This window comes from Saccostrea cucullata, unplaced genomic scaffold (genome assembly GCF_032062105.1).
Source record: "Saccostrea cucullata isolate Sc308-1 unplaced genomic scaffold, CSIRO_AGI_Scuc_v1 ctg4, whole genome shotgun sequence".
Taxonomy (NCBI): Eukaryota; Metazoa; Mollusca; class Bivalvia; order Ostreida; family Ostreidae; genus Saccostrea; species Saccostrea cuccullata.
Genome location: NW_026920828.1, coordinates 39,894 through 289,024, shown reverse-complemented (window position 1 = coordinate 289,024; position 249,131 = coordinate 39,894). Strand labels below are relative to the sequence as shown.

At 33.4% G+C, this 249,131-nt stretch overlaps 22 protein-coding genes across 28 annotated transcripts; 11 read left to right on the top strand and 11 right to left on the bottom strand.

Annotated features, from left to right (window-relative positions):
* Nucleotides 1-23,224: 23,224 nt before the first annotated feature.
* LOC134258396 (fos-related antigen 1-like) lies at nt 23,225-26,378 on the bottom strand. Of its 2 annotated transcripts, none has more exons than XM_062740931.1 (4): nt 26,118-26,378; nt 25,060-25,410; nt 24,195-24,302; nt 23,225-24,065 (listed from the first exon to the last, which is right to left on the bottom strand). In XM_062740931.1, exons 1-4 carry the CDS (start codon nt 26,211-26,213, stop codon nt 23,607-23,609), a joined length of 1,014 nt encoding a protein of 337 aa, XP_062596915.1. In that variant the 5' UTR covers nt 26,214-26,378; the 3' UTR covers nt 23,225-23,606. The 2 variants fall into 2 exon arrangements, with proteins under 2 accessions (XP_062596915.1, XP_062596916.1); XM_062740932.1 differs by lacking the exon at nt 26,118-26,378 and adding an exon at nt 25,710-25,938.
* Nucleotides 26,379-33,234: 6,856 nt separating this feature from the next.
* Nucleotides 33,235-34,890, top strand: LOC134258370 (5-hydroxytryptamine receptor 1F-like). The gene has a single exon (XM_062740896.1). The coding sequence runs from the start codon at nt 33,473-33,475 to the stop codon at nt 34,652-34,654; it is 1,182 nt and encodes a 393-aa protein (XP_062596880.1). The 5' UTR covers nt 33,235-33,472; the 3' UTR covers nt 34,655-34,890.
* A 6,455-nt stretch (nt 34,891-41,345) lies between these two features.
* Nucleotides 41,346-43,197, top strand: LOC134258369 (uncharacterized). Its single transcript, XM_062740895.1, has one exon. It carries the CDS (start codon nt 41,388-41,390, stop codon nt 43,053-43,055), a length of 1,668 nt encoding a protein of 555 aa, XP_062596879.1. The 5' UTR covers nt 41,346-41,387; the 3' UTR covers nt 43,056-43,197.
* Nucleotides 43,198-43,569: 372 nt separating this feature from the next.
* Nucleotides 43,570-48,308, bottom strand: LOC134258355 (protein dpy-30 homolog). The gene is made up of 4 exons (XM_062740881.1): nt 48,282-48,308; nt 46,152-46,190; nt 44,044-44,189; nt 43,570-43,748 (listed from the first exon to the last, which is right to left on the bottom strand). The coding sequence occupies exons 1-4, from the start codon at nt 48,306-48,308 to the stop codon at nt 43,685-43,687; spliced, it is 276 nt and encodes a 91-aa protein (XP_062596865.1). The 3' UTR covers nt 43,570-43,684.
* Nucleotides 48,309-51,664: 3,356 nt separating this feature from the next.
* On the bottom strand, nt 51,665-52,817 carry LOC134258368 (dynein light chain Tctex-type protein 2B-like). Its single transcript, XM_062740893.1, has one exon. It carries the CDS (start codon nt 52,755-52,757, stop codon nt 52,107-52,109), a length of 651 nt encoding a protein of 216 aa, XP_062596877.1. The 5' UTR covers nt 52,758-52,817; the 3' UTR covers nt 51,665-52,106.
* A 2,372-nt stretch (nt 52,818-55,189) lies between these two features.
* On the bottom strand, nt 55,190-56,963 carry LOC134258367 (dynein light chain Tctex-type 5-like). Its single transcript, XM_062740892.1, has one exon. It carries the CDS (start codon nt 56,068-56,070, stop codon nt 55,384-55,386), a length of 687 nt encoding a protein of 228 aa, XP_062596876.1. The 5' UTR covers nt 56,071-56,963; the 3' UTR covers nt 55,190-55,383.
* Nucleotides 56,964-57,536: 573 nt separating this feature from the next.
* Nucleotides 57,537-84,304, bottom strand: LOC134258395 (Golgi resident protein GCP60-like). 3 transcript variants are annotated; one of them, XM_062740927.1, is made up of 10 exons: nt 84,148-84,304; nt 80,989-81,130; nt 79,781-79,804; nt 74,821-74,961; nt 74,277-74,390; nt 71,430-71,517; nt 64,285-64,579; nt 62,632-62,762; nt 61,018-61,186; nt 57,537-59,974 (listed from the first exon to the last, which is right to left on the bottom strand). In XM_062740927.1, the coding sequence occupies exons 1-10, from the start codon at nt 84,296-84,298 to the stop codon at nt 59,763-59,765; spliced, it is 1,467 nt and encodes a 488-aa protein (XP_062596911.1). In that variant the 5' UTR covers nt 84,299-84,304; the 3' UTR covers nt 57,537-59,762. The 3 variants fall into 3 exon arrangements, with proteins under 3 accessions (XP_062596911.1, XP_062596912.1, XP_062596914.1); XM_062740928.1 differs by lacking the exon at nt 62,632-62,762 and adding an exon at nt 62,143-62,264; XM_062740930.1 differs by lacking the exon at nt 79,781-79,804.
* Nucleotides 84,305-84,549: 245 nt separating this feature from the next.
* LOC134258354 (helicase-like transcription factor) lies at nt 84,550-106,428 on the top strand. The gene is made up of 32 exons (XM_062740880.1): nt 84,550-84,603; nt 86,271-86,361; nt 86,451-86,678; nt 87,282-87,448; nt 87,623-87,866; nt 88,511-88,585; nt 89,052-89,217; nt 89,364-89,512; nt 92,362-92,572; nt 92,906-93,020; nt 93,510-93,589; nt 93,987-94,460; nt 96,207-96,449; nt 96,783-96,903; nt 97,104-97,152; nt 97,266-97,317; nt 98,274-98,330; nt 98,570-98,667; nt 98,865-99,008; nt 99,151-99,283; nt 99,534-99,669; nt 99,952-99,984; nt 100,080-100,181; nt 100,287-100,485; nt 100,882-100,973; nt 101,805-101,932; nt 102,884-103,077; nt 103,517-103,645; nt 104,172-104,284; nt 104,527-104,707; nt 104,981-105,061; nt 105,844-106,428. Exons 2-32 carry the CDS (start codon nt 86,290-86,292, stop codon nt 105,994-105,996), a joined length of 4,419 nt encoding a protein of 1,472 aa, XP_062596864.1. The 5' UTR covers nt 84,550-84,603; nt 86,271-86,289; the 3' UTR covers nt 105,997-106,428.
* A 4,264-nt stretch (nt 106,429-110,692) lies between these two features.
* On the top strand, nt 110,693-148,977 carry LOC134258392 (helicase-like transcription factor). 3 transcript variants are annotated; one of them, XM_062740924.1, is made up of 23 exons: nt 110,693-110,819; nt 113,116-113,272; nt 113,433-113,587; nt 115,634-115,868; nt 116,225-116,299; nt 116,549-116,714; nt 117,196-117,341; nt 117,539-117,584; nt 117,692-117,736; nt 117,839-117,883; nt 118,025-118,105; nt 118,203-118,309; nt 118,443-118,586; nt 118,708-118,840; nt 119,045-119,180; nt 121,813-121,992; nt 123,197-123,306; nt 124,069-124,220; nt 124,354-124,482; nt 124,675-124,787; nt 124,901-125,081; nt 146,423-146,503; nt 147,644-148,977. In XM_062740924.1, exons 1-23 carry the CDS (start codon nt 110,716-110,718, stop codon nt 147,785-147,787), a joined length of 2,865 nt encoding a protein of 954 aa, XP_062596908.1. In that variant the 5' UTR covers nt 110,693-110,715; the 3' UTR covers nt 147,788-148,977. The 3 variants fall into 3 exon arrangements, with proteins under 3 accessions (XP_062596908.1, XP_062596907.1, XP_062596909.1); XM_062740923.1 differs by having other exon boundaries at nt 124,030-124,220; XM_062740925.1 differs by lacking the exon at nt 116,225-116,299 and having other exon boundaries at nt 124,030-124,220.
* Nucleotides 130,534-145,989, top strand: LOC134258452 (helicase-like transcription factor). Its single transcript, XM_062741020.1, has 20 exons — nt 130,534-130,793; nt 131,858-131,910; nt 132,224-132,310; nt 134,106-134,216; nt 134,316-134,603; nt 135,368-135,547; nt 136,662-136,819; nt 137,151-137,388; nt 137,659-137,733; nt 137,843-138,008; nt 138,342-139,306; nt 139,857-139,908; nt 140,019-140,107; nt 140,386-140,529; nt 140,712-140,844; nt 141,799-141,934; nt 142,697-142,893; nt 145,079-145,413; nt 145,588-145,700; nt 145,800-145,989. The coding sequence occupies exons 2-20, from the start codon at nt 131,902-131,904 to the stop codon at nt 145,987-145,989; spliced, it is 3,666 nt and encodes a 1,221-aa protein (XP_062597004.1). The 5' UTR covers nt 130,534-130,793; nt 131,858-131,901.
* Nucleotides 148,331-152,444, bottom strand: LOC134258394 (lysosomal proton-coupled steroid conjugate and bile acid symporter SLC46A3-like). Its single transcript, XM_062740926.1, has 6 exons — nt 152,074-152,444; nt 151,911-151,972; nt 150,297-151,509; nt 150,073-150,156; nt 148,801-148,957; nt 148,331-148,469 (listed from the first exon to the last, which is right to left on the bottom strand). Exons 3-6 carry the CDS (start codon nt 151,423-151,425, stop codon nt 148,409-148,411), a joined length of 1,431 nt encoding a protein of 476 aa, XP_062596910.1. The 5' UTR covers nt 151,426-151,509; nt 151,911-151,972; nt 152,074-152,444; the 3' UTR covers nt 148,331-148,408.
* A 2,700-nt stretch (nt 152,445-155,144) lies between these two features.
* On the bottom strand, nt 155,145-160,806 carry LOC134258390 (lysosomal proton-coupled steroid conjugate and bile acid symporter SLC46A3-like). Its single transcript, XM_062740920.1, has 4 exons — nt 159,501-160,806; nt 159,000-159,083; nt 156,171-156,327; nt 155,145-155,621 (listed from the first exon to the last, which is right to left on the bottom strand). The coding sequence occupies exons 1-4, from the start codon at nt 160,597-160,599 to the stop codon at nt 155,519-155,521; spliced, it is 1,443 nt and encodes a 480-aa protein (XP_062596904.1). The 5' UTR covers nt 160,600-160,806; the 3' UTR covers nt 155,145-155,518.
* Nucleotides 160,807-162,907: 2,101 nt separating this feature from the next.
* Nucleotides 162,908-181,851, bottom strand: LOC134258391 (proton-coupled folate transporter-like). Of its 2 annotated transcripts, none has more exons than XM_062740922.1 (4): nt 180,434-181,851; nt 179,742-179,825; nt 164,042-164,198; nt 162,908-163,375 (listed from the first exon to the last, which is right to left on the bottom strand). In XM_062740922.1, the coding sequence occupies exons 1-4, from the start codon at nt 181,527-181,529 to the stop codon at nt 163,306-163,308; spliced, it is 1,407 nt and encodes a 468-aa protein (XP_062596906.1). In that variant the 5' UTR covers nt 181,530-181,851; the 3' UTR covers nt 162,908-163,305. The 2 variants fall into 2 exon arrangements, with proteins under 2 accessions (XP_062596906.1, XP_062596905.1); XM_062740921.1 differs by lacking the exons at nt 162,908-163,375; nt 164,042-164,198 and adding exons at nt 176,386-178,224; nt 178,708-178,864 and having other exon boundaries at nt 180,434-181,768.
* On the bottom strand, nt 171,744-174,551 carry LOC134258366 (proton-coupled folate transporter-like). The gene is made up of 4 exons (XM_062740891.1): nt 173,016-174,551; nt 172,843-172,926; nt 172,563-172,719; nt 171,744-172,272 (listed from the first exon to the last, which is right to left on the bottom strand). Exons 1-4 carry the CDS (start codon nt 174,109-174,111, stop codon nt 172,194-172,196), a joined length of 1,416 nt encoding a protein of 471 aa, XP_062596875.1. The 5' UTR covers nt 174,112-174,551; the 3' UTR covers nt 171,744-172,193.
* Nucleotides 181,852-185,304: 3,453 nt separating the features above from the next.
* On the top strand, nt 185,305-190,584 carry LOC134258353 (uncharacterized). Its single transcript, XM_062740879.1, has one exon. The coding sequence runs from the start codon at nt 185,305-185,307 to the stop codon at nt 190,582-190,584; it is 5,280 nt and encodes a 1,759-aa protein (XP_062596863.1).
* Nucleotides 190,585-194,200: 3,616 nt separating this feature from the next.
* LOC134258364 (cdc42 homolog) lies at nt 194,201-197,498 on the top strand. The gene is made up of 3 exons (XM_062740890.1): nt 194,201-194,473; nt 194,990-195,048; nt 196,391-197,498. The coding sequence occupies exons 1-3, from the start codon at nt 194,335-194,337 to the stop codon at nt 196,784-196,786; spliced, it is 594 nt and encodes a 197-aa protein (XP_062596874.1). The 5' UTR covers nt 194,201-194,334; the 3' UTR covers nt 196,787-197,498.
* Nucleotides 197,499-206,876: 9,378 nt separating this feature from the next.
* On the bottom strand, nt 206,877-212,066 carry LOC134258363 (uncharacterized). Its single transcript, XM_062740889.1, has 3 exons — nt 211,740-212,066; nt 207,656-207,714; nt 206,877-207,472 (listed from the first exon to the last, which is right to left on the bottom strand). Exons 1-3 carry the CDS (start codon nt 211,945-211,947, stop codon nt 207,071-207,073), a joined length of 669 nt encoding a protein of 222 aa, XP_062596873.1. The 5' UTR covers nt 211,948-212,066; the 3' UTR covers nt 206,877-207,070.
* A 5,321-nt stretch (nt 212,067-217,387) lies between these two features.
* LOC134258352 (octopamine receptor-like) lies at nt 217,388-218,818 on the top strand. The gene has a single exon (XM_062740878.1). The coding sequence runs from the start codon at nt 217,388-217,390 to the stop codon at nt 218,816-218,818; it is 1,431 nt and encodes a 476-aa protein (XP_062596862.1).
* A 2,457-nt stretch (nt 218,819-221,275) lies between these two features.
* Nucleotides 221,276-222,979, top strand: LOC134258362 (uncharacterized). Its single transcript, XM_062740888.1, has one exon. The coding sequence runs from the start codon at nt 221,318-221,320 to the stop codon at nt 222,977-222,979; it is 1,662 nt and encodes a 553-aa protein (XP_062596872.1). The 5' UTR covers nt 221,276-221,317.
* A 1,954-nt stretch (nt 222,980-224,933) lies between these two features.
* On the top strand, nt 224,934-226,883 carry LOC134258388 (muscarinic acetylcholine receptor M2-like). Its single transcript, XM_062740918.1, has one exon. It carries the CDS (start codon nt 225,163-225,165, stop codon nt 226,756-226,758), a length of 1,596 nt encoding a protein of 531 aa, XP_062596902.1. The 5' UTR covers nt 224,934-225,162; the 3' UTR covers nt 226,759-226,883.
* Nucleotides 226,884-228,008: 1,125 nt separating this feature from the next.
* LOC134258389 (mediator of RNA polymerase II transcription subunit 6-like) lies at nt 228,009-233,972 on the bottom strand. Its single transcript, XM_062740919.1, has 8 exons — nt 233,894-233,972; nt 232,879-233,041; nt 232,694-232,785; nt 232,423-232,505; nt 231,924-231,963; nt 231,176-231,244; nt 229,203-229,343; nt 228,009-228,395 (listed from the first exon to the last, which is right to left on the bottom strand). The coding sequence occupies exons 1-8, from the start codon at nt 233,901-233,903 to the stop codon at nt 228,280-228,282; spliced, it is 714 nt and encodes a 237-aa protein (XP_062596903.1). The 5' UTR covers nt 233,904-233,972; the 3' UTR covers nt 228,009-228,279.
* A 4,587-nt stretch (nt 233,973-238,559) lies between these two features.
* LOC134258387 (histone H4 transcription factor-like) lies at nt 238,560-240,851 on the top strand. The gene has a single exon (XM_062740916.1). It carries the CDS (start codon nt 238,768-238,770, stop codon nt 240,610-240,612), a length of 1,845 nt encoding a protein of 614 aa, XP_062596900.1. The 5' UTR covers nt 238,560-238,767; the 3' UTR covers nt 240,613-240,851.
* Nucleotides 240,852-249,131: the final 8,280 nt, after the last annotated feature.

Genomic DNA, 249,131 nt, shown 5'->3' with positions numbered 1-249,131 from the left:
CTTTAAAACAACTCTTCTACAGTTTTAGGCTGATTTCAATATTACGTGGCACACAAGTAGACTACACTAAGGTACATAAAATAGTGCATTGGATTTTGATTTCGATGAACGGTGTTGCCATGGTTACTAAAAATAGAATTTTCTGTGAAATTCATTTAAAACGTTACTCATTCTACAGTTTTGGTCTGATGGCAATGGCTTCTTTTCTCATCCTTTGTTATAAGTACAAACCAGTAGAGCTACAGTCTCGACAGAGACTTCTGGTTTTTATAATAATGAAGTACATGTATATTGACATGTAAATAACGAAATATAGAATTAAAACTGAACTGTCCTGATTGAACTTCCTGGTAGTTTAAGATTTTAAAATTTTATACGTTTTGTTCATCTGAATAGCGAATGACAAGTAGGTAGATAGTGCAAAAATATAGCAAGACAAACGTATCTAGTATGTCATACCTGTCCTTATTGAAATTATCTTTCATTAGCTTGTAAACAATGAATTACCTAATATTAGTTGTGATGTGAAATAGGTAATATTTATTTGTGTTTGATAGACAGTCACTACATTGGACAACCCGATTAACGGCCGACCCTGCTTGTCTGGGGGTAGGTTGACATTGCGCATCTTGTTTGTCCTGTGTTTAGTAGAGTCATGATTTAGCAGATAAGGTGTGACTAAGAGAGAGGTACCTGAGTCAGAAGGACAGCTGATAGTGTTCTAATACACGGACAGGTGAAAATGACAGGTAGATATATGAGCCATCATCAGCTTTTTTTTCGTACCCACCCTTCAGCTATAATCACAGTGATTGGTTTGTGTCAATACAATGATACGGTTATTACGCAACATTTTTTTTTGTTATAGCCGCACTATATAAAGCCCAGATTTTGCAAGGATGAATAAAAAAATGTACTGAAGAAGTTTTTTCGTGCTGCGTAATTTTTTTTCCAACTGAACAGTAGTAAAATCAGTCCGCAGATTAAAAGTAAAGAAAAATTTCCCTGAATTTTATGAATGAGTTTTACAAATAAACAGTAAACTTATCATGTGTTACACTGTGTAACGGTCTGTAAACTTTGTATGTGTTGGTAAAGTAAGGTAAAATACCGAAAATATTTATTGAATCACTTTATATTACCTATGACTATTTTAATTACTCTTCTAATTTTCGACAATATATAATACATCTAAAAATTTGCAGGCTGGTTGTATTACTCACATTATGGCATGAAGGATATGGAGATAACGAACAGTATTCAATATCAAAGTTCATAAAACAATACAAAATAGGAACGGAGCAAACACGGACCTCTAAAACATCAGAGGTGGGATCAGGTGCCATGGAGGGGAGAGCGCATACTGAATAGAGTGTTTGTGGACATTAAATTGGCGGTAGCGGCCTTGCAACTGATCTCATCCCTTACGATTAAAGAGACCTGTTTTTGTTCTATTCTGTCAGCTTAGTCTGTTGGTGGAAATACTGTGGGATATTTTCAAATTTCGAGCTTGCAAAAAAGGCATTTTCTTGGAAAATTGCAAAGTTGAAGTTCTGAAGGGTAGAGGCAAAGGTTTATAAAAATTAGAAAGAAAATGAATATGAGATATGAGCTTATACAATAAAGCTGTCAACAAGGAAAGGTTTGTTATGTTTCTGTAAGACCACGAAGTAATTTTGTCACATACCAAGGTATGTGTTTTAGTATTTGCCTTTTGAAATGAGTACAGGTTATAGTTGGCAAAAGACATGCCACAATAAAATTACAAAAATGAAATTTAAAACATTTCAAAACCTTAAAAATCGGTGAAAAAGAGTTTGACACATCTGTTTCATACTTGGATATTTTACTTGAAGAAGACGTTAATAGTAATCTAACAACCAAGCTCTATGATACACGTGATGGCTTTAACTTTTCTATCGTCATCTTTCCTTACTTATGCAGCAATATACCTTCATCACCTTCATACGGATTTATATATCTGAGTTGATTTGATACGCAAGAGCATGTGTAAACGATTTCTTAAGCGAGGTAAATTATTGACAGATAATGAAAAAAGAATATACGCAGTCTCGTTTAAAGTCATCATTTCGTAAGTTCTATGGTCGATACAATGACCTTGTCAGCAAATACAAATTAATCATTGAGTCGAATGCTGACTCACGTACTTATTGTTTAATCCATTATTTACGCACTGAGTTGACAACGGATTTCCGTTATTTCCCGATCATGACAAGGAGCACACGGCGGGTGTGACTGGTCGACAGGGGATGCTTGCTACTCCGTGGCACCTGGTCCCACCTCTGATGTTTTGGAGGTCCCTGTTTGCTCTGCTCCTATTTTGTTTTGTTTAATGAACTTTTGAGTTTGAATACTGCTCATTATCTCCATATTTAATTAAACCAGGTGGAAGTAAATACACAAATATACTCAAAATTTTCTTGATAGAAAATTTCGCCCATATTGAATGCAGCTTTATTTTATGAATATCATAATATTAAGGAAAGTCTAAAACTAACCATTCATATTGTCCAACTGTTGTTTTTTCCTCCTCCGTATATGCAAATAATTATAATAATAAATTTTAAAAATACTTCAATTTTCTATATTTTGGGTGTGCTCAATGAGAGAGATAAGAATTAAATGAATTTGCCATAGCACAATATATTTATTTTTTAACAAATTGTAGTATTTAATGTATGAAACTTATTTGTATTTTATATATAATACAAATGGGAAAATAATGAAATGCATATGCAAATAAAATTTATACGATACATATGAACAATTATATAATATGAATAAAAGCGAAAGAACAATAAGATGGCAAATAATGCGTTTTTCTTAAAGTTAAATACTGTAACGTTGGACATGCCATCAACATTCAAATTGTGGTAAGAATTAAAAGTTTAGACTTTGATAGAGTTTGATGGACAGCCTTTGATAATTCTTCATGAGGGAGACAACAGAGTAAACGAAGTATCAGTTCATTTCTAGCTCCAGAGTTTAAAGTAAGAAAAGAAAGGAACAAACTGTTTGATGTCAATTCAAAGAAATCTTCCTTGTTCAAAAAATTGTAAAGAAATTATCAATAAATTAGCATAGCTTAAATATTTAATTTTTTTTTCTTGCATGGGAATTTTATTTTTCGAAAACGAAGATCTTGTGTCTTTTCCCTTTAAATAAAACTCTTGAAGAGGTAATACTTATCCAATAGTTATAAGTTTTTTAAAGTGAATGTTATAAGAATAATTCACTTATAATTCTCTATGCAGGTAATTAAATAAACGCCACTTATCTGAACATAGCAACAGTAATACCACATTTATAAATATACATGTAGTAATGCCTTCTCAATCGATTCCAGACTCTCTAATTTTACTCGCCCAGATACGGATGTGTAACATATCTATATATAATCGGCCTTTCATTCATAGTTCCAGCTTTGGCTTTTTGTCAAATGGAACGAATTTAACCATTCTAGAAGGTCTTAAAATTCCACATAGGTATTTAAAGTTCCTTGCGTCTATTTTGTCAATGCTATGACTGTTAAAGACAGGTTACTTTCTCCCCTCTTGGTATTGTAACAATTTGTTAGATTATAATAAATATCTATAGATGCAACATTGATACAATGAAGAATATGAATGACGTTCGTTATATCACCTATTTTCATGTCACTATAATAATCCATTTACTTACTAGTAAGAAAAGTAAATAAGAAATAATGCTGACAAGTGCAATAAAATTTTGCACATTCGCTTCTTATATCCTTGATGTAAATGGAAACAGAACACCCGCAGTATTAAAGGTAATGATATTGTACAGAAGATAACAAAATTGAATTTCTTCGCATATTCTTGATACAACAGGGCTGTGTAATATTTGAACAAATCAAAATTTTCATAGTGTTAATTGGATTGCAACTGCAATAAACCAAAAGCTCAAAGACCAATTTTTACCATAATTATTGTAAATAAGTATATATGTACCTCTTGTACCATACATATGGTTTTTTAGAGAATAAATGAAATAATTTGCACTATAATCCTATAATTAATTTTCAATTAAAACTATAAGAAATCTGTCAGCAGTGAAAAAATAATTTCGGTCGCGCTTGCGCGGAATTTCAACTTCTGAGTAGAAAGAAAAATATTTGGATCTTGGTTTTATAATTCGTTACATGTTGAACACTTGTTTGTTATAGTTTGTTATAGTATACCTTCAATATAAGAATTTCGTTATAATTTGAACTATATTTTAAACTTATTTTAGCTATACTTCTGAAAGAAGTCTATTATTTTCCCTTAATTTTAATAAGTTTTATTTTTAACAAGATAAATTAAGGCCTGTCATTAAAATGTAGCATAAAAAATTACCTAGAAAACTCTTGTTTTTTAAAATTTGTTCAGTGTTTTAATTGTCATGAAAAGTTCTTATTATTCTTGATAGGAAGCAATGAAATTCTGTTGAATTCTGTTGAGCTTATCTAAATTTGATGTTATTTATATGATAAATAGATAATTATAACAGTGTTGTTTTGCTGAGTTTTGAAAAACTTCATATACAATAAGGTTTCAAACTATTTATTTTAATGATACATGTATATTAAATAGTTTAAAAATAAATAGAGACTTTGTAAGTGTCGATGTACAATAATATTGATATAATTTTATCGATATATTCAAAGAAATTCCGATAAAAGACAGCATGGAGTCTGCTCCATCTGTTTCATATTTGGAAGATGACTTCAACAATTCCATGGCCAGCTTTGTTTATTTGTGTAGTAATATATCTCGATTTTACCTGCATATTGTGTTTACACCTCCCAACTTATTCACTAATCAAGAGCATGTTCCAAGAACAATCAATTTTTTAACCGAGGCAGGCTGCTGACAGAAAAGTTGATGTTACAGGGATGTCAACAATCTCGTTTAATATTTGCATTTCGAAATTTTTATTTTCGTTATATTGGCATTGTAAGCAAAACTATTTTAGCTGACTTGTTTCATATCAATTTTTATGCCTTTGTTTTCATCCTGAAATGAGTACGGATAGTTTTATCCACCTGATCAATACACAGAGCTCACAACGGGTGTGTCCAGTCAAAAGTGGATGCTTTCTCCACCTTATCCCACCTCTAGAATTTCCAGGGTCCTTTATTTATGCCTCCTTCGCGTATTCGTATTTTTTTAATTTTTTTTTTTTAAATCGGTCACTCTTTGTTGTTTTTACCTTTTAAATTCTAATATCGAGAGATAAGAAGAAAAAAGAAAAGGCGCATTTAATTTTTTACTTAAAGAAGTTTTTATATTTTAATAAATGAAACGGCTTAAGGGAAGCAAACACTATTTCATTAAAATCATACAGAAGCATTGAGTTATCTTTCTTTCAATACTTTCTCTATCCAATGCTATGCTTTTGGGATTATATTTTTTTCTATCTGTCATTATTCTTTATTTTCAACCACAACTAACAATAAATTTTAAATTCCCGTGCGTATATCATTTTTTGTTGTTGTTGTTTTGTTTTGTTTTGTTTTTGTTTTTGTTTTTCTTTTTTTCTTTGCAGTTTGTGTACATATATTTTCATTCACTAGTATTTGACAGTATAACAATTAAGCACTATAATAATTTTGTTTCAATTACCCTTTATTGCTGAATATAATTATAGAAAAGAATAACAATGGAGATTCAATAATAGTAGAATATTAAAATGGACGATAAATTAAACCACACGTAAATGAAATATTTTTTTTTCAAAAGTAAAGTTGTTGGAGGCTGTTACCTTCAACATGACATTTAGATACTGTTATATCGACCACGTATCCAAGTGAAAATTTAATTAAAAAAAAAAAATAACGCAGCGTCTAACATTTCTGTTCCATATTTTGATATTTTACTTGAAAAAGACGTTAACGCTCACCTAACCAAAAAAATGATAGAACTTTTCCATCGTCAAATCCCCTTACTTATAGCACTGTTCCCTTATAACTTGCATTTGGTGTTATTTGATCCCATCTGATTCGATATGCAAAACATTCTGTATGTACGAACACTTTCTAAAACGAGACAAGTTATTTACGAACAAGTTGATAAAAAAGAATATCAACCGTCTCATTTAAAGTCAACCTTTCGTAAGTTCTATGGTCGATACAATGACCTTTAACAGTATACAAGGCTAATACAAAACGCAATGTACATGTAGCTCCGCCCTCTGTAGTGCCGTTCAGAACAGCAAACTTAATACCTAGATTTAATCATTTTAACATTTGATTTGTTTTGGTTGAAAAATCAGCGTAGACTGCCCTTTGTTTTGAAAAGTCCGATAGGTGGCGACACCTCTATCCTCTGTTTTTAGAGGATAAAAACTATCCTCCAAAACCAGAGGCCGCCTAGACCTGTTTAACGTCAGCAAATACAATCTATCATAATGTCGAATTCTGGCTTGCGTTTTTCATACAAATTATTAGTCCATTATTTATCCCCTATCTACAGACTTCTCCATTTCCCGATCATGACAGGGGCGGATTTGATCGGTCTTTACGGGATGCTTACTCCTTATTGGTACCTGGTCCAACCTCTGATATTTTTGGAGGTTCGTGTTTGCTCTGCTTCAGATTTGCATTGTTAATGAACTGCTGAGCTTGATTACTATTCGTTATCTCATTATTTTGAGAAAGTTTGCTTTATTAATTTTCTAAAGTTAATGTTTTTAGTTTCAAATTTTGAAAACGCCTTTGTCCTTTTGTTACATGACTGACGTTTTTCCTACTAATTGTTTAATCCATTATTTATACACTGAATTGACAATAGATTTTGCCTTTGTTTCTCAATCATGATAAGGAGCACAGGGCGGGTGTGACCGGTCGGCAGGGGATGTTCACTTCTCCATGGCACCTGGCCCCACCACTGATATTTTGGAGGTCTGTGTTTGCTCTGCTCCTATTTTGTATTGTTTTATGGACTTTTGAGCTTGAACACTGTCCATATGTTTATACAGTTTTTATTGTACATTTATCAGTTTTCTTAATTTTTGCAACTGTATTTTGAGACGATAGATTTTTTGCATAATCTCTGATGTTTGAAATACATTGTATATATTTAAATGGACATTCAGAATTGTTTTCGATCTTCGCTTAGAAAACAAAGTTAAAATGGATTGGAAAAACAAGAAAAAATTATTTTTATTTAAATGCTTTATACTACGTACCCAAGAGATCTTAGGTCTTTTGGTTTCATTTCTACTTACTTAAGGAGGAAAAACACACCAAAATTTTATTTTATAGATCTCTAAGTCATCCCTTTTGAACAATGGTTTCAGCATTAAAAGACCGATATTAGCTCTCAATTATCTTATATGATTTTTTTTTTTGTATTTTTTTTTCAGAGAAAAAAATGTTTTATTTGAAAAAAAAAGGGTTTACGGTTTAACATTTGCTGTAAATAATTTCATAATATGAATGTCTAATAAAATATGTAAAGAAAAAAGGCAGCATAGACATTTAATTTTCTAATAAAAAATATTTATGAAAATAAAAGACTTTATTTTCAACCTATATGTAAAAACTCTACAAAACTAGGCACATTTACGGAGACTATGTTTGTCAATCACATTTTTAAAAAGAAATTGAAATGAAGTTGTGAAATTTGAGGGAATATAAGCTTTTTTGGTACGTGGAACAATTCCGATCAAAATTTGACTTATCCCGGTCAAAATTATATTTATTTTCAATAATTGTACAATTCTGGTTGGAATATTAACGGTTTTTATTTAATCGGGATTGACCAAAATTAAAAAAATAATAATTTCTGTAGATTTGGCAATATCATTTAAATTTCTTTTATAAATATAATTAACTAACACTTTCTCCCCATTTGTGTTTTTGTGAAGATTTTAACCACAGGTTTAAACAATATTGACAAGTGATGTATTTTATTTTCATAAATATTTTTTATTTAAAAAAATTAAAGGTCTATACGGCTTTTCTTTAAATATATTTTATAAGATATTTATATGATGCATTCATTTACAGCAAACCTTTAACTGTAAAGCATCTTATATGGATATAAATCCTTTTTTTTCATTTCCTTTGAAATAATACAAAAAAAATCATATAAAATAATAGAGAGCTAATATCAACCGTTCAATGCTGAAACCATAATTCAATAGGGATCCATTAAAGATCTATGAAACAAAAAATTTTGGTGTGGCATTCCTCCATTATCTCATTTATATTGTTTATTTTGAGGAAAATGATTCTCTTCATGAAGATTAATTGCGGTTTGAGCCGACTTTTTGTTATTTGGAAAAGATTATTTATGTCCACAACAGCTTCACTTAATTTACTTAAAACTTAAATTTGCTAACATGTTCGTTAAAACTAGCCTTAATGATTCTTTTAAATTACCACAAATCGAAAAGTAGACAAAGTTTGTTCCTTGGAAGTAACTTTATTAGTAATGATTAAAATTTCCATAAAATTGTATTCCCATTGTGTATTATTTAAAAAGCTTACAAAATCAAGGGAAATAATCTCTCTCCCATTAAAAGTATAAAGTAACACGGTGTTATGTTCCCTTCATTATTTCGTACCGTATACAAACGTATTTATTCAGGCCACCTCTTTTTATGTTTATCAAATGTATTTAAAAGCTATATGTGGGAAGGTACAGGATACCTTGCTGATTGAGGACATAGAAGCTCAGATAAACTGGTATGTTATTTTCATTGATTACAACAGCAATTGATATGAAACATGTCGCTCAACCTACCACCAACCATCGTTTTATTTGAGATAATGAAAAGTATTCAAAATCAAAAGTCCATAAAACAATACAAAATAGGAGCAGAACAAACACGGGCCTCCGAAAAAATCAGAGGTGGGATCTGGTGCCATGCAGGAGTGAGCATTCCCTGCCGACCGGTCACACCCGCCGTGTGCTCCTTGTCATGATCGGGAAATAACTGAAAAATCAGTAGATAAATAATGGACTAACAATTAGTATGAAAAATGTCAATCACCATTTGACTCAATAATAAATTGTATTTGCTGACAAGTTCATTGTATCGACCATAGAACTTACTAAATGGTGACTTTAAACGAGACTGCTTATATTCTTGTTTCATCAACGTGTTTGTCAACAATTTACCTCGTTTTAGAAATTGTTCATACGTAGAGCATGCTCTTGCGTATCGAATCAACTGAGATATGTAAACTCCGTGCAGGTGATGAAGGTATATTGCTGCATGAGTAAGGGAAGTTGACGATAGAAAAGTTAGAGTCATCACGTTTATCATAGAGCTTTGTTGTGAGATTACCTCATATATGTGGTAGGTTTTTGAAATAAATTTATCGGTAAAATATGTGTTTTCTTAATTAAAACAGCATCGGAGCAGCGATCTGTGCTTCGAAATCAACTTGCCTGCATGACTTGAGAAAATAAATAAATTTATAAGATATTGTTCAAATACAATTAGAGCCGTAAAGTTTTGTGCTTTTATCAACTCATTTCAGTTTTTTTCTTCTGAATACAGTCTTTTGAATCATATACTGTAAATAACTTTTTATTCGCGAGAACTTTATTTCATTACGCGAGGCAGTGTGCTCGCGAAAATTTAATTCTCGCATTAATAGTATTCCTTAAGATTATATAGAGCAATAACCGCTAATCAAGAGTCAATGACTATCTCCCGAAAATAAGGTGTCGCGAAAATTTAGTGATCTACAGTACTCAGCTTATTCATAAGGAGTTAAAAGCTAATTTTTAAATACTCTCAAGGAGGTACTTTGGTCTTGGTCTATAAATATGCAGATGCATGTACCTTATGGGTATTTTTAAAAAAGTAAATAGCATTTTTTGCTTACACGTGTATCAATAAGGTACATACATATTTATAAACTAAGAACCAAGTACCTCTGAATTTTTAACCCCCCCCCCAACCCTAATCATTTTATCAGTAAATGTGCATATTCGCTGCTTTTTTCCTTCATGGAAAAAAAATAAAAAGCATCCATTACATAGTAGAAAAGGTTTCACAATTAATATCAATTAATGAAATTGTTATTTTTTAAAGTTTGTACAATAAGGGGTGGGGAGCATACATCTATGCGGATTTTGAACAAAGTATTTCTTCCTTCTATAAGCCTGCAGGCTGTCAGTAGAATCTGTTGGTAGTGATAACTATAATTTCAATTCCCCGCGCTTTCGTGGGTTTCATCTAAAGTAAAGTTGAAAAGTCGTGAGTTTTAAGCTGTTGATTTTGGTAAAATCTTGTGATTTCAAATTGTCAAAAAGTTTCTTGGAATTTTTAACTATCCACATGTGAATTACACCAGTTCTTGAATATATTGTTGCACAGTACTCTTGAAGTTTCTCCTTCACTTCTGTTAATATCTTAGTGAGGATAAAAAAAGAGGCTTGGTTTTAGTGGAACTCAAGTAGTTCCAGTTTAAAAATAGAGGTTTTTTCTTTAAAATTCTTTGGGGTGTTTATGGAGTAGAATGGGGTTATTTTTGGGCATAAATGGAAAGGAGAGGGTCTGAAAAAAATTATAAAAATGATAATAATGGGAAATTTTGCTTTTAAGTGCGTAGTAGGAAGGGTGTAAAGAGGCCCATATTTACCCTTTCCTCGAAGAGAAAGTGAAAAAAGCAGGGTAGGGGTTATTTGCGATGCCATAAAAAGGACTTGCAGACTATGAATATTCATGAGAACTTGGTAAATTTTTGGACTTGAAATGGTCTTACTCTGTGCCAAGTTTCAGGTAAGTTGAACCGGTGTAATTTTTTAAAATATTTTTTATGTTATAAAGGAATGTATAGCAAAATAATTGGTAGTCTGTGTCCTGTTAGGATTCTTATAAAGATTCGGAATCCGATACTAGTATATAAGGTAATTCATTTTGGTTCTTTGGGATATTAACATGCTCATAACTTTTGAAATTATAATGTTAAAATTTCTGTAGCATTGATTTTAGACAGAAGCTTTTTTTAGATTAAAAATCGATTGTACTTATAGCATGCTCTTGCTTATGAAATAAGTTTAAAACATAAACTTCATGTACAGATGATAGTTATATATACAAGAAAAGTTGAAGATGGGAATGCTGACGTCATCCCCTTTTGTTATAAGTTGGTCACCAACGTCTAGATAGCAATCAAAACAACTTGTGGTGTCCTATTTCCAGTTCACTGGGGTTGTGAATGAAATTTATCATTGTTAATTGATAAACATATTTTTAAAAAAGTCTAGATGAAAGTTGCAATCAGAGTTTCTTGTGTTTATATGATTGTTAGAAAATTTACGAAGACTTAAAACTAAAAATGAATATAAATCTATAAAATAAATAATAAATCGGCTTAAAATTACTGACAAAATATTATTATATTACTTCAAAAATTATACTACATTCAAGAAAAAAGAAAACTTGTAAAATTACAGTTGTAAAATGGTCATATATATTTTAGAAAGGGGATGGGGCCCCGATTATCCATTGACTATGTTTGTCAATGAGAAACCCTGGTTTTTGTTCCATATCAATAAGAAAGTTTATGTGAAGAATGATAAATAAATATTCCATCTTAAGTGCTGTATTTAGTGCAATTTTTGAACATTTATGAAAGTATTTCACCTACTAGTATTTCAGAAAGAAAGAAATCTGATAGGTGTGTTCTGAAATAACCAAATACTAGAATCTTAAGGCTTATTAATTACAAATAATAATAATGATACAAAAAGGCCTAAATTTTTATTTAATATATATCTATAATTAAGGGAAAGTATAATAAAAGAAAAGTAATAATGAGCATGAATAGAGGTTAAGAAAAGAATATTGTTAGATGTTCCAAATTTTCAATGAAGTTGAGAAATAAATTCTAATAGATAAAGTATAAGGAAAGTTAGACAAAAACTATTCCTTATTACTAGAAAAAGAAAAAAGGAGGTCAGAGGGTGTTATAAATGTATTTATGAAGATATTTCTTTTGCTGTCTAAAGCGTAGGAGGTTGGTCATTATTTTTTTTTTCTTGTAAGATTGTCAACATTTGTTCCAGCGTTATTAATTTTGAATTGTGTTGGTGAGAAGAAATTTATTAGAAATGATAATTCTGTTTATATATTTAATTTTAAAAGAACTTAGAATGAGGACTTGTCAATTATTTTCTTAATCTTCGTATATACTATTCATAATTCGCACAATGTGCGTTGTCACCTTCCTAAAGGTAATAAATTTTCATCATATTCATGACATATGAATTGCATGCATGACACGTCACATGAAACACTACACTAGTACACACGCACCAAGAAATTAACGGATGTGTCCTTATCATCACGTTGTTCTGCTTTCAGATATCAAGCAATTTTAAAGAATTCATATCGTAGACTAAATTTTCTTGGAAATTTAACCGTTGCTGTGAATACATAGTATACGATAGTAATAATTATTATATTTCTCTAAAAGATAAAGTTCGTTCCCGAACCCTGCTTTTGACTGAAGATATTGCTAAGAACTATTTTTAAAAGTACTGTTGAAAAAATTAAGAAACAATTCATCATTATTTTCAAAAAAAGGAAATAGCACAAAGTATAATATAAGAAAGAACCAAATAAAGGTAAAGGAGTAAAAATTGCTAATACTTTATATAAATAAAATTACATTAATGTATGCCTTATAAGGATTTATTATAAGTAATCACATATGGTATAATCTTTTGTGGTTATTTTCTTTCTTATGCCATCAAGTTTGATTTTCTTTTTTATGAAATATTGAGACAGAACAGTAGTTAGACTCGAACGTCTGTTAAAGATCAGGAGTAAAGCAAACAGATACCGAGTACCTCTAAAACATCAGAGGTGGGATCATTAAGGACAAAATTGGTTAAAATAAATCTCACTAGTATCTTATTGAATCTGGATTTATTCTAAATAAATATGTAATACGTTGATTTGTGGATTGACATTTTGATGGTCTATAAACGTTTTAGTTAAAAACAGAAATAAATATCAGACGGACGGACATCCCGATTTCTCTATACCCTCCCGCTTTTCAAGGGGGGTCAAAAATATATCAGATTTGGGTTTTTTTCTTTTAGCAGAATTTCACTCACAGAAATCATTATTAGAATATCAAAATAAAATAGTCTAAAAGACTAAAACATTTTTTTAAATTATATTTTAACACACACATGAAAACACTTGAAATCCCATGAGGGAATCGTCTATTCAACTAATAAATCTTATGATTTGTGATCCTGAGCCATCAACTGTCAGAGACATGGCTGCATTATCACTTCCGGTACACAAGAACCTAAATAAGAAGTCGGACCTTCATTAAGATTTTCCTGTGAAGAGGCGTTAAAGGAAATCGTGCGGTTATCTATCAATAGTGTTATTCAAATTTAAAACTAGGTATGGACTGCTCATTAAAAAACACCGAAATATTTAATGAAGAGAAAGTTGGTTTGCAAAAATAAATTTGTATTAATTTATGAATGTCAGAAAGAATCTTGCATCAGACATGCCTTTAAAAACTGTGCTTTACCACATTATTAAGACGTTTTTTTTAAAATTGAAATTGATAAGAAAATGAAATCTTTGGAAAATATTTTTGCAACCGAATATGTCTTATATGTTTCACACAATTACTCTAACTGCATGGAAAGAAAACCATCAAATTTTAGCAAAAACAAATTACATAATAATGTAATAATTTCTAGCAGAAATATGAATGTAAAGAACAATCATCAAGCTCAGAAGTCAAGAACAGATCAAAAAGAGATCTCTAAAAACATAAAAAAAAAACAACAACAGCAACAACAACAACACACTTTTAAGGGTATGACTAATGGCCCAGGTCTAACAAGTAGTATGAAAGCACCCGTCAGAGTTTGATTTAATGCTAGACTGTATATTTGCCGACAAACCATTGTTTCCACCAACTTGCGAAATGATTACTTTAAACGCGACTGTGGTTATTCTTGTTTCGTCATCTTATATTTCAATGTCTTCCCTTGTTTGAAAAATTGTTTCTACCGAGGGCATGCTCTTGCGTATCAATACAACTGGAAAATATAAGTTATAAGGGTATATAAGTATGAGTAAGTGAAGTTGTCAAGTCATACTTTTGATGTTACTGCACTTGTTAAAATTTTGTGATTTCAAATTTTCTGAAGTTCCTTTCTTTAAATTTTAAAATTATCTAAATTTGATTAACGTCACTTCTCGAAAAAATTACAGTATTGTACACCCTACATTTCATCTTCATCGTTGTTAATTTTTTAAAGAGGAGTAAAGAAAGAGACTTGGGCAGAACTTTTACTTTTAAAAAAAAGATTCAAAGGATTTTTCTTAGGTTTAGGAATGCAGTATAGAAAGGGTAAATAAATTATACATGTATTTTTAATGTTTGGAATAATAAAATATATTTTAAAGTGGCATATTGTGAAGAACTTCCTCATTAGAAGAGAAACCATGAGTATAGCTCAATGGATAAGATTTACTTAAAACTTTGATGAAAGGAGATAGAAAAATTTAAATGTTGTTTTGAACATATTTTACTGTGTAATTTATACAAAGGGATTGGTTACAAGTTCTTGCAACTTAAAAAAACCTTTCCCTGTAATATATACAATAATTATAATTAGTGATTGCCAAAATAACAATTGAGGGTGTAAAGTTATACGTATACACGATAAATACAAAATATTTCAAGTTAAGACACTTACTAAATATTCAGAGTTCCTACAATATGTAAATCTATAATGTTACATGTAAATGATTACAATGACAATAGTACTTTGGAAAGAAAAATATATGACAATAATGATAATAAATAATGAACATGATCACAAGTAAAATTCTCACATCATAAACAATCAAAGTTGTACAGATATGATTAAATGACAAAGAAACAGATGAAGAAAAGGGGATCAAAATCTACCTGAATCACGAATTTTTGGACACAGTGAAATATTTTGTTATTCACATCAACAGACAAGGAATCATTTCCAAATAACAAAAGATGGGAGTTGACTATTGTCAAGTGATTATATTATAAAATATTGTTTAAGAGGCAATTTCTTGGCCGCTCATAAATGTTCCAGATCTTATTGTTGTTTTAGACAGATATTTTAGCACAGAATAATAATATTGAGCACAGATCCAATTATATATAAGACTATGGTTTACATATACTGAATATTCATTGCCCTTAGCGTCCATATTCAGTAAAACATTTAAATATAAAACAGATATGAAAGATTCTTTGGTGTCTTTTATTTTTATTTTTAAATCGGGTAAACTAATGTCTTATAGATGGAAATAATTAAAATAAACTTGTTGACATAACTGAATGTTGAGTTGAATGCAAAAGTTGATGTGTTTTTTTTTTCAGCTTTTCCACCCTAGAATCAGCTGTGTCAGAGTTTAGAATTATAATTTCTCTCTTACATTCATTCAATTAAATATAAGTTCTCTAAACAAAAAAAAATTTCTTTTTGGAAAAGTATTTTTGCAAAACAAAACCTAAATATAGCACGCCAAATTCACAAAAATGAGATTTTAACAAAAGCTGAATGAGTATTCACATTGGTTACCACGAATACTACAGGAATTTTACTAAAAAAGGAAAATCTTATCTTATTGTAAACTAAAAGCATTTTCAAAAATATTATTTTCATGCTCATAATGACAAACAATTCATTTGTTCAATAAACGTTAATCATACTGCAAAAGCGATTTGCGTCTGTATTAATTTTTGTTGTACATCTGTAAATCATAGTTAACGCGATAAACAAAGTTCTGTCCATTTAAATGCATAAGAGATGCTGCGTAAACTTACCTTTGAAGCGCTGGTGTTCTGAACACTGATTTTATTAACAATCATAAATTAAAAAAAAACGCGATTGCAATTTTATTATTATTATTTTGTATTCCATTGACATGTTCATAAATTGACCTGAACCACGTTTCACATGTATTTGTAAACGTTGCTATTCATTCCAACGATTGGTACAAACCGTTTATAACAATAGCCATATAAGGCAAACAAAGGTTTGTCATTAAAAGATAAAACACATTTTTACCAGCGAATCGGTCACTGTGAAACTATGATACATGTATATTGCTATTTTAACTCTTAACCCCCTTTCTGTTGAAAATCATGAGAGTCTTACGATTGTAAACTTTATAGTTTACAAACGTATAGCAATATCCTGTTTATGTTTTATCAACAAAACCTTTTGTTAACGCTTATTAAATCACAATAACATTAGATAAACTTAGATTTTTCATACGTTAGTCAATTATTTATACACTGTTAACAACCGTTATTTCCTGAATATAGTTTTACACCTCCATGAAAACTGTACTTAACGAATCGTTTATTTTGTACTGTTTTATACTTTGAGACGAATACTGTTAACTATAATTATATATAAGACGGTTTGTAAACTATATTCAGTTATTTAAATATAAAACAGATATGAAAGATTCTTTGGTGTCTTTTAATTTTTAAATCCTAGTTTTATCAAACTGTGAATAACTGAATGTTGTTTGCATTGATGTCTTTTTTTCCTTTTCATGTAGAAGTTTAAGTATAATTTCTGCTATGAATATAAAAACAGAAAAATATGTTTTGGAAGAAAAACCAACAAAACAAAACCTAAACCAAACTAAACACGAAAAAGACAAGTAAACAGAACACAAATTCATAGAAAAGCTTATAATTGTTTTTTTTTTTTCAGTAGTACATGTATACACGAAGGCTCTTATAAGCTCTCAGTGTTCTCATGTTGTTGTAAACTATTTACTAGTATTAATGTGTATTTTAAAGTAACTTTTGTGCATAGACAAGGCCTTTAATAATAATGAAAATTTTATATTGAGTATATCTCATACTAGTATTTTATTGAGTAATCAGATTTATAAAAATGAATCTATGACAGTGTCCATTCGTGATAATCCAACTTTACCACAGATACAGTCTGTCCATGACGTTAACGTGTCATGTTTCTACGGTGTTATATAAGATGTTACGACGTGATGCATTGTAGATTTTTAAAAATGCAAACATCTTGTAATTTTATTTTTGCAAAAATAATAAAATACACAACTATACTAGAATATTCTTTTGTAATTTACCATTATGCTAGAACATATGAAATATAAGGAGATAACGAACAGTATGCAGCCTCAAAAATCTATTAACCAATACAAAACAGGAGCAGAGCAAACGCGGACCTCCAAAACATCAGAGGTGGGATCAGGTGCCATGGAGGAGGGTGTATTATTTCGTTATACTGTATTTTTTTATATTAGAAAAAGTATAGGTCTTTTTTTTTTTTTGCTGCTTGTAAATAATGAAAATTTAGATATTTATTTCTAAAATTCCTTATGGAAAATGTTGTATTAATGATATGATTTATAAGGCATTGAATAGTCCATCTCCCCTTTTTCTGGAAAAGGATGCAAAATGCACTATATAACCTTTTTAAACGGACATTAAACTTTATGCGTTCGGTACATCGAAACTTCCTATTGGTTATTTATGAAGTGATCAATTTTTAATTATGCACGATGTGGAAGAAAATTAAAGAAATGGCGTGATTTGAATAGATATTGATAATAAGATACTGTTTTATTTTTCAATTATACTTTTTTATCGTCGATAAGATCCTATTTTTACATGATCCCAATAAGTATCCCTGCCCGGTATCCTGTTCGCTTTGTGGTTACCAGACACTTGATGTAAATGATGGAGATTATAACTTTTAGGGTCTCCAGTGTGCACTGCGTAATCGCTAATCGGTTGTTGTCATACGTCCGTCTAGTTTGGAACAACTTCCCGAAATTTTGAGGACTTTTTCCGGATATTCTAGCGTTTACCAGCTTAAAGAAATAAGTGGTTACATCCTGACATTTTACTAAGTCACGTGATTGTTTGAAAGTGAACTTCTATTTGGGCATGAAATGCTTTATTTCTTCTAGCATAAGGTAGCTTAATTTAATTAAGATATTTAATGTAATTAAGCGTCATCAAGAAAGAGTTTATCTCTTCTATTAATAGCGAGCGCAGCGAGCGTCGCAAAGCGACGCTCGTAACTGCGAGCTCCAACGACAACGCCTGGGCGAAGAGAAAATTCGGACTACTGCACATTCATTCTTTAGAATTTTTTGCCGCAGTAATTTTGACCTACAATGCATCACTTAGTAAAGTTGCGTTCTCGCGAGAATGAATAAAAAGTTTAATCGCCTTGATTAATTGGATACATATTGAAGAGAAGTAGTAAACGTAACTTTTTTCATTAACTTTCAGCACTGTTCAGTTTTTTCTTGGTATATGTAACTTACATACGACGTCATGTGACGTCAGAGTCTAGACGCACCAAATGTCACGTGCGGTTTGAAGAGCCCGATCTAAATTAAAACAATAGAAGAGTTAGCGCTCGCTCTAACGGTCGGACCGTCAACATATTAGCGAGCGCAACGAGGCGGCGCACGTAGCGAGCTCAATAGACTAACATGTACGAACGGAGGAAATTCGGGTTGAAATCTGCACATTGTTTCAAGAAATTTTTATCTCACCGCGTGAAAAAATTCCGAACTCCCAATAATCCTTTGCGGTGCATAGCAACATGGTGGCTAAAACATAGCAACAACTTACTTGAAAAAAATTACAAACAACGATTTAAGATTCAACATCCATGCCACGAAACTATCGTCTGCGTTCTAAGTCAACAGGACTTTTTATTTGACGTCATACTTTCGTCACTTAACGGCTCGGGTATTTCCGATTTTGTCAGAAACTTCTGAAAAATTCGGAATTTCGATCCCGACGCCTGAGAAGTGATTTCTTTTTATTCTTTTTTTTTTTAATGAACTGAGGATAGGCAGTGCAAGTAATAACTGTGCAAAAGGTTTTTGATAGTAAATAACTGCGCTCGCCCCAACGGTCGCACCGTAGAACATATTTAAAAAAATACAGAAGTTTTAAGTGTTCATTTTTAGCTCTGTACTAATTGTTGCGATAGATATTAAGAAAAGTTTATACGAGATGTTTAATTTTGTATTGGAATGCCGTTGCACCAAAAATATAAATTAGATTTAAGTGCTTACTTTTACTGCACGTTAAATGGCTATAATTAAACACGACGGACTTGTCCTTTTTTAAAAAAATTTGTTTGAAAGTCTCTATGCTTGAAAACAGCATCAGTTGAGATGGGCTAAAGCTTGTTAATTAAAAGTCTTAATTTGGATGTGGATCTGTGGAGTAGCTTAAAAATCTACAATTATGTTTTATTTCTAATTAAACATCCTCCTTTGTAAAAAAAAAAAAAAAAAAAAAAAAAAAAAAAAGGCTGTGTTTTCTTTATTTTCCTTTCGAAATAAATGTTTAATCCATTTCTATTTATAAGATTACTAGTATCTCATTTAGGTAGTGAAATATTTTTCTGTATTGTGATTCAACATCTACAAGCATATTGTAAATAATTGTATCAGTAGAATGTTTAACTTATCACCGTCTTTCCACCTGAAATACTTTAAATTGGCACTTGAAATACACAGCATTACTACAGTACATCTAGTCATGTTGTATATTTTATTTTCTGAAATAAGTAGTGTATTAATACTTTACGGTGGCTGGTATAGGACATGGTTTGAGATTTTTTTTAATAATAAATTACCACGAAATTTATTTCGTTCCCACGGATTTTTATTTCGTGGCCACGAATTAATAAAAAAAAATCTCGAACCATGTCCTATATCAGCCACCGTATATACCAGCCACCGTATTATTTTGATAACCTTTAAAAGAAGTGTTTTTGAAGAACATGTAATCCACTTTTGACATATGAGCATTATTCTGTATAAGCCTGTATACATAATTTGTGTTTTATATACTTTTTGGAAATAAAGAAAGCGGAGAAAGAAGACAGTATTTTACTTATTTTTTCCTGCAAAAATACCATTATGAAATCATTGTCAAATCAGAACGTCAGTTCAAAAGTCCATTAAACATTACAAAATAGGAGCGGAGCAAACACACACCTCCAGAACATCAGAGGTGTAATCAGGCTAATAGCAATGCTAAATATATCAAAAGAAGTTATTTAAGGAATCGTTATGCATTAATTATTCCACCATCGTTGATGTCCCTGGCATACTATACTAACTAGACAGTGATTCCTTATATTTCCATTTCATTGTGAAATAAAATTGTAGATTTATACTTTAAAAATGTAGACATAGATTAAAATTACACGAGGACTCCCTTGCCAATTTCAATAGTCCTCGCCCACTGACGTCAAACACAAAGGCAGCCGCACGAGATATACATGCATATTTGGCTTCCTTAGCGTCAGACACAGAGACAGATGCGCACGAGATTTGCATGCATATTAGGCCTCCTTAGCTCCTGACCTATCAACCTGCCTAATTTACATTCCGGTAGAATTATCAAGAAATCAACCCCTAACTTTTAAAGAGTTATCACAGAGACAAAAATTAGAAATGGAAATATATCTGCCATTAGCAATAATTTTATACAATGTTACACTCAACTACAATAATTGTTTTAGAGAGGTGAAGATTTTCAATGTTACACTCAACTACGAGTACATGCAATATTTCTAATCGGTATGTTATATTGAATGTTTTGTACAAATACTTAGTAAACCTTGCACGCATAAATTCTGCGCAATCACTTTTTAAAAGAGAGGCTGGGGGACCAAAAATTAACCATCAGATATAACTTATTTTTTTAGATACAATATCATAAGCTGTCATCTGTCATTTGGCAAAGACAAATTTCAAATATTTTAGTTTTAAAATTTGATCACTTTTGTGTGTCGTTATATGAAGCTCTTCTTCTAAAGGAGATCAATATAGTCTAAAAATGGCCACAACCACCTAGCCCTCTAAATATCACTCGAGGTAAATGTTGACTGTTGCTATACACTGCAGCGTGGAAAAGGATGATCTTTAACAACTGTTTCTCAATAATTCAGATTCAATTAATTTACATGAAAGTATAATAAAATGTAAGTTACAAACATTAATCTATAAGTCCAAGTAAGAATAACGGACCAACTATAACACGACCAGAAAAAAATGAATCTTTTAAAGTCTCACACTGTCGTATTTGTGTTTAACAAGATTTGTTATCCCTGTCCTTTAAATGCAGTAAATACTGATAAACAAGTAAATTATTTGCGCATCTTAACTTCGTGTCTGATCGGTCATTGATTCCAACGCGTGCCTCACAGCACAGAGAGTAACGGCGTGTAACAAAGTTACAACACTCACATTACAACAGCTTGTCAATTTCTTAACTACAAAGTTGTGTAAATTAACGACAAAACGAAAGTTAATTACAACATGGACCAATCTTCAAACATCATTTGTATGAAGCTATGTTTTCATTAACAGTTTCTGTTTAACAACAGGAATAAAATCAGCAGTGAAACGTAATATATGCAGAGCAATTTTTTATTCCTTATAGCCGAAGACGAATTATTTTGTCGGACCCTCCCTTTTCTACAAGAAATTTTTTTGTTGATTGTTATTAAATTTATTTTTTTTTTTAACATAAACAATTATTATTTAATTTATTTAATTATCCAAATGTTGAAAAATAAGTACAATGTACTTATTATAAGAAATATAGTTTTTTTAAATCATCCGATTCTTACTTGGCTTTTTTTGCTGTTGTTTTGTTGTTTTCTCTTGACTCAGTCTAGAAATACACACTTTTAAAAGATAAGTTAAATAAGTAATCCTTTAATATGCTATAGAGACGGTATTTATAGGCTTTTAGTCTGTTGCCCAATCTATTCAGTTTATACTGAATATATATTGTTTAAATATAAATATAAAATGCTATACCATGTCCCAACACACGACAAACTGGTAAGCAAAAGGGGGAAAACGTATTTATCAATGCTATTAGCAGTCTTCAGAAATTTCTCAAAGACACGGAATAATAACTTATTATTTTATCAAATAATTCACTGCTTATTGTCATTACAAATTAATTTTTATTATTGTCTTTCTATAAAGTAGTTTTGCATGAGCTATGAAGAAATAAATGCATTTATAAGTGTTTCTTAATTCCTCGGAGTCATTATGAAATAATAATATAAAAAATTGTATTTCTGATTTTTTTTCTTCATTTATTAACTTCTTGCATAATCTTTATTTAAAGGCACTGTATTTCTAGTAATTCACGTGCTTCTATTAAATTAAAACAATGAAATAATCTCGAGGTGAGTTCTAAGTATATTTTCCGAGCCGGAAAAGATCATATCCTTATGTTAATTCCAAACCCGGATAAATTATGTTCTATTTGTTTATTGTATTTGCTGGACATTCCTCGTCAAAAGCAGTTTCTTTTCGCGGTTGTAGATAAAAATGCCTCTTTTCCAAAGTTCCATGTAGTGTACTTCATCCCATCCCTAAAAGATCTGCATGTCATACCCTATATCTTACTCGTGTAGTTTTTACCTTGCAATTACTCCCAACAAATAAGCAATGTTCTGAATTTTCAACTATCAATACATATATTTATATACATTTCTCAGATTTATTTATAAATTATTTAAACTATGAAGACCTGAATTTTAAAAATAATGAAACATTTTAAAAGAATTATCCTTGTTTTTTTCTGTTTATTTTATGCATTTTTTCCCCCTTTATTTTTAATTAAAACTTTTATCGTTTGCTTTCAGAATTTTTTGAGTCCTTATGTAACATTTCCTTTAATTGCGTGTTGTATTGCGTGCATGTATTATATGCAGTGGAATTTCTCAGTGTTTTTATGTGTGTTGTCCTGACACTTCCCTGTGTGGGTGGTTCCACGCAACTGGGCGCACGATTTCCCGCTCCCGGGGATAGATGACGTCATTATAAGAAATAGGTCCCATTCATTCACAACTATTATTATCCGTTATGTTTATTATTTAAACGTGATATATTTATCGTCATCATATGCTGTACATTGCTATAAATTAGGTTTATAAGTACTCCATGTGGACGAAGAAGTCTAATTTGTTTAATAACATACAAAGATTTCATTCCTTATCTATTAGTTTTGACATGTGACTTCGGTGCCAAATGCAACAATCCAGAATCAGAAATTATATCTTTCGCTCAGTAAACAACGTCACCATTTTTCTCAATGCAATCTTATCCCTGATAAGGCCAACTGACAAGTGTACGCTAATTTATTTTCGCATATCTTTATTCAAAATGTACAAAAAAGTATAAATAGTTTGGAACAATACGTTCCGCTGTAACTATGTACAATACAGAAACGGAAGCACCTGACGCGCTAGGCACGAATACCCACAGAAGTTAGGAACACAATGGCAAAAAAACATAAACAGTCATAAAATGCAACAACGCCTTGTTCTTGCATCAAAAATAAATATCCTGTACACAAAAATTATAACATTTACATATAAAACGACTGGCTTTGGAGACATGATTTAAAGAAACAGGTGGCAAGCATCAATAGATAACTGAAAACCGTCCCGCAGCGAAATAAAATGAAATGATGCTGTCGTTGACTTTTTATAGAGGCGACGGATGATATATCTGAATATTCACAAAGAAATCAAGGTCGGTGAACTGGCACTTTCCGAATTGCTTTCACTTGAAGTCCTATTCACTTCACTGCTGCAAGAAGAGGGTCCATTCGTTATAGGTGTAAGACCTGTATGGTCCACCATATTGTCTAGAGTAAACATGAAGCCACTAGAGGGCGTTGTGATTGGAATTCCAGTAGCAGAACTAACAGAGACATCCGTGTCCTTCTTCTCTCGTTTGATAAGAGGAAGTGTGCTAGGGCGCACGCTGGAACCCGCGGACGACACGGAAAGTTTACCAACAGCACATTGATTCAGAGAGTTTTCGGACTTGACCTTGACAGGGTTGTGGGGGGTGTCGACCTTACATAGGGGCTGGTGGGCCTGCAGGACAAACTCCAGCTGGTCTTTCTGTTGCTGCAGAGTCTGGATATCCGACTCGATCGAGTCTCTCTCTTTTTCAAGTTTTTCTGTTTCCTGTCATAGAAAAAAAAATGTGTCATATAATTTTCAATTTCGATAAAAAAAAAAAAACGTTCGTACAATATCTCTCACTGTAATAAAAATATGAGAAATAATTTTACTATAATATATTCATAAGCTTACCAATAGAAGTCTGTTGGTGTGGTCCACTCTTCGCTGCCTACATTTTGCTGCCGCCAATTTGTTTCGTTCTCTTCGGACTCTTCGTCTCTCTTCCTCCTCGGGACTTACCTGTCAAAAAGAAACAAAATAAAATGAATAGATATTCGAAAGCATGTAAATCAACATTGTTTATCATTGTCAATTTTTTCACACTAAAGTATGTTAACGCGGTAAGATAGTTTGACAGAAAGCAAACATTTTTTTTCTGTCATCTGACAATGTGATTGATGGAAATAGTCGAGGGGCCCACTAGTACCCGAAAATATGTTGACATAAGCATATACACGATAAAACCCCCTTAAGCAGTTACGTTACTGGATGAATTCTTTGGCCAATAATCATACCATTTTTTATGCCCTGAAGACAGGGTACAGGACTTGTTCTGGTTTCCTGTGTTTTTTCCGTTCTATAATCTTATCTTGCCGGGATCTACTAAATCCCTGTCGTCCGACCAACATAACGCTTTACAATTACAAGTGTATCATTAGCGAAGTTAAATCTCTTTTTGATGGGCCTTTGATCCATCCGTGTTAGTTAAATAATCAGCTTAGACTACGCTGTGTTTAGCCCCCAGATGTTCATGTCATTACACTTTCGGCCACTTGATCTTTACTGAACATTAAATACATGTTGTATATTAAATATAAGAAAACAATTTATTTGGGTGACCTCCCTGCATTTCAGTCCTCACTAAAAGAGTTCAATCCAACATGTATTTGCCTTACTACTTAATCTTTATTTTCAAATGAACATGCATTCCTTGAAAGTTGAGGAGGAAATCCGTTCATCTTCTAAATAAATAAATTTATAGAATAAAAATACTTACTTTTTCATCACGTTTATTTCTTTTCCGTCCTCCTCCACCCACGCTTGTGGTCATGTCGTATGCAATGAGATCCTGGCCGTCAGCGCCCCGCCCCCGTTTGTTGGGGGGCCAGTCCGCATCACTCATGTCCGAATAGTCATATCTGTCGGAGGAGCGGTCGCTGCCCGCGGGGTCAACGATCGGGGGGACGAAGCCGCTCTGTGTGAGAGGGTCCTGCCCGGAGGAGAGGTTGGTGGGGACTGACTGGAGCTCTATGAACGTCTGCTCCAGGTTGGCCAGAGTCGTGGGGGTCAGGCCTGTGGACGTGGCTTGGGAGGTGATGCCGCTGACGTAGGATGCCGGGATAGAGTACTGTTAAAGAAAATAGAAAACGCATAAGCTTATAAATCCAATCTGATGAACTTTTCTTTTTCAAAATAAAAAACAGAAAATATTAACATCAAACTTTTAAAACAATAAATAAGCACAAATGTCCATGAAACGAAATTAAAAGTCACTTTGATATCATTTCTGTGAATGAATTCCAGAAGTTTGTGGGTAAACTTTTAATTCCACTTTTCAAAACTAAATCGGAATGCAATAAAACACAATTTGCACGAAAGAAAATGCAACACATGTCCCTGCAGTTTTGCACGTGTTTGACAACATACCGGCCGGTGGTGGGGGTTCATGTGTGGGGTGTACTGGTGGTGGGGGTGATAGTACGGGTTAGGGTTATAATACTGCCAATGCCGATTATCCATGGTAAACTTAATCCGAAATACTGTCAGCCAAAGTATTCTGAACTATTTGTACAAGTGTGCATGGATGGTTGATTATGAGCGTCTAACTCGGAAATAAACTTATATACGTACTATCAAGTACACAGTGATGTCACATGCATACTATGTCAACCGTGCGCATGCGCCACTTGACCCAAAATATCTTTCCCCATTGTTAGATAAATTTTTGCCGGATTAAGAAACTGTCGTACATTTCTCATAAAAACTTTGTCAAAACAGGTTTACAATGTCAGGAAAAGTAAATTTTAACCATATCTGATAGTAATTTTCACTTACCGTGGTAGAGGCGGCACTGGCGCTGGCCATGGACGAGAGAATGTTCGCCACGTACTTCGACTCGTCGCTGTAGTCGCTATTCTCCCGACTGTACATCGTTTTAAAAAGTATTTTTGCAATTTTGACGATTTAAGTGGAACCGCTCAAAGAAAAAAAATGGTAGTGTATGTCACTTTGATGAAACTTCCGGACTTTGGAAGAATTTCTCTCCGAGATTTCCAGTGTATGACTCACTCGTCACTGCTTGTACTGAGAAGGAATATACCCTACGTATAATATATACAGGCTGAGTCACATATGACTCATGCTTCTATTTTAAGAAACATTACTTCATATTTATCGGTACTTTTGTATAGCATCGTATGGTAAGATGAAAAAGCACGAGGATTCCGCATAAACTTGTACCACGTGACACTCCATATTTGGCGAATTCTTGACGTCACAAACGTGAATGGATAAACATAGAACAATTTGTTTACGCATATTTACAACAAGTAGCATAGTTAACCTTTCATGTGTGACAGAATGCACAATATTACTAAACACAAAAAGAACGACTATTTTTGTGATTTTTAAGAACTGACTTTTTGGCTATATTTTCTGTCTAAATGCAAAATGAATCATTACGAGTTAAAAATATACTAATTAAAGAATCGCAGGTAGATTTTACATTATTTTGTAGAGTAAGCATTTTAACACAGGTAAAGCAGACCCCCGTCATGTGTGTAAATGGGTCAATGGCTATATTCAAATTAGACAGATCTAGGGCCAGCATGTACAGGTGAAATATTTCAACGATGATGCATCGTTTTTGTTTGTAAAAATTATAAAATTACATGTCGTTTTAAATGTTCTTGGCAATGCCATAAAAAGTGTGTTCACACAATGTTTTGATTTAAAAATATCTGTAGAGAATTCTTCTGAGTCATACGTGAACAAAATCTTTTGTCTTTTAAACTTTATCAAATTCAATATATGAAAAATAAAAAATGTTATAAATAAATAAAATTTCTACTCCAAAAAATATTTCTTTGGTAATATTGATATGTATACTTATTTTTTTATGAAAAAATTCGTATCTATAATCTGCATCATAAACACTAGATATTTTTATTTGAATGTAACGTTTTCTTTGATTTTAACACTAAGGAAACCTGCTACATGTATGCACATTTTGTTACAAAAGAAATTAGTTTTTCAGAATAAAGTATATATGTTTACTAGTATATGAACAAATATTTTCCGTGTGAATGCCTTATTATACCGTTGTATTCATGTATGATGAAGGCTGTATAAAACTAAATTAGAGTTTTTCCTAATTTCAAGGAAAGTGCGTGTTGAAAATTTTGGACAAAGTTTATTTCCATCATATGTGCTTTTCGAACATATGCACATTTTGTTACAAAAGAAATTAGTTTTTCAGAATAAAGTATATATGTTTACTAGTATATGAACAAATATTTTCCGTGTGAATGCCTTATTATACCATACATGTATTTAGGGTTAATTACATGTATGATGAAGGCTGTATAAAACTAAATATATCCTGAGTTTTTCTTCATAATTTCAAAAAGAACAGTGCGTATATGTTGAAAATTTTGCAGCAATATACAATCAGTTTATTTCCATCATATGGGCTTTTCAATTTCTTAACATAAATTATTGACAAGCAAGTATTAGCCCCAGTAGACCTTGTCAGAATACAATTTATCATTGAATGAAATGCTTTTTTTCTGTTTGTCCTGAATTGCTACAGCTTGTTAGTCGGTGTTTTGGCACCTGGATGTTTCGGAGGTCCGTGTTTGCTCTGCTCTTGTTTTGTATATTTGTTTAATGGACGTTGAGATTGAATACTGACAATTCACTGCATTTTAAAAACACCCTATTTAAATAAAAAATTCCCTGATAAATGTGCACATAAAATTAAAAGGAAATATTTTGAATTTAACATAATCGTTTTATAGTTATTTGATATGACAGTATTTACCAAATATACATTTAGGCGGAACTGCCATAGAAGAGGTGTTTATAGACTTCAAGAAAGCGCCATTGGGTGGGGCGCACTTTGTTTTAGATACGTAAAATTGACAATATCAATGTTTATATGCAAACTGCAAATAGAAACATGTCAAAAGAAAAACCCAAGAGAAACATGCGGGTCTTCTATGATACGTTTCTTAAAGAAGAACGTTGTCTTTCTTAAATAAAAAAACAATAATTAAAGGTTAGTGTCTCCTAGCACGTAATGAAAAGGCATACCAACTTGCATTTAAAGCTTGCTATTTAGAGTACGGGTTAAAAGAAATGAAATAAAAAACACCTTCTTCGATTCTGGCGGAGAAGTTCAACCTGGAGGTCTATGGGTTTTTTTTTTCTTTCTAGTATTCGTGGTAACCATTCATAATTAAAGTTGTAAATGCGTAAAAATTAAAATATCAATACCCAAATTTGAACAGCATGTAGGTCTTTTTCGATATGGTAGCTTTTATTGGTTTATTATTGTATGCAAACATAAAAGTTACATTAATGTAACTGAAATACGTGTGTATTCCCTTTATAACTGCTTTATTTTTCCAAATAAGGATATATGATTTCTGCTAAGCACAAACATTATTTAAACTAAATCAACGTCCTGTTCATTTTGCATAATTACGATACAAAATATTACAGTTTTTTAATTGTCTAAACTTTTCCAGCCACATGAACAGGGCCTTGGAGAGCAGGCACATAGTATGGGGTGGGGCGGGACTGTCCCTCTTTTCCTAAACATGACATTTTACTATTGAAAATGTACATTGAAAAAAGTTGAAAGTAAATAGAATGTTTCCTTTGACTGCCCGAGGTGTGGATACGGTATTTTTTCCCGGGGGGGGGGGGGGGGCATCCCAGTAAAAAAAGAAAAGAGAAAGTGAGAATGAGTATATATATCATTTTTTTTTAAAAAAAAATCTTATGTTGTCCCTATCTGAATTTATGCGTTTTTCTATTTTCTTTGGTGATGAATTTAATATAGACGCCAGAGATTGCAGTCCAGATGAATGCCCGCCCATTGGTGCAGCACGGTGACTGGGGCTGTCTTCCGTACGTTCAAGAGGCTGTATCCTCGCTTTGCGTACTCTTCTTCTGCACTTTTATGATTAGAGGAAAATTTGATTATTTGTGCTACATCATATTAAGCTTAATAAGTGAATTTCGAAATGGATGCAATATGGTGATTTGATGACCTTGTACAAAATAGACAACTAGAAGTCTCCTCGCACTTCCCCTACTTGGCGTTTAGCAGGCACCACATGTAAAAACCGGAAACCATGAGTCACAAGACTACCGGAACTTATATATTGTACGTGTAATTTAAACCTAACTATGTAACCACTTGGAATATTGATAATCGAAGACTATCTTCTGTCTTCGCTTCTAATGCCCTTTCTTTGACGTAAGAATCATCAAAAGTCCATCCACAGGACGAATTTACGGACATTTGCATAAAATGTTGCATTTTAAAACAACTCTATCAGACATAATTACATTAGAAGCTTTCATCACATTAATTTCACAAGTGATTTTTTTTTACCCCGAGAGATCATGAACAAATCGTCTCACTGATCGTTGATTAATTTTGCAAGTGTATCTAGACAAGTCTATTAGCGCTTTTTTGCATGTAAGACCACAGTCTGCCCTGTGTTCATGACCGTGAGACATGTATGTCCCATTAACCTTACAAGGTATTAGTCATTCATTCAGAAAAAAACCTTGAAAAATAAACATAAGAAGAAGCGCGCTTTGACGACAGAACTTTTTTATATATCTAGACAGTGAAATGCGGTCACTGTCACATCAAGCAAAGAACCCCGAAAAGAAGCGCAAAGAACCACTGACCCACAAGTTACAGTAGAGATGACTGCTAAAAAAAACCTTCGAAATGGGCCAAAACATTCACATACAAGAAGGACATTATTCAATTGTTTTAAGTTAATTTCAATGCACAGTGTACATGTTTCGGTTCAAAACTTTGTAAATTTTGAAATTAATTCCCCAAAATAAAATGAACATTTAATTTATTAAATATAAAATAAAGTTTTTCAGTCGAACCATGATTGCATGATCGTGTCAACAATAAAGGGAAAGAAGCCAACCAATGCAGCATAAAACCGTGTTAGTGTATATAAATGTGAAGACTCTCTTTCATATCAATCACTTCGCCGTAACAAACTGAATAATTATTAAATATCGTGTATTACGCCTAGATGTGTAACTTTATTCAAATTAATTGACATGACAGTATTTATATGTACAAAGTTTTCATGTCTGATGAGTCACACCAAACTTTTTTTTCACACGTTTCACAAATTTAAAACACCCACTCCATGATTAAGCATGTTCTTATTTCATTACTTTATTGTTTTAAAGTGCTTAATACCCCTCTTCTCAAGGACTGGCAATTACTTTGTGTTTATATTGCATTTGTCATGATTTTTGTTAAATACTTATATTAGAGTGAAGAGATTCAGAGGATTTTAATGTTTGTAGAAGCACACGGAAAAAAAATTATTTGTTGAGTTATAGACACGCAGTAGCATCGTTTTCGAATGTTAAAAAAGACTAATAATTTATAACTAATTAATTAAAATAAAGAAATGCCAATTTTCTCTGCAGCCTAAGTTTGTGACAAACTTTTATCTGTTTCTAGTCAAATTCAGGAAGTATCGGTAATGTACTAAATTCTTTGTTTACTATACAATGTATTTAGTATTTACCGGTCAACAGTAAATACACGGCTTCTACCAAAATTCATCCAATAAAAAAATTTAATAATAAAAAGTTATCAACAAAATTTTCTATCCTAAAACTTCTTTTTTTTTATCTTTGTCTCAAATGTCATTCAGATACATGCAATAATTTTCCAATTTTGAAATTATACAGAACGTCACAATAAATGTAGGTCTGGTTTACTGCCGAACGACAAGAATTTTACGAACGTTGTAACGTACATAAAATCACGACGCTTCTCTTCGATATTTTCAGTTCACCCATTAATCTATATTAAATCTCTAACATACATTTTAATTCATGTATACTCCCAGCTTAAAGCGTTCAGTTTTAGGTTAATTTACTTTAAAAATTGTAAAGGTTTAGCTCTGGTGTAGCGACGGATTTTAAAAAAGCTACTTGATAGAATCATAATCAGGCAATTCGTTTTCCTCTGGAAAGTAAAGAACAATAATCGATCTAAAAAAAATCTATAAATAATACTAAACTGTAAAGAGGGCGTAAACATAGACCCCTGGAAATTCCAGAGGTGGGATCAGGTGCCTAGGAGGAGTAAGCATGCCGGCCCTGTTGACGAGTCAGAACCGCCGTGAGCCCCGTTCTTGGCCCGACAGACAGAACATTCCGTAGTCAAATTCAGTATAAAAACAAAGGTCTAACAATTGGTATGAAACAAATTAGTCAAATTACGGCCCCATGAAAAGTTATATCTGCTGAAAAGGTATATTTAGCGACCATAAAACTTACGAAATGCTGACATTAAAGGAGATTGTTTAAATCCGTGTAATATCAGCTTATCTGTCAGTAGCCTGCAATGGTTAAAAACAGATCGTACTAGGAGTATGTTCTTGCATGAGTATCGAATAAGTTAAATGATGTAAACATCATATGCAGGGATAAGGAAATTTGTTAAATATCAAAATACGAAACAGGTAAGGCAGACTCAGTGCTATCATTATTTTTTTTTAAAAAGAACACTTGGATATAACGAATCGAATTTCAAACGTGCTAAAATGTCTAAATTTATAAGAGGTACACGTAGTTAATGTTTTTTTTTTGGCAGTCGTTTATTTCATAAACTTGAAATCCATACCATTCCAACTTCTGTTTTAAGATAAAGCTGTTCTCCATATACATGTAAAAAAACAATCCTGCATTTGTTACATTAAAATTCTATATTTTATCAAGTTATATCTCCAACTGTTTCTAGATATAAGTTTTATAAGGTAGAAGATATATTAAGAAATCAAATTAAGGCAAATTTTCTAAAAGAATATGTCAAAAAGATTTTTAAAAATCAAATAGTATTTTATATAAAATAATCTTTAATGTTTTAAATCATTATTATTATTATTATTAGCCAGGTGTTCGGATTGTTGATACTGCCCGTGTCAGTTTGGACACTTTTTCTTTAAAATTAAGATCAATTATCTCTTATTTGTTCCTAATTACCACCTGTTGTTTCCTTGTTTTAATTAAAACAAATAAATAAACTGCCGTCTCAATAACTTTTAATTACGTCTTTGATCAGAGGCAAATACTTTGTAATGAAATCGTGAGAAATTGCATTAATTAGCGCATAAATTACGATTGACAAGGAAATATAGGTTAACGGTAATCACGGGCTGTGACAATGCCAGAGTGATTGGGACCGGGGCTGGATTTCTTCATGTTACTTCCTGGTTCAGGACAATACACCACAGCTCACGTGTAAATCGGCGGCATCGCTAAATCGGAACATCAATTTACTGGCTGTTTCTTGGTTCTGTCATTACCATGAGATGGACTAAAATGAAAAAGCTGTTGCCCCATTTCATTTCGACCTCAAACACGCACCTGCACAAGCACCATTTTTTTTTATCTGCACGTTCAAATATTCATTTAATTTGGAAAAAAGGATGTAATTTGCAACAAGATGCAGATTTTAATGCATATAACTATTTTTCCTTTCTGACAAATAAAAAAAAAACAAAATTAAATATTCACAATTCCATTTGAGATTCACAAAGGAAATAGCAATATTCACTTTGCATTGCCTGGAAATATAGTAACGTATGTAATATTGGCACACCAAAAAAAATCCTTACTCTGTCTTGTAAAATAACGTATAATTCAGTAGCATCTTTTCAATAAGATTTAACTTACCAATTATATGAAAATAATTTCGGTAACATAAGATTGTGACAAACATATTGATATTTGCACTTGAATTTCAAGTAAAGACGTGCTCAAGATATTGATAAGAGATTTTACGGTGAATTTAAAGGTCAGGATGGATCGGCTTAAATCCCTTTTTATTGACACCGCAGGTAGAAAATCAAATGAATAACAAATGAAACCCGGTTTCTATTATAATGTAAAGTTTACCTTCACTCCATAGATTGAAGCGTTTTACAACAGATGAAAAAAATTGGATTCATTCACTTATATATCTTTCAACTGTCATTATTGACTCGCTTAGAAAACGAATGTTACAATCGTTCTGCTTGAGGACAGCGGATAATTAGATTACAGGACATAATAATTAACTTAAGAAGTTGTTGCTATTTTGCAAATAAGGACGCCAACAATTAAACCAGGGAAAGAAAATGGCGACTGTTGCCTTTCGCTATGGAATGGGGGCCTGTCTGGCACTGATTGGTCTTCTGTCGGTTATTTTGAACTGTATCCTGTTCTTTACCTGTGTGAAGAGGAAACGTCTGAGAAAGCCCCCTCAGTTTTTTCTGATTTCTCTGGCCGTGGTGGACATTTTGGCCGTTCTTGGATGGTTGTCTTTGACCGTCGTTTCCTTGTTTAACGATGGATGGATTTTACCTTCCTGGGTCTGTAAAGCTCAGGAATACTTTATGTCTTTCTGGTTGTTCCTGAACACTCACTCATTCGTTCTACTGGCTTTTGACAGATGCCTTTTATTTGTGAGACCATCCAAACATAGTGAAATCTTCATCGACACCGTGGTTTTCATTATGATCCTGGCTCTGTGGTTCTTTGATGGACTCCTCTCGGCTTTCCCGTACTTTGGATGGGGAACAGTTAGCTATTTCTCAAATCAATTTCAGTGCGCCATGAATCACGAGAAAAACATAAGGGAGACAAATTTTGTGACGGCCATGTGCTTTGGGATCCCAATTACTCTTTGTATGGGAATGTATCTTTTTATTTTCATAATGATTCGAAAAATTAAGAAACAAGAAGATGACAATGGGGCGCTTATAGTGGAGAGAAATAGGAATGCAATCGGTGATTCCTACTCTCAGAGGCTCCGCAACCTCCAATACAAATTCCAGAACGCGGGAACCAGAGCAATCAAACCCAACATCGGGAAAAAATTCACATACACCGAGGACGGGTACATCCATGATGATTCGTCCGATGATGAAAACACCAATGATGTCCAAAAGGGAATCGAAAAGCAAAAGGTTCAACAGAAGAAGGTATATCACATGGCTAAAAATGACACTTTGCTCACAAAAACCTACGTCATTATGACGTTTTCAACATTTTTTCTCTGGCTTCCATATGTTGTTGTTACGTATATTTTTCTTAAGGATAGATTCGCAAATATCAGTGACGAGTTGGTTTTTGTGGTCATCTTTTTGTGCCACTGTACTACGCTTATAAAACCTGTGGTTTATGTAACATACAATAGCCACTTCAGAAAACACGTAGTAAAATTGTTTCGTCGAAAAAGAAACAAACAAATTGACAGTAACGCCAGTAACTCACAGACGGATGGACAAGGTTATGATAATGTAGCAATGCAACAATAAGTATTTCTTAATGCAAATGCATTTTTTAAAAATTTTAACAAAGTTGTGCTTCTTTATACATATACTGCATTTTTATATCACGTCACAGTCTTATACAAATCTTGTGTGAGTTAGATGAAACTTGTGATTGTTATTTAAATCCTGGAGACTGTTATTCGAACTCTTATGATTTATATTTATAAACTTTTGGTTTATATTTAATTATCTTGTTATTCATATGCAATAATCATTGTGAATTGTATACAATCTAGAAAATACTATTTTAAAAACTATCTATTTTTTCTATTTTTATTTATTGACAAAAACGACATAAAATGCAAGACCCAAGTCAAACATATTATAGTATGGCATGTCTAACGTTGCAATATTTGATAATTTCCATTTGCATTTGTAAAATTTTTATTTATATTCTATAATTTTCCATTTGCATTGTAAAAAATCCATTTGTATTTTATAAATTTTGTTTGTATTCTAAAAATATTCATATATATTATATAATCTTTCATTGATATTGTATAATTTTTATTTATGTTCTATAATTTTCCATTTGTATTCTGTAATTTTCAATTTGAATAGTATAATTTTTTTTAATTTGTATTCTATATTTTCTATTTTTATTCTATATTTTCTATTTGTATTGTAAAAAAAAAATCATTTGTATTGTAAAACAATCGTTTGAATTGTTTAATTTTTCATTTGCATTCTATATTTTCCATTTGCATTATATAAATTCTTCTTTGTATTGTAAAATTTTTTATTTTCATTTAATACTTTCTCATTTGTATATATTGTAACCAGGAACTGATTTTTTGTTTTTAATATTTTGATTTATTTTCAAAATCGTCTTTTTATACATATTGGTTCTCTCGTCTGAGAAAAAAAATTATATCAAACACAACAGCACTTCATTCGAATATTTAAGAAAAAAACCCAACTAGTATGTGTCTGGCATATCTTCATATTTTTTTAATATGAAATGTTAAATGGGAAGAAAAAGAACAGTGATCCAACATCGACTTTAAAAAATCTATAAATACAAAACTGTGAAGAAAGCATAAAACAAGGACATCTGGGAATTCCAAAGGTGCGATCAGATGCCTTGAAGAGGTATGCATTCCCTGTAGACCGGTCACACCCGCCCTGATCCTCGTGTATCGACCAAGGATACATTGTGTAATCAAATCCAGTATAACAACAAAGGCCTGTCAATTTGTGTACAACAACTCAGACAAAATACTCCCCAATGATAGGTTTTGTTTGCAAACAAGGTCAAAACAACGACCATAAAATTAACGAGTGCAGAATTTAAACGATGTTCTTGACAACAATTTATAAGCTGGCAGCCTGCCTCGCTTTAAAATTTGACTGTATTCAGAGGAACCTTTTGTTAGTGAATAAGTTTGGAGAAACATACAGCAGATGATAGTGGAATATTTTTACACGAATAAGGAAAGTACATGTACAACTATATTTCCCATCGTCAACAGTTGTCCCTTATCGTCCGTAGTAAGTAAAACATCCAAATATAAAACCCTTTTGGTAGACTCTGTGGCATTTTACTGTATTTTTTATTTCAAGTTCACTGGTATATATCGAGTTGCCATCCATACACAAAAATAAATATTGTAAATTGATAAAACATCTTCGATATATCTGAATGTCGAATTGTAAGTCACACCAAAGGTTTTAAAACTCTTCTCATGTAGAAGTTTTAACTGACACATCTGTTTCATAGTTGGATATTTTAGTTGAAAAAGACGTTAATGGTAAACTAACAACCAAGCTCTACGATAAACGTGATGACTTTTAAAACTTTTCAATCGTCAACTTCCCTTACTTATGCGGCAACATACCCTCATCATCTGCATACGGAGTTTATATTCTCGGTTGATTCGATACTCAAGAGGATGCTCTACGTATGAACAATTTCTAAACGAGGTAAATTATTGACAAACAAGTTGATGAAACAGAATATCGGCAGTCTCGTTTAAAGTCATCGTTTCGTAAGTTCTATGGTCGATACAATGACACTGCCAGCAAATATAATTAATCATTGAGTCAAATGATGACTGACGTCTTTCAAACTAATAGTAAGGCCATTATTTACATACTGAATTGACGACGGATTTTTCCATTATTTCCCGATTAGGACGAAGAGCACACGGAAAGTGTGACCGGTCAACAGGGGATGCTCACTGCTCCATGGCACCTGATCCCACCTCTGATGTTTTGGAGGTCTGTGTTTGCTCCGCTCCAATTTTTTATTGTGTTATGGACTTTTGAGCTAGAATACTGTTTGTTATCTGCATATGTTTCACATTGTCGCAAGGCACGGGTTTTGTGTCCATTCTGTTTGTGGAAATAGAATGGACACAAGACCCACGGCTTTCGATGATGTATATTTCATGGAAATATAAAAACTGGTAAGCAATAACAGGAGCACAATACGTGTCCTTCGAAATTCAAGCAGTGTGTTGTAAGATCTGTCTCCAAAGACTAAATGTTACACAAATATTAATCAATCAGGACTCCGAAGACTACATAAATATTATCAATGAAGAACTCCAGCATCCTTTAAAATGAACTTCAAAATACTTCTGTATACAATCAGAGTGGATTTTATAAAGTAATGCAAAACGTCCGTTTTTATTGAAGATGTAGTTGTCTATGATTTCAAAAAAGAGAATAAAAGACTTTAATTAATTTTTTAAAACTTTTTCTTGAGGGATTCCTGCATAGAGTGTTGAAAAGTCGTTCGTATTGATATTAATGACTTTTGAAGAAATTGGTGATTTCGAAGGTTCTAGAATTTCTCAGGGTTTTTGAAGTTCGTCATCTGGTCCAAGGATCATGAAACAGACTTAGATTTAACTCAAATTTTCAATCACCTGTAAAATGTTTATTAAATTTTTAATAAATCTCTAATTTTGCAAATAATATCACTTTTGTTCATCAAAATTGACAAATATTTTAATATTTGTCTGTCTAATAGGCCTATCCTTATTGTTTATGGGGTCAAACTTTCATCACATCCGATTAACAATACAAGTTCAAAACTACTTCGTAACTTATAAATTGTGAAGTGTGTAGACTGTAGAAGAACGTTACGATATTGGCATCACCAAGATCAACGACCAGCAAACAAGAAATGACCAAACGGATGGTGATTTTAGGATACGTGATAGTGGACAAAGTAACATCACTCTGTAAGAGTGTATATGTTATATTCTTTACAGGGAAAAACTCCATCATATATGCACGTATATATAGTATTTAACTGTGCCAACTGTTGTGTTAAAATCAAAAAATAAAATGACGTATCGAAATACAGGTATAAACTTTCGCTGTCTGTAATTTTTATTGTGAAGAGAAACTTCAATGCGTTCTGAATATAAGTACCGAATGCACTATTACTTTGGATATCTTACCCTTGTTTTGTAGGAACATCTGTACACCTAGAGTTTGGCTTGTGTACCTTCATTGTTGGCCAAAATCAACAGACATTGTGGTCGTAAACACATCTGTTTGCATCTTATTCACCAAGGGGATTTTTTACTATCCGTCGGAGCACTGGGTGCAATTGTCAACAGCAATTGTGTGTTTGTAAGGTTTGACAAAATATGAAATATCTGTTATACTCCAAGAATGTCGAATACACACATAAAAAATCGTCAAAGATAACTTGAAAACTGAATACCGTATTATCTTATGTGAAATGCATGGTTGTCGTCCGAAGGTCAAAAGGATCTCAGAAAACTTAAGAATTATTTTTTGTATTTGTAAACACATTTCAGGAATTAAATTAAATGAATTTAAATACATGTGGTTTTAAACTACTTCACTTCGTGTCGGCTTTTTCATGAAGTTCCTAGCGCTTCATGTAAAACATGCCTTCATGAAGCGTTACAGTTTAGTTGATGTACCTCATACGTATGTATTCAGGCTCGTCCATAATAGTTTATGATTTCTGAATTTAAATTAACATACATTTAAACTAAGGTTAAAGCGGAACACGGTAAGTAAAAAGAATATAATATTCTTTCGTTCAGTTGTTTTATATTATCTGAGAGCCCCTATATAAGCCATACAGAAAGTCACTGTGCAGGAATGAGTTGTAACCCGTGTTGATGGACGTATGCTTTAAATATCATTGGGATCAGCGACGAAAATTGTCGTTTACTTCTCCCACAGCAGGAGAGAAAAGGTAAAGGTATATCCCCGTGTTGATATCGTATATAGTCTTATATAATATGGAGTACGCTTATTTACGAGTCATATGTTAAAACTCAAGGCAGCTATGTTCTATAACTTGATCAAATTTTAGATCTAGAGGCAAAGACAAAACTCTCTGAACATTGAGTTGTCCCTATTAAACCACTTTGACAATACACTTATTTGGCTGTTGTATATCTGAGGATACACTTTGGTAGTGTCATCTAGATCTAGATTTCAATTTAGGTCTATGATAGTGCTTTGTTTTATACACAACAACGGTGACAACACTCAGATTATAACCTCAAGATGAAGGCTATTTGGTTTTATTTGTTAAAATCACCAAGACTATGCAGTGCTGGTAAATGGTGAGTACTAAATTAGTATGGTTGATCAGAGCTAAAGTCAAGGTCTGTATATATATATATATATATATATATATATATATATATATATATATATATATATATATATATATATATATATATATATGTAGTATGGAAAGGAGGAATGAGTAAACATACATTGAAAATTCATAAATACATATATATTGTAAACATATGGCTGGACCGGGAATCGAACCCGGGACCCCTGTATTTCTAGTCAGGTGCTCTAACCACTGAGATATCCAGGCTGATGTTCTCAGTCCAGCCTAATTTCCTACATATATATTCAAGGACAATGTAGATATTGATTCTTTCTGGCTCCCGAAAGCCACAAATACGAATACTTTTAACCGTGTACTATATTAACTACATGTGATTACATCATGTTACAATTGTGACATTATGAAATCTATTTCTATATGTATTTATTCGTTTTTATTTATTTTTTCATATCGTTTTGAGAAATATAATCTTAAAATTTGATTAACTAAAAGTTCTATTGCGCACCTGGATTGAGTTGCCTGAGTAAAGTTTTATTCTATGATTTCATTGGCTCTTTCATTTGATTGGTTATTTACTATTTTTTCATCCAATAGTACATTTTCATTATAAGTATAAATTTACCGCGCTTTACCTTGTATATCAGAGCAGTAATACGTTTTCCAGAGATAAGTATATTTTAAATCCAGTGTCCATCATACGCTTCTTAAGGTATATAACGTGTATATTTAATTATGTGTTTCATTGCCATGTAATGATTTGATTTAAGTTATTATTTTGATTGCAAACTTTTTACTTTATTGTATTTTTGCATTCAAAGTTGTAAATGAAATGAGTCTGTAAGGTTTCAATTTGAATTGTTTACAGAACACAATTTTTCATAGAGTTCATTTTTCTTAAACGTATACTGTAAGGTATATTATCTCATACGTTATTTTCTCAATTTTTGTAATTTTGACTTATTATGTACTTTGTTTATTTTAGATCAATGCCTTTATTTCCTGAATAAATTATGAAAACATAACATCTGCCTTACTGCTCGGTTACACAATAAATTAATGTTCAGGTTTCTTAACATCATAGACAGCTGCTCTTTCAGTAAAAATGGAACGCTTAAATAAACTTACCTCGTCATTGGTCATCTGCAAAATTATTTTGTTAACATTCTCTTTGTACACACAAGTAATCTGAAGTTGATTTTAAAAAGATGCTTGAGTTTCTGATTGATATCATCTACAGTAGATTCGGAGATCAAGTTTTCCAAACATGTCAGAATTCCCATTACGCCGTTATTAACAGATCGCTTAAATTTCGATTAAAGTCATCATTCCATAAGTTCTATGGTCGATACAATGATCTTGTCGGCAAATACAATCTATAATTAAGTTACACACTTAACTGTTTACCGATTTTTTTAATTTGCCCGATCATGAGAAGGAGCGCAGGTGGCGGATGTGATCGGTCTACATGGAATGCTTACTCGTTCATGGCACCTGATCCCACATGCGGTGTTTTAGAGGTCTGCGTTTGATCTGCTCCTGACTTGTACTGTTTCCATGGACTTTGAGCTTGACTTCTTTCGTTATTTCCATATTTCATTTATAAAAGGAAGACGTCGGTTGAAAGATCTAGGCTCCCTAAATTTTGGCCCTTCTAAAATTAGTGATTTAAGGCACACATATTTTATTCCATTCTTATTCAACGACTTCAAACTTAAGTTATCATACAAACTGTGAGACAACGTATGAAATTAAATTACCATCGAAATACAAAAAAAAAAAAAAAAAATACTGAGTCCTGTAAACGAAATTAATATTACTGGTCTAGTTTTGCCATTCTAATGGTTTTAGCAAAGAACTTCAAAAGACGGCTTAATTGCCATTACCCTGATTTTGTACATGTATTATAATTTGCTGTGCAATGTGACGCTTGAGATGGTTTCAATGCAATTTAAAGGTAAATGGACATGTATAAAAATTTCTTAGTATAATTTGAGGCGAGATATATAAGTGTCATAGGTCGTAACTCTTGCGTGGGTGACGCAAACAATTGAAATCATTTTTTTAACGGAAGAGGAAGTATGAAGAATTGATAAAAAATTGACATGAACAAGAATACCTTATAACGGGTATGATATGGAAGCCTCAATGTTAACAAGATATGTCCCATCAGTTGCTCGTCATACAAGAGTCTTACGATATGGAAAGTACCATCACATTTATTTTATTTATCATCATATGGCTTTAGCTTGGGTACGAGAAACGGTGGGAAACTTAGAAAAGATTGGATTTATATGTTTTTATGAGGAGAGAGACGTGTGCCCTGGAGAAAACATTCTAGGGTCGGTCCTTCAAAATATGAGAAAAGCGTTAAAAATCGTCATTATTCTCAACAACGAATTCTTATCATGTAAGAAAAGTCTACTGAGGGCGAATTACGCAGTGCATGAAGACTTGTCAAGGGACAAAGAGGATGATCCGGATTGTTTGATTCCAGTCCGACTCGAAATATGTGAGCTTCCAGAGGTATTGGTCCTCGTTAAACCCCTGAATATTTATGACCACCCAAAAAACTGGATGGATATACTTGTTGGGTCGATTGATTCAAATGCAAAAACTTCTCAAAGTACCTCGAAACCCAACAATGACACTGCTGTAAATTCCCTAGAAGCAGCTGCAAACATATTTGAAAAAGAGCTGAAAGAAGCCCAAATAAAAGAAGTGCATGCGTTTCTTCTGACCCCAATGGCGCTTAATCTATGCCACTTTCTCAACCAAAGTGGTCGATCGATGGCTTTCCATCTCGCCGTGGAAACTTTGGGTATTCAAATCAGTGGAGAAACTGTTTCCTTGTCTATGAATGCCTTTAGAACATATGCCTCTAGGCCCTATCAAATAGCAAACATTTTCAGGCAAAACATGGGAGAATTACCAAATGAGTTAACAAGTGTAACATTAGAGGTATCTCTGGAAGATGATTTGATATGTCGAGAAACTGAGAGTGACGTTAAAGAGTTCAATGAATTAATGAGAATGGTTTTAAGAGCAAGAAGTGATCATTACTTGACCGATATAATGTACAATGTCGAGGGTATTCCGAAATCCCGAAACATAAGAGACAAATGTCGATTCTTGATTCATGACGCATTGGTGGAAATTATTCCAGAGATAGCGGCTCATCCACAATTCGTTTCCTACGATGCAAGGCTGGACAGTTTTCAAACTTGGCATGCCAGTCCGCCACCTTCCAAAGAGGAGTTCGCTGAAGCAGGGTACTTTTGTGAACAGAATGGTGTAATTTTGCGTTGTTTTTATTGTAATGGAGTGGACTGGGACTTTAAGCCACATGAGGACCCCTGGAAGCGACATGCTAAATGGTATTACAACTGTCCATTTATACGACAGAATAAAACACCTGACTTCATTTATCAGAGTAGATTTGGGAAGAGTACTCCGCGCAGGGTCTATAACTTACGATTTGTAAGATTTCTGGATCGACTTATCTCATACCAAACTTGGAACCACGGGGAACTCCCACACGCCTTAAAGATGGCGGATGCTGGATTATACTACACCAGACTGGAAGATAAAGTGTGTTGTTTCTACTGTGGGCATGGTTTTAGGAACTGGATGAAGTGGGATGACCCTCGTTATAAGCATGCTCTATTGTCTCCACAGTGTAAATACATCAGGCAAATCAATTCAACCGTATTTTGGCAAAATGTGTCAAGGGAACGAGATAAGATGCGAGCATCTGAAAAGTGTCTCTTTACCTATACCATCAAAAGGCGCCTAGCGCGTTAATATGCATTTGAGTCTGTTTACAATCAATGAATATAAAACACGAGTCCTATAAAAGTTAGGATAATACCAACGGAGAGATGGAAACTATCACCAAATTGACTATTCTACTCTTAATTTTCTTTACTTTGATATTCATAATTCTTGAAATATTTTGTTCTAAAAGCTGTATTTTACGAATCTTTCAAATTCATTGTCAACATTTCTTGCACCTTAAATTCCATAAAAAACAAACAAACAAAACTTGTATATATCTTTTCGCAAAATTATTTATTATTCGCGTGATTCAGGTAATGCTCCATTATTTTGTTTATCTGATATCCATTACATTTTTTTTTTAAATCCAACACCCCTCCCTTTTCTGAAATATGGTGACGGCCCTGTAGGAGGAAAATTCTGTTCAAAAGAAGCACTTTAACAATGATCATCATATCAGAGTCTCCATGAATTTTTTCTAGCATTTAGTCCTATTGTTGTGCAACCTGATCCTGGTATGTATTAACAATAAACAAGTGAATATGATGTGTTTTCCTGTTTATTTACAATGACATAAAAGAGTACACCTGACACAAATAACATGAATAATAACAATGTCTAGAGAGAGTAATCTACCCCTGATGATATCCCCTCTCTCATTCAAACTGATTTTTGTTCTTCAATAAATAGGCTGCGAGGTATTCTATAGGGTTAGGTGGTCTGGAAAAAAAAAAACACATTTAAAACTTTTTGGCTTTAAATTCTTCTTATTTTATTTTTAAAATTTTTCTCTTTAGTTTTTACTTACAAGTGTATTTCATGTCTGAAGTGAATAAAAAATTCAAACAGTCTTGAAATTCCAGCAATTTTCTTATTTCACTGTGATCAGTTAAATTTTGATTCAATTTTTTTCCAGTTTTCTAGTCAAAACTTTTTTTCGTAAATCTAAATAAAAATTTTCTTACACTTTTAACGCGCATTCAAATACAGAGAGAGATCATTTGAGACTCTTTACCTTTCTTTGGCTAGAACCGACATTCCACTCAGCAGTATGGGGACTACGGTGGTATCCAGATACGCTCTGGTAGGAAGAGATTGTAGGTCAACTCGTGGTCGCTTTGAGGGATTCTCCTGAAGTTCTTTCTCACTTGTTATTATTTTCTGAAATTTAATCAGGCAATATGAGTAAATTTTCATCATTAAGGACTAGCATGTATTTCTTAAGCATTAGTGCAAAATTAACTTTAAAATTATTATTTCCTTTGTTTAGATGGAATGTTTTAAAGTTTTATGAACACAAATAAACAAAAGAATTTGTTCTTGTATTTGTCATGCAGCAAAGTAACAAGGGACAGATAATTCAGATTTTTTTTTATTCCAATGTGATAATTCATGAAAATCCACCTAGCTTTACCTGGATCTATCCATTTGCTTTCCAGGCTCATGAATTGACTAGGTGAATATATGTTAGTGGCTAGTGATCATGGTGCTAAAGCATAGAAAATGTGAGCCTTTCTTCAACATTTTATGAATGTACCTTAATTCAAACCAAGAACTTAATAAGCACATTTAATACGTTATATCGCGACTACCAATGAGTACCTCGCAGTTATCTAACTTACTACCGCTCTTTTGCGGGGGAGTCGAGAAAAGTCTACATTTCTGGGGGCAAATGACATTGTTTACAGTAGTGACAATCGAATGATTCGAACAATTTAATGCCGAAATCACGATGTTTTGCCAGATATTGAACTCCAAATAGTAGAATGTCAAATAAGGAAAGTTAGAATATTTTATCTGCTTAAAAATGTGACGATTTTCAATGAAAATTTAACGAGAAGAGTCCGCTTAATTAAAAATATCGTTAAAAATGTGACAATTTAGGATTTGCTCCTCTCAAAAATATATTAGGCTGGTTCAGCGATTGTTTAGCGAGGTATTCCACCAGGATGTTTTACTTATCTGTCCTTATAAATGCTACAATGACCGATCTTGCATTGTATTGAAAAGCACATTGCCCCCACCCAACAGACGATTCCTACCTCCTTCGCGAAAGAGTTCCGCTAAGTTAAGTAATCGCGATATCAAGTATTACTCAGAGGAGTCTTGACTGTTTGAAATGAATTTTGTCTCTTCTGTAAGACATTTGCTCGACTCTTCTTGTACTTTAATTACTACTATATATACACAGAAGAAATCTCAGATTTTTGTTTCTAATGCTGTTTCAAACCACATAGTACATATAGTTTATGCTTTTTTTTTTGTAAATTGTTCTTGCTCTTAGTACTCTAAAAAAAAATAATAAATATCGAAAACTGATCATTTCTTTCATTCATTCGACGGGTAGACTTTACTTTACCGGTCCCCAGATCCGCAAGATCCTCGCGCTCATTGGACTGTGACGAAACAACTACGTCACTCAACCGAAATGGGTTAAATTTGCACACTAATAAAGGCCTAGTCTTGCACCCACCTGAGAGATTAGGGTTAGTCCTTGCACTAGTATCACTTTTTGGTTAGTCTCGCGTTCAGAGATTAGGGTTATCCTCGCACATTATTCGACTGATTAGGGTTAGTTTAGCATCTGCCCGGGAGATTTCGTCTGAACGTCTTAGTCCTTGCATACCATACGATGGATTAGGGTTAGTGAATCGTTCTTTTTGTTAAGTTAAGAAATTTAGTTGTTTCTGTAATTTTTCCAAGATCATTATTCAGATTCATAGGCATTTCTTTCGTTTGTTTACATGGAAGATTGACTAAGTCCGAAAGAAATGACACTAAGCATGCGCCGCACGCGCTTCGTTCAAAATATTCTTTGTCGATTTTTTTCCATGAATAAACAACGTTTATTAATTTTTTTCAGAGAACGAGGTTAAAAACTTTGTTTAAAAACAAAGTTTTAAACTAAACTTTTAACCGTAGAATCCAATTTTGGGGTCAAAAGGCCAAAAAAAACTCGTATTTAAAATTTTTTTCGATCGCTCACGCGATCTCATATATACTGAAGTCGCCTTCGGCGACACTACATTTTAGCGCATTTTTCTGGGGACCGGTAAAGTAAAGTCGTTCCCATTCGACTTGGTTTGCTGAACAGAAATGAGATCAAAGACCCGCTTTTGTTACCTGTACGTTTTCCGGTAACTGATCCTGTGTTGATTTGATCTGAAATCGTAAGTATGAATATCACATCAATTATTGAGGAAACTCGGGTTATAAGAGCCGACAATTTCTATTAATTTTACACAAGTAAACATTTAACATGGGCTTTGGCAATTATTTAAATACAAGAATAGTATATATAATTTTTCATTAAATGGTTTAACGCTTGTACATCCATAAATTATACGATCAAACATAACAAAAGCGTCTGTGTACAAACAAAACTTTACCGTCCGCCATTTTCAGTGTTATGGTCGCCAATAGTAATCTCGTGAATTACCGCGAGTGCACCTGTCTAGAAAGAGGGACAACTCTGAAACATGTGAAAACTACACTAAAAATAAAATAATAAAATCAACTATTAAGAAAAATAACTTTTTATATAACACTCAGAACTTTTCATAAAAAATCATGGATGGTAAAAAAATATTTTAGAGAAATATACTGGTATTTTTAAACGTGTATGACAGTCCGTTTTTTTTTTTGTTTTTTTTTTGTTGTTTTTTTATAGATGTATTTGTTTATTATTCTACAGGTAAAAATAATTTTTATGCACCATTTATGTTTACAATTATAAAAAGGGGGTTAACCAAATAAAATAAATGAATAAATATTTAAAAAACAAGACATTGATTGTATCATTCTTTTTTCACTACTGTCCAAACCCATCTTTAAAATGCTGGATTCTTATTTCATGAATTTGTACAACCCCCCTCCCCCCCCCCCAAAAAAAAAGCTAAAAATTACATGATTATATTAAGGTTTTCAAATGTTTTAAAAACTTGTTTATCTTTCAGATAATAGACGTACTACCAAAGTAGGCTTAATTACGACAATCTGTTGCGGAAAGAGAAACAAGAGGAACAAAGTTGAAATCAGGAATTTGCAAACCGCAGGTACTATATATATATGTTTGATGGATAAAATTTAAATAATGTATCAGTAATCGGATAACAATATTAAAAAAAGTAAAAAGAAAACACAAAAATCCTCAGTTAAGCTTTAGCGCTTTCATTTTCAATCTTCAGAAGCTTACAATAGTATCATAGTAACAGTGATTATGACGTCATGTTAAGCGGAACGTTAAATGTCTATTATGACGTCATAGATACAATATGACAAAAGTACGGGAAAATCACAAGTAATCGATGTTCTTGTAACAAAGGATAATACCAGCTTAAGGATGACGTTTACTCAGGTTTCAGAAATCAGAAAGGAAATTTTATAAAGTTTACAATGTTGAATAAAAAATTGTTCTAAATGGATGAAATAACTAAGTTTTATCTCAATATCAATTTAAAAATTTAATATGTTAGTACTTGAAGAAAATATACAGGAGCTAAACTCAATGTATGGCTATGCAGAGGAAATTCGGACTAAATTTTTAATTTTTGATTTTTGTCAAAATTTTTATTTCTTGCAATGTTAATCACAAAGTAAAGGTTACATGTATTTTAAGACATCATTTTGCAAATTTTATATGTGTTTAAGCTCATAAATTATTTTAAATAAATGAATGCTATGAAATAAATAAATTAAAAAATATGTACAAAAACCACTCCAGACAACATATCTCAATAATTTGATCATTGACCCCATACAATATTAATACCATGAGAATTAGGGTAACAAAAGTAACCTGAGGCTATAAATAATTTAGAGTTCTTATCATTCAGATTTTTGTAATATTTGATTAAAAATAGGAAAAAAATATAAATATGACAGAGGAAATTCGGATGTAATAATTATCACGTTTATGACCCAAACTCTACTCATTTCTTTATATAAAGCAACTCTGTTCCATTGCTATAATATTTCATTATTTAAAGAGCTTTGTTGCTTGTAATATTTTGTGAGTGAAGAAAAAATTGGTCATAGTGTGAAAAATTGAGGTATTTCCCGAGAAAAACACAGGGCCACTATCATGAAAACGAGGTCATTGACCTAGTTATTTGAAATTGAAATTTAACACAAGAATCATAGTTGTACAATGTGCAATAGGTTGTTTTTCGTTCTTATCAGTGGAATGTTTAGTCATCTGAGTAAAGGTATACCTTAAATACGGATATTTACTATAAAACAACCGACACACACCAATATCGGCATTTTGGATCGAGCCATCCCCATTACACTAAAACAGCTATACCATATAACCTCGCAAGAAGGATATGCACCATTGTGAGTAATACCAATATCAAGGATATTCGACTGGAGGAATTAAAATTGTATTTATTAAACCAAAAATATCCAGAACAACTTGTAGATAATGGTATAAAGAAAGAGGAGTGCGATAGAAGTCAGTTACTTTTAAACATACAAAATTGAAATAATTCCATTTGTGCACACGCATAACCCGAGAAATCAAAACGTGAGTTCAATTATTTATGAATTGAACAACGTACTTAGAGAGGAAGTTAAACAAAAACGTATACAAAAATTGTCGTTTTATCAACAGTAAACGCCAACCCAAAAACCTAAAGAGAATACTTTGTTCAATTCAAACCATACTTATACAGTCTCTAAGTGTAAGAACCCTCGATGCGGTACAGTGAATACATTACAAAATGACCAGCTATAATTTCAATGGGCGTGAATTTAAGTTAACATGTCATGCGATACAAAAAATGTCATTTATGTCATCACATGTCCTGGATGCAAGGAATATTATATTGGTGAAACCGGCAACACTCTCCGTGCCCGTGTACGTGTACATAAGCAACACATTAGTACACCCGAATACAGACAAATTCAATTAAGTTCGCACCTGGAGGCGTGTGGTAAAAACAATTCAAAATTTTCCCTTTCTATAAACTCAGTTGTGCAACTGATATCCAAAGACGGGAAAAAGAAAAAACATTTTATTAGTATTTTTCAGCCAAAACTTAATAGTGTTTCATAAATTACTTGTGATTTTCCCGTACTTTTGTCATATTGTATCTATGACGTCATAACAGACATTTAACGTTCCGCTTAACATGACGTCATAATCACTGTTACTATGATACAAAGCTTCTGAAGATTGAAAATGAAAGCGCTAAAGCTTAACTGAGGATTTTGTGTTTTCTTTTTACTTTTTTTTTAATATGTTTGATGGATATATCGTAGTAATTATATTCTCATGCATACAATCGACATACATTGTATAGGCTTTGCTTTATTTCAGAATACTGCTTGCATGAAGATTAAACCACTGAAAGAAATCAAGGTGACTGTCCTGAAGAAGAGACGTATAAGTTAGCAATTCAAAATGAAGTTCCAAGAGACGTATAAGTTAGCAATTCAAAATGAAGTTGCAAGAGGAATAAGTTAGCAATTCAAAATGACGTTGCAAGAGGAATAAGTTAACAATTCAAAATGAAGTTGCAAGAGACGTATAAGTTAGCAGTTCAAAATGAAGTTGCAAGAGGAATAAGTTAACAATTCAAAATGAAGTTGCAAGAGGAATAAGTTAGCAATTCAAAATGAAGTTGTAAGAGACGTATAAGTTAGCAATTCAAAATGAAGTTGCAAGAGACGAATAAGTTAACAATTCAAAATGAAGTTGCAAGAGACGAATAAGTTAACAATTCAAAATGAAGTTGTAAGAGACGAATAAGTTAACAATTCAAAATGAAGTTGCAAGAGACGTATAAGTTAGCAATTCAAAATGAAGTTGCAAGAGACGAATAAGTTAACAATTCAAAATGAAGTTGCAAGAGGAATAAGTTAACAATTCAAAATGAAGTTGTAAGAGAGGAATAAGTTAACAATTCAAAATGAAGTTGCAAGAGACGTATAAGTTAACAATTCAAAATGAAGTTGCAAGAGGAATAAGTTAACGATTCAAAATGAAGTTGCAAGAGGAATAAGTTAACAATTCAAAATGAAGTTGCAAGAGGAATAAGTTAACAATTCAAAATGAAGTTGTAAGAGAGGAATAAGTTAACAATTCAAAGTGAAGTTGCAAGAGGAATAAGTTAACAATTCAAAATGAAGTTGCAAGAGGAATAAGTTAACAATTCAAAATGAAGTTGCAAGAGACGAATAAGTTAACAATTCAAAATGAAGTTGCAAGAGAGAAATAAGTTAACAATTCAAAGTAAAGTTGCAAGAGGAATAAGTTAACAATTCAAAATGAAGTTGCAAGAGACGAATAAGTTAACAATTCAAAATGAATAAGTAAGTTAACAATTCAAAATGAAGTTGCAAGAGGAATAAGTTAACAATTCAAAATGAAGTTGCAAGAGACGAATAAGTTAACAATTCAAAATGAAGTTGCAAGAGAGGAATAAGTTAACAATTCAAAGTGAAGTTGCAAGAGGAATAAGTGAACAATTCAAAATGAAGTTGCAAGAGACGAATAAGTTAACAATTCAAAATGAAGTTGCAAGAGGAATAAGTTAACAATTCAAAATGAAGTTGCAAGAGAGGAATAAGTTAACAATTCAAAGTGAAGTTGCAAGAGGAATAAGTTAACAATTCAAAATGAAGTTGCAAGAGAGGAATAAGTTAACAATTCAAAGTGAAGTTGTAAGAGACAAATAAGTCAATAATTCAAAATAAAATTGCAAGAGACGATCCAACAATAATTAAAAAAAATCACTCCATCAGTGGCAGAGAGATACCATGAAACTAAAGCAATGTTGATGGAGATGTTAAGAAGTTGAAGATGCCAAAAGATTGAGCGCCGCGGTAGAACATAGTAAGCAGGGGGGAGTCCTGGATGAGATGGGGGATTCAACAATGCAACATTACATGATCTGATTTGCAAAAGATCTCTAGCATCTCAGGATTGCGTTTTTACTGTGAATTGTGTTCGATACAGTCTCCTCGAAAGGGAGGCTACGGCTCTCTGAAGATCCTGCATGCAAGATTTGTGGAAAAGGGACCATCATGATGCACTTTTTACCTGGGTTCTCGATTACTTACACTGATGCACGGCTTATACAGGCGGAGACATATCGTCTCGAAGGAATTGTTTGACGCGGTGAAGAAGAGAGCAGGAAAGAGCAACAGCAGCTAGAAGTCAGGCGTCCTCAACTTTGCCGGGGGGGGGACTAGACTGACGAACATGCGAAGATTGAAATCATCGGTGTTTGACATAGGAGGGACTGGAATCTCAGGGTGTATCTATAAAGAAGATTTCTTTCTGGAGATGGTTTTCACAGCCTCTGAGACTAGATAATGCATGAGATCAGAACCCAGTAGCCATAGTGTTGACATTGCCATGGAGGCGCATCGGGAAGAGTCTGAAGTATGCAGCTTGCAGGGAAAAGAGTTAGACATTGAAGTTGTTCCCTGTAGTCGGGGAAAGCGGATTTATTTTTAGACAAAACAGTTGGGAAGCTGCTTGTTGTAGACCTTAATTAGGAATGATTTCATCATTTCATCCTTCTTGAAAGCTGGTGTACGCGGAGTCGACAACTGACAGAGGCTAGGCAGCAGTGAAATCATCATGCTTAGTGTAACAATGACAAGAGGAGCTGGATACCCGGAACTGTTAGTATATTTTATTACCAATGGTGGTAAATGGTGATAAACAAACAAACAAACAAAAACACGTCTCTTTGAATGAAATATTGTACTCTCGGATCGCCTCTCCATTTGTCGAAGCGAAATATCAATTTTGCACTTTTGAAATACTGATTACCATTTTTATTTCAATACAATATAAAGGCAACAATTTACAGTAAATTCTCTCTAACTATATTGTAGGCTTCTCCGTGAATTCCAGCAATATTTAATAATTTTATACAGGCTAACAATTGTCTTCTAATTGTGTTATTTGGTAATAAATAAATGTCTTTATCCTTACAAAACATTCACATACTCAGTTACTCTAAAGGGACTTTTAAAGCCCCCCTTTTAGTACCGTTCTGTTAAGTTATACATGTATATTGGAAAGTGACTGTCCATCCGGTTCACTGGGTCTGACTCATGTTAGTCATAGTAAGTGGCGAAACATGCCCCCACGGCCCTGTATTCGGGCCCTGAGTACGATGCCGTAGCAAAATTGTCAAAGATAGGGTTCCAGAGACACCGGCTACCATATTGAAAACCCTGTCGTTTGTCTTCAAATATAACAACGTGTGTAATCAATTTATATCTGGGAATTCCAGTCGCTTTGACCTCATCTTTAATCAATTCTGCAAGACGGACGCACAAGTTTAAACAGTCGTCGTGGTTGTATGATTCGTCCTTAAGGTTTTCTGACAAAATGCGTTCAATAATTTCTGAGATTTTTGATTCATCAAAAGCAGTGTTTTTATCCGGGGATAGTTTGTACGTATTTTCATAATTAACATTATGTTGAGGTCGCACACACCCACTAGGACTTTTGATCCGGTCTAAATTCTGTTGCAGGCGATTTGGTCCTTTAAGCTTGTGGAACTTCTTTGGAAGTGAGCTGGAGACTACACTGCTGGTGTCGGATTGGGCGTATTCCGTTTTCACTTTTCCCGAACTGGACACCCGGATCTGTTGATTTTCTCTCTTTCCCATACTGGGAGTCCGGATCCGGAAGGCCTCATCATTTAGGTTAAAAGTCACACTGCTGCGTCTTCCGGTTGGAAAGTCACTCTTTGTTGTCATGGTAAAATAATGAATTTTAAAATTCCAAACTTTAATAATGAAGAATTGGTAAACTTTGTCTTGTCGTCTGCGCGATGACTAATTCGTGTATTGAGGACTGCTTTATATGTCTGATTGTAAAGAACTTCGCCTTTTGTTCATAAAAGTGAAACAAAGGTATTGATTGCAAGTGACCAAAACAAAAGCTATTTTCGCTGTCTGCGCATCGGAGATAATACGTTTAATTAGCCCTTTTAAAATTCTCAAAGCGAATGCATGTTTGAATAGTAATCTAAGAAACTGTCAATACGTATGTAAATGTTTTCCCTGATTCTAATGGACAACTCCGATAATACACTCTCCTTATCTATCCATAAATATAATTAACTTGGAACGTGTGTATATCGCCAATAATCATTCACGAAAAGATCAATATAAAATCTGATTTGTGTCAGTTCTTAATTTCGGTGGATTTTCCTTAAAGCGTAATTTCTGACAGGAAAGGAAAATAAGAAATCTAAACAGCGCAAGGATGCTCATACAGATTCAAAAGCGCGCCCTTATAACTCATTTAATTTTGCTTTCAGGTGTTAGGATGCCAGAAAGTCCGGTCATTTCTACACGTGTATTTACAATGATATTTCAAATTATCATATCTTTCACTGTATAAAAGAACCGTGGTACACTTTTAGTGTAGATTCTTTTGAAAATGACATGAAAATAAAAGTCTCAAACAGGGTACTGTTACAACGCAAAATATAATAACAACGCGAAATGTAATAAACCTGGGTTATTACATTTTGTATTATACATTATTTCAAAAAAAATATTTTTCACGCAAAATATAAAACATGATTTTAAGATTATTACATTTTTATTACATTTTTTAAAAAAAATAACATGAAACATTTTGAATTATTTTATTTTTGCACTGAAGACAACGCAAAATGTAATAAAACAAATTACAATTATTTTTTTGATTGCGTTTATCAAAAAAGATCATAATTATTAAAACTGATTCAAATATATACATGTAACCAACATGGGAAACACGCTGTACAACATGTTTAGAACTAAAACAATGAGACCAACGTTAGCGCTTTTACAGGCAAATAAACAAATGTAAATAATATTTGACATTACTTTAGTTATATTATTATATTACAAATAATAAAGCATAATTTAAATTTGATATATTCTTATTATTATATATTGAATTTTTAACCAATAACACATATTTAATTACCAAAATTTGACTATAGGTTCATTAAAAGCTCTTGATATGCATTTTTACAGATTTAATTTGTGTGTGTCAAGCTAGGGTTTTCTCTTCTCTTTGATTGGCATTAAAAAGCACGAAATGAACATGTAAATTACATATTAAAATATTTTATTTTACAAAGAAAAAATATTCCCTGACTGAGAGTAGCGATAAAAATATCAACACACATGGAGATCGGTAACGTTGAACTTTAAAAGGACAATGCTTTAATATGTACGTACTAAACAAACAATTTAGATGAACGAGTGGCATTGCTTTTCTCCCAAGGGCTGTTTCTTAGACGACCAGCAAACATTACATCAATTTAAAAGGATCAAACGAGAAGAGGCATTAAAAACCAAAAGCTCGAGTCGTTTACAAACAAATTATGATTTTACGATCGCCTTCTTAATCTGAACAGTCTCCCGGGTAACTGTAAAGTGTTCGATTTTCTCCGCTGTTAAATCCATGATTTATGTGTGCACTTTTTAATGTAATAAACATAAAATTATAGTTTTATGTCGACACGAATTAAATTTTCATGTAGATAACGTTAAGTATGTCACTTCTGAAAAGGGCTTGGTTTGACATTGGGCGAAGTGCGGATTTAAATATTTGAATTATCTAGAGTTCGATTTTTTTCCGAAAATGACTCTCCTTATTTCTATCCTTCAAAAATTTATGGATTTAAATTAATTGAAAAAAAAATCATAAGGGTTGGTATAAGAGTTACCTAAAATTATGACTTAATATCCATAAGTTAAAAAAATTTAACAATGTTACATTCAATTTTTGAAAGTTTTTTTCTTCAATCTTTTGAAAGGAGAACGCGGCTAGTGAATTTAATCAAGCAATTTTTTTTATTACAAAGAACAAAATATAAATAGAGGAAAAAATCCTAAATAATAAAAAGTAGTACATGAATGAAAAATAAATAAATAAATAAAGTAAAACCAACAACAACAGTAGAAAACGTGATGCAAACAAAAAAAGTTCACAACTCTCATTTAAACAAAGGATCATCTATTTTCTCAATTTCAGTTAAAACTGCAGGCATGTGTAATTTGATAAAAATATACCGGTATACATCAGGTCACAAACTGTAGGAATTTTTTAATTTCGTGGCGTGTCGAGTATATCCAAACAGCTAAAACATTATTCAGATATTTTTATTTAGAATTTTGATTGATTTTTAAAGATAATTGTAAAATAATAAATATTATATATGCAAATTAAACACTGACGTTTAAAACTTAAGTTAAACTTTCCATACTTTAAAACTGTATATTTTCTATAATGACATTTTATTTTGTACAAGTAAAGTATGATCATGTGTTCCAGACAGAGAAGTGTACCTCCGTTAATTAATCACAAACAGCACTAAATTCAGTCGTAATAAGTGGCAAAAACAGTTCCTATGGCAACGAAGTCAGTTCCATTGTACGTCGCGGAGGCGTAGTTGTCGAGGTTCGATTCCCAAAGACACCGGCTCGTGTAGTGAATACTTTGCTTCTTATTTTCAAACACCATAACATACGCTATCACCTTATACCGTTTGAGTCCTGAGAGTTTAACACGCTCCTTGATTAAATCAGACAAGGTTTTACACAACTGTGGAAACTTTCTCTCGTCGTAAACTCTATCCTTCAAGTACATATTAAGCACATTAGAAATGATCTGTTCTCCTTTTTGAGGATTGAATTTAGTCCCGTCCTCCGGACCCACTTTGTATGTATTCTCCAGTGCCTTCGTCGGTCCTCCCCTTTCGGATCCCGACCGTTTTGATAAAGCACCACCAAACAAGGTATGTAACCTTAACTTTGTCCGGATTCTGGAGAATCTGTTTCCAGGAACAAGGGAAATTTTACTACTTGTTTCCGAGTGTTTGTCCGATCTATCCTGACTCCCTCCTCCCCCACCCCCCAGAATCCTGCTCTTCATACTCAGTCTGGTCGTTGTTGGACCGCTCACGTTGCTGGCTGAAGATGCCATCGTGCCCTTTTCTGGTGTGTGTTCTCTCTTAATATTAGCATTGTGAACTTTCAACAAGTCCGCACTCAACTTTCCGTCCATATTTGAAATATTGCCCCCTCCAGTAAAAGGTTTGTTCGAGAGCTTCTTGTCAGTCGCTTATTTACGTTGAATCCTTTTATCGCAGAAGATAGATTGATTTAGCAATAATCGGGCCTGACACCAATATCATAAAACGATCGTCAGGCGAGGGCTAAACCACACCGATGGCTTCACTTAAACAAATTTTTACGGGGTTAGAATAAGAATGTAAATATTGGTCCTAGTGTTTAGAATACTCCACAAGGAAATCACCCGCGGATGTAATGATACGCACAGATTTTCTCTCTAAGTCAATAAAGTTATTACTAAAGCGGCCTAATAGATTTGTCCTGGTGACACAATGCCTAATTTGAAATCCAGATAGTATGTTTGAGTAATATTTGGTGAAACTACAAACAGAAAAAGGCAGCAGACTTTCCATTAAATGGCTATATACCCACACATCATTCCTCCAATCGATACAAAAGAAACCAGCTCCAATCAACAAGTAATCAAGATAAAAATGAAATTTGCCACGACCTCAGACATTTAAAACACGAAGTGAAATCAAGCACAGACAGAGGAATCTTAATGTTACAGGATAATTAGATGGAAGTGCTCCCCAAGTTTCGGAAACGTTCTGGTCTGGCGAGTCCTTTGGTTCTGAATTCCATACTAGTGTCGGGATTCTTTCTCTCTCCAGGGTCGCGGACGTAGATCTGAGTGATCAATACCTCTTCATCCTTAACAGGTGATGCAGACGATTCGTTCTCCGATCGAGAGAGAAATGTTACACTTTTGTGAAATATCGATGGATCGACAAGTTTCCCATGGTAATTAATGAGCAACTTCAACAGCCGATAATAACTAATGTCCAATAAGCCTTGGTGACGGAACATTAATTCATAATGTGCCTTACCGCAACACTACCGAATTGTTTTCCACGGTAAAATGAAATGCGAGAAATCAGTATTCTCCCAAATAATTAGCAATAGGATATTTTCTGTGACACTTCTAGGTCTTTTATTCATGTATGAAATATAAATTACAGGTATCTAATTATTCAGAAAATGTAGAGTTTACATCGCATCCCAGTGCGTGTCGATGTGAAATTATTTTCAAAAGATTTAAATACCCAGTTATTATATTTCATATAAATGGCTGTTCAAAGCGCCGATAGAAAATAACAACTTCTTTATTTCCCCTTAAATCCTGACATTAGATACTTTAATCACAGAAATGATATATCAGAATGAGCATAGAGTTAATGATCGAACCTAGCTGATCGTATGACACCCATTTTACCCATAAACTCTTTTCAAAAATATTTCAAACAAAAGCACTGCTTCATTGAAATCGTCGTATTTTCTATAGTACACGGAATCTATCTGGATTGAATTCTGTACTGGTATTTACATCAGAATGAACTCAGTAGAGCAACATGTCAACAGTCTGCAGTGTATAGAGTATTACAGAAGATGACTCACTTAGAATTTTGAATCATTTATTTTTATATTATTCACTTGTAATGACCAACATATCATTAATATATTAACTACAATTTACAATATATAACATTGGATTTACAATCACACATGTCACAACACTGTTGGCCAGTGTACAAAAATACTGCACTGATAGGCATACGGACAATATAGTCAATCTTATTTAAAACAAAGTCATGTATAGGTAGGTATACAAGGAAAAATTGAAAATATTTAGAAAAAAAACAAACAAACAAAAGGTAGAAATGTGACCAGAGAAAGTTGTGTGTTATAAATAACTAGAAAGTACAGTGCAGTTAAAAAAAACTCAAGGGAGATAAACCTGCTTCTTAACAAGAACAAAACTTCATATCCAAAGAACAACACTTACCCACCAGTAAATAACTGACTACAGTGTTATTAATATTATCTCCAAACAACTTTAAAAGAGATTCCACAGTAAATGTGCCACATTTGTAAATGTGTTTCATGCAATATACAATATGGATATACATTTACTCCAAGATTGATTGGTGAATAATGTGTGTATGACTGCAGAATGGTATATATGTAGGGAAACAAAATTGCTCCTATCCGCATCTTTCCGATGAAAAATTTTCTTTTTAATTTTCTTAATTATAAGGACTCAAATTTATGACATACTTTACATACATGTATGAAAAATCAATGCTGTTTCTTATAAGGGGAAATAGTATTTCATCATCATTTTTCATTAAATACTTGCCAAAAATTATCACAAATGTATTAAATCCTAAACATGCATATACACATTTTTTGGTTAATAAAAAGTATCTAGACAATCAAATATTACTATAGAAAAATTTACATTTCATAATTTTCAGAAATACAATCTTTTTACAGCTTAATAGGCCTTTAATACTTTAACATGAGATAATATTAAAGAACAATTACATTAATTTTATCAACAACAATGTGATATGTAAATAGAGAGGCAGTTTAAAAAAATTCTTGGACAACACTATAAATCACATTAAGATAGAGAAATCAGCTTTATATTTTTCAAGTTGAAAAAAGAAAATTGGGTTATTTCCCTTTTCAACCATATATTCCTTTTTATTAAAATGTTGAATAAAATTGATTAGTTTACCAAGTATCAAATAATATTAAGAGTAAAAAATCTAAGATTCCCTTGGTATTGATCATATGTTGACAAGAAAAATATTCCTTCAAAACATTTCTGAATTTTTGACCAGAAAAACTCAAATACTTTTCCCCCTGTTCACAATGATCTTTTGGAAGGATAAACATTCTTGGTCATCTACTACAGCAATGAGATTGTGACCTTTTCAGGAATTTGATCTGGATCAAAGATGTCATAATTCAGGTCAAACATAAGTCAACCTTTTGCCCCTTAATAGGTAATAAATAACTTTGTTATATCTATCTCTACAAAAAACTCAAGATATTGTCTTGATAAAATGAAACTGATAACATTTTATGTCTAATAATCCCCCATCAGCTATAAAATGCCTAACTCTGTGTAACATATTGTCCTGAAAACCCCTATCTTCCATTTGACCTTATATAAATGGTTATTTATATATTAATATTTTAACCAAAGACCTATGTGCATCATGCCAAAGATCCACATAATAAGAGATAACTGCTTAAGATTTGATCTTAATCTATGATGAATTGAAATTCAACAAGTATTTCATAATAAACAACAATGATTTGATAGCACATGTTAAGCAAATTAAAAAAAAATGCTAACAGAATTTTTTATGAAAAGAATACAGAAAAAACATTAATTAAATTAAATTACTATTAAATGGCAGAATACTTTATGACCCAAATTGTTTAAGTATAGTTTTTCATAAATTTCATATAGTCCAATATTTAGAAATACCATTTTCTTTTTTTATTGAAAACAGAATATCCCCGGCATATCCGAGACTAGAACCATTAATTTACAACAGGCAAGAATAAAATCAATTCTGAGTTTAACAGGATATTATTTAGGCATCGCTAAAACAAAAAAGATAAACCTTATACGAAAAAAAAGCCACAGAGCTATAACATATAGCCTATAACCTTATAAAGCCATAGAACCACTGCTGACCCGAATCAGCTCTCCATGAAACTGAGGACAGTCCGAGGCCACTCTCACAATGTACTCTATCATAAAAGCTTAAGGTATCACATTTGGCAACACGCCAGTACACATAAGAGTTCCCAGAACAATATTTATCTGCTATAATACACACGGTAATACAGTGTCTTTGATCTCCACAGGGAGTAGGAATTGTCAAATTTCAATAGATACACGCCCTGGCCTGGGTAAGCGTGGCTTCCACAATACACCTCCTCGTGGCAGTCGCGGCGATAAACCGGAATAATCTCGTCAGTTGGTGGACGGTCGTCTTTCTTAGCACCTTGCTCCACATCATTCTTTGTGTCTACAAGCAAAAATAGTACTTGTATAATATAATGTTATATAAACATAACCAAAGTTATGGCCAGATTTAAAGTTGGGAATTTTTTGGTAACAGTGGGTCAAACTCCAAGGTCAAGAGGTAAGATTTGGTGGTACCCAGAGTTTTTGAAATCCACTGGTCCCACCGGCAAAACTGGTAAATATTTCAAAAGACTGGTAATTTTCTTCATGTAATTGGTCCAAGGGACCGATAAAAAAAATGACCCTTCCAGAATTTTAACCTCTTAACCTGTGAATGTTAAGTTTTTTTTGTGAGTTTGTCAAAAGGATTGAATCTGTGTGTATGATAGAATAAACTCAAGGGCTTTTATGACAGCTAGTTTTTCATAAAATGGAGGCGCCATGGCCTAATAAATTCCATAAAAGAAAATCAGACCCATTCAAATCATTCCTGGGTGATTTTTTTCTTCAATATCTGTGTTTTTTCTATCAGCTGATTCAATTTGTACAAAAAAAGTTAACTGTAGCTTTATTTAGGATACAACATATGTCAACTTTATTATCATTTACCTTAAATATGAAGAGTAATAACCATTATTGTAACAATAAACATCTCCCCCCAACATTTAGAACTTCGTTTTCTGCGGTAGACAGCCACTTTGGGTAGCCACTGTAAACATCACACATGGTTAATTCTGTTCGGGGATGTTTGACCCTATTAATTTTTTAAGTCCCAACTGGAATTAAAATAATTTTCAGTTTTTTGAATATGCATGCTGATGAACCAGTGAATATTTGTGTGGACAAGTGAATTTCACTAAATCACTAATCCACTTGACCAGTAAATTTTTTTTTTATTCAAAAACTCTGGGTACCCTGAGAAAGATCTTGTCACAGGGAATTTCAGATGTGATACATAAAAGCCATAGTCACACACCACTTAAAAGTTATGGGTAAGATTGAAGTTTTTGCTGACAGACAGACTGAGCAAAAACTACCCCGAATCTTTGACTAAAGGGGCATAATTTAATCCCCTTAAAAAACAAAATTAGATAAAATACAAACCTTGTTCTTCATCGAATTCCTCCTCATCGCTTGACTCACTGACTGTCACACTGACAGTAGTACTGGGGGACACGGTCCACTCAAAGTAAACACCGAACCCGATGTCGTAGTAGTCCGTGGCGAACTCCCAGAACAGGCAGGTGCCGTCCTCATGTGTGGGCACTCTCACCTGATACAGGTAAAAAAAGTAACATAAATTATATACAGGATTTATAAACAGCAAAATTCATTCAAAAATGGAAAGCTGACTACCTAGAATGGATTAAAGCATATGAATCTTTAATGTTCCCCCAAATCATAAAGGACTACATACAAGTCAGCTTTGGTTAAACATTGAATGATAATAAAGACATACAGAAATTGTAAAATTGTGATATAATAAAGATGTTTGTTTATTCATTCAAGCTTTGTTTTTTTTATAGATTAAGTTCACAATCATTCTGAAGTGAGAAATTCTAAACTACAGTGTAGGTGGTGCTGGAGATGATAGTATTTACACAAACGGAAAGAGGAATCTGAAGCTACAAAGGAGGTAGGAGATCAAATGCCCAGTCTTCTAATTAAATTGAATTAAAGCAATATCTATTCTGCTTATTCTAATTTTAAAGGGATGATGAGGGTAGCAGGTAGAGTTATGAAAAAGATGAAAATAAAAAAGTGTGAAAGTTACAACAATTATTTGTATATGAAATGCATCCAGTTAGATAGATTAAGAAGCTAAAGAAGCTAAGAAGCTACTGTTAATCTAATTTAAAAACCTATCTTGGTTCTAAGTCACAGTCAAAAGTAAAATTAAGGTAATTAAATTAATATGTCTTAGACTTCAAGGATCAGCTCTGACCAGCTCTTGGTGCTGTATAAATCACATAACAACAAATCATACACTCTTAGCGGACATATAAACTGTACATTATGTTATAGGCTAAGAAATCCCCTTTAGATAATGACACACAATGAAGATGTTAGAAGTGTTTTCTTATTTAATTTTTTCACAATTAATTAATAAAAAAAATCAATTCAGTGATTACAAAAGCAGCCATATTTCTAGATTATTAGCAGAAAGCCACCATATTAAGTGCGGGTTAGGCTAATTGCAGGTTAGAGTTGCCAGGTTTGCCTACTTACAGTAACGGTCTCTCCAGACCCTATCTTTATTACTGAATCCTTATCTTTTTGAAGTGATTCTTTAAATTCTTTAATGTCTTTACGAGTCCACATTGAGGCAGCAGCAAGGGGAGGCATTTCATCTACAAAATCAGTGAGAAACGTAGCAGACCAACAAAAAAAGCCAAAGGTTTCTTCTACGTGCCTGCAAAGCCTGATGGGAAGTTCCAGAGACTTGCACCATGCTCTGCATCTCGAAAAACCAGCAAGTCTTCAGATAACGTTAGACCACAATGTACAAGAAAAATTTATAAGTTATATTTAGAGGTAACACATTTTGAAAAAGGTCCGACTTTTCAATAATCATTTAAGACTATTATAGACTGAGAGATTATAAAAAGAACATATTTATACAATACATCCAGAGCATAGTACTTGTATTATTCTGAAGACTTGCGGGCCCAGGAAACCATGCAGTGATACACCAATAAAATTCTGAAGGGCACTCACAGTCGCCGTTGCTAGGGACCCAATCTTAATAACATTTTCTTGACAGTGTTTGACACTGTCTTTGAATGATTGGATGTCCTTACGAGTCCAGACAGAGGCGGGCATTAACAAAGCAGGGGGCGGAACATGGCCTGAAAAGTTCCCAATCATACCTTACAGTCTCTCTATTGGAAATGTACAGTAAAACATGCTTATATCGAAGGCTAGGGACGGACGATTTCACTTTGCTATAAGCATAATTCATTATCTATTACACACACTTACAAAATATTTTAAAGTCAAGGGGAATGAAAATCACTTCATTATAAGCATGTTTGCTATAACCGTGTTTTACTGTAATCTGTTAAATCTCAGATTTTCATTAGAAATTCTTGATAAACTGAATGTATTGAAACATTAAATTAAAACTGAGATTATCACAAATTTGATATGAAGCTCACCTTCAGGAATGTTATCTATAAATAAGGCAAAGTCTCAAACCAAAGGTATGTACAATAAAGTCATCTTTAAAATCATTATTTAAAACAGGCCTCTCATATAATAACTTAAATAAAGAATACTTGTAGAGTCTTAAATAAAGCATCACTATATATTTCTATGCATTTCCAGATTCATTAATCATCAGCAGAACACTCTTGTACTTGGATCTTGTACCTGCTCAAAAGAATTTGACTTGTTCACTGAGGCTTATGCCAAAGGTATGACACAAGCTCAACAGTACTTATTCATTGGGAGCTAAAAATCAATACTGGTCTTCAAGATTTTAAAAGCCCAGATTTTTCTTTTAAAATGATTATTAATCAATATTATTCAGATTGGTTGCTGTAGTCCTAATCTAGATCAAGATTGGTTGCTATGGGCTATGGTCCTAAACAAAATCATGATTGGTTGCTGTGGTTCTAACCTAGATCATGTTGCTATGGTCCTAAACTGAATCATGATTGGTTGCTATGGTCCTAATCAAGATCATGATTGGTTGCTGTGGTCCTAAACTAAATCATGATTGGTTGCTATGGTCCTAACCTAGATCATGATTGGTTGCTAAGGTCCTATCCTAGATTAAGATCAGTTGCTGTGGTCCTAATCTAGATCATGACCTAACCTAGATCATGATTGGTTGCTATGGTCCTAACCTAGATCATGATTGGTTGCTATGGTCCTAACCTAGATCATGATTGGTTGCTGTGGTCCTAATCTAGATCAAGATTGGTTGGTATGATCCTAACCTAGATTAAGATTGGTTGCCGTGATCCTAACCTAGATCATGATTGGTTGCTGTGGTCCTAACCTAAATCATGATTGGTTGCTGTGGTCCTAACCTAGATCATGATTGGTTGCTGTGGTCCTAACCTAGTTCATGACTGGTTGCTATAGCCTATTTTTAACCATTAATTATGTTCCCTTGGTATGGGCACAAACATTTTAAATTCCCTTTAGTAAAAAAGTATTGGACTTAGTTTGCTTGAAATTTGGCTCTAAGAAATAAAATCCAGAAAACTTAACAAACAAAAAAGCAAACTCTGATCATAAAATCTCTTTTAAGCCTTGGGCTTTTGGCCCAGTTGAGTTTATACTTAAAGATGAAGAGTGTTTATGTAGTATACTTGATAAGACTACTATTGTATCAGTGATATTTATCAAGTTATGCAGTACCTTCTCCCTCTGGCTTTTTCTCTGTTGTCCCTTCCACTGGGCCATTAGGCGTGACATTAGAGTTAACGTTTGTCTGGGGAGGAGCCTCGCTCTGCTGACTGGCTGGCTGTTGGGTAGGGGGCGGGGCCATCTGTTGACTGGCAGGTGTGGGTTGTGTTGGTGCTGGTGCTGTGTTGCTGGCTTGTTGATGCATCTGTTGGTACTGCTGTTGCTGATGTAGAAGCTGCTGTTGATACACTTGTTGCATGTACTGCTGGTAGTGTTGCTCTTGCAGCTGTCGGATCAACTCGTCTTGCTGTTAATAAGATAAATGTACTGTATTTAGATCCGTATAGACATTAAATTCCTCCTTGAGACTTTCTGCCCATGCAAAATTTCAGTTAATCAATAGTTCATAACACTATACATGTTGCTGTTATGTAAACAGAAAGAGTAAGATTTTTTTTTTCTCTTCAATAAAAAAGAAATAAATACAACTGTACATTATCAATGATCTAATTTTGAATGTCTCTGTATTGCAACTTTCATTCACTAGAAACATTCTGTGGCCAATCAATACAGAACAGGCTTTGCATTAATACTAATTCTCCCTGTCAAAGTATTGAAATATTGAACCATAGAGTGACCTGCATGGACTTTATCTGACAATGTTATATTAGTTTTTTTTCTACATTATGTAGCATCTGAAATCAGATTGCTTCACAAAGAAGTAAGTACACAGTGCTACAGTGTTAAAGTATGTAAACAGAATGCATAAAAAACCGATGTTCATTCAACAGGAAATACAAACTTGTCAGTCAACTTATATCTCATCTCAGACGGAAGTCAGAAAAAAAATGTAACTACAACATACTGCACTGAAATATTTAAAACTGACTAGCATGATCACAATAAAGATTATCCTCAAATCACAAAATCAACTTCCAACAAAATATAAAAATCTGCCTGACCTGTGAGAATGTTTTCCTGTCACACGACTAACAGTGTAGCACGTTTACAGATTAAACACAGACTATTAAGAGCCCAGATATACAGCCTAGTGAACATTTAACTTCCCTATCCTGGGATTTGATAATTATACTGGATAAGTCAAACCAAACACTTGTCTGATCAAGTGAATCTGTAATGCTCGGACAGTGTTATACAGTCTGGAGCATTCCCATCTGATGATATTGTAATGAAATTCCATCCACCTGCATCTCGTACACTTAAAAAACGTGTACTTACATCATCATTTCCTGTTTCCAGAAGTTATAACAAAGAACTGAAGATAACAGTCTCCCTCACTCACAATGTGGAAATTACAACATTACAGTAACGGTGGAAAAAAGTCAATACAGTTAAAAAGAGGAGGAATCAATAACCAACGCACGAGTACAGAGCCAGCAAATCAATACCTGGTCCTCTACTGTAATACGGCACAGGAAACCGGAGACAACGGGAAGATAAAACAAGAGGCCCATGGGCCACATCGCTCACCTGAGTACTGTAGCTTAGAAAAAGTAGAAATTGGTTTATTATTGAAAAGTTAAAATCCAAAAGTAATCCCACGATCAATCATGGATTTGCTATTCTTACCCATAAGAATTTTCCCTAATCATATATTTCTATGTAAAACTTTGGTGACGGTTGCACATTTTTAAAAGGCCCCGCCTATCAAAAAGTAAATAAATGTTTTATAAATACAAAGGGTCATGATTTCAAAAAATTTGATATCTACACTACCTGAAGATGCTTCCATATAAATATGATGAATAATGGCTTTGTCATTCTTGAGAAGAAGATTTTTAAAGAATTTTCCCATTTATTTCTATGTAAAACTTTGGTCGGCCATTTTACCCCGCCCCACCCCCGGGGGCAATGAAAAAATTTGAATTTACACTACCTGAAGATGCTTCCATATAAATATGATGAATAATGGCTTTGTCATTCTTGAGAAGAAGATTTTTAAAGAATTTTCCTATAAATTTCTATGTAAAACTTTGGACGGCCATTTTGGCCCCGCCCCACCCCCGGGGGTCATAAAATTGAAAAAACTCTGAATCTTAACTACCTTAGGATACTTCCATATAAATTTGATGAATTATGGCTTTGTCATTCTTGAGAAGAAGATTTTTTAAAGAATTTTCCTATATATTTCTTTATGTAACAGCTTGAAGAAGATTTTCAAGGTCATTTTTCACTATATAATCAATAGCCCCGCCCCCCCCCCACACACACACACAAGAAACTTGAATCTTCACTACCTGAGGATGCTTCCATATAAATTTGATGAATTATGGTTCTGTCATTCTTGAGAAGAAGATTTTTAAAGAATTTTCCAATATATTTCTATGTAAAACTTTGGTCAGCCATTTTGGCCCCGCCCTACCCCCGGGGGTCATGATTTGAACAATCTTGAATCTTCACTACCTAAGGATGCTTCCATATAAATTTGATGAATTATGGCTCTGTCATTCTTGAGAAGAAAATTTTTAAAGAATTTTCCTATATATTTCTATTTTGTAAAACTTTGGTCGGCCATTTTGGCCCCGCCCTACCCCCGGGGGTCATGATTTTCAACAAACTTGAATTTTCACTACCTGAGGATGCTTCCCTATATGTTTCATCTTTCCTGGCACAGTGGTTCTTGAGAAGAAGATTTTTAAAGAATTTTCCAATATATTTCTATAAAACTTTGGTCGGCCATTTTGGCCCCGCCCTACCCCAGGGGTCATGAATTTCAACAATTTTGAATCTACACTACCTGAGGATGTTACCCCATAAGTTTCATCTTTCCTGGCACAGTGGTTCTTGAGAAGAAGATTTTTAAAACATGCCACCAAATTTTCATTAATTCCCAATTATCTCCCCTTGAATGAGGGCGTGGCCCTTCATGAAATTCAACAAACTTGAATCCCCTTCACCCAAGGATACTTTTTACCAAATTTGGTTGAAATTGGCCCAGTGGTTCTTGAGAAGAAGTCGAAAATGTGAAAAGTTAACACACGACACACGACACACGACACACAACACACGACACACGACGGACGACGACGGACGAAAACGGATAGCAATAGGTCACCTGAGTTTACTCAGGTGACCTAAAAAAAACAAGACACCAAGCTCTGACTTAATTCAGCTGCTTACATCTCTTAATGCAGATTAACCCATAAAATCATTTCTTGTAAATGACTGTAGCAGCAGGATCACTATTAGACTATTTAATAAAACAGTAAACACATGACTAGACTGTCCTGTAGGTTAATTCTCTGAGACATCCACGGTAAACAGGATGCTGCAATCTTTTAGTTTAAATGGTTTTGGTTTTTACACATCCACCCCCTCCCCCTTTCACTTCTTCACTTCATACTAAATTCTTCTCAACTTAAGGGGAGGCAAATTCTTGAACTGAAAAAAAGTCAATTTTTTTTTCTCATATTTTGTATATCACTAATTTAGTATGTCTCACTTTTTTTAAAAAGTAGTTTTACCACTAGTTTTTTTATCTTATTATTGAGGTATTAAATAATACAATGTCCGTTAGTGTCTAAATTGAGTTTTAATTTTCCATAATTAGAGCCAATAGTTCTGTCCATAATTGGAATTTTCAGGCATGGACAAAAGATAAATTAGAAAATAAACAAGTTTAAATCTCAGAAAGCAATTATTTTATCACATTGCATTTTGATAGGGAAAATTGTGTATTTTTTCTGACATGCAACTTTTTTAACCCCCCTCCCCCCCCAAAAAAAATTTCTTTAAAAAATCCATCATTCAATATTTAAACATTTACATTGACATTAAAGTCCTTCATTTTGTTGGTAAGTTGTAAATAAAATATCACAAAGTGAAGATTACTTCAATTTCACAGGACCTAGTTAAACAAAACATATATGAAAGCAAGGTAAAATGCAATGTTGACATTTCTCGAGTAAGACAAAACCAATTGGAACATCACACAAAAGCTTAATAGTTTATTTCAAGAAAGTTTGACCACAGACCAGGGACAAATAAATCAATCAATCAATGTATAAAAACGAAGAACCGTCTACAGAAATATACACCAGTATCCATAAATTACAGGTGTCATGGGACACAAAAGGCAGGCTATTCATCAATTATTTATTTCACCTGTTCAAGGGTGTATCAGGTTATTGAACAATCTAGTATATATATTTATGAAGGTACTGCATCTTCCTTCAAACAAGTCTTGTTTACAGATACTGAGATCTAGAGAAGCAAAGATTTAACTAGGAACAATCAATTAATGGCCAGATTAGGGGTATGGGATTAGGTTATGTAATTAGTAACTAGGCTGCTAATTATCACCCAAGAAATATGTTGCAATTGGTAAATTAATTAATATCACCTATAAATCAATGGATTATAAGCCCATTTTTACCAGGTAGTAAATCCAAGGTGTGGAGGTATAATTTTTTATCAAGATAATGTGAGATATTAGTCTATCTGCAAAGCAGTGATTGGGAAGGGCTTGCGCCACGCGCCATAGTCGCATTGAAGTGAAAAATGGCGCATTAAATCAATCAATCATGGCGCCAAGGTGCGCATTCAATTTTTAGCGATGTTATTTGGAAATATTTTGCGTATGACTTTCTTTCTTGTTTTACTTTCGTTTTAAATACAGTCAATTTAAAACAACAAATCTCATTGGTTGAACCTCGTCAAAAAGTACTTCCGGTTAAACGAAGCACTTACATTAGGTACAATAGTTCATTCATTTGTATTTTAGGGCTGTTCCCTTTCCAAAATTATCGTAATTTTAACACAGAATACGGGTTAGTTGTATTCTAAGCAAGTTCCTTTAAATTTGCTGCATTACATGCGTTAAAAATCAGATTTGGTAAATTAAAAACGTGTTTTCTCTCGTATTTCATATTTGTTTGTCACTTTGTTATTTTTTAAAATGTCCCTTCAGATTATATTGATGGCCCATTTATTTTCAAAATGGCCCATCAAAGGTGTGGACAGTATAATTTTTTATCTCATTGACCATTTTGGCCTTCCCAATCACTGGCAAAGTAAAGCATATAAACTTGGTTATACTGTAAACAGTATTCAGATTGTTGTTCGGGTATTGTTGTTGTACTTGTCATTATTTGTTGAGGATACTGTTGTACAGTTGTATTTGTTATTTGTAGCTAGTTGTTTAGGTACTTCTGTTGTACTTACTTGTCTTTATTTGTTGGGGATACTGTTGTACAGTTGTATTTGTTATTTGTTGTTTGTAGCTAGTTGTTTAGGTACTTCTGTTGTACTTACTTGTTTTTATTTGTTGGGGATACTGTTGTACAGTTGTATTTGTTATTTGTTATTTGTAGCTAGTTGTTTAGGTACTTCTGTTGTACTTACTTGTCTTTATTTGTTGGGGATACTGTTGTACAGTTGTATTTGTTATTTGTTATTTGTAGCTAGTTGTTTAGGTACTTCTGTTGTACTTACTTGTCTTTATTTGTTGGGGATACTGTTGTACAGTTGTATTTGTTATTTGTTGTTTGTAGCTAGTTGTTTAGGTACTTCTGCTGTTGTACTTACTTGTTTTTATTTGTTGGGGATACTGTTGTACAGTTGTATTTGTTATTTGTTGTTTGTAGCTAGTTGTTGAGGTACCTTTGTTGTACTTACTTGTCTTTATTTGTTGGGGATACTGTTGTACAGTTGTATTTGTTATTTGTAGCTAGTTGTTTAGGTACTTCTGTTGTACTTACTTGTCTTTATTTGTTGGGGATACTGTTGTACAGTTGTATTTGTTATTTGTTATTTGTAGCTAGTTGTTGAGGTACTTCTGTTGTAGTTACTTGTCGTTATTTGTTGGGGATACTGTTGTTGTACTTTATTTGTTGTTTGTAGTTAGTTGTTAAGGTACTGCTGTTGTATTTGTTGTTTGTTGTACAGGAACTGCCATTTTACTTATTTGGTGTTGGGGTACTCTTGTTAAACTCATTTATTGTTTGATGTTGAGTTACTGCTGTAGTACTTATTTGCTGTTATTTTTTGGGGCGCTGATGTACAGTTGTTTATTTTTGGGATACAGCTGTAGTACTTATTTGTTGTTTATTTTTGGGATACTACTGTAGTACTTATCTGTTGTTTATTTTTGGGATACTACTGTAGTACTTATTTGTTGTTGAGGTAATGGTGTTGAAATTACTTGTGCTTGTTATTTGTTGTAAGGGGTACTGGTGTCATACTTGTTGTTTGTTGTTGGGGGTACTGCTTTGTACTTATTTATTATTTGTTGTGGTACTATTGTATAATTGTGCTTTATTTGTTGTTGGGGGACATGCTGTGGTACTAACTTGTTGTTGGGGCACTGTTGTTGTACTTACTTGTTGTTTGTGTATTGTTGTTGTACTAACTTGTTGTTTGTATATTGCTGTTGTTTTATTTTGTTGTTTGTTGTTGGGGCACTGTTGTTATACTTATTGTTTGTGTATTGCTGTTGTACTTACTTGTTGTTTGTTGTTGGGGTACTGTTATACTTACTTGTTGTTTGTTGTTGGGGCACTGTTGTTATACTTACTTGTTGTTTGTTGTTGGGGCACTGTTGTTATACTTACTTGTTGTTTGTGTATTGTTGTTGTACTAACTTGTTGTTTGTTATTGGGGTACTCTTTTTGTACTAACTTGTTGTTTGTTGTTTGTGTATTGCTTTTGTACTAACTTGTTTTTTGTTGTTGAGACACTGTTGTACAGTTTTTTGTACTTGTTGTTGGTTGTTGGGGTATTGTTGTATTAATTTGTTGTTGGGACACTGTTGTACTTACTTGATGTTTGTTGTTGGGGTTCTGTTATACTTACTTGTTGTTTGTTGTTGGGGTACTGTTATAAATACTTACTTGTTGTTTGTTCTTGTGGTACTGTTGTACTTACTTGTTGTTTGTTGTTGGGGTACTGTTGTACTTACTTGTTGTTTGTTGTTGGGGTACTGTTATACTTACTTGTTGTTTGTTGTTGGGATACTGCTATACTTACTTGTTGTTTGTTGTTGGGGTACTGTTATACTTACTTGTTGTTTGTTGTTGGAGTACTGCTGTTGTACTTACTTATTGTTTGTTGTTGTGGTACTGTTATACTTACTTGTTTGTTGTTGGGATACTGTTGTACTTACTTGTTGTTTGTTGTTGGGGTACTGGTATACTTACTTGTTGTTTGTTGTTGGGGTACTGCTGCTGGGCATATTGGGCAAACTGGACAGCTGTCTGTTGATTCAATGCTGCTCTTATTTGCATTCTGAAGTGAAAAAAAAACATGTTTATTTGTACAGAAAGGGGAAAAAAATGCAGAGTCAACTTTCGAGGTAAAATAATGTTATTTTTTCAGGCTGATGACAGACTTTACAAACTGTCTGCTGATGTTTGGACAATGACCAAAAGCTGGTTGAGGAAATATTCAATGACTGCTTTATTTGAAAAAATCGACAATAGAAAGGATTATAACTTGGACCGATGAAGTTCATTGACCTATGGAAAAAGAGATTAGATCAGGAAATACAACTGGTGATGAACTGCCAACCATCACCAAAAAATCCCATTTTTGCCTATAAACCCCCATATTATAGAGGAGTCATGTTTGGAAACCTGACAGGGATTTTACTCTTGCTCCTTTATAACCTTGAGATCACTGATCCCCTCCCCTTGACTTACTCTTGCTTCTCTATAACCTTGAGATCACTGATCCCCTCCCCTTGACTTACTCTAGCTCCTCTATAACCTTGAGATCACTGATCCCCTCCCCTTGACTTACTCTTGCTTCTCTATAACCTTGAGTTCACTGATCCCCTCCCCTTGACTTACTCTTGCTCCTTTATAACCTTGAGATCACTGATCCCCTCCCCTTGACTTACTCTAGCTTCTCTATAACCTTGAGATCACTGATCCCCTCCCCTTGACTTACTCTTGCTCCTCTATAACCTTGAGATCACTGATCCCCTCCCCTTGACTTACTCTAGCTCCTCTATAACCTTGAGATCACTGATCCCCTCCCCTTGACTTACTCTTGCTTCTCTATAACCTTGAGTTCACTGATCCCCTCCCCTTGACTTACTCTTGCTTCTCTATAACCTTGAGATCACTGATCCCCTCCCCTTGACTTACTCTAGCTCCTCTATAACCTTGAGATCACTGATCCCCTCCCCTTGTCTTACTCTTGCTTCTCTATAACCTTGAGATCACTGATCCCCTCCCCTTGACTTACTCTAGCTCCTCTATAACCTTGAGATCACTGATCCCCTCCCCTTGACTTACTCTTGCTTCTCTATAACCTTGAGATCACTGATCCCCTCCCCTTGACTTACTCTTGCTTCTCTATAACCTTGAGATCACTGATCCCCTCCCCCTGACATACTCTTGCTTCTCTATAACATTGAGATCACTATTCCCCTCCCCTTGACTTACTCTAGCTCCTCTATAACCTTGAGATCACTGATCCCCTCCCCTTGACTTACTCTTGCTCCTTTATAACCTTGAGTTCACTGATCCCCTCCCCTTGACTTACTCTTGCTTCTCTATAACCTTGAGATCACTGATCCCCTCCCCTTGACTTACTCTTGCTCCTTTATAACCTTGAGTTCACTGATCCCCTCCCCTTGACTTACTCTTGCTTCTCTATAACCTTGAGATCACTGATCCCCTCCCCCTGACATACTCTTGTTCTCTATAACATTGAGATCACTATTCCCCTCCCCTTGACTTACTCTTTCCTCTATAACCTTGAGATCACTGATCCCCTCCCCTTGACTTACTCTTGCTCCTTTATAACCTTGAGTTCACTGATCCCCTCCCCTTGACTTACTCTTGCTTCTCTATAACCTTGAGATCACTGATCCCCTCCCCTTGACTTACTCTTGCTCCTTTATAACCTTGAGTTCACTGATCCCCTCCCCTTGACTTACTCTTGCGTCTCTATAACCTTGATATCACTGATCCCCTCCCCTTGACTTACTCTTGCTACTTTATAACCTTGAGATCACTGATCCCCTCCCCTTGACTTACTCTTGCTCCTTTATAACCTTGAGTTCACTGATCCCCTCCCCTTGACTTACTCTTGCTTCTCTATAACCTTGAGATCACTGATCCCCTCCCCTTGACTTACTCTTGCTCCTTTATAACCTTGAGTTCACTGATCCCCTCCCCTTGACTTACTCTTGCTTCTCTATAACCTTGAGTTCACTGATCCCCTCCCCTTGACTTACTCTTGCTCCTTTATAACCTTGAGATCACTGATCCCCTCCCCTTGACTTACTCTAGCTTCTCTATAACCTTGAGATCACTGATCCCCTCCCCTTGACTTACTCTAGCTCCTCTATAACCTTGAGATCACTGATCCCCTCCCCTTGACTTACTCTTGCTCCTTTATAACCTTGAGTTCACTGATCCCCTCCCCTTGACTTACTCTTGCTTCTCTATAACCTTGAGATCACTGATCCCCTCCCCTTGACTTACTCTTGCTCCTTTATAACCTTGAGATCACTGATCCCCTCCCCTTGACTTACTCTTGCTCCTTTATAACCTTGAGTTCACTGATCCCCTCCCCTTGACTTACTCTTGCTTCTCTATAACCTTGAGATCACTATTCCCCTCCCCCTGACTTACTCTAGCTCCTCTATAACCTTGAGATCACTGATCCCCTCCCCCTGACATACTCTTGCTTCTCTATAACATTGAGATCACTGATCCCCTCCCCTTGACTTACTCTTGCTCCTGTATAACCTTGAGATCACTGATATCCTCCCCTTGACTTACTCTTGCTTCTCTATAACCTTGAGTTCACTGATCCCCTCCCCTTGACTTACTCTTGCTCCTGTATAACCTTGAGATTACTGATCCCCTCCCCTTGACTTACTCTTGCTTCTCTCTATAACCTTGAGTTCACTGATCCCCTCCCCTTGACTTACTCTTGCTTCTCTCTATAACCTTGAGTTCACTGATCCCCTCCCCTTGACTTACTCTAGCTCCTCTACAACACTGAGATCACTGATCCCCTTGACTTACTCTTGCTCCAGCTGCTTTTGTTTCTGTAGCTCCAGTTGTTTCTGAGCTTCCTCCTCCCTTCGTCGTCTCTCTTTCTCCTCGGCCTCCCGACGTAAGCGATCCTCCTCTTCCTGTCTACAGGGGAAAACACAAGCAAGGTCTCAATAAACTTCTTATTTGTATATATTTGACTAATTAATTTGGTTAAAATGTTTTCATCTCCATTAAAAATTACAAATTAAAGTGTGCAGGGTTTGACACTAAGGTTCCTCTGACAAACCCAGACTAGAAAAAAAGTGGACCAGTCATGTAAAATGAAGGTAAACTAGACCACTTGGTGAATGGATGAAATAAATATTTAACCCTCATTTCAGTTGCTATTTTTAAAAGACAAGTCGCAATCAAACAAGCTTCATTTTGTATCAAAAGGTATAAATAGCTACCAATTAATGAATTTCTAAAATTATATTTGCGATTGTACAATTGTGATATTTACAATGGATTTTTTCCCCTAAACTTTTCAATAAAGTACTGAAGATACAAGTTGTTGAATTCAGTGATTTACTTTTTTCTTTGCTGTTCCTGTTTTTCAGCGCTGTGAGCCTCTGTGAAAGGTCTGAAGAGTGGACACAGAGAGTCTAACTGCTTCACAAACTCAGCCATAGCTGTAGTCTGGGACATGTCCCCAAGGGCCTGCCAGGCTTGCCTGTTAAAAAAGCAGACATTCTTAAAAATCATTTTAATCACATACAGTAGTAACATGATATTACATTTAGTTCAATCTCTATGGATTATTCAATGACAAATGTAGCAATAAAAATTTTATGACTATCATGATCAGTGTATCTGTAGTAGCAGGAAAAAGAGGATCGTTTTGAGTGAAATAAACATTGTCCTTTATAATTTCTTTAAAGGTCTTTTTCTAATGAAAAACAATGTGACCTAAATATTAAAAAGATGACATGAGTAGGAAGTTTGTTAACTAGATTTCTAACTATTGTAAACAAAATGGAGGGTGTATTGACAACATAACAAATGTACAACAATCCTTGTACAACATCACGTTCTGTAAACAAGGAGTTCACCTGAGGAACGGTGTGAACTCTAGATCATATATCAATAGACCATGCTAGACATCACAACCATAAGGTCTTAGCTACTCAATCAATGGGGTTAATCTATGTTAAAATGATGTTACATCCATCAGAGAATGTCAACATGCCAGCAGGCTTCCGAAGTATCTGTACTTTCACAAGTCAACACACAAAATGTTCTTCTTTATTAATAGTAGAGAAATGATATAGGATTTAATGTGTTCCTTTGAAATAAACAGCAGAGTAAAACAAGCAGTATTTGAACTAGAGCCGAGCTCGTTGCAAAGCAACGAGTAGGTCTTCCGTTGGAGCTGTGGACAGGAAGTACCGACCTTGGGTCAAGGTCACTGCACTTTCTTATGTAAACAACCTTTTCTTCTCATCATGAGCCTCCACTGAATCTTAATTACAAAGTTATGCTTAAACATTTTTTCTCTCTCAGTGACCTTGATTTGCCAGAAAGACCTTTGATCAGGGTGACATGACACAACCTCCAATCATAAGTAATCTATGTTTCAAGTAAGAGCCTCCAATGATTTTCACTTACTAGTTCATAGCCTGGAGAAGAACAGATTTCTTCTGTTAGTGACCTTGTTTTTAACAGAATAACCTTGGCTCTTTGTCAAGACAAACCCTCAATCTGAAACAACTTTTAGAAATTCATAACTCTGACAGGTGTTTTACAACTTTTCTGTCATTGGCCCTGAATTTGTTAAAATGACCTTATTTTAAGTCATCTGAAAACCGGCGGACTATAAGCAATTTGTATCAAGTATGAACTTAAACAAATATAGTCAGAATGAAAAAATACTATTTTCTGAGTCAAAATCGTAAAAAAAAAACCTTTTTATCACAAGCAATCTCTGTATCAAGCATGAGCTTACAGATATTCTCGATTACATATAAATGAATGCAACAAAACATTGATTCTTTCTCCAGTGATCTTGAATTTCCCGTAATATTGCCTTGAATAAATACAATGACACATCCTAGGATCATTTGAAATCTTTGTATCGAGTACAAGCTTCTGGTTTCTTATGTTATAGCCTGGCCTTCTGGGAAAAACTTTCAGGGACAGACAGACATATGGACAGTTAAACAGACCGTTTCATTCCCGTCCCATCCACACTACCCCCCAAAATACACAATCACTTTGCAAGGGAAAACTCTAGTCATGATTTGAAAAAAAAGTAATCTTTTTTACATCAGGAAGCTTTCATAAATATGGTTTCTCATACTTGCCCTGAAGTTCGTAAGAATAATATTTCAAAACGACCCATTCTTTTTTTTTAACTGACCGTTTTCTTCATTGTTTTCATTTTATATCCCCCAAGGTTGCCCGCATAGCGCAGTGATTAGAGAGACTGCTCTATAGTCGCCAGGTAAGGATCAGCTCCTTACGTCGTGGTTTCGAATCCCACTGTGGGATGTGGGGACCTGTTCTTCCGATGAGACCGTATAGAACAAGGTCCTGTGTCGCTTTAGGTGCTGGCACAAAAAAGATCCCTCCCTGCTCAAAGGCCCTAAGTGCCGATTATAAGACAATTAATGTTTAACTATGGTGCCGGTTATGATTTTAACAGTTTAAATTAGGAAATAAAAGTGTGTAATTACATGATAAATTTCTGATATTCAGTACATGTAGCTGCAGATTGTTATATAAGTTCTTAAATTTTCGATTCCGTACATACGAGGCGGGTTTATTACTACTTACATGTTCATTGTATAACCTGCTACTGATATTTTTAAAATCACGGAACAAAATTAAAATGTTAGCACACTATACTAATCATTTACAGATTTTGAATAAATTATACACAAATTAAATTTATTGCTTTAAAATCTTGAATAATTTTTTCAACTTGACTATTCAACCTGTAATAAAAATGGGCATTGTGCAAGCACAGAAGTCACTTATGAAGTTTACAGGTGCGGAGATACTTATCGATGTTTAGTCCATTTCATTGAGTATTTTTTTTAATTAGATCCTTATGATTCGGAAGATTTTCTATAAAAGTTTAAAACTGAAATAGCCATGGTAAAAATCTGTGAAGAAAATAAAATGTGTTTGGGAAAATTTGTGTTGAAAACAGATTTATTTGTGTGTTAAAAGCACAAATTAAGCTTGTGCATTTAAATCAATATTGATTGAAGTTAAGTAACCGCAGATCACCAGTCCTTAAGCTATGAATCGTCAAAATGAAAAGTAAAATTACACATTGAACTAACGAACTATAAAAATTGGAAGATTGATTTATGTACATATAAAATAAATACCCCAGCGTTTTGTTCTAAAGTCTAACCTAAGATATTTTAAAATATTTTTGAAAGATTCGATTTACTTACAGAAAATAATGTTTTCCGTAAGTTTGTAAAATTAGATTTAACATTCGACCACGCTGTGTAAATTAATGTCAACAAGCGATGGAAGGAATGATTGGTCGCGTAATTGTAAACAAACACAAAGCTTAGATAGCTGTTTTAGATAAACATGTATCGCAATCAAATTTAAAACAAAGATAAGCCAACATATTAATCTCAAATATCCGACAATAATAATTTTCCATTAATTGTCAAATAGTTTTAATACACCAATTATTTTGTCTATGACTACGGGGTCAATGGTTCGCCGCGGTGTGTCGCTTTAGATTTTCTTGGACACGTGTAATCGTAAGATTACGCAATGGTACACACGCTAAAAATCTGGGTTCCAGGTGAATGTGAGAATCGCGCGGTAAATAATTTTGTATTATTGGACTCTTTGAAAGTTCTTTTTATGAGACCCGGGCGTGTATGGTTTTCGTTCATATTGTTTGTGTTCATATTTTAACGAAGAAAAGATACTCGTGCTTTTTTCTAAAACTCTTTCTCTTGGAAAGATCTTGATTAATAAAAGGAAAATGATGCCATTGAATACTCTGAACGGGAACCAAAGAACACGTTTAGAACCTAATTAAATAAAAGAGATATGATACAGCATTGTAAAATATTTATTACTTACGGCAAGTTTACTTCAATTCTGCGCATAAAGACTACAGAGTTTTCCTTCAATAGCAAGATGAGAACTGTCTAGCTTTCTTTCCTATAATACGTTAGACTCAAACAAAATAATATTTTCATAGGACAGAGATAGTATTAAGATACAATTTTATATAGTAAAGAAATGAATTTAACCATTCTGTGTTTTTATTTGTGTATAACTGTGGGTCGCTGGATTACCCACCGATTGATTCCCGGTGACCGACTTTGCCCCGCGCTATCGAGGGAGGCGTGTTATATAATTGTAAACAAACAAGGTGAATGTAATCGGAAAAACGCTACCTGTTTACTTTGCCTGCTTACCACTATTCCCGGCATAATCGAACAAAACAGCATTTTCATCAGATCAAAAAGGTGTAAACGAACAATTTTGTTCGTAAGATCTAGATCGAAATATTTACCGTTTTTGAGTTATAAAGCAAAAACTTTCAAGTTCCATAGAGCCCTAATTATAGGGGCCAGCCCCTTTTGAATATTATTAAATGAAAGCCCTTGCAATTATGCACAACTATTGTTCATTATGTCTTAACAAAATATTTTTAGTTTTCAAGATAAAAAGGAAAATATGTGTAAATTTTCGTTCTTTTCGGCGTTCTAATTTTTGACCCCTATATAGCGCCATTGTTAATACAGAAATCGAAAAACAAAAACCGATGTGCACAACTTCAATCCTTCTGTTACCTAAAATCAGTAAAAATTCTGCTTCAGCCTTTGTGGTCTCTGAGCCTTTATCCGGAAACGAAAGCCTATAAATTTTCGTTTAAAGGAAAATAACTCAAAACCGGAAGTGAATTTTTGAAATTTTAGTCAGCATTCTGGTAGAGTTTATAAACGTCTATAACCCCTGAAAATTTGAGCCAAATCCGTTGAGAAATGAGTGAGATATGAAGCCTCAAAGTTGCGGTCTAGGAAGTAGAAGAAAAAAAAAGAATAATAATCTTTACCATCAGAATCAGTAGAAGGTCTTCCGTTGGAAACGGAAGACCTTAAAAAAAAATCCAGGCAATGCTGTGCTTTAATAATATTCAAGATATATTCTCAATGCACTATACTAATGAGGTACATGAAATTTTGTGTTTGGTGCACCACAGAATGAGAAGAGAGGAAGCAGAGCCAGCTTAATGTAATTAAACCAATTAGATGTCTAATACTGCACCCATATGGAAATAAATTAAAGGAATTCTTATTTAATGTGTTCTCATTTATTTTAAATAATTTTTGTGCTTTTCATCATCATCTGGAGAGACACTGTAATACCCTGGTAATTAACAGTAAAACTTGCACTACACTACATTTATAAAAAACTTGATAAGCAGCGACAGACCAGTTACAATATAGAGTTTGGGAAATGGTAACCATGGATACAATGTCTGTAAATGATGCTGTACTTACCATTCACTGGGATTGGTACTTAAACTAATGGACATAAAAAAAGTTGTCACCAATCCATCTTACAATATATATTGTAAACATTCACAGATGTGTGTACAGATGTCTGTTTTTACAGACATGTACATAGGGATAAGGAGTACATTTGTTATGTTGACATTCAAATTTCAGACTGATAAACATATGATACTAATTACAGAGATTAATCAAGATTTTTGGAAGGAAACAAAGAACTCAAAACACCATTGGGGACTTGGTTTTTCATTCTATAGCCTATATACTTAAAACAAGATGAACTTATAATCACTTTATTCTTATAACGAAATGTTTGTAGAGATATTTGACTACATTGTTTCCTTAAAAATATAACAAGGACTAAACCACACAAGTATAATGATGTCTGGATGAAGATTTTTGTTTTATGGTTGTTCTTGAACTAGTTGTAATGACCTATACTGTCTATACATAATAGATTACTATCCAAAAATGTCTTTGTAAAAAATTTGACTTCCCTTTTTGGTACTTAATGGCTCAATTAACTTATCCTTATTTTCATTTGAGAAATCATTACAAAAAATTACAGTTACATGGAGAAGAAATGATGCTGATATGAGCAATCCCATTTGAATAAATTGGAAAATGAAAGACAAAATGAACTTAAAATTTCAAAGTACAAGTAGTTTTAAAACTGGCAATGGATTAAAAATGTAAAAATTAAATCATCTCCACATGGAAAGAGAAAATCTCTCTTTATTGAATCTTGATTCCTTGTGTCAAAGCCTAAGTTTGGTTAACATTATACATTTATTGACTGAGTTTGAGGGCAACATGTTTTGTAGGACCCAAGAACCAAACTGTCTGCCTGAGGCCGTTAAGCCGAAGGTGGACACTTTGGTTCAAGGGTCAACAAAAAACACATTTTGCCCAAGAACATAGTCAATAAATGTTTTGTTATACCTTTCATTTTATTTTTTTGACACATGTTTTTGTACTGTCTTTCTTGATGTAACCTCAGATCTGTCAGTGTTGAACACCAACGAATAAAAATGAGATTACGCTCCGCCCATTCTGTGACGTAAACGGTCCAACATCTCATCGACCAGTCCAACATCTCACTATCTTGTATAGGAACAAATTTTCAAAGGTATAACAATAGTTGTTTATCCATTTCAATTATCCGTCTCTTGTTTTTTCCCTTTATTTCTCCTTACCTTCTATCATTCCCCACGACATCCAGGAAGCCGACTTCCGGAGAGACATCATTTCGGTACTTCCCGTAGGTAGCCTGCTTTGTGTAAGCCACTAATCGAAGTTTATCCTTGTATGTCAGCTTCAGAGCTTTCCCATCTTTCTCTACAAATTTCAAAATATTCTTATTTAATTAACTCATTATCTCTGAATAAAAAATAAATTGAAAGGTTCATAAGATTATTGCATTTATTTTATTATCATTTTATTTTTAATGGGGAGGCTGGGAAGTTCATTTGAAAACCTAGTTGTTGAAATGCATTGCAGCTGCTTCATTCAATCATTGGTTGAAATAAAAAAAAATAACTGTTGGCATGTATTGTAGCTATTTCATTCAACAATACTGGGGTAGTTGGTTGAAATTCAAATCTAACTGTTGAAATGAAACTTCACCAAATCTTGTTTTTCAGAACCTGCCCAAGGCACCTTCGGCAGGTTTACTTACCAATTACAGTAGCCCGAACAAATATTCACATACCCTGAATTTTATCATGTATTTCATCATTTTTTATCGATCTATTGCCACACTGTTATTGTTCTGGTGTAGGCTTTGTTTTACTCCAATGCAAAAGCATTTCTTGGTAATTGGAACAGAATAAACTGTTGAAAAATTTCATTTTTTCCTTCACTTTAGGTGAACAAATTTTAAGCATATTTACTAATATTGGTGTTGGTAGTAGGTGCAGCTCTTAAAGCAATGCCTGGACGAAGAGAAAATCTGGACTTTGCATATTGTTCCAAATTAATATTTTTCCACAGTTACTCTGGACCCAAAATGCATCGCTTGTTAAAGATATGTTCTGGTGAGAGTAATGCAGCTTACATATGAGTTCATCTGACGTCAGAGTCTAGATGCACAAAATGTCACGTGCTGTTTGACAAGCCCAGTCTAACTTAAAACTATATGAAAGAAAAAGTGAGCAAGCTCACATACCCCAGACTCCCGCAAAACTCCAAGTGCTGAAATTGCCAGGAAAAATAAAAGAATGGGAATTTCCATGTAATATAGGAATGGGAATTTCCTGGTAATATGCATATCTTCAGGCCTAAAATAAAAATAAGTTTGTTTGCAGTTGCCGACAGACCCACTGAAAATACACCCGACCCAAACTTTTTTCTTAGCCATTTTGTAATTTAATTTTTTTTTTCAATTTTTCAGAATATTGAAACTGTATCTTTTTCAAATTTTGACTTCTGTTTTATCAGTCAGTGGTTTAATGCAAGAGTTGAGCTTATTCATGTGTAGTAAGTCTATGAAAACCTCTTTTATTTCTTATCTAACAAAAATCCATTTTTTTTCCAAAAAAAAAAAAAAAGAATGCCTACCTACCGACCCAGTCTAAAAATTATAGGTCGGCAACTGCAAACAAAGAATTTTTTAAGCTTGGCCTCACACATTGTACTAAATATCTGCAAAGTTTGACAACATTCTGTGTTGCAGTTTAAGAGGAATTGCACTGAAAAACTGTTCATCTCTATATTCGAGGCATGGCCAAAAATCTAAGTTGAAAAGTGTAGAAATTCCCAGAAAAAAATTAAGGAATCAGAATTTCCTGGTAATATGCACATCTACACATTGTGTCCTAAATATCTGCAAAGTTTGAGGAAATTCTGTGCAGTGGTTTATGAGGAGTTGCGCTGACAAAAAAAAAAAAAAAAAACAGGACTGATGGACTGACTGACTGATGGAAGGGTAAAAAACATTATACCTCCTGCAACTTGTTGTGTGGGGTATATTAAATATCTGCGCTCGCACAAATGATCCCACCGTCAACATATTACTGTCATTTAATTTTTATGTACTTCATGTTAGTGATGGGGAATCGGGAAAAAATCATAATCGATTATCGGTAATAATCGACTGGGCATAATCGATTAATAATCGATTATAATCGAAATTTTGAACTTTAATGAAATTAATATAGAAAAGTTAAAACTTATTCAGATTTCTGTCAGACTTTTACAAAAAAATCATTTACTTACATAAAATATTAAAAAATGTTAATGAAATTTCTTTTTTAAAAAGTGGAAAATAGTATTGTGTTTACTTTAAACAATATAAGACTATTGAAACAGAATGGGAATTTATTTTTTTTTTATAAAGTCCATGCAATGGGTATTTTACTGATATCAGCCCCACCTTTCATTTAAATACATGTACGTATTTATTTCTTAAAATTAGTTTTAATTAGTTAAAATTGCAAGTTGTAAAAGTAATTATCCAGAAGTTAGACTTGTATTTATGGTTATAATTACGTTTAAAGATTGACTAGACTAATTATGTTTTCCTTTACTTGCAATATTACCGTTTCCTGGTATTAGTCTAACCCCATATTTAATCATGGCGGTAAAAGTATCAACAAGACACGGGATCCTTCCATGTTTTCAACATTCATCACTACTTTTATGCTCTTTGCACTTGGATTTGGTAATAAAATTAAAGTATGACAATTTTATTATTTGTTAGCGATGTCGGCGACATTTATTTTATAATCGATTAGTAGCATCGAAGAGCTTCTAACGACCGACAATCGATTGTCGCCGACAATCGTTCCATCACTACTTCATGTAAATGAAACATCCTATGAATGAATTCTTCATTCAAATCAAAAGTGAAAGTACGTCATATTAAACAATATGAAGGATAATCCTCTATATTTACATGCCCTTTTGGCTTGTAAGTGTGCAGTTTTCACAAGCGTACTTCCAACTTTACCAGGTCCCAGGCATCGGACTCGTGGGATTTGTCAAAGACTGTGCATTATTTTCAGAGGAATTCAAAAGTGTATATCACCACTGTACCAAGATGTGACTTTTTATACATGCAGAGAAATTAACACATTTAAGAAAAAAAGGTGATGAAAAGGCTAAATCAAGCTATCTTAGTATAGCTAAATCAAGAGATTGTGGTATACTGGACCTGCATGTATTAGTTTGAGAGAGTTTAAGCCCTACATTTGTAAATGCATGTTTCTGATTTCCATGAATAAAATCACACCTTAATGATTAACTATTGTCTACAGCCTGAATCACAGATTTCTTGCCATTTATTTTACCCGAGAGGGGTTAACCGGGTTAGAGTCAAAAGCGAATCTGATATTGTCAATGTATAGATATAGTACCTTTAAAAAATCGAACAGCAAGTTTGTAGAGCTCGGGGAGACTAAATCCCCAGCCTTTTGCAAATTCATCTCCGCCCTCTTTGCCCTTATCATTGTCATTAACACTTAAATTGGTGACACCATTCACAAGCGACTGTTCGGCGTCTGCCATCTTGGATTTAGCCACGTCGGGACATTAGTAGATAAGTCGTGCTTATTCTAGATTAAAACTAAATGGAAACATTGCAAGCATAATTTTCAGTGTCTATTTTTCCGTTTTCGTCAATCAAATTAAATAGTAAAATTTCGATTGTATGCATTTTCAAACAACAAAAATAATATCATGAATTAGTTGATTTGAAAAATTTATGTAATCGAATCGAAATTTCTTTTCTTGACTTAACTTTTGAAAAATTCGCGCGAAACATCAAAAACTGCTGCAGCAGTGAAAAGGGCGGCATTGGAATATCGAAGAAGGTATCTTATTAATATGCAAGTTACATGTTACAAACTGGGTTATTTTTAAAGGTGTTTTGTGTGCGTGATTAGGAAATGGATTTTAAAGGCACGTAAATGCATTTTAATCCGAAAATTAAGGAAATTATATGCAACAGAACTGCTATAGTATGCACAGACAGCACTAGCAGTTAGAGTTGAATTCTGAATAATTGCTATATTTGTAAGTAACAGCAATTAAGAGCTACTTTCCAATGATATTTTTATGAAGTGTGTGGACCTAGGGTCAGGGGTTCCTGTGGGGTGGGGGCAGTGATTTGGGAAGCCCAAAAAGGTAAATGGGACCATGGCGCAACTGTCAACATTTTCAATGGACCATTTTGAAAATGAATGGGCCATCATTATAATCTAAGGGGCCATTTTAAGAAATAAAAATGACTAACAAATATGAAATATAAAAAAAAACATGTTTTTAATTAACCGAATCTAATTTTTAACTTATATACTCGATTCTCATTATATCGCGGGTTTTTTTCATTGTATCGCGGTATATTCCGAAAAAATCAGATACATTGCTCATATGCTTTTTGTTGAAAAAAAATATCAGTCTGTCATCTGAATGTAAATTTTTGTGATGATTAAAAATTATGGAAAATGCGTTGGAAAAAAAATATTCAAATAAAACATAATTTTACAGAAATCGGTCTCCGTTTTTATTATTTTAGCCCACTGAGTTTATAATCTAGTAACATTAAACGCATAAAATCCATATAAAGTTCATGTTTTGAAAGTCTTTAGTTTGTATAATTGTTTATTTTCTTATGTAAAATTACATGGTAAAATAGAAAATAAGAATTGAAGTCCATGTCAACCTCAAGTTTCCATGTTTTCCCATACCGCGATACTATGAGACTCTCCAATTTAGGAGGTAAATGAGACTTCCTGTTTTAAAAATAGAGTACAACTTAGATGATGCAAGCTTGGGAAATAACTTGATACTAAAAAGTTAGGCCATAGTTTGCTTTATTAATATCATTTGATGACAGTTAAATTTAAAAAATCAAATTACACTTTTTTATGCAAAAGATTTAAGTACCGCGATATAATGAGACACCTGTATACATTGCAAAAACTTAATGGAACCTGCATTGCATATAATTTACCTGTATTTTGTATTACATTATGTCAAACTTTGGACTGAGCACCACCCTTCCCTAAAAATAAATGTAGTAATGTACCAAATCTAGGTGTTTCCTTAAACCGGAAGCAGTTTTAAAACTGACTGCATTTAAAACAAAAGTAAAACAAGTAAGAAAATCATACGCAAAATGTTTTCAAATAAGATCGCTAAAAAGTGAATGCGCACCATGGCGCCAATATGGCTCGTGGCGCATGTCCTTTCCAATCACGGGGGGCACTACTGATTATTGTTGAATATTATACTGATTAATTTGAAATGCATAAATTTTTGTTACCCTACTCTGCCTCTGGGTACCAGTATTTAGTAACCAAACTAAATATGCTAAGTGTATAGTTATGATGAGCAATGGTGCCACTTTCAAAATTGAAAATGCCATGACCTCTGGTTTATAACATAAACCAAATTAAATTGTTGGAAAGAAGTTGCATGATGCTCAGTTGACCTATAAGGCTCTTGATCATGGGCCTCTTGCTCATCTTTTAAAAAGAATTTTATCTATCTTTCAGATGGCAAGAACTAAGCAGACAAGCAGGCAGAATTCAAACAGAAATTCATTTCCACGGGCAACATTTCAACCAGTAAGTTTAATGTCATTAAGTATGACACTTGTGTAGAACATACTTGTGAACTCTATATAGGCCTTTATATGGATTTTTTCTTTTATCAGGCCCGTCAGAGAAAGCGTCCTAGAAAACCGAGAGCTGAGCGCTTATGGATGACCGAAAGAGAAGCGAGAGCCCCCTGGCTTTATCTGCCATACCGCTATGATCCGTGGAACAAATCCGACTCGGATTCGGATTCAGATGATGAGATGGGTCACGATTATTTGGATGATGAAATTCTGTTCGGCAGTCTCCGTGGTAACATTGTTGGGATTCGGTATTATACAGGAATCGTAAGTTTATCATTTACAAATTATTTTATAACAGTCTTAGAAATAGATAACCTTTCTATGGAATATTGCATAACTTTAATAATACTAGTTAAAAACCAGAGTTGTCCCTGTGAGCCAGATCCAGTGGGTTTCCCCCTGTTATATTGTAATCAGGGTGGAACTTGAGACCTTGTCCTCTGGTTTTAATGTCCCCTCTTATTTTAGTGCTGGAATATTGTTTGACACACTGTATTAGGCCAAGCTTAAAAAATTCTGTGTTTGCAGTTGCCGACCTGTAATTTTTAGACTGGGTGTAGGTAGGCATTATAATTCTTTTTTTTTTTGAAAAAAAAATCAGATTTTTGTTAGATAACAAATAAAAGAGGTTTTCATACACCTACTAGACATGAATAAGCTCACCTCTTGTTATAAACCACTGGTTGATAAAAAATGTGTCAAAATTTGAAAACGAAACTGTTTCAATATTCTGAAAAATTGAAAAAAAAAAAAAAAATTACCAAATGGCTAAAAAAAAAGTTTGGGTCGGGTGCATTTTCAGTGGGTCGGTAGGCAACTGCAAACTTAATTTTATTTTAGGCCTTAGACTGATGATTTTACTTCTAGGTGAACAATAATGAAATGGTGGCTTTGGAGAGAGAACCACAAAATAGGTTTGATAGAAATGCCATAAAAGTGGTCAATGTTGTCCGTCAACAAGTAGGACACATTAAACGAGAGCTGGCTGCAGCTTTAGCACCAATTATGGACAGTGGTTGGGCCAGATTAGAGGGGTAACTTATTCTGTTATGATCAAGAAATATAAAGAAAAAATGTACAATCTTAACCAGCCAAGAAGATACTTAAAGTTAAACATCTGATGCTTGTACAAAAAATTGTAAAGTGAAATATCAAAATTTTAAAGTTAAAAGAAGGTAAATTGATTTCATTGTTATGAAAAATGACAGGATCGTTCCGTTTGGGAGTCAGAACCAGTTCAGCATGCCTGTAGACATCACTCTCTGGGGAAAACCAGAACACAAGCAGCAAACCATCGCCAGGCTAGAGAGAAGTGGTATCAAGATGAAGGTAGCCAGCGATCCTGTGGGTGGGGTCGGTGGTTCTATGGGTGGGGCCTCAGCACCAGGGCCCAGTTCTGGTATGATGTATGGAGTGGTGTCAAACAGGAGAACATTCCTCACGCCAGCAGAGGTAATAGTGGCAGTGTCCAGTCTTTAGCTTACTTTTGGTTTCTTGAGAACTTTATTTTATGTCAAGAGGGAAGAAACCATTTTATACAGAAAATGCTGTCTTTTATTTATTTATCTTCATTAAAATGACATTTTATTGCATTAAACTTTTTATACTTTTGTTTGAAATGAAAAAAAAGATTAAAAAAACATTTTCAGAGTGTTTTATTCCACAAATTCATTAGAATCTTTGAAATCTTGTGATCAGAAAGTTTTATCTTATTCCTGAATCTTATTCCTTTTTCCTTGTACATTACATCCAACATGCATCTTTTTTTTTTATATGTGTTACACTAAATCATGATCACTAAAATTTTCACTTCATATTGTACAGGTAAGGGTCGAATTGACTTTGTATTGCCTACATACCCACCAAGAAATTAGAAAGCTCAAATGCATTTAAATAAGATGTCAGTAGTTTATTTTGTTTACCAAGAATTTTTATTTGTCTGGTCATGTTAACCACAGATATTATTATTTAGAAAGTATTTAGTCTGTGACTTAATAACTGACTGATGTTAATGTCCAACACTACAAGTGGCAAAAGACTTACCACACTGACTTTGCCAAGCTAATAAATGATAAAAAATGATTTTGTTTTTAAAGGTGAAGAATGAACTTGACAAATTGTTTGAGAGTTTGAATGAGGGTGATAAAACAACCCCATCTGAGCCAACAGAGGTACAGTGTAATAGTGAATATTGGTAAATTGGTTTCATAAATGCACACTAGAAGAAATTTGAAGATGGCTGCTTAATGGCATTGAATATATTTTGTTTATTGATTGATTAAAAAGAAATTTTAACTTAAGGACTTGGATATCGGCAATCAAATCTTTCTGACAATACTTCAGAATCATCATTTTTGTGGAATTTGTGGCTCACCTTTCCATAAATTTACATCTCCTTAAATTGTAACTTTTGAACAAATCATTAAACCTATGGAGAACATAGCATTCTGAGTCTCATTCCCTATGCTGTAAAATATATTAAAAAAAAAAATGTAAAATTGTTCTTTATAAGCATAGTGACCCTGTTTTTGAAACAAGTTACAACAACTTACAACATGCTCCAATGAACCTATAAAATGTGAACTCTACAGATTAATGTGAATCACAGGATCGATGGATAGTACATTTCTTTTGAAGGCGATATCCAGCGCTATGTATAAACACCAGAAGCAGGCTCTACACTGGATGATTCAGAGAGAGAACGGGAATCAACTGCCGCCTTTCTGGGAGAACAGGAATGGACAGTACTTCAACTCGGTGACGATCTTCACAACCAAAACCAAGCCGAAGAGTGTTTGTGGAGGTAGGTATACAAAACTAAACCAAAGAGTGTGTTGGGAGGTTGGAATAGGTCTCATTTAGAAGTTAATTTTAAACATGAAATCCCACAACAACAACGACAAACAATGTAGACTTTTGTAATCTTACACATGTATTTGTTAAATCTAGGAATACTGGCTGATGACATGGGTCTTGGAAAGACACTGCAAACTATTGCTTTGATCTTGACAAACTTCAAAGATGGAAAACCTCTTGCTGTTCCAGTGGCTGGGAAAGTTCGTCAGTCCAAGATATTACGATTGCAGCGCAAAGCTCAGGTGAGACATACCATATATACTCACCTACAAGTCAGATTTGGGGGAGTTTAACTTTGGTCATAAACTCTATGTCTGACTTATAGGCGAGTTATTAAAAGACTGGTATTTTAAAAGGTCAATCCCTCTAATATTAGCTTCAAAAGTACAACCGACTTACAGGCAGACTGACTTATAGCGGAGTATATATTTGTTAAGAAATGGGTATAAGATATTCAAATGAGTACTGTATTATACATGTAGTACATGGAGGCAACATATCAATAAGAACCTTTTAATATTTGTCATTGTTGTATGCTATATGTATATCTTTGTACATGTACATGTACAATATGAAGGACATAAAATACCCATATACACGGCCTCATGCGTCCTCCGAGGCACGGAGAGGATAAGTAAGTAAGTATACAGGGTTCGACACTAACGGTGGACCGGTGGCCCGAGTCCACCAAAAAATTGAAAGGTCCACCAAACGTTCTGTAGTAGGTGGACTGTCGGTCCACAACTTAAAATTTAAACACCGTATTTAAAAAACAGTGAAATTTCAGGGGTTTTTTTATTTTTGTCTAAATCGAAATCCGTAATTCAAATTATTAATTCCTCCATATCTGTATTTTACAAGAAATAAATATACTTGTAGATAATGTTTTAGGTAATCAGGGGACCTAGCAACTCGATATATTTTACATTATATTAAATTGATAACTCCAATATAAACAAAAGAACATTCAACACGGACCTTGAACAAGAAGCATGAAAAAACCGTGCAAATTAGCCAGTCTCTCCTCTGTTTACGTAATGCACAGAAAGGTGTGAAAATTACACTGGGTAACAGGAAATCACTTCACGCCTGAACGCACACTGTTAGCATGGTTAGAGATAATTAGAATTGATTGACAGCTGAATTTATGCATTTTTTTTTAATGAACTATTAGGCCTATTTGCAGTTTCATTTTTTTCTTGATATACATTTTATTACTACTTATTTGAATGAACAATAAATTTAGAAAATAATTAATACACATACATGTACCTATGTCAGTTTTGCATCGTAGTAAAAAAAAAATGATAATCATAAAGCCATATATACATCAAAAATTCATTTGTTATATATTTGAACAAATTAATTATTAATTGGAATTTTGAATTTAATCTTCCTTTGGAACCAAAATAAATGCAAATTTTCACCATTGTAACTTAATGATAATTAATAATTTTTTTTTTTTGGTTTGTAGATTGATAACATTTTTAGCTCACCTGAGCCGAAGGCTCAAGTGAGCTTTTCTGATCAAAATTTGTCCGTTGTCTGTCGTTGTTGTCGTCGTCGTTGTAGTCATTGTCGTTGTAAACTTTTCACATTTTCATCTTCTTCTCAAGAACCACTGGGCCAATTTCAACCAAACTTTGCACAAAGTATCCTTAAGTGAAGGGGATTCAAGTTTGTTCAAATGAAGGGCCACGCCCTTTTTCAAGGGGAGATAATCATGAATTTGTTAAAAATTAATGGCATTTTTAAAAAATCTTCTTCTCCAGAACCGCTGGGCCAGGAAAGATGAAACTCATGTGGAAGCATCCTCAGGTAGTGTAGATTCAAGTTTGTTCAAATCATGACCCCTGGGGCAAGGGTGGGGCCAAACTGGCCGACCCAAGTTTTACATAGGAATATATAGGAAAAATCTTTAAAAATCTTCTTCTCCAGAACCACTGGGCTAGGAAAGATGAAACTCATGTGAAATCATCCTCAGGTAGTGTAGATTCAAGTTTATTCAAATCATGACCCCCGGGGCAAGGGTGGGGCCAAAATGGCCGACCCAAGTTTTACATAGGAATATATAGGAAAAATCTTTAAAAATCTTCTTCTCCAGAACCACTGGGCCAGGAAAGATGAAACTCATGTGGAATCATCCTCAGGTAATGTAGATTCAAGTTTGTTCAAATCATGACCCCCGGGGCAAGGATGGAGCCAAAATGGCCGACCCAAGTTTTACCTAGGAATATATAGGAAAAATCTTTAAAAATCTTCTTCTCCAGAACCACTGGGCCAGGAAAGATGAAAATTGTGTGGAATCATCCTTAGGTAGTGTAGATTCAAGTTTGTTCAAATCATGACCCCCAGGGCAAGGATGGGGCCAAAATGGCCAACCTAAGTTTTACCTAGGAATATATAGGAAATATCTTTAAAAATCCTTCTCAATTACCACTAGGCCAGGAAAGATGAAACTGATAGGGAAGCCATCCTCAGGTAGTGTAGACTCAAGTTTTTTCAAATCATGACCCCCGGCCCTGGGGATAGGGTGGGGCCAAAATGGCCTACCCAAGTTTTACATAGGGATATATAGAGAAACCTTTTAAAATCTTCTTTTCAAGTACTTCAAAGCTATGATTAGTGATACCCGGGGTATTTATATGGAATCATCCTCAGGTAGTGTAGATTCTAGTTTGTTCAAATGATGAACGCCTGAAAGGGGGGGGGAGTAAATTCAAGCCCGATGTGCTCAGGTGAGCGCTGTGGCCCCTGGGCCTCTTGTTTTTTAAGTTTTACAATATTCTTGAAAAAAATCTGACTAGTCCCATATCGATTTGATTCTGTTGACTGGTTAGATTTATGCTTTATTAGGCTGACTGGAATCGTATATATATTAAAGGTAGTTTTAATTAATGTCTTATGTAATGATTCATTCATTAATTAAAGCATTTTTTAAAGGTCCACCATATATTGAGAAGGTCCACCAATAATTTTTGACGAGTGGACCTGCGGTCCACCAAGGTAAAAAAGTTAGTGTCGAACCCTGATATGGACCATTATTTCTAACAAACAGCATTGAAACAACTTTCCCTTTCATTGATTTCAGAGAATAGAGGATTATAAAAGCACTCCAAGTAAAGCTAAGAAGTCCTTTGTCATCAAAGGGGAGCCCAGCGAGATGTTAGATGAGAAGAAACCATCATTCAGTAGAAAACGTAAAACTCTAGGTGACCTGTCGCGGTACAACAACAACGCTGTGGACGACATCACGGACGAGGACAGCACTGACCTTGCGGAGGAGGAGTCTGAGGAGGAAGGTAAAGCCATGTTCATACATTAGAAGGTAGGCAGGGAATTTTCAGCACATGAGAAGGTAGACAGGCATGTTCAGCAATGATTAAAAGCATGCTAAGTAAATGTATGATTGAGGCAATGTTATCATGTGATCCTTGATTAAAAATTGTTGCATAACATCTACAACAAGGTTTACTGCAATAAATAATACATCTGACTGAGTCAGTCCCTCCTGTATCAGCACATACATGAGTTGGCAGTTCACTCACGTATATCACAGCAGAGACAATTTTGTCTATGATTTTAATACTGGGTAAATGTATATGAATTTTACTTTTAGTATTTCAATTTTGTAGATAGAAATGATGAGCAAGTCATGTTAAAAAAAGAGGATCCAGAATTCAAGTTAGCAAAAGAGGCAAAGAAACTGGAAAAAATTGCATCTCCCATTGCAAGTAGGAGACCTAGAAGGTACAATTGTTTCACATGACCTTGAGAACGAAAGAAAACAATGATTTTAATATTTTCACTTGTCTGTTAGTAATCATAATGTTCTGACCCTGTATGAAAATGAAGTCAAACCTCTATGTGATATTGTCTATGATCCAAGCATATATGAAACGGTTAGCTGCTGATCTGTAGCTAGCTGGTCATTGGGATGGTTGGCCAGAGAGCTGCAGTGCCATCCACTGAAAAAAGGGTATATTTATTGTCCACAAATATTGTCATATTTGATAGCAAAACACCTCCAATAATAGCTGAATTCTGATTGGTTCCAGTCCTAGACTAGGAACAGTTAAAATAATAGCTTTCTTGCCCAGCTTTTAAATAGTGACATGTCAGGGGTTTGTGTGGAGTTCCGAAAACACAAAACCATGACATTGTGAGGATTAAGGAGTGGAATCAATTATATAATTTCTAGACTAGACATGATAATGTACTAATTTTGTTGATCTGTAGAACTGTGAAGAAGCCCACAAGATATACCTACAGTAGTGAGGATGAGGATAAAGAAGTCGTAGAGAGTCCAATGAAAAGAGGTACTTATACTCGGAATTAAAGAGTTATCAATGATGTCAAATGTTATAATCTCAAAGAAAATAGAACCTAGATAAAACTGAAATATTGAGGTAAAGATACACATATTGGAATGAAATTAGGTATAGATTTATCATTAGAATATATAAGTCAAGTTTTCTTTGGAACTATTGAGCAATTTTTGACAAAGTCATACTCTTTGACTTAGAAAAATTCCAATTATTTACAGTTTCTGTTCATTTTCTTTGCATGTAATGTTCAGAGGGAGGGGGCATACATGTTTAATAAACATCTCTTGTTTCATGTTTACAGAAAATACATTTGCCATGCAACTGTTTCTCATTCTAGGTACATGCATACCTGAATTCTAAATATGATTTTCACTTTCAATGATTATAGCTAAAGTAGTCCAGATAGACAAAGAAAATTGTCTGCAGATTGAAACAGCAAGAAAAGGTCAAAGACGTGGTAAAGGGAAGGGGAAACAACTCCTAAAATCTGGTGGACAGAAATGTGAGGGACAGATGGATAAACTGATTGAGGACACGATAAGGATTGACAAAATCTCTACAGGGGATATAGGAAAAGATCAACAGGATCTTAAGGGGGAGGACACTACCAAGATTGGCAGTGTCTTGGTAGAGGGTGGAGGCAGGGGGCAGCAGGTACCACTGAGGAAAGAGGGGGCACCTGTACCACAGATGGAGGAGGGGACACCTGTAGCACGGAGGGAAGAGGGGGCACCTATTTGCGACAATAAGGTACAAGAATCAGAAAGGAATCAGAGCAGCCCCATTGCAGATGGTAAAGATAAGGCATCTTGTGTAGCAGAAACAGGAAATCAAAGTACTGGAGGGACTGTAACTAATGCTGGTATGACTATCTTTTAAGAAATTTTATGCCCCGCCATGAATATGGCCGGGGCATATAGTGTTTGTCATGTCCGTCTTCCGTCCTTCTGCCCTTCCATCCTTCCGTCTGTCCTTCCGTCACACTTTGCGTTTAGCTCTGTTCAAAGCTAAGTTTCAAAGAACTATCCAAGATATTTTCATCAAACTTCATATGCTGATACATATTGATGAGAGTATGCAACTGTATCAACATTTTTGACCTTGATGTTTCCTTTGACCCTGACCTCACCTTTCTTAAATAGGTGTTTAACTCAGTTTTAAACATACCATTCAAGATGATAATAATAATGTTGATACATACTGATGAGAGCTATTCAACTGCATCAACCTTTTCTTTGACCTTGATCTTACTTATCTTTAATTAGTGTTTCGCTTACTTTTAAAGATACCTTCAAAATATTTTTTCAAACTTCTTATGTTGATACATATTGATGAGAAATATGCAACTGCATCAACATTTTTGACCTTGTCCTTTCCTTTGACCTTGACCCCACTTTTCTTAAATCTTTTTCAAACTTCATATGCTGATACATACTGATGTAAGCAATTCAACTGCAACAACAATTTTGACCTTGATCTTTTATTTGACCTTGACCTCACTTTTATCTAATTGTGTTTAAGTTTTAATTAAAGACATCATTTCTAGATATTTTTATCAAACTTCATATGTTGATACATTTTGATGAGAGATATGCAACTGCATCAACATTTGACCTTACCTTTGACCTTGTCCTCACTTTTCCTTAATCAGTGTCAAACTTCATATGCTGATACATACTGATGTAAGCAATTCAGCTGCATCAACAATCTTGACCTTGACTTTTTATTTGACCTTGAACTCACTCTTATCAATTTGTGTTTAAGTCAGTTTTAATTAAAGATATCTTTTCTAGATATTTTTATCAAACTTCATATGTTGATACATATTGTTGAGAGATATGCAACTGCATCAACATTTTTGACCTTGACCTTTGCTTTGACCTTTGACCTCACTTTTCCTAAATCAGTGTCAAACTTCATATACTGATACATACTGATGTAAGCAATTCAACTGCATCAACAATTTTGACCTTGACCTTTTATTTGACCTTGACGTCATTTTTCTCAAATTGTATTTTTATCAAACTTGATATGTTGTTGATACATATTGATGAGAAATATGCAACTGCATCAACATTTTTGACCTGGACCTTTGCTTTGACATTGACCTCACTTTTCCTAAATTAGTGTCAAATGTCATAAGCTGATAGATATTGAGGTAAGCATTTCAAGTGTATCATCATTTTTTTACCGTGACCTTTCATTTGACCTTTACCTCACTTTTATCCATTTGTGTTTAAGTCAGTTTTAAAGAAACCATAATATTTTTTCAACTTCATGTGCTGATACTTACTGATGAGAGCTTTTCAACTGAATCAACAGTTTTTGACCTTGGCAAATCCTTTGACCTTGACCTCACTTTTATGAAATTAGTGTCAAACTTCACATGCTGATATATACTAATGTAAGCAATTCAACTGCATCACTATTCAAGATATTCTGATCAAATTTTATACACATACAAATTTTCATCTTGCTTTACTAATATACTCTTGGCGGGGCATTCATGTCCTATGGACATATTTCTAGTTTGAAACTTGAATAGGGGAAAAGATTTCAAGATTAAAAGTTTTATTATGGAATTATATGCAGTGTTTTGATTTTTCAGATAATGAGCAAATTAATGCAGTCTTGTGCCCAAAGTTGAAAACGGAGGGAAAAGGATGTGGACAAAAGCTGGAGAAAGAGTTTAAGTTTTGTACCATGTGTGGATGGAAGATTAACCCAGACATATTTATAGAGAATGCCAAGATGTGTCTCAACAAAATAGATGAGGGGAAAATTTGTGAGAACATTGTCTACCCTCCTCAGAAGTTTTGTTCCAATTGTGGAACACAGTTGTCATTTACAGGTAATCCTATTGCTCTCTTGGAAGATGGGAAATAATCAAGTGGATATGTTCTTACTTATGCATGCAAGTAGATGAATGTTGCTTTGAAAAGTGGACCCACAGATGTAGGATATAAGCATAAACAAAGATACATGTACTAAATGAAACCAGCAATTAATACAGATGATCATAACCATGGAAAAAGTATTGTGAAATCACATATCAAAGTTCATAGTTGTTATCTAACATGTAAACAGGATTAAAATTATTTCAGAAGTATGTATTAAAATTGTTAGGTTAAATTGCATAGACTTTGGTGAACAAATATTGCATTTTTGTGTCTATATTTTACAGAGAGGACAGTCATTGGAACAAACTTGGGACAGGTTTCTTCACAAGTAGAGTCTAAACCAAAAACAGAAAATGAGAAAAACAAAGGAGAGGAGAGGATACCAACAGCCTCAGCAAATAAAAAGTTTTATCATATTTAAACAATTTGTTCTTTTATAATAAGAAATTTATTTAATTATTCGACAGTACTTTTTTTGTTTTTCAACAAATGAATGCTGCATTGCTGCAATTTCTATGATACTGCAGCTTTCTTTGTATTCAGTATCTGTATAACATTTTATGGCACACTTGATGTGATAATAATCTCATACAAATGTTTTACAGTTTTCCCAGTACATCAGGACTGAACCCAGAGGCCAGGCCATTTGTTCCTGTAAGTTTTACTCAGTTATTTGTTTTGATTAAGATAGTTAAGAGATCTTTAAGTCAAAATTCTTTGATTATTTGATGTTTGACTTTTCATTGTCTATTTTGATTACTGTACAGGGTCAGCCAGTGATGATGACTCCAAAGAAAATGAGAATTACATCTGTATCAGGTAAGTGTAGTGTGTTCATATAATCCTGGTACTGAAAATTCCCTCTCACTTCAAGTATTTGATGGACTATTTTTTAAAGATACTAAAAATTTTAAAGCTGCCCCCAAGTGTTATTGCAAAGCAGTTTAATCAAGATGATTCTTTGGGTAAAAAAAAAAATGTGAATTGAATTTTTTTCCCCCATTTTATTAACACAGCACTTTAGTCTCAGATTGGAAATTTTTTTCTGGAAAGCTTATCAACAATTGTGAAAAAATAATGTGGGGAAAATATAATCACAAATCATACAGTAATACCTATATTTGGCCATAATGAGATGTCAAGGAAAAATTTTGTCAGAATGAAATTTCAAATTTGTTCAAATCTTTTGAAACAATTGTAACAATGGGACAAATTAAAATAAAAAAAGAAGTATTGGACTAGATGTCCTTGTTTTCTTGCCCTTTGATTTGTCTTTACAGATGACCTTCCTGACCCATCCTTACCTACTTTACCTGGACAGTCTACTACAAAACAAAGCAGATTTTGCAAGGTTTAAAATTAAAGTTTTTCCCTGAAACACAGTTAATGTAAAAAAAAGCCGCTTTGAAATAAAAAATTGTTGTAAGGTCCACAGAGATTTTGTTCATAAACCATTAGCCCCTTGCCTGTTACAACTGATCTCTAACCCTTTACTTTGAAATAAAGGGAAAACACTGAGAAGATGATATGAGGTCTGCCAGAGAATATTGTAACAGGACTCCTATAGGGGGAACTTCAAAAGTTTTTCCTCTTTATTCATTTTTATGACCGTATTTTGAATTCATTGAAATAACATGGTTTTATATCAATTGACAATTTGTTCAGTAATGTAGTATGTACATACAGCAAGAGCATATCTGATCATGTGAAGCTTTTGAATATAGACTTGGAATGTACTCACCTTGACCTACTTGTTTGTTACATGTATATTCCAGGTGAGGAACTACCTGATATACATGGACCTGAGGAACTCCCCTCTTGCTCAACACCAGGTATGTATATTGTAAGCAGTCTGGAGAACTCACAGTAAATAATCTTTATAGTGAAATTGATAAACAACTGTTAGTTTAATACTCATAGTTTTAAAGTTGAAACAAATTTGTGAAGATCCCAATATTAGACTGAACTCAACGTGTTTGTAAAAAAATAATTCTTATTTTAATTTTAACAATGAAAAACTATTGCAAGGAAGCCTTATAAGTCTTATATGTCTTGTGTATGTCTTTACCAGGGAGCAGTAAATGTGGGAAGTTCTCAGGAAGAACCCCGACAACAGGAGCCCGGGCCACACTCATTGTCTGTCCATTGTCTGTGTTAAGTAACTGGCTTGTAAGTTAGGTGTCAAGAGAATTTGTGTTAAAAAATTTTGTTGCTTATACATGTACCTTTGATTTTGCATTTTAAATAGAATTTTACGGACAAACTCGGATATAAATTTCAATATTAACATTTTGTTTTCCGCAATACATTTTTCTTTGACAAATCTTTTTGTGTTGATGTAAATCCCTGATGTTACTTGAGTCTAGGATCAGCTGGAGGATCATATTCACGAGAACATCCACCTGGATATCTACACGTACTACGGATCCAGCAGAATCCGCGATCCAGCCGTGTTATCCAAACAAGACATCGTGCTCACCACCTACTCCACTCTCTCATGTGATGCCAAGGTAAGTACTCACCAGATTACAGAACTCTAGGATATATTATGATTGCTTGATTGCACTAGAAAATTGATGGTTGTAAGACAAAGCATAGAAGTAATGCAAAACAATTCAATGTACGAGCTGACCATGACAAGTTTATTTTCAGGGTGATGGAGCTTTGCAGAAGGTGAAATGGCTGAGGATAGTCCTGGATGAAGGGCATGCTATCAGAAATCCCAATGCCCAACAAACCAAGGCTATATATGCCTTACAAGCAGAGAGGAAGTGGGTTCTTACAGGTAAAAAATATAGCAACATATAATTACTCACAAATTCATTGTTATACCTGTTTGTTTCTCAATTATTCAAAGTAAAGAAATACAATGTTATGTTTGACGTTGCAAAGAATTCTACATATACATTATATTTTCCTATACGGAAAAATGCACATTGTTCATATTAAATGTTGAATCCAGCCTGTTCACAAACTATGTGATATGTAACATCTCTTATTTTTTTGGCTACTGTATATACTTGTATTACTTAAAGGAACACCCATTCAGAACTCTATAAAAGACCTTTGGTCCCTGGTAAACTTTCTCCAGATCAGTCCGTTCACTGACAGACAGTGGTGGACCAGAGCCATAGAGAGACCGCTGGAGCAGGGAAATGAAAGTGCTATCAAGTAATGGTCAAACTTTACTCACGTTATTTCATTCTGTAAAAATAATTCTGCTAAGAACAGCAAAGCAACATTAACATGCACTTTCAAAATTTGTTTCACTTGGAATTCTATCAGTTGCTCTTCCTTGAAAAATTAAAGGTTTTCACAGGTTTCTTCATTATAACCATGTTTCTTTGTGTATTATACAATTTAAATGCTATATTACTGCTGTAGGCGTGTTCAGCATCTAATGGGTGCCATCGCCCTGTATAATACAATTTAATTGATGTATTACTGCTGTAGGCGTGTTCAGCATTTAATGGGAGCCATCGCCCTGTATAATACAATTTATATGCTGTATTGCTGTAGGCGTGAAACAGCATTTAATGGGAGCCATGTGTTAATACAATTTATATGCTGTATTGCTGTAGGCGTGTTCAGCATTTAATGGGAGCCATCGCCCTGTATAATACAATTTATATGCTGTATTGGTGCTGTAGGCGTATTCAGCATTTAATGGGAGCCATCGCCCTGTATAATACAATTTAAATGCTGTATTGGTGCTGTAGACGTATTCAGCATTTAATGGGAGCCATCGCCCTGTATAATACAATTTAAATGCTGTATTGGTGCTGTAGGCGTATTCAGCATTTAATGGGAGCCATCGCCCTGTATAATACAATTTATATGCTGTATTGCTGTAGGCGTGTTCAGCATTTAATGGGAGCCATCGCCCTGTATAATACAATTTATATGCTGTATTGGTGCTGTAGGCGTATTCAGCATTTAATGGGAGCCATGCCCTGTATAATACAAAATATATGCTGTATTGGTGCTGTAGGCGTATTCAGCATTTAATGGGAGCCATCGCCCTGTATAATACAATTTATATGCTGTATTGCTGTAGGCGTGTTCAGCATTTAATGGGAGCCATCGCCCTGTATAATACAATTTAAATGCTGTATTGTGCTGTAGGTATTCAGCATTTAATGGGAGCCATGCAGTATAATACAATTTATATGCTGTATTGCTGTAGGCGTGTTCAGCATTTAATGGGCAGCCATCGCCCTGTATAATACAATTTAAATGCTGTATTGGTGCTGTAGGCGTGTTCAGCATTTAATGGGCAAAATCAATTTAAATGTCAGTAGGTAAGTGTACAGCATTTAATGGGAGCCATTGCAGTAGGTAAGTGAACCAAGGCCATGAAGGTGAAGGCAAAATCATTGTCAGAGGAATGTGTTTGTGGAGCACGTCAAGCTGTCAGAGGAAGAAAGATCTGTGTACGAGGCCATGCAGAATGAGGGCAAGATCATTGTCAGTAGGTAAGTGTACGAGGCCATGCAGAATGAGGGCAAGATCATTGTCAGTAGGTAAGTGTACAAGGCCATGCAGAATGAAGGCAAAATCATTGTCAGTAGGTAAGTGTACGAGGCCATGCAGAATGAAGGCAAAATCATTGTCAGTAGGTAAGTGTACAAGGCCATGCAGAATGAAGGCAAAATCATTGTCAGTAGGTAAGTGTACGAGGCCATGCAGAATGAAGGCAAAATCATTGTCAGTAGGTAAGTGTACGAGGCCATGCAGAATGAAGGCAAAATCATTGTCAGTAGGTAAGTGTACAAGGCCATGCAGAATGAAGGCAAAATCATTGTCAGTAGGTAAGTGTACAAGGCCATGCAGAATGAAGGCAAAATCATTGTCAGTAGGTAAGTGTACAAGGCCATGCAGAATGAAGGCAAAATCATTGTCAGTAGGTAAGTGTACAAGGCCATGCATAATGAATGCAAAATCATTGTCAGTAGGTAAGTGTACAAGGCCATGCAGAATGAAGGCAAAATCATTGTCAGTAGGTAAGTGTACAAGGCCATGCAGAATGAAGGCAAAATCATTGTCAGTAGGTAAGTGTACAAGGCCATGCAGAATGAGGGCAAAATCATTGTCAGTAGGTAAGTGTATGAGGCCATGCAGAATGAAGGCAAAATCATTGTCAGTAGGTAAGTCAGTGTATGATGCCATACAGAATGAAACAATGTTTTATCGTAAACATGTGTCAATATTTCAACTGTTTGTACTGAACTAATTTCTGCTTTTCTCTAATCAAAGTACTCAGTAGAAAGTTGTGACCCATGACCCTTTTGTCAATTTAATTACAGATATTTCCAACAAGGCACTCTGCTGCATCACTATGGAGACGTGCTGGCTATTCTGATGAGACTCAGACAGATGTGTTGTCATCCTCTTCTGGTGGCCAAGGCGGCAGCTGCCATGAAGGAAATCATAAGTAAGAAAGAAGCAGGGGAGGAAGTCATGTAAGACAGGAGAAGGAGGGGAGGAAATTATTTGTAAGATAGGAGGAGAAGAAATTATATAAGATAGGAGGAAGGGAGGAAATTATACGTAAGATAGGAAGATGGTAGGGAATTTTATCACATATTTTTACCTTTATCCCGTTGATATAGCTCATGTGATATCGTTTTCGTATCAACACTATGTGTTCCTACGCCGCGTGACGTAACGTAAATAAACAAATACATGTGTATGATGGGGAGAATGACTTAATTTGTCAAATTTCACTTTATTTGATATATTTTAACAAATTATCATTCATGAATTAAATAAATATGAGTTGAAATACTTTCTTTCTTTTAATTTTGTACGAACTGTTTCATTCTACGTAATATTATTTATTACGTTAAAAGACCACCACACAGAGAGAGTAACCAGTAAAGGACGTTCAGTAATAAAAATAAAGACAAAATACACATAAATATGTGATAAAAAGAATCTCACACAGAGAGAGTTGTGGTTTGATATGATTTTTATCCAACTCAATAGACCACCAAACAGTGTGTTTGGAAGTCCCCTCGCCAAGGCTCGGGGATAATAAACCAAACACACAACAGGTTGGATAAAAGGTATGTACTCCTTCAGTAATAAACCACCACAAACCACCACACAGAGAGAGTGGAAGTCCATATATATAAGATGGGAGGAAATTATATGCAATAAACCACCATCAGAGAAGAAACACATGGATGAGAGGAAATCATGAGATAAAGGTTTGAAACCATCAGTAAGATAAGTACCATCATAGGACCACACAGAGAGAGGGGAGAAATCATTGATGGATTCAAGAAGGAACTTCTATTTGTAAGAATTATAAGTTATGTTGGTAACAGTCTGTGAAATTAAAACATCTTTGGACCTCTCAGAACTATTTGATGTGTTTAAGATGAGGCTGAATCCAGTGGTGGGATGAACGACGCCCTGAGACAGAAGTTGGTGGACACTCTGATGATGGTGCTGAACTCGGGATCGGACGAGGAATGTGCTATCTGTCTGGACTCACTCAAGCGTCCTATCATCACACGATGTGCTCACGTCTTCTGTAGGGGATGTATCGAGGCTGTCATCAAAAATGAAATGGTATACATTATACAGTAGTTATGCATCATAAAATCATCAGTTTTAAGAGTTTGAAAAAAAAAAATCAAGAGGTTACAATAAATGCTACAATCTGCTAAATGTGAAGTGAACTAAGTATTTTTATGCTTTATTTACATTACTCAGGAATGTGTGGGATTTTTTTTTTCAGATAAAATTTTCAAAAATTAAAAGATAATTCTTTCATGGCATGGACTACAATATAAAGCAAGCTTTGTTTGTAATAGTTTTTAAGACATACAAGAAATTTTCACGGATAATTAATTTTAACATCGTAGGATAAGGTTTGATTAGCTCATGTCTGAATATATAAGAGAATGACACCTTCTTTCTTTTTATATATTGAAATATGAACTTGGATTCTCACACAGGAATATTTTATGAAACTACTTAATTAATGATTGAAAATAAACCTTAACAGCTGCATGCCAGGTGCCCCCTGTGTCGTGGGGAGGTGTCGACTGAGACCCTGACTGAGGTCCCCGCAGAACAAGTACAACAGAGTGCTGCAGAGGCTGCCACACAGGGGGAGTGGAAGTCCAGCACCAAGGTATGTACTCCCTCAGTAATAAACCACCATCAATAGACCACCACACAGGGGGAGTGGAAGTCCAGCACCAAGGTATGTACTCCCTCAGTAATAAACCACCATCAAAAGACCACCACACAGGGGGAGTGGAAGTCCAGTACCAAGGTATGTACTCCCTCAGTAATAAACCACCATCAATAGACCACCACACAGAGAGAGTGGAAGTCCAGTACCAAGGTATGTACTCCCTAGGTAATAAACTACCATCAGTAACCTTTGTCAGTAATAAACCACCATCAGTAACCTTTGTCATTAATAAACCACAATCAGTCACCACTGTCAGTATTTAACCACAATCAGTAACCTTTGTCAGTAATAAACCACAATTAGTAATCACTATCAGTAATAAACCACCTTCAGGAACCACTGTCAGTAATAAACCAACATTATGAATGATCTTCTGTCAGTAATAAAGATAACTTGATTATCAGGACATTCCTAAATGGTGGAAAAACAAAGAGTGCATGATAATGTTGTTGTTTTGAAGGTTGATGCTCTGATGAATGGTTTGGTAAAGCTGAGAGAGGAGAATCCCCGTATCAAGAATCTGGTCGTGTCTCAGTTCACCAGTCTGTTGACCCTCCTAGAAATTCCCCTTAAGTAAGTCTGTATGTTAAACCAATAATATATGTGTGCTTGTCAGTGAAGAATTCTAGAATGACTTTATTTTTAGTCTTAATAAAACATACACTGAAGGCATGTGTCTAACCATTGTCAGTGTTAAAAGTAGAACTAGCCTTATTTTAGAACTCATTTCTAATGTTATTTGTTGTAAAGTTGTGCTTGCCCTGGATGACACAGTACTACTTTGCAATGTACTAACTCTGGTGTTCTGTTTTTAGTGCGCTTGGCTTCAGCTTTGTACGGTTAGATGGGACGATGTCAATGAAGCAGAGATTGAGGGCGGTGGAGGAGTTTTCTAACCCTGCCCCAGGGTCACCCACCATCATGCTCCTCTCCCTGAAGGCTGGTGGGGTGGGGATCAATCTGGTGGCAGCCTCAAGGGTGTTCTTAATGGACCCGGTATGCTAACAGTCAAAATAATATACTGCTATTTTTTTTAGGTTTAATATAACAAAAAATGATTCTAGGTAATGTAGTTTAATTGATAAGATGTCAACAAATTATGCAGTTTCTGCTTGAAAACTAAAGCTAATATTTTGTTAGCAGCATGACATTACTCTTAATTGATACAATTAAAAACGTGGACTGAATATTATTAATTAAAAATTGTGAAATTTAGCTGTACCCACAAGTATACATGTAGTTAAGTTTAATGTTTTGTATCCTTTGAAGGCCTGGAATCCTGCCTCAGAGGAGCAGTGTTTTGACAGATGTCACAGACTGGGTCAGACTAAAGATGTAGTCATTACAAAGGTACTGTGTTATATCAATCATTCATCAACGTTACCTTCTTATAATCACATTGTTTATCTGTTGTTTTAAATACATGTTTAAAGGGAAAATGAGCATTCATTAACAATTTTCCAATCATTAAAAATGTTTGTTTATTGTTTATTTTCTCCTCTTGAGAATTTTTCACTCATATGGAGATGCCACCACTTGTCAGTGGAGAGCTGATAAGTTTGACCTATACTTGGTATTTGGCCACTGAGCAGTGAGGGTTTTTTGTAATGCCAGCATCTACTGCAACACAGGTTCTCGGTATGTAAATATGGTCTCATCCCAAGGACCAGTCTCTATGCCCCACATTGGGATTCAAACCGACAACAAAAGGATCAACTCCTTACTCAAAGACTCTATAGCTCTAGAGTCATGAAGTAAGGAGTTGATCCTTGCATCGTGGGTTAATCCCATTGTGGGACGTAGAGACTGGTCCTTTGGTTGAGACCGTATAAACTGAGGTCCCCTGTCACAGTAGACATGATAGACATGACACAGCTGGCACGATAAAGATCCCTCCCTGCTTGATGGCCTTGAGTGCCAAGCATACGATAAAATTTGCAGCTTTCCACCAGCAAGTGGTGGCATATCCATATGAGTGAAAAATTCTCAAGAGGGATGTTAAACAAAAAACAATCAATCACAACTCTACAGCAGATGCCCTACCACTGAACCACATGGGCAATTTTGTTAAAGCTAATTTTTTGTGTTTTATAGACTGTGGAGTGATCTCTGTCTAACTCTTGTCTTTACAGTTTGTTGTTGAAGATTCTGTGGAGGAGAGAATGATGGCTCTACAGGACCAGAAGAGGAAACTCATGCAGGGGGCATTCGGTCAGAATAAACAAAGCGCCGAGGAAAAACGCACCAATAGAATTCGAGACATTAAAACACTTATGGATCTGTGAAAAGTATACATCAGATAGGACAGTGAACAGGATGATAAATTTGATATTTTTTTTTGATGTTTGGGATCTGCAGCTCAGTTTTGGGTGCGTTAAAGACTTTAAGAAACATAGGATACTCACCGCTTAAGTTGTGCGTCAAGCAGCAAGGACTATTTCCTGTGTGTGTTGTTTTTGGAATTCTTGAAATCAAACTCAATATTTAAAAGCATTAATAGAAATTCCTCCAGCAATTCAAGTTTTTAGAAAATGGATGAAACTAACATTTCAAGTTCATTGCAAAAATATACTCTAAATAACAATTTTTTTCCCGAAAAATATTTCTGAAAATAGATTTCTTACTAGAAAGGATTTCATTCTCTTACATATATGGCAGCACGATATATTTAAACAAATGACACCTGATAAATGTATGAATGAAGGGGTAAAACAGCACTCTTTATACCCCCCGCAAACGAAGTTTAGGGGGGGTATATTGGAATCACCATGTCCGTCTGTCTGTCTGTCTGTCTGTAGACGAGATTTTGTCCGGACCATTACTCAGAAACTATTGGAAGGATTTGTCTGAAAATTTATACACATATTATTCACTGTATGAAGGTGTGCACCTGGTATTTTCATCTTGATTGGATGATTATTTTGAATTTTATAGGTGTTTTTTCATTTTTATTTTGTGGTCTTGTGCAGACCGTTTCTCACAAACTATCGCAAGGATGTTTCTGAAAATTTGTACACTTATTATTCACCATATGAAGGTGTGCACCTGGAATTTTCAACTTTATTTGTCCATTTTTCTGCATTTTACAGGTTTAATTTTTATTTTAATTGACTTGTTCATTTTGGACTCATGTATAAGGTTTGAGACATAGATTCTAGAATATCAGTTCAAATTGTGAACTACAGCTTAAAACAACTCATTAAAACTAAAAAAAAAAAAAAAGAAACATCATCAAGTGTTTAAAACAGTTTTTGCATTACACAGAAGATAATGTAAATTCATTTGTCTCTTGGGATTAATGACTGGACATGCATCCAGTTAAAGATAAATTAATGAGTTTGTTGTTGGAAGTTGTTAAGGCATATCTCTTATCAAGCGTGTGTGTGTTATCTAATCTCCAGGGAATAAGGCACAAGAATTAAAGATCTCTCTTCTCTTATTCTCTTAATTGTAATTTATTGTCTGTCAAAGCACTTCATTACTGGATGACCAGATCTTTATTTTCAAAATGAACTTGATATATCAAGATTAATTTGATTTTGTATAATAATTTGTTTTTCAACAATCTTTTTGCAGAGTGTTGTAACACATAATTGCAATATACATGTATTTCTTTAATGCGTTTTTCAACAATCTCTTTGCAGAGTGTTGTAACACATAATTGCAATATACAGTCATGTATTTCTTTAATGCAGAAGTTAAAAAAAAATGTTACAATGGAATTACGATGTATTAATATTGATGTTTCATTTGGTTGCACTTTTGTTTCATTCATTAAGAAACATAATGAGCAATTATATTTCACTGCAAATTTTTGTAAGTAAATAGTGAACACCTCTATAGATCCATAAAGTATATGTGAATTGGCACCTTCTCTGAAAAAACCCAGCGGGGGGTATTTGTCCCTATTGGACAGTTCTAGTTTGTGTTTTGTTTAATAGAATGATATGGATTCATGTATTAAATAATTCTTGTGAAAATCAACTACTCTTCATTGAAATTTACAAAAGAAAAATCTATTTGTTAACCCATTATTTCTTGCTAAACTATGTTTTTTTGTTTTTTTTAAACATGTTTTTGTTGCTTTTTGCAGCTAAGATAGGTCTGCACATTTTACTTTTTGCTTTGTATCAACTTTTATTTCATCAGTTGTGATGAAAACATTGGCTCCATATGTGTATGTTCTAGTGCTTTTATTTTTCAATTTTATTTTTTCAGCAAAATTGATTGTTCCATAATAGTGCTTTAGAAAATACTTGAAAATGTCCATTGGTATCCTAAGTTGGTGCTGTATCTGTAAAAGTGATCTAACATGGCTCTGGTGTTGTAATAAGGGCATTCATTTTAATACCTGGTAGTATCAATTCAACAGTTGACTTGTTTTATACTTCATAACAAAAATTATTTGGGACAAGTTTATTTAAAAAAAATCAACTTTTAGCCAATTTGTAATAAGAACTTTGTCTTAAAATCCATGAAGCATTGAACTATGTTTTTTTATAATGTACACCAACCAGTCATTAAATTGTAGAACAGTTGTTTTGTTGATGTTAATTAAATGCATTAAAATATTTTATTTGCATTTTTATTTCATGTAACCTACTGAAATTTTTAATCACTTCTGTATTGAATGAGGTTTTTTTTTTTTAAGTAAAAAAAAGTTAAAAGTATAAATTTTTAAAGTTGCCTTTTGTAAATTCAAGAAAACTACAGTAAAACTCGTTTAGTACAAACACAGATATTACGAATTCAGGGATATAGCGAATTCATCTTGTATCCCCAGCTATATAAATTTAATGAATTTCTTATACGATTATAATGAATTACGGTTATAGCGAAGTAATTTCATAGGTCCCAGCGACTTCGTTATAACCGAGTTTTACTGTATTTATATACCAGTAATACATGTAGGTATGGATATGATAGCCTATTTAATCATTGCTGTAAAGGTCCTATTAAAAGCTAGGAACTAAGAATAAAAGTTTTAAAATCACATTAGAAGTATGGAACAGCAGTGCAATTAAGCTACATCCTTATATTTCTATCCCTCTGTAGGGCCATTGAAAACCGGTCGGTTTTCTATTTTTTAAAGATTTATGTAATTGTAAATTAATTCAGAAATTTACAATTTATCGTGTATAGTAAGATTTCTGAACAGGTGAAGTTCAGTCAGGTGTAACAAATGCGAAGAGTATATCCAGGTACCCCTGTACTGATATCATAAATCTACAGTATAATCCAAATATGTCTATGTAAGAGACACATTCTGATTAGAGGAAATGAAAATGAAACTAGTGGTTGCTTAAAAACAAAGTTTTGATAAAAACATAGCAGGTTATCATTAAATTTATGCATTGCAATCAAAGCATTTCAACTAATAACTTTGAATAATAAGATGTTTGGAACCATTAAAAATAAACTCTTGTCAGTTTATGCTTCCGGGGGTCTGAGTGTGAGTCATAAAAAGTAGGTCACAGTGACCTACTTTAAGAATGTGCTATGGAATCTTGACAATCCTGGACACAATAAGTGATAGGATCATCAAGCCCCGGTTGATGCATACATGGAGGCTTTTTGAATCATCAAGTTTTGTTAGTTGATACGTCTTCATACACCAAAGGTTTGTCAAATCAGAAGTAGGTCACATATCATGAAACTTGTGTTATTTTATATCAGAAGAGCCATATTTGTCCCTCTTGCTAAAACTTTGTAGTTCCTGAGTTCTTTTAATTCATAAATTGTTTTCTGTTAACTTTCCACATATATGTATATTTGACTTTGTAAACATTGGAACAATTTCAAACAAACTTGCCTTTAAACTAAATTTGCTAAGTAAGCGTCAAGTAAAGTTAAAAGTTACAAAACGCCAGAACATAAATAAAATTGTCTTCTTGACTATGTTCTATGTTTATTTGTTGCGTAGGTGAGCGTCGTTGAACAATGGGTCTCTTGTTATTGTCATAATTTGGGGAGCCCCCACCCCCGGTGTTCCTTACCCCAAGGGGGGTCCCGTCCCCAAGCACCTGTACCTTTATTATGACAATAGCAAGAGACCAATTGTTCAACAACGGGAAAACGGGAAACTTTTGTTAAAAAAAGGAACTTGGAGACCATTGTATTTCCTTCTATATAGTCGTATTTGAAGATAAAATTGCAAGTGCAGTGTTAAAGGGGGAAATGATATAAAACGATAAGAAACGTTGATAATGCCGAGCTGGCGTACCAGAATGCTTCTATGTTACGCATATTTATTATTTTCAACTGTTAAAGTGCCTTTATCGGAACACATGATTGGAACTTGAAAGAAAACTATTAGTCTTTGGAATTTAGGAATGATTCTTTGAGTAGTCCTGTAAGTCAGCTATCCTCTGTTGGATGTTCATATATGTACGTACGTACGTTGAATAATTTTCTTTAATGACGCATTGTGTTTTTACTCCTGGCTTAAGATTACAACTTTTTTTACCATTTGTTATAATTGATACGAACCATGAATGAGTTAGGTATATTAAAAATAATTTGCACGCAAAATACTGATAGTCTCGCATTTAATTAAGTGTAGGGTATATATTGTGTGTTCCTTCCTTATTTGAAAAGACCAAAAAAAATCTATATTTAAAATCTGTGTTTGTATTTTCTTTAGTCAGTATAAGATACTAGTATGCTGAACAACGTATTTAAATGTTGTCGAAAACAAGTAAAATTTTGTATTCTTAGTACACGGATATTGTTGCTAAATGTTGGTTTATTGAAAAAAAAAATCTTTTAAAATTTCTTAAAATTTTCTTTTAAAGAGATGGTAGATAGTTATGCATAGTGTGGGCGGATTTGTATATATTAAATATATTAAAATATTGCATTTTAACTACATTTGTACATGTTTCTAAACAATTTAACGATGTCATTAAGAATAAAAGTTAAGCTAGTTTGGGTGCGCAGGTGGACTGAGTTGGTGAACTCTTTGATTTACTAATGGATAAGAAATTTCATTGGCTATTAATAAAATGAACTATCAAATCAGATCGTTTCTTAAGCGAAACAAATCTGAATTCAAATTACTGCATGCAAACCCGGCGATTTCTGACTGTAGACTACCACCTCACACAAGGTATTTTATTATATATATGTATTTTATTTTTTATTTATTCACCAATCAAGGGCCCTCAGGGGGCATATACAATTAAAAACAAACAATATAATTATGATGTGTAACAGGTAATGGTTGCATCAGGTGCAAAATTGACTTGATCCTCACTTGTGTAAAAGTTCTCAGATTTCACAATGAAATATAAGCACCACATATAATGTAATAATAATACAATATAAGGGCAAAGAAAAAAAAAACTAAGCTACTTTATACTGAAATGATCAGAAGGATAATAGCAAACAAGTACATGTAATCATATTATTAATCGATATTATTACAAAAAGTATATATCTTATTATATGTTTTAAATAACTTTGGTATATAAATTTTTTCTTAGTAAATGAACGACTAAGATTCATTTTTTTTTATAGTAATAAAATTTGGTATATTTAGATGTCATGTAATGGCTTATGCATTACTATGTATAAATTGTATATACTTACATGTACTTATATTTTTTGTAGAATCACCTAAATATATTTATGTGAATAAATATAGAAACCACCACCTACGCATTCTATGTATCACTCGGTCACAATAGCCAGTAAACATTTCGGAAAATTCTAGTTTAAACTTAATTTACTTTAGTTAAAAATTTAGGACAGCTTTTTCTTTCTGTGTTTTTTAATTTTTTTAGAAAAAAATAGGGGAAAAATAAAAGGCCAAACTTCTTGGAAGCTAAAACGAAACTAAAGTTATCAAGGCCAGCTGTCACACAACATGATCTTTGTAAACTTGTATAGGCATACCCGAATACTCAACTAATTTTTAACGATTTCGATTTGATTTGGACGAATTTTCACAATCATAAAGGTACGTAGGAACATGTAGTGAAGTTCGATTATTAACTTATTCCCTTTTATTTTCGTCATTAACAACTCATACCCCTAAATGAATGAAAGATTAAGTTACAGTTATTATGTACTAAAGCTGTATAGTAACTATCGCACCAAGAGATGACGCAATTGTGCAATAAAAATTGGTGTGATTACATGATGGAGCAAAACTGGACATTGATTCAACCTCATCGCATCATTGTGTCATCGCTGTCGAACCACTGCGTTGTTTTATCGTACCATCATCATCGCACATTGCTTCATAGCATTATCGACCTAAAACTCTGGTGTTGCGATGATGCGATAGTGAGAACAAGGTGGCCCTAGTTGCACAATTATACTCTGATATGCTGTTTCTGGAAAGAAAAGAAATAAAATTTAGTCAAAACTAGTGCTCGTTATAATCAGTATCATCATCATTTGCACAGGAAAATATATTTGCTAACGACCATAGGATTTCCGAAATGCTGACTTAAAGCAAGTTGGTTGTTGAAATCCCTGTAACATCAACTTATATGTGAGTAGCAAATCCCAGCTTAAAAATGATCCTACTCGGAACATGCTCTGAAGTTTTGAATTAGTTATTAAACATAACCCCATGCAAGTGAAAGCTGTCTATTACTGTCAATTACAGTATACATGTAATTGCATAAATAAGGAAAGTTTTACGATGGAAGGTTTTACACTGATCCTTTTCGTCTATAGCCAGTAAATCATTCAAATATGACACAGATATGGTAGACACTCTACCAGTGACTTTTTTCCACGGCTTCACTGGGTTATATAGATTTGTCACATGAATGAAACTAACTACATTGATAATGTCAAATCGAAGGCCACATTATTCTAGTTTTTCTATATTTTGTTTTTTTAAGCCACAGATTAATATGACGTCTTTTAAGAAAAGAAATGATCTTGAAAATTTAATTTCAATATTTTAGCATTCATTTGAATTAAATGTAAAAGTTTTCTTATCAGAGCAATGGTTCATGAAAACATACATGAATAAACACTTTAACGCATCCAATTTACTTGTATGCAAATTTACTTACACAGACCGTTGGTGACTATAAAGTTATTAGAATGTTCCACTCTATAAGGCAAGGATGGCTGCACAAGTTTTATTGTTGATAAAAGTATACATGTACTATGCCAACACTTAAGAGGGCTGGGTGGTTGTGGCCATTTTTAGACTATATTGATCTCCTTTAGAAGAAGAGCGTCATATAAAGACATGTACAAAGATGATCAAATTTTAAAACTAAAATGTATGAAATTTTTCTTTACCAAACGATGGTTGACAAATTAAGATATCATATCTAAAAGATGAAGTTATAACTGATGGGTATTTGGCCTCTTTAAACAATAATCTCGATACTACAGTAGTAATGTATAACTTTTTTTCCTACAATAACTAGCAGAAAAGAAAAGACAATGGAAGCAATTAACACATTCTCCCCATCCTTTAACAATTTATGGAATACAGAGGAGAGCTTAAATCAGGAGGAAATCCCGGACTCCGTCCTGTATGGTACAATAAGAGGACTGATTGAATCTACTCATACCTTCCCTGGAAAGGTACTCTTCCTTACTGCATAAGTTTAACGTTCTATCATATTTTTTTTTAAAGTTCTCTTTTCAATTGCAGTTATGAAGATTGCATTTTGCAGATATAATTTGAAAATAGCTAGTGTGACATACAGGTTAGCGTTATGGCTCAAGGGCCTCTTGTTTTTAGGTTGAGGCGAATGAGGCAGTGAATTTCAAGAGAGGTCAAAGAATAAACTCTTTGCTGATCGTCAATCGTTATGGCCAAGAAGTTGGGTATCTTCAATCCGAGTTGGAAGACATTTTAACTAGACGAATGGACCGACGGATAATTCAATTTAAGGGGTGTGTATATTGACTAAAGATGCATTTACATTTTTTTTTAGATACGCCTGCTTTGCGCAATGTTTCGACCATCAATTTAAGGTGCGAAGTAAGGTAATGATCACTATGTCGCGGGTTCGAATCCCAACGCCTGACATGGAGACCAGTCTTTCTGAGGAACTGTACAAACCGAAGTCCCGTGTGACAGTAGGTTCTGTCACGAAAAAACCCACTGCTCAGTGTCACCGAGTGTCATGCATGGGTAAAAATTTGCAGCACTTCATCAGTAAGTGGAAAATCTCCATTTGAAAAATTCACAAGGCGTTAAACAACAAACACAAAAAAATCATTTAAGATTTTCAGCACTTTTATTTCTGAAAGTTTAATAGTAAAAATTTTTATTATTTAACTTTTTAACTTTTTAAAACAATACAAGGACAGAGCAAACCGGACCTCCAAATCATCGGTCTTAGTTAACATAATTTATCTTAATGTACATGAGATAATTTAAATCTGACAATATTCAAAACACGCGGTTTGATTATTTTTTTAAAAGTATCCCCTGCCAACTGGTCACACCCGCAGTGTGCTCTTTGTCATGATCGGGAAATAACAGAAAAATCTGTCGTCAATTCAGTGTATAAATAATGAACTAACAATTAGTATGAAAAACGTTCCAGTGGTTTTTTGAAATATTCAAACTGCTTAAGTTAATCCATCAAATACATTTGCACACTCATTTAACACAATGATAAATTGCAAATGACCATGACACAAGTGCTTTCTTTGACAATTTATTATACAGAAGGCGTCATTGCGCGACTCGACTGCCACGCCTCTCTGAACTTACAAGATGATTACTTTTAAACTTTTAAACTTTTTAAAACAATACAAGACAGACTCCAAAACATCGCTCCCCTGCCAATGTTGCTCTTTGTCATGATCAAATAACAGAAAAATTTGTTTGTCATAAATAATTTTAGTATGAAAAACGTCTTTTGGCACAATGATAAATTGTATGTGCTGACAAAATCATTGCATCGACCAATGAACTTACAAGATGATTACTTTAAACGAGACTGCTAATGTTCCTGTTTCATTGATTTGTTTGTCAATAATTTTCCTTGTTTTAGAAACTGCACATAGAGCATGCTCATATGTATCGAATCAATTGAGAAATATAATCCAACCCCCACCCCTATGTAGGTAATGAAGGTATATTGCTGCATAAGTATGAGAAGTTGACGATTGAAAAATTAACGTCACGTTTATCAATAAGCTTGGTTGTATGTTTACTATTAACGTCTTATTTATTCAAGTAAAATATCCAAATATAAAACAGAAGTGTCAGACTCTGTGGTATCTTTTATCTCAAGCTCATTGATATATATTTTATCCAGATAAGAATGGAAATAGCCATTGTTAATTGATAATACGTCGTCGATATATCTAAATGTCGAGTTGAAGGCCACATCAAGTGTTGTCTTCTTTTCACATTTAAGATTTTGGACAAGTTCTGCTTCAAATGAATACATAATGGTCTTCTAATAATGGGGCGCAATTAGTACCCATGGGAAATCCAATAGATTTTGTTGGAAGATTTGGTGTCCAAACACCACATAGAAATTGTTAATCAGAAACTCAAGCATCTTTTTGATGTCGACTTCAGAGTTCTTATGTGTACAATTAGAATGTTTTTTTAACAATCAAAATAATTCTGCAAATGACCAATGACAAGGTAAGTAAATCTACGAGTTCCATTTTTATTGAAAAAGTAGCTGTTAATGATATTCTCAAACCGGATGTAAAACAACATACTATCATTCAGTCAATAACCCTTTCACCTATTGCATCTAACTACACCAGTTATTTATAAGTAAGTTGAATATTTAGATTATATTCTAAAGAAGAAGACATATATGCTTGGTACTGTTACCTCGTAAAACACAAAAGTATTTTCATCTATAGTAATCGTTGCAGAAATTGAAAGTTCCAATTTTATGATTACAAATAGTGACATCAGGAATTGTCAACACATTTAGTTTAATATTTTTGAATTTAACATAGCGTTACACCATTTGCAAGTGACGGATCTTCTAGATATCTGGCCATTGATGTTACCATTTGGGGAGTGCAGAATGAAAAAAATCAAACTTTATTAGAACTGTCTGGATTGAAAACGCCGTTGAATATAAATGTTAATCCAACAGAATCAGAAGAGGATATAAAAAAATATATTTCATACAAGTCAGATCAACGGTACATCACTTTCAACGGAAACCGATTCGAAAATCTGAAAGAGGTATTTGTTATCACAATTTCTTGTTCTCTGAGAAGTATTTTCTTTATTCCTTATGCTTTTACTAAGTAGAGTTGTAAAACGCCAGTCAGCATTCGACTTATATAAATTATAGATTATTATTATTATAGAACACAATATTTTGAGTTAAAAAGGGTTTCCAGCTTTAAAAAATGTACAAAGGGGTAGGATTATATTTTTTCCCCAGAACTCTTTTTTATGGCAGTTTTCTGGCAATTCCATTTTTTAATGAGGAATTTAGTTGATCATATGACGGGACTCTAATTTTTATTCTTTGATTTCAGTACCAAATATATTTTCTAAGATGGGACTCTTCTCTTTTAAAAAAAATATTGTAGGAGGGGTTAGAATTAGACAGATTATTTGAAGATTTAATAGAAGGGAATAAAGAGGGCATTGCAGAGCCCCCAAAGGTTCGAATTTTTTTTTTCAATTTAACATTTTTTATTCTGAACTACATTACGTTAACATGAATGCTTTTCGTTTATGTTCATTTCTAAATTATTTTTTCTTTATGTAAATTTTTGCTGCTTTGACCCCTTATATATCGTCAGATATTAGTATCGTCAGAAAGGACACCATGAATTTTTGGTTTTTAAAAAACTTGCTAGATCTATGATAATTATGTTGAAATTGTAAATACATTTTCTTTATATGAATAGACAATATCAACACCCCTCCATATACATCAGAAACAAGCTCTTTTTTGGATGAAGGAAAGAGAAAGTGGGGAGCTGCTGCCGCCATTTTGGGAATACAGAGATGGCGCTTACTTCAATCACGTGACGTTACGCCAAGAAGTCTCCAGACCACCGAGTGTTCGGGGCGGTAAATTACAGTTTACACAAAATAAAAAAAATTCAGACTGGAACTAAACAAAAGCATTATCTATAAAATATTTTTTTTTCTATACTAGTATTAAATTATAAATCAGATATAAAAGAAATATTGGAGGTTCGTGTTTGCTTTGCTCCAATTTTGTTTTGTTTAATGGACTTTTGAGCTTGAATACTATTCGTTTTCTCCATATACATGTACTAGTATGCCATTAGCTCTATATAGGCTCTAACATACTGCTAATCTTCCTCTTATTACCAGTTTTGCTAAACCATAAGGATTAATGCAGGACATTAATCTCTTTCGATCCATCATGCATGTTGATATCAATTTTCTCCAAGTCATTGATAGCCATTATTTGATTCACAAATAATGGGCGAATTATATACATTTTACATGTGAATGGAGGTAAAATAAGGTAAAATCTGATATGATGACGACTGTTTATATCCCTCCTCTTCGATCTCTACAGGGATTTTGGCTGATGACATGGGTTTGGGGAAAACTCTGACGATGATTGCTCTTATTATGGCGGACAGAGAAGAAAGCCAAGAGGAAGTGGGGAATGATGAAGAAAAGATGGATACGGAAGACGGAGAATCCAGCAACAATAGCCAGGTTATTAACGACTTAACCAGTTAACATTAACATTAATTTCTGCCAAAACAAGAAATATAGAAAGTAAACAGTTGCTTTATTGGCATTTTGGAAAAGGAGATAAAATTATGATACATATATAAATATATAGAAACAAAAACACTTTTCAGCATCAGTTTTTTGTGGAAAATGTTTATAAAAATCTTTGTAATTTGTAGGAAGATTCAGATGTCATTTTGATTGAGGAAGGAAGCCATCCGCCTGGTAAATTAAACCATTATTTTAAAAAATATATATTTTTGTACGGTTTATTTAAAGTTTGATAATTTTGAAAACATTTTTACAGTATATATATGTGAATGTATTTGCAGTGATTCTCATAGATTCGGATGAATCAGACGATGAACTTTCAGAGAGTGAGTATTACACAGTCATATACTGAATATAATTTTTATTACATGTGCATTTTTGTAGAGATTGACAAGAAATATTTTTCATATCATTTTGTACGTTTCTAGTGATCTTGATAGATTTTGATGATTCTGACGATGACTCTACAGAGGGTAAGTATTAAACAGACCTGCGTGCTATTCCGCCATTTTAAGATTTTCAGTGCCTAGAAGTTCCACTGATTTGTTTATATTAAGGCAAGACAAAAAATTGAAGAAAAAAATACTTTTTTAATTTTCACTTCTTGTTTTTAGTGATTATTTTAGACTCTGACGAAGACGACGGATCAGAGAAAGACGTCGATGATGAGATAATAGAAGTAGATGATCAAAACTGTAAGCAAACATCATAAATACCAGGAATAAAAGTCATTAAATAAGTGAAAACTTTAAAATGTCTTGTGATCTACATTTGTATACCCTTGTGTAACAGATTTTCATCAGACAGATGATCCAGAGAATGAAGATTATACTGGACATGATACACGTCACTATCCAACCTTAATTATCGCACCACTGTCCATCTTAAGTGTGTGGCAGGTATGATATATTTGCAGTTGGTTTTTGTTCGTGAAGGAAGAAGCTAGGTTTCCTCGCAAATGTGCAGCTGGTATTTCATTCTACTAGATACATGTTATAGTTAAGGAAGTATAGGATTTGAATCTTTGAACAGGCTCAACTACGAGAACATGTACATAACCAATATCATCCAAAGATATTTTTATTTCACCATGATAACGGAAATCGTTATAACAGCGCTCTGAGTGAACAAGACATCGTATTAACAACATACGGTACTACGCTAAGTGACTTTAATGTACGTGGGTATATACATTTATTTAATTAAAACTGTATTGTCATGTCTGAGCACTTATAATTATTAATTAAGTGTTTCATCAATTTGCAAGCTATTTACTTATGTTAACATTTAATTTGAGGGCGTACAAGCATTGCAAGGAGTTAACTGGTTTAGAATAGTACTGGATGAAGGCCACAAAATAAAAAATCCTAATGCTGGGTGCAGTCAGGCCATCTGTAATCTTCGGTCCGAAAGAAAATGGATCATTTCAGGTACACTGATATTGATATTTGTGATGCATTTTATTCACTGACAATTAAAATGGTAAAATTTGACCTTTGGGTATGACCGACCAACAGGGGATGGTTACTCTTCCTTGGCACCTGATCCAAGCTCTGGAATTTCCGGGGGTCTATTAGATTTTAGAGATCTATCAGTGTTCGTTTGCTTTACCTTTTTCATCATTAAATTTCCAGGGACTCCCATCCAAAACAAGATTGATGATTTGTTTTCTATGATTACTTTCCTGAATATCGACACATTTAACGACTACGAGAATTGGTCACGAATTATAGAAACACCACTGAAGTCTGGTGATGTTAGCGCGAAAAGGTAAAACGTTACTTAAGGATTTGTGGTTCTCTGTTGTCATATGTGATTTTAATTTTCAATGTATAATCTTGTTTCTTCATAAGTTTGGCATCGGTAGTACTTAATAGAATTTGATCCCTGGTATGGATGAAGTATTCTGATGAGTATCCTTTGGCATGTTTATGGTCATCTTATTTTAATCAGTGTGATATTTTCTAAGCCTTGCTTTCAAAGTTGCTGCTGCATGATCTAGAACTTAAAATCAGAAAAAGAAATTACCCAATGGGATCATAGTACAATTACCTTTATAAATGTACATAGAGTCGCCCGCGTAGCGCAGTGGTCAGAGCATCTGCTCTAGAGTCGCGAAGCAAGGAGTCAATCTTTACGTCGCAGGTTCGAATGCTACTGGACGTGGAGACCGGTCTTTCGGATGAGACATTATAAGCAGAGGCCCCTTGTTGCAGTAGGTGCTGGCACGAAAAAGATCCATCACTGCACAAAGGCCCTAACCTCCGAGCATAGGACAAAAGTTTTAGCTCTCTACCGGCAAGTGGTAAGAGTGAAAAAGTCTCGAGAAGGACATGAAACAAAATACAATCAATTATATATATATATATATATATATATATATATATTGAAAACCTATATATATATATATATATATATATAAAGCACAAATTACAACAACTCTTAAACTTTAACTGCCCTAAGTGAAGAAATATTAATATAGAAAGCACAGAGAAATTCACTTTGACAAATAAAATTAATTTCATCACAACATGTATTGGTAACAATCCTCTAAAAACTAATGTCCAAATAACTGTATCTCACTTCCATTCTCAATGACCGTGTAGTATAGGGCAGCGTTGTGGGAATTCCATCGGCATCGAAAGCAAATTTTAAACTTGCCTAGATAGCTAGCGGTCTAACGCGCTGTTCTGCACTGCTAAGTATTTAGGTCGAGAGTTCAATCTGGGCTGGGGCGGAAGTGATTTTCCTTGTCAAAGTGAATTTCTCTGTGCTTTCTATATATATATATATATATATATATATATGTGAAAATAAGGTTTTTCAAATATTGGCATAGGTAGTAACGTTGACCTATACGCTTGACCATAATATTTCCTCCAGCTTTGGTCCTCTGCCGATCCAGGTTGTTTTAATTTTACCTTTAACGGTGACGTACACCTCTACATTATCATATTCTGACGTATGGTTTTAAAAATTGTTTCAGGAATGAAGCTTATTTCAGCTTCGCGGTTTATAAAGCGTAAACTGCCCCAAGTTTTGTTATATCGTATAATATAAGTTGAAATATGCTTCATTCCTTATGATTTAATTTCAGTGCAGACAATGAGACATTTTTCCCTCGAATAAGGCTTCACAGTGATTAAATTTTGAAAGTAACGTCAAGCGGAGTAATACGTTTTTTGACGTAACTCATTGTGACGTAGGCAAGTTATGTTATACAAAATGGATAAAATGTTTTATCCAATGAAATCAAGGCCGTAACTACCATTGAGGCAAGTGAGGCAAATGCCTCACTAAATATTTAGAGTTTTTTGAAAAGTGAAAAAGCTTTACATTGTACTTATGTGTGTCTTCGTGCAAAATTAATATTTTCAACTTTTATTTCCATTTCTGTAAATCGTTCATCTCACCAGGTGCCTCATTTTCATTTAGAGCGCATGTAAAATTTAATTCAAAATGTTTATTTTGTAAATTGTTCAATTATTTAACACCCCTTCTAAGAAAATTTCTCATTTTTATTGAAACACTTACCGATGGAGGGCTGCACGTTTTAAATCTGTACTGGGCTTTCAGGATCACCGAAGATGATTGAACAGTGAGAGGTCTTTTTTGTGCCATCACTTACCATGCTTACTGTGACATAGGATCTCGGTTTTTACGGTCTCATCCGAGGAACCTGTCTCTACATCCCGCAGCGGGATTTGAACCCGTGATGTAGTCTGCGACTTTAGAGCATACGCTCTAACCACTGCGCCATGCGGGCGACAATTCAAAACGTAAAAACTTTTTAAGATTAAATATTTCATTTTCTAATACCCAGGTTTCAGGACCTCCCTCCCCTTGGAAACCTCAATCACTCGTCATGAGGTACTATCCTTGCCCCGTCTGAGACTAGGAATGCCCAGCACCCTTGCCTCACTAAAAATTTGAGCCTAGTTACGGCCTTGGAAATGACGCGTTACAAGTAAAATTAAATTATTAGATGATAAAAGCAGAGGTATCATTTAGTGAGCTCATTCCTCACAGTACCTATAGTTTTTATATATGATTAATATAGGTACAATACTCTTATATCAAGGGGGTATATTTCTGGCTCAGTTCTTCATTTAATGACCAGTTAGTGTAGGACTTATGCTTACTCCTCCATGGCACCTGATCTTACCTGTGATGTTTTGGAGGTCCTTGTTTGCTTTGCTCCTATTTGGTATTGTTTTTTGGGTTTTTGAGCAAGGATGCTGTTCGGTATCTCCATATATTTCATCAAAACAATTGAACTTTTAATCACTGAGTTTCGAGTACTTGCAATACTGTCATAAAGTTCTTAACATTTGTAAAATGTTTGGTAACTTTATTTTTGTATTATTATGATGTGTTTTGATGTTGAGATTTCTATTCCCAGACGATTATACAAGCTGATGAGTTCTATTGCTCTCAGAAGAACTAAAGGAACAAAAATAGATGGAAAAAGACTTGTAGACTTACCAGAGAAAACCGTGCAAATTAAATATATTGAGTTCTCCAAATGGGAAAAGGACATTTACGATAGGAAGTATCAGTATTATAGAGAATGTATTTATAGGTGAGTTCACAAAAGACAACAGTTTACTATTCAATTCCTTTGGCCGAATTTGATAATTACAGCTCTGCCTGCGCACTTTTTAAGCTAATGTTTTTTTTTTGCACAAAGTTAGGTTACATTCTTCTTGCAAGAAAACTTAACATTATCGAAACTTGAGTGCGAGACATTACCCTAATATGCATTAAATACCTCATGGCAAAGTTACATATTTTTAAAACTCAGAATCTCAAGTTTTCCGTTTTCAAAGTAATTATAGTGTATGTTTAATTACTGATGAAGATCTGTTTTGTAAATGATGTTATATACAGTGATATATTTAAAATATATTTCAAAGTATTTTTTAATATAGCAAGAAAAATATCAATTTAATCGCAATATATTAGTAGGTAAAAATCTTGAAATACTTTTATTCAATTTTTGACATCATCGATATTAATTGATAAATCTTATTATGTTACATCTATTCTATCATACACATTCAGAAATTAATTTGATTGCCCTTTCTTTGATACTATTTAGCTGAAATTTTCAATTGATTTCTTATAGATGAGCTATCCTCTTGAATTTGTCGAAATTAGGCGCCGAAAAATGACAATGCTGCCTAAAGACATTATGCCAACAGATTGAATGATAAAGTTTTGTTATCCCCGAAAATAGTAAATTATAACTATTGGATTGAAAATTAATAATTTTACACTAACGGTTTGAAATTTAAATTCAATAGTGTGGCATTTTAAGAAACATGCTACATTTCAGAAAGTAACTCCTAAAAATGCTAGCTTTTTAACATGGAAAGCAGTCGAACAGATTAATTAGAACTACTCTTATCATACTGCGCTATATAGAGTCATGTTTATGTATGTATAGAAAATACAGAAGTTACATGAGCTGCTCTGTAGCTGTGTCCAGAAAAACCATTTGAGAACTATCACAATATATCAGCTAACAACACTTCAAAATCTAAACAATTTGGCAAGTGAAATAAAATAAAATTAAAAGTTAGTTTTTTGTAAATACATTTATATTTTGATGCCTTGTTACACAAATTGGCATTGTAACAATGTGACTTTATAATTTGTGCGAAAAAATACGTAAGCTTAAAAAAACGCGGAGTTGTAATATTTAAAGTCAATATTGATTGGAGTAGTTGAGTAGTTATTCGGTAGTTTATTTATATTATCTGACGTTCTTAACCTCTCGTTAGGTTTATAGAGAGAAGAAAAGCACCAGAGGAGTACCGTAAAGTGTGTTGTGCTCTTCTTCGACTTCGCCAGCTTTGTTGCCATCCGTCTCTCTTTAACTATCATTTTGAAGGTAAATTATTAATAAACTATTCTGAAATGTGCATTTAATTTGAAAATGTAGCAAATATTTTAATTCACATGTTCCCGGTTTGCAAAAAAAAAAATGAAATTCACGTGTAGAAAAAAAATTACAAAACCAGAAAGACACGATGTATATTTATTTGAAAACATCCTCAGTGAAAATACAATTTTGTTGATAACATAAAAGGTAAAGAGTTAGAGAAAAAATATCTTTTGTGACAAGTATTTAAAATTCAAAGTTTTTATTTTTCATTCTCCACTTGAGATGGCTAAGTAGACGATTAATTATTTGAAAATACATGTAATTCATTTACGCTTAAAGCGTTTTTATTGAAGGGGATAATATAAAAATATTTCTTTTTTAAGACAAGGATTTAAAATATTTCTTAAAGAAGAATGCATATATATTTTTAGATAATGTAGAAAAAAGTGAAAATTAAGTGGCAAATTTTAAATTCTCAATTTCCTTAACCAGTTAAACTTATATTTAAGCATCTTCAATTTAATTATGTGTTCAAATATATAACATGTATATAGCAAACAGTATTAAAAGTACAAAATCAATTGAAACAAATGAAATTGTTCTCTAGAGCTGCAAAGCTATGATTGATCTTTTTAAATGGAATGCATTCTTAGGTAGTCATGGAGTCAAATTTGTTCAAACATCCCCTTTATGAATTTTCCAACACTTCATTACATCTTTCCCATTCAGATTTCAGTGAAAATGGTATTACAGCTGACAATATTGTAGTGGATGAACATCAAAACACAAAGCGTCTTATGTCATTTCTTCGGTTTCCTTTAAATGAATGCAGTATTTGTCTCCAAACTCCCGACTCTCCGATAATAACTAATTGCAAACATGTGTTTTGTAAAGTTTGCATTTTACAACATATGTCTCAGGTACGTTTAATATTCTTTTGTCTTGTCTTTACTCATAATACTAATGTTCAATCGATGTTTTATGTTGATTCCATGACTTAGAATAGTTATGAATTGCATGGTAATTATCTTAAGTGATATTTTTTGTAAAAAGAGTGGACCATCATTATGCCCAAACTGTAGGAAACCGATACATAGAAAGTCATTCTATGAAATACCACCCGACGAAATTAACCTGCGGCTGACAAAACCCGAACTAGACACATGGGTTGCAAGTGCAAAGGTATAGAAATTATACAATACACAACTTCATTGTTATACTGTATGGTTAAAAAAATTGTTATTTTATTAAGATAAGACTTGGTTGATTGGCCACTCTATGATATTGCATTTGCCATATATATTAAAAAATGGCGATGTAGACTGTTACTCTGGCAGGTGCCCGTTTAGATTAAGCAATTTCCTGTCGTTCTAGACCATGGCATTGCTATACGATCTGATTAGGCTGCGGGAGAATGATCCTAAAGAAAAGGCCTTGGTTGTGTCAGAGTATACAAAACTCCTGGATCTTCTGGAACCGCCTTTGAGGTATGTGGATGTGTGTATGTGAAGTATACCTAGTATTTTCAAATAAATACATTGTAAGTATTTCAAAGCTATTAACTTGATTATATGACAAGTAAATATTATCTCTGCTGTAGAAATTTGAATTTCAACTTTGTTCGTTTTGATGGAACAATGACACAGAGGGCGAGAACAAAAGTTATCAATGAATTTTCAAGCCGAGAGGAAAACTCACCAACTGTGATGTTGCTGTCTTTGAGAGCCGGCGGAGAGGGCATCAGTCTTGTAGCTGCAGCACGAATCTTTCTTCTTACACCAGTAACAAACCGATACATTTATTATCATTATTAAATAGTGTCTTTTATGTCATCTGCATACGGAGTGTATATACCTCAGTTAATTCGATGCACAAGAGCATGCATTACGTATGAACAATATCTAAAACGAGGTAAATTATTGACAAGCAAGTTGATGAAACAAGAATATCAACAGTCTCGTTTAAAGTCATCATTTCGTAAGTTCTATTGTCGATAAAATGACCAGATCATATTGAGTCAAATGCTGGCTGACGTTTTTCATACTGTTATTACTTTAATCATTTACTGAATCCACGACGTCCATGGCACCTCTGCTCCTATTTTGTATTGTTTTATGGACCCACTTCTGTGTATGTTCTTATGTTGAAAAGACGAAGATAGCGAACTGTGACTAATTTCATATATTCTGTGTTTGCTCTGCTCCTATTTTGTATTGTTTGATGGACTTTTTTTTTTAGAAACATGATATTAATATTGAATACTATAAAATTATAGTTATCTCAAAGGTTTCATGTCTTTCCGATATGTAACTAAAAATAAAAAGAAATCAAATAGTCTCCATATACGTCAACAGAAACCTCATATAATTCTTACAAAATTCAAGAACATTTTCATGAAAAACATTTATTTTGTCACTTTGTGTATTTTTAGAAACATGTTACATGAAGAAATATTGGTAATACAATAAAATTATAAATATAGCAAAAATAAAATACAAAGGTTTCATGAAAAATGACGTAACTAACTACTTGACAATTTTTTTTTACCATCATTTGTTTCTTCGCAGACCGTTCAGGGTCCAATTCCAAGTAACTGGAAATAAAAAGAAATCAAGAGTTTGTTTTAAAGGCCTCCCGAATACAAGGCAAAATTTGATCGTATATATATTTCATTATGGATATTTAAATAGAAACCGTGTTAATGATAAAATAACAACGCAACATTATGTTAAAATCGTGACTTAATTCGTATGAAAATAATACAGCCATGTCAATTGAATATGAAATTTGTGTTTTGAATGACGACATTACGCCTTGATCACAACGCAACATTATGTTAAATTTTGTGGCATATGAAAAGAATACGGATAATTTGTTCGAAAAAACAAATTTTTTAAAAAGGCAAACTAATGACAAACAAATTGCTTTAACATGGAAATCATCAGTCTCATTTAAAGGTCAACACTTTGTAAATTCTATATTCGATATGATAAGTCTACATGTACCACTTAGTCAAATGCTCGTACCAATCGATGCCCCATTTCTTACACACTGCTACATTGTCTACGGATTTTCCATTTTACCCAATTATGGATAGAAAACACCACGGACATGACCGGTCGACGGGGGATGCTTACTGCTCCAGGGCCCCAAATCCCAAAATCTGATGATCTTAGAATTCCAAAATTACTCTGCTCTCGATCTGTATTGTTTCAAGAGACTTTTTGAGCTTGATAAAAGATCGTTATCTCCACATTTCATATTTTAATTGTAACCAGATCAGTAACTTCTGCACTCGGTAAAACAATTTTTAATATAAAACAGATTCGAAAAAAACTCCACGGTCTTTTATTTTGAGTCCACTTAATTATATACTGATTTGACATACAAAAGAAAATAGTTATATTTATATAGTGATAAAATATATTGTCGATTTTCGAAATGTTAAAGTGAAAGCCACAGCAAGGGATTTCTTTTCATGTAGAAGTTTTCGAATAAATTTCGCTTCAGAAGAATATGTAATATATTTGTTAATAAAAGAGCAAAATTAGTGTCTCAGCAGATTTCTTGATTACCTGGTCTCGTAATACTTCATAAAGTCAATTGAGAACGCCAATTCTTTTATATCAACATGAGACTGCTTTTGTTAGCAACAATGTGATTTTTCAACAGCGTAATTCTTAGATGGTCAAACAAAAAATATGAAAACTATCAGTATATTAAAGTAAAACATGTATTTAGTAATACAGCAGTACAAACACAAATTTGCCAAAATTATACAATATTTATTTAGCATTAAAAATGAGTTCACCCTTCCTCAGAAATGAATGTTTAAATCATACAATAAGTGTAACATACGAAGATAACGAACAGTATTCAAGATCATTCCATAAAACAATACTAAATAGGAGCAGGGCAAACACGGACCTCTAAAACATAAGAGATGGGATCAGGTGCCATGTAGGAGTGAACATCCCCTGCTACCGGTCACACCCGCCGTACATAAAGGATATTGTTTTATTATCAGCACTGGAATCCTGCCACAGAAGAGAGTGTTTTGATAGATGTCATAGATTTGGACAGACCAAAGACGTCTTAGTTACTAAAGTAAGTGGTATTCTTATGCTAGATTATTTTGTATATTATATCTGTACTGTTACTGGCAGTGTTGTACGAGAAGACAGATATGAAATATCTTTAAAATAATTCTTTACATATGCTGTTTATTTTTGCAGTATGTGGTCAAAGATTCGATAGAGGAAAGAATTATGGCTCTTCAAGAACAAAAAAGGAAGTTAGCAGACTGTGCGTTTAGTTTCAGGAAAAATTCCAGGAAAATAAACATAAATGAATTGAGAATTCTATTTGATCTCTGAAAGCAACTTTTGTCAGAGAGAAAAAATGTATGATTCGAAAGTAAGGCAGGAATCGCTATTTATATTTATAATGATAGTGTTTCCTATATATATATATATATATATATATATATATATATATATATATATATATATATATATATATATTTATATATATATATACCGTGGTATTTTGGAAATGTGTAAAAATCTAGCAAGTACTTTTAAGAGAGTCATGATTTATCATTAATATCGCTGTTAAGCAACATGATGCTAGCAAATCCATAATAATACCCTTTGAGTGCCCCTTAATTCATGCAAAATGAGTGACCGGAAAATTGAAAAGAAGCAATGAAATGAAATTGTTTTTAATTACAGCGGCAGCAATAACAACTTTGGGGTTTTATGACACCATGTCTTGTTTTTGTTATATTTGACTTGACATTTTAATTTTTTTTTGTTTGCTTTAAAAAAGAATTACAAATATACAGTTCATATAATCATTTCATTTAAGACAGTGTTCTATATGAGCCAGTTTCCCCATTTAACGTTTGTTTTCGTCTAAATATAGAATGATAATCCACACACTTATTCGAATTATGCAAAAAGATAAGTGAGGGGTTGAAAATTAGGCCTTATTTTGAAAATTTTGGTCCCCAATTTCATTTGTATATGTGTGTGTATACAAAAGTCGGTAAGGGTCAGATTGATTGGATAAATGTTGTTTTATTTCTCAGTCGAGAAGTCTCACTGATACAGAGACGTCTACATGTAGTAAGAGTCAGTGCTCTCATGCAAAAGTCAATGCAACCATACCTATACTCCAAAAGTACGGACCTACCTTCTTCAATTCGAGAATAATTTCTGAAAACACTTTATTGTTGTAAAATATCAACGTAATTAGTTGTTTTACAATTTTATATTGTCACTAACTATCCTTAATAATTATTTACACATACATGTAACAGAGGTTGTCCTTTCTTTAACACTGCCTACATATGAAATACATCTTTTTTATTCTTTAATTCACTAAAATAAATACCTAGTTTATTTTTAACTAGTGTGCTCAGTAAAGTCTTCGGCGGGATTAGTAATAACTCTGTTTTCTAGCTAAGATAGTGAGTAGTAGGTGTCACGTGGAGCAGGGGTCGTATAGATACCCATTAAGCTAGTGAAAGTTACTTTTAAATTGTAGCTTTACTAATGTTAAATTTACTCAATACCTACTGAAACTACTTTTGAGGTAGTGATTGTGTGGACAGTAAATTTACTAGTCTTAGTGACTTTCACTAGTTATTGTTTCAGTGTTGTACATTCAAACATGCAAAATCTCTTTCAAATGTAAACTTAAAAGTTAATGAATGCTCCGATTTTTTATTTAAATATTTTTTATTCTTTTTATATACTGTATACAGGGAAATTTTAGCCCCCGTTTTATTTTCGCCCCTTTCGCACTCTTCCTGATTGGGCAAATTTAAAACGGTGCGAATTCAAATTACACAGCATAACTAGTGCTAATTGTAACGGGGACCGTTACAGATGTTCCCCAAACGCTCCCCTACTCCCTTTTGGTGCCATATTCCCTATAAGCTTCATTAAATAAGACAAACTCTATGCATTTGAGACTTTAACAACGTTTACCCAGAAGTGTACCAATTTCATTCAAATTTTAGCATTGCACGCGTGCGCATGTGAATGCACGTGCGTAATGACCATATAATCTTGTCTTCACAATTTATAGATTTTAATATACTAAATATTGAAGTATTTAATCCAAAAGTATTAAAAATACGCTACTTCAAGTGTATTTTTTATTTTACTCATTTCACGTACACGCACGTGCTCACATGAGCATGTCGACCATACTTTCTTGTAGAAGTCCGTTACATCTATCTATGTTCTAATTCCCACCCCGTTTGGTTGAAAACCAAGGGAGTTATAGCTGTTCAAAGTTTCAGCCAATCAGATTGCAGCGCACGTACATGCACGTATATGCCTGTGCATGGTTACCATATCTTCTTGTAGAAGTCCATTATATCTATCCATGTTCCAAATCCCATCCTGTTTGGTTGAAAATCAAGGGAGTTATAGCTATTTAAAGCATAAGCCAATCAGATTGCAGCCCACGTGCATGCACGCGTTTTCATGATAATTGCTATATATCTTATTGTAGGATATTCTAATACATGCCTAATTTAAAAATTTCAGAGGATTTCGTCAAAAAACAAGAAAGATATTGAGACTTTAGTTTCAGCCAATCAGAGCGAAGCGCACGTGCATGCGCGTGAGATCTCGCTATTTTGACCATGTCACCATGTCTGTACTACTAATATATCCTCACATTATCAGTTTTAAAGCATTTCATAAAAAGTAGAAAAATTACATATTGGTCATTTCACGTGTTGCACGTGAGCGCTCTTGCAAGCACGTGCGCGCAAAATGACCTTGACTAGGCAATTCTACATAACATGTCTACTGATCCTAAAAAGGTTTTACCTACATCGGATGAACAGTTTACAAGATCATTCCCGGACAAAAAAGTACCCAGGAAGAAGAAAAATAATAATAATAAGAAACAGAGTAAAAACAATATGTTCCCCAACTTCGTTTGGGGAACATAATTACGTGAACAAAACTATGACTGGGCGAATTTAAAACGGGGCAAAATAGTTCGCAAGTGCAAATCGCGAAAATAACCCTGTATACAGTACATGTATTTCGCTCAGTATGTAATGTGATTCTCATACATTTTTTTTTTCATTGCTCTGTACATAATTCTTCAGTGTTTATATTCATTACATATTAAAAATATTGCCTTATCATAAAATTCCTAGAGGTTGCCTAAATTGTTATGTGTACATATAATTATTTTAAACTCAAACTGAAAATTCATAAATAATGGAAATTAAAGTGTTCTCTGTTTTCTGAGTGAGTCGTTTTGTCCTAGAAATTATGTTTATCTGCGCAATATGATTAAACAAAGATTAGTAAAGAACATGTCATTTCTTGGAAGGAAACATGAGAAAAAACTGATCTTTAAATTGTTGTCCGAAACCGAAAGGAGGCAAATTTATGACGGGTTAGCTGCATTTCACATTCATCGTCATGTGGTTTAGAAGTATTAAGAAGTAATTAAAAGTAAGTACGTCAAATTACAATCATGTGGATGTTTAAAATAATAATGGTTTCCTTTAATACTCGAACCTTGACAAAGGAAGGAAAGTCGTTCGATTTTTAAAAATTCAGGAAGTTAGATATTCAAAGGTAAGTAAATGTTTTAATACTCATATTATATACCTCTATCCGATAATATTGTTTATATATAATTTTTTTTATCTTAACAGTTGTAGACAATATATGAACGATGGATTTTTTCAGGCATTAGGGAGATATTTATGGGTTTTTGATTTATACCAGGAAGAAGTCTATAAATAGATATTAGTAATCTTGTGTGCACTTTTTAAAGTTGTAAAATCTTTATGTTTAAGATACAGAGAATATTTTTTGTAATAAAATTCTAGATAAAGAATAAGGTAACTAAATAAAATACCTTTGTTTCGTCTTTTAAAACAATTGAATTTGAAACATATTAATCTATATTTGGTAAAACCTCATGATTATTTCAAGCATATATTTCCATGACGTGTCTTTAATATGAATGCCTCTAATGCAACTGAATCGTGTAAGCTACCTTTCACGTTGTTTTCTTTCTGATAAATAACGATAAATAGCATAGTAACAATGATTGATATATATTGTAATGTTGTATACATTTTTTTAAATGTCCTTTTCATAAAACTGATTTGAATATTATAAGAATAAAAAAATCAAATAAACAATCAAAAGGCAGCCTGAATAATAATAATACTTAAAACTGGTCCAAAGCAAAAGGAAATGTTGAAATGCCTTACTTTTAATGTACTTTTAATTATTTAAATCAAATCGATTGATTGTAAAAAAGGATTTCCTACCTTAAATATATTTGCTCCATTGTTACAATTTTGTACAAGAAAATACCGAAGAAAAAAAAATTCGGAAATTTTCATTTCTAAAAATAACAACAGCAACAACAACAACAAAAAGGAAATAAATCGGGCTACTATATATTTTTTCTTGTATAATAAAAAGTGTTAAACTGCCTTAAAGCAAAACGAGATTTTTCTGCAAATATTTAAAAGATTTGGAAATTATTTTGTTGATAGACATATTAACCGTTGATGAAGAAATCGCCTAACCACATAAAGACATGGACGAGGTAAGGATTGTTTATTTAATTATTTCTTTTGAAAGTGAATATTACAACGTTTGAGTATGTATGTTTTTAACATGCTCAACAGAGACAGTGCCTTAACTTCATCAAGTGAAAAAAAGATGTCTGCAGTAATCAATTAAATTTTTATTAAAATAGTCATTTAAACTTTGTTAAGGTTAAATATTTGAAATGTTTAAATAACGTATGGGAAGATTTCGGAATCGCAAAAAAAAGATCATTGCTTAATTTGATTTTACTGGATCGTGTTCATCTGTTATCTTGGTGACTGAAAATAACGTTTTGTATTTTTGTGAAGCAGTTAGTATTTCGGGAGCCATGGGGTGACTTCTGGCAGATCAATCAAGGTTATTCTTCAACCGGTCAAGAAGAACCACTGAATTTGGTAATTATAACCAAATTTAAATATTTTAAACACATTTAAATAAATATTTACTTATAAAGAAAATATTTAAAATAATTTGAACATCTTTATTCCTTTCAAAGAAGTACGCAACATATTTTTAAGATTTTTTCCTATTCCCGTTAAAATTAGAGTTTTATTAATAGAAGGAAATATGGAGATGATAAACAGTAATCAAGCTTTAAGTCCACTGAAACTATATAAAACGGAAGCTGAGCAAAACCGAGCTCTAAATTAATACATGTTCATGCACCACTGCTGAATTGAATTATAAGAAATACCGGCCAAAATATTTTCTCAAATGGTAATTTATGATAAAGCAAACAAATTATGTTTATCATTTGATATTTGTTTAAATCTGTAGAAATGTATGCTATTATTTTTTGTTTAGGAAAATTTGACGGTAACATGATTAAGGATGTATTTGAGGTACATTGAGTAGTAAATGTATCTGTTCGTAAGAAACAAAGACTATGCCATATGATACGCGGCTGAAACTATTTATATCGACAGCAATTTAGTTTTGATCGAGTTGACTCATGTGTTCATTGTAACGGCATGACTCTTTATCATATTTAAACAAAAAAGGAAGTTTTTATTTAAAGAACTATATGCGGTATATTGCATATGTTTGCCCCCACAAAAGTCAAATTTTGAAAACTTCCTGAAATGTGCTGAATTCAATAAATTGTACGAGAAATAAAAGTTAACAGAAAATATTATAGTTCCAGAGCAGTGTATTCACAATTTCTGTTTTTATGACGTCACAAACTAGTCCGATTTTATATCCTTTTTCAGAAAGAGGACAAAATGGACAAAATTTCAACAATTTAAGCTTTAAAATTTATAGAGCGCATGTGTGTTCAGGAACAATATTGACATATTTCATTGATATTATCATTCTACACATTATATCAAAATATTTATCCTGAACACACATGCGCTCGGTAACTTTTATTTAAAATATCGACGAAATGTGTATAATTTTCTGCAAAATTCATAAAAAACTGAAATTTACGTCATATTTGTGACGTCATTACGTACATATGACGTCATTACTTATAAAATTATTCAGTGCTTTGAAGTCAGCATATACTCCCCTGTTTAAGGACTTAATTAAATATTACTCCATCAAAGTTTGATTTTGGGGGGCAAATGTTGATTAATACCGCATATAGTTCTTTATATGGTCTGATTTTTGTTTGTGTGTTTCAGATTGAAATCAAAAATAGGGTTATTATTTTGTTGGAAACTTTTTAAAAAAAAAGTCATTCGAAATAAGAAGCATTAAACGAGCATGTTGATTAATAATTACGACATTATTATTGAACATCAAAAAGCCTTGAATGACTAGGTTTGACATCTTGCCAACAATCTTTTGTTTAGCTGACACCTCTGACAATCGCTTATGATTTTTTTTTATTTTAAAGTTCTATTTTACAATTTAGTGCAATTTATATTGTTTATATTTAACATATAGTCGGCCCTTATATATGTTTCTTTACCTACAGCAGAGGTTGCAAAACTGTATCACTGCATCGTATATGTTATTAATTAATTAATTTTTACTTTCTTTGCTTCTTTTTGGGAGCGGTAGTACATGTAATAGGTAAAGGCTTAACAATCGCTAACATTGAATACTTTACCTCATATGTTTATTTAACTGGGCGACTCTAAACTGGTAAAGAGACCTTTAATTCCTTTGTCTATTTCTCAGAAAACCAACTCATAAAAAGATTACATATAATTTATTACTTCCTTATTATGTACTTTACAGAGTTCAGCTCGGATGGAAAGTTTCGTGCCCCAAGAGTCTAATTGGAATGGAACATTGAACTATTGTCCAGTTGAAATACCCTTGTATGACTTCAGAAATGACCAAACGAATGTAATTTTGATAAATAAGTCTTTCTTTTTAAAACGTATTTGTAGTCTGGTATATTTTACATCCATTAGATTTTATCAAACATTATTTATATATTTATAGGAACCTTTAAACAGTTTCCCATTGTCAATAGCAGCGGCCAACATAGACACAGTTAGAGTTCTCGAAGATATTAGATTTACACCGCCAAGTTCCTACCAACAGGATAGAATAACACCGTCTTCTTTCGACCATGATAGAATATTACAATTAAGCTCTAATGACCAAGAAATAATACCATCGCCAAGTTCTAACTACCTAGATAGAACATCACCTCCACGTTATTTTCAACAGGATAGAATAACATCACATAGTCCCTACCACAATGATGAAGACCACGATAAATACCTGGTATTAGATATTTAATTGTAAAGAAATATCAATGCTAAAAAAAGAAAAGAAAGTATTTTTGATAATAATACTTTTATAAAGATTTTACTTGTAGAAAATCTAACTTTTAAGTCATTTTGTGCATATCAGCTGAACTTCAGTATCTCAAATATCGAATAATAATAATAATAATAATAATAATAATAATAAAACTTTATTTAAAGCCATCGATATGTCGGTCTAATCTTTTTTTCAATTCTTTGATACCTCTAAAAAGTAATTCTTGATCGAAATGAGTTCGAGATAAGGACATTATTTTAAATATATTATTTTAAATATAGCATTAGTAAAATGATCCTGTACTTTGTGTCTGATCTTAGAAAACAGTTGATGATTAAGCTCTTCTTTGCTCCTAATTCACACCTTTGTTTTATTAGAAATACGTGTCACAAGTATCTTTTGCTGCTTTTTTTTTTTTTTTATTTTTTTTATTTATTTTTTTTTCACAAAATAAAACATTATTTTAATACACCTCTTTTTTGACAAATCTGATTTCTTTTATAATGATAAATTGTTTGTTTGTTTGTTTTTTTTTTGATGAAAGTAAGTACGCAAGGCGTTCAAACATTGGGGTAAATGAAGCATAATAATTTGTTACCTTTAAATAAAAAAAAAATACGATTCTACATACTGAGCTAGCCACATTTGTTTTTTAACGGGGTGTAAACTTAGGGGTTATAAGTGATAATTTTCATTATAAATTTATAAATATTAATGCATTCCAGCCACCAAAGAAAAGGAGAAGAGTACATGAAAATGATTTTAACGCCAATGTTGTGCCTTATATCAATTTGGATCCCGATATTCCAGAGGATATTATAGAAAGCCGTCTACCAAATCCGGACTTCATACGATATTGTACTGCAAGGGTGTTCGTCGTTGGCTTGAATAACTTCCGAGGGCAGGTAATATAATAACGTAATTTCTGAGTCCAAAAAACACACAAAACATCATTCTTTAAACAAAAGTACTTGTGGAAATTTTCGCGAGACGCAAATTTAGTATTTTGTCCTTAAAAATGATATTTTATTTTTAGCGAAATGTAATTTTAGCGATTTTAAAATGCACACTTAAGAAGCTATTTCAAATAAAACGCAATTAATTTTTAGCGATCTTCAATTTTTGCGATCTCAACACCCTCGCTAATAATGCCAAAATTAAATCCTCGCTAAAAATTCTGCTTATACGGTATTCTGATTGTAACCTGCGTGGTATCCATATATCGGTCCATCCAACGAAATTTGTTTTTTAAAAATGTATTTTTGAATATAACGTATTTCATCATAATACAGTAACAAAATCTATTCAGAGGAAAGATAATTATTCAATAACTTATATAGGCTTGGTGAAATCAAATAGTTTTATAAAGATGAATAAAGATAAAAAATAGAAAGGAATATTAAATTAAATTCATTCATAAAGAATTACTATCAAAACCTGAAAACAAAGGTCAAAATATTTTTCAGTGAATGCTTTCCTCAAGAAGTACAGATTAAAATTTAATTAAAAAAAATCATCCAAGGAGTCATACATGTACAGTGAAAAGGGATGTAAGTTCAAAATACAAATATAAAGATAAAATCTTCGATGTATCCCAGTATAGTCTGCTGCATCTGTTTTATATCATTTATTACCGATTTTCGACAAGGTTCATATAATATCTAAATTGTATGACAAACTAGATGACTCCAGCTTTTCTATTGGCATTTTAATTATTAATGAAGGACCAGTCTGCGTCTCCAAACTTATCCGATACTCAAGATCAAGAGTACGAGGCATTTGAGCAAGGTTGTTCAAAGAGTTTCGGTTGTTATATTGACTATAATATATTAATTCAAATATATCATTGGGTCTTATTTAGGCTGACGCACTTCATATTCATATCATGCATCAATTAACTCAAATTAAAATTTTGATACAACATTATCAACATCTTCACCTCTCAGGAGGAAAAAAAATGACAAATTGGGGTTCAACCCAATGATCTTTTATCACAAATAAATTTCCAATTAATTGTAGGTTGAATCAGGAGAGGAAGTTTCCTTGATTAAGGATGGCTCAAGCAAAACCAGTATGGTGGCAACAAATCGGTTTGGCATAGAAGTAGGATATCTGAAATCTGATGTTTCAGGGGTTATCTCGCCACTAAGAGACAAAAAAGTCATAGGAATAGAAAGGTAAGAAAATAATCGTATATAGATACCCGGTATATTGAAATCAATCACTGTTCGTTATCTTCACCTTTTAATTATGGTTAAAAGAAACATCAAATTTTAAAGCTTTTATGTAAAATTAAAACGGCTTTTTACACGAATATTCATATGAACATTTAGCTCAGAAGAGTTGGGTCTGTTCATTATTGGTTTCAATCCTGCTTAAAATAAATGGTGAACAAATCGCTAAACTTTTTGATACACATTTGTTGGACATGAGCGAGTATGATGTTTATACGGTGTATATTGTAAACATATCTGGCACCTTACATGTATTTCCTTTTGTTCGATTTAGCACCGCTATACATGGAAGTCAGGATGCTCTCCTCAACAGCATAGCGATATACCTCAAAATATTTGGGAAGGAAGGTTACAAGCTTTCCACTTTGAAAAAATTAATTGAATTAAAGGTGCCACTTAACATTGACATCGGCCCCACTGAATCTCAAGAAGACATTATGGGCGCACTCGATATCAACGAGAAATCTGAGGGCATATTCTTTAACGAAAACCACTTCTTAAACATGAAAGAGGTAAGTTGATTAGATTACTTTCTGCAAATTTATCTCTTATCTTACATACTTTATTTTTGTCCCTTTATATGAAGACAGCTTGATATGGAATAATTGATTTTTGACTGTCTTGTGTTGATCAGAGGAATTTGTTTTTGAGATATTAGAAGTTTTTTCCCTTAAAAATCTTATGCTAAAACGTTTGTTAAATGGCTAAACTGTATGAAAATACTGTTTTTCTTTCTAAAAACTATTTTATGGATGCACAATTAAACTTTATTTTAATAATAGGAATCGGACGCCATTAATACACTTTTCGAGAACCTTGCGGAAGAAGACAAAATGACCCCTGCAGAACCATCAAAGGTTTTAATTTCTATATATATTGCAAAACTTTTCAATCAAATGTACTTGTGAATTGAATATGACATAAAATTGAAATGAAATAATTCTTCAACAATGCTTTGTTCACTAGGAAATAGTTACACCGTTGCATATGCACCAGAAACAAGGCCTTCACTGGATGATATTGAAGGAGAATGGGAGTCAACTTCCCCCTTTCTGGGATCTCAAAGAAGGACTGTATCATAACAGTATAACATCAGTTAAACAAAAAACAAAACCTCGCAGTATCAGGGGTGGTACGTATGACTTAGTCAAACATAAAAAATAAACTAACCAATTATATATTTCTGTTTGAATAAATGATTGTCTACAAAATTTTCGGTATCTATGAAATACGAAATAGCAGGGTTACAAATTTGGGTACATTAGTCATTGAAAGAAGACATACACAGAAAAATCTTAAAAGCAGAAATATTAATGTTGTAAAATAAGCCTCTTGTTGCAAGTACAACCGTATATTTTTTAAGAAGATGTCTATCTGAAAGGTTGACATCCATCATGATAGAAACATGATATGGAAATAACTAATGATAAAACATATGGATCTGACTAAAAAATTTCTTCTTTAGGCATTCTAGCTGATGAGATGGGACTAGGGAAAACATTAACAGTGATATCTCTTATCAAGACGAATTCAAAGAATGCTGGAAAAATACCATCTAAAATTAAAGACACAGAAAATGGTGCTGATACATCTTCTGACAAAGGAAACCCGGGGAGTAAAAAGAACATGCATTGTGACCCAGAGGAGCAAGCAAGCAATGAAGAAATGCTCTCAGAAAATGAAGAAGTAGCGACACATTATGAGGAGATTTCTGACAATGAAAATCCACACGAGATTTTAGACATTCAGTCTAATTTAGATGAGCAAACTATACATAGGGATGAAGCTTCCAACAACAGCCTGTTGAGGGAAGAGGGAGAACTTAATGGTGATATTGGAGAGACGACCAAAGATGAAAACATGGATATAACTGTACATGGGGGTGAAGCTTCCAATAGCGGCCTTCTGGGGGAAGAGGGAGAACTAAATGGTGATACGGAAAAGACGACAAAAGATGAACACGTGGGTATTTCTGAAAACCTAGCAATAAATAAAACTATAGTTCGTGAGACCAATGAGGGTTGGAGAAACGAAGATGAGTCTAAGGATGCAGGCATACTTGAAACGAATCCTGATCAAATTAAAAATGATGATATGTCCCCAGAAAACGAGGATCCAGTGACTGATACAAAAGAATCTCCTAACATTGAAACGCAAGATGAACATGGAGACTTTCACTCCGACTTAGATGAGCTTACCAAAATTGGAAACGTTGACTCTAAAGTTAGTTATATAAATGAAGAGGGAGAAATAACATTTGATGCAGAAAAAGGGGAAGATGAAGGTATGCGAAAAGATGCCCAGTTAGGTCCTGTCACAAAAGAGACATTGACGGACGAGGAAGAATCTACAGGAAAAGAGGAACACAATACAAACTTAGATAACCCGAGTGAAAATAAAGATTCAAAGGATGAAGATGAAAAACCACAGGTAATTTGTTGTCTTTATCAATTGATATGGAAATAATCTTGATTTTATAAGATATTATAGCAATGATAAAAATACTTTAATCTTTCTTTGACTTCTCTAAAACAAATTTGATATAATTACAGTCTTTTGTGATATGACACGTAAGAAATCAGGTTAAAATTATTAAAGGGTTACATCTTACACTTTTGAAATTTTTCTGTGATTTGTTGCTGACTGCCACGTTTGATTCTATCTGAAGCATTTGTCAACAGTCACCATTTTCGTGCTATGCTGCAGCGAACTATAGTCTGCTTTGCATATTCCATCTTTATTCCCCATATTTTACCGTGATACATGTGCTGAAGAGATATTTTTCTACGTATTTAGTTTGTGAAATATAAATGTGAAGCGGTTACAAACATATATTTCATATACTTGCTTGTGTTTTTATTTTACTTCAGTCTTTTTTCATGTGAAAAGGTTATTTGTGAAAAGGAAAAAGAATTGCTTATATTTAGGGTTTGCCTTTTAAGTTTATGATGTTTTGCTCACAAAATGCTTTGCTTTGCAGCTCTTTCTCACCAAAATAACAGATGAGACAGAAAAGAAGGAGCCTGTGAAAGGTAGTTCATTTATTTTGAATTACATTATAATAGTTATCCTTCTGTTTTAATTTTTTATCATTAAGTGTCATATCCTATTTCATGACCAAGTTTTTTTTTCATTGTCGAAGGAACCAAATTAAAGAAGACAAAGAAAAAGAAGAAATTTTCAAAGACGACACTGATTGTCGCCCCTGTTTCTGTCATCAATGTCTGGGAAGTAAGCGGATTCTACATTTAAAACATATGAAAAAAGAAATGAAAATTATTGTAAAATTTAAAATACATAGAGTACTGTTTTAATTGTTTGTTTTATATGCCTAATTGCTTCTGATGCAATCATGCATATTAATTCTTAAGTAACTGCAGTAGATGATCTCTGTAAAAAGTAAATGTTGTTTTGTGTGTAATATATAAAAACATAAAGAAACATTGATATTCCTGATTAAATGAATAAAATTTGCCATTAAACTAGTTTTGATCTTGTACTTGATATAGACCCAGATTATACAACATGTGGACGATAGGTATCCACTGAAAACCTACACTTTTCACGGGAGGAAAAGAGTAGAGGATGTGTCCATCCTCACCCAGAACGATGTCGTACTCACGTCCTACGATACATTGAGGATTGACGCAAAGGTAACAATATATAAATATATATGTGTAATGTATTAGCATTTTGGGGGTTTATAACATTTCCTACAATGTAAAAGTAAAAAGTGCTTAAGTATATTAATAATTTTTACCATAAGCTTTAGTAAGCAATTTTGAAGAGTTTTTTTAAAATTCATAATCTGAAATTTCTATGATTAACTTTACAGACAAACCGCATTCTCCAAGAGGTAAATTGGCTCCGTGTGGTGCTCGATGAGGGACACAAGATAAAAAATCCCTCTTCTAAACAGACACAGGCTATCAACAGTCTCCAGTCAGAAAGAAGGTGGATCCTAACAGGTATGAAACACGCACGCTAACTCTCGATTCCCGCCTACATTTTGGAACCATTTAAATCAATATGAATAGCAATTTGGCCATAAAATCTTTGTTTAATAAAAAGAACAGTTCAATGGTAATTGATAAACTGTCTTAATACCAGCGCTAAACAGTAAATTATCCATAATTCCAGCTCTTGAAAGAAGGGGGGTAGACGATATTTTCCATTGAAATCGGAGTTTCAAGCATCACCGTATTTTGAAATAGTCTTGGATATGATTAAATGTTCCTTACATCTTTTCTTATGTTTTAGGCAAATAAATAAAACATAAATATTTCAATAAAATATAATGTTTCAGTTGTATATCGCTTTGAAATTGGTGGAAAATAAGCATTTTTATCGTTTTTTGTCAATAAACATATGTTCCCCCCGTGTCACACAAAAAGCTTTGGTATGAATTTGTGAAATAACATTCCATATTACCTGTAAAAAAGAATTTTTGTGACAGGGGGGAAAGATGTTTTAAAAATATTTTCCGTTTTCCATTGATTTCTGTAGTGAAAAACACAAGTTTTACCAAAATTTTAGAGTTATCTATCTTTGTTTTCCCAAATAAGTAATGTTTTATGTAAATCCATATAATTATCTATAAAAAATATTAAAAATTCCTCGAATATGTTAACTTTTGAAAATTGACTTGGAGGTAGGCTGGAGAACAATACTATCGTTCGCAGTTCTTTAAAAATCATCCTGGATGTATCAACATAATTGCAGTAACACTTTTCAATCGATTGTCATAGATGCAATTACTATCGTATGCTTAAAATGTCAAGCGTTACCTTTAAACTACATAAATATCCTTACAGAAGATACCTTCCTTAATTGACTCCATTCAGTAATTAGAAAAATTTTCAATAAAGAGGATAAATAAAAACAAAAAATCACTTTAAGTGTATCAAACCAACTTTTTATAGGTACTCCAATCCAAAACAAAATCGAGGAGCTATGGTCCCTTATATCGTTCCTTAAAATAGACACATTTACTGATGTAAATCAATGGAGAAAAATAATCGTGGACCCTCTGGTGTCTGGGGATGAGAATGCCAAAAGGTATATTTTTATTTAAAAATGCCCATAAGTTTGTGTAAAACTTTAAAGCGATTGAAATTTTTTTGTTACCCTTTGTGCACACAATAACATAAATTCATTTAAAACATAAACAGAAATCATTGTAGGGTAGACTGTCAAATGCGGACAGTTTTTCACACTAATTGTAAGCCCATTATTTAGGACAGGGGATGCTCACTCCTCCATGGCACCTGATCACACCTCTGATGTTTTGGAGGTCCGTGTTTGCTCTGCTCCTATTTTGTATTGTTTTATGGACTTATGAGTTTGGATACTGATCGTTATCTCCATATATTTCATTACACACTGAATTGTCGACAGATTTTCCTTTATTTCCCGATCATGACAAGGGCACACGGCGGGTGTGACCGTTCGGCAAGGGATGCTCACTCCTCCGTCAAACCTGATTCCACCTTTTGATGTTTTTAAGAAAGAGGTTTTCCTCAGCCGACCGGTCACACCCACCGTGCGCCGATCGGGAAATAACGGAAAAATTCGTTGTAAATTCAGTGCATAAATAATGTACATTTAATTAGTATGAAAAACGTCAGGCAGCATTTGACTCAAAGATAAATTGTATTTGCTGACAAGGTCATTGTATAGACCATAAAACTTTCGTAATGATGATTTTAGATAAGACTGATATTCTTGTTTTATCAACTTGTTTGTCAATAATTTACCTTGTTTTAGAAATTGTTCATACGTTTGGACTGGTTTGAGAATATATTATTTATATCTTTTTAGGCGGATATTTCATCTTGTAAATTTTATTGCATTAAGAAGAACGAAAACTTCTACCATACGTGGAGAAAGAATACTTTCTTTACCTCAGAAAACTGTGGTTGTGAAAGAAATCCGGTTTAGTGAGGAAGAAATGGAGGTTTACAGAGATTTTGACAGAGGATGCAAACAGCTAATTCGACGGTATCTGATGTTCTATTGTTGGCTGGGGACAGGTTGACGTTTGTCAGTCGACACTTTCCATATGTTCTAGTGTTGACCAGGGACTGGTTGCTGGTTGACAGTAGACACTTCCCATGTGTTCTACTGTCAAACAGGGACAGATCGACAGTTGACACTTTTGATGTGTTCTAGTGTCGACCGGGGACACTAACCCTAATCACAGCTATTAAATTGAGACTAACCCTAATCACGGTTATTAAAGCGAGACTACCCGTAATCACAGTTATTAATGCGAAACTACCCCTAACCACAGTTATTAATGCAAGACTAACCCTAATCACATTTATTAATTCGAGAATAACCCTAATTACACTTATTTATGACAGTAGAAATGGTAAAATGACAACTGTCCCTGGTCGACAGTAGAAATGGTTAAATGTCAACTGTCATCTGTCCCCGGTCGAGAGTAGACTAAGAAACGGTTAAATGTCAATTGTCAACTGTCCCAGGTCGACAGTAGAAATGGTTAACTGTCAACTGTTCCAGGTCGACAGTAGAAATGGTTAACTGTCAACTGTCCCCAGTCAACAGTAGCACCGCATCACCCCCTCTTTTATATATGTATAAGTTTCTGTATAGTTTAATTCTATTAATTACAATTATTATATTTATAATCTGCTTACGTTTTAGCTCACCTGAGCCGAAGGCTCAAGTGAGTTTTTCTGATCACATTTTGTCTGTTGTCCGTCCGTCCGTCCGTCTGTCCGTCCGTAAACTTTTCACATTTTCGACTTCTTCTCAAGAACCACTGGGCCAGTTTTGACCAAACTTGGTACAAAGCATCCTTGGGTAAAGGGGAATTTAAACTGTTAAAATAAAGGGCAAGTCCCCTAAAGGGGAGATAATCAAGAAAAGACAAAAATAATCACAAAAATTATTAAGAACCACTGGGCCAGTAAAGCTAAACTTATCACAGTTATTAATTCGAGTAAATATCATAACCCTAATCCACAATGGAGAATCAAAGTTTTACATAGAAATATATAGGAAAAATCTTTGAAAATCTTCTTCTCAAGAACCACTGGGCCAATCACACTTATTTATGACAGTAGAAATTGTTAAATCACTACCCCTGGGGGAAGGGCGGGGCCACAATGGGGAATCAAAGTTATACATAGAAATATATAGGAAAAATCTTTGAAAATTTTCTTCTCAAGAACCTCTGAGCCAGAAAAGCTGAAACTTATGTGGAAGCATCCTGGGGTAGTGTAGATTCTAAATTGTTCAAAACATGACCCCCAAGGGTTGGGCGGGGCCACAATGGGGAATCAAATTTTTACATAGAAATATATAAGAAAAATCTTTGAAAATCTTCTTCTCAAGAACCACTGGGCCAGAAAAGCTAAAAAAGCATCCTGGTATAGTGTAGATTCAAATTGTTCAATCATGTCACCCCCCGGGGAAGGGCAGGGCCACAATGGGGAATCAAAATTTTACATAGAAATATATAGGAAAATTCTTTGAAAATCTTCTTCTCAAAAACCACTGAGCCAGAAAAGCTGAAACTTATGTGGAAGCATCCTGGGGTATTGCAGTTTCTAAGTTGTAAAAATCCTGACCCCTGGGGGAAGGGCGGGGCCACAATGGGAAATCAAAGTTTTACATAGGAATATATAGGAAAATTCTTTGAAAATCTTTTTTATATATGTGCACATGGAGTTTCTGCATAGTTTAAAATGTCTAAATTATGATTTCAATTATTATATTTAAAGAACAGAATAATCTGCTTGGCGTTTTTTTTTATTTGCTGGAATTGAACATGTCAAGGTACCCAAACCACTTTATTTCCTTTTCTTGGGGGAGAACTAAGGTTTTTCTGGTATAAATACCCAAATTTGCTACGTTGAATCGTTTTTGCCTCATTTTACTACTGCTTGATTTAGACTAATTGACGAAAGAAGGCACCTTCAGGAAATTGGCCTTTTTTATGCAGCACTTGTACGACTGAGACAGCTGTGTTGCCATCCAGAAATAATTCCAACAAAAGCGAAAGGTTTTTGTTTTGTATTTTTTTTGTAAAAACATGATCTTCATATATGTTTCATTGAAACCATATTTTGGCCATATCATATACTACAATTAAAAAATGATTTTAAAACATGAAAATTATTTATGAATTGGTGTATACTTCTTTTTTAAGAAGATTTTTGTGTTTTGTTTTAGTTGGAAAAATAAAAGTGGGTAGGTCTCTCAGCGAACTGGAGAGCAAACAGACTGGAATAGAAAAGCTTGCTTCACTACTGAGACTCTCTGAAAATGAGTGTTGCAGTGTTTGCTTAGAAGAAATAAGTGTGACTGAAGGTACAAACGCTCCCGTTATTACAGACTGTGATCATATCTTCTGCAAGTCGTGTATTGTTGGAGTAATTCGGCAACATGGCACCTGTCCAAACTGTCGAGGAATTCTGACAATGGATTCTTTAACGGAATGTCCTCCTGGTGAACTTGCCCTTCGCTTACAAAGACCTGAACTAGACAAATCTGTGCTTAGTACCAAGGTATATTTTTATTAACATGTTAGAAAATAATTTTCTGTTGTATAGTTGATGTTCCGTCCAATTAATCTTTTTAAGTGAAATCCAGATTATGTGTAATTTGACAGAAAACATAAATAAAAAACGTATTTTTGTTTGTTTTAAAACAATTATAAATCGGCTATATATTTTCTTCAGACAACGGCATTGATGGTAGATTTGCATCAATTACGAGATGAGTTTCCGCGGGAGAAATGCGTTATTGTCTCAGAATTCACCACCCTTTTGGATGTAATCGAGGAGCCACTTAAGTGCGTGCAATGCTTGCTCTGATTTAAGTATATATATACATGCATACAATTGAAAAATTAAGAAAAAGCAAATAAATAGCATATGACGTCATTTTGCAGAAGTTCAAACTTCCGATTCGTCCGACTGGATGGTAAAATGACTCAGAGGGCTAGGGCTAAAAGCATCGAAGTGTTTTCAAGTCCAGGTGATGACTCCCCCACTGTGATGTTGTTGTCGCTAAAAGCTGGAGGAGAGGGCATCAGTCTTGTAGCAGCATCCAGAGTCTTCCTCCTTACACCGGTCATATAAATTCTCTTTTTAAGAATAGTATTTTTAGACGGTGTATATATAAATTTTGACCTATCATTAAACTAAAGCTATACGTAATAATGATTGGTTTACTCTCTGTAATGCACTAGTCATGACGGTAGATTTAACGTTAACAAAGAAGAGAATACTACTCATTTCATGATATTATTTTTAATTTTATTTATAAACATTCTTGCTGTATATTCTCCCCCAGCCCACAAACACACACACGTGCAACAATTTAGATATTTCACGATATATTTAAATGTTTTCTGGATGAATTTTTACATCAATCTAGCAAATTTACAAACAATTCACAAAATACTAGTATTACGTATCAAATGATAATTCAGAATTTGGTTGATAATTTTACATCTTACAAGATTTCTATAATTTTGAATAGTATTTGAACGTTTATTTGATTGACTTCCAGCACTGGAATCCGGCTACTGAGGACCAGTGCTTTGACAGGTGTCACAGACTCGGTCAAACCAATGACGTCATAATCACTAAGGTAGGACTTGTGGTACTTCAGATAAAACTTGTACAATAAGAATGTTAAACAAAATATTATCATTGAAAAATCTGAATGTGCCCTGTTACGGGATGTTGAAGAACATAGATGATATTAAGGCATCTACACAGAGAGACGAATTGATGTTTCCCTTGAATTTATTTTATGGTATATTATGTTTAAATTTGAAAGTATTGTGTTTAAAACTGTGAGAGATATTGCGTCAAATGTAAAGGATATACAGTCGAACAAAGAGATACAAACCTCTAGTGCATTTTTCGTGAAATAAAAAAAAAACTTCAAAACTTTAAAATATTACGTTAAAAATAATTTGCGTTATCATGTCAAAACAAAAGGACTTGAATATATACTTAAACAAATTATACAGCCAGACAGACAAAGCGGTCTTAAACTTTTAGATGTCTTTTTTCTATAGTAAAATACTCATTACATACACATTTGGCTAACGCTTTGTCGAAAATTATTGGAGTTACTATGTCAACATAATTGTAATTGACGGACAAAGAAAGTTAAATATCGTAAAATATGTACGAAACCAGTAAATAACAGCAGTGGATAGAGAGAAATGTGATTCCTAGAGGACTCTGGCAGTTTCTTTTTATTAAAGGATTGTTTTGATAACATTTAATTTTTGTCCCTAAAAAATCAACATTTCATAATGTAATTCAGGTATAAGATAAGAATAATGGCAATGCATTTATATACTCCAACTGTGTGTATATGACGCTAAAACGATGCTTTTTGTAATCAAATCAAAATTGGACTTTAAAAATGCGCTTTATATTCGATGTTTATACTTTGAGATCCAAAGAATGCGGTTTTGAACACGATTTTTTTCTATCAGTGTTCAATCTTCAATACATACATCTTTTATGAAAATTTAAATCTGGTCTCAATATTTTCTAAAGAAGATGCAAAATATGATAAATGGTGGGAAAATGCGATTTTCATGATGTCAAATTTCTAAATTAATTGCATTACGATCATCTGAAAATTACAGATAAATGACAACCGCATAGCTTGTGTAAAGTTATTATTTAAGGCAATACATGTATTAAGTTATTCATATAATGTGACCATTTGAGACACTAATCGCATATCGTTCTTTTTTACTTTTAGTATGTAGTTAAAAATACAATAGAGGAAAGGATATTAAACCTTCAAGAACAGAAGAAGAAGTTAATGGACTGTGCATTTAACTACAACAAAAAGAAAACAGAAAAGCCAGGAATCAATGAGATCAGGGCTCTTTTAGATGTATAAAGAGGAGTTATCGCCCGTGTTTTTGTACCGAGACAGGCAGCAGTATCAGTTCACATGACTTTTAAGACACAATCATGCCATTTCGTACTAGGATTCACATAATCAATTCAAAATTGATTCCGACACAAATCTTATTCCCATGGTATACTAGTATAACAGCTTTCTACAATTCATTTGGACTCGCAAATGTATAAATGTGAAAACCAAATATAGTTACACACAAAATTTATTTTTTCAAAAACATTCAATGATGAAAAATTATGAACACAAATCAAGAGTTGTAATGACCTAAATTATATTTAAAAAGTACAAGCCACCTTAATTATAGTGTTTCTGTCACAAAAACATATGGAATTTCCCATTACATCTGAATAATATTGTGCATTTTTCATGATATCTTTTAATGTTTTTTAATGAATAAAATCCAGATAAATGAGATTATGAAGTGGATCTAGAATGAAAAACAAAAATAATTAATGGTTGTTCCAACAGCTTTATAATTTAGAATGTAGGGATATCAATCTTCTTGTAGTGTAATTTCTTTTGGAATCAAATGTAGACTTAGGTGACATTGTTCTACTCGAGATATTCTATGTCCTTTGTAACTGAATAAATGTAAACTTATGTGACATTAATTTCCTTGTAATATATACTCTGTCTTTTGGAACCAATGTAAAATATTCTGAAACAAAACAAAAAGAAATTAGCATAAAATGTTGCCAAGAATTATGTGTTCTTTCTTTATTATGTTATTTTCATACTTGCACGCTAACAATGGAATATATGGAGATAACAAACAATATTCAGATATTCACATTTAATTTAAATACTTTAGGAATGAAGTTTATTGTGACTTCCATATATCTGAATACTCTTTAGTTTCACAAACTCTTCTAATCGTAAAACACAAATTCTTCTGTTTCTAAATTCTGTTTTGCTAAAATTCATCAAGATATTTCATTTCTGCCAATTGAAGTGTAATGATTTCGTGGTATTTTGTGACCTATACTTACATAAGTAAAAGGAGACCAATAACGTTATATCCCGCCATGACCCAGAAAGCGAATCCAGGGAGAAAACTGACCGTCTCTGAGTAGATGGCCCCGCCCACCACCGACCCCACCATAAAACAGATGTTCTCAAACAATGCAATACCTCCAAACATTGAACCTGTTGGGAAAAATAAAATATCAATAAAGAAAAAACTTCATAATACATATAACGCACATCACTCACAATATTAGAATATCTTATAAGTATTGTTTTATATTTTTTTTTTACATTTTAAACAATGTAATTGTATTCTGATGTGACCATATATCTTAAATTTTTATTAAAACTAGAATTATGTTTTGTAAATATCACAAGAAATTCACAATTTAATACATAAATTACAAATTATTATTTGTAAACATCGATGTTAAAAGAGATACTGTATTTATTTGAAAGCCATAACCGTGGTCGTACAAAGGCCTTTTCAATTTTTTCCCCTCAAATTTATAACGTTTATGTAGTTATTCCTATTATAAGACTTTTTTTAAAACAATGAAGATGGTCATAAACGAAAGGAAACGAAAACTTAACACAAATCAAAACATTTAAACATATGTATAGGTATCGCACAAACGGGACAATGAAGACTGCAATATCCGTATTTTGCTAAATCCTATCAACAGTTTATCTTGTATATAAAAAAAAACGGGTTTAGAGTGATTATGCTTTGATTATTCTTTTAGTGAAGTCTCACTTTTGTGTCTCACAAAAATATGGTACCTTACACTGATGGTTGCGAGGATATCGTAACTTCTTGCTCACTCCTCCACGGCACCTAATCCCACCTCTGATGTTTTGGATTTTGGTAACACGGTACTGTAGATCACTAAATTTTCGTTGGCGAGATTGTCATTGACTTTTAATTTTTCACGTAACATATAATCGTAATACTTTTATACGCGTTAAATTTTCTTTCACGCGTAATTACGAGTTCTTAAAAAGTGATTTACAGTACTGCTCGTTATCTCCATAATGCTAAAATGTTATTTTATTTGGATATTATTTCTTCATCCATTATATTTTATGGGGCTGTTTTAATGAATGCAATAAAGATTTCAAAAATTTCTAGCATTGATTTTAAATATTTTTGTTTTGTTGTTATCTTTGTTCTTTACATGCTATTGATGTATATCAAATAACGTAAGAAATCAATTTCTTGTCTTGTTGGGATGTTGAAAAACATTCTGCTTAGAGGAATCCACAGAAAGAAGTAATTATAAATATTGACCTACCTTGTTTATCTGGGGGCGTTAAACGAGACATGATGGACCGTATCATAGTGACTTCTATAATACCCAGACAACCGACGACTGGAACTAGAATACAAAAGCAAGTCAGAATTAAAAGCATTTCAAATCACTTTGCTAAAAGCAGGTTCTAACTGACACATGAATAACCTTTTGTTCCTTTACAACACTTTCTTATTTATTTATTTTTTCTTTTAAAAATTACCTACCCATGTAAAGTTCAAAAGATGTTGTTGATAGTGCTTCCATTACGAAGTAACCAATCGCAGAAAGAGTTCCAATGACTGCGATGAAGTCATCTGACATAAAGCATTGTAGGATTCGTATAGAGACGACGCCCACAAACTCCTGAATAACACTGCGAATGGTGCCGAAATTGCTAATTCTGATCGGACTCCAGCAAAAGGGGGCTCCAATTTGATAGAGAATCTCAACATTTGTTTTTCCTAAAGCTGCCATGCTGAGTAAGTTGAATGCCAGTATGAGTATTATATATTGCCAACGTCGCCCATAGTTTTGATCTTTATTTCCATGAATGTATAGGTCTAACGACTCTTTAATCTGACGTACTGGATGAACTGAACTGACTCGATTCTCCTCTTTCAACGGTTCTTTGAGAACAAAAATGGTGAATAGTATCCCAGTCAGAACCATTGCACCTGACGCAACGACAGGGCTGTTAAACCCAAATGCTTCTATCAGATAACCAGAAAGTAAGGTCCCTGCTAAGAATCCAACCCCAACACCTAGACCAAGAATTGCAAAAGCAAAAGATCTTTGTTTTCCGGCCTTTGTAATATCAGCAAAACCCGACGAACAAATGGCAACAGACGAGACCCAGCCTCCCGTACAACCCTCAATAAACAGATAAATTATGAAAAAATTAACATCATATTTCATGAAAATGTTCAGAAAACAGAGTCCACTTTTTATAAGAGATCCAAATAATGGGACCAAAAGCGTTTTCTTTCTTCCAAATCTATCACTCAAGGAAGAAATTAAAGGGGCGGTGAATATGGCAGGAATACCACCCGATATAGATATATACACCGTCCATCTGGCGGTATCAGACTGTATAGTTTGCTCCATTTCAAATTCTGGGGAACTTGTATTGGTTTCACAAAGAGACTTATCTGACTTGTTCAACGTTGCGTTCGGAAACTCTCTGTCTTTATATACACTGTAAGTATACTGACTCAAGTCAAACAGTAGGATGGTAAAGGACGCCATATGTACAAACACGATGATTCCGATGACAAATCCTGTGACTGGGATCTTTACAGATTTAGGGGCCTCCTCATCTTCATCTAAAAGCTTAGTCTTCTCACTGCTATCCATTTTACGTGAAGTTTGATTAATTTTTAATGTTCCTCCAGAATAGAGCTACCTCACTTTCTCCGAAGCGACTGTGGTTTCGTAGACCTTTTGATAAAAGGAATAAAATCGTATTTTATGTACTAAGTTTTTTAAAAGTATTTAGATGGTATATATAAAGCAAGCGTATGTTAAAGTGTTAAAATAATAAAAATAAATCAATACTAGTATATTGCAATGAAAGAGACTAAAATTAGATATGAGAACACTGAAATATCTGAAAATACACGTAATTCTCCTGCTGAATCACAAGGTAAAAAGAAAAGTAATGATTAATTTAAGGCATATCAGTTTTTGCAAGAAAAAAGATACTTAACTGACAGGTGTGTATCAAATAAATTTGCCCTGCCTTATGACTCAGCGAATAGATAGATTTTTACCATAATTCCGACCAAATGTAGTCTACGTATGAAACGTCGTGCATACACAGGTTGAACATGTATACTTACCTTATAGATAAACAGATCTTTAGATATCAGCATAGGGACTTAAAAAGAACGCTGTTCCTCATCTATCAAATTGTATAAAACATACCATAAGTCATTCTAGATTTGAAATCTTAAAACATACGTTACTCTTTATTGTAAAGAAAAAAAACAGATGAAAACTTACCTTATATTGTTGCACCTAGGTTATCATGTCTGTGGCCCACAATCAATTGAGATGGTGGGGTCATCACCTGAAGTTTTATCTGCCAGTGGTGATAAATATAACAATAGGCAGAGATAGCATACACAATTACTAGAAAAACTAAAAGTGTTTGATTTTCCTCTCACTATCAAAGAACTTCACGTGAAAACAATGCCCTCATTAGTTCGTGTGCTAAAGTTCATAAGTTGTAGATAATCATATTCCTTCTGAGTGATCTATTATGTGTTTGATATGAGAACTAGTGTTTCCACACAATAAAGAATTCAAAATGACACGTGCTGTTTTACATCATACTAAATTTGCATTTTCTATTAAGTCACTTTCATTTTAGTTTATTTCTAATCATTATTCATATTTTCAAATAAATATTAACAAGTAATCTAAGATATTCATTTTCTACATGGACAATTTTAAAAAAGATAGAACTAATAAGCAGTAATACTTAAATATAACAAAATCCATGGTCAATTCATGAATAATGAACTTACAATGCCAGACAGATTTTGGCTTCATGATAAATTGTATTTGCTGACAAGATCCTTGTATTGACCATAAAATATGAAAAAAAGTTGAATTGAAACAAGACTGGTGAAATCCTTGTTTCGTCAACTTGTTGTGAATAGCTTGTCTCGTTTTTAGATATTGTTTGTACATTTTAATAACATATTCTTAAATGTTTAATCAACTAGGAAATATAAAGTTCATACAGAGGTGATAATGGTACTTTGTTATATACATAAGCCTTAAAGGGCAGTTAAAGATAGAGAAGTTAAGATAATGTTTATCAAAATAGTTGGTTGTTGTGGTATCTTTTATATCACTGGGATGTATCGTGTCGACATACGATTGGAAATAAGGAATGTTTTTAAGTTTAGTGTGAATTATTGGTGTGAAAATCAGACTTCCACATAGTTGTATTTTTCCATGAAGCGTGCTATGCCGACGTGACAATTCTGTGTGATTTACACACCAATAACTCACACAAAACTTAAAAACATTCCTTACATGTCGAATTGTAAGCCATAGCAGTAGATTTTTTCTCCCTTAAATTTTTTTGAATAGATTTTCCATAAAATTAATACAAAAATAGGTATTCATGTAAATTTCAAAAGATTGCTGAAAATGTGATCTTCAAAAATTGTAAAGATAATGTCAATCAAAGACTTAGGCGTCTTTTTAATATCAACTTTGACAAGGTTAGGGAAGAACAAGGTATGGTTTCCATATAAATCTTTGCCCTGTGGTTTCTAAAAAAATGAAACTGGTGTAAAAGGTGAAAAATAATACTTCCTAAATTATTGAAATTCCATGTAGAAAAATCATACAAATCATTTTTCTCACATGTGTTTTTAAATGCTAATTGTGACGTCATAAACATGTGCATTTTCCCGTATTTTCTTCAAAAGTTGCAGAAGACACAAATTTTCAATGGAATTTTCTTTCAGAAAGCATTGTCCACAGGCATCGCCCACAAAGATTTTAAGATATGTGATTTTTTATGGTTTTTTGCACAACATATAAAAAATTAAAGTGGGCGACGGCTGTGGACACTATTTTCTAAAGGAAAATTATCCTTGAAATTGGCTAATTTGAGGCTTTTTGTGTTAAAAATACAGAAATGCATCACATTAATGACGTCATATTTGCAGAATGGTAATTTTTTGTACCGTATTCTTTCCTGATTTATCAGTCATATACTTAACTAATATTAAAGCCGGTTTCAAAACTTTTTGATGACATTACATTTTTAGGGCACAATAAAGCTAAAACCATACCTTCTCCTTTACAAGTACTCTTTCTTGAAAAAAAAGCAGATGTTTCTGTTGTCGATTTACGTGGACTTCAGTTTATCATCGGAATAATTGTATAAGTGCTGAAAAGTCAGATGTTTTAATGTTACTGATTTTGGTAAACTTCTGCGATTTCAAACTTGAAAAGTAAATGTTCTTAAGATTTAAGTTTCCACATTTGATTTAAAGTACTTCTCAAAATGCATTGTTATATAGTACTTCCAAGTTTTCTCCTTCAGTGTTGTTAATATTTTAGTGAGGAATAAAGAAAGAATACTTAATTGGTAGAACAAATATACTGGAGCCCACTTTATGTTATATCTTTACAAGGAAGTTTTTTTTAGTCTAGGCAGTAAGAGAATTAAAATCCAATGTGATTATAGGGAATATTAAAAATATATATGATTGTCATATACTACACGTTTACATTCTAACTCGAATATTCACATCTACTAAATATTTTCTGCATTATTTCATAAGAAAACCAGCGTCGTTTATCAGCCAGCAGACAGAACTAAGCATATCTCCTGTGCAGATTTGTTCCATCAATGAACTTACTGTTACATACAGGTACATACCAAAATTACAATATTTTATCTACCTTATCCTACTTCAGATGAATATTTTAAAAGATATTATTAAGAAAATGCATATTTATGCTTGTAAGTATAGGTCTTGAAGTTGCAGCTAGTGCAGATTTTTTTTTACGTAATCTGTTGGCGAGTTATTCATTTTTTCTGATACAGCTGCAACATTAATTCTTATTTTAAAAGCCCGAGAGCAAATAAAATTGCTAAATTGAAAGGTATCAATACAATCGTATAGCATTGATAAATAAAATAAAAAAAAAACATGCTATAAGAAATAAATGCGAGTAATTTAATTTTAGTAGTAATACGTCATTTGATTGTTTAGAAGACTTAGTTTATATCATTTAAGATAAGTTGTCTACGTCACGGTAAGTTACGTGAAAAACGTGTATATCCGTTTGGCGTGCTTTGAAAATGTGCTCAACTTAAAGAGATTTTTGGAGGGAAAATTGTTTTGTTGTCCAGACTGAAATTAAAACAAAGGAATAAACTTATTTCAATCTATGTTATACGATATATAAAATTTCATATATTAGGTTTACACTTTCTATAAACCGCTCTGCGGTTTATAAAGCGTAAAATGCCCCAAGTTATGTTATATCGTATAATATAGGTTTCCTTCATTGAAAAAAAAACTGAAAAGTATCATATATTAATGTATAGATGATTAATTTTCCAATATCACATGGTAAAGGATCATTGCAGGAAACATGCTGATTCAATAGTTAATACTGTTCAAAGATTTCAAATAATCGAATTCATATATAAAGAAAATCTTTTAAAAAAGGGTAAGAAAACGAACTGTGTATATAGTAGTCGATCTTGAAAAAAAAACTATAAACAATTAAAATCTCTGATATGGAATAAAACATGAGATTCTTTTGTTTTGAAATATTAGTGTCAAAAAATTAATAACTTTCATTCCTGGACCTATTTCATTCGTTTGAATGCCTTGCACGTGTATAAATACAGAAGAAAGAATGGGAAATATCCATTGTTTTTTAGTATCACACACGGTTGTGTATCTCATGTCACGTTGACGTTTATATTTGAAATACTGTCTTCCTCCACAGAATCTTGAATTACTTCATAACCATTTCTGTTCTTTCTGTTACTGAGGATAAGAAACCTAAAAATAAACAAAAGGATATTATACATAAATTAATCTTTCTCAAGGTAGCAATTTTATGAATTTTTATGATTCTGTTTAAAGCTATAATAACAACGCTCTACACATGAATTTGTAAATAGTTCTAGACTTAATTAATTTTCAGTTCGCTCATATGACTGCTTACCTGATATAGTAACTCGGGTGACTTAAAAATACATGTATATCCAGTACAAATTAAGGAAGTTTCCTCACACGAAATACATGCATTTTTAAAAAAATACCACCCCCATTCTCTTAAGAATCTGTATGTTGGACTCAAGACAATGCAGGAGACTTCTCTCTTTTTCATTTATGTGCAAAAATTCAATATTATATGTTCAGACACTATCATATTTTATAGATTTTTGAATAAAGACTCCCTCTGTCTGGTCTTCCGGCCTCTTACCATTGTGTATGTCTGGCTCAATGCATCTTTCCCGTGAGCCGAGACGAGTTTCAACCAAACATGCTAAATGACATATGACTTTTATTTTTCATCTGTTTCATTTTATAGAATTTCATACTTACACTAACAGAACACTGGCCAGAAGGAGAAATATAGAGAACACAAAGAAGACGATCCCTCTGTTAACTTCCACAGTGACAGAATAGATAGAGGACCCCATCACAGACCCTACACAGGCACAGATGTTCTCAACGATAGCTATTCCAGCATACATTGTACCTATAATTACAAATAATAAACACTCAACGATAGCTATCCCAGCATACATTGTACCTGTAAGTTCAAATAATAAACACTCTACGATAGCTGTCACAGCATACATTGTACCTGTAATCACAAATGTTAAACACTCAACGATAGCTATCCCAGCATACATTGTACCTGTAATTATAAATATTAAACACTCAATGACAGCTATCACAGCATACACTGTACCTATAATTATAAATATTACATTGTAATCACAAATAATAAACAACGATAGCTATCCCAGCATACATTGTACCTGTAATTATAAATATTAAACACTCAATGACAGCTATCACAGCATACACTGTACCTATAATTATAAATTTTAAACACTCAATGATAGCTATCCCAGGATACATTGTACCTGTAATCACAAATAATAAACACTCAACGATAGCTATCCCAGCATACATTGTACCTGTAATCACAAATATTAAACACTCAACGATAGCTATCCCAGCATTGTACAATCACAAAATAATAAACACTGTGCATTGTACCTGTAATCACAAATAATAAACACTCTACGTAGCTGTCAACACAAATGTTAAACACACAACGATAGCTATCCCAGGATACATTGTACCTGTAATCACAGATATTAAACATTCAACGATAGTTATCCCAGCATACATTGTACCTGTAAACACAAATGTTAAACACACAACGATAGCTATCCCAGGATACATTGTACCTGTAATCACAAATATTAAACATTCAACGATAGCTATCCCAGCATACATTGTACCTGTAATTACAAATAATAAACACTCAACGATAGCTATCCCAGCATACGTTGTACCTGTAATCACAAATATTAAACATTCAACGATAGCTATCCCAGCATACATTGAACCTGTAATCACAAATGTTAAACACTCAACGATAGCTATCCCAGGATACATTGTACCTGTAATCACAAATATTAAACACTCAACGATAGCTATCCCAGCATACATTGTAACTGTAAACACAAATGTTAAACACTCAACGATAGCTATCCAAGGATACATTGTACCTGTAATCACAAATATTAAACACTCAACGATAGCTATCCCAGGATACATTGTACCTGTAATCACAAATATTAAACACTCAACGATAGCTATCACAGCATACATTGTACCTGTAATTACAAATATTAAACACTCAACGATAGCTATCCCAATATACATTGTACCTGTAATCACAAATGTTAAACACTCAACGACAGCTATCACAGCATACATTGCACCTGTAATCACAAATAATAAAAAATCAAAGATACCGTAGCTATCCCAGCATACATTATACATTTATTGACTGAGTTCGAGGGCAACATGCGTTTTGTCGGACCCAAGAACCAAACTGTCTTTAGCTATCGTTGAGGGTCGACAAAACGCATTTTCCCCGAGAACACAGTCAATAAATGTTTTGTTATACCTTTCATTTCAATTCTTTTTACATACATGTATTTTGTACTGTCTTTCGTGAAGTAACATCACTTTTGAACACCAACGAATGAAAATAAGATTAAGCTCCGCCCATTCTGTGACGTAAGCGGTCCAACATCTCACTCCGCGGTCCAACATCAATTTTTTTTTTATGCCCGCTGAGCAAAACATCAGAAATGTTAGACTTTTTTACGTATAGATTTGTATAGGAACAAATTTTTAAAGGTGTAACAAAAAAAATAAGCAAAACAAACATTATCCTCTGAACTCAAAAGGTGTGCCATGGAGAATCAAGCATTCTTTGTCGATTTTGCACGTAAAAACCACGGCAATAAAGTTCTTTTCAAATTTTTGAAACTATATGATTTGTGAATGAAAAAAAATATTCTGCTAAAAGGTAGCACACTCATTAGCAATGCAATTCCAACAGATTAATGTAAAATCTTGTCTCAAAAAAAGAAAAGAAAAAGAAAACCAGAAGACATTTTCATCGAGAGACTCAAGTATCTCTTAATTTCAAACTCATGACTATCTTTTTTTTTAAAAATATCATTTAACTTCCTTAATACATGAAATTAGGAAGCACTATATATAAAATAATTGTAAACTTTGCAGCGAAAATGTAGTTACAAGTACATGTATCTGGCTAAGAATATGCAGGAGACTTATTAAAATTGTTCTCATCGCTTGAACCTGTCCAGTGTTTAATTGTCTTTGAATTTAAAACGCATTTCCTCAATTCCAGTTTTCAAATTTGCACCTCATGTGCAAATGTATGTTTTTCAATCCTCGAATAGAAAAGATTTTCTCTGTAATCTATAGCTAGGATTCTCTAAAACTAAAATTGTTGATATGGCCTTGTGGATATATTTGACTTGTTTTAAGATCTTTTGCAATGTACATTGTGTAATGAAAGCTCTTGTTTCTGAACTTGCATGCTGGAAAACTTCACACTTTCTTTGGGAGCATCTACAATTCATATTGTTAAGATTGGTGTTATGGAAATAATTAAGATGATAAGAGTATCTAAGATCCTCTGCAATTCATCAACTATTTGTGGATAGGTATAGTTATGAATATAATTTTAATGTAATTTTGAAAATAAATGACCCGATTCGAGTGATCTATGATCTTTACATTCTCCTTTTACTACATGGTGTCATCTTGGTTCAAACTGACCTGTTGAGATTTAGGTCTTTTATAACTAACCTTGTTTGTGGACAGGTGTCATTTTGGACATAATCGACCTGATTAGCGGAAGTGGACTCAAACCAAAAGCCCCGATCACCGACGCTAAAATAAGGACACAAAATTAATGATTTCTATCTAAGTACATGTATATTCCACAATGTTTCATTATTATAATCACTTGTTTATTTAGAAAATAATTTTATTTATCATGAACTTCCCTGAATAATAATCTATTTCCCGTTTGTTTGATTGATATTGACTATTAGATTTGCAATCAGTTTAACATCTTTCTTTATCATATACATGTGAACAGGAAAAATTCCATCAAAAATAATTTTCTATCAAGTTAAATTACATGAAGTACTTTTGAACTCATTCTCAAAATTTGCAATTAAACTATGACTTATGGAAACATGATGGTCTCTTTTCTTGAATTAAACAATAAAATCACAGTTTATTATCAGTCGAGGTAAGCTGTCATATTCTGTTGCAATGTAATTCTAACGTGGCATTACTTACCTACGATGAGAAAGCTTGTAGATGGTGCGATTCCGATCAAAATGAAAGACACAACTGAAGAAGCCGATCCTATCAGAGCTATAGTTTCATCATTAAATTTATTTTGTAATAGTTTTATCCCAAGTAAGATAACACTATCAGAGACAATAGTCTTACTTGTCTGAAATATCCCTATGACCACGGGTTTAAAACAGAAGGGTGTGTCCATCACGTAATAAATCTCAACGCTAAACGAACCAAGTCGGGGTAGAACTACAAATACAAAAGCAGATAAGGAAAGAACATATCTCCATTTTGACGAGTGTTTATTTACAGGATCATCCTTGATATAAAATTGAATCAAGTTTTTAAAGTAAGTCTTCATATTGCAGTCAAACTTAATCCTCTTGCTCTCGTCCAGAGTTTCCTCGATAAAGTACAGAATAATCATTGGCACTATGCTTGTCATGCTGGATATCGCCAGACCCCAGGTGAAGCCTAACTTATTGATGATAAAACCAGAAGCAAATGATCCAGAGGCGTAGCCCATGCTGATCATAAACCCCACCATAGCAATCAGAAAGGATCTCGATTTCCCGACATCAGTCAAATCCGATACCATTGCCATAGCAAGAGATATCTGAGTAACCCAGCTACCACAACAACCGTCAATGAAACTGAAAACAACAAAAATGTAGATGTTCCACTGAAATCTCACTGCTACACACATGAAAAGGGCTTTCAGAAATATACCGATATTGCTCACAAGAATGAAGGGTTTTCTGCCTTTAGAATCACTTAGTGACGAAAACAACCCTGCTGATATCAATAACGGTATTCCTTGAGCAAGGGCCATAAAAATTGACCATTGTGATACATCGGCCTGAACACGTTGTTCCTTATGATACTCCTTTGAACTTGTGTTAGTTTCACACAGTGATTTGGAGCTGTGATTTTTTCGGAAATCGTCATCTGGATATTTCAGATCGTGAAATGCCTTGTGCCCATATTCCCCGTAGGAATAAGTCCCCACCGAATACGCAAAACTTAAAGTTAATAGCACCCCGGAGATAGGAGCCATCCTTGCAATACAGTTTGAATCCTTTGTTGAGGCCTCCATTTGTTTTACCTTTATAGATCTGAAGTTACTTTGTCAAAGAGGAAATAAATGTTGACTCTATGACGTATTTGAATCGGAACATAGATACTAATTCTACTCAGTCAGGAGAAGAAACAACACATTTTTCCCGCTTTGGTAAGGCGCACTTCAAAATGAATTTGAAAAGAGACTTTACCCTCTTACAGAATGCACGATACACTACTGTTTTTTAAAAAAAAAACATTCAAAGAATACGGAAATGGTCTGAGAAGGGGAAGATTTCAGAATCACGAGCCATAATAAGGAAGTATCACACATTTTTACGGAAATCAGCAAGTATATTATATTAAGTAATGTTAAATTGCTAATTGCAACTAAATGAGGAAGTGATGCATTTAGTTGGACAATTATAAGCATTTCGTTCTTTTATGTACTTAGTTCAGGAAAAGATCCATTCTTAGAAGTTTGTATCGTGTTGCATCTTTCATGAATATCAATAAAATATATCGATATTTGTATTCAAGTTCAAAAGTCCATTAATTAATACAAAATGGTACAGAACAAAAACGAAAAAAAATCAGAGGTGGGATCAAGTGTCATGGATGAGTGTGCAACCCCTGTCGATCATTCAATGGCTTAACAATTAGTATGAAATATGTCAGTCAGCATTTGCCCTAATGATAAATTGTTTTTCAACTTTATACACAACCATCCCTCACGATAAATTAAAGTCCAGGCTTTTTGATATCATTGACAGCTGCTTTTTCAATAAAAATGGAACTCGTAAATTTACTTACCTGGTCATTGGACATTTGCAAAATTATTTTGTAAAAACACATTCTGATTATACACACAAGTACTCTGAAGTTGACATCAAAAAGATGCTTGAGTTTCTGATTGACAAGATATATGTGGTTTTGGAGACCAGGTATTTCAACAATCTATTGGAATTCCTGTGGGTACCAATTGCGTTCCGGTATTAGCAGACCTATTTTTGTATTCATATGAAGCAGAATTTGTGCAAAATCTTATGCATGAAAAGAAGACACTTGCCGTGGGCTTCAACTCAACATTTAGATATATTGAAGACGTATTGTCAATCGTTATTTCCATTCCTGTGTCGATACGATATATCCTGGTGAACTTGAAATAAAAGATACCACAGAGTATGACACAACTGTTTCATATTTGGATATTTTACTTGAAAAAGACGTTAATGGTAATCTAACAACCATGCTCTATGATAAACATAATGACTTTAACTTTTCTATCGTCAACTTCCCTTAGTTATGCAGCAATATACCTTCATCTTCTGCATACGGCATTTACATGTATATAACTCAGTTGATTCGATACGCAAGAGTATGCTCTACGTATGAACAATTTCTAAAACAAGGTAAATTATTTACAAATAAGTTGATGAAATAGGAATATCAGAAGTCTCATTTAAAGTCAACATTTCGTAAGTTTTTTGGTCGATGCAATGACCTTGTCAGCAATGAGTCTAATGCTGACTGACGTTTTTCGTACTAATGGTTAGTCCATTATTTATACACTGAATTGACGACGGATTTTTCCGTTATTTCCCGATCATGACAAGGAGCACACGGCGGGTGTGAATGGTCAGCAGGGGATGATCACTCCTCCATGGCACCTGATTCCACCTACTATGATTTGGAGGTCCGTGTTTGCTCTGCTCCTATTTTGTATTGTTTTATGAATTTTGATATTGAATACGGTTCGTTATCTTCATATCCTTCACTGAGAGCATGCTCTTGCGTATCGAATCAACTGAAAGAAATAAACCGTGTACACACGTGATGAAGGTGCTGCAGGGTAGTAAACGATTGAAAAGATATCACGCTTATCATTAAGTTTGGTAGTTATAAAACCTTTACATGTTTTTCGAGTAAGATATTTAAGTAGAAACAGATGTGTCAGACTCAATGGTATCTTTTTATTCACCGGGATCAGCTCGGGATATATCGTATCGACATAAGATTTGAATTAACCATTGTTAATCGACAATACATCGTTATTATATAGCTAAATGTCGAATAGAAAACCACATCAAGTGTTTTTTTTAATTTTTGGGTATAAGATTTCGGACATATTCTGCTTCATATAAATACAAAAATAGGTCTGCTATTGAATGTTTTGAGTCAGTCGATTATCATCGATACAAAATCGGAGAAATATTAGTTAAGGGATGACAATATGTAGTAAATACAATATCTACTACAGATTAAAAGAAATGTCTATACATGCACTTTAAATTTAAATAAAAACATGAAAAAAGTATTCTCTGATCGCTCTTTATTTTTTAAGGAAAAGTTTGTTTTGGGTAATATACATGTACTCAATTTGTGAAATATCGCATTCGATTCACCTCAATGCAACAACAAAGTTTTCTGGAGTTTCGAAAATAAAATGACAGGTGTTTAGTAAGATAAGAAACAATAACTTCCATATAGTGAACCCCTTATTAAAATATCAGCTCATCATCATAATCCTCGTTATCGTTATCATCTGTTTGGTTTTTTTTTTTAGGATTTAACTTCCTTGCTACCTTTCCCGTTAACAGTTTACAACATTTTTTTTTCCAATTGATATTGTATTGCTACCTGGTAATGCTTTTCTATCATAATAGCTATGTAATTTCAGACATTGATGCTATATTCCCTCCACTTAAAGTTTATATCCTTCATTTCATAGTTCACAATGTTGTTATTCCGGGTTCACTATGATACTGTATTCTCTCCGATTATAATTTTTCACGGAGTCCTTAACTAGAAACCTGCAAAAGAAATGCCATTCATTATGTCCATTCAACATAAAATATTTCATTGACGAATAATTTCGTAAGATTATTGCAATTTGTAGTTATTTTACATAATGATTTGTACATCCAGGTTATAAGAAATATCAAAGATAAACTTGCCATGACTAACATATATATATATATATATATATATATATATATATATATATATATATATATATATATATATATATATATATATATATATATATATATATATATATATATATATATATATATTTATGCGCCGGGATCGATAGATCCGGTGCATATATTGTTTTTGTCCTGTCTGTTTGTCTGTTTGTCGGAAAACTTTAACATTCACCATCACTTTTGAACTATTAAAGATAGTGACTTCATATTCGGTATGCATACTCCACTAATTAAGATCTTTTAAATGACACAAAGGTCAATGACTGTTTGACTTTGAGCTATGACCTATATTCTACAAATAATTTTTTTTCGAATTTTGTTGTCGCCGAGCGTAAAGTGTTTCACAAACACATCTTGTTTTTTTTTTTAATTCTCGTTTCACAAAAGACATTTTGCTTGCCCTGTTTATCCATTTTTTAAGAACTTTAATACAAGCATAACCATCTGATTTATGTAATGTATTTTACAGAATCATAAAATTGTACTTACAATAAAAGTAACACTGCTAATAAGAGAAATCCCGAAAACACTAGATATACTGTTCCTCTGTAGAAGGATATTGTCTCCGAGTAGATAGCGCCCCCTAGGACTGAACTAGAGAGGTTACAGATGTTCTCTACTATTGCCAGACTGCCGAACAGCATTCCTAGATGTATTAAAAACAATATGTTTGTTCATTTTTATATTGCATACACTTTCAAAATTACATGGCTTAACTATTTCAAGGGCAAATATTGAAAAGGCTAAAATATAAACCTCTATTACGTTTCTAAAAATTAAAACAAATAAATTTCTATCATTAAAAAGCTACGTTTGAGCAGATAATAAACCATGTTGTTTGTTGAAAATTTCTTTAACATTTTAAAATTAAAATTAAAACTTCAAAATTCTTATAATGAACAATTTCTAAAACGAGGTAAATTATTGGCAAATAAGTTGATGAAACAAGAATATCAGCAGTCTCGTTTAAAGTAATCATTTCGTAAGTTCTATGGTAGATACAACGACCTTGTCAGCAAAAACAATTTATCATTGAGTCAAATGCTGACTGACGTTTTTCATACTAATTGTTAGTTCATTATTTATACAGTGAATTGACGACTGATTGTTCCGTTATTATCCGATCATAACAAGAAACACACCTGATCTCACCTCTGATCTTACGGAGGTCCATGTTTTCTCTGCTCCTATTTTGTATTGTTTTATGGACTTTGAAATTGAATACTGTTCGTTATCTCCATACCCTTCCTTTAACCCTCATCTTAAAGTTTGTTTCTTTCATTCAAATTAAACTTATTTCACTGGTACTGAAAAAACCTTGGATTTACAGTTTACACTTCAAGAATATCTCTGAAAGTTTAAACAATATATGATGTTTTCATTTCTTAGAAATTCCTTTCTTTTTATTTCTTCGAGATTTTTTGATGATTGTTTTCATTGAAGAAAAAAATCTGCTTGATGTATTGGTTTCATCATGAAATTAAAATTATCTCAGTCAAAAGTAAACGATTTGATACTGATGCATATTAATTCAAAGTAAATAAAACGCAATATAAATTAATCTAACATAAATAACTACAATAGGTACTGGCCATTGGGTTAGTGGGTGTTGTGGGTAAAATGTACTACATCTAGATGTTGGCATTTTAAAAATATTAATTCCTGGCAGAAATAACAAAAAAAAAACAAAAAACAAAAAACTATATCTGTTGTAAACAGCTAAAAATAGTATAAATAATGTACCTTGTTTGTGGGGTGGAGTCATCCTTGACATAATTCCTCTGATCATTGGGATAGAACTCACACCCACAGCTCCAACGGCAGCCGCTGTTTACAAAATGATCAAAATATCAAATGGTTCTAACCATTGTTTAAAATTAACATAGCTTTTTTATGAAAGGTTCTACATAAACAATTAGTTGAATGATTTTAACAACAAAAGCCGCAAGTATATTTTTACGTTAAATTCTTACTGACATGAGAAATCATAATACATGTATAAATAGGACGTATTTAGGATCTCCCATGGTACCTGATCCCACCCCTGATGTTTCGGAGGTCCCTGTTTGCTCTGCTTCTATTTTGTATTGTTTTATGGACTTTGATATTGAATACTGTTCGTTATCTCCATATCCTTCTTGTAGCAGGATATGATTTTTATCCGAGTTGTGTGTTGTCGTTTTTTTATATCCCGAGGCTTACAAGGGGATATAAATGAGTTGGATAAAAATCATATCCAACTACAAATCATGAGAATTTCTTTTTTGTTTAATACTTCACTATCAATGTTTTCCACAGTTTTTGAATATAGAGGACTCAACTTTATTTTACTTCATTACGCTGACGCAAAACGTAAAACATTGGCCGTGAAGTATTTTACATGGGATAAAAAGAATCTCCCATGATTCTTGGGAGGCTGCAAAGGCTCGGGGGTGAAAAACACACAATTCACAATTCGTTCATTATATTTAACTACAAATCATGGAAGATCCTATATTTTTTGTAATATACTTGAATAAGTTTTTGCTCTCGTATAACTAACCTGTATACACGTCCTTTTTTGAAGAAGCTATTCCATATAAAACAAAACAGCACATGTCTGAAATAGCACCAATAAATGCAATACTTTCATCTGAGATGCATCTATGCAATAGCTTTATAACAATTAAAATCCCAGCTTCGGAAAAGATGGTTTTAGATGTTTCAAATAAACTGACTGTTTTGGGGTTGAAGCAAAATGGAGAATCCCTGATATATAACGATTCTACAGCAAATGCACCGTGTTTTGCCAACATTATGAATATAAAAGAAGAGATAGCAGTAAGATATTTCCGTCTTGTCAACTCTGGATAATTCGGGTCCTCTTTGAAATATAGTTTCAAAATCTCTTTAAAGTTTCCAAGGCAACTGAAGTTATTTTTCTTTCTTTGCGATTTGAGCAATGTTTCAGGAATAAAGCACGTGATAATGAATGCAAAGGCCGACAATCCACAGGAGATTGCCATAGAATATTCGTATCCCCAATACGCAACCACATAGGCAGAACTAAATGTTCCCAAAGAAAATCCAACACTGTACATAAAACTGAACACAGTGATTAAATAGGATCTGGACTTTCCTGCTTTGGTTAGGTCAGAAACAACCGTCATAGCTATGGCCAGCTGAGCAAACCAGCTTCCACTGAAACCTTCTACCATTGCAAATGGAATAAAAAGATATATATCCCAGTGAAAAAGGATAGCAAGGGTCATTAGAAGTTGCTTAACACAAATACCAAGCGATCCAGCGAAAAGAAATGGCCTTCGTCCAATGGAATCGCTCAGTGGTGAAAACAACATACTGGATAGAATAAGCGGGACTCCCTGGGCTATTGATATGTACACATCCCATTCAGACACTAACTTCTGAACAGTTTTCCTTTCCTGGTACCTTTGTGACGAGGTATTAGTTTCACAGAACGAATCATCACTGGTATTGAAAAGGCTTCTATTAGGGAATTTTAGCTCCCGAAATTGGTCGCGTCCGTACTCGTTAGCCGTGTCTAGGCCTAATACATAAGAGAAAAACAGACAAAAGTCAGCAGCACACAATAAACTGAATACTCGTAAATAGCCATCTCTGGTGTCGGATTCAGTAGGCATCCTGTGAAATAAGTCATCAAACTCTTAGTTAAGGGTTTGAGACTTCGGACTTGGTGAGGATTACTGACTTACTGCATTAATAAAAATATACCTAGTGGATATCATCTTTAGGTGCTTTATCAAGGTACCTGTTTATTAAATTAGGACGATGGTCAAAACGACCTATCCTTGATCCTTTTGGACAAACGATAACGAGCATAAATAACGCATGTCTGAATAATTGTTTGTTTATCTTTATGTGTAACGAAATAAAAACCTGCTTCACAGAAGAAAACAATTGTACAAGTAAAGTACAATATTTCTTTATATCTATACTTTTATCGAAACTAAAATAACGAGAATATCAACAGTCTCGTTTAAAGTCATCATTTTTAAAGTTCTTTGGTCGATACAATGACCTTGTCAACAAATAGAATTTATGATTGAGTCAAATGCTGACTGACGTTTTTCATACTGATTGCTAGTCCAATATTTATACACTGAATTGACGACGAATTTTTCCGTTATTTTCCGATCATGACAAGGATCACACGGCAGGTGTGACCGGTCAGCAGGGGATGCTCACTCCTCCATGGCATCTGTGCCCACCTCTGATGTTTTGGAGGTCCGTGTTTGCTCTGCTCCTATTTTGTATTGTTTTATGGACTTTAATATTGAATACTGTTCATTATCTCCATATCCTTTATCAAAGACCATGATTTTCCATTGATATTCATTGTAAGTAAAAAGAAATGATTCTTCAATATAAACTAGAAGTAAAATTCACAAAATTTATCATTTCTATATAGTTTACAATGGTATTTGTATCATTTTTAAAAAAACGTCACGAAAAGCCCAGTGCATGTATATTTGAATATCTTTGGGAGTTGTTGTAATCAGATACATGGAGCATAAAGGGGAGGGTCGTATAAAAAACTATTCATTACGAGGGCTGTCCAATAATAATGTCCTTGGTGCTCGGAAAGAAGCAAAAAAAAAAAACTTTTTCAAAGATTTAGTCTTAATGATTTCCCTAAAATATTCTCTTTTAATTAAAATTGTCCGCAACATTTTTATCTAATTTCCGATTGTTTTAGAACACATTTTAATATGATCCTTCGTATAATGGGATATGGCAGATCTACTGATTTTCTGGACTTGTTTCTTCTTTTTGAAAGGTGTTTTTTTTAGTTTGGAAAATGAAACAAGTCAAAGGGTGAACGATGGATATGGAGATAACGAACAGTATTCAATATTAAAGTCCATAAAACAATACAAAAGGAGCAGAGCAAACACGGACCTCCAAAACATCTGGCTAATATTGTTGGTAACTATCTTTTTATCCCCCAAACTCCTTTACTCTTCATGGCGTGTGGGTTTGGACGCTGACATGAAGAAATTTAATGTTGTTGATTCCTGATTCTGGTTTCATCCTTTCATTAATATTTTTGATTTTTTTGTTCAAAAATTTGCATTCTAGACTTCTCCAGAAATTGAACTGCCTCCCTGAATAAGAATTTGAACAGGACCACTAATATTTAAGAAAATGACACATAAAACTGTTTCTGTGCTTTCATAATTCTTTGCTCTTCTCAAACCTTGGCTGTTTTTGTCAAGTGCATCTTTTTGTAAATTTGTTTTGAGGGTTTAAAGCAATGGATTCAAGTTTAAATATCTGTTTGAATTTCAGACAAACGATGATAACTAAAATTTTTGATTTTTTGGAATATTTGTTTAGATATTCTTACACGCTGTTGCATTCATTTTTTAAAAAATAGGATCACTTTTGGGTATTAAGCTTTTAATAAAAAGCTTAATACCCAAAAGTGATCCTATTTTTTGACAATAGTCAAATGTTTCTTTTTAAACAATGTAATCTACCCTCAAAATGATGTCAATTTTGCTAGCTGCCTTAAAGTCAAACATCATCAGTGATAATTTGTTGAACTTTGGCAAACAGTACATTGGTTGTTATACTAGTAATTCCTTGTCGTCGAGGACGGTATCTGTCTTTGAAGCCAATTATATAATTTTTGTTCATTGCAATCCACCTGCTCATGTGTCTATAAAACAGACATCGCTTGCTGTAAATTTCACATATTTTAGTGATTATTTCTTTGGGATTCTTAAATTTTTTTCAGAAGCTTTAATGAAGCGTTTAATTCCCCTCTAGTTTACTGATTCTTTACTATTCATTATTTTTAATTCAGTCTCTGTAATAGCCCTTGTTTTCCAGCATCTCACGATGAAACTATGTGATGAAAAGTGGGCAGTGACAGTTAATAAACAAATTGTCAGACCATCACTTAAATACTACTTGAAATGAATTGTATACGGATTTTTCCATTATTTCGCGATCATGACAAGGATCACACGGCAAGTTTGACAGGTTGCCATGGGGTGCTTACTCCTCCATGGCATCTGATCCTACCTCTGATGTTTTGGAGGTCCCTGTTTGCTGCGCTCATGATATGAGTTGTTTGAATGGACTGTTGAGCTTGAATACTCTTCGTTATCTACATATTTCAAGATTCTTAACAGACATATGCTCACAATTTTGGGAAAGTTAAATTCTCTATTCCTGAGAAGAATATTTTGTTCAATTCTACACAAATTTTATTCTTCCTGAAGAGTGTCTGATGAAACCTAATAAAGACTTGCCAAAGTGATGGCATTCTATCTAAACCCCTTTATGATTTCAAATTATTTTGCTTGGCAGATTAAAGTTTTACAATAATGTTAAGAAATAAGGTCTGCATAAATAAGTTTATTCAAAATTAAAATATAAAACAATGAAAATCATGACAAAAAACATGTACATATAATAGACATAAAGACACAACTCTTACAATCGCAATGACATATCTTGATATTGAAAAGACAAGTAATAAGATATTACAGATCTCATCTCAATGGATGGGTAGTTAGACAGAGTCCCTAATTAACTAAAAACCTAGAAATCTACACACAAAGATGCAACATTTATGGAATGTTGATCTCATAGGGCTTGCAGTTACTTATAAACAGATATCCAAAAACTTCAAACTAATCACCTATCAAGAAAATTTAACTCAAATCCAGCATCTGAAGCCAGTTTGAGAGTGTTCTTCCCTTGATGCATTATCCATGCAAGTTTGGTTGGTAATAGACCTGCGCCCGGAAATTTAACCTAGTCCATTATCGGAAAAACGTATGTTGGATCCAGCATTCGAAGCCAGTCACTTAGTTTACATTGTTAAATGTATCATCTTGTCAAGTTCAGTCATCATAGGGCTCATAGTTAATTGGGAATGGGACCTGCATCAAAACGTTAACCTGCTCCAAAAATGTTTACTTGGTAATTCCTTTGCCGATACTTTAGCGTCTGACACCTTGACTAGTACGATGAAACACACTAGAGCACCTCCATGCATGTCTGATTAATGTAGGGCACAGAAGTACTTAAATATAAAACTGCTTCAAAACCATTAACCTGGGCCGTCCATGTCGAGGGAATAACATAAGCCTACCCCCCCTCCCCCAAAAAAGGTGAGAAGATTTTGATTTTTATGTCCTCGTAGGTACATTGTATATAATTTTTGCCCTCTCCATCCATCTGCCTGTCTGTTTTTCAGCAAAAACTTTAACCTTGTCAATAACTTTTGAATGGTTAGAGCTGGGGCTTTCATATTTCAAAAGAGTATTCCTTGTGACAAAACTTTCCTTCGAGTACCACCAAATTTTACCTCCTGAACTTTTAATTTGACCCATTTTAACAAAAAAAAACTATCTCCCCAGATCTTTGACTGCAGGGGCATAAAAGAATCAAGTTTCACAATCATTTATTAAATTTTCAGCTGATCACCGTTCCAATAAGAATTAATAACCAATACTTTTTGAAAATGGTATGAATTTTTTGGAGACTTAAATACCAGAGCACTTTCAATATTGATGAAAAATGAAGATATCCACAACCATGGTGCACAAACATCATACAAAAGGAACGACATGTAAACATCATCTTAATAAAATAAGTAAGTTGTGGGCTATAAATTTCTGACAGGTGATTTCTTTCATCCAAATAGATCATTACATAATAATTATATATATTGAGTTAAAAAGAAAAGAAAGTTTTAGTTCAGCCACCACCTAAAAGGGCATGATTTTAAAACATTCAATAACATTTATCTGACATTATGCCAAGTTTCAACTGTATGAATATTACAGCATTCTTCTTCTTGCAGACATAATATGTTCCTTTGTAAAACTGACAATATAAGTTAAAATATCTGTACATGTAGAGAGGATACTTATTAACTGATAATCACAAGTTATTTTATTGGTAATTAGAAACTTAAGAAAATGAAAGAAAAAAATCTCTGGTTATAAGAAATAAAAGAATAGAGGGATATTTTCAAATATAACAATAAGAATACATTCTTTTATTTACACGTGATAGCACAATTAGTAACATATTGCTAGATAGTTTTCATTATGGTCCTGTATAAAACATATTTACAGACAGATAAAATAAAATGAAAGTAGAAAATACATTGATTCATTTTTCTAACTTACTATGGCAAATAATAAGAGATTCATTCAAAATATCAAATAAAATAAATAAAAATAAAATTCAATAAAATAAAATAGAAAATCACAAATATGCATGAGCTCAAAAATGAGATAATACTTTTATTATAAAAGGGTTGTTTTAGAAAATTTTCAAATTTACAGTGGTTGCTAAAAAAAATTTCATTTTGTCTAAATTTGTATCAGTAATGTCAGCTGCTTTTATTTACAATATGAGAAGTCAACAAAACTTGATTAGAATAACAAATATCCTACATAAAATTCTCAGTTAGAAATAAATCTGTCTGGTTCTGTAAAATATATTGTTCAAAGTGTTAAATTTTACTGGGCAGTAACATAAGAAAGGCAAATAAAATATAACTTAGGTATGAAAAAGCCAAAAATGCCTCGCTGAAAGATAAATGAACCTTCAGTCAAGATATTCTAGTTACCTTTAAAAAATAAAGTACAAATCAGTTTATATTTTCACCTGTTGGAATGGGTTCATAGTCATCTTGATCTCTCCGTCCACGGCCACAAATTACCAGAATTCTATAAGAAAGGAAATATAACCTTTCTAATACTTGTACTTTCAGAAAGAAGTCATTGAATTGAAATTTACACATCAAGAAAAGGACTTTTTTGGGAGGAAAACATATTATCTTAAAGTAAACATTGTCGTCATTTTCTTTTTCTTTACATTAATCACTACAATTAACCTTAAAGGTTATATCTCATGGTGAATGTGATTAAAAAATTACAAAACATACCTCTACAACTTTCTCAAATTTTGGAAAAATAAGTAGAAAATGCTGTTACATAAGAGAACATAATTTACTCACAGCAGAAGAATGAGAGCTAGAGACATAAATCCAGCTAGCACTAGATATGCCATCCCTCGATAATAGTAAACTGTTGCAGAATATATAGCTGTCCCAAGTACAGAGCCCGAGAGGTTACAAATGTTCTCTATAATAGCTATACTTCCAAACATTGTACCTACAAAAAGAAAAATAAATTACATAAAAGTCGCTGTAACAAAGTTCATAAAATACAGCACTGGTTATTGGATAATTCTTTTTCATGGAAATAATATTTTGTGGTCTCATTGTTGAATATTACCTTGTTTGTTTACAGGTGTCATCTTTGACATCACCGCCCTGATCATTGGAATGGAGCACATGCCAACAGCACCAACTGCAGCAGCTAGAAAGGAAATTATATCCAATATAATTTTGTAACAGTGCTCACATCACTATTCATTAAATAAAATAGAGATGCAGACAAAGTCTTACCTATGTAAAGGTATTTCTCAGATGGGGCCAATCCAAATAAGATGTAATAAGCTAGAGAGGAAATGGTGCCAATGAATGCAATAATTTCATCTCTTAAACACAGCTGCATCAGTTTTATTCCAACTAAAATAATGACTTCAGACAATACTGCTTTCAAAGTTTCAAACAGGCTTAGTTTGATTGGATTGAAACAAAATGGTGAATCGATCAGATAAAGTAGCTCAAAAGAAGCACCCAGCCTTGCCAACATAATGAAAGCAAATGCAGAAAGACCCACTATGTATTTCCATCTTTTAGAATCCCTGAAAGATTCATCCTCTTTGATGTAAAATTGGAGAATCTCTTTCAAGTTGGTAATACAGTGAAAATGTACTGTTGAGCGTCGACTAGGAGGTAGTGATTCTGGCAGGAAACATATACCAATAACCGATAGGAAACATATACCGCAGGACAACGCCATGGCATAAGTGTAGCCTAAAGCTACGATTGCATAGCCAGGTATGAAATTACCAACGGAGTAACCCACCCCAAACACAAAGCTTATAGCAGCAATGAGAAAAGATCTAGACTGGCCAGTTGATATATCAGACATAATGGAAAAAGTGATGGCCAACAGGGCCACCCAACTACCAGTACAACCCTCAATAAATGTAAAAGGCACAAATAGATAAATATTCCAATCCAATGCAATAGCTAGAGTCATAAGTAACTGTTTTATACAAACACCCGCACCACCTATAAAAAGGAAAATCTTACGGCCCACAGAATCACTTAGAGGAGAGAATATAATTGATGCAAATATTAAAGGAATTCCTTGAGCTAGGTTAATGTACACACTCCACTCTGAGACCACTCTCTGCACCTCTTGCTCTTTTCTATAACTCTCAGAACTAGTATTAGTATCGCATTGAGATTTATCTGTTGTATTTAAATGATTTTGGTTTGGAAACAGAGATTCACGAAATTTGCCATGACCATATTGAATTGCTATGAAGTATCCCATTATGTAAGCAAGGAAGAAGAAGAATTCCACAACACAGAGAGGTAAAAACTTCCGGAGGTACCCCTCCTCTGTCTCCGGTCTCCGAGGTTCCATTCCGACAAATATCTCCAGATCAACAACAAAATAACTGTCAATTGAACATCTTAACAATGCAACACACTTGAACACAGACTGTTTCTTGAGTAACCGTCCGATCAACTGGATGGCATTCCATCGTCATCGCACTATGTTAAAATTCAGAACATACAATTATTCCGGGAAACTCTACCATGTCTACCGTCTGTTCGAGGAAAGTCATTAAATTTTTCACAGTTATCCATTAGAATTTCACTGATTTCCTTGTTCTGTACCAGATGTAACCACGTCTTTACTCTTTGCTTGAGTGTTGTTTTGTAAACAACTTCCAGGGGCAGACAACGCCAAATTAAGGTGAATCGCTATTTGCCCCATGACTGGTTTGAACCGACGGTCACTTCAAATCTTAGGAAGATTTGAGCTTACATGGGATATCAAATCCAATAATTCTTTTCATTTTAAAATATGCTTTTCTATAGCCTTTTCAATAAGCGCAGCTGTTGCTACATTAAACTTTGAATGACATTTCATCATAATACCTGAAATAGCAGTATTTACTATTTTGGTACAGTTTGCACTGCATTACCATTAAAACTAAATTTATTTCCTTAGTTAAGGTTGGGGTTTTATTGTTTGAAAACTACAAAACTACAATAGAGAAACTCTTAATTTTTATACCATATATAGGTGTTGGAACCGGGGGGGGGGGGTATAGAATATTAGAATATTAGAATTAGAATATTTATTCAACCAATTTGGGCCCACAGTGGAGCATACAGAACAGTGTCCAAAATCATCACAGTTATACATATACAAAACAGAACAAAACAAACATTGTATAATGAACAGAGAGTTAGTTATCTTCTTTTAATGTATAGAATGTACATTATAAGTGGCCTATGTATAATATCGGGAACTATGTTGTTTTCTCTTATTAAAATTTGCATTTAAAAGTTGGGGGGGGGGGGAAAGGTTTTAAAGATTTTATCTAAAAACTCTCTTCTTGAGTCATTATAAAGTGAACATTCTTGCAATTCATCCTCAACATTACCTTTATTAATTTTCCTATAGAAAATGATTACTAATTCTGAATTTTGTGAGGATGTCTCGGTTTTTCATATTCAAGTATTTTTCAAAATAAAAAAGACCTTTTATACTTAAAATATGTATTTAATTTACCAAAGCCTTCCAAATAATTGGTACTTTTTGTTTAAAAAAACTATTACTGAGAGTATTTAAATTTGTTTTCACTTAGATATCAAGGAATTGTAGGAAAAAAAATTGGGAGTGAAAGTAAATATGGCTATATATAATGAAAAAGTTTGTACAAGATTTAGATACACCCATAATGTATTTACAGAATTTCATATTGAGTTTTTCAACTTCCCAATCTTTAAATATATCAAAAAGAGGAATATTTTTCCTTTTTGGAGTAACGTTGATAATGCTCCAGTTCTCACAGCCATATAAAGCTATAGGTTTAATACAGTGATCAAATATATGTAAAAATGTTTTTAAGGAGGGGTTAGCATTTTTCACATCCCTATAGAATTTAAAGCACTTTAAACTTTTCTGATACAGTTGTTTTTTGGCTTCAGTAAACTTTCCATTGTTTTCAAGAGTTATATAGAGACAGGGACGTCAACTTTTTCAACTTTTTACCAGAGTATAGTGATATCAAGGAATTGTAAAAAAAAAAAAGTAAATTGGCTTTGAAAAAGTTGGCTCTGGCTTGTCAACTTTTTCCCCCCCCCCCCCCCCCCCCCCCCCACTTTCAAAAACGACGCTACGTGCCTGAGAGGGGCTTGGTCCCCACTTTTTTTTGCAAAGATAGAAATAATATAGGCATTGAACAACATTGGAGCGTAGGTTTCATATGTGTTTAGCCCTCCCTTTTTTTTTCAACAGACATATTGCAGCATAGTAAGTATCGGTACATGTACTGGTAGTGTTTGTAAAAAATTGGTACTGAAAGAAGTTTGAACATAATACCCCACCCCCACCCCCGGTTTTTTTCTCTCTCAATTAGCCTCCACCCACCCACTCCCCCGCCAATTCTATATCTAACTTACATTGGACTTTAGTGCACTTGCAAAGTTTGGGGAATTATTTCTTGGCTGAGTAGATCTTCATGTTTCCCGAACATTCATGCAATGAATTGTTTATTATACTGAAACAAACAAAGACTTTTAAATACTGCTTTTAATATGTTCACCTTCAATTTACTCTCCGATAAAACAATCATCAATTTTGTGATGTGACCTGGAAAAAATCAACCCTCGGGGGTGGGGGTGGGGATGAGAGGTATGATCGAACTTCTTTCGAATTCAGTGCCGGTGTAACGACGAAAAGTGACTCCCGTATAGAATATTGACCAGGGGTAATTTTTCTACGTAGAAAAATGACCTCGGGCCAATATTCTACGACGAGTAGGGTCATTTTTCGACTGTAGAAAAACATTCCAGACCAGTATCTCTACGACTTTTGGAAGATCCTAAGTCATCTCGAGGTAATCTATTTGGGATTCTGATAAATGAATTATTCATTTTTGTCGAACAGATTTATTATAAAATGAATGTATTCATAATTATTGTAAACAAAGATAAACATTTTACGATTTCATAGTTTTTCTGGGTTTATATAAAGTTCATGAGCTGAATAAAGGATAAAAAAAAATGTCACAAAGGAATGCATTTACGCTACAGATTATGACAGATAGCATTATAAGCTATCTGTAATAGAACCCAATAAAATGCCAATAACACCTTTGTCCCCATTGTCTGGCCTCTGTAATATATAGCAATTCCCTGGTCATTCACTGATGTCTGTAATTTTTAATCAATTTAAATAGATTCATGTACAATGCATAACCACTGATCATTTTATTCTGCAAAATATAAGATAAATAAATGAGTTGTGTCCATTGACATGTTGTAAATTTTGAATTTACCAGTAAATAGAATGTGTGAATTTTGTATTTACTGAAATACAAAATGTAAAATTTGTATTTATTGCCACTCGCTAAATATAAAAAAATACAACATGACACAATTATAACTTTGATGATTTTGAAATGTTGGTAACGATTTTGATGAAATGTTTATTTTGGTTATCATATTTAGCCTTTGTATCCTCTCGAGGAACGTTGAGTAACTGGCTAAAGCTTACTAGGTATTTTTTTTCCAACTTTAATTCCCAACTAAAAGTAAAGAAAGCAATTTTATTTTTCTACTTATATAAATGTGTAATAAGCAGAAGAGCAAACACGGATCTCTAAAACATAAGAGGTGGGATCAGGTTCTATGGAGAAGTGAGCATCCCTTGTCGACGGGCCTCACATGATTGGTCATGATCGGTAAATAACGGGGAAAATCTGTTGACAATTCAAAGTGTAAATAATGGCCTAACATTAAGTATGACAAATCGTTCATCGGCATTTGAGCTAATGGTAGATTGTATTAGATTATAGGAAGGTCATGCATTTTTCCTGCAACTGCTGTAACATTAATTCCCATACTTACAACCAGAGAAAGCATTTTATTGTTTAAATTAACAATCGTGGTTTTCATAAGAAATAAATTATTAAGTGGATGTAAATATAAAACAAACATAGATTCTTCAGATGCATGTATATTGACAGATTTTTTTTCAAAACACTGAAAGTAATTGATAAACTAACATTCTTTAGCATTACACAGTGTTTAAGGACATATGATACAAACAAAAAATGGATGCCTGGATTGGTGTATATTTTTTGGCCTAATTTCATTGCAAATGATGCAAATAATAAATTTCTAGAATATAAAGAAATTGTAAACCTTCCGTGGTGTTCAAAAGTCTGCCCTTCTGACACCATCCTTATTAATCTATACAAATAATTTTCACTTCAAACTCCATTTTTGTGCACATTTGAATAAAAAATTAAAAACTACGTGGTGAACGTTATTTATTTTATTTATTTGAACATGACCCAAATTGTTATTTTCAAATTCTTTGACAAAAGTTTGTTTGTATCATCTGTCCTTAAAGATAAAAGTAAATTTCTTTCCTATGGCCTAATTCGTTGGTTTTGTTATAGTGTGCTCCTTCTCCAAATATGTATTAATTCTTCTAGAGTCTTTCATCAGGAATCTAAGAAAATAAATGTAATTTTATGTTGATGGTTATATACAGTAAATTTCATATTCATAAAAGTAACGAAGGAAGGTAATGTGATTTATATCACCAGTGCCATATAAGACAAACACATGTACACATCACAGACTGTATGAAGTGATAGATTAAAGCCCCTTTTTAAGTGTTAAAGTAGGGTCTACATACGTTAGGTCAATCCATTCATAATATGGACTCCAATTAACAATGAAAATACAAGTATATGCCCGATGCTTTATTTTATTAACAACTTGAATTTTCAAATGTGTTGAATTGTCAAATTCATAAAAAAAATGAAATTTTAAAAGGACAATGTAATTCATTGTCCATTGAATAAGAAACCCTATTGACAATTTCCTAATTAATTTCACAAGATGTACAATTATACTAGTTATATTAAAATGCTGGCCCTCAAAGAAAAAAAATACGAGTAAATCTTGATGATTTCATCCCAATACTTACATTAGAAGTATGAAAGCCAAGAACAAGAAGCCAGCGAACACTAGATACACGGTTCCTCTGTAGAAGGACACTGTCTCTGAGTAGATGGCGCCACCTAACACAGATCCAGTCAGGTTACAAATGTTCTCCACTATGTGTTGAACTGCCAACAAAGTACCTATATACAAAGACAATGAAAATCATAATTGATTCTATCGATTTTAGTGAGATTTTTTTCCATGAGCATTGAAACATGAGAGTTAATAGAAAGTCAGGCTTTCAAAAGTGATTTTATTTTATTTTGGTATACTAGCAGGTGAAAAAATTAGATTGCAACTTATCTCTTTTTTGTGATGATGGATTATCTTGGACATAATTTCTCTGCTCATTGGAATAGTGATTACTTTATTTTATCGGAAGGGGTCTTCATGGGAATGATTCCTCTGTTCATTGAAATAGAGGTTACCTTGTTTTTGATGATGGGTCATTATTGATATAATTCATTTAATGACTGAAAAATAAATTCTGACTCAATTCATCTTAGTATTAAAATAAAGATTGCCTTGCTTGTAGGAGGGGGCGTATTTGGCGTACCTTCTCTGATCATTGGACCAGAGGTTGCATTGTAAATGTGGTCTTTGGTTTTACTCACTTAATCATTGTAGAAAATACCTTGCTGGTGAGGCAGACTCACCTTTGACCTTACTCATCTAAATATTGGATCAGGGATTAGCTTATATAAAGAAGAGGAGAGGGAGGGGAATTCTTCATGGACATCATTTTAACTATAGATCACCATATTTTTGCGACAAGTAATTTTTGGGAGGAATCATCTTTGACATGTCATCTAATCATTGAAAAAAAGATTACGTTGTTTCTCATAATTGGTCACCTTTCAAATAATTTCTGAAATCTTTAGAATAGAGGTTACACTGTACTTTGTTTATTTGGAGGCATTACTTTGAAAGAATCCATCGTAACATATTATAGAGATTCTTGCTTTTGGAGAGGAGTCATTTTTGATATATTTCATTTTGACATTAAAAAGAGCTTACCTTGCTTGTGGGGAGGGGTCATCTTTGACATAACTCCTCTAATCATTGGAATAGAGCCCATCCCCAAAGTACCAATAGCAGCCGCTATTAAACACAATAATTATCCACATTAGATCAGTTTCCTTGTTTGAAACTACACATTTAAACAGATACCTTACATAAATACAATATAATTCTTTAAGTTAAATAAATCCTGCTTTTAAGATGAAAGAAGTAGGATAAAATATACCTGCAATGCACAATGGTGTTTAAACCTCCCAATATAAAACAATACTGAAATACTGATTATTTCTTGAGCTCGACCCTGAACAAGTCCATGCTCTGTGTTTATGAAGCATTGAAGTAATTACCTGTCACTAATATCTGTTGATATTCATGAAAATCAAGGAAACCAACCTTAAAAATTCACCATCCTTTGTTGTCTTAAATTCTTTTTTTTTTTTTTTTTTTTTTTTTTTTTTTTTTTTTTTTTTTTTTTTTTTTTTACATTTTTAGGTTTTTTACTCAAATGGAACAGACATCACTTAATTATAATATCATTCTGATATTATCAGTTTGTAAACTTGTATACCTCAATTATCTACGTTAACTCACCATGTGTAGAGAACTTTATTATTAGTAAATAGATTTCTAGGTTTTCCTTCACGAAAGACACTTGTATTTTTCGTTCCATGTTATTCAAATCCACTTACCTATATATAGATAAATGTCCGATGATGCTATTCCAAACAACACAAGACTACATGTTGAGGATATTGCCCCAAACATAGCGATGGTTTCATCTGTAATACACTGTTGCATGAATTTTATCCCAACTAAAATAACAATCTCTGAAAGACAGGTTTTAGCCGTTTCAAAGATACTGATTGTCTCTGGGTTAAAGCAAAATGGAGAGTTCAATAAATAAAATGTTTCAATCGCAAAAGACCCCAATTTAGACATCATTATGAAAATAAACGATAAAATTGCAGTGTTGTATTTCCAGCGAGTTGAGGTAGGATATTCAGGGTCATTCTTTGTATAAAATCTTAAAATATCTTTGAAATTTCCCATACAACTAAACCTGTTAGATTGTCTTTGTGAATCGGATAATGTTTCTGGTATAAAACATGCGATAACAAATGCCAAACCAGACATTCCAGATGATATAGCCATGGAGTAATCATACCCTAAACGCACGACAACGTAACCAGAAACAAATGTTCCCAGAGAAAAACCGACTCCAAGTACGAAACTAAGCACTGCAATCAAATACGATCTGGACTTTCCCGCTGTTGTCAGATCGGAGACGACAGACATTGCCACGGCGAGCTGAGCAACCCAACTTCCACAAAGACCCTCAATCAAGGTGAATGGTATAAACAGGTAGACATTCCAATGAAAAACAATAGCTAATGTCATGAGGAGCTGCTTGATGCCAGCACCAAATGCTCCTAGAGACAGAAACGGTCTCCGTCCGATGGAGTCACTCAGTGGGGAGAATAGGACGCTGGAGAGCAGAAGAGGCACTCCCTGTGCTATCGATATGTACACATTCCACCTCGCCACTGTCTTCTGTACAATCTGCTCATCCTTGTATCCCTGAGAAGATGTGTTTGTATCGCACAAAGATTTGTCTGTACTGTTGGACAATGTTCTATTTGGAAATTTCAGATCCCGAAATGTATCATGCCCATATTCACTGGCAGTGTACGAGCTCATAACAATCGAAAAAAATAAACAGAAATTTGCGGCACATAACGGTATAAAAATTTGAAGATAACCCTCTTTAGTTTCTGTTTTCATCATCAATAAACCTAATAATGTACAAATGTATGGAGGGTACTAGATAGAGAGCTGACAATGAATACGATTTAGGTCAAAGTACTAAATAGTGATACTGTAATCACGGGTTTTGTAGAGTGCACGACTCCTCATCATATTTAATAATGAAGTTCATTATTTTTTCCTCCATTTATCTGAAATATTCATAAGTATTGATAAAATTCCCACATGTCTGATGCCACATGTTTTAACCGATATTAATCCAAACTGGAAAAGTAGTAAAGCATGTACAAAATCTATACCAAACGAGTTATCTTTCATTGAATAAAATCTGAATTGTCCTTTATTATTCGGTCATTGCCTTGGCTTTCATCAACACAAAGTCGGGTCCTGAGTCCACTTGTGACTGTAGAATCCCTTACAAACTTCAGTTACTTTACACGCAGACTACATCGACATCTTGTTAAAATGCAAATCCTTTGGCTTGATCAATATTTTCTAAAATTTTCAGCATGATTTCATTGTATATATATTGCTAATGCAATTAGCAAATGTAATTCACAAAAATGTCATGAAAACATGTTTAGAAGCCCTTTAAATTTACGATTTGGGGACATGTTTGTTCGGTATACATTATAACATGTTCAAGAAGTAAACTTTATCCTTGATATTTAAGAAAAAATGGAAAAGTTATAAAGATACTGTAAAATTTTAATTTTCCACCTTCCCTCCGAACCCTCTGAATTTCAGGAAGATAATATTTCTGAGATTAAAAAAAAGCTATAAAATACATGTAGTATTTCATATAAAGGAATCTCTTTCCTTATTGGCTATTGATTTAATTTTTTTTTTAATTTCCAAAAAGTACAATAAAAAGTGCCGAGTTGCTCCTAATTCATTAGTAATAAAAGTGTTTAGCAGTATACACATGATAAATTTATTTAAGGAATATCTGTTTAATTTTTTGGTTTCATGATGTGATCAATCGAGTGACTTGCGTGATAAGTCTTCGGCGTTTATGCATAAAATTATGAGGCAATCCAATCGATTGATCATCTTGATGAAACCCCAAAACCTGACAGTTATTCCTTATAGCATTTACGTGGTATTGATTCCGCAAATTCACGTGTTACAAGCCCCGCACCTGTCTCTATTTGTCCAGCCCCGAACGTGATTTATTTATCAATACTATCACATTTTAATTCTCTCATTAATTATAATGACCAAGAAAGTCCGACACATGTTTAGTGGAGCTCATGGCATGAGTGCAGAGCAGGCTATAACAAAGATAAAATATATGGAGATAACGAACAGTATTCAAGCTCAAAAGTCCATAAAGCAATACAAAATAGGAGCAAAGCAAACATGGACTTCAAAAACCATCAGAGAAGGAATCAGGTGCCATGGAGGAGAGAGAGCATCCCCGCCGTGTGCTCCTTGTCATGATCGGGAAATAACGGTAAAATGGTAAAATTTATCGTCAAGTCAATGTGTAAATGATGGAGTTATAGCTAGAGTACGAAAACGTGTGTCAGCATTATTTGTTGACAAGGTCATTTGATCGACCATAGAACTTATGAAATGATGACTATAAACGAGACTGCCGATATTCTTGTTTCATCAACTTGTTTGTCAGTAATTTACGTCGTTTTAGAAATTACATACGTAGAGCATGTCTTCACGTCGAACATCCTTCCATTCTATATAGGACCAGCGAGATCTAGCGTCATCATACATCAGTACAGTTTGTCCTCAAATAAAAGATTACTAAAATGAAGCAAAGATTAGATTGCGTAGAATGGTTTCCCTTTTCTTTCAAGAGTGTCAAGATACGACTTATGCCGTTCAGGTTTTAGCATTTAACACAATTTTTGATCGATTTGATGTATAGCATTCAACTGGAAATAAATTGAATATAAACAAGAAAATACATTGATGGCAGACGAAACTTTTCAAGGGTGCCCCTTCACCCAAGATTTTGTTGTAATATTACTGAGCATCACTTATGACATGATAAATTATGAAATCCATTTGTTTGTCATGAGGAATTAAGATTTTCTCCATCCAAGTTTTAATAATATGCGTGTCGATTTTTTTTATCTGATATATATTAGACTCACAAATCAACCATAAAACTTGTTATCAATTGACACATTTCTTTTAAAATCATTAAAATTATTTAAAAACATGAAAAAAAAACATTGTAAATCATTTTCTCTAAAATGCATGCGTAAAAATTAAAGAACACTCCTGGTATCATTATAGAAAGCACAAATGAAATAAATGATAAGAAATAGAATTAAAAATTAAATATATATTTTTTAAAAAGCCTCAGTTAAGGGTTAGTTTACTTTGGACTCAAAAACTGGTAAAAAGACAATGGACGTCATCATACTCATGTTTTCTTTACTCGGAAATGCACTGAACAAATATCAATAGACAAAACTAAAAAAAACACTATTTATCAATATTTATGAACATAGAGGATATGTAGTGTTACACAAGAGTTATCTTTCTTTTTACATTGTGATCATTATTCCGGGTATGTAACCCTTTACGGTTTGTTTTTTAGAATATTTTATGTTGTTCCTACATGAGGCTAGGAGGCCATTTTCGCTTGTTCCAAGCATTGTTGTAACCTATTTTTCTCTTTTACGGGTACATCCCTGCACCATAAGTAAGTTTTTATGTATTATCTAACATTATATTTTACGGTTTACTTTTGATCAGATAGGGAAATAGATTTCGATGTGTATTAGAAAGTAAATGGTTAAGTAAAAATCTGCTATGTATGTAAACGCTATATTGTTTCTCAGTTTATGTGATAAATAACCTACATGTTACTAAGAGCGCATTTTAATTTTTTATGATAGGCCAGTTTATGATTGAATTTAAATTGGAAAAATGTTCACTAAATTTGGATATCATTCTTGTTTGTCTATGATTTGTCACTTACAATGTAAAATAGGGTTAATTGGGTATCACTGATTTTGTATGAATCTGTTTGTAAGTTTTGTCTCTTTATTATTTTCAGTCTTTTACCATACACATACAAGCATTGATGCAATAAAGAGTGATCCGCCCTTATTGTTTTGGTTTGTTGGTTTGGTAAACACTCTGCACAGAGGCAGAACAGTAAAAGATTATGACCAGGGACAACCTGTAGGACGATGGCAACAGGGGAAGGGGAGAAACAACAGGTCAAAGACGAACAGGATGATAAACAATCCAGGATTCGGACTCTTACTGAGAAGGGTCAGGCATCCTTTGACCAAACGTTCCTTGATCTACAAGAAAAGTGCACTAGCGCGTGGAGGGAGGTAGAGGACCTCATCGCAAATTGTGATGGTGACAATACAGACAGGAAATACCTAAGGACAACAGAAGACCACATAAATGCAAAATTCAAACAGTACCTTAAAGAAAGTCAAGCCCTAGCAAACTTCCTTGGAAGAGCACGCACAGAGCAAGCTCTACAGAAACTGGAGCAGCATGAGTCTCAGTATAGCACATATTCCGATGTAGTGTTCACATTTCGAGATGTCCTACATAATAAACTATTAGAGGCAGCCGAACGACTCTCGGAAAAGTTTGAAGTGAAATCCGGGACTTCATCACAAGCCTCAAAGACAATATCAGAAATACTCAAAAAACGAGTGCAAGCGGAGACCCAGCAAACAAGACTTAAATTCTTGGAAGAGCAGGCGGCTCTGGAAAAACAAAAGGCAGCTACCGATATTGATATATGGCTTTCTAAGGAAAAGAAGCAGCAGCTGTGGCAAACGCAGAAGTAAACGCCATGGAAAATTACGATCGTGGATCTCAAGGAAGTTTTCAATTTGACATTGAAGAACAAAGTGTGGAACGGACGGCCAGAGAAAGAACTGAAGCTTATGTGAACTCGCAGGCCAGCAACCACTCAGAAATCACACCTAACTATGTTCGACATGATGATGCCTCACATCGCTCGAGACCTGCAAGCATCAGTCAAGCAGGATTTCATTTTCCGACTGCCAGTCATGTTCAACCTCATGAACAGTCACCTATAGTTGACCTCAGTAACTACCTTTTGAAAAAGGATTTACTATTACATCGTTTCTCGGCATTTGATGACTCGGCGCAAAACTATACAGTGTGGAAAGTTGGATTCCTGAATATTCTGAAGGAATTGAAAGCATCACCAATCGAAGAACTTGATTTATTGACAAAATGGCTGGGCCCTGAATCAAAAAGACACGCTCTATCCATACGTTCAGCAAATACTCACCAACCTGAGAGGGGTCTATCCCTGATATGGGCACGATTAGAAGACCTCTATGGAAAACCAGAAATGGTGGAGGCAGCGTTGAAGTCAAAGCTCAAGGACTTTCCAAAAATTACAGAGATGGATCCGAAGCGTTATTATGATCTACTTGACTTGCTGTATGAGATTGAATCCAACAAGCAGGACCCAAAATATTCCAGACTACTTGGTTACTACGACACTTCCTCAGGCATATTGCCTATTGTTAGTAAACTCACCAATCAAGTACAAGATAAATGGGCCACCCGTGCATCTCAGTATAAACGTTTGAATCATGTTCCATTCCCACCATTTAGCATATTTGTCAGTTTCATACAGGAGATATGTGAATTGAAAAATGATCCAGGTCTTATTTCTAGTACCAGGTATCCACCCGACAAGAAGAGAGAACCTACAAACAAAGTCTTTGTCCGGAAGTCAGACGTTGGTACCGAAACGCCAACATCCTCTATGCGGTGCCCTATACATAAGGCTGACCATTCCTTGGAACAATGCCGTGCCTTTCTGGCAATGACATTCCCAAGTAAACGCGACTTTCTGAAAAGTAGGGAACTTTGTTTCCGTTGCTGCAAGGGAAAGCATAGGGCCAACAAGTGCAAACTTAAAGTGAGTTGTGACGTTTGTAAAAGCGACCGCCATGTTACGTGTATGCATTTTCACAGAGACTCTGGGCAAGAGAATGGCGGGGAGAGTTCATCTAAGAAATCACCTTCTGGGAAGGGAGATGAAAACATTATCACGTCCTCTTGTACCCGATTGTGCGGGAAGGATAGAGTTGGCCGATCTTGTGGGAAGATTGTTCTTGTGAACGTATACCCGTCTAACAGACCTGATCTTACCTTTAGAACTTACGCTATGATAGACGATCAGAGCAATAGAACCTTAGCTCGTTCCAAGTTTTTTGATTACTTTGGTTTAGGGGGCAATGACTGTGTTTTCACGTTGAATTCCTGTGGTGGAAGTGTTACATTTTCTGGAAGAACAGCAGAGGGATTTGTCATCGAGCCAGTGTCAGCTGAACAGAAGTTGTACTTACCTAAAATTATAGAATGTGACGAGATTCCCAACAATCGTAAGGAAATACCGACTCCTGAAGTGGCGTCTGCATATCAACACCTGTTGGATATTGCACCATTAATTCCTGATTTGGATCATACAGCCGAGATTCTGCTTCTCATAGGAAGGGATCTGATCCAAGCGCATCATGTGATCGAACAAAAACTTGGGCCCCCAGACTTGCCGTTTGCGCAAAAACTCTACTTGGGGTGGACTATTATCGGTGAAGTGTGTTTGGGTAGTGCTCACAGACCTAATTCCATTGTAGTGAATAAGACTCATGTGTTGGACAATGGGCGTAGTACCCTACTTGAGCCTTGTGATTCCAAGTTACTTATTTCACAAGAAAAACATCAACATGGCGTGGGTTCTTGTACGGGGATATTCTGTACTACAGTGAATGATGAAACTCCTGGAATGTCGACTGAGGACCTCCAGTTTCTGGAAATAATGGACAGGGAGTTTCACAGAGATTCCTATGGAAAATGGACAGCCCCATTACCCTTCCAACATGACAGGCCTGTGTTACCAAATAATTACACTCAAGCAATGAGACGGGCTATGATCTTAGATGCTTCGTTGAGAAAAAATCCCACCAAACTTGGACATGCCTTAGAATTCATGAGGAACATTTTTGACAGAAATCATGCAGAGGTAGCCCCACCTCTGAAACCAAACGAAGAATGTTGGTACCTACCAATTTTCGGGGTCTACCACCCACTCAAACCGGAGAAGATTCGCATGGTGTTCGACTCTTCAGCTCGCTTCCAGGACTTGTCTCTGAACAGCGTACTTTTGTCAGGTCCAGACCTTACAAATAGTCTCATTGGAGTGTTGATGCGTTTTAGGATGGAAGCCGTAGCTGTGACCGCAGATATCGAGCAAATGTTCCACTGCTTTGGTGTCTCAGAGAAACATAGGAACTTCTTAAGATTTTTATGGTACACAGACAATGACCCTACCAAGCCTCTAACGGAGTACCGCATGACAGTCCAGGTTTTTGGAAACACCCCATCACCTGCTGTAGCTACTTATGGGTTTCGTCTTGCTGCCATTCAAGCAGAACACAGCTTTGGGAAGGACGTAAGAGAGTTTGTGGAGCGGAACTTTTACGTGGATGATGGTCTGGTGTCCCTACCAACAACACAAGAAGCCATAGATCTCCTACGACGAACTCAACAGGCCTTACTGACCCACGGGAACCTCAGATTACATAAGATTGCCTCTAATGACCCTAGAGTGATGCAGAGCTTTGATGTGAAAGACCTAGCAAAGGACTTGATTGACTTAGATATTACACATGATGATCTTCCAACCCAGCGGAGTCTAGGACTCGTGTGGGATCTTCAGAGGGATGCCTTTGGGTTTAAACTTAGCAGGAAGGAGAAACCGTACACTAAAAGAGGAGTTTTATCATGTGTTAATAGCCTGTACGACCCTCTAGGCTTCATAGCGCCTATCACTATTCAGGGAAAGTTACTTCTTAGAGAAATGACACAGGCACCGTCTGTAGACTGGGATGCTCCCTTACCAGAAGAATTCCAGAGCAGATGGGATGATTGGACCCAATCACTGACTCGTCTTGGAGCATTGAATGTACCTCGTAAGTACCTGCCTATTGGCTTCTCTCAGCTTCAAGAGAAGAACATACTGATTTTCACAGATGCATCGGAGGTTGCTATTGCTGCTGTGGCCTACCTGTTTCACAGTCATGGTGGAGACATCAATCTGGGTTTCATAATGGGTAAATCTAAAGTCGCACCCAGACCAGCCACTTCTATACCACGCTTAGAGTTGTGCGCGGCCGTCCTGGGAGTAGAAATTGCTACTATTATAAGGGATCAGCTAGACATCAATGCAGATCATTTCAAATTCTACACGGACAGCAGGATCGTTCTGGGTTATGTTTACAATCGCACAAAGAGATTTTTAACCTACGTGAGCAACAGAGTTCAAAGAATTCTAAGCTTCTCCAAATCATCTCAATGGAACTACATCCCTACGGACCAGAACCCAGCAGACCATGGCACTAAATCTACTATCGACAGTGCACTGTATGACTCATGGCTCAGTGGACCAATAGAATGGCTACGCACAGAAGATACTGTAGATGGTCCTGCCCCAACATATGATTTGGTAGATCCAACTATGGATAAGGAAATCAAACAGGACACTGTGGTATGCAAGGTGGATGTGTCTACCCCCTTATCCTGGACTTCACGCTTTGAGAGGTTTTCTTCATGGAAGAATCTCGTTAGAGCCATCATGTGCCTGAAACGGATTGTCCATGCAGTGGCACACCACAGGAAGGATATTAAAGCTACAGAAGATAGCAGTGCATTTAGGAAGGCAGAGGAGCTTATAATACATCACGTCCAGTTAGAAGTCTACGAGAAGGAAATTACTGCACTTAAGAATGAAAGGCCCCTTCCTAGAAACAGTCCCATTTTGAGACTTAACCCATCATTAGACGAAGAAGGCATGGTGCGGGTTGGAGGCCGATTACAACATGGTGACTTTGATTTGGGGGAAAGGAGTCCCATACTTGTGCCAGGGAGTCATCATATTGCTAAGCTCTTAGCTCTACATTTCCATGAGTTAACGCACCATCAAGGGCGCCATATAACAGAGGGAGCAATCCGCAATGCAGGTCGATGGATAACTGGTGCCAAACGTATTGTGACTTCACTGATTTACAAGTGTGTGATTTGTTGCAGAGGGCGTGGGAAACTTCTTACTCAGAAGATGGCGGACCTACCTGCGATAAGGTTGAAACCCTCACCCCCATTCACTTACGTTGGAGTGGACTGTTTCGGGCCATGGAGTGTGACAACTAGGCGTACTCGTGGTGGGAGTGCTGACTCTAAGAGATGGGCAGCTTTATTTACCTGTATGTGCTGTAGGGCTGTGCACATTGAAGTATTAGAACAGATGAATACACCTTCCTTTGTGAATGCTCTACGTCGATTCTATGCCATAAGAGGAGATGTCAAGGAGTTTTACTCAGATAGAGGCACAAATTTTGTTGGCAGTGTGCGTGAATTAGGTATTAACTCAGTGAATGTTGAGGACGCACCCATACATAACCTACTCACAGATAAAGGAACAGTTTGGAGGTTTAATCCCCCTCATTCCTCACATATGGGAGGAACTTGGGAGCGTCTCATAGGGGTCACGCGCCGTATCCTTGATGCCATCTTACAAGAGAATCGTCACGTCAAACTAACCCACGAAGTACTCACCACGTTCCTTGCAGAGGTCTCGGCAATTGTCAACAACAGACCAATCGTTCCTATTGCAACTGATACGGAGTCGCCTCAGGTACTTACACCCAGTGTTCTACTTACCCAAAAAATGGTGAATGTCTCTGAAAGTCATATGAACTTTGATGTTCGCGACATGTACACCTCTCAGTGGAAGATAGTCCAAATTCTTGCCAACAGATTTTGGGACAGATGGCGCAAGGAGTACCTCCAGTCGCTACAAGAACGCAGAAAGTGGGCCGATACCAAACCAAATGTTCAAGAAGGAGATATTGTCCTTATGAAGGACGCGGAACACCATCGGAACTTCTGGCCTCTCTGTCGTGTTACTCGTGTGTTCCCTAGCGAGGATCATCTCGTGAGAAAGGTCGAACTTATGACATTCAAAGATGGAGCAAAGAGAACATATGTGCGACCAATTACCCAGATTGTGCTTTTGCTGTCAAATCACAACTAACTGTTTTGTGAAAAGTTGAATGACTAGTTTATGTATGGAGTTAAAGTAACTACATTTTGTGCATTGTAGGTATCCTCAGTTAAGGATAATGTATACATTTGTTTTGCTTGTAAGGGTGTGATATTTCATATCAGGCGGGGAGTGTAGTGTTACACAATTTATACCTCGTAAGAGTTATCTTTCTTTTTACATTGTGATCATTATTCCGGGTATGTAACCTTTTACGGTTTGTTTTTTAGAATATTTTATGTTGTTCCTACATGAGGCTAGGAGGCCATTTTCGCTTGTTCCAAGCATTGTTGTAACCTATTTTTCACTTTTACGGGTACATCCCTGCACCATAAGTAAGTTTTTATGTATTATCTAACATTATATTTTACGGTTTACTTTTGATCAGATAGGGAAATAGATTTCGATGTGTATTAGAAAGTAAATGGTTAAGTAAAAATCTGCTATGTATGTAAACGCTATATTGTTTCTCAGTTTATGTGATAAATAACCTACATGTTACTAAGAGCGCATTTTAATTTTTTATGATAGGCCAGTTTATGATTGAATTTAAATTGGAAAAATGTTCACTAAATTTGGATATCATTCTTGTTTGTCTATGATTTGTCACTTACAATGTAAAATAGGGTTAATTGGGTATCACTGATTTTGTATGAATCTGTTTGTAAGTTTTGTCTCTTTATTATTTTCAGTCTTTTACCATACACATACAAGCATTGATGCAATAAAGAGTGATCCGCCCTTATTGTTTTGGTTTGTTGGTTTGGTAAACACTCTGCACAGAGGCAGAACAGGATAGATATATATAAAAGTATAAATAATTCACAATACTAAGTATAATTCATTGATGATATCGCTCGCAATAAATTGGATTGATAAGTGAGAATGCATGAACAAAGGAATACCTTTCTCATGCATAATTATAACTGTTTTTACGAGCAATTATGCTATTAAAACCCAATGCTCTATTGTTTTTTTATTTTTTATTCTTTGGTGAACGTTTTTTTTTTTCATTCTGTTGGACATACCTAGTTGTATTTATTTGTTAAGACTGGGTTTGTCACTTTCAGATAACTGTAGATTTTTCCATCCCTAAAGTGTTTGAAGAATCTCCTGTAGGCGGTACACTAGTATAGAACAAATGGTCAGTGCACAGACTGTACATATAAATTTACAATGGTTTTCCTACTCTTCTGTCGAAACGATAAATCCCTATGTAGCTTGAAATAAGTTACATGTACCACAGAGTCTTGCACGTCTGTTACACATTTAGATATTTAAATTGAAAAAGACGTTAATGGTAATCTAACAGCCAAGCTTTATGATAAACGTATGGTTAAGTTTACAATCGTCAACTTCCCTTACTTATCTTAGTTCATTATATACACACTGAATTGTCGTCGAATTTTTCCGTTATGCCCCCATCATGACAAGAATCACACGGCGGGCTTGACCGGTAGACAGAGGATGCTCACTCCTCCTTGGAACCAGATCCCACTTCTGATATTTTGGTGCTCCGTGTTTGCTATGCTCCAATTTAGTATTGTTTAATGAATTTTTGAGTTTGAATACTATTCGTTATCTCCTTATATTTCATACAATTGACGTTAATGTTTATTTTTCTATATACTTCCATCCCCATATTAAGGAGGACCCTTGCTAAAAAATAACGACTTCATCTTTTCTATCAAGTTCATTATTTAATAGCAGATTACCATTATCCTGCAGATTTTTTTGTTTTAGTTGATTCGATTTGGAAGAGCATATTCTTCCCACGATATGTTTATATTACCAGCCTACTAATAACAAACACTTAATTGTTATATCATTATAATCAAACTGAATTGACTATGGTTTTTCCCGTTTATGCAATCATGTCGAAAAAGTATACAGCAAGTGTGAGTGGTCGGCAGGGGATGCTTACTCCTCCATGGCAACTAATTCCACCTCTTACATTTTTACTTTGTTCGCAGTTTGTTTTATTACAGTGGATTTATGAAGGAAAAAAAGATCGTTTGTACACATAACCACAAAAAACGGTATAGATATTATCAACCAGAAGTTCAAGTGTTCTTTTTTTTTATATATAAATTTCGGACTAATTGTGTTGTAACAAAATAATTTTGCAAAGGGCCAATAACAAAGTAAGTAAATTTGTGAGCTCAGTTTTTATTGAAAAAGGCAGCTGTCTATGTTGCCAGAAATTATCTTAAGCTCTATCAAACGATCGACTTTGTGTCTTATTACGCTTTTATCAATATTTCTAGACAATGTAGAATAGAAAACTATTCTTTATGAATACTTCATAGAATTCTCAGTTTTTATTTTTCAAGTAAAAAATAAAACAAAAGCAAATAAAAAAGTTTAATTAAAATTTAAGAGTTATCTTTTATATTACTGCAAACTGTACAATGCACTTGATCGTCCAGGGTGAACCACAACGCAAATTTAGAGGTAGTTCAGCTAGTGTGTGACTCTGAATGTTGATATTATTATCACCGTCATGGGATTGGTTTAACACTTTGATACTCTTATCCCACCAATTATTTTGTGTTTACTTTTAATATATCACAGGACATACTGACCTATATACCGGGTATACTGTATAACTGATGCGTAATTTGTTGCATACTATGTACATCTTTCTCAGTCTAGAAATGGACATCCATTAGTATTTGGAATTGAAAGGTCATCATAAACTCTCTTAGTATAAGCTCACATAAAAAGTATCCAGAAATTCTGTAGTGAAAGCAAAAACTCGGTTCTTGTTACATTTTTTCTAATTATTTATTAATTGTACCCACTGGAAGAACGTTGTCATAATGTTATTTTTAGGCAATTTAATTCTATTTGAGATATAAATGAATATTTATATGTGCCAAATAAATTCATATAAAACTAATATTATTCAAAATATTTTTAAACATTAAAAAAAAACAACATTTTATGTGTTTCTTAATTTTCCTGGGTTATGTAAAGTTCATGAACTGAAAAATGATACAAACAATATGAGACAAATTAAATGATTCGTTACAAATAATAACAGATAACATTTATGGAACCAGATGAAAGTACCAAAAATATAGTTATTAACGAAAGGAAGTGATAACTAAAAGTAATTGGAAAGGTTTAGGGTATAATCTGTAAAATGTTGTGCCTAAGAATGGATAAAAAATTATTTTTTAAGATGAATCATTTTATTTTCTACCAGATAACCCTTAGAAAATGTTCAATATCTCTTTCCTTTACATTCAAATTTATACATGTATACTCAAAACTCCGAAAATATTAAAGTAGGTATATATTGTCCAGCATTAAGAAAAGATACTCTTTTCTTCACTTTTTTTTTGTTATTTTAAAAAAGACTTTGAAGTACAAACTCATATCTAACAGAATAACGGCTGATCAAATCCGTGATAAAACCGTACGATCCTATCGGTAATAATGACCACAGGACGCCCATGCAACGATTCTTCATTATTTAGACACTTAGACACATCCCTTCTAAATTGTGTTTATTTTCCACCTGTGGATTTTCTGCATTCCACATGATATAGGTAAATAGTGCGAGGGCGAGTTTTGAACATCACGTGACATCCTTCAAATCTATACGCTAGTCTGCTTGCGCGTGTACAGATGTAAACAAAGAGAATTGTCAACAATACGATATGGTGCAATCCAAAGATTAGATTACGGGAGAATTTAATTTTTTTAGTGAATGACAAACTTCATAGAGTTGAGATGGTGGTTCTTCGTTCGGACTTAATTAAATGTGTTGTTTTAGGGGATGATTCCGTTGGGAAGACAAGTTTGCTTGTGAATTACGCTACAAACAGATTCCCCACGAAGCACGTGCCTAGTGTTTTTGATAACTATGCAGGTAATTATCATTTTCTGGAACAAACAGACATTTTTTCTCGTCGATTTTTTTTTAATTTTTTCAAAGAAGTATTTTACTTTTAAGTTTATTATAAATTTCAATCAATAGTATCAGTGAATATTTGAACAAATGTATAGTTACACTATTACATGTATCTTAATTGGAGCATTAAATCAAAATTGTTGTACGATAAAAAAAAAGAAAGCCTTCGAAAATTTGGACATAAAATCTAGCTTGCTGGGAGCTGTATATTGCGTGTTTAGATAAACAGAAAAGCACACAGCATTATAATTAACACATCACGTAAGCATGCCAAGATATGTATTCTATTAATAAACATTTTTATTCATATAGTTTTGAAAACACCTGTGCCTTTTCTTAAGATGATATATCTTAAGCTTGAAAGTCGCAGAATTAAAACATTTTCCTGCAATCTCTTTACATGTTTGGCTTCTAAATATTACTCTCCTAAGTGTAATGCACGGATGATAATTGAATGGTTTGTCTATTTTGCAGGGACTTTAGAAATGTCTGGTAAAAAATATCATCTGCAACTTCTCGACACCCTGGAAGAGGCAAGTTTCAAATTTTTCTGTTATCTGTGAACTTCTATTTTAAGAAAATTCATTACAAATGTCTTTGAATGAGTTCATTTACATTATAGGCTAAGTTGCACTTATGTTTTAAAGTAGTTTTTAAAAAGTTTCTTATATATTATTACCATGTTGAATATTTTTTTCTTCAAATTTGTTTGATTTAGTTCGATTTCAATTTGTTTTTGTAACATTTGTAAAGAAAGTAATTTGAATAACATTTTTTTTGGGGGGGGGGGGGCAAACAAGGTCCACTAACTATAGTCTTATTGCTCTAGACCTTGCGTTTTATACTTTCTTTTACACTATAGAAAAGCCAAAAGAAAACCATAAACTGTCCCCTTCAATTGTAACTAATCATACCACCAAGAAAGAGAGAAGTTAAACACCTGGACCACCCATTCACCCTAAGGCCTCTCTCTTTAATATATTACCCTTCTCCAGCCATTTACTTTTATCTGTGATTGCTAATCAATATAAATAGATAGACCCTCTAATCTGTTTTATTATGTAATACATAAATAGCTACAAGAAGTATGCAAACTCCTCAATTCTATAAGTTTGATAGAGATGGAATGTTGAAAACGATTTCGCTAAACACACATCCAGTGCGTAAAGATATCAGCGTTTTACAATCCTTTGAAACGATCTCACAAATTGAAAATAGGCAGGGTAATCTGAAAATTATCTAAACAACAAACAAGGTTACCTATAAATAAATACCTAGATTATAAAGAATGTTTGGGGCTGTCCTTCACACTAAGTCAATATTTGATAAACTTTTCCCACGGTGTCCACTTGACAAATTCCGACTAATTTTCATTCTACTCTATAAGACGTTTTTTCTTTGCATATTCTTTAATATAAGATAAGGGCTTGTAAGTCTAGTTCACAAATACACAAATATGTAAATTTGAATTACTTTCTTTTTACAAATAAATTTATCTTTTCATGATTATGAAAGGATTACCGATTTGCTGTATAAGGTAGACATAGAAATGTATAGTCAGTGAAAAAAGATGTACTTCTAACAAACAAAATTAAAATAAAAAAGGTCAAACATTTTTCTAAGAAGGTTCAAAATGTTTATTTATTGTTTATCTATTTCTAAATAAACAAATTGAAGTGAAAATCGAAATATGTTTCGATACGCATGCATATTAAATAGATAACTGTGTATATACTGTGCACAAAATACCTTTTTGTACTGTTATAGAAATAAACTTCATCAAAAATTTAGCACAAAATAAAAAAAAATGCAGCTGATTTTTACATAGATATTTTCCATTTTCCTAATTTTGTTTTTGAAAAAAAATAATTTTAGGACAAAGATCAGGAGAACAGTATTCACATTCTACCTGGCGCAGACATTGTTGTCGTCTGCTATTCGGTGGTTCAGCCTACGTCATTTAGAAATGTGGAAGAAAAATGGGCGCCTCATCTGAAAAGCTGCTTAGGTGATGTTCCTATAATCTTAGTGGGAACTCAGACAGATCTCCGAATGGACTGTTCTGTTCAATTCAATTTAAGACAAAATGGGCAAAAAAGTATCAGTTCTTCGGAAGGATTCCAAATGGCCAGAAAAATCGGAGCTTCTAGGTTTTTTGAAAGTTCTCCCGAACTGGAGAAGAAGATGAAGAGGGTGTTAAACAAAGCTATCGGGACAGTTCTTCATCCCAGGGATGGATTGTATGATGCCTTATCGTGTGTCATTCTGTAGATGATATTTAAAAGATTGAAAAGAAGGTGGTGTACTTACAAATCTATCTTTGTGTTGAACATGTACATGCAGGTTGTTTCAATTTTAAAACCTACAATGCTGGTTCTTTTGAATGGTATTATTAAAATGGTTTACTTTTATTACTGTAAGTAAAACAAGGTTGATGAATTAGAGTCTTATCAGTATAGCTGTTTGTTTTGTAGCAATAGTTGTCCAAATGATCGTGTGTGATGAAATACATGGTATTTATAGTATTTATTGTTAGATGCTTAAAAAAGCAGTGATATGTGTTATGTGTATTTATGCATGATATCTGTGATGATTTAAATATTTTTTATCAATTATTTACATTGTTTTGTCTCAATAAAGATATTGTTTAAAATTAATGATGATAACTGAAAAAAAATCCAGGAAAATTAAAGAAACAGTCAGGTGTTCTATCCACGTATATTAACATCATATTCTCCCGGATTGACTTAAAGTATGAATTCTCTAGTCTTAGCATCAATATTCTTCAACCATTGTTTTTTTTTACGTGTTCAAAATTTTTAGAAGCAAAAGCACTGTATAATTTTACAATTACTTGGCTTTGAAGTTGATAATATTGTGTAGGTGTAATTGCTATTTTATTTTCTTACATTGACTTTTCTTATTTAATAAATCCATAAAATAACATAACTATAACACCAATAGTAAAGACATAATACTTTTACTGTTTTATACAAATCTCTATATAAAGAGGATTAGCGAATTGCTGATTTGAAATATACAATAATTTAAGATCTTTGAGGATCGATCACTTTTCGCGTTCTTTATCTTGAAATTTTGTTTGTTTACTGAAAGAATTAGAAAAAGCTTTTGTTACTATTTATTACAATCTTTATCAATTCGGCCTCTTCTTTAAAATCTGTGCTAAGTCTTATCAACTTAAGAGAATGCGTGCAAAATGCACGTTTCTCTTGAAGATTATAGACATTCTTATACAGTAAAAAATACCTGAGTCACATATTTTACGGGTTGCCCTCGAATCTTTTTGGACTATCTAATTCGTCTTCAATCGCGCGAAGGGTCATTGATACGTGAGTCAGATAACAAATTATTTTTACTCTGTGTAATTACTAATAATTGCCCCTAACAGTTCTATAAAATACGAAAGCACGATAGGTTCATTTCTGAAAAGATAAAAATAAACCATTTAACTCGTTATAACTCACAGTGTGATATATATTATTTTGAGAGTCAGAAATGTTTTGAAGAAGAGGGATATGGAGACATCAGCAATTAGGTCATGGGCCTACAATTCGGGGACTACTGCCCACTCATAACACAGCATCACGAGGCAGTCATAAGTTTCCTTATACATGTATTCGGTCTTTTAAATAAACAATCAACCGCATTGTTTATACATAAGCGAACTACAGTCACAGGCACAGGCTCTCGAAAAACAAAAAAATAACTTGTTTCCTGCTTTTCAATAAAATCTATATCATACACACTTTAAACAAACTTGATCGACTCGGTTTTATGTGCTATACTTACAATCACTTAGATCTATCAACTTTAGACCAGTTTTTATCTCGTTATAACGCGTTAATTATCTCGTTATAACGAAAAAACTAAGTCGTTATAACGAAATAATTCTAAAACTCGTTATAACGAGATAACTAACTCGTTATAACGCGTTAAATTTTTTTATCTACTCAGAAATGAGCCTATCCGGCTTTCGTAATAAAATGCTGTCTCTCTCGGTGTCTTCTACCTATTCCCACTTTAAAGCCATATATGGCGTAACTGATAGAAAAAAATATATTTTTGAAAAATACAAAATATAGTTGATACATTTAAATTAAAGCTTTTCATACAATTCTGAACGCGGAGAACATCTCGTTTCATCTAATAATACGATTTTATCTTCTTTAAATCTTTTGTATTTTCTTCCGAGTCGGAGAAAATTCCGAGAATCCAAATTAAATTGTGATATCTTTATAACGCAATTGATTTAGATTTTGTAATTTACGGAAAAGTTCTATCTTTTTATAAAGTAATGATACAAATAATAAGTTCTTATAATTTTAGTCCAATAATTTTCATTGTACATACGCCATATATGGCTTTAATACGTTCCCTCTTAGATTTATAGATCTGTATTTTGTACATTTTAAGACAGAAAATAACGACTAAATGAATGAAAAATATGAACTATTTCATTTATTACTAAATTTTATGGATTTGAGAAAATAACAAAGAAAAAAGTCTTACAAGAATAAGCACTTTCATATCTTGATTCTACAACATAAAATAAATAGATTTGTCGGGGAAAATATATTGAAATAGCTGGATTTTAAAATGAACATTGTGAAAAATTATTTAATTTACTTATATGGCTTTAAGATATTAGTTAAAAAAGTCGTATTTATAATTCTATAAAGTAAATATATCAGTCCTCTATTTCAACAGGTAATCAATAATTGTTGATAATTGTTTAAAACATAGAAGTTATATGTTTTCATAGTTAATTATTTGTTAAGACAAAAATTCCACCTATTCCCACATGAATTCTTGCCGTTTCCTACCTGATTGTCAAAAAGTGGAAATTACAGGTAGAATGAACACCCTCTCTCTCTCTCTATCTCTCTCTCGATCTCGAATCGTTAACAGGGTAATGGCACAAACCCCAGGAGCAGGGTTCAGGTACCAAGATGGAGGAAGCCTCCCCTGTCATCAAGTCTCGCCGGTGTAACGACGAAAAGTGACCCCCGTAGAATATTGACCAGGGGGTCATTTTTCTACGTAGAAAAATGACCCCCTGGTCAATATTCTACGACAAGTAGGGTCATTTTTCGACTGTAGAAAAACATTCCAGACCAGTAATTCTACGACTCCACACACGTTGAAAAATGACCCCCATAGAAATTTGACCCCCTACTTTTTCATACAATAAAACCTTTTATCTGTGTCTCCTGATATTTTTTTTTATACTTTCAAATGTAAGGAGGAGGAATGTACTTTATTCCTTCCCAATATATATTTGATTGCATATCTTAATAGAAGCATCATTAGCAATGTATCTGGTATGGATTGTTTTTTTTTTTTTTTTTTTTGCTTACAGAATCCCAATGAATATTAACTAATTCAGGAGCATAAATTTATCATTACTAGTATACTGGGTGTTTTTTAATAATTCAAAGGTTTTGTTCCGAAAATGACACGATATATTCTGGTGAGCTAGTGATAAAAGATACCATGGAGTCTGACATATCTATTTCATACTTGGATATTTTACTTGAAAAAGACGTTAATGGTAATCTAACAACCAAGCTCTATGATAAACGTGATGACTTTAACTTTTCTATCGTCAACTTCTCTTATACTTACGCAGCAATATACCTTCATTATCTGCATATGGAGTTTATATATCTCAATTCATTTGATACACAAGAGCATGCTCTACCTATGAACGATTTCTTAAACGAGGTAAATTATTGACAAATAAGTTGATGAAACAAAAATATCAGCAGTCTCGTTTAAAGTACTGGTCATCGATCATTTCGAAAGTTCTATGGTCGATACAATGACCTTGTCAGCAAATACAGTTTATCATTGAGTCAAATGCTGACTGACGTTTTTCGTACCAATTGTTATTCCATTATTTATACACTGAATTGACGACAGATTTTTCCGTTATTTTTCGATTATGACAAGGAGCACACGGTGGGTGTGACCGAACAGCAAGGTATGCTCACTCCTCCATGCCATACACATCAAGAACGTTCTTATGATGAATTAAAAAAATCCCCCAAAATTTACATCTGAGTGAAAAATAAGTCAACCTTCTCAGATGTCTATAGATTCATTTTGAAAAACTTTTTCCCACACTTTTTAGCCCACAGACCCCTGACAAATGGTAGCTGTAACATCCCATTTCATTTGAGATTTTCTCTGACACAAACTTTGCAAAAACAAATGAACTCTTAGTCTATCATGTCATTATTTCGATATCTAAAGTCCTAGCACAAATCGTTCAAAACTTAATTAAGGTCAGATTAAAAGTTTGGAATTATTGCATAAAAGTATGTCAAACTCCTAGGTCAAAATTGGTTGTACCCAAAGAAAGATTTTGTCACAAAAAATACACCTGTGATCATGAAATATGAAAGTCATGGTCCCACCCAGTCAAATTAAAATTATGGGCAAGATTAAAGTTTTTACGGACAAACAGACAGTCGGACGGACAGCTAAAAACTACATATCCCCGAAACTTGGTTTACGGGGGCATGCATTTAATACATATAAGTGGAAATGTTAGCGAGATCCAAATTTAGCGATTTCTCTTTTAAAAAATGGTATTTTTTTTAGCGAGATGAAAGTTTAGCGATTTTAAAAACGCTCACAAAAGAAAATTTAGAAATAAAGCGCAATTAATTTTTATATAATTACATGTGCCAAATTTTGGTAAGACGAGCACTTCTTCTTTTAGTTACTAGTATTCATTTTTTATGCAACAACCCCATTTCGTTAAGGTTTTGTTGACACTAGCAAACGACAAAGACATTTTAAAGGTGTTGAGCTTTCCGTTTTTTTGTGTCCCTGGTATCATAGGTCATAGGCAATTTAATTTAGTACTTATTTTTACAAATTAAATCATCCCTCTTTTAATGAGAAGTTTGAAAACTTTATTCATAGAAAAAAATGTTTTTATTACATCCAATTTTCTAAGCAAGTGCCCTTTTTCGCGCCAGTTTTAAAAGTAGGGATCAAAAACGTTAACTTAATTTAGTTTCTGACATCAACTAGAAAATGACCTTTTTAAAGATTTAAATGACAACTGTGGAAACCTATTGTATAAAATGTAATGAACAAATCTATAAATGTACGTATCTTTGCTCTATTAGCCATTGAACATTTAATAGATATTGTTTTTCTTTCATAGGGGATAAAACGGTTTGTATTATTAATGTAAAGTGTAGCATAGTATAGCTTTGATTTCGTTATTTAAGCTTAAAAACTTTCAAAAATGAACACTTCATATCAAAAGGTTGCTTGATATTATCTGTATGCATTCGTCTAACAAGAATATTCCTACCAAAACGAATGTTTTTACATCAAAATATGACAAGAGGTCATTATTCTACCGGGTCATTTTTCTACAATGCACACAGAGAAAAATGACCCCAAGGCCATAGTTTCTACCAAAAATGGGGTCATTTTTCTACGTAGAATATTGACCAGGGGGTCAAATTTCTACGTAGAAAAATGACCCCCGGTCAATATTCTACGGGGGTCACGTTTCGTCTTTACACCGGCCGTAAACCCTTTATATTGACTTGATAGACGGATAATTTAGTAAACTTAGAATAAAAGGATTGACAATACGAAAAGTGTAAAACAAATAATGTAAAAGATGAAATAATCTGCCAAGTTTTAAAAATTGATTTAAAACAAATCAAGCAATAATACATCTTTACAATCAAGGTCATTGCAAAAAGCTGACATTGAATAGGTTTATTGATTCTTGTAATACTAATTTATTTTCCGCACTGCATCTTGCAATTGTCTTGGTTTAAAAATTATTCGTATTCGGAGCATGCTCTTGAGGGAAGAAGTTAAGAGTTAAGCTGGGAGTCAAAAAGGTCGTATGCAACTGAGGTTGGAATATCATTGATATTTGTACCTCATAAAAGAGCAAACTTGATACCTCTTAGTTTAAAATTTTTTTCCCTGAAATATTCATTTTCGGCAAAGTTTGTTGAGGGAAGGTGAAAAAATTGTTCTAAAAACATAAATTGAGACCCATATTTGATTTTCCTAGCATATCATAACGGAAAAATATTCTCCGAGTAAAAGTATGTGAGGCTAAAGTTTCAAGATATGAAATTGAATAAATGTGCAGATATGCAGAATTTTCTTCGAAATATCCGTCCATAAAAATAGATAGTCCATCATAAATTTAGCTTCTATGTAAATTTTTGAGCAGTTTTTTCATCGAATGTTGAACAATTTATATTATGGATGTAATGACAATGTCGATAGCGTTGGAAATCTTTCCAGTCCACAGTGTAACAGTGTAAATGTGATGGGACATTTTAACCATACACAGAGACGTAAGCGGAGTCATGGGCATCGGTCTTACAATAAACCTTTACTACATAATGTCTCTTTTTATTAATAACTACCTTATGTTATTCAAACGTTAGGTCTACATCATATTCGCTCCAAACTTTACTCTGTCCCTTTGAAACTTTAAATAGTTTCTTGAAAAAATCAAGGAAAACCCATTGTTTGATTCCTCGACACCAGAAAATAGACTCGGATCTGTGATTATTGATATTGCAAGTCATAGGCTTTTTAAACCCACACGTATTATCGAAGAAAATGCAGCTAAACAATATGTCTTTCCCTTAAACTTCAATATGCCAATAAAGGAATTCACGCAGTTAATATAAGTAATATTCTTAATCACAAAAGGGTCCAGTCTTGTATTCCACCATATTTCAAGTTAAAGACTACACCTTGTATTTCCTACAAATATAAATCGACCATTGCTTCAAAACTTTTAAATTACAAAAAAACTTTACACAACCTGGATACCGAGTATATGAAACATTTTCTTCGTCGCTCTATAACTATAGTCCTGCTGGACACGTTATTACAGGTGACGTAAATATAGTTACTAATGAGGACCTTACATCACTTATTTTAAAAGATTCTAAATATAGAGAACCCTGATCCTTGAACGGGCGTCAGAATTTCATAAATATTATGGATTCCTTTGAAGATAATGCCAGGCGATAGGCCAGATATGAAAAAGAAGACGTTGACACCTTGTCATAATGGATTAAATGTATCAGGTCCATGTTGAACTCGCGTATTAAAAGATTGAGGGGCAATATGAAAACTATCTATCCTTCTGTATTCAATAATCCAGAAGTGAATAAATAATTAGATAAATTACACGGTCCCTGCTGACAAAGCGGGTAACACCATTGTCTTTGTTTGCAAGTCTCAACAAAATTGTATTTTAAAAGAACTTGGATTTAATTCTACAAGTGGCAATCCAACTTATACTCATAGTTCCCTTTCTAAGGAGGAAATACCTCAAAATCATATGTCAATTTTGAATATTTTTAATATCCCGAAGAACCAAAATGATTTTGAACGACCATATTTATATTGGATTCCGATACTTCATAAGAATGCTTCCAAAGATACATAGACAGTTCCAGTAAATGTTCAACCAAGTCTCTTTCTTTACTCCTCATATTAACAGTAGTGAATGAAAAACTTCAAGAGTGCAACAATATATTCAAGGAGTGGTTAAATCAGATGTGGATACGTAAAAATTTCAAGGAACTTTTAGACAATTTGAAATCACAAGATTTTACCAAAATCAACAGCTTAAAAACTTCCGACTTTTCAACTTTATACACAACCATTCCCTACGATAAATTAAAGTCCATGCTTTTTAATATCATTGACAGCTGCTTTTTCAATAAAAATAGAACTCGTTATTTTACTTACCTGGTCATTTGCAAAATTATTTTGATAAAAAACATTCTGATTGTACACACAAGTACTCTGATGTCGACATCAAAAAGATAATTGAGTTTCTGATTGACAATATATATGTTGTGCAGGTCTTCCAACAATCTTTTGGAATTCCCTTGGGTACCAGCTGCGCCACGTTTTTAGCAGACCTATTTATGTATTCATATGAAACAGAATTTGTGCAAAATCTTATGCGTGAAAAGAAGAAAATACTTGCTTGGCCTTCAACTCGACATTTAGATATATCGACGACGTATTGTCAATCAATAATTGTAATTTCCATTCTAATGTCGATACGATATATCCTGGTGAGCTTAAGATAAATGATATTACAGAGTCTATCTCATCTGTTTCATATAAGAATATTTTACTTGAAAAAGACGTTAATGTCAATCTAACAACGAAGCTCTATGATAAAAGTGATGACTTTAACTTTTCTATCGGCTTTTCCCTTACTTATTCAGCAATATACCTTCATCACCTGCATACAGAATTTATGTATCTCAGATGATTTGATACGCAAGAGCATGCTCTACGTATGAACAATTTCTAAAACGAGGTAAATTATTGACCAACAAGTTGATGAAACAAGAATATCAGCAGTCTGCTTTAAAGTAATCATTTCGTAAGTTCTTTGGTCGATACAATGACCTTGTCAGCAAATACATTATCATTGAATAAAACGCTGACTGACGTTTTTCATACTAATTGTTAGTCCATTATTTATACACTGAATTGACGACGGATATTCGTTATTTCCCGATCATGACAAGGAGCACACGGCTGGTGTGACTGTTCGACAAGGGGTGTATCTCATCAATGGCACCTTATCCATCCCACCTCTGATATTTTGGAGGTCCGTGTTTGCTCTGCTCCTATTTTGTATTGTTTTATGGACTTTCGATCTTGAATACTGTTTGTTATCTCCATGTGTTTCTTTATTCAATTTATAAATAACTAATAATCCAATGACAATTAGATTCTTTTTTTTAGTTGTTGTTGATATTTCTTTTAATATGACAATATGGTGATTTTATTCAAGTTTCCTGAAAATATTTTCTATTTGACAATTTACGCCATAAAATACTTTTAACATGATGAGTTTTGAAAAGAACATGCCATTGGTAACTAACTTTGTGACTTGTGAGAATTTTTAATTTTGAGTTACCTTTCTTTGCATTTGTTGGCCTGAAACATATAGTATAGTATAGTTGCTTGAATTTTTATAATATAATACTTCATTTTAGTTTGTTTTTTTTAAATTAAAATTTTAGTTTTATCATCGAAAAAAGCCCTGTATTAAAACTTTGGAGTAGATTTATTAAAAATAAATACCTTTGAAAAAAAGCAAGATTTGTTTGATTTACTTAATACAATACATACTATATCGGTTTTCACTTTTGCAGTAATTGCTTTACAACAGAATATTATCTAGTATGATTCTTTCTTAATCACGTGGACATCACTGAATTTGTCTTGAAAATATATGAATTGAGGTCAATTCATGTAAATACTATAATGCATATACTTCTAGAAGCACGAGAGAATAAGTCAAGAACCTTAAAAGAGAAAAATCCCCTACTGACAGTTCATATCTGCCGTGAGCCCTTTGTATGGATTGGAATAAATTATTCCTGCAATGCCAAATCATAATTTAAAAAAAATAGATAAATATTAGTATGATCTCACTCAGAAAGCGACCCAATGGTGCATTGAAGTTGCATAAAAGGTCATTAAAACCACCACCAGAATTTCCCTACTACTTTTTGACTTGGGTGTTGGGTAGTGTTTTACATACCAATTAATTGTTAAACAATTACTTGCACAACGGTTCTCCTATTATCCTAATCAGAATAACGAGCACATGGCGAGTGTGACAGGAGATGGTTTCACCTTATTGACATCTTTTTTAACCTATGATGTTTAGGACCCGTGTTTGCTCTGGTCCCAACTTGTATTGTTTCAATAGAATTCTGAGCTTGACTTCTCTTAGATATTCGAAGCAAGAGTCAGGGAATGTCTGAAGCAAAAATAGGATGCAAACTCCATTTAAAATAAGGAGGACTTCTTAATGATAAAGAATGACGGTATCTATAGCTTTGCTGGCAAGAACCAACAGATTGATTCCAAATAATCATTTTCCGTACATATAACATATTTCAGTATAAGGAACCTTAAGGAAGAAATTTTCTTCGTTCATCCGAAATAAATAAAATATGAAGATTCTCTTTTTATTAATCATTGTCAAGGTAATAATCAGCTACTTTGCAAATTATATAAATAAATTTCTGAATAAACTAAAGTAAACATATACCCGTAAATTACAATGATACGGGATCTAATGTTCTGTGGACTTTTTCAAAGATTTCCCTGCATTCTCTGTTACATTAAAACAAGTAAGAAATAATTACAATCTTAAAGAGGAACTGTGAACAGGACAAAAATACGGGTCATCTGGAAACAAAGAGATGGGATCAGGACCCAACGAGGAATAAGCATCTCCCACTGATCATCCACACCCAACGTTTTTAAAATACATGCAAAGTTATACTTTTTCAAAACAGTATTTATTTCAAAATTAACAGACAATACAATTTGTTTCATTTGTGGATTTCGTGAAATAGCACTTGTACCATAAACATTGTCGTACTGGTAACACAACAATAAACGGAAACAATCAAAATATACAAAATCTGTATAATGTCAACATATCAATAAACAATTTGTACTTATATTGCACTAAAACTTCATGGTGCGTCTTCTGAAAGCGTCTTTGAAATTTTTCCATGTTTGTCGTTTCTTTTTCGGAGAAACTGCTGCTGAGTAAGCTAACTGGAACACTTCGTCAAGCCCTGACCCATCTATCGAGCTGCACTCTAGATACTTCATAGCTCCCCACTTCTTGGCACACTTCTTCCCTTTAGACGTACTGATACAATCGTTTGTAATGTCTACCACGGAATGACGTAAGTCTGTATGTGTCCCCACAATGAAAAACGGGGTGTCAGGTTTAAATTGTTTAATTTCTGGAATCCACTTCTGTTTAACGTTTTCAAACGAGTCACTGTCATATACAGAGAAACAAACAACAAACACATCTGTATCGGAGTATGCCAAAGTTCGAAGTCGATCATATGTTTCCTGAAAACAGACCGAGTAAATATCAAATATATAGTCTTACCGAAAACCATAGAAATTAATTTCATTCATATTTTTCAAAGTTAATTTTTCAGATTATTTAATTAAAATTAAATCCAAACATAAATTACAATAAACAACAATTATAAATCCATAGTCGTTATACTGAAGTGCTAGACAACTTACCTGACCAGCAGTGTCTAGTACACAAAGTTGGTGTGTGTTCTCTCCATCCCGTACATCAACTGTAATATATCATAATGATTTAAATTAATGAAAACTAATCTGTAATGATCAAATATCTAAGTATAATAAATGTATGCCATTAATGGAGTGAGAAAGATCCTTGTTCCTCGTATAAAACTATCTTTTCTGATACGAAGCAGCAAGAGGAAACCAAGATCTTGCTGACTCGTGAGATATTTTTTTTAAAAAATGTACTCTTTAGCTCATCTTCTCTAGAGCCACGGAGCTAATTTTAAATATATCCTTTGCTAAAAAGGCCATATTCTCTTTTAATAAGAGGTGCTGTGAATTTAAATCACTAATTTCCGGAGGGGGTTATTTTCGTTGATTTTGAGGTATGGAGAGACCCACGAATTTATAACCACCTTGAAATGTATTTTTTTTTTTGAATACATTACTAATAAACATTTTCCATTCACGAAATCCAATTCCCACAAAAATATTTTTACCTCAAACCTAAATTATTTGGCACAACAAAAATATGCAATTTTACAGTGATTAAGAAATGGGGTGTGTCAATCAAAAATTTTCTTTTCAAGAACCTGGTTAAGAATAAATGAAATCTTTTTCCTGTTTGTAGTTAAACGCCCCTCTCACGAATTTTTCGCTCGTATGGAGACGTCCCATCCCCTTTGCCTTAGAGGGTTGGAAATATATACCTATACTCGAAACTCGGGGCCATTGAGCAGTGAGGGATCTTTTCCGTGCGCCACGGGACCTCGTTTTATACGGTCTCATCCGAAAGACCAGGAATCTTATATATATATATATATATATATATATATATATATATATATATATATATATATATATATATATATATATATATATATATATATAAAAAGCACTAAAAAACCAACAACACTGTATATCCTAAATGTCGGATCTACCAAGTAGATACAAGGTCACGGATGGAAATTTATATAAAGCACTAAAAATGACCAACGACACGAACAATAAAAAAAAAAAAAAAAAAAAAAAAAAAATTGTTCGTGTCGTTGGTCATTTTTAGTGCTTTATATATATATATATATATATATATATAAAAACGTTTCCAACAATCAATAACCAAAGTCCGGTTTCTAAAAACTCTAAAATCGAGTTTGTTAAATCTAATTTTTTTTAGAATTAACTTGAACACCATTCTTTATACTCGTGCGATCTATGTTTAGACTTTGCACGTATTCTCAATTCTCAAATAAACACATATCTTCTTTCGTCCACCATACATCAGTGATCTTTTCAGTTTTATGGTTTATATTCTCATTTGCTTATAAACACACCCTAGTTAACATCCCACTAAACATCCGATCAGCTTTTTTTTTTATCACTTTGTTAAAAAAATTAATTTGTGGTATACGTGAACAGGAATATATTAACTCGATGCTCCAAATCGTGTTCTCAAATCTCACAAACATAAACTAAAAATAATAAAAATCGAAACGGAAAAAAAAAATTTATTTATGCAATCTTTTCCTTGTTACCACATAAACTAAATGATTTGTATTTACAAGTGACCCAATCTCTGTATTTCCTTGTGTTAAAAATTCAAATAAACAACGCATTACGGAGTCTTTTATCATGCTTTTGTTCCTGTTATTTTTTGTATAAATATTGCAATGTTTATGTAGATTCTGAAAAGTTTATTATAATCTTTCCTTTCAACAAAATATAAATAGGCATACATACTATCAAAATCATTTTAATTAAAAATTTCTACATGTACTAAATTTCGACATGAGTACATGATGCAAAATTCAAACAATTAAAAAAAAGTAGTTTTAAATTTCATTGGCTTCAATGTCATATAATATCTGTGTATACATGCATATCAGTGTCAAATCAGATAATAAAATGTTTTACAAAAACTTTAAATTTTAGCTCTGGATAGGTAGATATATGTGATACTAAGTGTTGTATATAAGTACACACTAGTAACATAATTCTTCTATGATGTCATCACTTAACATTCATTAATAACTCTACACGGGAGACGCCCTCAGATCTGAATGAATGAGAGACACTTATACAAGTCACTGGGACACACCATATGTCTGTTATTTCATCTTGCCAAAAACGTAAAAAAGAGAAATTTATTCTTTGCTCAAGGTAAAATCTTAACTATATCATAATTAACAGTGCAAGAGGAGAAATAATACTGACTGTGATAATGAATGGGCAGAAATTCCTTGACAAATAAAACTATTAATATCGCATTTATATTTATCAAAAAGGTGACTCTTTGATCAGGCATTATTATTTAAGATATTTGTCAGTTGACGCCGTATAAGATTTATTAGTGCTTTAATCATGTTCCTATCTTAAGTACAGGAATTCGGTCATTTTACTACAAGTACAATATTTTATTTTGATTTAACAAGACAGTCAGATGAAATACTTTTGAACGTTTTACATTTAAAAAGTTCTTCAGATGCCACGATCTATAAGAAAGAAGGATTTAATATTCTATAAAAGAAATCAGGAGAGTGTCTAACCTAAGATAACAGAAACACCAGGGAAGCGGAAATCCTGACCTTGTATGAACTTTAGGGACCATGTAAATGTCGACTGAGACAGGAAGTGTACCCTGATACTTATCATAGTATGTGTGTGATATACTCTTATTCCGGCTGTTCTGAAGTAGAGCTGAGATTTACAAGGAAAGAACGAATAAGATATATAAATTTCTTCAGGATTGCATTTTAAAAAAAAATTCCCGAATATTCAAAACAAATGTAGAAAATTTCAATTTTTAACAAAAACTGATGTGAAAAAGCCTCAACTTCCGTTTTTGAACCAAAATTGATTGTGAAAAGTACATGTATGTGTAGCATTCTCCCAGAAATTAAGATCATCGTTCCTACGTGCACCGTATTCTGATGGAGAGTATTATAAGAGTAGATATGATTGACTTGACATGAATTAGTAGTTAAAATAATCACAATGACATGAATATTGTAGCGGGTGCCGTCAGAAATGAACTTAATTGTGCTCCTTCAGAAATGCATAATCGACACACCTGTGAAATTATTTGGAATTTACCTGTGCAGCATTCAACGAGACATTAGAAACCTGACAAAAGTTGTATGCTTCAGGTGCAAATCAGACAATGAAATTGAATAATAAAACAGATTTAACCCAAAGGGTCTACATATGTCTACAGAGGTACATTTTACTGGTGAATAAATATTACATTGCCCATTGATTCAATACAAGATATAGCAATGCAATACAGCTTATGATTATTTTTGTTTATTACGTAATTTTTTTGACATTTTGGCATTACATGTGTTCTTTGTTTAACATCAATTATATTAATTACACTTCCGGGAGTTTCTGTCTTTCAGGATTAAAAAAAATCTTACTGTTAAAACTGCGATTCTCGGTTTTTTCTGTTTTAAATAAATGATTGCTAAAACTTCTATTTTTAATTCTTATTTTAATTTTGAATTGAATTAGATAAATATTTTCATTTAATACGGGGAATATTACACTCAGTTCTAAAAATAATCTTAAGCTTGTATTTTTTCAAAAATAAGAATCTGTACATGAGTAAAAATAAATGAACTTCTCGTGATAACACAATGCACGGAAATTACTATTTATCTATCTTTTTTAACAATGTACCAACCCATACTCAAATATAAAAATCTACTTAAGATATTTTAGTCCCTAATTCTCAAATCAATCTTTGGCTGATCTTCATTCATATAGAACAATATGAGTTCAACATCATATCATTTATGCTGTATTTAGAATCTTGATTTTTGAATTGATCATCAGTTAACTGGTTTTGTATTACTTTAAAACATCTTATTTCATATTTATATAGTTCATATACATTTTATTCATCATACATGAATTTGATTGAACAAAATTTTATATGTCACCCATAATCGTTCTAGGTTAAGGTATACATAACCATTACTAGTAACATTGAAAATCAATATGTAGAGTAGATTATGAACAATTGGTACACAATAGAACGAATCTTAATATTTGAATGAATTCCATGTAAACTTACTTGTGTAATTTTCAAAGCAGGTTGGTTGGTAGTCTGAGAGTATTTTCCCCAGAGTGTACTTCATCATCATGCTGGTCTTCCCCGTGCCTCCGTCCCCCACTACACAACATTTCGGCACTCTTTCTTTCCTGCGGAGTTTTACTTCAGACTCCTGCAGGGAGGAGGATGAAGCCCGTTTGTGTTCCTGGTGATCACAGTAATCTTTCATATTTACTCAGTTAATAAATTCCGAAGTGAACAGATTCAGGTTTTTTTCCTGTTTAAATGTTCATTCTGGCAAGAATGTATTTAGTACTTTTATGCACTGTTGTCCAATTTCACATCTCGTGAAACTTAAGAGCAAACTATTAATAACTGAAAAACAGTCACTTCTGCATTGAGGCAATTCACGCCTACGTCAACAAGCGGAAGAATATCCGGAAAGTCTTATGTCTCGGTACAAAGGACTACAATAAGACAATGGCTCAGTCAACAAGATTAATATCGGTGTGGTGAAAAGTCACTGGTTCAGTTGTGTCGGAATTTGCCACAAAAAGCAAAACTAAAATACCTGTCATATCATCCCAAAGCCACGCGATGAATGCATTTTGCGGTAATAATGGTTTATAAATGTTTATTAAATAAAGCCATTGTGACATATACGGTTGAATTATTTTGTGAAGTTCTACTAGAACGTTTGTTGAATTAAATTCCATGAATTGTTTTCATGACATTATTTTGTATCTGGTAAAATTTACATAGTAATCACAACTTCCTTAAAATTTTATGAATTAATTAAGCTTGTGTTAATTAATTTCAATTAGTGAAAATATATTTTCTTATTTCTATTAAACAAATAAATAAAAAAGTAAATAACATTACTATTATATTCACTATTTATGATAGAGGCAAATCCGATTGAACATTAAAAGTTTATACACATGCAATTTAAGTGTTTCTGTCATTTTTTCAGCCTTGTCCTTATTTATATACAGGAATTGAGGTGTATGATTAATTGATATCATTTATAATTAATCTAAAATCTTTTTAATTTTGCTTCTTTTGAAGACCTATGATTCTCTATTTTTCCTTATATTATATTGATCATTTATCATTATTGGAAAACGTTTAAATTTCGAAGTGTTTTTAAAAAAAATATATTCTAAAGCGTTTAATACTGCAAGTCAATATAAAACAATGACTGCACAAAAATGATCATGAAACACATAAATGAAAGACATTTATAGTACTTTCTATGACAAAATCAGTTTGAAAAATATTCCCCTCATGAAAATGGACAAATAGCATTCAACAGACATACTTTCAATTAGTAATGCAATATAATTGTATTAAAATAAGAAAATGCACAAGAAGCATTTTCTTGAAATTTTAAATCCTTCAAGACTGCCAAAGATAACCTTAAAAAATGTCTCGGGTTTTTGTATACACAACATGAATACCACAGCAAAACGTCCTTTATTTCCAAGCTTATATTTGTCATAAAGTTGTCAGACCCAAGAACATTAACCCAGGTACAAGCGTTTGGACTTATCTGAAAGAAACTTTCTTCTTTGTATTAATTTCATGAGATAAATCACTGATAGCTCTTCCATTGGATATGGTTTCATGTATTATCGGACCTCTGTGTTTCTATTTTAGAGCTCTGGCTTCTCTTTACAATAATAAGCAAAATGTTTTTATTTTGTTCTTTCTTTTTTGGTGTCCAAACAGATTTTGATTGTCCAGTTCAATTGCAAACTTGTAACACCATCCATTATTTGGATCTTTTTATCCATCCGAACACTTTGCGTAAAAAGACGTGTCCTTTTCAGATAACAATACCACATCTTTTACATTGGTTCTGCAGCAAAAATTTATAAAGAAGCGCATTTGTTACATACGCCCTCATTTTCATCTTCTGAGCAGAGACCGTTTTAGACAGTTTTCAGCTCAGTGTAGTGACTATGGTTGCTTTACAAAGTATATTTCTTTGCAAAGACTTAAGGGGGAAAATGTCTTCATCAATCTAAGGTGCATATAATTATTTCTATGAAAGAAAATAAAAAATGTAATATGTAATGCGCATAAGAATATATATGCAAGTAGCAAATACAATGTAACTGAAATAAGATGTCAAATGGAAGACATAGTGTTTTTCTGCACAAAAGAATATAAAATCAAAATACTGCATAAGAGTATTGATGTGTGGTGGACAAAAAATGATATGGGTTTATGTGAGAATTCATTTTAAAATTTTAACATAGATTGCATGTCTAAAAAGAATGATTTTCAAATAAAGTTTGAAAATTACAAACGACTGATGAAATACAAGTTGATCAGGGATAACAATCAGTATTCAAATTTAAAGTCTATTTGAAAAATGCAAAGCGGGAGTAGGAAGAACATGGACCTAAAAAATAGCAGAGAATTTAGGTGCCATGGAGGAGATAGCATCTCCTGTCTACCGGTCACATCCCAGTGTGCTCCTTGTTATGATCAGGTAGGCCTAAAAGGAAAAATCCGTAGATTTCAGTGTGCAAAATAGTCTTACAATTAGTATAACAAAACGTTAGTTATCATATGACATAATGAAAGATTGCATCCGCTGATCAGCTCATTGTATCGAACATAGAACTTACGAAATGATGACTGTAAAAGAGTCTGCTGATATACTTGTTTCATCAACTTGTTGATAAATAGCTTGCATCATGTAAGTAGCGAATGTTCTTGCATATCGAATGAACTGGGAGACGGAAACCCCAAATATTGGTGATAAGGCATTTTGCTACATAATTAGGGAAACGTGAAGTGATTACGTTTATCATAAAGTTTTGTTGTTAGTTTCAAACTAACGTCTTTTTCTAGTTAAAAGTTCAAATATAAAACAACTGTGTCAGACTCCATGGGGTCTTTCATTTAAAGATCACGGGAATATATCGAATCGACATATGAATGGAAGTAACTATTCTTAATTGATAATACCTTGTCGATATATCTGTATATCGAGTTGAAGGCCACAGCACATATTTGTAAATAAATTCTGCTTCATATAAATTCAAAAATATATTTGCTTATAATTAATGGGCCGGTGGCAGTTGGTACCCATGAAAATTGAGACACACGACTTTACAATAGATTGCGTTTGTTATCAAGACCATCGTTTAAAGTCTATATTTCGTAATTTCTATTGTCGATCGATACAATGACTTGTCAGCAACAGCATCTATCATCATACCAAATGTTGACTGATGTTTTTCACGCAAATTGTTAGACCATTTTTTGATACTGAATTATCTACGGATTTTCGGATACCCGATCATGACAAGGATCACACGGTGGCTGTGACCGGTCGACAGAAGATGGATGAGTTCAGGACGAATGTACCAAAGCATAGGTGTTACTGGTCTACAAGATCAAGATAAAAACTCAAAAGCCCTGTTGCTCATACGCAGGAAACCAGTAAATTTATTCCAAATACCAATTATCAGTTTCTGGTATGTGGTTTGTAATAAATCGTCATTTGTCAGATGTAAACTCGAAAACCTCATTGCACGTACACAGAACCTCATCAGACCTGTTCCTTAATGCAAGGAGCTTTCCGATTTCTAACTGGCCTAGCAGATGAAAATGAAAAATCCAAAACTTCCTTTGTTCATATTGTAGGGTACCAATCATCACCTGAAGATTAATTGGCTAGTGCTGAAAATTTATGATAAGATAGTGTGACACACAGATGGAGATAATAAGAATATATCCAAAATTTCTCATCAGAGCAGGGATGAAATATTTTGCGCAACTTTTGTATTCAGAAGGTTCCAGTGACTTTATATCCCATGCTTAAATATTTCTCATGTTTCTTAAAACAAAATGTTCACTTAATATAATGAGCTTAAGGTATTATGTCAAACAGTACAGCATGTACTAAATATCAAACAGGATCTATGTATTGTATGAAGACACGAGGAGAATAATTTACCACTCTGTTAATTTATATTTAGTAGGAATTAAGTGTAAACTCACGTCCATCACACTAAGGTAATTATTAAACGGGTATTTAAATTTTATAGTAAGACAAAATGTTTTCTCTTATTATGTTCCCCAAACGAAGTTGGGGAACATATTGTTTTTACTCTGTTTCTTATTATTATTATTTTTCTTCTTCTTCTTCTTCTTCTTCTTCCTGGGTACTTTTTTGTCCCGGAGTGATCTTGTAAACTACACATCCGACTTAGGTAAAACCTTTTTAGGGTTAGTAGGCATGTTATGTAGATTTGCGGAACAAAGGTCATTTTGCGCGCACGTGCTTGCAAGAGCGTGCACGTGCAACACGTGAAATGACCGATTTAATTGATATAGGAGTATCTTTTGACTTTTTTCATGAAATGCTTTGAAACTCATAATATAAGGATATAATAGTAGCATAGAAAATATGGCATGGTAAAAAAAGCCAAATCTCACGCGCATGCACGTGTGCTTCGCTCTGATTGGCTAAAACTAAAGTCTCAATATCTTTCTTGTTGTTTGACGAAATCCTTTGAAATTTTGAACATAGCCATGCATTATGATATCCTACAACATGATATATAGCAATTCTCATGAAAACACGTGCATGCACGTGCGCTGCAATCTGATTGGCTTACACTTTGAATAGCTATAACTCCCTTGGTTTTCAACCAAAGAGGATGGGATTTGGAACATAGATAGATATAATGGACTTCTACAAGAAAGTATGTCACCATGCACATGCATGCACGTGCGTGTACGTGCGCTGCATTCTGATTGGCTGAAATTTTAAACAGCAATAACTCCCTTGGTTTTCAACCAAATGTGGTGGAATTTAGAACATAGATGTAATGGACTTCTACAAGTAGGTATGGTCACCATGCTTATGTATGCACGTGCGTGCGCGTGAAATGAGTAAAATCAAATATACACTTGTATGAGCGTATTTTTTAATACTTTAGGATTAAATACTTTAATATTTAGTATATTTAAATATACAGATTGTAACTAGACAAGATGATATGGTCATTATGCAGATGCATTCATATGCGCACACGTGCATTGCTAAAATTTAAATGAACTTGGTACACTTCTGGGAAAACGTTGTTAAAGTCGCATATGCATAGAGTTTGTCTTATTTAATGAGGCTTACAGGGGATATGGCACCAAAAGGGAGTTGGGGAGCGTTTGGGGAACATCTGTAACGGTCCCCGTTACAATTAGCACTAGTTTAAAGAAGTTTTTTTCCTTCAACGATAACAGTTTTAAATGCCAACTAGGAAATGTTTTCACTTACTACTTTAAAAGAGAAAATGTAATTTATATTAAACTAGGCACCTAGAAATAAGAGATCACAATGCAAATTTTGTGAAAAAAAAATAGTTTGAAAGGATGGTGCATATTTATGTTGTTTAATTGTTTATATTTTAGTAGATATTTAAAGACAACGAAATTTTCTGGCATAGTTTCCTTTGTACCTGGAAAATTTATATTGCTCCTTTAATAGTTTTGTTAAAAGCATTTCTAAACTACCTGCCTATACAATATGCACTCAAGTAAAGTCAAGTAATATTTTGTATTTAATTTTTTTTCTTCCAACATAAGTGGAAAAGCCCAGAAAGTCAACAGAAAATGAAAACTTTAAAAGTTTTGAAAAGAACAAAAAGATGACAAATAACAGAAGTACTTCTGTCCTTGATTATACATATATTCCCGAGGATTACATTCTGTGGATTGCGAATGAACGCTTGTACGATATTAACAAGCCCACTGTGGTTATCCTTATACTGTTGATACTTTTTGGATTATTTGGGAATCTTCTCGTTATTTACGTTTTTGGATTCCGTTTAAAGAAGTCGACTGTGCATGCCTACATTGTGAGTTTGTCTGTGTTTGATACTCTAACCTGTCTATTGTTAATTTTCGAGGTTTTTGATAAACGTTTTCCCATGTATAGTGGGAACTTCCCTGAAATTTGCAAACTAGTCCGATGCTTAGAAGTGTTTGCCAATGGCTGCGCCAGTCTTACTATGGCAGGCATTGCTTTCGATCGCTTCTACAAAGTTTGGAAGCCTCTGAGGAGATTGTCTTTAAGAACAGTTAAAAAGAGCATGCTGGGAATAGTAATAACCATGATTGTCCTCAGTTGGCCCATGGCAGTTTTTCACGGCCCAGAAACAGTTACAACTATTTATCCTACCATAACAGGAACAGACTGTGCTGATGACGATCGCTTTAAAGGATCTGTGTACACCGGGATCTATTTCCTCGCTTTATTCGTCATTATTCTCTCTTGTATGGCAGAAATCGTCATCATGTATCTTTTAGTGTTTATCAATATCTTGAAATGGAAACGTAATTTAACTGGAGAAAATATTCCATCAACCTCAAACAATTCTAGACCATCTTCTCATTCTTCAAAACATATAAACAAGTGTGTAAAGAAAAACAATAGAAAAGGGCAATCGACTAAAAAGAATTCTGTTTTTGATGAAGACGATGTGGCCAAAAGACATGATTCCGTAAAGAAATCTGATCATAAGAAAAAAAGATATTTCTTCAGGTTAAAGAAGGAAAATGAGGTGTTTTCTGATCTCACAAAAAGCATATCTGCCTTCACATTATGTTCTAGTAATAGAGACGAATCTAACTTCAGCCTCTCAAACGAACACAAAGCAGAGAGGGAATCTAGGGGAAAAACAGAAAACATGGAAACTCCTATACACACTCTAGCTAACCCGCAAAACTCAAAACATATAAAAAATAAAGAAGAAAACAAGGAGAGTTTCTCTAAACCAAGATACATGATTCGTCGAGAGAGTGGAAAGGTCAAGGTTAAACTCGGTTCCACAACGGTCATGTTTAGTTTGATAGCATTGGTGTATATACTTAGCTATATTCCAACAATAGTTGTAGAAAGCATAAACGCCTTAAGTCCTATCAATGAAGAACAACTCTCAATGTCGGTAAGAAAAACTATCGTGTTCTGTAACTCGGCCTATTTTATAAATATTGCCATCAATCCTATTATATATGGCCTCTTTAATAAGTTCTTTCGAAGTGAAGTGATACATATTGTAAGAAAGAAAGCAAAGTAAATTGTATTTTCTGTTCGCAATAGACATCCACAGTATGATCATATTTGTTCAATTATATTTGATTTGATTGTGATAGCTTAATTTTTTTCTATACTTGTATGCATTCTATAAACCAGTTTGGTTTTATAATTTATATATTTAACAATATTGCAGAAACCAAGAACATTGTCATTCTAATAAAATGACAACGTGAACATGACATTAATAGCTATGTTTGATAATGAGATACTTGTATATTGGAATTATTTAAGAAATAAATTCATAATCAAAATAATTTAAGTAAATGATTCTAATATCAGCAATTTCGATTCAATTGGATTTTGAGCCTTTCACGGTACCAAATAAGTGTTCACATTAAATTTTATACATTTCTGAACAAATATATGTTTTTCCTTCATACCTTTCCTCGTTCAATATTGATACTTATTTGGTGAATAACAAACCATTTTTTACCCTTGAAGAGTTCATAAATATGCAATCTGGACTCTTTCGGTGGTTTTTGTTTGTTTGTTTGTATGCATGTCGTTTAACGTCCTTCTCGAGAATTTTTCACTGATGGAGACGCAACAACTTGCCAGTGTACAAATTTAAGCAATTTAATTGTTGTGTAGTGCGATTAATATAGGATCTCCCATGATTTGTAGCTGAATATAATTTTTATCCAATATGTTTTTTTTTTATCATCGAGCCTTCGTGATGGGATAAAAACATACAACGAGCTGGATAAAAATCATATCCAACTACAAATCATAAGATATTTTTATCCCATTTTTAATACTTCACAATCAATGTTTTACACACTTTATTTTATTTCATCACGCTAACGCAAAACCCTTTGTTCTGTTGGATACGAAAACGATATCATATGAGCTATATCCGCGGGATAAAGGGGTAATAATGGCATAAAGGCAAATATACATGTATTCTATATTCGCAAAGTATATATATATATATATATAATATATATATATATATATATATATATATATATATATATATATATATATATATATATATAAAACAAAGTCTGGCAGAGATTTTAAGGACTGTTGGGAACAAATCTGGTGCCTGCACACGGGCGACAGATGTTCTGGCACCAAATGTATACCTGACAGTGGATGTAATAGTAACTTCCATAAATAGAGTTCGAAAATCTAAGGTAGAACTAGTGCTACAATTGTGGTGTCATTTATTTTTCTTCAAAAGGTTAATTAGAATCGATATCTAACGTATCCTTTTAACTTTCATACATGTTTATATTGTACTACAAGCTGCTATTTATCAGTTTATTTATCAATATTCATGTATGTGATATATAGATATCACATATTTTGCATTGCATTAATTAATCAATAAATTATTTTAATTTTAATTAGCAATTTTTCCGTGTGTTCAAAATATAAAATATTTTTTGAATTCGAATGATTTTTTCTTCTTTTCTTCATTTCCGTTATCTTAACTTATTTATTGCGAAAAGGTAATATCAATGGTGCAATGCATCTTTGCGATCTGTTGTATCATGAGTATCAACAATAAGTAGTCACATTTTTAATATAAAGATTTTAATTGATATGTCTGTATGAATCTCTAGTAAATGTCTTTAACCTAAATCTAGTCGATACATCCTGGAAATGTAAAATGGAGGTAGCAGCTTAGTATACCAGGATGAGTTTCGTTTACGTCCTTGTCGGTAAACACCAGGAAATAATTACAGATATCATGGCAGGTAAGCTTAAACTGAGATATAAAATAAAACTGATTTTCATTTTCAAATAAACTGTTATACAAGTAAAATTTGGATTATGATTGTTTTAACTACTGCACATGAATGATTCTCATCTCAATATCTCTTACTCTTTGTGTGTTTGTTTGCGTGTGTCTAGACCCTTTGTACAAGCATACAATCAAGATCAAAATATTAAATCTTTCATTTTTGTTTTCTAATTTGACATAAATTGTTAAAACTCATCCATAATATGACATTATGATATAAGATACAAGATCATTGATATGGATAAGGTATATAAATCTGAACAGGTTTTAGTACACATAAGTAACGTACAAGAGATGAGTCATCACACTTTTATACGAGGGGGAAATATTAGGTTTATAATTTACGTTTACGAAAAAATTCTCTATTTCAGAATATGTACAGACGTCTACTTCGATATTTTAAAGATGGATCCCATTCTCAACTTGGTAGCTATTTGGATGTATGTAATAGTAAGTAGATACTGCTCTCCGTGAATAAGAATTCACTTCTTAAAACGAAACTTTGACTTGCTTACTGTTCTTTGTGATTTCCTTAAATCATAAGTTTATTATAGTAATTCTATTGATTAATTTTTTAAAATAGAGATAGATAGATGAAAAATCTTGATACCTTACACGTATGAATTATCTCCCTTCTCTTTACAGATTTTTATAAAGAGGAGAGCTAACATATACCAGTAGTTCTCTGACACCCGCGTCAGGAAGTGGAGCTAGAATGAAATCACAATGAACCCAACATGGTTAATTTTTTCTTGGAGTATAAGTGCCATGGTCATCACGATAGCTGACACCATTGAAGATGGAAGTACCACTGTCTCCAATGTGTCTGCAGAGTACTTATTATGGATATCTAATGAAAGACAATATGAGATTAATCGCCCTTCTATGATCATCCATATAATTACAATCATTTGGGGTTTAATCGGAAATTCGCTTGTGATATATGTGTTTGGAATCAGATTTAAGAAGTCAACAGCTAACGTATTTGTAACTTGTCTGGCAGTTTTTGACACAATCATGTGTTTTCTTTTAATATTGGAAACTTTAGATTTGAGATTTCCGATGTACAGCGGCGACTATCCAGCTCTTTGCAAAATGGTTCGTTTTATAGAAGGTTTTATAAAATCGTTTTCTATCATCTTACTTATATGTGTAGCATTAAACCGTTATTACAAAATATGCAAACCTCACAAGCATATTTCAGTTGAAAAAGTAAAGAAAATTTTAATTGCAAGTTTTGTAGCTGCCATGATTTTTAGTTGGCCCGCCTTATTATTTCATGGTTCGGAAACGATGGTGACACACTATCCTAGAATAACTGGAAATGATTGTGCTGCTGATGATAAATTTAAAGGTTCGCTTTATTCTGCAATGTATTTCATTTTCATTTTAGTTATAATATCTTGTTGCATTGTTGTATTGCTAGCTTTATATTGTTTTGTTATCTGGACATTTTTGAAAAGGAAGTTCACAGCTATTGAAGAGAATCAAGATTCGGCTATATGGTATTCTAATACTTCGTATCATTTTCAAAGATCTTCAAACATAAGTTTAATTCGAAAAATACAGTCAGGAACAGATACTGAACAGAGACTACAGTCCAATTTTACGGACATGGCTGAAAATTTTGGAAAAGAAAATAATTCTAACGAACAGAAACCTGATCGTAGGACAGTCGAAAATAAACACCAGTCCAGATTCGTGGTTCTGGGGGAACAAAATAAATCTACAAATGGAAGCGAAAATGTTTTAACCCCAGAGAGTCAAAATAAGACAGAACTACAAAATACACCTATTCCATTAAGGGGTATTCTGAAAAATAAGTTAGAAGACAACAACAAAATGCTAAATAAATCTGCTATAGCGTATCTTAGTGGTCAATATGAAGCAGAGGAAGAGTTCCGGGTTAGTGATAGACCCAAGAAGACCGTGTCCTTCATGTTCTCAATTGCTGACTGTGATGAACATCCCAAAGTCACACCTTCTGAACCCGAGGATAATTCAAACGAAGTGTCCCAAAGGCATCTAGCATTAAATGTGGACGAAGAAGAAATAGTGGATACAGTTTTACTAAAAACTAAAAACATAAATACTTTGGTGAATAAACAAAATAGTGGTGCAAAGGAAAACGATGGATCTATAACTATAACGTTCTGCTTGATAACAGTAATCTATGTGTTATGTTATATTCCAACCCTAGTAGTAGAGAGTATGAATGCAGTGCAGCCATTCAACCTGAAAGAGATGTCAACCACGGCCCAGCAATTCATGGTGCTAGCCTATTCAGCCTACTTCATGAATCTTTTATTCAAACCCCTTATATACAGTGTTTTTAATAAGCAGTTTCGAGATGAGATTATCTTAATTTGGACAGACAAATTCAAATAAAACATAATTAAAAATTATTTCACTATTTGTAATCGTTTGTTGTTTATATTGATGATTTGATGGAAATCAAAAGAAATGTCGAAGTAAAATTGAAACAAATATTTTTAAGAGCTCTTATTTTAGGATAAGATTGAAATTCAATATTATCGTAAATATTAATGCTTTTTACTTTTAAGAAACAATGTCTTGAACTTGTATCACAATTTCAAACAAGCTTTAAGAAGGTTAAAAATAATGAAGGATAAATTGGGTAATCAGCTGAGTCTCGATATTGTACATCTCTCTCCAAGTTTTGGGCTTAAAGCACTATTGTTCTGTCATATATCTCTATTCTATCTATCAATTATATTAATTTTTACAACTGGGCAGAGTAAAGATGGTCCAAGATATAACAAAATCCATTTCTTGTTGATGTCACTTTTTTGTATCCCGCTTTTGCGAAAGAGAGGAGACATTGAATCTCATTTGCTTGTCAGTAAGTCTGTCACAAAAGCTTTAACCTTGGACATAACTTTTGATTGGGAAAAGATAGGTCTTTCAAATTTCACAAGTACATTACCTGTGACAAGACCTTTCAAAATATAATTTGATTTTTGCCCCCATGACATTGGAGTTTGATCAACTTTTCGAAAAATTTAACATGACTTAAAATTGGTGATAACTTTTAAAACAGAAAAGATAGGATTTTCGTATTATACAGTATGCATATTACCTGTGACATGGCCTTTTTAAATATACTATGTCTTTAACCCTGCTACATCTAACTTGAAGTTTGGCCTTCTTTTCAAAAATGATATTTTTTCCTTATTCCTTTTGATTAAGAAGAAATAGGACTTTCATTTTTGACAGACGCATTACCTGTAACAAGATGTGTCCCTGCATTCTATGATTTTTGACCCTTGATCTACATGTTAGACCCAAATTTAAAGAAAAAACGTTGCCGAATACTTTTGAATGACATATGATTGGGGTATCATATTTGACCCAATATGCCATAAACAGTTGCATTGCATCCATTAAAATACCCAAACGGGGGAAACAATTCTTTGAATTTGCTTATTTATATTTTTTATTGAATTCCTTGACTTGTTCAAAAGTTTGAATTCTGTGCCTAGATATATGAATAAAACTTCAATTCAGTACTAAGAACTTTATACCAAGTGATCATTGTGAACATGAATAAAATATTGGCACAAACTATCAAGAATTCAAAACTTAAGAGTTGATTGTTCATTAGCTTGGGTTAAAAATATCAAATAAAACGCAGAAGTGAGGTTACACACCTGTAAGATTGAAGTCGTCATCAAGAGCATGAGAAATGTTCTAGTCCATTACACCTACCCGGATATATCCACTTAAGTGAATGAAGTTGAATTTAAAGGACTCAAATGAACTTTTAACGTATCCTACTTTACCTTTCTTTTAACTATGTTTAAATTTGTCCCTCTTTATTTTCGTTGACAGTGCTATAGGGTTTGTTTTGCTACGACTTGCAAATAGGCTGTAGACTTGTGCTGATTTTTTTTTTAGTTTTTGGAATACTTATACTGTTTGTTTTTTATAATTATGAAACAAAGCATTCTAAATTTCTAAACTTATTTTCTTGGTATTATTTTCATTTTCAGTGCATGGCCAATTTTCAGCACTTGACACTTTTGACGATAAAAAAGAACACATATTACATCACTAAACAATCTTCTACTTTTAGTATTGGTAAATTGAAAGTTATGATGCATAAAATTTCCAGCATTTGAGAGCATTTCCTTCTATTGATCTGTCCAGTGATCCATGACAATAGCATAGCAATGTGTACCGGACTGTGGTTTATCATTTTTTACTTACATTCATCATACGTGATCACGGAGTAATATCGGCTTCCTTACGAAGGTAGTGCACGCTGGCGACACGCAATTGTTGTTATTCATTGCTTTAAAAGCCAGCATTTATATCCTATTCCGGATCAAATCTTTTCACTGTCAGAAATGCACATTATACTAAGCCCGTTTATTTGGATGAGCGATTTAAGTTTTTAATTTTAAAGGTAAACAAGATTTTAAAAAGTTAACTGTAACGCAAAAATTCGTTGAGAAAAACATTTTGATAATGTCAATGAAATGAAACAGACCAGGAAATGACATGATAACGCAACAAGCAGGCCGGGTGTAGAAATGTAACATGACAAAATGGTGAATATTTCATTAAACGTGGATTACTCCAGTGAAAAACAGAATGTGGAAGCAATCAAGAACACCTCTGTCTCCCAGGAGTACCTGCTGTGGATGGCGAACGAGCACCTGTACCACATAAACATACCCACTGTTGTCTTCTACGTCGTCGCCATTATTGTGGGGATTTTTGGAAATTCGCTGGTGATATACGTGTTCCGATTTCGTTTTAAGAGGACCACTGCCAATATATTTATTGTGTGTCTAGCTGCTTTTGACACAATAACTTGCTTTATGTTAATTTTTGAAGTTTTCGACAAGCGCTTACCCATGTATAGTGGCAACTACCCTGCAATTTGCAAACTAGTGCGGTGTCTAGAAGTCTTTGCCAATGGAGGTGCTAGTATCATTTTAGTGGGGATAGCGTTTGACCGTTACTATAAAATATGTAAACCATTTAAAAGACTTTCGATGAGGAGCGTGAGGAACTTAATTATAGGGACCGTGATAGTGATGGTGCTTGTCAGCTGGCCTATGGTGTTATTTCATGGATCGGAGGTTGTTACTACGAAGTATCGGGATATTACGGGACAAGACTGTGCGGATGATGACAACTTTAAAGGATCTGTGTATCCGGGAATTTATTTTATCATCCTGTTCATTTTTATCATTGCTTGTATCGGTATGATTGTTGCTTTATATGCCTTAATTTTCGTGGCAATTCTTAAATGGAAGCATAGAATTGTCGGCGAAGACATTCGAATGGGATCTTTGTCAGACAGTATTAAAACTGTATCTTCTTGCTCCCAGAAACAAAGAAGACAAACAAAGGAGCGAGTACCAAATCTAAGAGAAGAGAATCCACCATTCAGTATCACAAATACCATGTTTAGCAAAACTTGTAACCATTCATGTTCTGGTGAAATTTGTGAAGATAAAACTAGGCAAACATGCGTCACACAAAATGAGGAAAATGAAATTAAAATGAAAGAATTAGCAGTAAAAAAGTTAGGAGAAGTCGCGATAGAAAATGAATCATGTACTGCTGGAATAGTTAATGAAGGATTCACGGATTCTGATGAAAAGACTGAGGAAGAAGTGTTACCAGATTTGACAAAAACAGTGTCCAGTATAACAATCAATAGTTATACTGAGAATAATGTGTCTAAAACAACCATATCTAACGAGATAGTCATAGAAAACCCAGTAGACGAGGCTGATACAGAGCCTAAACAGGACTATGTCATTAATGGGTCTATGAGTATCGACGAAAGCAAAATTAAACTGAAATATAAAGTAAAATTTTTAAACTTTAGAAGCAAACTCCGGCGGCACGGAAGCAAATCCGACGTCCGGATAAGTGCTACAACTGTTGTGTTTAGTTTGATAGCCCTTTTGTACGTTTTGAGTTACATCCCTACTATAGTAGTGGAAAGCATTAACGCAATCGACCCTCTAATCGAAGAGAACTTGTCTGATAACACAAGAAAAGTTGTGGTCATGGCAAACTCCGCGTACTTCATGAACGGAGCCTTTAACCCACTAATCTATGGACTCTTCAACAAAGCCTTCAGGGATGAACTTCTTTTAATAGTCAAAGGAAATCCAAAATAACTTCTCATTTGCAATGTTTATTATTATACAGTTCTGTTTCACAAATGTCAAAATGTCTCACTGAAATTAAATGAAACATGCATGGGTTAACACATTCATACATCAACTATGTTTACTATTAATTTTTTTTTTAATAGTTATGTATTTTCTTTTGATAAATAAAGTTGTCTCAATTCGAATCTCACGCGACCACTAATTTATTCTTATTCTACATGATATTCATGTCTTTTTCGGCCTCAATAAATTGACTCCGTCCCGACACTTGGTGATTGACAGCTATCAATCGATTGTCCACAAAAAAATCTCGCCTCCAATAAATCACCAAAGTCCATCAATAAAGTGACAAGACGAAACCAAATTTACTGCAAGTGGCGCGGCGGATAACCTACTCAATGTCTAAACAAGTTTCCATTTTATGCGCATTCTTTTTATCGATAAGATCTATATATGGTCGTAAAGTCTTCAAATTAAAGTATAAACAGAGTATATAACGTGTGTATTTTTAATTTTCTGTGTGACCGGTCGGTAGGAGATGCTCACTCCTTCAAGCATGGCAAATTATTGCCCCCCCCCCCCCACTTTAGCGAAAGTTAGGGGACATTGAATCTAATTTGTCTGTCCGTTTGTCACAGAAACTTTAACCTTGGTCATAACTTTTGGATGAGAAGAGATGGGGCTTTCATATTTCACATGCACATTACTTATGACCAGACCTTGCCAAATATACTGAGATTTTTGACCCCGTGACCTTCACCTTGAAGTTTGGCCTACTTAGCAAAACATTTAACACTACATGTACTGTACTGTTCTGTACTTTAAATTGATCAAAAATTTTGAAAGGGAAAAGATGTTTCGTATAACACATGTACATTACCTTTGCAAATGCCTTTCTAAATATATATTTTGACTTTTTATACTCTGATCTTGAACTTGCCTTGAAGTCTGACCTACTTTTCAAAAATGTTATCTTTCCTTGTAACATTTGATTGAAAAGAGAGAAGGCTTTCATATTTGACATGTAATGCCTGTACATGTAACAAGACGAGCTTGCTATGATTTTTTTACCCTTGACCTTGACCATCAAGATTGACCTTATTTTTAATAAAATAACTTTGGTTATTTCTTTTGTATGACATATGATAGGGCATACATATTAGAAACTATGCCCTAAATAATGGCATCCAATCCACGAAGACACAGATTTTTTACTACACATTTTGCATTACAATTTAATGAAAGTAAAAGAATAATTTTGCATTCCTCACTTTAAAAAAAATTTTTTTTTACTTGCTCTAAATTACAGCAGAGATAGTTCCATTAGATTTTCTTTTTTCCCAAGTTTCAGAAAATGTCGTTAAAATTGAGATAACTTTATACTGGTAAGTCTGAATTCTGAATGTCATCTGAACATGCACATCATTCAAAGAGCTCATAAAAGCATCAGTTTCACTCAATTACATGTAGCTGTAGTTAACAATGCGGACATCAACCACTGAGCAGAAGTCATCTCCCGAGCGGGCGTCACCTCGCCAGCTTTGCACGTTTTTCGGGAGGAGGTTTGATGCTGTTTGTTTTGTCCTCGGCTTTTTCCTGCTTGATCTCCTGCTTCACGACAGATTCCTGTTTAACTGGCTCCTCTGAAAACGATCAAATTCCTCAATACAACAGCCATGTATACTCTCGGGATCTATCAGCTAAATTTTACATGTTTATATTCTCCTAAGATTATTGTAATAAAGTTCAATCAAGGAATAACTGTCTAATTTTTCGATTTCCTGATGTGATCAATCAATTGGCTTGCATGATAATTTGCATAAATGCCGAAGGTGTTTATGCATAAAATTATCACACAAACCAATCGATTGATCATCGTCATAAAATCGAAAAATCTGACAGTTATTCCTTATATTTACATGGCATTGATTCTGCCAATCCACGTGCTAGAAGCCCTGCCTCTCGTCTCTATTTGTCCCGCCTCACATGTGATTTTTTTTTTAATGGCACCTATCGATGAACCAGCACATTGATGGAGAAATAAAGTACATTAACAATTTGTAATTTTATCTCAAACAAAGACATTGCAAATTTAAATATAGTAAAATATTACTCATGTGGAAACAATAAGGAAATGATTTTCATCGAACTGTTTCCACAGGTTTTAACATGGATCCACACATGATTACATGAAAAAACTATCTTTGCAAATTAATAGTGAAAATTAAACGACTGCTCTGCATTGGGCAATATTTCATCCCATGTGGACTAACATAATCAATGTTGCCTTCAACCCCACTCAATATTTGAAAACTGATAATTACAGGAGTAGATCTGATGCATATAGCATAAAGGGGGAGGACTGCTATTGGGAATGGGGCCCATATTTGGCCCTACATGGGGCAGTGAAAAATTCCTGAGGCTGGGTGATTTTTAAAGTTTGGTCCTACCTTTTGTGTCTGGTTGAGCTGGCTGGATGATTTTGGGAGGAAATTTCTTGGCTAGTTCTCCAAGGAGATTATCCACCCTATGTCGCTGAAACAGAGAACTCGGCTCCTCTTTTTTCTTTTTGTCAGCTGATTCCTTCTTCTCTGTTAAAATGAAAAAATCTGTTTATCAATCCTCAATTCTGGCATTAAACACTTATTAACTACAAGAATCTATATTTTCATAATAATACAAAGAAAATCAAATGTTCCTAGAAGAGGAATCTGCCGATGACTGTTGATGTCAGTCTAGTGTGATGTCACAACTGAAATTGGTATTCCCCTTCGAAAAATGTGTATTTCTCTTAGACACAAGTGCCCCTTCTTTGTCTTTAAAAAGGAATACAAAAAAGAGGAAAGAGTTAGGGAACACTCCTTCAGGATTTTTAAAATAGGTCACCGGCTTGGTATTATTTTCTGGTAAATATATGCTGCAGTTTTAAAAATGTAGTATTTTTTTTATTCTTGCAAATGCAGCCAATTTGTTTAAAGGGTAATCTTTTACAGATCAAAGTCATGGCAAAGATTAAAGTAATAAAGCATACATAAATCTATTTAGGATGGTCTTATTTTTTCAAATTTACATGTATTTGACTAAAAATATTTTTTTTGTTGGGGGGTATACTAACATACAGGGAGACCAGTACAATGTATTCAGAGAAATGAACAAAACTCCGTTGACCACTTTTCAGTATAAGTGATTTAAGGAATCACTGTCTGAATCACTGATGGCCAGTGTTGGGTATGCCATAGTATCAACAATTGTTTGAAATGTGGGGTAATTTTCATAATGGGCAAAGCCCATAAGCCATAATGTAAAAATTATCCCATGCTTCCTACTGACAACCAGACAGTGATTCCTTATACATGTATTTACATTTATATGTAAATTAAATCGTAAATATAAATTTTAAAAAAGTTGTGGAACGACTTTACTTTACCGGTCCCCAGGAAAACGCGCTAAAATGTAGTGTCGCCGAAGGCGACTTCACTATATATGAGATCGCGTGAGCGATCGAAAAAAAATTTAAATACGAGGTTTTTTGGCCTTTTGACCCCAAAATCGAATTCTACGGTAAAAAGTTTAGTTTAAAACTTCGTTTTTAAACGTAGTTTTTAACCTCGTTCTCTGAAAAAATAAATAAATATTGTTTATTCATGGAAAAAATCGTCAAGGAATAATTCTGAACGAAGCGCGTGCGGCGCATGCTTAGTGTCATTTCTTTCGGACTTAGCCATTCTTCCATGTAAACAAACGAACGAAATGTCTTTAATGCTGAATTATATGATCTTGGAAAAATCCAGAAACACCTGAATTTCCTAACTTATGTAAAAGAACGAGTTACTAACCCTAATCCATCGGATAGTGTGCAGGGACTAAGACGTTTAGATGAAATATCCCGGGCAGATGCTAAACTAACCCTAATCAGTCGAATAATATGCAAGGACTAACCCTAATCTCTCGGATGGATGCAAGACTAACCCTAATCAGTCGAATACTAGTGCAAGGACTAACCCTAATCTCTCAGGTGGGTGGAAAACTAACCCTAATCAGTCGAATAGTGTGCAAATTTAACCCATTTCAGTTGAGTGACGTAAATGTTACGTCATAGTCCAATGAGCGCGAGGATCTTGCGGATTTGGGGACCGGTAAAGTAAAGTCTACCCAAAGTTGTCTAATAGATTAAAAATAAACAAAGCCTCCCATGTTAATTTTAATACTCCCCACCCACTGGCGTCAGACACAAAGACTGCCACATGAGATTGACATGCATACTTTCAGGCGGAAATTTACCTTCAGGTGTAACTATCAAGAAATCAACTCACCTAACTTTTAAAGAGTTATCACATAGAAAAGATCTGGGAAAATATCATGAAATAAAGTAAAATCATTCTTTAAAGCCCCTGAAGCAGCATACTCAAACACAAACACATACCAGTTTCATCTCTGTCTGAGAACTCCCAGGAGTAGCCTTTTGATGGATGATAACGGGAATAGGACATCGCTGAGGGAAAAAAAGAGTTAAAATATCACACTTTGTAAACTAGAATACATATATCTACTCATGCCTCAGGTAATTTCATTTTTCAAATATATAAACCTTTACGTAATTTCATTCTACACTACACTGTATATCCATCTCAATTTGGTTCGAAATTTTATACTTTTGAAAGTGAAAATAAGGACTTTTTATATTAAAAAAAGAAAGATTTGCAAATTTGTTTTTTTTTCTATATTTAATCTTTAAAGCAATATGCGCTGCATTTTTGAAAATTTTATTTTGCAGTAAAATGTGTTATTATGGTTAATCTGTATGTAATCTAAACCCTTATTGTAAAAAAGACCAAAATAAAGTTTTAAAATGTTTCAGAAGAAATACATCTTTACAACCAAATATAAAGTATTATATAAGAAATCATTATTGTACAGGACGACAATAATTCAAGTTTGCTCCAATCAAAGCTTATAAAAAATTCTTCCATAGCAATGTGAACAACAGAAGTTTATTCACGTTCTATTTTTCTGTCATTGAAATAGTTAATTACAAATTTGAAATATTTTTTTCCAAAGTCAACCATGCAGCTCATATTGCTTTAAATAAAAGTGTCTGAATTTGTGCTTAATAATATTAGAGTTTTAAAACATAAAGTCAGGATTCAGTACAAACCTGTAAGAAAACTTACCTTCATCAAATGCTGACTGTAAACTTGACACAGTGTTTAACTATATATAACAAAAAAATTAATCAGGAGAACTCTTCACAAAATGATGAATTTACATATTACTTGAGTTATGAAACCAAAGAATTAACACGCAACTGTCACTAAATAATGAAGTTTCACTGAAATTACATCGAAATTTTCATATAAGAAAAAAATTGCAATACAATTTGATCTGCACCTATCCTCAGTATTCCAATGAATTATATATTGTATTTTTTTTTATTCAAAATAAAGCACAAAATTAAATTAACAAGAATTAATAACAGACCATTTAAAAAGCATCAATACTTAGAACCATTAATGCATATTGTTACTTAATGAAACGATACCACCGAATTGGTATTTTCTGCACACTGATATCAATTAATATACAGCCCTTATTTATCATTTATTGATGTTGAGTTCCACTTGTAAACCTTGAATATATAGATTAATCAACAGATTAATCAACAATACTTACCAGTCTGGAATTGATGACTGAGTACAGATCTGGGGCTAAATGGACCACTCCATTTACAATGTAATAATCAGCTAATGGAGTTACTGTAAGCAAAATTTTGAAATCTTAATTTAAATTTTCATCCATGTTGATTTATAGTAAAAATTGGTAGCTATTGCCCAGAACACAAAATTTATTTAAACATTTTAATAATCAGGAATAAATTCTATTTTTCAAGTCTCACGCTCTTTTTTTTTTTTGGACATTTGTCTTTTTTTGAAAACAAAATTACCTTGGGTAGGAGAAAATCTGTGTTGTTTTCTTATCACATAAAGAATTGGTTCCTGTACATGCAGTAAAATGAACTCGATCCCTACCATATTACTGTAAAATGAAACATCACAGTCATTTTTTTTATTTAAAAAAAAAAAAACACAACATGGAAACAGAATGAGTTATTGAGGTGTGTATAAATACTTGAGCTGGTCCTGACTTAGGCGTTGACTCTTTATGATCTGATTATTACAGGTATGGTCATAGAAAGGATTGGTCCGTTCACAGAAATAGTCCAGCACATTGGACGGGTTCAAGAGGGGGACCCATGCACTGTCATACCATGTCATCCCCAAAAGGGGGTTTTCTGGAATGAAAACATTAACAACATGAATTAAATATTTTTTAAGAACTCAAATTCACTTTTTGAACAATGTACTATAAAATGACAGCTTATTGTATAGAGTATTGTTAATGTGTTGAAGTTCAGAAAAAAAATTATTTTCAACATGTTCAAAGAAATTTTTAAGTTTATCATATATATGTTAATATAGCAATAAAAATTTTAAAATCAGCTGTGTCAAAGTTAAAATCTAATTTAACATCATCTGTATTGATTTTATACAACATTGCCAACATTTTTTTATTTTCGCTGACCAATCCAGTATCTTTCAAATTAGCATTCCTGAGTAAGACATTGCAATCATTATTTGATTTTGCCAATTTTTCCAGTCTTGACTAATATTTAAAAACAAGTTGGTATATTTTGGCATATACAGGGAAAACACCTAATTCAATTTTTGTTGCTAAGTGTGATTCCTTTCAATGCACACCTAAGATATTTTTTAAGGTAAAAATATTGAATTTTTTCAAGAGGAGTTTTATCAAAATTATGGGGATTTGTATTAAAATCAGAGATGCTAAATTTCTGAGGAGTATTAAAATACATTTATACTGTAGTTTTTAGTTTCAAAGCTTTTTACAGTCAGACGGTAGAGTAATAAAACATCATTACACAGGTACTTGGGGTTTTAGATTAAAAATATGTACGATGATACTGTATGCATAAAAAAAGAAAATAACTGTACTTTATTTTATCACTCGGTTTATCGCATAATTCAGAGTGCACTGGTAATTCAACCGATTATGCTAAACCTGTATGAGGTATAAGACAATGCTTGGGAATAATTTATGCTTCAGCAACTACAATATAATTTACCTAGACTCATATTGGAAAAATCACTGGAAAGCTCTTTGTACACTCATTTTACGTCCGCCATTTTGAAATCACGTGACACCACGGGACATACTAAAGACCTGATATACTAAAGACCTGATATTGACCTGATGGAATTTTTTTTTTTAATAATATTAGAAAATTATGAGTTGTTTATGATTTTTCAAAACTAATTATTGATTATTAACCATAATTCAATGATAAAATATACTTTATTTAATAAAACATGCATAATTTTATGAAATATTCGCTGAAAACGTTGACCTGATAATTTTTTATTGACCTGATAATTTTTGAATGACCTGATAATTTGTATTAACTTCATAAATATGCTTGAATTTATGTTTTAATTGACCATATATATTTTAATTACATTGTTTTACTATGATATAAGTGTTTTATATCAAATCATATAAATATTTGATGCAATTTTATGAGATATTCGCTGAAAACGTTGACCTGATATATTTTGAATGACCTGATTATTTTTTATTAACCTGATAAATATGGTTAAATTTATGTTATAATTGACCAAATATAGTTCAACTGCATAGTTTTACTATAATATAAGTGTTTTATATCAAATCATATAAATATTTGATACAATTTTATGAAATATTCGCTGAAAACGTTGACCTGATAATTTTTAATTGACCTGATAATTTTTGAATGACCTGATTATTTTTATTAACCTGATAAATATGGTTAAATTTATGTTATAATTCACCATATATATTTCAACTGCATAGTTTTACTATAATATAAATATGTTATTTTAAATTATTTTAAATTATATAAATATTAGATGCAAATCAAGAAAATGACATTATTTTTTATATGACCTGATCATTATACTAAAGACCTGATAATTCCAATGCCCTTATATTATTGGATGACCTGATGATTTTAAAATTCCTGGTATATTTAATTTATTTTTTCTCCTAGAATAAAAGCATATCTAATTATTATCAATAATATGCCGATTATCACAAATTAGATTTTTTACGGCATGACCTGATAATAATATTTTAATGACCTGATATTTTTAATGAATGGCCTGATATTCGAGGATAATCTGTCGATAATTATTAAGATTTTATAAAATGTAAATTAAAACGCTTTTATATACAGACTAGCAGGAAATAAGGAAATTTCCTGATATTTAATCGACTTGATATTTTCTTATATAAACCGAAAATTTAGCGAATTACCTGATATTAGTTTTATTGGTCTTAGTTGACCTGATGGTTTTAAGTGACTTGATGGTTTTTAATGACCTGATATTTTTTAAGTTACTGTAAAATCTTGAAAGTGTTTTTCAGATAAGAACTCTTAACCATACATGTAGGGAATATATGGATTTTATTTTTTAATTAAACCATGTGAAGAATCTCCAAATAAAGTGAATAATATAGATTGGAGATCTAGATCGTTATAAACTTATCAAATTTATTTTTTTTTTACTAAAGTGAAAAGAATTTTATATAGAAAACTTCACCAATATTTTAATGATCACAAAGAATTTTTACTATCAGTGTTTATGGAATCATTTTTTTTCTTAATTAGAGAGAAACATTGTTTAATCTCTTAATAAATTTTCAATTACATGTAATTAAACATTCCGGTGCTTATCAAAACATGTGGGGGCATTGTTAATTGTCAGAACACAGGTGTGTATATCTTATCACTGTATATACAAACCCTATCGATTAGGCAGTGTGTATATACAAACAAGTTTCAAAATGAGTTTCAAAATTTTGTCAAATGACGGACTATTTTCTGTACAGCGTTTGATAAAATATAATTAAATGTACGTATTGCAGATTAATAAAACTATTGATGAATAATTTATATCCATATACACAAATATGTATCACATTCATATATTTATAGATTAGCGCACCGGGGGCCTATCAAGTTAGTAATACCTGGCTGGGAAAAATCTTTTATTTAATTAAGCAAGCCAAATTTGTCAAATATGACCCCGAACAGCAGAACTTATGCTCATTCCAGAACGATGATATTACAATGATAAATATTAAAAAATCTAGATATTTTATTGCCTTAGAGTATTTTGAGACGATAATTATATTCATTCCCACCCATGTGAATTGAAAAAACGCGAATTAATTTGTTTATTCTTAATTACTAATTATTTTTATTATCAATAATGAAGCAATATGTAATAGAGAGAGTTTAATGAGGTTAAAATTTTTGTTTGCATCTTCAATTAGCGACAGTTTTTTTGATGGTTTCTTGATTATGCTGATCACTGTATCAATCAATCGATTAACAGTTAATTTATGAGTTTGCGTGTTTTGAAAAAAAAAAGTATATAAGTAAGTAAGTAAGTAATCATTTATTATAGTGACATTGTGCATTTTAGACATTTCAATATACAGTGTAAACAAAATACGTCAAACTGAATCTGCACCCGGCCCATTGGACCTATAAGTCACTTTTTCCATTAATAACATTTATATAAATTTACACATGCAGAAGATTCTTTCTATGGTTATATGCTGAATGTACAAATTTGGCTAACTTTATTTGGTAATTTTGATTTAGAACTTTGAACAAATAATCATTATCATTACTATTTGGGTGCTCTTTGTACACGCTATCAAAATATTTTTTCCTAACATTATTATACAATTGACAGTCTAATAAGAAATGTTTTTCGTCTTCAACAACAGAACTAGAACAGAAAACACACGTTCTTTCACTTAAGGGTTCATTTTTATATCGACCGGTTTCAATGCGTAAGGGAAGCACTCCACATCTGAACTGTGCCAAGGCTGATCGTTCGTTTTTTTGAAATATTAGATACAACATATGGTTCGGTTTCACAATTAACTTTGAAGGAAATATATGTCCTTAATTTTGGTGATGATTGTATTTTCACTTTCCATTCATTTTCAGCATATTGACGAAGTTTTTGGTACATGTGTTCGGTATTTACTATTTGCTGGTTTTGAAAGAGACTGCTACTGTTGAGACTATCAAAAATATTTTTGATTTGTGAACACCACACACCCTGCATATTATAATCCCAAATGAAAACTTTTTTCGTTAATCTGTCATTTTCCAACTGAAGAATTCGGTTCCAAAGGCGAAATATATTCAGCCAACGTCGCTGTGTAGAGGGTAGCCATCCAACTTCGCTGTTAAGGGCAAATAAAGGGGTAAATCGGTGAAGCCCCAGAAAATAACGGATTGCACGATTTTGCACCATATATACTAACCTGCGCACTATGATTAATGATAGTAAAAAGTAGTTTTTACAAGAATTATTATTTATAATAATTAGTTCTATGTAATTAGCCATGATTACACATCTATGATTGCACATTTCCATTTCAGAAAATAAATGACATAAAAAAATAATAAATTTCCAAAAATTTGATACAAATATTGAAATAAAATTTTTAAGGATATATTTTTTTTACTTAACAACAAAATAAAGGTGTACATTAGTTTATGAAATGTATATACAAATACAATGCTTCGAGTTATTATCCAATACACCATTCAGAGAAAATATCAGGTCAATAAAAATCAGGTCATTACTTTCACATAGTTTACTAGTATGACTCGATACCGATTTATAACAATATCTTTAAAGAAAAACATCATACTATAGACATACCTATCTATATAGTTATCTGCACTTTCCCCCAGAAATAAAAGAATAAGAGAACAACAAACAGAAAACAAGGAGAATTTATAAGTTTTTATTCTATCAGGTCAATGGAAAATTCAGGTCAAACGATTTTCCTAGTTTATGTCTCGTTACGCATAACTATACCACATTTTTAAACATAACTATGCTTAAAATATCTGTCCTATACCCAAAAATATAAGAATAACCAAAACATAATGATAAACACAGAAAACTCGGAGAATTTATTTCTATCAGGTCAATGGAAAATATCAGGTCAACACACATTCTTACTTTATAGCTCGTTACTCATAATTATACCGATATTTTTTAACCCAAACATACCTAATGTATCTGTCCTATACCCTAGAAATATAAGAATAACCAAAATATAATGATAAACTCAGAAAACACAGAGATTTTATAAGTTTTTATTCCCATCAGGTCAATATCAGGTCAATAAAAAATATCAGGTCAAGCCAATTCCCTAATTTATGGCTCGTTACGCATAATTATACCAATATTTTTACAAATAAGTATGCCTAAATATCTGTCTTATACACTAGAAATATAAAAATAACCAAAATATAATGATAAACTCAGAAAACACGGAGATTTTATAAGTTTTTATTTCCATCAGGTCAATATCAGGTCAATAAAAAATATCAGGTCAAGCCAATTCCCTAATTTATGGCTCGTTACGCATAATTATACCAATGTTTTTACAAATAATTATACCAGAATATCTGTCTTATACCTCAGAAATATAAGCAAAACCAAAACATAATGTTAAACACAGAAAACAGAGAAATTATATTGATTTTTATTTCATCAGGTCAATATCAGGTCTTTAGTATATCAGGTCTTTAGTATCTTCCTGACACCACATCCTAAAAGAAAATCATTGCTGTCAATATATATCATGAGTTGAGGTTTTTTTCTGAAATTTTGAGAATTGGAGAATGGAGAAATTACTCTGACAGCGAGATTTTGATCAGAACAATTTTTAAAGTTCTTATTCAAAGAATAATACTTTACGATCGGGCTCGATGTTGTACGGAATCCCAGATGGTTGACGCGCGGAGCGCTCCGACTCGCCCAATCAATGACAACAAATCCTCGAAAGAGTGGATCAAGAGTGAACCTATGATAAAAAACAATACATCATCTATTCTTGAGTGAATCAGGATTAAAAATGGCATCAAAGAAACGAAGAGCATCACGTCCAGAATTGAGAAGATTGCCATTGTCTTTGATGTGTGAATGGGCATCATGTAAAGAAACATTTCAAGACATGGAGCAATTTACAAACCATCTTAAGGCTCACCTCACTGGCGTTACAAGCAATGGTATAATGGAAGAAGCTACAGAATACAGATGTTTGTGGAGGGACTGTGAAATGACGATTACTGGCCATGTAACAGACTTTGTTAGACATGTATACTTCCACTCTTTCCATGTCAAAATTAAATGTCTAGGATCTCAGATGGTACAAACCTTAAAGTTACAGGGATGTCAGCTGGATGAACAAAGTCGCAATTTGATTCCAGAATTACCAGAGAGATTGCAGTGTGGTTGGAAGGGGTGCGAGACAATCATGGACATCCCAGAAGCCTTTTATCGCCATGTGGACAGTCATGCTGTATCTTTTCCCGAGGGTAATAATGTACCCGGAGGCTGCAAGTGCTCATGGGAGGGTTGTGATGCTGTGTCAAAAAGTAGATATAAACTGCGTGAGCATCTTAGGAGTCACACTCAGGAGAAAATCATAGCCTGCACTGTGTGTGGAGGTCTATTTTCCCCCAGAACAAAGTTTCTAGATCACATGAAACGCCAAGAAGAAACAGATGTTCAGTGTTACCAATGTTCACACTGTGACAAACGCTACACCACAGAGAGACTTCTGAGGGATCATGTCCGCCACCATGTGAACCAGTACAAGTGTCCGTGCTGTGATATGACTTGTCCCACACCCTCCAGTTTGAAAACGCATTTGCGCTACAGACACACCACTCAGGCTCCCTACAAATGTGACCATTGTGGACATGGAGCCAAGTCAATTGCCGACTTGAAAAAGCATTTAGAAAGTCACAATATAGATGTTCCATATCATTGCCATATTCCAGACTGTTCCTATACATCAAGAACATTTCAAAGCTTAGAAAATCATTTCAAACGTCTTCATCAAGACCTTGATGTTCAGAAATACAAATGCCACGTCTGCTCTACTCTGTTTACCCGTGGTACAAATCTTACATCTCATTTAAAGAAAAAACACAAGTTCAGATGGCCATCTGGACATTCACGCTTTAGATACAAAATGCAGGAAGATGGATATTTACAGCTGCAGACCGTGCGATATGAAAGCATTAAACTGACTGAGCAGATGGAGAGTGATGAAGCAGTTTCTTCAGAAGTTGATGTAAACCCACTTTCTTCCACAGACTCTGAAGAAGTCATTAGCAGAAGTAAGAAAAGAAGAAGGACCTTTAAAAAGGAGAAAGAAAACACGGCTTCTAAACCTAATGATTTACATCAAGATTACAGTTTATGCAGGACAGAGCAAACTGCTGGAAATCTAGTCTCAACTAATATCCGCTGTGGCAAGAATGAAGTCAAAGAACAAACTACATTACAAGGTCCTGAACCTGAAACAAGATATCAGTATGTTTCATTTGTAGAGCTTCCTCCGGACTATTTTTCTTTAAATCCTCACTTGAAACAAGTCCCTCATGTGCCTGAAAGTGAAATATTACAACCTATTACCATAGGAAGCAGTGGTTTGGATCATTTTAAGGATATAACGAGAGAAATGGACGGGGACAATATTTATCAGAGTTCAGACCGAGAGCTTCCATCGGAGCAGGAACATTCATCACAACAACCTACAGATACATCAGGTGAGGACAGAGGACAGAACTATAATCTGGAAATGCTTGGAGATGTTGCATTGAGAGCACCCCCAGAGAAGGAAAAATCAAGTCCGGGAAAAACCAGAAAAAGAAAACAAACACTGACAAACAAATGCAGGAATGCTTAATGACAAGATTCACCGACTTCAAAAGTCTATGCCATGAACCCAAATCAAGCTATGAGAGATTGAATTTTTTATTTATATACCGGTATAAATACCTTAACTTAAATGTATTAATGTCATGGTATATTCATCATCTTTAAAACTTAAAAAATTGAGAATACATTGTACAAAGCATAAGTTCTTATGCTTAAATTAATCTTTATAGTTTGATAAGCAATGATTTTTAGCTTTAAACAAATGTTTATTTACAGCTACCTAATATAATCAACCCTGATAAAAGTGATTTTTTTAGACTCTGACTCAAAAGTTGTACCTTAAAGTAAATACAAAATCTGCACAAATCTATCTTTTTTTATTGAATATAAGACATTTTTTCTCAGTCTTTTTGATCATTGCTGATCTAACTGGGTGAGTTCTATAATGACAATATTTGTAAATGTAATAAATTGACAATATTTGTAAATGTTGTAATAGATGTACTTCACTAATCACAATTATGCAACTTTGTCAGTATAAGTAGTCTATATGTTGTATATGAATTGAATTCTGTAAACAAGGCAAAATCAGAACACATTTCTTTTTATCTCTGATGTGCAAATTTATTTAAATAATAGCATTTGAAGCCTTCTCTAAAAAGTTGTTTGGTTGACCTCTCCTAATTGACCCCCCCCCAAAAATGGCCCAACTTAAAACTTTTTAAAACCTACAGGAAGCACATAGTGAGTTACTTATTTAATTGTATTCTTGAAAATAGATTTAAAAATTCAAAATTCACTTTTGAAATTAAAATTCTCTTAAAAAAAAAAAGAAATCTCACCTAGTGAACTACATACAGAGCCAATTTAATTTTTTTTCATTCTGTGTTGGAAGAGGGCAAACTAACCTGACATACTGTTTTATATTGATGCTTTACAGACCATGTATTCTCCTCATATTTCACATGCAGTATTTTCACATATGGTTTGTTAACTTACATTCAATAAATGTACAATCTTATTAATTTCACTTTTAATTTTGCTTGAAGAATTTGCATGTTTTGTACATGTATGTGTATATTTTAATATGGACACCAGATATAAAGTCAAGAAAAGATGACTAAAAAATTATCTGATATTTACTTTATGATCTTGGGGGATGAATTTGGCATTTTAGTGCAGGTATTCTGTTTCATTCCTCTGCTCTCAAGTTTTGAACCATTAAACCCTAAAATCTGTCTGATTGTGTACTGTGATCTCCAGTGCCAGATATTTTGCTTCAGTCCCCTGTAAAGTTAGTAAATGAACATAGGTATTCAGTGATTACACAGCTCACTAAAACAAATGTCATATATAAAGGTCAAGTCCCACATCAAAATAATAATCTAGTCGTGTACATTTCTAGATGCAGTATTTATGCAATTTTGATCAGATAGGGCTTACAGTTTCTTGGGAGTAGACTTATCCAAGAACTTTAAACTATAGTCACTCATCCAGAAAATGCAATTAAAATCCAGCATTAGAAGCAAGTTGAGATTGTTCATCCCTTGCTGATGCATCATCTATGCAAATTGGGATCAGATAGAACTTAAACATGGTCCATTACTTAGAAAGTGTATAATGTCAGAACCAGCATCAGAAGCAAGTCCATAAGTTTGCATCAAACCAAAAACCGATGCACTAAACTATGTATTTCAAGTTGGTGTATTCTACTTGTGTGCCATGTTAGATTGAAATCATACCAAAACTAGGAGGAGTAGCATTTTAAAGGAATTTTAAGAAACTTCCATTTTTAGTGACCATTTTTAGTAACCATGGCAACACCGTTCATCATACCAAATAAAAAACTGATGCACTAAACTATGCATCTTAAAGTAGTTTACTTGTGTGCCAAGTTAGATTGAAATCAGACCATAACTTTAGGAGGAGTGGCGCTAGCATTTTGAAAAATTAATTCTTTACAGACAGAAACGGACACCTTACTATCAAATAAGCTCTTCTGGTATTTGACCAGTTCAGCTGAATTAAATTAACCTGGGATGTTGACACTAATGCTGAGGGTATCACGTGCTCCCTCAACGTCCTTGAGGTGAGCCAAAAAATGACCTGTCGATGATAGGAACTAGCAGTGTAAATGGATGTGATTTTTATACAAGTGTTTTCTGTTCCTAAGCCTTTGGATAGAATGCTTACAAGTAGAATAACATAACATTAATATCGTATAATTTTCATGTCTGCATGAACGCTTCGACATGTCTGCATGAATGCTTCGATTGCAGACATCTTCAAACAGTTTGTCTTAATATAAACTTAATTAAATTCAGGTAAAAAAAAATTCCATTGGTCTGGCTCCACCCCATCCCTGGGGGCCTAAATTGTATTGGATTTTCACTTTGTTATGATGTTTGCAGATTAGTAGGTCTTATCCTGCCTAATGTGTTCAATTTGAGATTTTCCCATTAGTATGTGCCCATTTCTCTTTAGAATTTTCCACTCATTTGGAGATCCCACCATTTGCCAAAGGAGAGATGCAAATTTTCACCCATGCTCAGCACTGAGGGTCATTGAGCAGTGAGGAATCTTTTTCGTGTCAACATCTACTGCAACTCAGGACCTTGGTTTATACTCTGTTGAAGAGTTGGTATTCACATCCTCCTGAGGGATTCGAATTCGCGACGTAAGGATCATCTCTCAGCAGATGCTCTCATGTACCCCTGTGCAATGCAGGCTTCTTTCAGAGGATGGACTGGCAGACAGTACGTCACAACATGTGATCAGAAAAGCTAAATACTAGATAAGCTAAAACGTTAATAATAAACTTTTCAACACATTTTAAAATATTTATTTTGAAATAGATCAATAAAAGCATTTTGACATCAAGTATCTTCATGAACAAAAATTGTACTTTTCATTTTCAATGATCGACTCATGATTTATTTCTTTATTCTACTTTTGAAAATAATTAATAGTATGTGCCATGATTGAAATTAAGATACAATAATATTATACAGTTATTTTACAATATAAGATTAAACATTTATAAACATACAAGAATCACTGTATCTATTCATGCTCATTATTTTAAGTAACAACAGGTAATTTTATTAAGTATAATTAATGAAGATGTGATTTTCAAGGAAGATTCTAAAGAGAGAGAAAGCCAAACGGCCCAGCAAGGACTGCATTTGGTTTTATAAAAGCCATCTTCCCCCAATTAGTCAAAGGTTACTGATCCATTTTGTGACAAAAACCAAAAAGTTACAAAGCTTGGAGATCTTAAGAGTCTCCTGTAGGAATTTCAGGTATAGTGTTTTCAATGAAGAGAGACACAAATTTTGCAAGATTTGGCCAAAAAAAAATGTAGTCTAGACTTGTTTCCTGCAACAAGACCTTCTCTATGTTTTTGCACTGCGCCCCTAAAGTTTTTTTTAGCTTTTGGGGAAAATTAGAAATAATATTGACCTACCTATGACTTGTTTAATTTGGTTTGTAGTAGTTCATATCTGAAAAATACCGTTGGAAAAAATGAATTAAAATTAAAAAAACTAGTGCTAATTGTAACGGGGACCGTTACAGATGTTCCCCAAACGCTCCCCAACTCCCTTTTGGTGCCATATTCCCTGTAAGCTCCATTAACTAAGACAACCTCTATGCATCTGAGATTTTAACAACATTAACAAAGAAGTGTACAAAAATCATTTAAACTTTAGCATTGCACGCGTGCACATGTGAATGCATATGCGTCATGACCATATCATCTTGTCTACACAATCTATATTTTTAATATACTGAATATTATATAAATATAGCCCTTTGATGAGGTCAATCCATAGATATATCGACTTCACAGAAAAGCATATCGACCGAGCACGAAGTGCGAGGTCGATATGCTTTTCTGTGAAGTCGATATATCTATGGATTGACCGAATTAAAGGGCTACATTTGTTATATTATTTTTTACATAGATTGACAAAACAAATTATGAAAATAATTGGAAAAGTTTTCTCTCTTTAACAATTAGAGACTAGAGATCAAAATAAATTACACCGTTTAATGTAAATGCGTTTCCTTTTTATTGATGGAGTGATTTAGACGATTTACTTATTCAGAATACTTCATTTATTTGATTTAGTTTTGTATCAACATTTGACACACATATCGAATATGTTTTAATTAATATGAAGTAATCCTAATCCAATGCCTTCTTTTGTCTCATCAAATACAGAACATTGAAACAAAGTTAGTAAAAGTTGAAATAAATATTTTTTTTCTAGAAACATCAAATCATACACTGTATTAGCTTTGATTGAATACAGTACTATTTTGTTTCACAGAAATTATCTCCATTTTAAGAAACCTCAAGTCGATATGCATTTCAGATTCTATAAATAGTAACTCAAGTCTTTATGCTGTTATATACTAAATCATGTGATCAAGTTTGAGCCAATCAGAGAGCTGGGAATAAATGATAAAAATAATATTAAAGTATTTAATCCAAAATTATTAAAAAAAAAAAATTCGCTCATTCATGTGTATGTTTGATTTTTCTCATTTCACGTGCACGCACGTGCATACATGAGCATGGTGACCATACCTTCTTGTAGAAGTCCATTACATCTATCTATGTTCTAAATTCCACCCCGTTTGGGTGAAAACTAAGGGAGTTATAGCTGTTTAAAGTTTCAGCCAATCAGATTGCAGCACATGTACACGCACGTGTATGCATGTGCATGGTGACCATACCTACTTGTAGAAGTCCATTATATCTATCTATGTTCCAAATCCCATCCTGTTTGGTTGAAAACCAAGGGAGTTATAGCTGTTTAAAGTTTCAGCCAATCAGATTGCAGCGCACGTGCATGCACGTGTTTTCATGATAATTGCTTTATTTCATGTTGTAGGATATCCTGATGCATGGCTATGTTCAAAATTTCAAAGGATTTTGTCAAAAAACAAGAAAGATATTGAGACTTTAGTTGCAGCCAATCAGAGCGAAGTGCACGTGCATGCGCGTGAGATCTTGCTATTTTCACCATGTAGTCATGTCTATACTACTAATATATCCTCACATTATGAGTTTCAAAGCATTTCATTTAAAAATAGAACAGTTGTAGCCATATCTATTATATTGGTCATTTCACGTGTTGCACGTGCACGCTCTTGCAAGCACGTGCGCGCAAAATGACCTTGATTCCGCAAATCTACATAACATGTCTACTAACCCTAAAAAGGTTTTACCTACATCGGACGAACAGTTTACAAGATCATTCCCGGACAAAAAAGTTCCAGGAAGAAGAAGAAGAAAAATAATAATAATAATAACTAGTGCTAATTGTAACGGGGACCGTTACAGATGTTCCCCAAACGCTCCCCAACTACCTTTTGGTGCCAAATTCCTTGTAAGTTTCATTAAATAAGACATACTTTATGCATTTGAGACTTTAACAACGTTTACCCAGAAGGGTACCAAGTTCATTCAAATTTTAGCAATGCACGCGTGCGCATGTGAATGCATGTGCATAATGACCATATCATCTTGTCTATACAATCTATATATTTTAATATACTAAATATTAAAGTATTTAATCCAAAAGCATTAAAAAATACACTCATTCAAGTGTATTTTTGATTTTACTCATTACATATGCACGCACGTGCATACATGAGCATGATGACCATACCTTCTTGTAGAAGTTTATCACATCTATCTATGTTCTAAATCCCACTCCGTTTGGTTGAAAACCTTGGGAGTTATAGCTGTTTAAAGTTTCAGCCAATCAGATTGCAGCACACGTACACGTACGTGTATGGATGTGCATGGTGTCCAAACATTCTTACAGTCCTTTATATCTATCTATGTTCCAAATCCCATCCTGTTTGGTTGACAACTAAGGGAGTTATAGCTATTAAAAGTTTCAGCCAATCAGATTGCAGCGCACGTACACGTACGTGTATGCATGTGCATGGCGACCATACCTTCTTGTAGAAGTTTATTATATCTATCTATGTTCCAAATCCCATTCTGTTTGGTTGAAAACCAAGGGAGTTATAGCTATTAAAAGTTTCAGCCAATCAGATTGCAGCGCACGTGCATGCACGTGTTTTCATGATAATTGTTATATATGATGTTGTAGGATATCCTAAGGCATGGCTATGTTCAAAATTTCAAAGGATTTCATCAAAAAACAAGAAAGATATTTGAGACTTTAGTTTCAGCCAATCAGAGCGAAGCGCACGTGCATGCGCGTGAGATCTTGCTATTTTGACCATGTCATGTTGTCTATACAACTAATATATCCTTATATTATGAGTTTCAAAGCATTTCATCAAAAAGGTAAAAAGTTACTCCTATATCAATTAAATCGGTCATTTCACGTGTTGCACGTGCACGCTCTTGCAAGCACGTGCGCGCAAAATGACCTTCGTTCCGCAAATCTACATAACATGTCTACTGACCCTAAAAAGGTTTTACCTAAGTCGGATGTGTAGTTTACAAGATCACTCCCGGACAAATAAGTACCCAGGAAGAAGAAGAAAAACTAGTGCTAATTGTAACGGGAACCGTTACAGATGTTCCCCAAACGCTCCCCAACTCCCTTCTCGTGCCATATTCCCTGTAAGTTTCATTAAAGAAGGCAAAATCTATGCATTTAAGACGTAAACAACGTTTTCCCAAAAGTATACCAAGCAATGCAGGCGTGCGCATGTGATTGCATGAGCGTAATGACGATATCAATTTATCATGTTGTCTACACTATTTTACTCATTTGCACGTGCACGCACGTGCATGATGACCATACCTTCTTGTAGGTGTCCATTATGTCCGTCTATATTCTTAATCCCATCCTGTTTGGTTGAAAAACAAGGGAGTTATAGCCATTTAAAGTTTAAGCCAATCAGATTGCAGCGCACGTGCATGCGCGTATTTTCATGACAATTATTATATATCATATTGTAGGACATCTTAAAGTATGCCTATGTTTTAAATTTCAAAGAATTTTGTAAAAAAACAGAAAAGATATTGAGATTTTTGTTTCAGCCAGTCAGAGCAAAGCGCACGTGCACGCACGTGCATGCATGTGAATGGTGACCATACCATCCTGTAGGAGTCCTTTATGTCTATCTATGTTCTAAATCCCATGCTGTTTGGTTGAAAACCAAGGGAGTTATACTCATTTAAAGTTTCAGCCAATCAGATTGCAGCGCACGTGCATGCGCGTGATTTCATGAAAATTTTTATATATCATATTGTAGTACATTCTAATGCATGTCTATGTTATAAATTTCAAAGCATTTCGTCATAAAACAAAAAAGATATTAAGATTTCTGTTTCAGCCAATCAGAGCAAAGCGCACGTGCATGCGCGTGAGTTCATGCAAATTTGACCATGTCATCTTATCTACACAACTTATATATCTTTATATAATGAGTTTCAAAACATTTTATCAAAAAATATAAAAGTTACAACCATATTAAATATATCAGTCATTTTACTCATTGCACGCGCCCGCACGTGCATGCGAATGCGCGCAAAATGACCTTCGTTCGGCACATCTACACAACATGCCTACTAACCCTAAAAAGGTTTTAACTTAGTTTGGTGAACAGTTTCTGAGAACACTTCCGGACAAAAAAGTACCGGAGAAGAAATAAGAAGAAAAAAGAATAATAATAATAACTAGAGCAAAGCTCGTTGCAAAGCAACGAGTAGGTCTTCCGTCCTGTTTGACCGGAAGTAGCTTTCATTTTTAACAAAAATAAGAAATAACGCCTAAAAATGCTTTGAATCCTCTAAAGCAAAGTTAATAAATGCAAAAATAAGTCATTTTTGCAACTTCCGGTTTGACTGGAAGTAACGACGACGGACGGAAAAATTAATTTTTAAGATCCAAGAGACATTTGTTACCCTAAAACTTGTCTAGAACGGCAAAAATACGCGTTTTTCGACTACTTCCGGTTCGGCCAGAAGTGACGACGCCGGACGTATTTTGACGACTCCAAGAGATTAAGGTTGACATTTTGAACAACTTTTCCTCTTTGACTTATTACAAATTCCCAATACTTTTTGAGATATTATGGAAAAACTTTCGGCCCCTCTAGGCCCTTAATTTTAGGGGCCAGCCCTTTTTTTAAGATATCATTTGAAAGATCTTGGAATTCTACACTTCTTTTGTTCTACATGCTCTAACAAAATATTTCTAGGTAAAAAGCTATCGTAGAAAAGGTGTTAAAAATTTTAAAATTCTTGATAGGACTATTTTCGGTCCATAGCGAGCGTCGGCGCTTCGTACTTCCGGTAGTTGTGATATACAAAAGGCACTTCTCCAAAGGTTGCTCTAGCATCCCTGAAAATTTCACACTTCTATCATCAATGGTTTTTGAGAACATTGCCGGACAAAGTGACCCTCTAAAAATGACAAAATCGCAGAAACCTCCGAACCGGAAGTGACGTCATCAAAACAAAAAAATATATATCTAGACTTTTTAATGTTCTATCAGTCCTGAAAGTTTCATGAAAATCGATCAAGCCGTTTTCGAGAACTCGCG

Bases quoted from the DNA above. Each gene is read 5' to 3' on its own strand.
- LOC134258396 (XM_062740931.1), bottom strand. From the start codon at position 26,213: ATGTACAGTCGGGAGAATAGCGACTACAGCGACGAGTCGAAGTACGTG. The intron at 25,411-26,117 runs GTAAGTGAAAAT...TTTCTTTAACAG, and splicing joins CCAGTGCCGCCTCTACCACG to TACTCTATCCCGGCATCCTA. The intron at 24,066-24,194 runs GTAAGCTTATGA...TTTCTATGACAG, and splicing joins ACACCAACAGACTTCTATTG to GAAACAGAAAAACTTGAAAA.
- LOC134258370 (XM_062740896.1), top strand. From the start codon at position 33,473: ATGGCGACTGTTGCCTTTCGCTATGGAATGGGGGCCTGTCTGGCACTG.
- LOC134258369 (XM_062740895.1), top strand. From the start codon at position 41,388: ATGGAAGCCTCAATGTTAACAAGATATGTCCCATCAGTTGCTCGTCAT.
- LOC134258355 (XM_062740881.1), bottom strand. From the start codon at position 48,308: ATGGCTCGATCCAAAATGCCGATATTG. The intron at 46,191-48,281 runs GTGTGTGTCGGT...TTACGATTTCAG, and splicing joins GATCCAAAATGCCGATATTG to ATCAAATCAACACAGGATCA. The intron at 43,749-44,043 runs GTAAAGAGTCTC...TTTTTTTTCCAG, and splicing joins TCGGTTCTAGCCAAAGAAAG to ACCACCTAACCCTATAGAAT.
- LOC134258368 (XM_062740893.1), bottom strand. From the start codon at position 52,757: ATGACAACAAAGAGTGACTTTCCAACCGGAAGACGCAGCAGTGTGACT.
- LOC134258367 (XM_062740892.1), bottom strand. From the start codon at position 56,070: ATGGACGGAAAGTTGAGTGCGGACTTGTTGAAAGTTCACAATGCTAAT.
- LOC134258395 (XM_062740927.1), bottom strand. From the start codon at position 84,298: ATGGCAGACGCCGAACAGTCGCTTGTGAATGGTGTCACCAATTTAAGT. The intron at 81,131-84,147 runs GTACTATATCTA...TGAAATTTGTAG, and splicing joins TGCTGTTCGATTTTTTAAAG to AGAAAGATGGGAAAGCTCTG. The intron at 71,518-74,276 runs GTAAGTCAAGGG...TTTTCACTTCAG, and splicing joins CAAAAGCAGCTGGAGCAAGA to AATGCAAATAAGAGCAGCAT.
- LOC134258354 (XM_062740880.1), top strand. From the start codon at position 86,290: ATGGCAAGAACTAAGCAGACAAGCAGGCAGAATTCAAACAGAAATTCA. The intron at 103,078-103,516 runs GTATACATTATA...AAACCTTAACAG, and splicing joins CTGTCATCAAAAATGAAATG to CTGCATGCCAGGTGCCCCCT. The intron at 105,062-105,843 runs GTACTGTGTTAT...TTGTCTTTACAG, and splicing joins AAGATGTAGTCATTACAAAG to TTTGTTGTTGAAGATTCTGT.
- LOC134258392 (XM_062740923.1), top strand. From the start codon at position 110,716: ATGAACTATCAAATCAGATCGTTTCTTAAGCGAAACAAATCTGAATTC. The intron at 119,181-121,812 runs GTAAAACGTTAC...TTCTATTCCCAG, and splicing joins GGTGATGTTAGCGCGAAAAG to ACGATTATACAAGCTGATGA. The intron at 123,307-124,029 runs GTAAATTATTAA...TTTCCCATTCAG, and splicing joins CTTTAACTATCATTTTGAAG to ATTTCAGTGAAAATGGTATT.
- LOC134258452 (XM_062741020.1), top strand. The intron at 132,311-134,105 runs GTAATTATAACC...TGTACTTTACAG, and splicing joins AAGAAGAACCACTGAATTTG to AGTTCAGCTCGGATGGAAAG. The intron at 140,845-141,798 runs GTATGAAACACG...AACTTTTTATAG, and splicing joins AAGAAGGTGGATCCTAACAG to GTACTCCAATCCAAAACAAA.
- LOC134258394 (XM_062740926.1), bottom strand. From the start codon at position 151,425: ATGGATAGCAGTGAGAAGACTAAGCTTTTAGATGAAGATGAGGAGGCC. The intron at 148,958-150,072 runs GTAGGTCAATAT...TTTTCCCAACAG, and splicing joins AACGCCCCCAGATAAACAAG to GTTCAATGTTTGGAGGTATT. The intron at 148,470-148,800 runs GTAAGTATAGGT...GTTTTGTTTCAG, and splicing joins ATTGGTCTCCTTTTACTTAT to AATATTTTACATTGGTTCCA.
- LOC134258390 (XM_062740920.1), bottom strand. From the start codon at position 160,599: ATGGAGGCCTCAACAAAGGATTCAAACTGTATTGCAAGGATGGCTCCT. The intron at 159,084-159,500 runs GTAAGTAATGCC...TCCTTATTTTAG, and splicing joins TACAAGCTTTCTCATCGTAG to CGTCGGTGATCGGGGCTTTT. The intron at 156,328-158,999 runs GTTAGTTATAAA...TTGTAATTATAG, and splicing joins GACACCTGTCCACAAACAAG to GTACAATGTATGCTGGAATA.
- LOC134258366 (XM_062740891.1), bottom strand. From the start codon at position 174,111: ATGGAACCTCGGAGACCGGAGACAGAGGAGGGGTACCTCCGGAAGTTT. The intron at 172,927-173,015 runs GTAAGACTTTGT...TTTCCTTTCTAG, and splicing joins TGAGAAATACCTTTACATAG to CTGCTGCAGTTGGTGCTGTT. The intron at 172,720-172,842 runs GTAATATTCAAC...TTCTTTTTGTAG, and splicing joins GACACCTGTAAACAAACAAG to GTACAATGTTTGGAAGTATA.
- LOC134258391 (XM_062740921.1), bottom strand. From the start codon at position 181,529: ATGATGAAAACAGAAACTAAAGAGGGTTATCTTCAAATTTTTATACCG. The intron at 178,865-179,741 runs GTAAGCTCTTTT...CTTTGTATATAG, and splicing joins GACCCCTCCCCACAAGCAAG to GTACTTTGTTGGCAGTTCAA. The intron at 178,225-178,707 runs GTAAGTATTGGG...TTATTTTCTTAG, and splicing joins TTGGCTTTCATACTTCTAAT to ATTCCTGATGAAAGACTCTA.
- LOC134258353 (XM_062740879.1), top strand. From the start codon at position 185,305: ATGGAAAATTACGATCGTGGATCTCAAGGAAGTTTTCAATTTGACATT.
- LOC134258364 (XM_062740890.1), top strand. From the start codon at position 194,335: ATGGTGGTTCTTCGTTCGGACTTAATTAAATGTGTTGTTTTAGGGGAT. The intron at 194,474-194,989 runs GTAATTATCATT...TCTATTTTGCAG, and splicing joins TGTTTTTGATAACTATGCAG to GGACTTTAGAAATGTCTGGT. The intron at 195,049-196,390 runs GCAAGTTTCAAA...AAATAATTTTAG, and splicing joins TTCTCGACACCCTGGAAGAG to GACAAAGATCAGGAGAACAG.
- LOC134258363 (XM_062740889.1), bottom strand. From the start codon at position 211,947: ATGAAAGATTACTGTGATCACCAGGAACACAAACGGGCTTCATCCTCC. The intron at 207,715-211,739 runs GTAAGTTTACAT...GATATATTACAG, and splicing joins CTGCTTTGAAAATTACACAA to TTGATGTACGGGATGGAGAG. The intron at 207,473-207,655 runs GTAAGTTGTCTA...GTCTGTTTTCAG, and splicing joins TACTAGACACTGCTGGTCAG to GAAACATATGATCGACTTCG.
- LOC134258352 (XM_062740878.1), top strand. From the start codon at position 217,388: ATGACAAATAACAGAAGTACTTCTGTCCTTGATTATACATATATTCCC.
- LOC134258362 (XM_062740888.1), top strand. From the start codon at position 221,318: ATGAACCCAACATGGTTAATTTTTTCTTGGAGTATAAGTGCCATGGTC.
- LOC134258388 (XM_062740918.1), top strand. From the start codon at position 225,163: ATGGTGAATATTTCATTAAACGTGGATTACTCCAGTGAAAAACAGAAT.
- LOC134258389 (XM_062740919.1), bottom strand. The intron at 232,786-232,878 runs GTATTTATACAC...TTCATTTTACAG, and splicing joins CTAAGTCAGGACCAGCTCAA to TAATATGGTAGGGATCGAGT. The intron at 231,964-232,422 runs GTAAGTATTGTT...TGTTATATATAG, and splicing joins CAGTCATCAATTCCAGACTG to TTAAACACTGTGTCAAGTTT.
- LOC134258387 (XM_062740916.1), top strand. From the start codon at position 238,768: ATGGCATCAAAGAAACGAAGAGCATCACGTCCAGAATTGAGAAGATTG.